Source organism: Sciurus vulgaris (genome assembly GCF_902686455.1).
Source record: "Sciurus vulgaris genome assembly, chromosome: 4".
Lineage (NCBI taxonomy): Eukaryota > Metazoa > Chordata > Mammalia > Rodentia > Sciuridae > Sciurus > Sciurus vulgaris.
In genome coordinates this window covers 94,264,608-94,552,965 of record NC_136464.1, presented here as the reverse complement: position 1 = coordinate 94,552,965, position 288,358 = coordinate 94,264,608, and the positions used below count along the sequence as shown (strand labels likewise).

Below are 288,358 nucleotides of genomic sequence, written 5' to 3'. Positions count from 1 at the left end.
CTTCACAGTCTATATAATGAAGTGCCATTCACTTCCATACTCTTTCTTCCACACATGCTCTTCATTCCCCTGCACTGTGCTGCCCAATCAGATGTTCATGAGATGCCACAATGATTCCCTGCCTCTAGCCTCCAACCTCTACGGTTTCCTCTCCTCTTTAGTGCAAACACAAGTTGGGTCTTCAGTTCGAAATATTTAATAGGCATTTAGGTAAGAGAATATTTGGGTATGGGCATGTAATGTCCTCCCTGTGAGAAGAGGGATCCCAGTCCCCAGGTCCCTTGCTGGTTTCCTGGTATCAGCTCCACAGAAGGTGGCATGAAGGGAAATAGGGCAGTGATAGCCACAAGCACTGTGCCCAGTAATTCTGAGCACAGGACATGTTTTCCATTATTTTTATAGCTCTGGTGTAAACCTAACTTCCCAACCAGCACAGAAGAGAAGGAACATGTGGAGGCTGGCGTGGAGCTTAGAGCTTGTCTGAGTTCTGGAGCTGAATTTGTGTGAGAATGGAAGGAGCTGAACTCTAACTGGGTTTGGAGCCTCAAAATCTCCAAGTGGCTTCCTGGACCAGGGTGAACTAAAGCCTAGATAAGCTGCCTAGAGGCCAAAGAGAACCTGATGATAGGGCCTCAGTGAGCAGGCTCTGGGGCAGTGACCAGGGCAATAATCCAGGATATCCTGCAGGCACTGTCCTCCAAAGGATGTGGGAAGCTATGCTAGGCTCAGCCCCAGTCATGGGCAGGGTGAGTTTGTGAGTGTGAACCTGGAGATCCAGCCTACACTGTTGCAGTTGTAGTAGTAGCTGCTCCCTTCTCCAACTCTACTTACCTTTTTAAATAGTTCCCACTTCACACACATTGTTTAATTCCCTTGGTTTCCCTTTGCAGTGTTTTTTAACTATAGTAAAGTACAGAGAACAATACACAGACACCAGCATCATTTATAAATGTTGAGATCTGGTTATGTTTAAAACTTCAGAAGTTTTACATTCAAATAAAAGCAATATAATTTACAGATAACATTATTTCCTGACTCAAGTTGCTTTCCCTCCTGCCCAGAAGCAAACTCTGTGGGGACCTCTTCACAGTCTATTATTACATTTCATGACATATAATCAGATACATGCCTACACACACACACATACACACAGGTCAATGAGCATATGTAGATGTTTATGATCCATGAGTGCTTTGCTTCAATCTCTAATTTCAAGCTTACCTACATTGGCACATATAGATCTAATTCATTCTTTTTAACCTCTTCACAAGGATCCTGTTTTAGAAATATCTGACAACTTGTTCATCTACTTCCTTAATGGCTTAATATACTTCCAACTTTGTGCTATATCAAACCACTACATAAGGCACATCTTTATTCAGTTTCCCAGTTGTACCCAAGGTCATGTATTCAGAGAGGAATTTCTGCATTTTGAGGAATGCATTTTTTCAAATTCACACATTTCTGTGCTGCTCCTCCAAGTAGTTGGACTAATTTACACCCCTGCCTATGAGCATAGAGTTCCCATTGCTCATCATTTTATTTACTCTTGAGATGATCCTACATGATTTTTTCCAAGGCATTGAAATGGTATTTCAATGTTTTAACTTGTATTTTCCCTATTAGTGATATCAATTAGTGATTTCACATTTTTATTAGCCTTCATGTTGTCTCTTCAGTGAATTTTTCTTTTTTATCCTTTGCCCACTTTCTCTATAGGTTGTTTGTATTTGTTCTTGATTCTTAAGTTGCTAATCCTGTTTGTTCTACATAGAGCTAGCATCTTCTCCACATTAGTTGCTTTTCTTTTTAAGCTTATTTTGAAGTATAATACCACACAGTGGCTGCACATCCTAAGGTACAGCTCCATGAATTTCCTAAAGTGCAAATTTCTGTGTCTTCTCACTCAGGAAATGAAGTACTATGGTCCCCAAGTGCCCTCTGCATCCTCTGACTACCATCCATGGTCCAACCATGCTCTCTTAGTACCTTCCTGGTTGTGAAGTCTTATTAAATATACAACTGATATTATTTGCTAGTTCAGTATCGGCAGTATTAATTCTGGGACCACCCCACCACCACATCACACACACAGAGATACCAAAATCCTGGGATGCTTAAGCCCCTTAAATAAAATGCCATAATATGTGTGTATAACCTAGACAGAACCCCAAATATACTTTAAATCATCTCCAGGTCAGTTATAAGGCATATATAATGTAAGTGCTAGGTAAATAGTTCTTATACTATATTGTTTAGGGGAAAAATAAGAAAAAGGTCTGTGCTTATTAGAACAGACACATTTTTTTCCAAATATTTTCAATTCATAGTAGGTTGAATCTGAGAATGTGGAAACTACAGATACAGTAGATTGGAGGTACTTTATTTAAGGTTTTTGCATCTATCTTCATAGAGAATGATCTGGAGTGCTCCATTTTTTGCTTTTCATTGAATATGGTATTCATGATGACTAGCTCTGTAATACCTTTTTTCAAATATTAATTTATTATTAATTCTGGAAGCTGTGTTAGGGGTAACAGAAAGCAGCAAAAAAGAGAGGTTCTCAGGAGGGTTTCTGGGTGGCCCCCAAGCTTGCAACTGGGCATAATGAGGGGTCACAATGGGCCTCACATTGTCCCCTAAGGGGAAACTGTGCTCTCCTCAGGTGTGGCATGGACTCTCCAGACTCTAATATCTCTGCAGTGCTGGTCAAGGAGACATGCAGACCTGCTGTCTCTGTGGGATGGTAATAGCTGTGGTGAACCTCTCAGTAGAAGGGCTTGGGAAGCTCAAAGTTTTACAAAGCCAGAGGCTTTGCTCCTGTATGTGATTTGCGTTACAGGGTTTGTCAGAACTTGTATGCATCTCCAAGATTAGGACAAAATAATGATGCTCCAGGTGTCATGAGTTTCAGGCCTCTTTGTTCTCCACAGTACATACTAGACAGTAGCCTGGAGCTGGTGGGACATCTACTTCATACTATCATGCTCCTGTCTCCAAGCACATGTCCCCCCACTAGAGGCTGCTTACTCCCTGCCCCTCCCCAAGTCTTTCACAGGAGAGGGACTTGGTATAGTGTAACCAATTCATCCCATCAACAGAAGCATGTGGTCATGCTCCAGACGTGCCCAATGGTCCAGTTGGAAGCTTAGGACCCTAAGAAGGTTCAAGAGTAGAAGGAGGCCACATGCTTCCTGCTCACCAGCTCTGCCCTCAAGATCTTCCATGATTCATCCACATGCTCCCTCACACCAGCACCAGGAGCATCCCTTGGTTCAATGGATGGAGTCTGTGATTCTGATATCATTACCAATTCTGTGGTCCACTAGACCAGTCCAGCTCAGACATAGAAGAGGATGGACACCAGGCCACTGCCTGCTCAGTCACATCCTCAGTCATTCATCCCACAGTATGAGTTGTAGGATGGCAGTGGTGAACTTCAGCCCCTGCCTGGAGGAGGAAGACAACTGGCAGACAGAGAGGTAGTGTGCACGTGGGATTGGAGTACAGGAGCCAGGCCATTCCCAGAGAAGTGGTTCTGAGAGAGTGCCTGAGAAGGGGACTTAAATGAATCTTCACAGAAGGACATCTGGGGACACAAAGGCAATCTGAGCAGAGAGTACAATGTAGACAAGCCATATTACCTGGGTGCATGGGGCTGAAAGTATGGGGGTGTCCAGGGATCTCAGTGGGAGGGGCGTGGGCTACAAACTGGCTGCTTGGGGCTGACTCTCTCCCAGGGAGTTGGGGAGACCTTTCCAATGTCCACAATTTTCCTAGGTAGGAACAGCCCCTCTGTACAGGAGCTCTGGAGGTTCAGAGATGGGAGCAGGGAGGAGAGGGAAACTGCTCAGCCTGAGCAGTGTTTTAGGAAATGGTCAGAGACTGGTGCCCCATCTGTAGTCAAGCCTGGCCTTCAAGAAGTCACTCCAAGCCCAGATCACAGAAGACTCCTGGGTTCCTGCAGAGAATATAGCTGGGTAACATCCAATGGCAGATGGGTTGTCTCATTCTTAGAAGGATATGCCTTTGTTGTAAAAACATGGCATTCAGGGCATGAGGATGGAAGCATTCTCATCTTCCATCTTCAGACAGCACACATGGCTAGAAAACTAGAATAATCTATGCCATGCCTTGGGGAACATTGCCTTGTAAAAACCCTGGGGAAGACAAGAGAAATATTTTGAATGGAAGAGAGTTCCAAGCCAGTGTCACATTTCACAGAAGAAGGAATGGAGGTAGAGAGAACAGGCTCATCCATTGGCCCCCATCAAAAGCCCATTAGGCTCCACCTGGCCCAAACTGCAGAACCATGGGTTTGGTATCTGATCTACGTGCACACAAGGGAACAAGTTGTTCCCACATCTCATTACCTGGAGATACACAGCTCAGCCCAGAGGTCTGGAATTAGCACTGCAAGGACATGGAGGGCAAAATAATAACCTAAACTGCTGGGTTTTATGGTTTTTATCACCTTATCATTTCAATCCTTTCACACAACATTGCCACTGATTCTTCAGGTGGCCCTGGGGCAGGCAAGGTAGGCAGTGCTCCAGTAAGACAGCTGAAGCCAGGGAGGAAGCCAGAGTGCCACTCAAGGACCCACACATGAGGTGGGCAGGGGACCACTCTCACCCAACGACCTGCATTCCCAGGTAGTGGGAGAGCCTTTCCAGACATTGCTGCATCCCAAATGCCAAGCCTGGCTGCCAGGGGAGGAGCAAGGCCACCTGGAGAGCTCAGGGGCCCTGAGTCCCCTTGGTAGATGCATCTACACAGATCTGCATGATAGAGGCAGTAGCATCATATAGATTGGGGCCTACCCAGAATGGACTAAGAGGACAATGGGTGACACCAGCTACTCTCCTGGCCAGCTCTCAACAGCCCCAGGAAACCCCTTGCCCCATGCAGGGACTGCAGAAGTCTTGCAGGCAAGACCCCACCTCAGAGGCTGATGCACACTTTCCCTGTAGCAATGGGCAGAGTTCTGAAGCTTCTGTTCCTCTCCAGCTTCCAGAGAGCCCCTCAGGATTCCTGGGGATCTGTGCCCTCTATCACTACAGGCAGAAGAGCTCTAGCATAGAAGGATAGATCTCTCAAGTAAACCCACACCCAGCAGTTCAGTCCAGAGCTCAGATCAGCCATGAAAGTAATAGTCTCTAACTCCTTCATGGTTGAGCTTCTATGGTCCAGGTCACATCACAAGACCTGAGGTATCCAGGAGAGAAGTGACTTCAGGGAATTTTCCAACTTGCCTGAGATCCCTCTACTGAGCTGATAATCTAGTGTCAGCAAGCTGCAAGAAACTGCAGCTACTACGGGATATAGCTACTAACTGGGAACAATTGCAGAGAAGAGCATTGCCCACCACTGCTCCTGCTAGCTTCTCCCTGAGATTTTGCACTTTTCATAAACAACTTAGTGTCCAGCAGGTAGACCCAGAGTTTCCCTTCCACCCCTTCCATACCTGCAGCACAAGTTCCTGCTGTTCCTCTATGGCATCTCTCCAGCTCACTCTGGGTGAAACTGCCCTGAGACACTAGCTATGAATTCCAATCTTCCATTTTATGGAGGAGTGCATTGCAGAGGGCCAGCCACTGGTTAGGATCGGGCCTTAGGAAGTGGAGCCTTGGAGTTTCTACACAACTCAGGCACTCCATGATACTGTCTCTTTAAAAAAGCAGACCAAAACCTGTGAGTCTCCCTGTGCAGACCCCTGGGTCCCAGAGGAGCAACTGCACAGCCTTGCATGCACACCTGCAGGGAGCCCCCAACCCCAGCAGACCGGCTATTCCCAGTGCTCCAGGGAGTTAATTACATCACAGGAAACTGCAGTGTGAGTATCACATCATTGTGGATGTCCCGAGTGAAGGATCCGAGACAGAGCACATGTGGCTGAGTTGTGGGCCAGCCCCAGCTGCAGCAGATGTCCACCACAGCTGGAGGGCAGCCAGGTGTCATGAGCATCCTGTCCAGGGAAGGGCCTCTGTACTAGGCCAACATCAGCAGAGGAGTTCTGGTTCTGAGAAGGGGCCTTTGAATCAAAGCTGGCTCCTTCTGCTTCTCCACACAGAGCTTCTGTTCTAAGAAATGAAGCTTCCCTACACAGGTCACAGGGAACCATGTCCATGATACAGGGAACATGGTCCTAGTCCTCAAGCAGCAGCAGCTATCCTGCTTACAGAGATGAGATGATGGGCTGAAGTACCACCTCCACTCAGTGGGTATATGCATAGGTGTGTAACATGACTGCAAGCAAAAAGGTCCATGCTAACCAACAGGGACAAGCAAGCACCATGGAGGAGCAGCCAGGGTGAGAGCACCAAGAGTTCCCTAGAGGAGCCCCTTTTATGAAGTGGAGTTGGAAATGTGGTCTCTGGAGGGACCACATTTGAGCTGAGGCTGAGGGGAGAAGGCAAATCAGATAGGAGAGGACCCAAGGGGGCAAAGGGCTAGAAGTGGGGGCAGGCAACCTGATCCAAAAAGGAGGTGCTGCTGGAGAAGAGGTAGGGGAAGGAGACAAAAGGCCCTGGACCATTCTAAGGAATATGAGATTTAGGCATCTAGCAGCAGAAAGTTACTTAAAAGTTTGTATGAAAAAAGGAACAGGGTCTACCTATTATTGGAGCAGACAGAGGGATGCAAGAGGCCAATGAGAGGCTGCTACCTGGCCTAGGAGCAAGACAAAGGTGGCTAGGATCAAGATGACTATGAAGAGGTGGAAAAAAGGAAGGGAACCCAAGAAAAAGACTGCTGTGCTGGTGCTGGGAGCAGAGGTGATAGGGAGGTTGAGGAGAGGTTGTGGAGGCAGAAGTGGTGGGGGATGAAGTGCAGGCAAGACTGAGGAGGAAGGAGATTTAGAGTAGGAAATTTTGAATAGAATCAGAAAGGAGGATAGATGCTGGGGTAGGATCAGAATCAAAGAATCTCAGAAAGTTCAGTGGAATTTTCAGTGGAAAGTTCAGTGGATAAGGATCTTGTGGTTTTCAATCTCCCGAAGTAAAATAAGAAGACAGAAAAGTCCTCCACCTACCCTATGATATAACCCCTAAAGCTCTGTGACCCCTGAAGCACTCCCTGGGGAACACTTGGGATCCATGGAATACACTTAGAGAATCTTGGAATAGGCCAGCAGGTGACCCAGAGCACTTAGGAGTCAGCAACAGAACAAAGACAGTTCAAGGGCATTGGAGAATAGCCCAGAACTGGGTTACTTGCTGGGGCTGAGCCCACCTCTGAGGCCACCCTTTCCCTGAGATCTGGTCTAAATTCTCCTCCCTTTTTCTCCAGTCCCTGTCTTTGTCACCAGTTGCTTCTCCTCATTCTTCCTGGGTGTGTGTACTAAGTCAGTTTCAGGAAAGGCCCCTGGATTTTCCCAGATAGATAGCAATCAAAGAAGCTACTGGGGGAGGAGCAGGCCCACCCCTTGGGAGGTCTCCAACCAAGTGACCTCTCAGTCCTGGGTCATACCTACCTGAATCAGACCCCTCCCAGAGATGGACACCCCTCCCAGTGCTGGATGCCCCTCTCAGTATCTCGGTCCATGAGACTCCCAGAGTTGGAGTGACTTCCCCAAGCTGAAGGCAGGCTGAAGCAATAGCAGTTTTGCCAACACCAGAGGGGCCCCTTGTGGGTGAAGTGTTGGTGCCCCAAACTGCAGCTGGCAGTTATATCTGTGCAGCCTGGGGACTGGAGGGGTCCTTTGGACTGCTCGCAACAGGAATCCATATGTGAGCATTCCTAAGCCAGGTGCCCAGCCCACCCTGGAGATCACACCACCCTGGGAATTCTCAAAGGTTAGAGAGAGGGCACTGCCTCCACAGAAGAGTCCTGCATCCTCCCTGGAGCACCCCTGGCAACTGGTCCCAACTGCAAACTAGACTTGAGGACATCAGCAGGGTGGAGACTTGCCAGGAATGAGCTCCTTCCCAGTCTGAGAGATGTGCCCCTCCCTCCCTAGCAGCCCCTTCCCTGCAGCTGAGAGATGGCCCAAGACCTGCTGGGCTCTGCCTGCCTATCTGAGACCACAGCTCTCAGGGGCCACCAGGGGGGCAGCTGTAGAAGAGCCTGGGAAGCCTAGAGTCCTCTGACTATAGCCCAGGTCATAGCACCATCACCAAGGGCAAAGTCCAGACAAGCACAGGTGGGTAGGAAAATAGTTGTCTCTTTCAGAAATGGAAGAATCTGCAGGTGTGGTTTCCTTTGTCCCTAGAAGAAAACATGATTACAGGTAATGGTAGAAACCACCCAGGACCAAGTACCTTCAAACTGAGGCCAGTTCTTAGGAACTTTGGCGGGCTTTAAAATTTGTTAGAACTGGAGCACTTTCACCAAGGTAGACGGCTGTCGTGAAAAACACTCCCTTCACACCCGACCATTACACGAAATTGTTTAAAACGTTTCATAAAAGTTACATCTTTTCACAGTTAAAACGTTCATAAACTCTTGAGAACTGGTTTTTCAAGATGGCGGCCTAGAGGGTGGCTGCATTACGTGTTGCTCCAGAACTCAGGATTCAAGAGAGGAGATATTGAGACGCTTGGGACCAACTCAAAGTAGCCGGGTGACTCTCACCCCCTGGGGGGGCATCCCGGATGGGACGGGGGTCCCGGAACGCAGGAAACTTTGTGAAGTAGAACTGCCGGCAAGACGCCCCTCCCCCCGCTGGAGCGTCATAGAGGAGGCCATTCGGCACAGCGCTGGGACTCGGAGCAGCCACTGGGGCTCCGGCGGCTGCCCGGGGGAGGAGTGGCGGGGAGAACTGTGTGGACTCAGGACACCGGGGCCTGCCCTGAGGAGGAGGAGAGGAGCGTGGCCACTTGGATTCGGAGAGACTGCACCAGAGCTGCAGGCGGTTGCCAGAGGAGAAGCCGCGCGGCGAGCTGTTTGGACTCTGACCACTTCTGAACCCCGGGGCCTGCCCGGAGGAGTAGGAGAAGGAGGAGAAGGAGCGCGGCGGGTCCTTTGGACTCGCAGTGACTGCATTAGCGCTCCAGGCGGCTGCTCAGAGGAGAAGGCGAGTGGTGAGTTGTTTGGTCTTAAAGTGACAGCTCCTGAACACAGGGGGGCTGCCTGGAGGAGAAGCGTGGTGGGAAGCTTGGTCTTGAGGGGCCACACCAGAGCTCCGGGCGGTGCCCAGAGGACCCGTGCAGCGGGTCACGTGGATTCAGAGCCACTCAGAGGGACTGCTCCTGAACACCCGGGGGGTTATCTGGAGAAGGAGGAGGAACGGGGAGGGTCACTTCGACTCGGAGTGATTGATTGCCCCGGGCTACGGGTGGTTGGTGGGAGGAGGAGGCACGAAGTGAGTTTCTTGGACTCCTAGTGACCGCACCGGCATACTGGGCGGCTGTCTGGAGGAAGAGGCCTGTGGCGGGTCTCTGGGACTCAGAGCGATTGTTCGGGGGCCACAGGTGGCTGCTCAGAGGAGGGGCCACGCAGCCAGGCGATTAGGTGCAGAACAGGGTCCCAGGATCTAGGAGGCTTCTGGGTGGAAGAGCCGCACAGAGACAGGCTTAGGGCGGAGCGAAGGTTCCAGGCCTATGGGCAAATTCTCTGAGGAGGGGCAGCCTAAGGAGATTCATCTGCGAAGGGTGAGGCTCCCAGGCCCAGGAGGTAGGGCCGGGCCCCTGGGAACTTTGCAGAGGAAGGCAGCCCAGCCCAGGCAGTAGCTGTAAATTGAGGGGAACCTCTAGGAGGAAACTGACCAGCGAGACCTCCCCACTGGGTGAGTCTTCCCTGCCTGGTGAGGTTTCCCCACAAGGACGGTAAAACCAGAGACACAGGCCCAAACAGGCCTTGCCTCAGCCCACAGCCTAGGTCCCCTTTGGATGACCATTGGTCAACAAGTGGAGGCACCTCTGCCCACTAGCAGGGAATATACCCCACCTGAAGGCCACCACTCCTAGAGAGGCAGCTTCCTTGTGGAGCACCGCATTATCAACCTCCTCCAAGACTTCAGCCTACTGAAGGCTAAGAGGGGATATATATAGAAATCTTCAGGGTCATTGTAAATCAACAGAGGAAATCTGCAATATCTCAGCGGTCCACTGATATCTGAACAACATGAGAAAACAAGGAAAGAAAATGCTGCAAACAAATCTAGATGTTACATCAATAAAACCCAATGACAGCATGGCAGAAGAAATGACAGAAAAGGAGTTCAGAATGTACATAATTAAAATGATCAGAGAAGCAAACGAGGAGATGAAAGAGCAAATGCAAGCATTGAATGATGAGATGAAAGAGCAAATGCAAGCATTGATTGATCGCACCAATCGACAGTTAAAAGAGCAAATACAGGAAGCAAAAGATCATTTCAATAAAGAGTTAGAGATATTGAAAAAAAACCAAACAGAAATCCTTGACATGAAGGAAACAATAAACCAAATTAAGAACTCCATAGAAAGCATATCCAATAGGATAGAACACCTGGAAGACAGAACCTCAGACATTGAAGACAAAATATTTAACCTTGAAAACAAAGCTGAACAAACAGAGAAAGATGGTAAGAAATCATGAACAGAATCTACAAGAACTATGGGATATCATGAAAAGGCCAAATTTAAGAATTATTGGGATTGAGGAAGGCCTAGAGAAACAAGCCAAAGAAATGAACAACCTATTCAATGAAATAATATCAGAAAATTTCCCAAATTTGAAGAATGAAATGGAAAATCAAGTTCAAGAGGCTTACAGGACTCCAAATACACAAAATTACAACAGACCCACACCAAGGCACATTATAATGAAAATACCTAACATACAAAATAAAGACAGAATTTTAAAGGCTGTGAGAGAAAAGAACCAAATTACATTCAGGGGGAAACCAATACGCATATCAGCAGATTTTTCAATCCAGACCCTAAAAGCTAGAAGGGCCTGGAACAACATTTTTCAAGCCCTGAAAGAAAATGGATGCCAACCAAGAATCTTATACCCAGCAAAACTTACCTTCAAATTTGACGATGAAATAAAATCCTTCCATGATAAACAAAAGCTAAAAGAATTTACAAAAAGAAAGCCAGCATTACAGAACATTCTCAACAAAATATTCCATGAGGAAGAGATGAAAAACAAAGAAGCAAATCAGCAAAGGGAGGAATTATCCTAAAGGAATTGTCAAATAAAGGAGGAAACAAGTTGTGTCAAACAAATAAACAAAATTTTAAAAATGAACCAAATGACCGGGAAACCAAATCATTTCTCTATAATAACCCTGAATGTTAATGGCCTGAATTCATCAATCAAAAGACATAGACTGGCAGACTGGATTAAAAAGAAAGATCCAACAATATGTTGCCTGCAAGAGACTCACCTCATAGAAAAAGATACCCATAGATTAAAGGTGAAAGGATGGGGAAAAACATACCATGCACATGGACTCAGCAAAAAAGCTGGAGTATCCATCCTCATTTCCGATAATGTGGACTTCAAGCCAAAGTTAGTCAGAAGGGATAAAGAAGGTCATTTCATACTGCTTAAGGGAAGCATAAATCAGCAAGATATAACAATCATAAACATCTATGCCCCAAACAGTGGCTCATCTATGTATGTCAAACAAATCCTTCTCAATTTCAGAAACCAAATAGACCACAACACAATAATACTAGGTGATTTTAACACGCCGCTCTCACCACTGGACAGATCTTCCAGACAAAAATTGAACAAAGAAACCATAGATCTCAACAACACAATCAATAATTTAGACTTAACGGACATTTATAGAATATTCCATCCAACCAAGAGTGAATACACTTTCTTCTCAGCAGCACATGGATCCTTCTCTAAAATAGACCATATATTATGCCACAAAGCTAATGTTAGCAAATACAAGAAGATAGAGACACTAGCATGTATTCTATCAGATCATAATGGATTGAAGTTAGAAATAAATGAAAGAGTAAAACACAGAAACTATTCCAACATCTGGAGATTAAACAATATGCTATTATATGATGAATGGATAACAGAAGATATTAGGAAAGAAATTAAAAAATTCTTAGAGGTAAATGAGAACAAAGAAACATCATATCAAAATCTCTGGGACACTATGAAAGCAGTACTTAGAGGGAAATTTATTTCATGGAGCGCATTTAATAAAAGAAGTAAAACTCAACAAATAAACGACCTAACACTACAGCTCAAAGCCTTAGAAAAAGAAGAACAGAACAGCACCAAAAGTAGTAGAAGACAGGAAATAGTTAAACTCAGAGCTGAAATCAATGAAATTGAAACAAAAGAAACAATACAAAAAATTGACAAAATAAATAGTTGGTTCTTCGAAAAAATAAACAAAATTGATAAACCTTTAGCCACACTAACAAAGAGAAGACAAGAGAAAACCCAAATCACTAAAATTCGGAATGAACAAGGAAATATCACAACAGACAGGATGGAAATACAAAACATAATTAGAAGCTATTTTGAAAATCTATACTCCAACAAAATAGAAAATTTCGAAGACATCAACAGGTTTCTAGAGACATATGAATTGCCTAAACTGAATGAGGAGGACATAAACAATTTAAATAGACCAATTTCAAGTACTGAAATAGAAGAAGTCATCAAAAGCCTACCAACAAAGAAAAGTCCGGGACCAGATGGGTTCTCAGCCGAGTTCTACAAAACCTTTAAGGAAGAGCTCATTCCAATACTTCTCAAAGTATTCCATAAAATAGAAGAGGAGGGAACCCTCCCAAACTCATTCTATGAAGCCAATATCACACTGATACCTAAACCAGACAGAGACTCATCAAGGAAAGAAAATTTCAGACCAATATCCTTAATGAACATCGACGCAAAAATTCTCAACAAAATTTTAGCAAATCGCATACAAAAACATATTAAAAAGATAGTGCACCATGATCAAGTGGGTTTCATCCCAGGGATGCAAGGTTGGTTCAACATCAGGAAATCAATAAACGTAATTCACCATATTAATAGACTTAAAGTCAAGAATCACATGATTATTTCAATAGATGCAGAAAAAGCATTTGATAAAATACAGCACCCCTTCATGCTCAAAACACTAGAAAAAATAGGGATAGTGGGAACATTCCTTAACATTGTAAAGGCCATTTATGCTAAGCCCATGGCTAATATCATTCTAAATGGTGAAAAACTGAAAGCATTCCCCCTAAAAACTGGAACAAGGCAGGGATGCCCTCTTTCACCACTTCTATTCAACATCGTTCTTGAGACTCTGGCCAGAGCAATTAGACAAACCAAAGAAATTAAAGGGATACGAATTGGAAAAGAAGAACTCAAACTATCCCTGTTCGCTGATGACATGATTATATATTTAGAGGAACCTGGAAATTCCACCAGAAAACTCTTAGAACTCATAAGTGATTTCAGTAAAGTAGCAGGTTACAAGATCAATGCCCATAAATCCAACGCATTTTTATACATAAGTGATGAATCTTCAGAAAGAGAAATTAGGAAAACTACCCCATTCACAATAGCCTCGAAAAAAATAAAATACTTGGGAATCAATCTCACAAAAGAGGTGAAAGACCTCTACAATGAGAACTATACAACACTAAAGAAAGAAATTAAAGAACACCTTAGAAGATGGAAAGATCTTCCATGTTCTTGGATAGGAAGAATTAATATTGTCAAAATGGCCATACTACCTAAAGTGCTATACAAATTCAATGCAATTCCAATTAAAATCCCAATGACGTACCTTACAGAAATAGAGCAGGCAATTATGAAATTCATCTGGAAGAATAAGAAACCCAGAATAGCTAAAGCAATCCTTAGCAGGAAGAGTGAAACAGGGGGTATTGCAATACCAGATCTTCAACTCTACTACAAAGCAATAGTAACAAAAATGGCATGGTATTGGTACCAAAATAGAAAGGTAGATCAATGGTACAGAATAGAGGACACGGACACAAACCCAAATAAATACAATTTTCTCATACTAGACAAAGGGGCCAAAAATATGCAATGGAGAAAAGATAGCCTCTTCAACAAATGGTGCTGGGAGAATTGGAAATCCATATGCAACAGAATGAAACTAAACCCATATCTCTCACCATGCACGAAACTAAACTCAAAATGGATTAAGGACCTCGGAATCAGACCAGAGACCCTTGCAGATTATAGAAGAAAAAGTAGGTCCAAATCTTCACCTTGTTGGTCTAGGACCTGACTTCCTTAACAGGACTCCCATAGCACAAGAAATAAAAGCTAGAATCAACCACTGGGATAGATTCAAACTAAAAAGCTTTCTCTCAGCAAAGGAAACTATCAGCAATGCGAAGAAAGAGCCTACAGAGTGGGAGAATATCTTTGCCAATCATACTTCAGATAGAGCACTAATCTCCAGAATCTATAAAGAACTCAAAAAACTCTACTCCAAGAATTCAAACAGTCCAGTCAACAAATGGGCTAAGGAAATGAATAGACACTTCACAGAAGAAGATCTACAAGCAATCAACAAACATATGGAAGAATGTTCAACATCTCTAGTAATAAGAGAAATGCAAATCAAAACCACCCTAAGATTCCATCTCACCCCAATTAGAATGGCGATTATCAAGAATACGAGCAACAACAGGTGTTGGCGAGGATGTGGGGAGAAAGGTACACTCATACACTGCTGGTGGGGCTGCAAATTAGTGCAGCCACTATGGAAAGCAGTGTGGAGATTCCTTAGAAAACTTGGAATGGAACCACCATTTGACCCAGCTATCCCACTCCTTGGCCTATACCCAAAGGACTTAAAATCTGCATACTACAGAAATACAGCCACATCAATGTTCATAGCTGCTCAATTCACAATAGCCAGACTGTGGAACCAACCTAGATGCCCTTCAATTGATGAGTGGATAAAGAAACTGTGGTATATATATACTATGGAATATTACTCAGCCATAAAGAATGATAAAATTATGACATTTGCAGGCAAATGGATGAAATTGGAGAATATCATGCTAAGTGAGATAAGCCAATCTCAAAAAGCCAAAGGACGAATGATATCGCTAATAAGTGGAGGTTGACACATAATGGGGGGGAGGGAAGGGTTAGAGTTAGGGTTAGGGAGGGGGGCAAGTATGGAGGAAGGAACTACTGTATAGAGGGTAAAGAGGGGTGGGAGGGGTGGGGGGAAGGGAAAAAATTTAAATAAAAAAAAATAAAAAAAAAAAAAAAAGAAAACATGATTACATTTTTTCCTTCAGTCTATACAATATTTAAAGACCACAAGGCCATTTGAAGAGCTTGTAGAGTGTCCTCCCTTATCCACTCCAAGTCATCTGAGCAGCCCACACCCACTTATTCGTGCTCCTCCTCCCCATTCGGGAGGGGTCTCTGACCAGCTGCAAACACCACAGGATGGGGACTTCCATTCTGTCTCCTAGTATGGTCTCTGCATGTGCTTAGAGGGAACCAGAGCCAGGAAGTCTTTACTCTGGGCGTCACTGAAGCCTGAGTGGGATGGAAATAGGGTGACTCCTACTGGCCCCTGGGTCCAGGACACAGAGGCCCCTCCCAGGACTGAGACATCAAAGTGACAGGAGTCAGTCAACTCTTAGGCACCTGACCCTTGCTTGAACCCTCCAGGTCTCCCCCTCCACCCTGCTCCACACCAAGGGATGACCAAATCAGCTGGCCTGGGTATGTTCAACGGCCTCAGCATTGTATCAGGAGACACCTCAGCCTTGCCATGACCAGCCCTGACAAGTATACCTCAAAGAAGAAATTGGGTCAAGCTCTGTCTGATCAGTTCATCTCTCAGACTGCTAAGGTCCTGAGCAGGACCCAATGGGTTCTATTCCCCAATCAGGAGTCACATGGCCTCACTCATACCCACAGGCTGTGGCAGGAGTGCTCAGCACCTTCAGGAGAGCCCAGGCTACATAAAGCCCTCCCCCATCAGAGGTACCTTGGCACCCCTCTGCTTGGAGTCCTGGTTCCATTCCTGGGTATGCCCAGAAAAGTCTGTCGAGGGCCTAAGACCTCAGATTGGAAGCTCCCACTCTAATACAAGTCTTTGGATCATCCTCTCTTGACCCGTAGGCCTCCTGCAATAGGGAGTTCCCAGATATTACCCAGAGTGCAGAGAGCCACAGGAGGAAGCCATCAACTCCCTGGCATGCTAGGGGCTATAGCACCTGCTGCTCTTTGCCCCTGCCATCCTCTTTTCCTTGTCTAGAGACCTCCATGTTTCCCCTGCTTCTGTGTGGAATGAGAACTCAAGAAAGGAAAGGCAGGCAGACCTGCCTGGCTGAGGCCCCCAGGGTGCTGCACCCGATCTCATCCTTAGGAGGGGGTGGTGCTAAATCCAAGCAGTTGCGCTTTTCTAATCCACAGACACATAGCCCTTTCGTGGTGGAGTGTGATGATGAGTAATCACAGCAGTCAGCCTCAACATGAGCCTTTCACCAATTAAAATGGAGATGTCCCCTGTGATTTGCTGGTGGGAGTTGGAGTGGAGGATGTGTGGGGTTGTTTACACAGACGTGCAAGGATATTGCTTGAGCCCAGCAATTTATCTCAGTGCATGCATCAGGGCCTGTGGTGGGATTTAATTAAGGCCAAATCAGCCACAATCTTCAGTATGCCTTGCTGAGGCTGCGCTGGATGGTGGTGGTTACCGGGTCTTTTTAAACCTCTCTCCAGAACTGCCAAGGTTAGACACAACCAAGAGTGCCCCAAATGGCTGAACTGGGTGTGTTCAAGGGCCTCAGCACTGTACCAGGAGATACCTCAGCCTTGCTATGACCAGCCCTGACAAATGCACCTTGAGGAGGAAATCAGTTCCCAGACCAGAAACACCTGTGCCCCTGCTCCCTCTGCTTGCCTGGCCAGATTCCAGGATGTTGCCTTGACTGGTTTCCAGCCACAGCAGGAGATGTAGACACCTGCAGGACTGAGGCTCAATCTGCCACAGTATGTACTCTAGAATTTTCCACTCAACAGACCATGGTCTTTGCAGCATGCTCTCCTGACACCTGAGGGCTGAGGGCTTTCCAGGTTATTCTAGCAGTTAATGACAGAACTGGGACCCACATCCCAGTTGATATTATGGTAATACCATGATCTAGTGGCTTGAGAAAGGGGTGATCACACTTCCTACTTTAGGAAAAATGTGGCTGTTGAAATGAATCCCCAAAATAATTAAGATCTTCAGTTCAAAATAACACCTATCAGCAGCCATTCCAGCATCCTGGCTGCCAGGACCCTTGGCAAAGGCTGACAGAAAGACACAAATGGGATGAAAGGACCCAGCATGCCAAAGCCTAAGACAGACTAATGCACCACCCAAACCACAGAACTGCTCCAGTCTACACAGGCATCCTGAAGCTCTGCTTCTTGCACTTCTGTCCCAGGAAGAGGAAAGGGTGTGTTTCATTTCATCCTGTGTTCTGCCCCTGAGAGCCCAGTGCAGGACAAGCAGGTATCTGGAGAGTCCCTGAACCTATGGGGAACTGACAGGCTGTCTGCAGTTGGTGGGAGGGTGCTGCTGCAACCCCTCTTCCCAGGACAGAAGAGGGGAGGTTGCAGCCCTGCTTCCCTGCCTGACTGTAGCGTGCAGGCCTGAACAGTTCCTGTGGGCTTATGCTGAGCCTCAGATCCCTACCCATCCGCTCTGGGGCACTGGGGGCCAGAGGCAGAGGGTATAAGCTCTGTGCAAACATCCTGCCTTCTCCCCAGGATATTTTCTTTAATAAAAGACTGTGGAAATGTCAGCTAGTCTAAACAAATAGCCAAGTTTTATGGAGGACGAGCAGATTTCATACAAGTGCCTCCAGGGTCCACTTCTGAGGTGGCTTTGGGGAAACTGTACCAGAAAGCAGACTCAAAATCCTTTCTGGTGGGGGAGCATTTAGGATCATGATGACTGAGCAGAGAGGCAGGGCTTTCAGGGCCCCTGGGAAAAAGGGGCAGATGGACTCTAGGCCTGGTGTGGGGTGACTGCCCCAGGAGCCTGAGAAGCCAAGTTTCCATTAGATCAGTGCTCCCTCCTGAGGATACTCAGGCATGGCTCACCCATGGGCAAAGGGATGGGGTGAGAGGATAACAGCAGGTGACTCTCAAAACAGCCTTCCCAAGGGGGGCAAGTATGGAGGAAGGAACTACTGTATAGAGGGTAAAGAGGGGTGGGAGGGGTGGGGGGAAGGGAAAAAATAACAGAATGAATCAAACAACATTGCTCTATGTAAATTTATGATTACACAAATGGTATGCCTTTACGCCATGTACAAACAGAGAAACAACATGTATCCCATTTGTTTACAATAAAAAAAAAAAAAAAAAAAAAAAAAAAACAGCCTTCCCCTTCTCCCTGCCAGAGGTCTACTTCATGGAGCCCCACCTTCTGCTTTGTCCATGAACTTGGTGTTAGGGAGGCTCTGACTCAGGATCTGACTTTGAGGGGCCTGTTAAGCCTAGCAGAGAGAAGCACTGGCATCTTCATGCCAGAATGAAGCCTGCACTCCCACTGGTGGAGAATTGTGAGACAGAGACCTCAGCATCCGAGCACCTGAATGCTCTCAGGGTTCAGGGTTCAGATTTCAGAGGGTGTCCCCAAGATCTCCCTGTAAGAACAGCAGGCCATGGGTATCCATACTCCTGGGTAGGGCAGAGCTAGCTCTAGCTATGCTCAGAGTAGGGAGTAAGAGAATTCAAGTTGCCTCCACAGCCAGAAATGTTTTTCAGGGTGCCAGGTCCTGTGTGGGCTCAACCTTCATGAAATGTATGTCCAGGCAAGAGCCACACATGGGAAGAGAGCTGACTCTGTCAGGGCCAGCTCAGGAGGGTGAGACTGAGCTTCCAGGTACCAGTCTCAGGCTTTGACAAGCAGGCAGAGTTGCTCGGGGGCCAGGGAGTCACTTGTAGGGCAGCGGTGAGTATGTTCTACCTGACCCTGGGGGCCTCACTGCAGGTACCTTTCCTCACTGATGGAGAAGGTACAGCCCACCACGGCAGAACAACCAAGACTGAGCAGGTCAGCCAGGGACCAAAACCAAAGCTAATGGTCAGCTCTACAGCCAAGTCAGGGCCTCCAGGCCTCCAGGGCCACGGGCTGAGAGGCCTTTATCACTCCCTGGAAGAACAGAATACTGCAGAAGCAATGCTGAGTGAAATCAAGGGCTATGCCAGGTATGGTAACATACACCTATAACCCCAGTTGCTCAGGCAGATAAGGCAGGAGGATGGCAAGTTTGAGATTAGAGTGGGCAACTTAGTGAGACCTTCCTTGTCTTTAAATAAGTAAATAAATAGGGCGGGGGTATATGTCAGTGATGGAGTGCTTGCCTAATATATAAACCCCTGGGCTCAATCTCTAGAAAAAGAAAGAGAAGAGAAGAGAAGAGAGAAGGGAAAGAAGAAAGAAAGAAAGAAAGAAAGAAAGAAAGAAAGAAAGAAAGAAAGAAAGAAAGAAAGAAAGAAAGAAAGAAAGAAAGAAAGAAAGAAAAAAAGAAAGAAAGAAAGAAAGAGGAAGGAAGGGAGGGAGGGAAAGAGAGAGAGGGAGGGAAGGAGGGAGGGAGGAATTAAAAAGAGAAGGGGAGAGAGAAGGAGGAAAGAAGAAAGAAAGGGAAGGAAAAGAAAGGAAAGGAAAGGGGGAGAGAGAGCAAGAGAGAAAGGAAGGAATGAGAGAAAACGAGAGAAAGGAAGAAAAAGAAAGAAAAGATCAGAGGCTGGTAGGATAAGCTGATTGGTTTTCTGCCTGGATATTTCTCTCTCTCTCTCTCTCTCTCTCTCTCTCTCTCTCTCTCTCTCTCTCTCTCTCTCTCTCTCTCTCTCTCTCTCTCTCATCCTTGAAACTCAGTAGCCATGTTATGAGAAAACCCAGGCATCCTGGAGAAGCCACACGGAGGTGGAGGTGTTCTGATTTCTACTGGTGAAGGATGACCACTACTAGGTCTGCGAGTGAAGAGATTTTAGACAACTCCAGCTACCCTGCTGATACAAGTGGAGCAGAAACAAACTGTCTCCACCACACCAGCCAATTTGTATCATGGGGAATGGAAAGAAAAAAAAAAAAAAAAAAAACATCAGTTAAGCCACCCAACTTTGAGGTGGTTTGTTATGGAGCAGGAAATAACAGAGAATCGGATTTCTGGGACAGGGCCTTTCTTTACAGGACCCCTGAACTGGGTGCTAAGCAAAGGAAAGCTGAACCCCAGCGTCACACCTTTTATCCCAATCTCTAACCTGGAGACCCCCTGACCCAGAGATCCTGTTTCAGGAGACAGTGACCACTGTCTTCGTCTAAGCCCATGGCCCCAAGATAAGAGTAGACTTGGAAGCCAGAATTCCTGCACCTTCAGGAATACAGCCCCACTTCCATGGGCCAGATTTTGAGCCAAACCGTCTCATTCAATCCACATGAGAACCCCATGTGGTCAGGACTGATTTTCACATGAGAAAATAGGCTCTGGGATCAGCTGAGGGATCAGCTGAGTCCCTTATCTCGTGTGTCCCTGCTTGACATTAGAGACACACTGGGAAATGATTTAAAAGCCCACATCCTAGATCTCTTCCCAGCTTCCCTGTGCCAGCCACTGCCCACCCACTGCAGTGGGGGGAGAGGCAGCTCTCACATAGACTGCCCCCATCAATCAATATTTTTAATTACTTACATGATTGACTAATAAAATTCTCCAAGGTCTAATTGATTTTTTGATGGGGGAGAGCCTCTGTTTTTATTAAAAGGCTACTTAAATGAATTTTTTTTCTCACCTAAATGGGAAGTTGTATTTCTTTTGGTCATTTGGAAGAAGAAAAATAGGAGGGAGCAGGAACTAGGGGAGACCCAGAAGCCAAGAAGATTACAGGTCCAAACTGAGAGACCCTGAAATAAATTAATGGGCATCCCCAGTCACCATGTACTCTGCCAAACACCCAGAGGCCTTTGCAGTGGGTCAAGCATAATGTCCTTGAACTCCACTGAGCAACCTGGAACACGCTTTACTGCTTCCATCGTTTTTAAATGTGAACTTTGCATTTTATTTTTTATTTATTTACTTTGTGGCATTAGGGATTGAACCCAGGTCTTCACAAGTTAGGCAAGTGCTCTACCACTGAGTCATACCCCCAGGCCTTTCCTTTGCATTTTTAAGGAAAACACTGAGTTTTAAAGTATATAAGTAACTCATTCGTTGCTTTCAATTCAGAAAAGACAGGCAACCCTAAGAAAACAATGACAAAGGGCTCACTGTAGTCCACAGGACAGGTGATGATAAACAGAGGCTACCACTGAATCCTCTTGGGCAGAGGAGGGGAGCACAACTTCCCAAGGCCACATGGCCTGTCGGAAACTGCTCACAACCAGTCTGGTTCTGACTACAGGACAACTCTCAGAATCACCAAGAGGTTTTAGAACTACAGATTCCTTTGCCAGGTATCTTCCTTGAGTCTCATATGAGAACCCCCAGACAGCCTGGGATCAGGGAGCTGTTCTACCCATGAGACCCAAAATGCCTCTGAAAGCTAATTTTACTTTTAACTAAAAAATTCACTAGATTGTTTTTTTTTTTTCTTATAAGAAAATTTGTTCAAAGCAGAAAAATGAGAAATGGAAAACCATAAGCCACTTCTTCCCCCACTCCAAAAACAAACAACATGGAAGGGGGAAAATGTAAGCAATGTAGCAACAAAAAGGCCTAGGAGGCCACCTGCTATTTATCTATAGGTCTCAGTGCCTCTGGGGACTGTTCTTGAGTCAAAGTCCCCCAGCCCCCCACATTTCTGCCTTGATGCTGTGAAGCCCTCTCTCCTGGAAGCACTTCTCTCCATGGTGGGGGCAGGTGGAGCCCACCTAGATAGCCCCAGAGTTTCTCACCTCCCTACCAGACCCTAACTGACCCTACCCCTCATCCTGATGCATGACTTTGGAATGTCCCAGAACCTCAGCCCTGTTCCTGCTCAGTGATCTCATCCCAGAGATGGTGGTCACCATCTGTGAACTGTTGCTTTCCAAGTAATGGCTGACCTCAAGGCACCTCAAAGTGTCCTGTCTGTTCCCAACTCAAACATACCCCAAAACTTCCCTCCTTGCTGCAATGGGTGGCAACCTTGCCCTTCTAGGTGCTCAACTGGAAATTCTGGGAGCTATTGATAACCAACCACTGCCCTTACCTACCATTAGCAAAACTTGAGACCCCAACAGAGGTCCCAGCCTCACCACCTTCATCTGGCACATTGAAGTTGCTCCTGTTTGGTCTCCTTCTGCACATACCCATGATTTTCAATGCAGTGATGCTGAGAAAGCTGAAGCTGATCATCAATTCTCCCCTCACTCTTCTCCCGGGTCTACCATCTCTACTGGAGCTTTGGGCACCCTAGGGTCTCATCTTTCCCAACCCTCACCTCCCTGTACTCCAGGCACCAAGGCTTCCCTGCTGCTCCTCCAACCCATCAAGCATGCTGTCCCCCAAAAGTAGAGCCTGAGAACATATAGTTGATGTGAAGAGGCAGGAGTTAGAGAGGGGAAGAAAGTCAGTACAGGGATGTATCATCAATGGGAGATGTGGGATGCTGGGAACTCTCCCAAAAAGCTTCCAGAATTGTCCACTGGGAGGATGTGGTTTGCCTGGTTTTACCTTCCTACACCTCAGTCTGCATTTGAGCCTGGCCTCCTGGCTCATGAGGGCCCCAAACTGTCTCATTTAATCCACATGAGAAAGCAGAATGAGCCAGCACACAGTGGAGAGGAACATTATGGATGGGCGATGAGTCTGAACAAACAACAGTCCCACTGCTGAGAAAAGACCGGCAGGTCAGGGCTACCAGGGCACCTGAGGTCTTTGTTGTCTGCTCTGTCTCAGGGCCTGGTCTGTAAGGTTCTTCTTCCCCTACTGACATATTCTTTATTCTTTTTCTTTAGATTCCTGCTCCAAAATCACTTGCTCAGAGCTATACCTGAGCCCCTAAGGATGCAACAGACTCATCACTACCACCCTCAATTCCCCTCATCCTGCATTAACAAGGAGGTGATAACAGCTGTCATCACTAAAAAATTGTCTATTGGTTTCACTACCAGCTTCACCCACTAACTCTTGACAGTGATATTTGCTGTTTTGTTTTTTACTCCTGGTGCCTAGAACAGTCCAACACTCAAGAGACACTCAGTGCTTCTCTTTTGAGTAAAGAATGAATCAGTTCCAGAAAAACAAAAGTGGACTCAAAGAAAGTATGTAGAAAAAGAGAAACAGTGGTGGCCACATGTACATAATTTTGTAACACTTATTATGGAAAACTTTAGGCAAAGTAAACAGAACAGTATGATGAATCTCTAGTTTCAATTCCTAGCTTCATCACCAGCTTTAACCACCACCAACCTCTACATTTATCATGCCTCACCTCTACTCAATTATTAAAGTTCTTCTTATATCTAAAATTACATACATTGGATTATCTCAGTGCTAGAGCACTTTTCTACCATGTTCAAGGCCCCGGGATAAATCTACAACCCAGAAAAATAAATTATATACATTGCATATAAGTAAATGAAGACCAACCACATGAGAAAAGTAAAGCCTGTTTACTCAAGATTTGCTATAACAAGGGAAATGGCCACCATCGTTCACATTTTTGCAAGGACCAAGGGTGGGCAAAGGAGTGAAAAAGTTCAATAGTGGACAAAGGGGAGGTCTCAGGGACTCTCTGACTGAAGGTAATGAGCTAGAAGCAGGTATCCTATGTGACTGGTTAGGGGGAAATAGTCAGCTTTTTCTGGTTGGTCCTAAGTTGTAAGTACAAACAAAATTATGAAACTTGTCAGTTATTAATCGAGGCCTGGCCATTTGGGCACAATTGTTACAAGAATTACTATTTTATTTCCTATGTTGTCATTATAGACAGCAATCTGGCTTCCTACAATTCTGACTTACAGCAGGGCTTAGTTTACTGGGTTGCAGGTTGTGGGTCAAAGTTCTATTTTTTATACATGGTGTGGTCATTTGTTTATTCAGTCTCTCAATGGAGATATGCAAGTATTAGTTACAGTTTTAGTAAATGAGTACATCATGTAACACGTATACCTGACATGATATAGAACAAGGTTTAAATCATTTTTAATTGCTAAAAAATATAACCAGAAAGTCAATAGATGTTCTATAAATGATGATTGAATGAAAAGAAGAAATAAATAAATTATAGAATTAAAATTCCAGATTATTGCAACATGAGATGAAATTGTGAAAGAGAGATGAGAAGGTTAGACGCATGTCATTTCCTCTGACAGAGGAAAATGTAGCTGCTAGTTAAACTTGTTTACAGAAAAATAATTTTAGATATTTGGATTCCAAATTTTAGAATAACTAACAGAAAAATAAAATTAGGCTGAGTAACTTTCAGTAAAGGAATCATTAAAACAACAAAATTTAATTTGGTCATTTATTTGAATAGTTTTGGAGGGCTCCCTTTGTCCCAGGCATTGTTTCAGGTGCTGGAGGTCCAAGTGAACAAACAAAAATTTCCCATCCTCATGAATCCACATCCCTGTAGGAAAAACAGAATAATCAAAATCAACAAGTATATATGTGGCATACTATCTGGTGACCAATGCTATGGAAACAAGACAGAGGAGCAAGCAAGTGCCGAAGGAGGTTTGCAGTTTTAAATTGAGTGCTCGGAGGGAACCTCTGTGTGAGTAGAGACCTAAAGGAGATAAGGAAGCAAATTATGTGAAACAGAGAGAAAAGAATCCCAGGTAGAGGGAAGAGGAAGTGCAACACTGTATGGGGGGGACTTGAAATGGAGGAAGCCAGGGAAATCTCAGCAGGACATGAGATCAAAGAGGAAACAGAGGTAACAGGCTGCTGACAGGCTGAGTAAGTGATATGGGGTAGGCAGCCCTGAGACGGCACCAATGACTCTGTGTCATGTATTCACACCCTTGTGTAATTTCCCCTCCTTGATCAGTGGCTGGACTTAGTGACTCACTTCAGAGAAGAAAATATGGCAGAAGCAATAATATGTCTCTCCCATGATTTGGTTATAAAAAGACTGTGGCTTCTGTCTTGGATGCTCTTACATGGTCTCACTCTTTTGAATCACTCTTTGGGCAGAAGCCATCTGTCATGTCATAAGGACACTCTGGCAGCTTATGGAGAGGCCAAGTGGTAAGTAACTGAAATCTCTGGTCAGCCTGCAAGGCTCTAAGACCTACCCTGTGAATGCTCTCAGAAGCAGAGCCTTCCTCTATTGTGCCTTTGGATGAACGCCAGCCACCTGTTCAACTGCATCCTCATGAGAGAACTTGAGCTAGAACCACCCAGCCAAGTCACTCTTGGTTCACAGAAATTATGAGACAACGTTTTATTTTGAATCACTGAGTTATAGGGTAATTTGTAACATACTAATAATTAATGTGAAAAAAAGAAAGGAGTTAATATTTGACTTGAACAAATGGAGCTTCCATTTACTGAAGTAGGGAAGAATGTAGAAGAAACAGATGAAGGAGAAAGATGAAGCTTTCAACTTTTAACATGTTAAGTCTTGATGCCTCTAGATGTCACAAGACAAGTAAGCAGGAGTCATATGGGACTGGGGTTTAGGGGGCAAGCATGGGCTAGATATATCTTTGAGAATGTTTTTTATACAGTCATCCATAAGGCACTAGTTCCAAGACTTTCAAGGATACCAAAAACCATAGATGCTTAAATCTCTTATATAAAAATGGTCTAGTGTTTGCACATAACCTATGTATACATCCTCATATATTTGAAATCATCCTTAGATTACTTCTAATATAATGTAAATGCTATAAAAATAATTGTCATTCTATTGTATTGTTTAGGGAATAATGACAGGAGAAAATCCTGTACGTGTTCAGCGCAGACACGTTTTTTTCTGAATATTTTAGTTCCTCAGTTGGGTGAATCTGAAGATTCAAACTTGCAGATAAGGAGAGCCAATTGCAGTCTGAGCCCTAAAAATGGATAAAATCACCAAGGAAGAAATGAAATACAGAAAAGAAAAAGATGACCAAGCACTGAATCCTGTGGTTTATCTTTATTAGGAGGTAGGGAAATGTAGGGGGCAGCAAGAAAATGAGTAGGAACATCCAGAAAGGTAGGAGTAAAACCAAGTGAAGAGTGTTTTGAGGAGGAGGGAATGTCAAATGCTGCAGAGGTCATGTCAGGGCTGAGAAATGAGCAATAGGTTTAGCAAGATGGAAGTCATTTGTAACCTTGATTGGAGCAATTCTGATGGAATGATGGGAGATGGAAGCATGTATAATGGTTCTGAGGAATCTTGTTCTTTCTCTAAAGGGAAGATGAGAATCCAAAGGAGGTCAAGAAAGGGTTTTTTGTTTTTATTTTTTTTTAAGATGGGAGAAATAACTGTGTGTTTTGAGTGAAAATGTCCAGTAGAAGGGGAAATTTTGATAATGCAAGATAAATTAACTGTAGCAATGTCCCTGAATAGGCATGAGATACTGAGATGGAACACACAAGGGGCTCACTAGAAGCAAATACCATTTATTAAGACAATACAGAGCATATCTGAGGCAAATGTTGATAGGTGGGTAAATGTGAGTGGAACTCATGGATATAGTTCCCCTAATTGCTTATTTTTCTGTGAAATATAAATATGTATAAGGAAAGTACACAACATCTGCAGATAGTATGGTGTTTCAAGTGAAGAAGGTTTAAGATAGCTGTCTGAGTGAGGAGAATAGAATCAACCAGACATTAGAGTGTGATTGTCAGGCAACACTGTGAGCCCCTTGAGATCAGTGACCTTGGATTTGAAATAAAACCAGCTGCTTGGCTGGGGGCTTTCTACCACCTGTTAAGTTGTGAAGGCACAGGCTTTACTATGAGCAGGGGCATAGGAGAACATAAGCAGAAGAAGAACTGTGGGTAAGCCAAATGCATTTTTAGCTCCTGGGGGGGTTGAACAAAGACTGTGCAAAAAAAAAAAAAATAGAATAGGAGAAAGGAAATAAGAAAGCCTGAAAAAAGATTCTACAGCACTTGTCTACCATCAAATGCCTCCTCTTAGGTTAAAGCAAGGAATCCTAAAATTCCCTATCCCAATCTCTTGACGGTTAGCAAAGACCTGAACTCTCAGAAATAGTCATGCATTGGGAAGCAGCTAAAGATGTGATTTGATGCCACAAATCTGAAGGACTTCAGAGTTTGGAGTTCTTAATGGGTGAATGTCAGAGTAGGTAGCTAGATGGACATAAGCAGGGGGATGGGAGGAGGGAGAAAAGGGGTCTCCTCATCTCGAGTGACAAGGATCACTCCACCTGGGGTGACAGAGAATACTGCCCCAAAACTATTTACCTCCCAGGATCCCCACCAGCAGATTTTATTTAGGTACTGATGGGAAGATTTCCAACATGGCAAAATTGGTGCAGGTACATTAGGCAGAAAATGGTTGTAATAGCCCAAGAATAATTCATGGAGTAGAAGGATCCCAACCAGGCTGTAAAACCCACAATGCAGAAAAGCCTCACTTGGAGACAGCCAGCTCCATGCATCATGGAGTCTTGCTTCCATTTCACCAAATAAACCATTTACATTTTTTGTAAAATAAAAAAAATAAAAAACAATAAATAAGTAAAAGAAAGGTTGAATAAATGTAAAATAATATGACAGGAATAAGTCAAACATATCAAACCTCACAATAAATATATTAAAATAGGTCAAACTCCACTATTAAGAAATGAACTCAGGCTGAGTTTAAGTAAATTCCATCTATATGTTTATATCTATCCCCCCAAACACACATATATACATATACACACACATACACACACACACACACACACACACATAAACTTAGAGATATAGGAAAAGGAAAAAAAGGTATAATAAAGAAATGCTACTAAAAAGTTATGTATTCCTAAATGAGTTTCAAATAAAATAAAAATCAAGGCAAAAAAAATTCAGTGATCAAGAATAGTATTTCATACTCATGAAAATTCCAATCTATCACAAAAATATATTAATCATGTTTATGTACCTATTAATACAGCTTCACAATTGGCATCATTGATTTAAAGAGAGAAATTGTGAAATTTGCAATTGCAGTGAGAAATTGTAGGACATACTTTTCATAAATCTACAGATGAAAAAAAACAAAAAACAAAAAGGAAAATATAGAGGAAATTTGAATTATGATAAGTTTAATCTTGTGTGTGATAAAATTTTACTAAAATGTAAAGAATTCATATTTTTCAGGCTGAAGTGTCATATATGAAGCCTCAAAGAAATATCCAATGAGTTTTTTCCAATGAGTTCCAAAAAGTAAGAATTCCTAAGACTACTCATAGGAATGAAATAAAATTAGAAATTTAACAATGAAGGAATGAGCAAACAAAACAAACACAAAATCTGTATTTTAAAACTTTTCAAGTTTCCTAAATAACTCCTAAAATATATAAATTATATAAAGATGGATGCAGTTTTAAACCAATTCAAATATTTAACTTACCTCAAAACAATGCCACATATGTTCTATGAATATATATACATCTACTAAAAGAGCAGACCAAACTGCAAGTGCACTTCCCAAATTAGAAATGAGGAGACTTCTCTTCCAAGCTGGAATAGATGTACTTTTCCATATTCATCCTGCTAGGTACAATGAAAAAACCCTCAATATTAAATATGAAACAAATATGAGAAGACTCAGAAAGGTGGAAAGCAGAAGGCATACTGGCTAGGACCTCAGGATCAAAGGAACAACATGTTAGTGAATTCCTTGGATTTCCTTTTTGCCTTGTTATCCTAGAAAATGAAGTTGAAGAGTCAGCCATCCAGGATGGCCAGCAAGCCAGACCATAAAAGCTTCATAAAACCAACTCTGTTTAGCCAAAGTAACAGGAAAAGGGTAGCCTATTGAGACAGAAAACTTTAGACAATAATTGCTCTATTCCAACTAAACATCACAGGAAAAACTGGTTTCAACCCCACCCGGGAGAATAAAGACCTGTACTTCCACCTTCATGAGACTATTCCACATGAAGCGTATCTCAAAGCACTCTGCCAGGGTACTGTCAGAGAAAGCCAAGTAGGGAGCTAGGACTTTCATCACCACTAGCCAGTACTTGTCCCTCACCTCTACAGCAGTGTCAGTGAAGGTAACTTGGGTAAATGGATCTTCCAGCACCACCCACAGTAATGAGGAATCCCCCACTTTCACCCCAGGTGTCCAGAGAGGTCAAGTGAGGAATCTGGACTTCTACTTCTAAGAGTACTGCCTCCAGAGTGCCGTCAGAAAAAAATAAACAGCTGAGCCTAGCGCATTGGTACACGCCTGTAATCCCAGCAGTTGGGGAGGCTAAAGTAGGATAATCACAAGTTCAGTGTCAGCCTCTTCAACTTAGTTAGGCTCTAAGCAACTTAGTGAGACACTATGTCAAAATTAAAAATAAACAAGGTCTGGAGATGTGGCTGAATAGTAAATTGCTCCTGGATTAAATCCCCAGTACCAAAAACAAACAAACAAAACAGCTGAAACAAAAAGTCTATGTAAATTTCAGTCTCATAACGTAATATGAAAATATCCAGGTTTCTAAAGAGAATATCTAGTCATACCAAGATCTGGGGAATTTCAAATTAAGTGTTAACAGTCATTACATTCTAACATCTACATAAAAGAGATGTTATAATATCTGACAAATATTTTAAAGCAATTGTCATAACAAGCAATTATGAACGTGCTTGAGATACATTGAAAAATAGAAAGTCTCAGCAAAGAAACAGAAAAAATATACAGAAGGACCAAAAGGGAATTTTAGAACTGAAAAATATGTTAGCAAAAATCAGTGGATTACCCAAGAGAATAAAGGGGACAGAGGAAGAATCAGTGAAGAGGAAAATGAACAGAAATTACTCAGTATGAGCAACAGAGAGAAAATAGTCTTAACAAGAAGAGGACGAACCTGAAAGACTATAACAAAAGCCATAACTTTCATGTCATTCAGATTTCAAAAGGAAAAAGAAAGGATTGGCTAAAAAACTACTCAAAGAGCTAAAGACAAACTTAGAAAGTAATAAATTTGCTTCCCAAATTTGGCAAGAGATGGAAACCTGCAGATTCAAGAAGCTGATTAAACACCAAACAGAACAAAACCAGATGAATTCATGCCAAGACACATCACAATTAAATTCTGAAACATAAAGACAATGAAAAACAATCCTGAAAGCAGCAAGAGAGAAATGACCTTTCAATTGACAGCAGATGCTTCATCACAACCATGGAGGTAAGGGTGGTGTAGTATGTTTCAAGTGCTGAAAGTAAGGAATTGTCAAACCCAGAGTCCTACATCCAGTGAAATCAGCCTTCTCATTCTACTCAGATGAAGGAAAACTAAGAGAATCTGTTACCAGCAGGCCTATTCTAAAAGAACTGCTTAAAGATTTATCCAAACCAAAAGTAAGTAATAAATTTGGGAACATCAGGAAGAAAGTAAGCATGCAGTAAGCACAAGTGTGGGTAAACATATCAGGCATCCCTTTTCCTCCTGAGTGTTCTAAATTAGTTTTGACGGTTGGAACAAAAATTGTAACACTGATTGATCCTCAGTGTTTGAGTAGGAAATATTTAAGACAATTGTATATATAAGAGAGTGTAAAGGAACGTAAACAAAGGTAAGGTTTCCAAACTCCATTAAAACAGATAAAATAATGACAGCAAATGGAAGTAGACTATGATAAATTATGTGTATATAATGTAAAAGCCACTTAAAAAGCTATATGAAGAGATGCACTCCAAAAAACTACAAATAAATGAAAATGGAATTCTAAAGAATGTTCATATGGACCCTGGAAAGCAGAAAGTAATAAGACAGAGAAATTTAAAACAAAGAGAACAAACAAAACAAAAAAATAAAAGACTTAAAATCTGAAGTATTAATATTTACATTAAAGGTAAATGGAATTAAGATACCAAGCAAAGATAAATGTTGGCAGAATGGATTTTAAAATATGACTGAGTTACAAATTCTACAAGAAACTCACTTCAAATATAATGATTTAGGCAGTTTTTAAAAGTAAAAGAATGGAAAGAAGATATATCATGAAGTATTAATCAAAGAAAAGCAAGAAAGGCTAAATTAATATCAGACAAAACATACTTCAGAGCAAAGAAAATGACCAGTAATTATATAATGATAAACAGTCAGTGGGCCAAGAAGATCCAGTAATCTTAAATGTCCATCCACCAATAAGAGAGCTGAAAAATATGTAAGGCAAAATATAATAGAACTGAAAGGGGAAATACAAGTCCATTTATTGTTGGAGACTTCAACACCCCTCTTTCAATAGTCCACAGACCTACTAAACAGAAAATTAGCAAGAATATAGACAACACCACCAAGCAATAGAATCTATTATTTCATTTTAACAATATCAGAATACAGATTTTTTTAAGTACCTATAGAACATACACCAACATGCACTATATCCTGAACTGTAAAACAAATCCCAACAATTTTAAAAGAATTGAAATTATATAGGATGTTTTCTCTTACTACAGTGGAATACAATTAGATAACAGGAAAATCTCCAAATACTTGGAAATATAACAACAGACTTCTAAAAATTCACAGATGGAAAATAAATTCTCAAGGAAAGTAGGAAAATACACTGATGTGAAATAAAAATATAACATCAAAATTTGTGGACCTAGCTACAGCAGTGATGAGAGGAAAATTTATAGCACTAAATAACAATCTTTCTCCCTAAGATCAGGGACTGGGCAAGGGAGTCCACTCTCACCATTCTTATTCAACGTAATGCTGGAAGTCCTAGCCAATGCATCAAGGCAAAAAATAAAAAAATAAAAGACATACAGATTAGAAAGTAAGCAATAAAAATTCTGTTCTTTCTTATAAACTCTATAAATAGAAAATCCTAAGGAACTAATTTTTTTAAAAAAATCTTAAAGCTAATAAGATCACAGGATATAAGATAAGCATGCAAAATCCATTTTATTTTCATTTTCTAACAAAGACTATATGAACAATGAAGTTAAAAATAAAATTTCTCAAAAACAAAAGACTAGGTAAAAGTCTAGCAAAACACATACCAGACCTGTATGTGGAAAATGACCCAATAGTGATGAAAGAGATTGAAGAAGATCTATATAAACGGAGAGAGATATATATGCACATAAAACCTGCCCAAGTGATTTTTTGACAAAGATACAAGAGCAATTTGATGAAGGAAAGATATTCTTTTCTGGTTCACCTGAGCAATTAGATATGAAAGAGAGGAGGTGGGGAGGGAGGAGGGAGGGAGGGAGGGGGGAAGGGAAAGGAAGGAAGGAAGGCAGGAAAGAAGGGAGGAAGGAGAGAGGCGGGGGGGTAGAGAGAGAGAGAAAGAAAGAGAGAAAAGAAAAGAAAGAGAAAGAAAAAAAGCTTGACCCAAGTTTTATATCTTATTTTAAAAATTATTCAAAATGGATCATGGAGTTAAATGCAAAACATAAAATTTTTAGACAAAAAACCTGGTAAAATATTTGAGAGCTAGGATTAGGCAAGGAGTGCACAGACTTGACACCAGAAGTATGACATATTTGACCACAAAAGGAAATATTAATAAGTTGAGCTTCATCAAAGTTTAAGACTTTTGCTCTGCAAAGAGCTCTGTTATGAGGATAAAAGGTAAATTATGCAGTGGAAAAAAATATTTGAAAATGACTTATCCAGTAACACTGATATCTAAAATAGACGGAGAATTCTCCTAACTTTGAGAAAAAAGTTCAGTTAGAAAACGGATAAAAGGTATGAAAAGACATGACACCAAAGATGATATACAGATGGTAAATAAGCATGTGAAAATATACTTAACATCATAAGCTATTGGGGATGTGAAAATTAAAACCCCAAGGAGACATCACTGTCAGAAGAGCTAAGCTTAAAATCAGTGACAGCATCAGTGCTGATGAGAATGTGGAGAAGTTTGATGACTCAGATCTTGCTGGTGAGGCTGTAAAATGGTTAAGCCACTCTGGAGAATGGGTCGACAGTTTCTTTTTTAAAAAAATAAAATAAAATACAAATAACCACTCAAAATGCTGAACACCAAAAAAAAAACCCAATCAATAAATGAGCAAAGGAATTGAACAGACACTTTGCAAAATAAGAAATAGGAATGGTCAACAATATATGAAAAAATGTTCAACATCTCTAGCAATGAAAAAATGTAAATTAAAACTACACTGAGATTTCATCTCACTCCAGTCAGAATGGCAGTTATCAAGATTACAAGTAACAATAAATGTTGGCAAGGATGCGGGGAAAGGGAAGGCTCATCCATTGTTGGTGGGACTGAAAATTGATGCATCTCTTCGGGAAAGCAGTATGGAGATTCCTCAGAAAACTAAGAATGGAGCCACCATTTGTCCTAGCTATCCCATTCCTCGGTATATATCCAAAGGATTTAAAATCAGTGTACTACAGTGACACAGTCACATCAATATTTATAGCAGCACAATTCATAATAGCTAAGCTAAGGGGCCAACCTAGATGCCCATCAACAGATGAATGGATAAAGAAATCGTGGTATATATACAAATGAAATATGACTCAGCCTTTAAGAAGAATGACTTTATGACATTTGCCAGTAAATGGATGGATCTGGAGACTATCATGCTCAGTGAAATAAGCCAGTCCCAAAAAACTAAAAGTTGAATGTTTTCACTGATATGTGGAAGTAAACCCCCAATAAAGGTGGGGGGAGGTGAAGAATAGAAATTCAGTAGATTAGACAAAGGGGAATGAAGAGAAGGGAGGGGATAGGAATAGGAAAGACAGTAGAATAAACTAACATAATTTTCCTATGTCCACATGGAAAATACCTAAGTGAATCTCACCATCGTGCTCACCCACAAGAATGGGATCCTAATTAGAATAAGATATAGTCCATGTTTGTATAATTTTATCAAAATGAATTATACTATCATTTACAAATAAGAAGAACTATTTTATAACCACAAAGAACCATTAGGTCCAACAATTGTTAACCTGGAAAAATGAAGACTTAATATTCACACAAAAATATGTACATGGGGCTGGGGCTGCAGCTCAGTTGCTAGCTCAGCTTGCTAGCATGTGTGAGGTATTGGGTTCAATCCTTAGCGCTATAACAAATAAAATAAAGGCATTCTGTTCATCTACAAAAAAAATTTTTTTAAACATGTATACAAAAATTTATAGCAGCTTTGTCATAGACAAAAATCAGAAAGAAACCAGATGTCCTCCCTAAGGGAAATGGTTAAACAAACTTTAGTACATCTATACCATGAAATATTACTCAGTGTTAAAAGGAACAAGCTATTGATGCAGGGAGCAACTGGATGAAATCTCCAGACAGTTGTGCTGAATGATAGCAATCAATCAAGAAAAACTATGTATTGTATGATTCCTCTTGAAATGACAAAATTCCAGAACTGGAGAGCTGATTAGTGGCATTAAGGAGGGAGCAGGAGGGAAGTGAGTGAGACTATTAAAGGGCAACAGAAGCAGTTCTTACAGCATGGAAAGGTATCTCTACCTATCAACATCAACATCCTGGTCATGATACTGTACTATAATTTTGTAAAATGTAACCAATGGGAGAAAATGGCAAAGATTATAAGGACCTCGCTGTTATTTCTTACAACTGCATGTGAATCTGCAGTTACCTAATTTTAAAAATATGATGAAATTAGGAACAAACTTGAGCCCTAGCAATACTGTTTAATTACTAAGAACTTTACTATATAAAATGTTAATTACTAAAGATTTTGCCATATAAAAATATTCTCATGGGGAGAAGTTATTCCGAAGGAAATTACCAAAATGCCTAGAGGTAAATATGATAGATATGCATCTAATGATAGATGACATGTAAACACAGAACATCTGCATAGTTAAAGATCCTGCAGATATCAAAAAGCAACAGAGAATGGGAGAAAAATTCACAGGGCACAAAATAGAAAAGAAGTGTAATACAAATTCAGAAAGCATCTCATCTAGTGAAACAAAAACTAATAGAAAATGAGCAAAGATTATGAACAATTAAACTAGAAGCAGCTAATATGTGAGAATATGCTCAGCATCACTAGTGATGAAGTAAGGCAAATTAAAATACCTGTGAGATGTCTTTTTGTTCCTAACACGTAGGCAAAACAATTTTTTGAAACTTTTTATTTGGAAACAATTCCAAACTCATGAAAAATATTAAAAATAGTGCAACGAACTCCCATACACCATTTGCACATTCACCAGCTGTTCACATCTCTCTTTTTCCCCTTTTTATATATACAGTATATATAAAGATATATGCAAACATACCTTTATGTGTTACATATGCAAATGTATATATCGCTATCTACCTGTATGTATATGCAATTTCCTGAGCCTTTTGATACTAAGTTGCTTCCATCCTGTCTTCCTTACCCCTACATATTTAAACCTTTATCTTCTACAGACAAGGACTTATTCCTCCTTGATCATGACATTTATCAAGTAAGAGAGGTTAGCATTGATAAAATACTACTGTACTGTACATTGATACAATACTATCCTCTAACTGAAGTTATATACCAATTTCATCAGCTGTAGTGATATTGTCATTGACAATATTTTCTGTTTGGGATCACATATTGCATCTGGTTGTCCTGTCCCAGTAGTCTCCTTTAAAATGGAACAGCTTCCACCTTCCTGTGCCTTCATGACATTGACATTTTGGAAGAAACTGCTTAAATTGTAGAATGTGATTCAATTTGGATTTGTAGGGTGCTTCTCAGGATTATATTCCAGTCGTATATTTTCAGAAGAAATGTCACAAATATATTCAGGTGCCCTCTCAGTGCATCACACAGGACAGACATGGAAGTTTTTTCCATCATTGATACTTTAATCATTGAGTTAAAACAATATTCTCCAGGTTTCTCAATTGTAAGATTACTATTCTTCTTTTTGTAATGAATAACTATTTTTGTGGGCAGATACCTTGAGTCTGTGTGATTCCATGGTCCCATTCAAACTTTCATCCTCAAACTTAGCATCTGCTGATGATTCTTGCCTGAATCGATTATTATAATTGTTGTCAAATGATAATTTTTTTTAAAAAATTTCATCATACTTATTAGCTGACAGTATACCACAAACTGTTCTTTCTCTTTGTGTTTACTCATATCATTTTGGGCTCAGAATTTTATTTTATTCAATGGCCATAATTCATTATTGCCATTCATTGTGGTGCTCAAATGTCTAGGTGGGCTTAATGGGAGCCACTGAAGTTGACTCCTCTGACCCTTTGACATGTCCTCATCATTCTTGGAGCACTTCCTTCATTTCTGTCACAGCAAGATGTTCCAACCTAATTTTTTTCCCCAACCCCGTCATGGAATCATTTCTCTAAAAAGTTCTGGTTTCTTACTATGGTATATATACACAATGGAATATTACTCAGCCATAAAGAAGAACAAAATTATGGCCTCTGCTGGTAAATGGATGGAGTTGGAGAATATCATGCTAAGTGAAATAAGCCAAGCCCAAAAAACCAAAGTCCAAATGTTTTCTCTGATAAGTGGATAATGATACATAATGGGGTGGGAGTGGGCAGGGGGGTAAGAGAAGAATAGAGGAACTTCAGATGGTGTAGAGGAAAATGGGGTGGGAGAGGGTGGGGAAAGAAAAGATAGCAGACTGAGACAGACATTATTACCTTATGTACATGTATGATTACACAAAAGGTGTGAATCTACATTGTGTACAACCATAGAAATGAAAAGTTGTACCACATTTGTGTACAATGAATCAAAATATAGTCTGTAAAAATAAAAATTTTTAAAAAAGAAGTCCTGGTTTCTTTTAGTGGAGACACTATTTAGAGAACAGTATTTTGGCACTGGATGTGCTGATTGTTACTAGGTTATGAAAAATGAAACTGTGCAGAATAACTGAAGGCATGGGTAAAGAGTGTTCTTATTCTCACATGGTGAGAATATAGTTTAGGAGGTACATTTGACCATACCTGTCAAGTGGTGACATGTGAGAACTTGCACACAGCCACCCACTTGAAGGAATCTAGTCACACAAACTACCACATAGCACATAAGAGCAACACATCAGAAATAACCACAGGGTCTGTCAACAGACAGTGAGCTAAAGACATCATAGTGCTCCTGAGCATGGACACTGAGAAAGCACTGAAAATACTGAGCTGAATTCAAGTGATTGGATAAAATAGAACTTACAGAATGGTACAGGTGGTCCAATTCTTTTTCAGTCTTTTGGATGGAACCCAGGGCCTGGCGCATTTTAGGCAAGCATTCTACCACCGAGTTGCACCCCGAGACCCAAGATAATTTTAAATTTAAAATAAAATATGTGTGTGTGTGTTTGTGTGTGTTTGTGTGTGTGTGTGTGTGTGTGTGTGTGGTACATACAAAAGCATGGTTATATAGAGAAAACTCCAATATCCAAATTGATGTTACCTCTGAGTTGGCTGGGGAGGATGGAATGGAAGAGTGATTGAATATATGGGAACAGAAAATTATAGTCTTTTTGTTTTATACATTGATGAACAATTTATAGACTTTATATAGTTACCACTTATTTCTTTTGTATTTTTTTTTTAAAGTGTTAGGAGATAATAGGTCAAAAAGACCTACAAAACTGGCCAATGTTGAAACGTACTAAAGTAGCTTTAAAAAGATGAAACAGTGGAGCCATCGTCAGAAGAGGAGTCCAGCATCTTTGACAGCAGAGGAAGAAGAAAAGGAAGAGAAAATCTTGTCTGGGTTTATTCTTATGTGCCCTGCCAAAGGTCCTGGCTTTTTGTGACTGGACTTGCAGGGCCTCTCTAACCTTCCAGGTGTCATTCCTTGGCTCTGATCCTGAGTAGTCCATAGGAGGGCCTTGAGCTACAGGACTGGCGGCCCCAGACCTGGGCTGCGCTGTCCTTCTCTGCCTCCTGATCTTGTAGATGAAGACCACACGTGATCAGGATCACTATGATCACTAGTGATCACTGTGGGCACTTCCTTTCCTTGTCTCAGAAAATAATGAGAATAAGGTTAGGGTTTCACTTTTTTTTCCCTGCAGTCCTGGGGATTGGCCTTGTGCCTACTAGGCAAGTACTGTACCACTGAGCCATCTCCCATCCCCCATGACGGAACCACTGCCACCATCACGTACAGCAGTCAAGGATGCTTTCTGCTGTAAGAATTCCAGACACGGCCACTTAAATAAAGAAGGTTTTGCCTCCATTTACAAGAAAACTGCAAGTAGGCAGCTGTTGGCCTGGATTCAACAATTCAACAACGACTTGGCTTTGTCTCAGCAAGTGCTTATCCGCTTTTTTGTGCGTTAGGACTCAGGGTTGCAACATGTCTGTCCCAGTTTCTGTTATCACATCTACCTCCGATAGAAAAGAGGGAAATGGAGAGAAAACTGAAATATCAGCCACATTTGGCTCCGTTATCAAGAGAACAAGCCTTCCCAAAATCTCTCAGATGACTGCCACTTGAGTCTCACTTACCAGAACTGTGTCATTTGACCACACTTAGTTCAAGACAGACCAGGAATATATTTGGCTTTTTAGCCTCAGTAATACAAAGTACAAGGAAAAGGAAGTTGGGAACGACCTCACAGAACCTGCTACTATTTTCTTTGCCCTAATAAGAAAATGCATGTGGCCCATGTTTTAGCAAACTGGAAGTAGGCAGTGGCACTTAAGAAATGATTCTTAGTCATAAGATCATCACAGTGTCCCTGCCCTTTTCCTACTTTGGGGGTTCATCCAAAGAGAATTCCACCTGTTGAGAAGCAAGAGGGAAAGTCCAGATATGGGGTCAGCAGGGAGCTCACACTCTCTCCAGGACTTAGCAAACCTAGGAGATATGCACACTAGCACTCAGGATCCAGGGATCCAACTCCCAGCCACCTTCCTTTCATCAATAGCCCACAACTGCCAACTTGGGCTGCTGGGGAGAACCAGAGGCCATCAACTTCCTGAACCAGGAATTATTAGCAAGAACACCTCTGGTCATTTCCTCCTAGATCACCTAACCGGTTTTCCATCTTCTGGGCTCTCAGGAGCACTGGGAAGCCAAGGCAGGGATTAGACAGCTCCCATGTGTGCAGTCACCGCCTCCTTTCACATCCGCTGGGCAGGCCAGGCTGATGGTATCTAGTTCCTGAGACCCTGCTGTGAACTCAGACCCCAGATAGTCTCTCTTGATAACAGCTTTGACTTTTTTCATCTCTTTTTAACAAATACACTGGCTGAAACCCAAACTCCTGGCTGGTTACCAGCTCCTGGCTAGAACTTTTTGCCACTTCCCAGAAACATTTTGAAATGGACATCCATTCTGAAATGGTTGGTGGAGGAGGACAGCAGGCTTGGTGCCCACTCCAGGCCCCAGTTCCTCATGGGTAAATTGAGAGGGAAGATCAGATGCCTCCTGGGTGGCTCTCCTCTATACACAGTCAATAGGTTTGTGAGTGGGACACCCTTGGCCCTCCTGGGGTCTCCTGGCTTGCCCTACATAGATACTGGGCTCTGCATCACAGGAAGTGACTTTGGCAGGAGGTCCACAGCCATGGTGTCACGTTTGGCACTTCCAGCACAGGCAGATGCGGCACACTGTGCCCAGTCTCAGAGGGAAGGCAGTTCATTTTCTGAGTTTGTGAGAAATGCACTTTGAACACATTTGCATCAATGGAGAAAAATAATACCTCTCCCAAGAGACCAGAAAAGAAAGATAATTTGATTTATGGAGACATCCAGCCCTAGAGTCCTGCTTTTACTACCTGGGTTCCTTGGCCATTGAGAGGCAGCATATCCTCCTGGGCCCTGATGATAAGGAACGGAAAGAGATACCACATCAAAAATAAGACTTTTCAATTTGGAAGCAAATTTACGCATTCATAGTAATCATGGGAGCTGGAATGGGGCTCAGGAGTAGAGAGCTTGCCTAGCATGAATAAGGCCCTGGGTTTGATCCTCAGCACCGCACCATGGTGTGTGTGTGTGTGTGTGTGTGTGTGTGTGTGTGTGTGTGTACATAGGTAAACATATATATAACAGCCCAACACAGGAAAATATTTAGGACATTCTTCCTCTTTCCTGAGCCATTTGTGCCACTGGGGTCCCTTTCCTGGTGGAAATGTCTCATTCTTCATCTGCACAAAGCCCCCTTCCTACTGTGGGTACACAGAGCCTATGTGGTTAAGCTCTTGTTTGTTCCATTTTCCAGAATAGAAAACTGAGACCTAGAAAAACTATACCTTACCTGAAACCACAGCTGGAGTCTAGACTGACCACGTTCTCACAGCCTAGAGCATATACCACCTGGCTATACCTCCAGCAGTGACCAAGAGCAATTGCCTGCTCCCAGGATCTCAAAGGGTCAGTCAAGGATGCCTCTCCTCCCCTTTGTAAATCTGTTCAGCCCTATTTTTCAGCTTCTCACAAACCACATGAAACAAGGCTGCAGATACAACAGAAGATTAAAAGCTGAACCTAAACCAGATCAGGAAATGCTGAGTTCAGCATTCCAGTTCAGCTCCCACCCTCTGAGGTCAGTCCCAAGATTGCAGCAGGATGTGCAGAGGTCTAGTACATGCTTTGGGGGCATCTATATCCTCTAAAACTTCCTGAGGAAAAGACACTGATTTCCCAACTGGCACTGGTTGATCATTTTCTTCAGCCTCCCTGGGGCCTCTGTTTTAACTATAGTCCCTCACTTCTACACCTTGGGTGCCTCCCTACCCAGTGGATCCTTCTCCTTGATCTCCAAATATTCTGTTGTTCCCCATCTTTAAGACATCCATTACTTGCCTTACTCTACCCTTCAACTGAAGCCACATTCCTTTGCTCCTCTTGATGGCAAAACTGCTTCAAAGATGTGAGTCTCTCTGGGTTCACCTTTTGTGCTTTCTGGAGCCCCTGAAAAGGCCCCATTGATGCCCTCATGACTACTGTTCTATCCTTGGTAACTTGGTGAACACAGGGCAGCAGAGGCCCAGTAGCTCAGTTCCCCTCCTTCCTTCTTTCTTCATCCCCCTATATCTCTTTTACTTTCTTCCCTGAGCTCTCTGGGCCTCCCCTTTATCCACACTTTAAAGATCTCCATGCTGCCTGTTCCTCCCATCTCTTTAACTCCCTATTCACCTACCTATCCCCTCAATCCCCTACCTCAAGCCAGCCCCCAAGCTTTACCTGTGAACCTGACCTCTAGGACTGTCCAAAACCATCACCTTTCCTTTGATACCAAAACTGTCTTTGCTCACAGACCCATGGGAATCTGTGGTGTACCTTTCATAAATCCTCACACCTGTAGTAATCTCCACAGCTACCCACTCCCCACCCAAACCACCCTTAATGCCCACCTGGACCTCTGGGCACCCACTCAAAGTCTAAAAGGCCCTGACTTCAGGGTCAAGGCCCAAATGCTTGCATGATGCCTCTCCTCTCTCTGCCCTATCCCTTGCCTCCTCTAGCCCCTCTTGCTCTATTTCAGCCCCCCTGGTCTTCTGAGCACCCTCAAATACATGTCCTCAAATCTAGCTCTGCCCCCAGCGTCCCCTGGCTCCCTCTCTCCTTTCTTCAAGTCTTTTCTCAAATAACTCCAGTCCTGTCACTGTAAACTATACCTGACCCTGGTCTTCTCTCCCCTATGTGTTGATAAAGTATTACTGAGTAACAAAGAAGCCAAAAACTTAGGGGCTTAAAACATCATTTGTTATCTCAGTTTCTGTGGTTCAGGAATCCAGGCATGACTTAGCTGCTCCTCTGGTCAGGGTGGACCTCAAATACAAGGACCCACTGACTCTGAATAGAGCCTGAGCAAGAGGGCATCTATAGCCAGGAGAAGGGAAGGGGTCAGTAAATAGAAAATTACGAAGAGGAAACCTCAAGGATAAGAGGGATTATGGCCAACTTTACCTAGCAGGAGTCCTGCTGAAGATAGGACTGGGTGATCAGACATTATCTGGGAGATGGTGGAGGGTAAGAAATCCTATTATATCTTGTTATGGTTTGAATGTGAGCTGTACCCCAAAGGCTCCCATATTAATGCAGGAATATTCAGAGGTGACATGATTGGATTGTAAGAGCTGTAACCTGATCAGTCCATCCTAGTTTGAATGGACTGATAGATGCTAACTGCAGGCTGGTGCAGTGTGGCTGGAGAAAGTGGGTCACTGGGGGTGTGCCCTAGAAGGGTGCCTCTTCCCCGCGGCTCCTCCTCCCACCCCTCTCTGCTTCTTTGCCACCACAATTGAAGCAGCTTTTTTTCTGCTGGGCCCTTCTCCCATGTTTTTCTGCCTCACCTTGGGCCCAAAACAATGAAGTTGGCCATCTATGGATTGAGACCTCTGAAACCATGAACTCCAAATAAATGTTTTTTCCTTTAAGTTGTTCTTGAAGGGTGTTTTGGTCACAGCAATGGAGAAGCTAACTAAAACAGATCTTGAGGCTGTTCAGATCTCTAGCATGAGGGGTTCTTGCTAAAATTGGATTGTTCAAGGAAGTGCACAGAGAGGTCTAGAAGTTTCAGGAGGCTGCTCAAAGGCTGACCAAACCAGTTTTTCTCTTCAGAGAGAAAAGAGGGGTATATAGGACTCCAAGGCTGGAATGGTGCAGTCACAGGGTTTGCTGACAGTGGGGTATGAGCATGGAGGAAGTAGCTAGCTGAGCCCCCCAGGATGGGGTCTTACCAAGTGAGCAGGGCAAAAAAGGGAGAGGGTAAAAGAATCAAGAATGGCACAATTACAGTATTGGTCACTGGAGACAGGGAGAGAGGATGCAAATGGCACAGTAGAGGAGATAGACGTACGTTGAGTGTCCTCTGATGTTCACTTCCCAGATCCCTTGCCTCAAGACTTGGACCTTTTGCCGCCCAGCCCCTGGGGCAGGCACCACTTTGAACCCATGGGGCAGCTGATTTCTGGTTCTCAGTGTTCATGAGTTGAAACTTGGGAAAGCCTTAGTCAATGGACAAACTTTTCTATGAGGAGACAGGGGCTTAGTGACAGGATGGCCTGGGAGAAGAATGTGGGGGCAGGAATAGGGGTGAGAGATAATCCAAGGGACCCAAGACCCCCACATTCTGAGAAGACCCGTGTACATCAGGGCTTCAGAAAATGTTTAGAGGTGAATGAATGATAAGGTCCTTTTCTTTCTTTTATAGAAATTGAAGGGGCTGGGGAGATAGCTCAGGGGCTGGGGAGATAGATCAGTCGGTAGAATGCTTGCCTCGCAAGCACAAGGCCCTGGGTTCGATCCCCAACACCGCCAAAAAAAAAAGAAATTGAAGATGGTGGAAGTCCCTCTCAAGACTTAAATCTAGCTCTAATGGTTCTGATCTAGAATGTGGACACTTGGAAAGAACCTCATCCAAATGCAGGAAAGCAGGCCCTCTTTCTCTCCACCCTCACCTTATGGTTACCCTGTCCAGAACTTGACTACAGCCTGCTCCAACCCTGAGGTCCCAGGTCATACTGAGTCCTGTGACCAACCAAGGTCAGTTCACGATCTAAGAATGTTTGAGAGCCACAAAGAGATCCCCAGGTGCTAACCAAAAATCTTTCATATTCCAAGCAATATGCTAGTCCTCACAGGAGGAGAGGGCATCCCTGGCACCCACATTCCTGGGCCCCTGGCTCTTAACACACATGGCTCAGAGGTGGGCACCACCTTGCAACAGGTGAGATAGAAGCCAGGTGGCCCACCATAGGCAATAGAAGCACAGAATGAGAGCCCATGTCCTGCCATTCTCCATCATACGTTGTGCACTGAACAGCATCCATGCCCCACACTCCTTTTACTACCTAATAAGGCCCCAAAGACCCCCAACTCAGGGAGTTCTGTCGTTGTGTGAGGTGTCATAAGTGTTTGGTAATCACTAAGAAACCCCCACACACAGCATCCTGGCTGGGAGGGACTGCCAAGTTTCCACTCAAAGCAGGTGAGATCCAGGGTCTTATGGGGTGGGCAGCTCAAGCACATGCCACGAATCCCTCTGCACACACTCTTGTCAGAGCATCTAGCCTGATGACATCACCTCATGCCAGCCCCACCGTTACTCACACAATAATTAAGCTTACCAGGCAGTTTGACAAGGTTTGTAAAATGACCCAACCATGACAAACCTTCTTTTTTAGTGGGTCATTTCCTGAAGGAGATTCCAGGGACGGCTTAATGCATAGATTGGAGAGGCCTGGTATTGCAGAGAGTTGGAACTGAGGCTTGTGGTGTTTTTGTATCTGATGCCTATGCTCAGGGGCCTCCAGGATCAGAGAGAACACCCATGTGCCTGTGGGTGACTTGTGCTCACTACAATGCAATGTGGGGACATTTTGGACTTTGTCCCTAACTCCTGGTGGTGGATCACATTTGCTAACTACTCCCTGACCCAGACTCCCTAAGGTGATCTCCAGCCCATGATGTGGCAGATCACATTTTCCAAAGATGACCAAGCAATATTTCTGCCCCTTGTGCTCTTCTAGGATCCTGCCCACCCTCCTTCAGAAACAGTCTATTTTCCCTTTCCTTATAGCTGGGCAGGCCTTTGTGACCACCACAATGAATGGTACAGAGGGATGGGATGACTTCTAAGGCAAGGCCCCAGAAAATGACCTACCTTTGGCAACCATGTTGTAAGGAAGCCCGGAGCCAACTGGACAGCTTTGTGCCTGTGCTCCAGCTGACAGCTCCAGTGAAGATCTCAGCTGACCACCAGCTCTACCACAATATATAAGAACAAGGAGGCTGGGTGATTGCCCAGCCTTCCCTGGAGCTCCATGTTTGCAAATAATTTTGAAGCTCCAGTGTGGGCAAGAACCCGATGGTGATGATGATTCCAATTCCTGGCAAGCTCTGATTGATAGAGAGCAGCTCCTCAGGGCCTGAGAGACTCTGAGAGCCACATTCACAAAATAAGAACCACGTGGCCGTCGTCTCCAAGGTCTTAGAAGGGGAAGTGCCAGAGGTAGGAAGCATTGTCTGGGCTTTTCTATTTAATGTGAAATGTTTTGTAGTAGCAAAAAGTTAAGTATTAGCCTTCAGAATTAGAAATTTGGTAGTTTTCCCAAGGGCAATCTCTGAAACCCACCTTCAGATCTGAAGCAAGCAGCATTCTATCCTGTAGAAAAATTGTATGTTTAACCACCACTCTAAAAACAGCAGTAATGGGGATGTTTTAAGACCAAAAACCATTTCCAAGCTGGGTGGGTCTTTGGAGTGTTAGGCAACAAGCTGAAATTCTCGAGGATACATTTCACCAGGTAAGTGGTCTTTGACTCTATTTACAATGCATAATTATCATTAAACCAGTAACCCATGAAATCATTTTTATTAAAATAACATTGATCTGTTATTAGGTGAAGGACAGACAAGTCCTCACTGCCCACTGCCCTTACTTTTCTGATTGGGCATTGCTATCCCATTCAAGCCTCCATGGAGCTTCCTTGTCAATGTCATTGCCATTGATGGGCACAGAAAACATCACTGAGATGGTGACATGTCAAGGGCAGCAGTGTGGTTCCCACCATGCCATGATCCTTGCAGGACAGAAGGGCTGAGTCTTCCTTCCATGCTCCATGCCATCTACGCCCCATACACCGCTACCCCAGCAACTGTCTCAATCAATCTCCACTGAGGCATCGAGCAGCTTCTTTAAACCTCTGATTATTAATAAATAAACTGCAATTTGTGAAGCCATAAGAATAAGACAAAATAAAAGCACAAAAACTATCTAAGATACCAAACTCCATAAAGAATGAAAACCAAAACTAATAGTTCTCTAAGTTCATCATAACAAATTCCTTTGCAATGTGTTTACATTTTCTCCGTCTGCCATAACAAAATACACCAGATTTGTGGCTTAAATAGCAGAAATTTGTCATCTCATGGTTCTGAAGGTTGGAAGTCTGAGATCAAGGTCTCAGCAGAGCCGTGCTCCCTAAGAAGGTGCTAGGGGAAGATCTGTGCCAAGGCTTTCTCCTTGGCCTGTAGATAATTATCTTCCCTCTCTGTATCTATCTTGGCACCCAAATTTCCCTTTTACAAGGCCAGCAGTCATATTGGATTAGGGACCATCCTAATGACCTCATTTTTACTTCATTATCTTTTTAATAACCCTTTCTTGAATGACAGTCACATTCAAAGGTACTGGGGGTTAAGATCTTAGCATATGAATGAGGGGACCACAATCCAACCCATGACAATGTAAATAATAATAATTGGGTTTATCTTCTTAGTAAGATTCAGGATGGGTCTGGGGTTTTGGCTCAGTGGTAGAGCGCTTACTTAGCATGTGTGAGGCACTGGGTTAGATCCCACCACCACATAAAGATAAATAAGTAAAACAAAGGTATATGACCATCTACAACTAAAAAAAAAAATTTTTTTTTTTTTTTTAAAGATTCAGGATGACTCTGTCACAACCCAGAACTGCATCATGGGTGACCCAACAGCCAGGGAGAAGGCAGGAAGGAGCAGAGGCCTGCCTTGTTCAGTGATCTTGTCTGGCTCTGGGTCCTCTGTTTCTCCAGCAGTACAATGAGGTTTGGATGGATGAATTCCTCAGAAGTTTTCTATCCCTAGAATCACTTTAAGTCACTTTGTCACTGGTCATGAGTGATAGGGATTGCTCTCCCTGGCAGCTAAGGGCAGGACACCCAAAGGAGGCAAGTTCTGCCACCATCAAGAACAAAAAACCGATCCTCCCCATACAGTCTAGCCCCACTGGAATTGTGCTTGGGGGGTCTTCATGTCAAAGGCCAGCTGAAGCAGAGGGCATACCAGTGGAGAAATTACTAAGATTTAATGTAGTAACACAGGTGCAGGAGGCTATCAGGAACCCCAACGGCATGGTAAGAGACTGGTACAGCAGAAACTGTGATCCCCAACCTATCAGAAGATTCTAGGGCATGCAGTTGCTGGATCTTGAGACCTGGTTGAGTCATGGCTGAGGGAGGGAACCCAAGGGAAGCTGAGGGCTTAGCAGGGAAAGATGGGGGGATAAGCTTTTTGTCTCCCAGTCTGATTCCCCTAGGGTTTCCAGGTCCAGGGACAGGTACCAATGTGCTTTCCTGCCTGCAAGAGCAGTCTGAGAAGAAAAAGAAGGGAGCACATGGGGACAGATATTATTGCGTTATTTTCCACCTCTACCCAGTATGACCCTCATCATAGAAGATTGCAGGAAACCCACCACTTGTCAATTCTGCAAGGCAACTAACTTTGCAGTTGGGGTGGGACCCATTAACTTCTATGTCAGAGCCCAGCTTGAAGCTCACAGCAGGTGAAAGCAGAGAAGCAGACCCCCGGGAAAGGCTAGAGACAGGCCAGGGATGGGCCAGTGAGGGCCTCTGGGTTCACATCACCTCGAAGAGAACAGCAGAGCCTAGATGGTGGGTGGTAGAAATGAACAGTTGAGCAGACAAACCTCACCAAGCCAAAATGTTTAAAGTGATGTATACATTAACCACCGTTAATTGACCATTACACAATACTCTATAACCCTGTATACAGTAAAGCATCACACTGCACCCAGTAGATATTTATAATTAGGTGTCAATAAAATAATTTAAAAGTAAAAAAAAAATCAATTAATTAATAAATGAATGCAGACCAGTATCAGGAGGTTCCCAGAGCCAAGTCCTGGGGAGGAGCGTCCTGAACAGGCCTCAGGTAGGTCCTGGCCCAGGACCTGGTCCTCTCCCTATCTGGCCTTTCACACAGCTCCTGGAAAGGTCTAGTGAGAGGGATCATGGGCCAGAAAATCAGGGAGGCTCAGGAAGAGGGTGGGAGGGCTCAGATTGGACCCTACACACACACTCCCAGCAGACTCCAGGCAGCCCTTGCACTCCCCTCCACCCCACCCCAGGCAGCAGGCCCAGCTGGCCCCATTTCTCATTCCTATTGATTATGGTGGCAGAGACCACGGCACAGAATGTAAATCAGTGTCCCTGGGGTATTTAACCCAGGGAGGGTTAGTTGAAGGTGGCATCCTTATAAGTCCTGTATCTGATGTTTTTATATTAATTCCTATAGTAGCTAGATTAATTTTTATTCCACTGACTGTTATCTCTTCTTCATTGACTAGGAGACATTTCTGAGAAGTGCATATCTTGGTGAGTATCAGTCATTTAGTGGGGCGCTGCCCCTGGCTGCAAGGTTTTCATTAAAGAACAAAAATTCCTTGGATCTAAAAATTCAGTCTTTGGAAAAAATAATGCCCAGACTGGCTTGAGTCACTGTCAATGCTGACACCACCTGTTTATGGGATCTGGCACTACCTGGGAGCCACAAACCATGGATACAGGGTCCCCTAGCCTCTCTCATCCTCCCTTTGGCTTCCCCAAGCACAGAGCTAGCCATAAACAAAATATGAGTCAGCCTGTACCAACTGACTATGCTTGGCAGAGGAACCCCAGAGATAAGCACATGGTCATTAGCCCTTGCTCTATGGTAGGTGCCCACCTTACATCTCATTGAGTCAGTGCCCACCTCCTTGGAGACAGGTTGGGACTGTCACTGTAGCCATTTTGTAAGCAAAGGAAATGCAATGACCAGAGATTCCCTGAAGCTCAATAGTGTATAAGGCACAGACCTCTGGTGAAATCCTGACTCAGATCATAGAAATGACTAGCCTCTTTGCTAATGAGGCAGAGGCACTGGAAAATAGATTCCGAGAGCCTGGGTCTGTCAGGAAGAGCCCAAATGAAGAAGTGGGCATTGGGAGGAGCCCAGAGCTGTCTGTAAATGCAGGTACCTGCAGATGGCAAGGCAGGTGTGTTTGGGGCCCCCAAGTGAAGCCAGGGCTATGGGCATAAATCAGGAGGACTGAGACTGAGAACCTGACAGAGCTGCAGGGAGGACAGGCAGCTTGACACTGCTGGGGACACCTGGCCAGGCTGACATAAGGGAAGCCATTGGATGCCTCCACCTTGAGGCTCACCACCTCTCTCCCATCCTGCCTGGCTCTAGAGAGGTGGATCCCAAATCTGGGCCTGAAACCAGCAGCATCCATGTACCCCAGGAGCCTTTGACAAGTGCATACCCTCCTCCACTCCACACACTGTGGGGCTGTGAGAACCACAAGTAGGGTGGAGCGAAGGCTCCAGAGGAAGAATAACTGAACTTGCCCCTCAATGACCTCACCTATAGATGAGGTCCTGCCACTACGTAGAGAGTGTGGTGATCCTGAATGAATTAGAGGTACCATATAGTTTGTAGGTTCTCACTCATGCCTCACTGGGCTGGCCTCCATTTCTAAAGGACATTATTCAGGCCCTAAAGATTCACTTCCCAGAACCGACATCATTTGGTCTTTCTTCCAGAAATCATAATTAAACCCCAAACCTTTAGAATTTAGAAAATGCTAATAAATAACAAATGCAAATGGATAACCAGGCAACACACCACCACCCACTGAAGCTGGGTATCAGCCCTGGGAAATAAAGCAGATGTCATTTCTTCTCACCCCACACATAGGTCATAAGAGGCCCAAAGATGATATGTCATTTTATGGAGCTCTTTTTAACTTGTTAGAAACTGCTTCCAAGATACAAGTGTTTTAAAAAAAAAAAAAAAAAAAACCTAAAAAGTGTTGTGAGCAGTGGCTACAAAATCAGCTGCATCCTAGAATCTGGATTCTACAAAATATAAATAAATAAATGATGAGATGGGGGCAATGTTTAGATGACACTGAGTATTTCCTCCAAACTATTCCTATCCATTTGTTATGTGGTCACCTTACGAGGGTTTCTTGGCAAGTCCCAAGGACTGAGGAGATGAGTTTAAGCACCCAAGAGGGGAGAAAGGGAAAGCTGACACTGGAGGAGAAGCCAGGAACTGCTCAATTCCAGCTTCTCCGCATTCACTGCCTTGTTTCCCTCATGAGACATGGATCCTGTTTATGCACAATCTCCAGAGATCCTCACTTAGGAGTGGGGAGCTGGATCATAGTGAGGATCTGAGACAGCCCGTGGGGGCTAGCATTGGGAGGACAGAATGTCCATAGAAATGGAAAACCTGAGGCCAACTTTCTCTGGTCAACTCTCTTGGTTCTATCACTGGAGCTGCTGAAAATATAACTCCAGGTACGCACAGAACTCACCTGAGCAGAACATGAGATACCCTGGGCCCCTTCCTACAATCAACACAGTCTCAAATGTTTCTGCTGCCCAGGAAAAGAATATAGACACACCTGTCCTTTCTCTCTTATAGCCCTTCTAGGAGCCCCCAGGATTACAAACCCACCTGGTCTTCTCCTCTCTCATTCTAGCCTGCTTGTTTTCTGCCAGCCAGGTCCTGGGACCATGGTGTGCCCCCTCCTGCCTAGGCTCCACATGCCCCACACCATGATATTTACTGTACTGCAAAGATAAGCTTTCAATGCACCCAGTCTGGACCAAAGTGGCCCAGAGCCACAGTAAATTTGACCTAGTATGTAGCTTTCTAGTGCTGGCCTCCTTCAAAGATGAGTTGCAATTTGAGTTGTAACTTGAGGCAACACTTACCCCCTTACACACAGTCCTGTCTTAGAGGGGGGTTCTGAAAGCAGAGCAGCACCTGAAGGGTACACCCAGTCCTGTGTGTGACAACTGGTTATCTCAACCTGAGTTGGGCAGAGGGCAGTTGTGGGACCTGGCAGAGCTCAGGATGGGCAGGTAGGGGCCCATCTCTAAGCCGGAAGGGAGAAGCTTCCAGACATGATTGCATCTGACCTTCTCCTTGAGTCTCCTGTCTCTGGCACAGGGCCTGCAGTGAGCTCAGCTCCTCTGAACTCCTGGGCTTCATTGTGGGGAACTTTGTAAAGATTCCAATCCACAGAAAACTACCAACCACTGGGAGCCTCAGGAGGACCCACATCCTCCACACAGAGCCCTCCTCATCCCTGAGGACCTCCTGTTCAGGCTCTTCTCCTGCAACAGTGGTGGGTTGAAAAGGGGAGGCACTCGGAGTAAGCTTCCAAGCTTCCTAACCAGGATTCCAAGAGTACTTCCACCCCCAGCCCCACTGACTTGGTGCACTGAGATCTTTAGAACCTTTCTGAATATTCCTCAGTTGAGCAATCTGTGCTCAGGTTAAATCCTAGGGGAACCTGAAGAAGGCAGCTCCTCCCCTTGCTGGGATAAGCTATCCTCAGGTTTAAAGGGCCAGAGGGAAAAGAACGTTCCTGAGCTTTTTAGACAGAGTCTCCACAAAACACTTCCTGATGCTTGTCTGACACTAAAAACCTATTAAAGTCATAAACTTCTCCTGTGGAACGTTTTTCAAAAATATATTTATCTAAAGGGCATCTGTGTTTGGTCTCCAATGCAAACGCTCCAAATGTCGGGCCCCAGGTGATTTATTTGGGGCTCCTTGTTCTCTCTCTGCTTGAGTTGCTGATTTCAGCTCAAGTCCCTGGTTGCATTGCTCCTTCTACTGATGTTTAAAAATGGCTTCTATTCACACTGAGGAACAGCCCAGAGAGGCACCAAGGAGCTTGAGAATGTGCAATGGGGAGCAGGGAGGCTAGAGAGATGGGGAATGATCTCATGGAAGACACCCACCCCATCTGTCATCCTGAGCATACCTCCTTGACTATGCCTGGGATGCCCTCTCCACCTGAAACACCATTTCCATGTAAGACACGTGACCAGTAGCTGTGAATTCCCACTAGGTCTCTTGCTGCACAAATGCTGGGCATTCAGCAGCCAGTGAGACACCGTCCCCACTGCAGACAAAAACAGACCAGAGAGTATAGACAACAATGATGAATGTGACACATGAAGACACTGAGGGCCAGGAGGCCATGGTCATTCCAAGGCCACTTGCTGGGGCTACAGATAGGTCCAGCACAGTTACACTGGGAGGCACATTAGGTCTGAAGCAGTGTGTCCACAGAGCATATGAGCAGGGGCAAAGAAGAGTCTATTTTCTGATTGACAAGGAGTTGGACAGTAGAGGGGCTCTGAAGCAGGAAGGCAGGGGCAGGGGCAGCAGCCAGGAAGTCTGGGAGTCAATGCAATTGCAGGTTGGGGGAACAGGGGACTTTCAGGAGCAGAGGGCAGAGGTGCTGAGAGCCCAGCCTTAGCTAGTAGGCCCTTGGGCCTCAGACTGCAGCACAGAGTCCCCTGACAGCCCTTCATCACTGCATCTTAATATGCACGAGCTCATCAGCCCCTTTCCAAAGAGGCCCCAGAGAGCAGGGCCCTGCCCAGACTGCACTGTGCTTATTCCGCCTGCCGTGGAAGGGATTTCAGGACTGGGGAGGCCAGGCACTAAGCATGGAGAGATTTCCTAGGTGGGTGGGTGTCAAGTGTGTACCCCTGAAATGCCACCCTTCTCCTCGAGGCTGTGGCATTTTCAAGTCACTAGAAAGTCAGATCACACAAAGAAAACTACTAGAGCACTCTGCTGGGACCTCATGGGCACTCCCATGAGTTGTAACTTGAGGCAACAGCACTAGGCTGGGGGCTTTCAGTGGGTTGTTTCTCTATTGTCACCCCACTTGGTGGGGCGGGGTACCAGGAGCCTTCCCCTTCTCTGGAGCACTGAGGGAGAGGCTGGAGAGCTGTTTACCAGAGCCATGCTGCCACAGAAGCATACTTGCTATATGTGGCTATTTAATTTCATATTATTTTAAACTCAACAAAATTAAAAATTCAGTTCTTCTGTCATACTAGCCACATTGAGCACTACCCACAGCCAATTTACACCCTTGTTTCCCTGCCCTCCAGTTCATGGCAGCTTCCCCATGTGCAGCAGGGCAGACAGACACCACCTCAGCACCCTCAGGCTTGGGCCAGCTGTGAAAGACACTCACCATTCCCAGGGTTACAGCCCACTAAGATCCTGAAGAAGAGCAGTTTGCTGAAGCCATTAGAGGGCATTAAGTCAATGGACTTCCTATTTGTCAGCATTTCAAAACCAGAGCAGTTTTTTGTTTGTTTGTTTGTTTGTTTTTACCCCCAGACAGGCCAGAGTTTGCACTCTGAAGATTCTTTAAGCATAAACCCTTTGAGAGACCAAGGAAATGCTGGAAGTCCCTAGAAGGGGGGACAGAGGCTTATCAAAGGGACTCTTCTGGGAGGATGAACAATGGCTCCTGTCCCTGCTGGGTCAGTGCAGGGAATTCCAAGGCCCATTAGCATTCCCATTTCCTGGTGTTCATAAGACAACACTGTCCTCCATCTCCATCCTCTTTACCCAAAGTTGGCTTCCCACCACCCACCCAATGCCCAAGCCTGTATCCCTCCCTATTTCATTATGCATTAAATGTATATCTTGTGTTTTGGTGACTATCCCTGGGAAAACCATGAAAGGAGAATCTTTTTTGTTTTATTCATTGCAGTGTCTCCATTTCTGAAAATGGTAGCTGGAATATAGTAAATATCCAATAAATAAATGAATTTTTCAAGAATATCATATGGAAAGTGTACAGATTGTGTGAAATGTGGGTTCACATATGAGTTTTTGAGCAAAAATGAATCCCAACTTTATCCTCAGTTGACCATTTTAGGTTCCACGACTGGGAAGAAGAAACATCGAAGGCACGAGGAACCTGGGCTGGTGACATTACCCCCTCCCTTGTACCCCCATTGAATGGCTTCTTCCCTTTGACTCAGCATCCTCCCCACAAAGCTGGTTCTCTGCAGCCCTCCATCTCAGAGCTCTGCTTATGCCTTTCCACAGCACACTGCTACCTGGTCACTTTTTTATTCCCCCCCACTGCGCTGTCGAACAAATTGAGAAGCATCATCCATCTTTCCTGAAGGCTTTGCCATTTTAGTCTGGAAACCTGAGGAGAAGTCATAAATAGATTTTGTGATGGTAAAGATAAACTTAATTTTCCATTTATCCCCAGCTAATAACAGATGGGTAGGTCCTCCTTCACTTCCAAAAGTCAAAAGGAAAAGAAAGGGCTTCCTAGTGGCAGGATAATTTGTCAGAAAGTTATGAGTGAGTCAAGCAGGGCTATATAGGAAGTGTATATTGAACAATATGACACACTGGCTTCTAATTGCTGCTGCCTTTCTGATCAATAATACATGTTTTCAAAAAGCCTTCTGTTTGCATTTACACAATGGACTGTAACTACTGCAAAGGATCCATTAAGACCTATTTTAAAAAGTGCATTCGTAAAAAGTTGTCTAAATCTGCATTACAAGGCAGATTATGAAACTGTCTTGGGAGATGTTTTTTCTAAAAGGCATTCAGGCCATATCTGCTGGACTTGCCAACTGAGCCCCCTGCTCTCTCCATGGTTTGCTTATGAACCAAGAAGGACCTTTCCATGGCTCCAGATGATGACCGAGGCAGTGTCAGGCTTGAGGTCCCATTGCACTCCACACAGGTCTGTGCCTTTGGGTTGGGACACTGTGTGAGCAAAGTCCTCAGGAGCCTGGGTGGTGCAGGCATGAATCAACCTACCACTCTTGATTGTATAATTACAAGGTTAGCTAAGTAAACCCTTTAGCAAATAGGGCACTCAGATTCTAAAGTTCTCTCTCCTTCCAGCCCTGAGAAGACCATGGGCTAAATGGGGAGGGCTGGAAGACTGTGACCAAGCCTTTGGTTTGGACAGGCCAGGCTTATGTTTGTCACATAGGTGTGAGTTATTACCTGTGCAGGTGGGAAGCCCAAAGGGGAGGGAAGCTGTCAGTTTGGGCTTAGAGGCCACCTGTCTTTCTGTGCTGCCTTAACAATATACACTAACCTCTTTAGCCGCATGATTTCAGCTTCTATAGCTGGTGGAAATAAATGATAATAAAAGTACCACTCATAGGTACTGCCATGGGGCTCTGTCTGAGGGTTCTGTGTAGACTGAAAGGCTTGATCCTGTGCTTTCCCACTGAGACCCTGAGACCCTACTGCTGGACTTGCCCTGAGCCCCTGTCAATTTTAGAGCCACCTGCAAGTATCACACCATGCTCCTGCTCCAGGCCTACCACCCAGTTTCCTAGACATGAGAAAATCCTGGAAGAGTAATGATTGAAAAAAAAAAATCTCAGTATGCTCATACCTCAGTGTCTGTGAGTCCATCTATACATCATTGGATTTTATCCTCAAAACAATACTACTCAGCAGTTACTACATCATTATTTCCATGTCGTACATGAAACTGCCTACAGAAAGGCCTACAGAAGTTGCTAAATGATGTAGCCAGCCTGGTTCTTGTGCTGGGTGAAAGAAATGGAAAAAAGATTCTTCCAGAAGAAGGGAAAGAAGGAAGAAGAAGAAAAGAAGAAATTTAGAAGAGAAACCCCAGTCTAGGAGGGGTGCATGGAAAGGTGAACCAGGCAAAGAGATGAGGACAGGTCAGCCAGATGGAAGTTGGCTCTGTCCAGACCCACAGGACTGCTGATAGACAGGAACACTCTGTTGTCTTTGTTCAGGAGCCAAAGCCTCAGGCCTTGGGCATCCAACCCATGTCAGGCCCCAAAGAGGGTGCAAGGCACCTTGAGGTCCTGTCTGCAAATGTCCTCCATGGGCACCTGAGGTAGGCAGGCTGGTGGAACCTCCACAGAGTTAGTTAAAGCATGTCCCTCTGTCACACCTGGTAAGTCCAAACCCGGTGCACTATGAGTTAGTGGGGATAGAACATGTGCCAAGGAGGGTGGGCTGGCCAAGGAGCCCCTATACTGGGGTAACCTCAAAGCCAAATTGTGGACAATGGCTTTCTTCTTGCTGCTGTCTTTGACAGGCATCAACAGCAGAGCCAAGAAGGCAAACCATGGGGGAGCAATAGCTTGCCCCCCCGCACCTTGACACCCCATGAAATTGTAGAGTGCAGTGGTAAGCAAATTCAGGAAACTAAGTCACTCAGCAATTCATTAATAGTGATCACGATTAACCTCAGACTCTGTTTCTAACCACTGTGTCACACTGTCTGCAGGAGAGACTTAGACCCCTGCTCATGCCCACTGTGAGAGGCCTTGGTCAGAAGTTCTAGGAATACCCCTAGCATTCCAGTGCCTCCATGGTTGGATCAGCTCTTGCATTTGTTTGCTCCCCTGTACAAGACCCCCCAGGGTTGGCATTTTCTGTCACTGTGCTTGGCCTCCTTGGTGCCTCTGGAACCGTCCATGCCTACCTGGTCCATGGTCCCAGGCATCCTACTCTGCCTCCCACCCCAGCAGCAGCTCCTTTCCACCAAGGCATCTTTGTCCACTCTAAGTTTGACCCCCACCCTCCCTGGCTAATGCTGTGTTTGGGGGTTAGACCTGAGGGGCTCCAGATGTGCCTCACCTTCTCAAAAGCCATGAATGACCTTCACATTCCCACTTGCTGTGGGAAGACCATGTGAGCTGCCCACCCAATAATTCCTCAGAGCCACCAGCAGGGAAATACTACCTTAGACCCGGTTTGGAAGGTAACAAAACTGAGGATCAGAGAGGTTAAGCAACTTGTGCACAGTTACCCAAATCCAAATAGGTCTGATCACTCCAAGGCAAAATATCTACATCAAAACCTCTTAAGAAACTTTTTTTAAAAGATGCAGATTTGGGGCTGGAGGTATGGGTGGGCTGAAGAGCACTTCCTAGAACTTGTAAAGCCCTAGGTTCAATCCCCAGCAACACACACTAAAAAAGTGGATTTTTATGGTGGTGTATACAAAGTAATCTGTGTTTTTACAGAAGTTGCCCTGTGGGTGGAGCCTAGTACCTGCCCCACTGAGGTGTGATGTGCCTTCCCCTATCTCCTAGAGCAAGGATGCCAAAGTCAAGTACCAGGGAGGCCTGGGCAAAACAATGGTTATGACCTTCTGAGCATTTAGATGTCATGGCACAGGGTTTCACCCTCACATGGACTCCCCCTTTTAATTTTCCTTCACTCCTCCCTCTGAAAGAGAGATGTTTACTGGAGAAACTGAGACTCAGAAAAAGTTGATTACAAGGCATCAAGTAAGGGAGTCGAAGCCTCTTGGAGACACTCTCCTCCCCCCAAGATGAAAAGGAGCAAGGCATGGGGTTTCTTGGATAACCACAGGTTGGAATCTTTGGGTGCTACACTAGCACAGCCTGTACCTCCCTATCATTAGATCACAGGGGGTTTGTATCCATTTCTTCTCTGCTAGGTGAGGCAGCTCCCTCCTGCTGCCTGAGTTTCTAGATCTTGAATGAATGCCCTGGGTTCATTCAGGGCTGAATCACCCCTCCCCTAAGGGCTCTAAGATCAGGAGACCCACGGCTTCTCCCTACACCCTCTATTGGATGCTTCCCTCTCTGGTCAAGGCCCCTGGACATGCCTATGGGGAAAGGTATATCCCAAATTCATGTATGCCCACATATATGAACACAGTTGTATGCATGCATGTCTGTATGTTTGTGTACAAGGGTTCATATGGGAGCCTCCCAACCAGATCTTTTTAAAGGAGAGGCCCCACCATGATGTCAGGTGTCCATTCAGGACCCCCAAGAGTGAGGGTAGGGAGAGGGTGGAAAACCTAAGGGAGGCCAGGCAGGTCCTCGAGATGGTCACAGAACCAACGAAGGTAGTCTCTAGGAGGTGTAGGGGTGGGGCTATCAGCAGGTGAGTCAAGTCATCCACTTCACTCTGTACTCTCCCAGGAGGCAGCCACAGGAAACTGTACGTAGCCAAAGAGTTCCCCCAGCACTTCCCTGCTCACAAGTCTCAGTGTGCAGCCCTGATAGTACCCAATAGCTCCAAAGATGGAGCCTGTCAGCACCCTAGAGAACTTCCCATGGTCAACTCCAGCTCCATAAGTCTAAGGACCCAGGGCCCAAGGGGTGTATGGCAGGTAGAATAGGGTCCAGTGTCTGCAGGGTAGCTCTCCTGGGCTGGCAGGCCTGTGAAGTGGCAGCCCACCCATAGCAGGCAGACTGTGGATATCTTAGTTGGCCCAGCCCCAAGCCAGCCTCTGTCTTGGCAGCTCCTCCTCCCGCCTGCCAGAGTGACTTCACTTTGACTTCATATCTGCAGAGTGATGTGCAGATCGCTTATTCAGCCCTGAGCTCAGCCAGGGATGAGGGTGGGGCTCTGCACACAGCAGAAGATAGCTTGCTCAGGGGCACCCTAGGCCCATGGTCCTGGACTTGCATACCCCAAGGCCCCACTGGCTTCCATGCCTCTATCCCTCTGCACCTAGGTGGAGACAGGACCTCAAAAGGCAGGTATGGGTTGGGTGAGAACGGTGGACTTTCTGCAGAGGCCCAGAACCCACATACAACCTTGCACCAAGACCTTCCATTTAGGGTCCAGAGGCTTCCCCTGTAAATCTATTTATGGGCATTATTTCTTTGAGGAGGGGAACTCTTTTCTGGGCTCCTGCTACCCACTTTCCTACTCTGTCATCCCCACATCCTAAGAGTTGTTCTATTTAGAGGAGGGCAGGGCATTCACCCTCCAAGCACCCCATTGGGCTACCAGTGTCAGATCTCTTTGAAAGGTGTGCTCTGAGCCAGTTTCGTGGTCCCATTGGTTAGACTAGTCCTAGGGAGCACAAACTAAACCTAGGGTATCCCCATTCTTTCCGCCAGAAGATATTGTAAACTAGAAACCTACTCTCCCGCAGTCCTTTCTCTCTCGTTTTCCTCAGCTCCTCTTGCCTCTGGCCTCTGAAGAGACCAAGCTCGCACCACGCATCCCTCCTCTGAGAAATGGCGGAGAATGCACTCCAAGCCCAGAGCCTGGAAGAAGGGCGCCGGCCTAGTCTCTGAGACTGTTTGGGTGTACCAGCAGCGGTTGGCCAGATCCTGCATTCCCACGTGGCTTCTCTGCCTTCTCTGGGCGGCCGGAAAAGGTGAAACTCAGGGACCGAAAGCAGGCGCTTCAGGATGAGAAAGTGTATGTGTGTGTGCAGGTTCGCGGATCCAGGAGACCGATAGCCGACCTGCACCGCACCCCATTCCTCATGCACCCGGCTCCCACACGCGCCGGGTCAGGGCTGCACAGCACGTCCGGCACCTGGCTCCTACCGGTGTCCACCCCAGCTGCACCCCGCGGTGTCCGCAACTATACCCGGAGCCCCGCCCCTAACCCGCACCCTGGCCCCGCCTGGCCCGCCCCCCCCCGCGCCGCCCCGCCCCTGCCCGCTCTTCGGGTTCAGACCACTTGCCTCAGTCCTGGGAGCAGAGCCCGGAGCGCAGCAGCGGAGAGCGCCCTGGAGTCGGCACCCAGGGTCCCGCCCCGACGCACCGCGCCCGCAGTGTCCGCTGTGCCCGCCGCTTCACAGGCTGGCATGGGGCGGCCGGGCTGAGCGCCGCACCCAACGGCCAAGACCCGCCGCTTTCCAATCGCGGCCCCCGCGCGCACCGGCCATGGATAAGGCGACGTCCGGCGCCGCGGGGCTGCGGTTGCTGCTGTTGCTGCCGCTGCTAGGCGAAGGTGAGTCCTGGCTGGCGTCCTCCGCGGCCCGGCTGAAGTTAGCGCTGCGCGCCGAGCGGCGGAGCGGACGCTTTCAGAACCGCGTTTGTTTGCGGTGGGCAGTGGGCAGCGGGCTGCGCGTTAGCTTTTCGGTCGGCCTCAGCTGGGAGTGAGGTGGCATTGGCCGGAGGCGGGCAGAGCGCCGCGGGCTCTGTGCTAGGCGGGTCTCGGGCGAGAGCGGGACGCGGGCGGGTCGGCGAGGGGTCGGTGTCCAGAGCCCAAACCGCAGCCTCGCGTCCTAGGCTGGTAGCGCCTCCAGCCGCAGCTGCGTATTTGGAGCTAAGCGGACGAATCACGCAGGCGTTAGGGCGCAAACGGGAGCTGACGGGTCAGGTAGCCACGAGAAGCCTGCGACCTGCGCGGGGAGTTCTATTTCTGCAGAAGATCACTGTGTCCTGGTTTTCTTTTCGCGCTTCACTTCCGTACATTCTTCCTCCAGCTCTGTTGTCCCAGCTGACTGAGTGGAGCGGAGGATCTTTCATAGAATGTTGCTTTTTTCTTGTTTTTTGCTGCCCCCGTCTTTAAAATCCTAAAAGCCTGTGGTTTCTGTAGTATCTTCCTCATGAGGGCCCGCTGTGGTCCGAGCCCCACCCGGCAACCAGAGTCTGCTTGCCTGCAGGCGCACTTATAGGGGCGGCCTTTGGGCCCTAGGACGGCTCAGAGTGCTTCCAACCATCTTGTGGTATATACGCTGTAGGATCCCAGTGTTAGGTGTGGCCTTGGAAACGTTGGTCACTGCCCCCACTCCCAACCCCAGACTTAATGAACCCCAAGGCTGGAGAACCATTGACGACCGTCTTGGCTGCGCATTTTAGAGTCCCTCAAACCGGTCCTAACTTGACTCTATCCTGGAGTACCAAAGCATCAAGTTTTCCTAGGAGAGGGAAAGAGCCCCGGTTACCCTCCCCCACTCCTTACAAAAGGCTTTCTCTCCCTGTGGGCTTTGGGAACAGAAAGCCCGTCACCCTGCCTCTATCCCCAGGTCCTGCACAGATTTTATATTCACAGATCTGCCCAAGGTTTCATTTGTGGGTCTGATTCCCCAGCACAACAGAAACTGAGGCAGAATGGGTGCTTGGTAGAGAGAGAAGGCAGGGAAGAAGCCCATTCCTTTCACTGGAGAAGAATGGAAATGGGAGTCTGTTCCTAAGTTTGGGACTCTGGGTCACAGTGTGCAAGGGGAAGGCAGGCAGGAGGCTGTGCACAGTACAAAAGTAAACACAAAAGTTGACGCCTGAGTTCTGAAGCTCTTCTGTGATTCTGGGTAGTAAGTTTGCAGTTGCAGGTGTGTGCTTAGTTATGAACTGGAAGCTCATGTGCTGGGCAACCTCCCCATGCCCTTCCAGCTGGCTGCCCACCAAGTCCTTAGGGACTAGGCAGGGGGGTGGGGGTGGGTCTGGCCTGTGGCACTTTGGGGATGGCAGGTAGCCTTTCGTACCAAGAACCCTGGCCCTTGAGCTGAGTAATCACAATCATCCTCCCTGATACAGGGAACATGAGTCCCTGTCACCAACCACCTCCTCTGCGATGACTAAGAAACCATGATTAGTGGCACTGGGAGTGGAATGGTGGCCCTGCATCCAAGAGGAGATAATTGGGTACTTTGGAGAGGCTTTTAGGAGCTCTTAACCAGAAGCAGCAATCCTGGAGCTGCGGAGCCTTGCTCTTATAGAGCTGCCAAAGACTGCTACTAGGGAGCCCGGGTGCGGCTTACGGGGCACACACCTATGGGGAGCAGCCTGGCCTTCAACGCCCTCTTGTGGAAGCAGTGGTCTAGTGGCTCCGCCTGTTGCTCAGGAAATGGGCTGGTTTTCTAGAGGTGATGTGCCTTCCTTAGCGAACACTCACACTCACTTATGATCATCACCAAGACGCACTCCACCCTTTCTAAGGAAGACATGCTCATGATATGTGTAGACATGTACTCTCACATTGTGACCTCACTCCCTACACTCTGACCTTCATGCAGGTAGACCAGGAAACCCCAACCCCTCTCTACCCACTCACATATACTAGGATCTCATATGTACACATAGGGACACACACCCCTCACCTCCTCATAAACTTGGACATTACCCATCACCCCCAGTTTGAAGTTGTGGGCTTTTCACTGCTCAGCACAGGTACAGCTGTATCCATTGTATGGAAGAGGATGTGAGTCCTGGCTTCTGGGGGTCCCTTTGCATGTCCCAGGCTAACACACTTGTGCCCTCCTGCAGAACCCTAACCTAACCCACACCTTCTCAGCAAGTGTCTTGTCCTCATTTTCCTGTCCTGACTTCTTGGATCCTTCAGAGTGGGCACCCAGGGAGACACCGCTTTACTTCATTTCTACTTTGCCTCCTCCCCTGTCTTTGGCCAGTGAAGACTTGTCCTGCATTACCAGGTTTACCTGAGTCATGACCTGACTCCCCCATCCCAGCCACTGAGCCCCTCTGGTCTCCAGGAGCTGCCTTCACCCCTCACTCTGGACTAGGCAAGCTGGTAGGCTCCTGAGGGTGCAGCCTGCAAGCAGATAGCAAATGGGAAAGTTTATTGAGCCCATTCACTAAATTGCCTTTATTCTGTAGAATTGCTTTAGGGACTGGCTAAGTAAATCACTGTTTCCTTGGTGGTGTGAAGAAAATGGGAAGCATTCACGTAATGGGGTGCTAATGGCCTTTCAGTCAGGGGAGGAGAAAACTAATTAAAAATTGTGGTATCTGTTGAAATGGAGCATAGGGTGCCAAGGGGATGGAAGGTCTGGAAGCTGCCAGGTCCCCTGGGGCCTTTCCCTTTCTTCAGCCTAACAGAGGACCCTCCAGGTCTTCTTGTCTTCAGTGAGGAAGGATGATGCCAGCAATAGCCTCCTTATTGGGGGCTCACAGCATGCTGGTCCTTGGCATTGTACTACTGGTTTATTAGCTCACTTTATTCTTTTGACAACTCTACAAGGGCCTTGGCTTTATTGTCCCATTTCACAGATGAGAAAACTGAGGGTGCCCCAGCCTGTGGACTCTGGAGCCCATGGAGAGCATTGAGGGATTCCTCCACCCCTAGTCCTCTGCCTTTCATCAAGCCCCTTCTCAGGCCATTGGTAGAGCTGAGGAGGAGTCCTAGGAGAGGAAGTGGCCCTGAACCTAATCATCCATTCTTCAAGGCTCTAGGTACCCTGGGGACAGCCTAGCTCAGATCTGGGAGTGACATGTGATACTGTGCTCATACACCTAAAGCAGGAGCCCCTATGGGTCTCAGCATAGTTCTCAGAGGGACATTGCTTTATTTGATGACAGAGGGTCTGGTGAACTGGGAATCAGTACAGGCATGGTCCTATGAGAGCCAGCCCAGAGAAGGGGCATTTATGGAAAACTTCCATATACTGATATGGTGCAGCCACGTGGCCAGGATACCCAGGATGTGTCCCTCACACCTAACATCTGCTGGGGCATCCAGCATCTGACAGAGCTGAAGAAAGGGATAGAGGGACAAGAAGTCTAGGATTCAGGGGTATAGGTGCAACTGTTCCTTGTCTGGGCCAGGCTCTCTTCCCCTGTGCCTGGGGACTGACTGGGAGAAGAAAACACCCAGTCGGTACCCAGGAAGCAAGGGCAGAGTTGAAAAGACATTTTACCTCTCCCCCATAAGGCACTTCCTTCCATCACTGGGCTAGTGGCCACATTGGCATTGTGGAAGTTCCCCTGTAGGGGTGGAAGGATGCCTCCTGGTGTTGGGGCTGTGCCCCCTTCTCCAAGTCCTGTCAGGCTAAAGATCTCAGCTCAGGCCTCCTACTTTTCCATTTCTGCTGTGCTCTCCTCCTCTTTCTCATTTCCACAGTTGTTTTCCTGTGCAAGTGACTTAATAGTAACAATAATAGTAACAATGATCAGCCAATGAGTTTGCCAAAAGAGGAAGTACACTCTGCTCAGGGCTTTTCTAGGGCTGTGAATGCACTTGGGGAAACCAGAAGAATGACCCCTTGACTTGACATGTTGTTGCTTTTCAGGGAGAGAAATGTAAACAAAATGCTAATGCTAAGCAGCTAACTCATCTGGGGTGTGAGTGTGTGTGTGTGTGTGTGTGTGCTATTTCATATAGAGGTGTTTAACAGGCAGCAAGGCAAAATTGGTATAAAAATGAGAAGTGGGAAGCTAGTCAGGTAGCACTCTGGCCTTGAGCCATAGGTGAGGTGCTGGCATTGGGGGCCTCCTTTCTTCCAGGGTCTGTGAGGGCTATCCTTTGTGTTCTGTGGTATAGGGTTGCTTCAGTCTCTGGGAGGCTGTGGAGTCAGTATGACTGAGTCAGAGGTCAAACTCACAGGTCTGCCTAGAGGCTATGACTTGGTATTGCTTTCTTAGGCATGGAACCTGGGTGGGCTGGAAGGAGTTAGAAGGTTCCAGGCTTCTCAGAGTCTCCTTCTTCCTTCCCCCACCCCACAGTAGCAACCCTGGCTGAATGTTCTAGGTTTTAGGGTAGACAGAAACTGTGCCTCCTGAAGCAGAGCTCTACTGCCCCTTTGTGAACCTTGGAGAACAGGGCTCTCTCCTGATTTTGGCCCTAGAATACTGGGGAGTCCTTGTGAACTGAGTCTTCCTCCTTATTTCTGTGCCCAGTCCCCCCACCATGCTCCTTCCCTGAGCTCTGGGACCATAGACAGGTAGATTCTGAGCAGGCCTGGGCCTCTTTCAAGCTCTGATCTCATAGCTGTGTGATTGTTGCCCCTCCTGAAGACTGAAGGCTATAAAAGCCAGTGAATCCCTGAGCTATCCAGTGTGAGACCATGTGCAGTGCAGGGTGGGACAAGAGGAGACAGCAGGGTACTTCTGTTCCTCCCCTGATGGAACTGGTGCCCCTAGAAGCTTAGCTATGGGGTTGATGACACTAATGGGACCTCAAAGGCGATTGTTCAGGCACCACCTGGACACTGAGGAAAGCAGGTGGCAGGCCCTGAGCAAACACTTGTATTTGCATTTGCCTCATGGGTAGCTCCACAAAGTACAGTACCATGGGCACGGAAAAGTCACTGGTACTCCTGGGCAAGCGCACACATGGGGCTCTGACTGGTATAGAGTTTTCTCCTTGACCTCATTGATACCCAGTGGGGCTGGGACTGGGGCTCTGCAGCAGATGGGCTTCCTAGTTCTGAGACCTACTTAAGGGAGATTCTATGACCCTGAGTCCCAGGTCATGAGTAACACAAGTTCCTCTCCCAGTTTGGGGTGGTGGCGATTGCACCTCACTGTGGTTCTGGACCTTGGCTCCTCTGTAACATGGAATGCTAATATCTGGATTCTGCAAAGCCCAGGATTCCTAGGATATATCTAAGTAGTGTGGCCCTGGAGCAAGAGACAGGAGAGGCTGGACAATGTTCAGCAAAACTGATTCCAATTTTCCATGTGTGCCTCTGTAATTCCACAAAATTCTTACCCTTGAGTTCCAGAGAGGGGAAGAAAAATAAACTTACCATCAATTTTATACCTCTGCGCCTTTGTACCCAGCCATGTTTACAGAGCTTTGAGGCGCCAGACCTAGAGGAGGCTATGTTATTTTGCCTGTGTTCCACAAGTCAAAATCCCAACACAAAGGACCCTTCTTATTGCATGGGTGGCTGGTAGTACAGAGAACACAGGTTGTAGGGACACATGCTGGGATGCATGCACATTCCTTGGGGGTCTCCAGACTTTGAGTCTGTTCACAGGCTCTTCCATGTGGGCCTCTCTGAGCATTGTTCTTGTCAGCACAGCAGGGATCTGCACTGGGCCCAGAAACGGAGTGGGAAAAGGTGGCAAATTATTATAATTTCCTTTTTTTTTTTTTCCCCTGAGGTATAATTCACATAATTGTTTCTCAGTCAACAATGTAGTAACAGCACTTTTAGTGTTGTATGAGCATCACCTTTTTGTGATTCCAACACATTTCCATCACCCCAAAAGTAAACCTATTCCTGTTCCTGTTAAGTAGTTGCTACCTCTTCCCCTCCCCCCTTCCCTGGCAACCACCAGTCTGCATTCTGTCTGTGGATTTGCATATTCTGAATATTTCATGTAAACAGACCTTGTATCTGGCATAACTCAGCATCTTGTTTTCAAAGTTCATCCAGTTTATAAGCATATGCCAAGATGTGATTCCTTTTTAAGGGTGAATAATATTCCTTTATATGGATACACCACTTTTATGTATCCATTCATCTGTTGATGTACATTTGGGTGTTTTCCACCTTTTGACAATTATGAACAATGTTGCTATGAACATTGACATACAAGTATTTGAGACCCTGTTTTTAGTTCTCCTAAGAGTGAAATTGCCACCAGGTACAGTGGTGGTGGTGCATGTCTGTAATTCCAGAAGCTCAGGAGGCTGAAGCAGGAGGATCACAAATCCAAAGCCACCATCAGCAATTTAGTGAGGCCCTAAGCAACTTAGCAAGACCCTGTCTCAAAATAAAAAATAAAAAGGGCTGAGGATGTGGCTCAGTGGTTAAGCACTCCTTCAATCCCCAGAACAACAACAAAAGTGAAATTGCTAGGTCCCACTATGTTTTGTTTTTTGAGGAAATATAAAGTGTTCTCTACAGTGGCAGGACCATTTTGCATTCCCACCTGCCACACACAAAAGATTATAATTTGTCCACACCCTCACCAACACTTGTTAATTTTTGCTGTTAAGTTTTTTGCTTGTTTGATTGATTTTAATCCTAGCCTAAAGTAGGTACAAAGTGGTATCTCTTTGTGGTTTTGGTTTGCACTTCCCTAATTACCAGGGATGTCAAGCATCTTTCCATGTGTTTTATTGGCCAGTTGTGTATCTTCTTTGAAGAAGAGTCTGTTCAAGTCCTTTGGCCATTTTTTAGTTGGGTAGCTTGTGATATGGTTTACTTTGATCTGTCATAGTTTCACCAAGTATGGCATCTCAGTCAGTGCCTGAGCCTCAGGTCCCTCATCATAAGAGTTCACCTGATGTCCTCCTGTGGGCATTGACTCACCATTGCCCCCTGAGAGCCTGAGATTCTCAGAAGACCTGGACTCTAAGGCCACATTAAGTACAAATGTCCTGGAATGAATGGTGTCACAGCTAGTGCAGGAGAAGCCAGTGCCTGGAACCTCCCAATAAAGGACAGAGAAGGGAAAGTGCCAGGACCGAGCAACCTCCACCCCCACCCAACAAGGCAGACTCCATTGGGGCCCAGGACTGCCCTCTCTCACTCAGCCTCTATCCAGATTCTAAAAATAACCAGGCAGATCCGGTATAAATTGATTACCGTAATTGTAGCTGTGATGTCATGCTGCTAGCCCTGGAGCCCTGTTCCAGCATCAGATGGGAAGGCCTTGACCAAGGAATGGGAGGAGGCCTTTATGGGCCCCAGCAGTCTGATTTGGGAAAGGGGATTGCAGTTGATCTCTCTTGGCAGGTGCAATGTGTCCAGCCTGCCCTAATGGGGCTCCCAGGAAGAGGTCCTGTCCCCATTCATGGCTGGGGATGTAGTCAGAGAGGCTGAGCACTGAGCCGGGCCCCACACAAGTGGTGAAGAATGGGCTCTTCATGTCATGCTGAAATCTCTCCTTTGGATCTAGGTTCATGCTTTGTCTTATTGTCAGAGTCCTAGGTGAACACTTGTGGTCCTCATTCTATTCTGGTGTCATGTCTCTCAACCCAAGGGGCCCCATAGGTCAGAGCCTACCCTAATTTCCCTCATACCCACCATCCTGCCTCTCAGCCTTTGATCAGGAGGTTCATTCCGTGAATGCTCCTGCACAGACTCCACAGGGACTCAAAGAGGTGCAGAATTTGAACTGAGGGAAGCCTTACATTTGGGTGCAACACTGATTTTGCAAATGGGAAAACAGAGTCAGAGAGAGATATGAGTTGTCATACGTGGGGCATCAGTTAAAGACGTGTATCACAACTCTGTGCATGAACACTCAAGTCCTGGGGTGGGGTTCCCTTTTATTCCTGAAGTTGAAGTCTTCAAGATCTTTGCACCCAGGGGCTTAATAACACAGCTCAGATACCAATGATGTGCCCCCAGCACTGGTGTGCCTCCAGGATCCCAGCTTGTCTAGCCCCAGGTACTGGTAGGGTCAGAACCTGCTGTCTTGAAGCTTCCTTATCTCTACCCTCCTACCAGAACAGACACTTAGGCCTTCTTTGTTCCTTCCTCCCCAGAGAGACCCCTGCTTCTGCTCTAGACACTGAGGTGGCCTCCCTTCTGGAGACTGTAGCTGCCATTGTTTTTGCTCATGAGGAGGAGAATACATCTGAATCACAGGGTTGGCCTTCCAGTTACATACCCACTCCCTGAGAACTGCAGCAGGGCCCAGCCCTGCCAAGCTTGCTGCTCGAAGACAATTTGACCCAGTCACTTTGCAAGGGTTGCCTCTTGTGGTTACTATGCCCTCAAGGACTATCCTTCCCCATTCTCCCCCTTGCCCACTTCCCCAAGGTACAAGTTTTGTATAACTTCCCAAGTTTAAAAGCAGGCAAACCTCCATACCCAGCTTCCCAACATCCACCTTCCTGTGTGTTTGGTAACACTAGGACCTAATGATGGTAGAGGTAATAACCCCTCCATGTTTAATTAGTTCTCCTGTGTTCAGTGTGAATGGGCACGTGAGACTGTGAGACCTCTAGCATTGGATGGTAGGTGCTCCCTCCACAAAAGTGGCCATTACTGTGCCTGACCCTAGTTGGCAGGCACTGCCTGAGCAAACTTCCTCCTGGTCTCACCTTCCTGGACCTTCAACCCATTTCAGGGCTTCTCCCTCACCCCCATTTCAGTGAAATATTAAAGAGTCAGTTTGTGTAAGGAAGTTTCTAGGGGCATCTGCATTTTTGAGGAGACTTTAGGATGATTATTTATGGTGGTATTTTTTGGCCTGGGACCTCAGGTAGGTGGGTTAGTGGCCTGGGATCCCATGTCTCAGGACCCTAGCTTCTGTGTGTACATATGCACAGCTGTCACTGAGCAGAGGAGCCTGGGCTAGACTATAGCTTAAATCCTAATCCACTCAGTGTGTCCTTGGGCAAGGTACTTAGCCTTTCTCTACCTCAGTTTACTCCTCTGTGAGACAGGAATCCTAATAGCCCCCACCTTTGACAATTGGTAGTTTTTGATGCATGTGACGTGTTTTAAAACTACCCTGTGGACATGCTGAGTCATGGTTTCCTGCTGGGTGTATGGACAACAGCTGCCCAGTTTGGAAGCACAAGGGTCATAGCCAGTGATGTCTTGCCCCTGTCACACTGGGGCTGGTGTACAATGCAGTTGACTGGAATGATGGAGCACCAGAGAAAGCCCTAGAGCCAAAGGGGTCTGGTGACCTGCACCCGGTTATTGGCAGGCCTCTTGGGTGGCCAGTCCTCTTCCAGCCATTACTTGCCCTAAGAAAGAAATTAATTATAATCTAATTGGCAGTTCCTTTGCATAGAAACCGGAAGGAACTGCCAGTGAGGCTGGTGATTAAGTTGGTAGCAGCTGGGAAATCACATTTGGGCAGGAGTGTCCATCATCTCAGCAAGGCCACTGCAGCTGGTCTGGGTGGGCAGAGTGTGGGTGGTAGCTGTGGTACATGCTGAGTGCAAGGCTGGGGCCCAAGCCCCTCAGCAGAAGTTAGGGTCTGAGTGCAGAGGACAGTCTTAAGGCACTAGCTCCCCCAGTGCCCATTTGCTCCCAAACCTTAGCCCTGTCCCAGAACCCTTCCTCATCTATAGCAGAAGTGAGAAATTCTAATTGCCCCTACCCCTGGCACTTGGTGGTTTGATGCATGTGACATGTTTAAAACAGCACTGTAGATATCTCAGTTAATATTGAGCATGACAAAAAGGGTACTGGTGTGGGGTGTACCAACTCTTGCTGATGACATAGGAGTGTAAGGAGGTCCTGGTTGCAGTTCTACAGCACTGAACAGGACGAGTGGTGTCTTCATTCTGTAAAGGAAGTGCAGGTGACATGTATGAGAAAGAATTCTACACAGCTTGGTGTAGGACAACTGTGGCTCCTGGGCTGGGACTGTCCTCCCATCTCTCCTCCTCTGTCCAGCTGCTCTTCCAAGCCACCAGCCACCCTACTGGCTGGGGTCCCAATAGGACAGATGTCTTGAAATACACTGCACCCCATCCTGGGTCCCCTGCCTTACTCCATATAGAGATCCAGACTGGAGGGACGTCATAGCCAGAGCCTTGAGAGTTGTATTATGCATGAAGTCTAGCAGATGAACTAGGAGTTTTTGGCAGGAGACTTAGAACCCTTGGGAATAGGAACATGGAGATCCCCAGAGTTCATTTCAGGAAACCCTGGCATCCTGTATGTACTAGGATAGCTGCTTGCTCCTCCCTCTGTGCTGGGCCCAGCTAGTTTGCTCTTGCCATATGCTCAGCCAACTCCAAGATGGCCACTCAAACCTCATGGTTACCTCAGAGGCACAGGCTTCCTGCTGAGGGTCGCTCACAGAATTTTGAAAGGAAGAAATCAGTCTAGGGCTGAGAATGTGCTGCATGATAACTAGTATTCTTACTGAGTACCAGGAAAATAGCTGCCTCTGGCAGTTATTGAGCACCCATTGTATACACTGAGCTATTTCCATCTGCAGAGGCTAGCATTCTCTTGATGATTGTGCAGACAGGGGCTTAAACTCAGGGCACCAATCCTGCTGTCAGACTTTCCACAAATGTAACATTGGCTTGTAAGTACAGCTGGGTCAAGAGCCAAAAGCCCAAGCAGTTGGTTCCCCTTTACCATCAAGTTACCACAGCCTGCCTTATGTCTTTCCTTTACACCTTCTCCAGGTCAGGCATCAGGCAAGTTTCTGAGATTCAACAATAGACAAGACAGACCTACTGCTGCCCTGTGAGTCTTTACAGCTCAGCTTTCTTAACACATCTAGTGAGAGCCAAGCCTGGCAAAGTTACTTTCACTTGGAAGCCCTCATAAAGCCATGAGGGTGGTAGGTGGTGATGGGGGAGGTGGTTGTGGAAGTGGTGATGATGGTGGAGAAGATGCTTGATGGAGATGATGGTTGCGTATGATTGTGATGATGGTGATGGAAGTAATGGTGATGAGGATGGTGGCAGGCACTAGACGTTGTCTTAGAACTTCATGGGCATTAACTCAATTTAGTTCCTGACAGCCCTGTGAGGTGGGAATTTTTAGATTCCTTGGGTGCCTAGGAGAAAACTGAGACACAGAACTTCTATCCCTTGCCCAGGCCTGTGCCCCTACCTAGTCACACATGGTGTTCTCCATCACCCTAAACAGTCCTGTCTTACCTGGCACCCACAATTGCTCATCCTGCTTCTTCTGCCAGATTCTCTAAATTCATAACCTTCTGGCCCCAAGGAGCTGGACTTCTTGTTCCAGCCAGCATTTGCCACCTGCAAATTTGCCTCCTGAACTGTCCTTACTATCTCCATTGCCTTCAGTCTCCTCAGGCCACCCCTCACACCCAGTCTTCCTGCCCCTCTGTCCTGGATGGGCACTGTCTCCTCCTCCCTGGGTGCTATACCCCTTTGGACAGCCCTCCTACCTGCCTCTCAGGTGTTTTTCAAAATGAGCAGTTTAGGTCTGCTCAAGCCCCTGAGAAATAATGTTTTTAGACTGATAACGGAGACAGTAGTGCCACATGGAATCAAGAAAGCAGGGAAGTACCTTCTACATCAGACACACCAGACATGCCCTCCAGCCTCCACAGATACACTTGCTTCCTACACTCCCAGGCGGAAATGGCCCCAAGGCCCAGGTCCTTCAGGACTCTCAGAGCTGGTACTTCCTTTACAGGCCCTCCTCAGCCACTTCGTGAACACAGCCATGGCCCATCTCAGACCTGCACGCAAATGGTACATCACAGAGCCCAATGCCCCTGTGAAGCAGTGTCTTCTGTGCAGAGCTATCAGACTTGGTGTGATTATCCTCAGGGTTCATCCCCAGGATGTTTGGCTTGGAGTGCCCCCACCATCTACCACACCCCTGGCTCCTCAGCTTGCTCCCACCCAGGGTTTCTGCCCATTTATATGGAACAGATACATTGACTCAGCAGCAACATGTGTGACAATGCAGGCTCTGCTGACCCTTGGCCCATACTACCTCTATATCCCTTGATCAGGGTAACAACAGGGAGTATACAGACAGACCCCAGAGTCTACTTTCCTGATAGTCCTGCTGGGGGCTGTGGGCATCCCATTGTCACCAGCCTTAAGTTGTAACATGTTCATCTCTGAAAGCCAGGAATACTCACCAGGGAAGGGGCTGTCTGTCTATTCATCACCAGGAAACTCCCTGCCCATGCATAGGGATGATGTGTGTTCAGGAGCCCTAGTCATGTGAGTCTGTATTTCCTGACTGAGTAGAGGCTGCCAGGATGGCTGTTCTCTTTGCTACTCAAGGAAGTGCTCAGGACCCATTTGCTGTCACTTCTTCCCATGGAGGTGGGCAGCATGGGAAATGGATGTTGGTTCTTTCTATAGGACATTCCTAAGTATCCTGGGAAGCTTTCTCTAGCTGTATCTATATGCTTAAAGGCTGCTTCTGCCATGCACCAGGGCCAAGAGCATTGCATCAGGGAGGGCACCCCCCAGCTCCATAGGTATTCCACTCAGTTGGGAAGGCACCAGGAACATGACCAGTCCTACCTGCTCTCATTGCACTCATGCAACTCCCTCAACTCTGTAGCCCTGGCTCCTTCACCCTCAAGATTAGGCTAGTGAGAGAGCCCAGGAGGTTGGAGTGATGAGTGAGAAAGAACAGGTCTATTTCAGGAGCAGGGTTGGGAGACACCTATCTGCTTCATACACGTGCCCTGAGAGTTAAAGGAGTCGGGACCATCAAGGTTAGGGCTTGCAGTGGAGGTTGGAGCTGGAACAAGGGCTTGCCTGGGGCAACAGGTGGGACTTGGGTAGGTGGAGAGGATAGGAGGGAGCTGCACTCTGGAGTCCTGGAAAAGCCTGGGCAGATCCAGTGCTGAGGCCTAGTCAAGGGGCAAGTAGTGAGAATGTGTAGGCCACAGCTGCACATTCAGGCTGTGTGTGGGGGGGAGTGACAGGGTACACTGGACATCTGTAAGCATGCTAGTGCCCCCAAAAATCACAGGAAGACACCTGGGAAAACAGTTGTGTATGGTAGCTGCCCCACACAGGTGGGAAGTCAGAGGTCACTGAATCTCCAGGGTCAGAGGCCATGAGAGCTATCCCACAGGTGCAGAGAAGACAGAGAATTGAGGAAATAGAGCAGGATGCAGTTAGTTTAGCATGGGAAGCCAATGCCTGGTGGCTGTTAATAGTGCTCCTGGAGTTCGCATCTTGGCATGTGTAGATAGGAGACTTGGAAGGGGAAGGATTCAGTATTAGAAGGTATTCAAGACTGACCTAAGTCTAGGCTGCCTTCTCTGTGGGACCTTGGGTGGGTCCCTGCCTTCCCAAGGCTTCATGATCTGTGCTGAACCCTTTCCTCCTGGGGCCTCAGATACCCACCCAAAGCCACACCATGAGCCATGGGCTCCTTCCCCATCAGAAAGTAAAATCTAGTCAGGCACAGTGGCATACACCTGTGATCCCAGCACTTGGGAGGATCACTTGAACCCAGGGGTTTGAGACCCATCTAGGTAATATAATGAGACCTTGTCTCAAAAAAAAAAAAAAAAAAAAAAAAGGTCAAGTTGTATTTTACCACTGTGTTGGTATAAGACAAATATGAACTGCAGGCCACTTTACCATTATATTCCTTCTCATTATATTTCTTTCTTTCTTTGGATTTTAAAATAAATTTCAACTGAAATACTTTTGTGTGCCCTGGGCACTGTGCACATGCCACCTGCTGAGGCAGGTGGTACCGTCAGGAGCACACAGTAGCTGCACCATTGCTGCCCGTCAGGAGCCCAGGCTGCCTCCTGTGCAGGCTTTCTGGACCCTCAGATCTTGGCACCAAGGTGCCAGGCCTGTGTGCCCTCAGGTCTCATGGTCCTGCATGCCATAGTCTTGTGAGTGACTAGCAGCCAAGGTAGGTACTGCAGTGAACTCCAGTGTGCCAAGGTCTTTACCTGTCCAGTGGCAGGAACCCAGGGAGCCAGGGGTGAGATGCCATATGAACTGAAATTATTGCTTCTGCTTGGCCTCAGTCCTGGCAAACGCAGTAGCTGTGGGCACTTCTTTAAAACTGTGATTCCCCAGCAAGACACCAAAACACAGGCAACAACTATAACAACCACCACAAAGAATTGGACTACATTAAAAGTGAAAATTTCTGTGAATCAAGGATATAATCAGTATGCATTCCATATAACCCAAGGAGAAAATATTTGCAAGTCATATATCTAATACAGGTTAATATCCAGAATCTAAAGGCATTCCTATAACTCAGCAGTAACAGAAAGCCAATTCAAAAATATGTTTGAATAAACATTTCTCAAGGAGAGATATACAAATGACCAATAGATCATGAAGAAATTTTCAACATTACTAATCATTAGGAAAATGCAAATCAAAATCACCATGTGATACCACTTAATACCCATTAGTATGTCTACTATCAAAAAAACAAAAAACAACAAATGGTGGCAAGGATATGGAAAAATTGAAACACTTGTAACTGATGGCAAGAATGTAAAGTGGCACAGCCACTTTGGAAAACAGTATGGAAGTTTCTCAAAATAGAGTTGCCATGTTACCTAGTGATTCCTCTTGAGTATATACTCCAAATAATTGAAAGCAGAGTCTTGAAGATATATTTTATACTTATGTTCACAGCAGCATTATTCATAATAGCCAAAAGGCAGAAGCAATTACACATTCCTTGATGAACAAATGAATAAACAAATTGGTACATGCAGTATTTGCTGTGGCATATTATTCAGCCTTAAAAAGGGCAGTAAATTCTGAGACAGGCTATAGCCCAGATGAACCTTGAAAACATTATGCTAAGCGAAATAAGCTAGTAACAGCAAGATAAATACTATGTGATTCCTCTCATATGAGGATCCTAGAGTGGTCAAAGTCATTAAGACAGAAAATTGAATGATGGTTTCCAGTGGTTGGGAGAAGAAGGAAGAAGTTGATATTTAATGGGGACAGAGTTTGAGTTTACAAGATGATAGGAGTTCTGTGGATGGATGTTGATGATGGTTGCACAGTCAGGAACATACCTAATGCCACTGAAATGTTCACTTAGAAACGGTTAAGATGGTCAATTTTGTGTTATGTGTATGTTACCACAACTTAAAATAATTTTTTTCTTTTTTTTTATTCAAATCTTTTTTATTTTTACAGACTGCATTTTGATTCATTGTACACAAATGGGGTACAACTTTTCATTTCTACGGTTGTACACAATGTAGATTCATACCATTCATGTGATCATACATGTACATAGGGTAGTACTGTCTGTTTCATTCTACTGTCTTTCCATCCCCCCGACCCCATTTTCCTCTACACCATCCAACGCTCCTTCATTCTTCTCTTCCCCCATCACCTTCGCTCATTATATATTGTCATGCACTTATCAAAGAAAACATTTGGCCTTTGATAAAAACAGATTCTTATTACTCCCTCCACCAGATTTGTCATTTGCAATGGAGCCTCCCCTGATTTATACTTTCTTCCTAAAAGCAAAGTTAGATTACAGTCTTGTGCAGAAGCAGCCTGCAACTGAAAAAAGCACCATGACCACAGGGTCTCTGCAGCCCTCTGCAGGTGCCCCACCTGTAGTGGACAGCTACCAGCTGGCCATGCTCCTTGGTTACCAATAAATCATTTCCTGAGCTGGAGGTGAGTGGTTTTATTGTCAACCTGATGCTTGTTTGCTCAGGCTGGCTGCTGGCCTCATCAAGACCACTAGTGAACTGGAAGACACTGCACGTAAGCTCAGGCGGAGCATCTGCACAGTGCTGTCTGGCTGCTGACTGCCCACCAGGAAGTTAGACCACCCAGAATATCTGATTTTACCCACCTCCCTGGCCCCAGCCCCTGCTGTTCTTTCTCAGATTCTGATCATTTCCTAACTGTGCCCAGCCCTTTCATACCCCTGTCCCTGAACTGAACCCATTTTTTAATTAGTTTATTCATTTATGGGTTCATTCATTGCCTCGCCCATTGTTTTGTTCACTAGCTCGTAGGTAGAAGTTGGTGGCTGTGACTGGAATGTGAGCTCCTAGGTAAGAGTAGAGATGAGGCAAGTTGGGGGCAGATGTGGCCCAGACTCAGAACCTTGGGAGGTGTTTTATTCTGCACAAAATGGGCAGATAATGCAGGGCACTACATAGAAGGTGCCATGGTCTTACTGTCCCTAGCTTCTCTGGCAGGTGGCCTGAGGGGTTGAAAGTGGGCCCAGGAGCTGCACCTTCCCTAGGGGAGGGTACATGATGTGTTGGGCTGGAGGTGGCCGTGGGGATTCACTGGGCTGGTGGAAGGGGTGAAAGAGGAATGGCTCTGGGTGACTCAGGTGTGTGACCTGAATGGCTAGATCGGGTCATATCATGATGGTGGAGGAGCAGAGTTGGGGGAGCATTTTTAGGTGAGGAAGGTCAGATCATCCTCCAAGCCAGACTAAGATATAGGAGTCAATGTATCATGGCTATGGAGGTACACAGCTGCCTGGGACAAGATCAGGGCTGAGGGTGAGAATGTCATGTCATCAGCATAAAGAGTAAGGGGATGACTGCTCTTTAATGGAAAAGAATATAGACAGAGAATGGACAGCTGCCAATATCTAGAGGTTAGGGCCTTATACTAGTTCATTTTTGTTACTCTAACAGGATACCAGAAGCAGGTTTCTTTATAAAGAAAAGAGGTTTGTTTTGGCTCATAGTTCTGGAGGTGAAAGGTGGAGCAACTACATCTGGCAATGGCCTTCTTCCTGGCAGAGTCCCAAAGTGATGCAGGGTACCACATGACAATAGACAGGAACATGTGCACATGTGTATGTATGTGTCCATCTGGTCTGCCTCTTCTTATAAAGTCATTAAGATCCAAATATGGAGGGTTCAACCTAATAACTTCATCCAATCCTAATCATTTATAAAACACCATAGTCAAATTCAGTTTCCATCCTCTTAATATATCACAATGGGGATTAAATTTCAATGTGTGCAGACTTGGGGGACAGACACAAATCACATCTAAATAGCAGCTGAGGAGGAGGAGGCCAGCAAAAGGGGTGAGCAGACTTGAATGGAATCAGAGTAATACTGGAGAAATCCAAAGACAGAGGAGGTCCGCAGAGCAGCCAAGAGCCACAGAGCACTCACAGGGCCACAGAAGCAGAAAGTCAGGAAGCCCTACCTTCAAAGGATTAAGAAAATGACCAACCACACAGCACATTCTCTATCCAGAAAAATTAAAAAAAAAAAAAAAGGCAAGACACAGGCTTGAGTGGGGATGGGACAGGAACACTTTTAAGTGCCAGTTCAGTTGAGCAGAGGGCTTTAGGCTCATGAGTGTTCATTCAATGTAGACAGTCTGTAAAAATGATTCTTTTGTGTCAAATATTTGACTATGGTAAAGAGAAAACAGAATGGGAAATGGGAGGGGAGCAGGGAGATAGATGGGTCATATCCTGAGAGGATGACTGCCAAGCTGTAGGCTGGAGGGACCCCCCACAGGGACAGCTGGTCTGCAGTGGGCAGAGCCACCTCCTCCCATCCTGGCCCCTGAGGAGGAACCACTGGGGTCTGTTTCCCATTCTCAGGAAGATGATTGCATTAGGAAATCGTCTGTTAAGAAGATTCTGCTGGGTCATAATAAAACTGTCATCTGCATCGTCTGCCACTTGTCAAGGGTGGGAGCAAGGCTGGTGCCTGAGAAGGATTCTGCAGGAAGGGTCTGCCCTGCCCAAGCAATGGAGTGGCTTCTAATTTCACCAAGTGCTTGAATTGTACCATTCTTGCAATTTTTTCCCCTCCTTCAAAGTTCTGAATTCCAGCATTTATGTGCCCATCCTGAGGAGATTTTTAGTTGTGTGGAGCTGCGTTTATGTTTATGCACAGGATGGCATAAACCATGTTCTCTCATGTCAACTTACAGTGCTTGTCAGAGTGACCTGTGAATGGCAGAGGTAGAACGAGGGCCCAAGAGCATCAGCAGGGAGTACCTGCCCAGGTCTGCCCTGGAATGGTCAGAGGGTAGCATGAGCAACACACAGTGATGGTGATGAGGTCCCAGGGGCTTCGGTGAGCCACATGTGGCTTTCAGTGGGCAGCTGGAGAAGCCAGGACTCTGTGCAGAGCTAGTGATGGTCAGCCCCTGCCTCAGGCAGCCCAGTAGGCATAACTGAAGCAGACAGGGCTAAGGCCATGCTTAGTATCTATATTGAGTGTACAAAAGAATGTATATGAGAATAGGTGAGCAACAGCATGAGAAAATCTCTCTACTTGTGTGGGATGGTGAATGTGCAACAGTGTGAAAGACTTGACTATGAGAATGTGTGAGTGTGTGTGTGTGTATATGTGCTTGTGTACAAGAATGAATATGGGACAGTATGGTGCAATGTCTGTGTTTGAAAGAATGAGTCTAAGACACGTGATATGTGTGTCAGTCTGGGTCCAACCAAGAGATAGACCCATGTGGTCATTGGAACTGCAGCAGTTTAGCTAAGAGTTCCTAACCTCTGGTAAAAGAGTAACCAGAGGTGTGGCAGATTCCTCTGATGAACCCTTGCAGAGGAAGTCTCCCTCCCCAGCAGTGGTCAGAGCCTGCTGAAGGAGCTGGGTCACAGGATCAGGACCATTGTGGTGCATGCAGCAGAGACTGACTGACACACAGGAAGATAATTTGGGGGGTTTTGGGAAGCTTGTTGCTGGGCTTGGGCATAGGCTGCACAGGTACCAAGGGACTGCAAGCTTTGGGCACACAGCTAGAGTGGAGCATCCTGGGTATACCCACACCCCTTCCCTTCTGACTGCCAGGCAGCAAGAGCCAGAGGGCCAGGAGGCACATGCATTATGATAACCAGCAGAGCAGGATGCTCAGGTTCTAGCATGGACCCAAAAATGCACCCACATGGACAAAGTATATGACAAGGCATGTGTAAGAGTGTGTACACATATGGGAGGAAGGAGCTCAGGACTGGTTCCATAGGCATCCAAATATGAATAAATTCAAAATCTCAGGCAAGTATAGAGTATTGGAAATGGTCTTGCCAGGCTGAGAAACAGGTACACAATCAAATCAAGATCTCAGTTCTGTGACTGTGTGTTATGGTTTGGATGTGAGGTGTCCCCCAAAAGTTCACATGTGAGACAATGCAAGAACATTCAGAGAAGTGGTGATTGGGTTATAAGAGTCTTAACCCAATCAGTAAATTAATCCCCTGATAGGGATTAACTGAGTGATAATTGAAGTGGTAGGGTGTGACTGGAGGAGGTGGGAATTGGGGCTTGGCTTTGGAGTATATATTTGTATCTGGCAAGTGGAGTCTCTCTCCCTCTCTCTCTGCTCCCTCAAATAAATTTTTCCTCCCCTACACTGGTTCTGGTCGGGTCCTATAGTCACAGAGTAAAAAAAGCTGACTAAAACACTGTGTGTACCAGATAAAGTCAGCAGTGCTGGTTAACAGGCACTGTGCTGGGTTTACCTGTGAAGGTAGTTTTAAGGAGGCACTACCCCATCACGATATCCCATTGAACGGAACTGAGTCCTTACTGAGGTGGCGCAATGTGGAAACAGATGGTATCTTGGGCAGATGTGCTTCCATTTCCATTTCTGTCTTCCTCTTGTACCCAGCAGTTGTGAATCTACAGTAAGAGGTTGGTAATAATACACATGTATATGAAGTAAGGGTCTATCTGCACCTGTACTGGCTCTTCCTCCTGTCCCCAGCACATCCTTCTCTGGTTCACAGTAGGAGAAATTAAGACCCAGAAGGCAGTACTCTGCAGAGGCCACCCATCCCTACGATGCTGAACACCAATTGCTCTTCCTGTGTGTATACACACGTCAGTTAACTGCTTCATTTGTGGGGCTCCTTGTTCTAGAATCATGCAGAATTTCAAGACAGTGGTAGCAGAGCATTAAACCTGGCATGAACCCTCTGAGAATAGGTCCACTGGATTGTGCAGGCTGCACCTCTGAGACTGGCCCTGCACCCACCTCCTCAGTTCTCCCCTTGGACCATGTGTTTCCAACTAGAAGTGTCTTTGACAAGAAAGAACATTATAACTGTCGAGCCCTGCCACAGGGACTGCCTGGGAGGCATTTTAAATGCATTTAAGACTCTTTCTGTTCATAATCATTGCCCAATCCACAAATCCCTTCTGGCAGCAGCAACACTGGACCCCACACAATCCGGCAGGGCCCAGGTCTGCAAAGCAAGGGCAGGCTCAGCCCATTCTCCCCACACATGTGGTTTTTGTAAGGGGGTTGTGGGAGGGTGAGCCTATCCCACCTCCCAGCCTCTATACCACTGAAGGTAAGAGTGCATCCTGAAGGAATCATTGGGAGACTCCCAGATTGAATTTGCCCTTATGGCAGATGGGGTGTGCTGAGCAGGGCATCCCCATGGCACATGCCCAGCCCCTCTTCTGCAGCCTCCAAGCATCACAGAGCTCTGTGTCATTAGCTGTCCTTTCCCTGAACCTGCCCTGAAGCTGAGAGTCACTTGCCTTAGGTCAGAGAGAGGGAGGAATCTGTGGTCCTCTTGGGCCGCCTCAGCCCACCGAGCCATCTGCCTGTGCTTTCAGCTATTAGATCCCAAAGAGGTTAGCCCTAAGTGCCACTGGGGGTAAGTTTTGTCCTCCTAGGCCAGTGAGAAGGGAAAATAGCATTGGGCATGTTTGGGTAGCTCCTGCTGTGTCCCCTCAGTGAGACTCTGGTGATTGGGGCCAGTGGGTAGTGGTCCAGTTGTGGTACTTTCTATCTAGAATTCCCCAGTGTGATTTTTTTCTTGGGCTCCCTTAGCTTCCCTGACCCTTGACAGAGTGAAATTCTTGGTGGCTGCAGAGGCAAGAAGGCTAGGGCTCAGCCCTGGCTCAAGTATAAGTCTTTGTCCCCAGAGGTCCTAGCCCTCCCTCTCCCCATACTGAGACTCAGTTCTTCTATGGAGGGACTTTCCATGAATGAACTTCTCTTCCATTCTTTAGCCACAATCAATCTATCCATTTGCCATAAAATAAATCTGTGTGTGTGGTAGGGGGTGGCATGGCAGCCTTACCCTGAAGGGACAGGACCAGATGAAGGCTTGCTTCAGGTTGACTTTCCCATCCCTGCTGTCTTTGAGGTTCTCTTTGAGAAACATTCCACAGTGCAAGAAACCTTCTCATTTTCTTACCACTTTGGAACCCCAAATGGTCTTACCTCTTGTATTTGCCTCATGGCTGTTGCACTTGACTGTTTTCCCAAATCCCAGAAGAGAACCCAAGCAGTGGCCTAATAGGAATCCTCTGCTGGTGCCTGGAAGAAAGGCTGCTGAGAGGAAAGGTCCCTAGGTGGGAACAAACCGATTGAAAAGATAAGTCAGTCACGCAGGAGCACAGGGTTTCCCCTTTCTGCTTTGTGTGTTGGTATTTTTGTACATTGTAGAATTATTTGCAGTTTATCAATGCCTTTTAAGAATTTTTGCCTATTTACCCATTATTTAAAAATTCTTACTATTTCTGGTTGTGGAAAAATATACATTACATAAAATTGACCATCTTAAACTTAAATTTTTAAGGGTACAGTTCAATAGCATTAAGAACACCTACAGTGTTCACAGTGTTGAGTAGCCATCACCACCATCCACCCAGAGAATTTTTCCATCATCCCAAATTGAAATTCCAATACCTATTAAGTAATAATTCTCCATCCCACTCCCAGCCCCTGGCAACCTCTTTCTACCTTGTGTTTTTATGAGTGTGACTACTTTAAGTTTCTCATAAGTGAAATCATATAATATTTGTCCCTTTGTGACTGGTTTATTTCACTTAGCATAATGTCCTGGAAGTTCATTCATGCTAGAGCATGTGCCAGAATTTCCTTTCTTTGCCACCTGCACCTCAGATAGGGTGCTAGTTTTCAGGATATGTAAAGAACTCAAAAAACACCAAAAATCAAATAACCCAATCAATAAATGGGCAAAGGAACTGAACAGACACTTCTTCTCAAAATAAGAAATAGGAATGGTCAACAAATACATTAAAAATATTCTCTAGCAATTAGAAATGCAAATTAAAATTACACCAAGATTTCATTTCACTCCAGTAAGAATGGCAATTATCAAGAAAAGTACAATAAATGTTGTCAAGGATGTGGGGGAAAAGGTACACTCATACATTGCTGGTGGGACTGCAAATTGGTGCAACAACTCTAGAAAGCAGTATGGAGATTCCTCACAAAACTAGGAATGGAACCACAATTCCCAGTTTGACTCAGCTATCCCACTCCTTGGTGTACATCCAAAGGATTTAAAATCAGCACACTGCCACATCAATATTTTATAGCAGCTTGATTAACAATAGCTAAGCTATGGAGCCAGCCCTAAGTGCCCATGAACAAATGAATGGATAAAGAAAATGTGGTCTGTATACATGATGGAGTATTACTCAGCCATTAAGAAGAATTACTTCATGACATTTGCCAGTAAATGGATGCATCTGGAAACTGTCAAGCTAGTGAAATAAGCCAGTCCCCAAAAGCCAAAAGTTGAATGTTTTTACTGATATGTGGAAGATAACCCACAATAAAGCGGGTAGAGAAAGAAGAGAAATTCAGTAGACTAGACAAAGGGGAATAAAGAGAAGGGAGGAGGGATAGGAAAAGGAAAGATAGTGGAATGAATCTGACATAACTTTCATAGGTACACATGTGAATACACCACAATGAATCCCACCATCATGTACATCCACAAGAATGGGGGTCCTAAGTAGAATAAGATACATTCCATGCTTGTGTAATTATATCAAAATGGATTCTACTGTCATGTGTAACTTAAAATTTAAAAAAATAAAAGAATTTTCTTTTCAAGGTAGAATAATATTCCACTTTATGTACTACATATAGCACGTTTTTGTTTTTGTTTTTTCTGCTTCCACCTTTTGGCTATTATGAATAGTACTGCTATGAGCCTGGATGTGCAGGTGTCTCTTTGGGACCTAGCTTTCAAACCTTTTGGGCCTGTTCCCAGAAGTGGAATTGCTGGGTCTAATGGTAATTCTGTTTGATATTTTGAGGAACCACCACACTGTTTTCCACAGCTTGCTGTACCATTTCATTCTCACCAGAGGTGAGAAAACTCTTACTATTAAACAAAACACTCTAATTATGAACATTATTGGACATACCCAAAATTAGCAGCACAGTTCATGAAGCTCCTTTGTAGACTCATCCAGCCATACCCAAGGTCAATATCCCTGCTTCCTCACAGCAGCTACACTTCTGCCCACAGTCCCCTTGGTGATTGATTTTTCTGTTTTTTAAGGTAAAATTTGCATAGTTTGAAATGCACAAATCTTAGCTGCACAATGTTGACAAATGGGTCTGGCCACATGACCTACCTCCCAATCATTTATATTCCCCAGAAAGCCCCCTCCTGTCATTCCCAGGCTGTCAACCCTATCCCAATCCAATAGATAACTGGTCTGATAAATTACCTAGACTCAGTCTAGAATCAGACCATGTGTGTTCTTTCTGCTTGGCTTCTTCAGCATGGCATGGTATCCACAAGACCCACCCAGGCTGTTAACACCAGTGGTTCATCCCTTTCTATTGCAATGTAGGATCCCATGGTGTGGCATCAAGGCTGTTTCTAGCTCTTGGCTATTCTTAATATCATGTATTTACGATTATGTCATTTGATGGATGGATGTTTTTCATTTCTGTTAGAAAATGGAATGGAATTGCTGGGTCATATAGTAGGAATATGTTTAAAGATCCACTACTTTGTTTCAAAGTTCTTTCTTTGTTTCTGTCAATTGTTGCCTGTCCTGCTTGTCTGTCAACCTCTCATACCTTTGAAAACTCTGGCTCTGTGTGGTTTATTCAGAAGTCAATGTGAACTCTCCACTTGTATGTGATTCAGGTATTATGACACTTGGGTAATTAAAGATGATATTGCAACTATTTACACTTTTACCCCTTGGTCCCTCCTTTTCCTTTTTCTATTTTAACATAGTGTAATTTTAGTCAGTGTTTAGATATACAAATAATTCTGTGTTTACATTCTTGGTACTAAAATTTAGAAATTCCTGCTAAGCCAAGCTATAGAACCAACCTAGGTGCCCTACAACAGACAAAGGATAAAGAAAGTGTGGTGTGTGTACACAATGGAATATTGCTCAGCCATAGAGAAGAATGAAATTATGGCAATTGCCAGTAAATGGATGGATGCGAAATAAGCCAGTCCCTAAAAACCAAAGGCAGCATGTTCTTTTTTATATGTGGTTGCCACATATAAGGGAGGGGAAGATTACAAGTTCATTGGACTAGACAAAGGAGAATGAAGGGAAAGGAGGGGGGATGCAAACAAAAAAGACAGTAGAATTTCCTATCCTTATATATGAATACAAAACCAATGACACCCCACATCAAATACAACCACAATAATGGGATCTGATTTGGAACAAGTTATACTTACTCTGTGTATGCATAATATGTCAAAATACACCCTACTGTCATGTATATCTAGAAAGAAATATTTAAAAGACAGTTATTAAAACATCTGATCATTTAGGAAGTACTAATTTCATGACACAAAAACAAATTTTTTGGAATTTGGTAATATTCAGGTAGTATATTAGTAGAGATAAAATATAAGAACTCATATTGCTTTACACATGTTACAAAAAGACTTCAAAATAAATTCTGAATATACAAAAAAAGAAATTCCTGCTAAGATCATAATTTTAAATTAGTGATCTTTTATTTTCAATCCATGAAGAAACCATTATTTCCACCCTCCCTCACACACTTCCTTGCTTCCTGCAGCCCCCCTGGGCCTCTACTTCTCGAGAGATGCTTACTGGGAGAGGTTGTATGTGGACCAGCCAGCTGGCACACCCCTGCTCTATGTCCATGCCCTCCAGGACACCCCTGGAGAGGTACCCAGCTTTCGCCTGGGCCAGCATCTCTATAGCGCCCACCGCACACGGCTTCATGAGAACAACTGGATCCGTGTCCAGGAGGACACTGGCCTTCTCTACCTCAACCAGAGCCTGGACCACACCTTCTGGGAGAAGCTCAGCATCCGCAGTAAGAGAGCACACCCCACCTCACCTCTGCTTCATTCTCAAGCCACCCTCACCAGGGCTCCTGTGGGTAAGGGTCTAAAGGGCAAGGTGAGGCTGGCTGCTAAGTATCCAGCCTGCAAAGGACCCCCACAAGTTTGAGGGCACTGATGGTCCTTGGACCTCCAGAAGTTGTTACAAGCTCAGAGACCACTGGGAATGATTTAGGTACTCTCTCCAGGACCCAGAGGCCTTTTCCAGTGAGGTTAACAATGCAGTTATAAAAGAAGGATTCAGAAAAGCTGGGGGGAAAAATCCCAAGGATTTGATTTAGCTGATGACCTGGACCTTGATGGAGTAGCAGCAGTGCCAGAAAGCCTGTCTTCCCACTGACAGCAGACTACACTTTTACCTGGTGGGGACTCGGGCCTGGCTTAGGTATCCAGGGAGGGAAGCAAAGCAAAAGGAAGACCTGGCCAGCTGCACAGGCCAGGGGTCAGAGTTGGAGTCAAGGCCATAGGTGACCAGGTGGGGTGGAAGTACATCAGAGTTCTTTGTAGGATGAAATGGTGGTTATACACCCAGTAGCTCCCACCTTCCTAGTACAGCCCTGGGGCCTGGCCTCACTCAACCTTACAATGGCCCTGAGCCCCTGTCCATAGGTAAGAGGCTGGTCCCATGTCATGAATACAGAACAAGCAACATTGCCCTGCATTGGAAGAATGACTGACCAGTCTTCCAAATGCAGCCAGGGTCACACAATCCCTTGATGGGGGTAGAGGGGAGGGGTGGGCAATTCCCTTCCAGGGCAGTTCCTGGAGGAGGTGACTCTGATATGGGCCTTGGTTCCATATACACTTAGTTGCCCCATCTTAATCTTAAGCCCCCAGTAGGAAGCTTGAGGAACTATAGAGATCCCCGGTGGGGGTCAGGGTAGAATTTGCTATGGGTCTGTGTTTCTTCAGAGCCCTGAGCCATCCATGTTTGGGCACTGCCTAATTGAGCTGAGACCCAGACCTCACTGAAGTTACTGTGGTTCCTCAGTGGTAGAACTTGATGGAAATCCCCCTTCTAGGTGCTATCCACAGGGTATGTCAACAACAAAACCACCTGGGGAAGTTTGTGGTGTATGGGAAGTGCCGCTAGTCACCACATGCTGCAGGAGCCAACCCTGAGAAGTTGCCCACCTGCAATGCTTAGAGGACCTCCCTGAAGAGGATCATTTGAGATGAGATCTGAATTGCAAGAGGGCTGGGCTTGGGGGGCACTGGTGCTCCAGGCCTTAGGGTTCTGCCAGAAAGAAGGGGAGGTAGCAACTGCAGCTGGGAACCCAGCAGAGCCCTGTGAACCACAGTGAACCCTGGAGCTCTTGCCCACTCCCATTCCCCATGACTTCTTCTTTCCCCACAGATGGCGGCTTCCCCCTGCTCACCATCTTCCTCCAGGTCTTCCTGTCATCCACACCCCTGCGTGAGAGTGAGTGCCAATGGCCAGGTTGTGCCCGCGTGTACTTCTTCTTTATCAACAACTCCTTCCCAGCGTGCAGCTCCCTCAAACCCAGAGAACTTTGCTTCCCTGAGACAGCCCTCTCCTTCCGCATCCGGGAAAATAGGCCCCCTGGCACCTTCCATCAGTTCCGCCTGCTGCCCGTGCAGTTCTTCTGCCCAAACATCAGCGTGGCCTATAGGCTTCTGGAAGGTGAGTGCTTGCCTCATGGCACTGTATGCCAGATGCAGTGCTGTAAGCACTTAGCATAAGCCATCTGGTTTACTGTCCACCACTGTTTAACAGTCCAGAAATATCTCTTGCATGTCTGCCATGGGCTGGGTACTCTTCTAGGAGCTAAGGAAGTAGCAGTGAATAAAACAGGCTGACATCCTGCCTGCCAGGAGCTTCCTTTTCTGTGAGAGATAGAACCCATGAACACACCAAAGAAATAAGGTGGGAGGAAAAGCGGGGAGACAGGGAGTGGGGAGTGGTGGAGACTACTGTCTTTAATTGGGTGGTTGGGGCAGGGGGCACTGGAGCAAAAATGAGTCAGTGCCAGATGGGACAGATGACTCCTTGGAGGGTGTCACAGTGGGACACTGTGTAGCCCAAGTGGAGTGCAGAAAAGCAGAGGTCGATGGGAACAGTGTAGGTCCAGGTCTGGGAGCAACTCTCAGATCTTTGTTCCCTGAGGGACATGGGGAGTCATGGAAGGTTTAAGAGGAAAAGTGTTGATAGGATTTGACTTACCTTTAAGTGGGTTAATCAGATTCCTGTGTTGGGTATGGCTTGGAGTCAGGTACAGGGCAGAAGCAGGGAGAAAGAAGACTTAGGAAAGCCAGAGGACTGGGTTAGGGTAAGGCTAGAAGCCAGTGAATATGAGAAGCAGGCAGCCTGGGCACACTTAATGGGAGACTCAGGTTGATTTCTCCCTGGGTTGGAGGTGGAGTATTAAGCATGGTTCAGGGATTCCACCTGAGCAACACAGCTGAAGGAGCTGGCCTGGGAAGGCCAGGGCTGGAGCCATGGGGGTGTGACCAAGTGGGATGAGAGAAAGCAGCTGAACGGCCACACATGGAGAGAATGTTAATGAAAATCTAAATAAAGCCACCACTCACACTTCATCAACATATTGGGGGTTTTTTGGTTTTTGTTTTGGTTTTTTTGTTTGTTTGTTTGTTTTGTCCTGGGGATTGAACCCAGGGGCTCTTAACCACTGAACCACATCCCCAGCCCTATATATTTTTTATTTTGAAACAGGATCTCGCTAAATTGCTTAGGGCCTCACTGTTGCTGAGACTGACCTTGAACTTGTGATCCTCTTGCCTCACCCAGTGCACTGTGCCTCAGCCTCCCAAACTGCTGGGACTACAGTGGTGTGCCACTTTGTCCAGCCTCAACATGGTTTTATCATCCCTGGGGCAGGGATAGCTATCTTTCAACCAGATGGTTGGCAAAGCAATGATTTTGCATGCAGCCCTTTTTTCAAAACAATTGCATAAGTAAATTTTGTTTAGCATGTTTTTGTAATCACAAGAAATAGAAGGAAAGGTTGATAAGCAGTTTCACATGTGTGTAATTCAGGTGTAATGAAAAGCATGGCTCTGAGAGGCTGTGGAGTTGACCTTAACCTCCCAGTGGTTGACTGTGGAGGTCTTCAGTGTTGCCCTTCAAGCCTTCAGCAATTTCCCTTTTCTGGGTTATTCCTGAGGGTTGGTTGAAGTGTTTGTTTTGGTTGCTGGCCCTCCCCTCACAGCATGCTATGAGTCACTCTGTAGAGCCAGGCATGTAGCAGCACTTCAGCCTTATCCCATCTGCTGGGGAGGAAGCGGAGGCAAGAGAGACAGAATGACCCAGCTGAAGTTACAAAGCAAGAGGTATAGAGCTGGAATGCAAACCACGAGTTGGGAAATCATACACCAAATGTTCACCGTGTTTGTTTTCAAGTGGTGGAACTGTTGGCTCTATTTCTCATTTTTTGAAATGAGCAAATATTACTTCCATAATTTTAAAAGTTGCTAAATATTTTTTTTTAAAAAAACGAGCCAGTGCCTGGAACTGGCTCTCTGGACCTGCAACTTCCCACTCCAGATGGAGGATAGGGGTCGGATGCTGTTTGTGTGCCCCAGGCCCTTCCTGCCTCATCAGGGAAGAAGCTACTCACACTGCTTCCTCCCCATCAGCAGGAGTTAAAGCCAGAAAAGAACAAACTCATACATGACTGAAGATCTGGGCTTGGGACACTGACTACCTGTCCCTGTGGAACCAGGAAAGTAGCACACAGAGCCCTCCCACCCACCCCACCCCCACCTCTGTCTCTGCCAGCATGCCTATGAGTTCTGGCAATGACTGCAGTGCCCCTCCCACCCGTTCAGCTGCTCTGAGTGGGACCCTGAGGAAGGCAGTTCATCCTGTGCTCAGGCAGGCGGTTACTAGGGGTTCTGCTCTGCTCGGTGTGCAGGTGAGAGTCTGCCCTTCCGCTGTGACCCGGACAGCCTAGAGGTGAGCACGCTCTGGGCCCTGGACCGTGAGCAGCAGGAGAAATATGACCTGGTAGCCCAGTGCACCGTGCGCATTGGAAAGCGTGAGGAGGAGGTGATGGTGCCCTTCCCTGTGACCGTGTACGACGAGGACGACTCGGCCCCCACCTTCCCCGGAGGCGTGGACACCGCCAGCGCAGTGGTCAAATTCAAGCGGAAGGAGGTGTTTGTCTTGCGCCTGCATGCGCCTGTTGACTGGCAGTCCGTTCTATCTGTTCGTTGTCTTTATCTGTCCACAGTTTATTCCTTGGTCTTTTAGCCATCCAACCATGTGACCAGACTTTCATTTGCCCCTCTGTCAGGCTGGCTGCATACCATCAGCCTCTGGATCCCAACTCCACAGCCAGGGAGCCCCTGGTGCCCAGTCTGAGTCTGACAACCTGGACCAAACCGAAAGAGCTCGTCTAGGGCACACCTTTGATCATCTGTGTCTCAGCACTCCTGCAGGGCTTGCCGGGGGGGAGGGGGGGGGGATACACTTCCAAGAAGGCTCTCCATTCCATAGTCAACCAGCCTTGCACAGGAGGGCCTTTAAGGCGCAAGGGAAGGAGCCGGGTATTGGAGAGAGACTGGAACGAAGATCCTACAGGGATCTTCCTGCGTTGCCGGGGGCGGGTCTGTGCCGGACCTTTCTCTGTCCGGTGGAGATGGAGCGCTACTGCCACCTGCTGGGTGCCGGGCCATCCTGCAGTCGGCCCTATTCCCGGGCGCAGTGAGCCACCCTTGGAGTGCGTTGCCTTTTCCTGATTCTTTGGGCACTGCAGATGCAGGTTTGGTAGGGGGTGGGATTGGGAGGAGAGAGGAAAGTTCATCATGTGGTAAAGAGCATGGAATCCTGGCTGGGCAACCTTGGGATGACCACAGGAAGCTTGTTGAATAGAACTTCAAAGTGCCTTGTAGCTTTACACACAGCTCTTTTTCCAGCCTGGTTGTACAGAAGATGCATGGGGGAGGACATTTTGGAGTACACCTGAGCTTGGGTTCTATTCTGCCTGCCCTCAGTCTGTAATGTTTAACTGACCTTCATTGTGGGGGGGACCATCTTCCTCAGGGCAGAGTGAGGGTGCTCCTGCACTTTGGGGATATGAGAGAGACCTGTTAGCAAAGTACCCGAGTACCTGCTCTGAGTCTCATTACAGGAAGTCTGTAGATAACTATCACACCTGTTGTACAGGTGAGGCAAAATGGTCCAAGGTAGGTGTCTAGGCCAACTGGCAGGTGGCCCCATGGTGACTAAAATTCAGGTCTGTCTCCAGAGTTGGCTCTGACAGTGCTCATCTTGTCCATTCATGGGCTGTGCCAGGTCTGTGCCCTCCCAAGGGCACCTACTCTGACTGACACTCTCTGCATTCCACAGGGCACTGTGGTGGCCACCCTGCGTGTCTTCGATGCGGATGTGGTACCAGCATCTGGGGAACTTGTAAGGCGATACACAAACACGCTGCTCCCTGGGGACTCCTGGGCCCAGCAGACCTTCCGTGTGGAGCATTCACCCAATGAGACCTTAGCCCAGGCCAACGGCAGCTTCGTGCGGGCAACTGTGCACGACTATAGTAAGGGGGACTGGTGGTACATAGTTCTTTCCAGGGCCTCAGGGCTGACTGAGCTTTACTTCCCTTGAGACTACACAACACACACACACACACACACCATTTACTCCTCACACAAATAGCCCATACACATAGCACATACTGTGCATACACAGTATACACACACACACACTACTATGCATTGCATACATATACCATGCATGCACTGAAACATCACACAAACACACCACACACATCCCCACACCACATACACTCTACACATAAACACAGCACACATCCTACAATGCCCTATACACAGACCCCTTTTATACACACCACATACTCACAAGCACTACATAAATACACATAAACCACTCACCCGAACACATTAACACACAAAACACATTTACCAAAATACATACACACCCTGTACATATATCACACAATCAGGACATACATACATACTCTCCACCACACACACACACTTTCACACCCATGTACAACACACACCTTATGCCTACACACATTCTCGTCCACACACACACACACTTTCACACCCATGCCTACACACATTCTCATCCACACACACACAGGCTGCCTTAGCTAAGAAAGTTTGGGCTTCCATCTCAACAGGATGGCCAGCATTTATATATTGGCTTTAACAGAGCTGACCATCAGACATGTAGTTTGGGTCCATGCATGAAAGTAGGTGCTTACACACATGTGTGCAGGGCTGCATGACTGGGAGGAGGTATGCTGTGCCATGACATGAGGGAGCCCTCCCGGACCAAAGCAGCTTGATTGTCATCATCATGTCCCCAACCCACAGAGCTTGTTCTCAACCGGAGCATCCCCATCTCAGAGAGCCGACCCCTGCAGCTGACTGTGCTGGTCAATGACTCAGACTTCCAGGGTCCAGGGACAGGTGTGCTCCTTCTCCACTTCAATGTGTCGGTGCTACCTGTCATTCTACGCCTGCCCAGCACCTATTCCTTCTCTGTAAACAAGAGGGCCCGCCATTATGCCCAGGTAAGCCTGTGACCCACTGCCTGCCTAGGTGTTAGGAAACCCCAATGGTGAGATTCTTATTTAGCAGATCAAAGGTAGCATTGTGTGGGTGATTCCCCTTCCCTAAGGTACCTAGTGAAAGTTGCCCAGGTGGAACCACGGACATAGGGCCAGGGAGGCAGTGTCCTGGGTACTCAGAGAAGTCCTTGGAGAAACCAGGGTTGGGGGGCTCCTTAAGCCCCTCTACTTTTGCCTTTTCCTTCTTTATTTTTAAAACATTTTTGTACTGATATAAGAGCAATAGCAGTATGAATGCTGACTTGAAAAGATGTTCCTGGTGGATTGTTAGGTGAAAAAAGTGGTTTGTAGGTGTGACTCCATTTATGGAAAAACCAAATCTTTCTTAAGAATTTGCAAGTGTGCAGACTGTGGTTAACAGTATGCCCTCCTGGGGTGAGGAGGAGGGGAATGGTTCCGCTTTTTACTTTCTATAAGACCATTTACTAGAAATATTTTTCTGTATTCATATTTGCCATTGGAAAATAATCATGAGAAGTGGAAAAATAAAAGTAATAAATATTTGTTAAAGAAGATGAGGAAAGCAAAGGAATGATCCTTTCCCCTCATATCCGCCAGTGTTGAATATTTTGGTCCTGCACTTCCTTGAGTTTTTCATAAGCATTTTTTAAGTTTACTTGCAATTTCAGCATGTATGACTTAACATACTTTCTCCTAAAAGAGCAACATGTGGTTATGTCTTTTTCAGAGTGTCATGTTTAGGTCTTTCTCCTTTTTCCCAGTTCCAACAGGTGATTCTGTTCTCCATCAGCTCCTGGTAGCAACATGGGTTCAGTACACAAGGAACCCCTCCTTTGGATACATCCAAGCTCCCTGCCCAGTTGCTATCCCAAGGCCTTTCATGGAGGAGGGGTTAGAGTTGGGAGTGACAACGCAGAGGGGCCTAGGAATCTCTAAGAGGGGCTGGAAAGGAACAGGCATTTCTGGAGGTGGTTCAATTGTATCTGTCCAACTTAGGAGACAACAGGACCTCAGTTGCAGTTCAGTATCACATTCACTGTGGTATATCCTCCCCTCCTTAGTTTTTTAAAGTGAATTGAGGTCCAGGGATCTGTTGGGCAGTTTTGAGAATCTCATGAGAAGATGGAAGTGAGCTTGCTCTGCAAGGGAAAGCAAGGTAGTCCAGGAGGCAGGTTTTGTTGTGGCATCAGGTGTGGGCTTGGAAGCACTGGTTTCTGCCGTAGCTGAAGTGCTGACCTCTAGGCCTGGTTCTGCCACACATAAGCAGGGCCCTGCCCACTCCAAGCCTCTACCACTTTTGAAGCTCTTGGCTTCTAGCTGCTGCCACTAAAACTCTTAAGTAGCCAAAAGATAAAAGTTCAACTGTCCAGCTTCAGTCCTAGTATCCTGGGAAAGAGGCCCTTTGGTCTCATGTGGGACAAACAGCCACACTGCGTTTCTCTTGTCAGAGTGCAGTGCTCTGACTCGCAGTTGGGTGACTGGGGTAGGTATGTTACCTTCACCTCTGGCTCCCAGGACCAGGGGCAGCCAGTGACTTGGTGGAGTGAGCAGACCTGGGTAGGACAGGACTGGGGCAGGTGTCTGGGTCTACAGATTTTGTGGGAGAGGAAGACTGATCATTCAGGAGGACATGAATATTCCGAGACCAAGTTGGGAACTGTTCTGGGTCTCAGACTGCCCCGGAACTTTTCTAGCCATAATTTCAGTCCAATTGAAGTTGGCTAAAGTGTTCCCTGTGCCCTCCACCTAGATTGGGAAAGTCTGTGTGGAAAACTGCCAGGAATTCAGCGGCATCCACATCCAGTACAAGCTGCAGCCATCCAGCGCCAACTGTAGTGTCCTGGGGGTGGTCACCTCAGCTGAGGACACCTCGGGGATCCTGTTCATAAATGATACAGAGACCCTGCAGCGGCCTGAATGTGCCGAGCTCCAGTACACCGTGGTGGCCACTGACCGGCAGGCCCGCAAGCAGGCCCAGACCCCACTGCTCCTCACAGTGGAGGGGACATGTAAGTGCCGTGCTCCGTGGAGGGATGGCTGGGGGCCTGGGCCTGCTGCCTCACCTGACTATGGCTTCCCTAAGCCTGTCCCCTTCCCTACAAATGAGAATAGCAAGTGCATACTGCACAACTCAACTGGAAGGACGACGTGGGGTTAGTGTGAGCCAGTTTAACCCAGAGTGGTGAAATGTCACCAGTCCTCGCCACATCCTGTATGTGCTCTTTCTTTGGGACTGCCAGATAAAATATAAGGTCCTGCCTTACACTTAAGTTTCAGGTAAACAACAAACAATTTACTGATATACGTTGTGTTCCCAATCTGAAAATCCAAAATCTAAGGTGCTCCAGAATCTAAAACTTTCTGATCCCCAACATGATGCCACAAGTGGAATATTCGACATTTGACCATGTGGCAAGTTACAGTAAAATGCAGGTATAAAAAAAAGTCTAAATCTACCTTCAGGCTATGTGTTCAAAGTGTATGAAAGTGTAAGTGAATTTCATGTTTAGATTTGTATCCTACCCTCAAAATACTCTTTATGTATATGCAAATATTTAAAGATCTTTTAAAAAACAAAGCATTTCAGGTCTCACACATTTCACATACAGGACACAGCCTGTTGGATATGTCTTGTGCAGCAGTTCTTGTAAGGTTTCTTGATAGTCAAACCTCCAAGTATGTCCCACAGAAGAGGTATTCATTGTTTATCAGAAACTCAGGTGTAATTGGGCATCCTGTGTGGTGTTTTCTGAGCCTGTTGTCCTCACGTCCTCCTGTCCTTACTCCCCACCCCCAGCAGCTGCCCACACCTGCAACCCTCATGTCCTATCCCTCATCCTGTTCCCAGTGCTCTCAGATCACCCCAGATCTCCTGGTCTCAACCCTGTCCCTGATCTCTCCATGGGTACTAGCTGGATACTGGGCCCAAGCTGGCCCACCGTGACCAGCTTGTCTGCTCCCCACAGACATGGCTGAGGAGGAAGGCTGCCCCCTATCCTGTTCAGGTAACAAGAGGCGGTCTGAATGTGAAGAGTGTGGTGGCCTGGGCTCTCCAACAGGCAGGTGCGAGTGGAGGCAGGGAGATGGCAAAGGTAGGTCCCGGGAACCTACAGGAGGGTGGTGCTAGTGGCTAGCAGGGGTGAGGGTAGCTGGAAAATACAGGGTCCTGCAGGCCCCACTGGCTCCTATAGTGATCCAACAACCTTATCCCTTATGTGACTTTACAGTGCCAGGAGAGGAGAGGGTAGAAGGTCATGAGGGCCTTTGCCACCCTAGTACTAGAAATGTGCCAGGTTGGATTCACTCTAGGCTTGGGAAGGTCTGGGCCAAAGTTTGGCTATACAAGGAATAGAATGGCTCTTCCAGGAGGTCTCAGCCTGGAGGACATGACACCAGGAGGGGCCATTATCTGCCTCACTAAATGTGCCCATGACCACAAAGTTCCTGCTCATGGTGCCACCTAAGAGGGTTTGGCCTCATCTGGCCTCTCTGATGGAAGGCTATCAGCAGTCCTATGATTGCCCAACCCCTCCAACCCTTAGAATCCTTACCCCTAGCATTCCTTGGGGATACTTCCACTGGTGGCTAAGATATATGTAGTATTTCTCTGCATAGGCCTCAGTTCCCCTCTTCCTAGAAGGACAGAGTCAACTTAGGAGGCGCTGGAGGAATCTGACAAGGGTAGGACTCTTCCACATGGGGTGACATCCTACCATGTTTCATGTCATAGGGATCACCAGGAACTTCTCCACCTGCTCCCCCAACACCAAGACCTGCCCTGATGGTCACTGTGATGCTTTGGAGAATCAGAATATCAACATCTGTCCCCAGGACTGCCTCCGTAAGCTGCCTGCTCCTCCTGTGGTGGTGGAGTTTAATCATTGTGCATGGGGGTAGGGGGTAGCTAGCAATGGAGAAGCTTGAATCTCCCCTACACACAATCAGAGTAGCCACTTGATGTATTGGTTTGATACATCAAGCTGGGCTGTGGACGTAGCTCAGTGGTAGAGTGCCTGCTTAGCATGTGTGAAGCCCTGGGTTCTTTCCCAGCACAGAAAAAAAGTAGTTTCACCAAGCATGATTCATCAAGCCAAGCCTCTTCCTGACATCTTGCTGGAACAAAACTTGATCTTTGTGACCCACAATATCACACTGACTGACTCACAGGGCTATAGCCCTCACATTCTGCTAGCTGCTTGGGGCCCTACTTTTCCTTTTGGATACCTAAGTACTGCTTGTCTGCTTCTGAAAAGTAACCATATGTAGTGTTTTCTGGGACTCAGCAAAGGACCTGGGCAATCTGGGTTTCTCTCCTATCCCCCAAGTCCTGGGAATCATCTTGAGGAATTGTGTATGAAACCCCTGCCCAGCTGAGCAGGGCTTCTAAGATCACCACCATTGCTAGGTCTGCCAACACCGATGCTTGCTGAAATCCAGTGGGGATAGGCTCTTGCCTCCTTGGGATGCTACTTTCACAATCTGGGGACTCAGGGTTGGCAGTTTACCCTTGGAGGCTGAATGGACTGTGTCTATCCTCAGGGGGCAGCATTGTTGGGGGACATGAGCCAGGGGAGCGCCGGGGCATTAAAGCTGGATATGGCATCTGCAGCTGCTTCCTGGAGGAGAAGAAATGCTTCTGTGAACCGGAGGACAGCCAGGGTGAGTAAAGGACAGAGGCCCCTGCTCCGAGCACCCTCCCACAACCTCCCTGAACGTCAAGGAGGGTTCCCAGTGGCACTTCTGAGGTTCCAAAAAGGAAGGAGATTACAGGGAGGCAAATGAAACCCTGCAATTCTCCTCCATCCCTCTGGGCCACAGTTTCCCCATTGAATCAGCCCTGGAGAAGGGTTGGGGATCCCTGAAAAGTTACTCTGGTCCTAAGTTTCCTAGTGAAAGATGGGACAGAAAAGCAGTTCTTCCTCCAAATAATTTGTTACCTGAATAGACCATCCCTATGTAGGGTTCTTGCTGGGACCTGACTGACTGGGACCAACTCTCCTGGCCAAACCATCTAGTCACACCTTCAAAAGCTGCAGGTGTGGAAGGAGGTGCAGGCTGCACTGACCATGCTGGGGAAAACTTTCATCCCTGAGCCCAGGGACACTTTCCTGGTATCTGAGCTATTATAGGGCCCTAGGTCCTAAGCCTTAGATCCTTTTTTCCTCTCCTCTTGCCTTTTTTTTGAAAAACATTCCAAAGATATTTGAAACAAAGGAAAACCTGCCTTTGCTGTGTAACCTCATCAGGTTTCTCAGACTCTCTGTTTTCCAACCATGAGAGGGTAATAACATGTTACCCTCATACTAGGGTAGGGAACACATACACAGCAGCACCTGCATTCAGTGTTTATCATTGGCCAGCTCACAGGACTAATCATGTCTTAATGACAGCAGCACCTGCCAGGCTGATGAAACTGGTCATTGTACCCCTGCTGCAGGCCCATTGTGTGATGAATTGTGCCGCACGGTGATTGCAGCAGCTGTCCTCTTCTCCTTCATCGTCTCAGTCCTGCTCTCTACCTTCTGCATCCACCGCTACCACAAGCATGCCCACAAACCACCCATTGCCTCTGCTGAGATGACCTTCTGTCGGCCCGCCCAGGCCTTCCCGGTCAGCTACTCTTCATCTGGTGCCCGCCGGCCCTCACTGGACTCCATGGAGAACCAAGTCTCTGTGGATGCCTTCAAGATCCCGGTGAGGGTCCCCAAGAGACCTGGGAGCAATGGGGAGGTGCAAAGGAGAGGGACACACAGGGTTTCCTGACTACTCAGTTGTATCGCACAACTTGGGGCTCAGCAGACAGCCTGCAGGTGTCCCCATGCATCCTTGCCCACATACCTAGCATCATCACCAGGAGGTCCCCTGCCTGTCCTACATTGCCCTCCAGTGAGGGAGATTGTCTGTGAGACAGGTAGAGGTAGTCCTGTGGGTGTAGTCTGATGGGTGCTGATTTAGACAGACTGGTATATTGACTGTGAGGGTCCCAGGGTGAACTGGGCCCCACCTGGCAGGGAAAGTAGGAACAGAAGCCCAAGGGAGAGGCCAAGTAGTAAAGTCCCCACAAGCCCTAAGGATTTCCTTCTTAGAGGCTAGAGTCCCTTGGGGTAGGAGTCAAGCACAGGAAGCCTGTGTTCTGCCATAATTTCCACTCATAATTTCCATAATTAGGAACTCTGGGGGAGCAACAGTCAGAGGTATGGGCCTGTGATAAAGTACTGTCCTATCCAGAAGTGGTGAAGGGCCAGGGCTCACTTAGAGTGCAGCCATAGGAGAGAATTTCTGCTGGCATGGAAGAAGCACTGAGGGTGGGGAGGAGCATGACAGCCAGAGCCCACAGGCATCAGTGCCCACTTCTGCTGGAATCCCCCCACACCCCGGGTCCTGGCCAGGCCTCTCCTGGTCTTGCCATGCAGTCTCTGCCCATTCTTTCCAGGTGGGTCTGCCCCTTCAGCATCCTGCTGGCAGGTATTCTAGGAGTTGGAAGCCAAGCTGGGTTTGGGGAGTAGCCCAGGAAAGTGCTCAGAGAGCCTTGAGTATGTGAACAGAGTGAACCAAGAGTCTTGGGCAAGGAGTATTACAGTGTATACAACTATGCAAGAACCTCCCGGCAGGAACTCCGCACCCAGTGGCCACTAGGCCCAAGCAGGTCCCATTTCAGGCTTCGACATAGCTGGTATCATTAGGAGGTACCACATTCCACAGGGTGGCTCTGCCTGGGGCCTCAGCCCTGGGACATGTTTGGGCAACACGCTGTTCTTGATCAGGGTCAGGGACACAGAGGCTCTTCCTAGATATGGTTCCTGCTGTCTCCCTGTGGACTTTACTAGTCTATGATTCCCATCTCCAGCAGCATCTTGGCCCTTCAGTTGCACTCTTGGATGAGCCATCGGAATCCTCCACAAACTAAGTCAGTGTGGGGTTAGGCTGCCCAGGAAGGCTCTGCTGGCTGGGTACTGACTTTGTCTATGGGTTCTTGGGAAATATGAGGCACCACCAAGATGGCCCAGGAGCTCTGTGCTATTGAGAGGAAGCCACCTGCACTTGCCCTTGAAGATGCCAGAGAGGGAGACCCCAGTAGGTTCTATTGAATCGTCTCTGTGGTTGGGGGAACCTGGCAGAACCATCACGAGCAGAACCTTGAGACCCAGACCCAGCTTCAAGGAGACCTGGAGTGACACATGCCTGATGCCAGCAGAGTGGGAAAGAATTCCTGACAGGCTTCATCTCCAACACAGTTCAAGTACCTGGCCACAGTTGGGTCTAGGAAGATGTCTAGAGCAATCATTAGTGGAACTTTGTTGGGAGGGCATAGAGGGTGGCATTCCAGCCAGAGATTAATTGGGAGTTGTGGTGAGCCCATGTGTGCAGGACAGGCCCATGGGAGGAGCATCTGCTTCCACACTTCAGGGCAGAGATTTCCCAAGAGGCTCAGTGACACCTTTTTGTTGTTGTTGGGACAACCACACCAGGAAGTTGCCTTGGATGTTTCATTATAGCTTAGGGTTTCTGGGATAACAGGTGGTCTGAGCCATGGATGCCTATTTGGTCCTCTGGGAACCCCAGAGGGATCAGGGAAGAACAAGGCCTGAGCCGCAGTCAGCATGAGTACTCATGGGTGCCAAGCAGTCCCATGACTCACTTGAGAGACAGGGACTTGAGTCCTGAGTGCTCCAGGCATGTTCAGTAGACTGGAGCAGGGCAGGGCAGGCTTTGAGTTCAGGCCTTCCCTTGAGGAACAGCCATGGAAGGGCTCTCAGGACCTGGCCATGGGCTTCTTTCCTCAGTAGAGGATACATCATTAGTTCTGGTTCCTGTGAAAACTAGTTCTGTGCACTCTGGCCCTTTTCTGTAGGGGACTCCTTGATTGCCTTTTCTTCTTCCTTTCCTGTTCCCTCATACTTTTCTCCCCTTTTCTTCTGTCCCTACCCTAAACCCCAATGTAGGAGGATCCAAAGTGGGAATTTCCTCGGAAGAACTTGGTTCTTGGAAAAACCCTGGGAGAAGGTGAATTTGGAAAAGTTGTCAAGGCAACAGCATTTCGTCTGAAGGGCAGAGCAGGGTACACCACTGTGGCCGTGAAAATGCTGAAAGGTACTCATCTAGGCACCTGCATGGGCTCATGCTGGAGCCACCAGGATGCGTGGGGCCCTACCCATTATTGTTCAGGAACAGCCACAGTCTGGGTATCCCCCATAGACACACAGCCAGTGGTCCTAGAGAAGCAGAGTAAGGACTTTGTTCTTGGAAGGTGCTAAGGATGCTACATCTGCACTATTTTCCATGAAGAGCCTAGGGTTTAAAAAACTAACCCATTTTATCCCATTATCCCATATGTGGAGAGCACCTATAAAAACTTATAGTATACAATATGTAATTACATAAAATAATAAAATTGTTATAATAATTATAGTATCAAGCAATATAATATATATAAGCTCTAGATTACAATTTCCATACTATTTTAATGTACCTGTGTGCCACTTTCATTGAAATATTTGCAGAATTGAAAACTTAGGACTTAATGGGTTAAAAAACTCCTTTTCTTTCAGCTAATGCTTGTCCCCATCCCAATCCATCCCATTCATTTCTCTCAGCCAAGTGTCTGCTAGAGTCCTGGTGAAGAGATCCTTTGTAAGGATTGGCCCCTAATCCCAGCAACCCCTGTGGACTTGCCCTACCTTGTGACCGGTCATGCCTTGAGTTTGATTCTCAGTGTGCATGCCCACTTTCCTGCACAATACAGGTAGGACTCTGGACAGAGGCTATGGCTGCACTGGGTAGACCACATAGCACAGAGTGTTTCTGGATAGTTCCCTAGACCATCACACTAGATTCAACCCCAGGCCCTGCAAAGGGGCACAGTTAGACCCTTGGAGTCTTGGCACAGCCCAGCACAGTCCTGTCCCACCCACATCTAGTCCATGGAAAGGGGTTCCAAAACCCTATTTTCAGTTCTCCCTCTACTACAGACAAGTGTGGGACATAGAAAGTGGTGTGACACCTTTTAGCCACATCTTCTGACTCAGTCCCTCCACTCCCACGTGCCTGGTGGTAGCCTAAGCACAGCTCTGATCACCTCTGGGAATGTATGTGCTTAGCAGGCCTTTCTGTGAAGTCTAGTCATTTTTACAGTGTTCCAAGTACAGTTAGGCTGTCACAAGAAAGTGTGGCAAGCATTCAGAAGGCCTAGGCCAGATGTCCTGGTGTTCAACAAAAAGCCTAACCTGCCTTTACTCAGGTGTGTTCACATTGGTTTTCTGTGGCAACTAGCCCAGTGTGAGCTCCAAACACATGTGTGTGTTCAGGCACATCAGAAGTCCCAGAATGCTTATAGGGCTCTAGGCCCATGTCTCAGACAGTAGAAGAATCCTAGCCTCAGAGTGTAGGGTCCTCACTTTTCTTCAGGGCCTGTCCCCACAAGCTGGTGTTTAGGGACATTGAAGAGTCTTCTCACCTTCCAGAAAGATTAAGGAAGGGGATTTTCTGCAGGCCTGTGACTATAAGGGACATGATACCACTTACACAACCCAGTCCTGACAAACTTTCTGCAGAAAGATCTAACTTACATGGAAGCTTGCTCCTTGAGTTCTTATTCCCTGGGGCACATGAAGCACCTATTGGTTGCAGGGAGCCTTGAGCAGCTGCGTGCTACTCTGAGGGAGATAATGTTCTGTTCCCCAGTCAGCATGGCCACACAAGGGGCTCCCAGAAGGACCCATGTGCAACCTGCTATCTGTGCTACATTTCAGAGAATGCCTCTCCAAGTGAGCTGCGGGACCTGCTGTCTGAGTTCAACCTCCTGAAGCAGGTCAACCACCCACATGTCATCAAGCTCTATGGGGCCTGCAGCCAGGATGGTAAGGCCAACCACCAGGGGTAATAGTCAACTGCTGGTCATGGGACAGGAGCTCCAGGTAGCTTCATTCTCCCTCTTCCCCACTTTTTTGTCCTCTCCTCCCCTATCCCATTTGCCCTACTTTGGAAGCTTGGGCTTCTGGCTCCATGTCCAGCCTGGAGCTTATGTCTAGTTGTGTCTACTGGCTTAGCAGGCACTTCCTGTCAAAGGGGCTACGACCTGCAGCACTCCCGGGACCTGCTGGGGCTGCTCAGAGATCTCTGGTGTGACATCTCAGTTGTCAGCACCTGTTCTAGGCTGAGCATCCAGGGCCGGAAACTCAGAATGGACAGTACATCCTGGCACCTACAGGGCACTAGGTGTGCCATGACCTCCTGGTAACCTCTAATAGTGGCCCTGTATAACAGGAACATTAGTACTATCTCAGAGAAGGACACAGGATACCACCCCATCTGTTGATTTTCCAAGCCTACTGTGCTGCCCAGGGGTTCTAGTGGAGGTCATATGAAGAGGACAGGTAGCAATAGGTAAAGGGCAGTAGGCACCCTGCTAAGCATCATCACAGCTCAGGGCTGGCCCTAGGACAGGATTTCAGCCCTGGGAGCTACTGAGGGCAGGTGTGAACAGAGAGATGGCCTGGGTGCCGAGCTGAACTGGACCAAGGCATAGTTATCAGACATGCACAGGCCTGCCTCCCCCAGTCCTCACTAGCTAGTGTTTTGCAGGACCAAGGATTAAGAAAAGCATGAAGTCCTAGTAGCAGGGAAGGGTGTGTCCTAGGGCAGGGATGAGCACAGTGCCTGTCTGTCTCAGAAACTTGAAGTTCTCAGTATTTTGAAGGAAGCTGGTGCCCACACTAGCATCCTGAAGCCAAGGGAAAGTGAGTCAAGAGTGAATTGGGCCTTCCAGGTCCTCACAGTCCACAGAGCCTCAACTGCTCTCTGCCTAGGAAAGGACTATGCCTGAGCCCCTTTGCTGATGGTGGCCTACAGTCTTCCCCTGTGCCTGTACTGCCAGAAGCCCAGAACTGGTATGGCTTTACATGCCCAGGGATGCCTCTCTCTGCCCCCAGGGCCACTCCTTCTCATTGTGGAATATGCCAAGTATGGCTCCCTGCGGGGTTTCCTCCGAGACAGCCGCAAGGTGGGGCCCGGCTACATGGGCAGTGGAGGCAGCCGCAATTCCAGCTCTTTGGACCACCCAGATGAGCGGGCGCTGACCATGGGTGACCTCATCTCCTTTGCCTGGCAGATCTCAAGGGGCATGCAGTACCTGGCTGAGATGAAGGTGTGTGCCATCAACACTGCTGCTCCAGCCCACCTACTCCAGCCCCTGCCCTCTACAGATTCTGACCTAAGAGTTCCTGATGTTTTCTTCCTCACAGCTTGTCCATCGGGACTTGGCAGCCAGAAACATCCTGGTTGCTGAGGGGCGGAAGATGAAGATTTCAGATTTTGGGCTGTCCCGAGATGTTTATGAAGAAGATTCTTATGTGAAGAGAAGCAAGGTACTTGCTTGTGCTCTCTGGGGACTCCTGGGGTTGGGGGTAGGGTCAGCTGCAGAGGGGGACATGTGGTAGTGCTGGGTGTCACAGAGTGGGGCAGTGCTCATAGAACATCTAGAAAAGATCAAATAGACTTTAGATTACTGAACTTTTTCTGGACTTCAACCTCGAATCCTTCCTCCAAATCGGGGTCCTCAGAGACTCCATTCAGGCTCTTACTGTGTCTGATCCTTCCCTTCCTGAGGTTCCTCGGGTGACTTCTCTAGTCTTTAATCATTGTCACTTTCCAAGGCTACCTAATTAATTCTGTAAAAAATACCAATTTTCCCCTCTCCACAGTTATCCCTCTTGAGTCTACAGAATAAAAGGCTACCATTTTCCTTCTGTGTAACCTTATCTCTTTGCTCAAAGGGAGGTGAAATGAAATAAACAGAAGTTTGGCAATAATTCTATGTAGAAAGGAATGGAATGCTTCACAAGAAGGATCTCAGAAAGACCTGGGACCCCTGGTCTGCATGAGCTTGGAGGTACAGGGAGACCCTGGAGGATGGGGACCAGAGATGCATGGGAACTTCCTCCAAGCCTACAAAATATTTGGAACATCTGATTTCCCAGCATCATCCTGTACCTTTGGCAGTTACCTTGACCCTCTTAGTTTTGTTTCTTACTCCTGAATCTTTCCAGTGACAGTCCCCGTGAAGTAAGATTCAGGGGTCCCATTGACTGGGCATTTAGAGAGAACTTCACTCAAAGAAAAAGAAAAAAAGCATGCAAAATGCAACTTCTGATTCAGTTTTACTCTAAAACATCAGAAGCAGTTTGTGTTGCCACCCGTTGTGAGGATCATGTTTGCCTTCTGAGGTTTCCGTTGTGACAGCATATCTCAGAAGTGCCAAAGGGGAAGTGGAAGGGGCTGCTCCCTGCACCATGGAGGGTGTGACAGCCTTCTTGTTGACACATGGGTACTTCAGAGAGGCCTTGTGTCTTTGGTGGAGTGGAGATGGGCAAGGCATCACCCACAAGAGCCACTGCAGCCATTTGAGAGCACAGGCTGCCAGGACTCTGCAGACAGTGTGTTGAGAACACAGTCATGCTTCATTAAGTACATAGGTCCTAAAGAACACTTTCAAGAAAAAGAAATTATACCAAATGTTTGCTTAAAATCCAAGGCATGCATTTTTTAAAAGCATAGGTTCTCAAGACTTAGAGATGGTACATACCTTTAGTTCCAGCTACTTAGAAGGATCACTTGAGCCCACAAGTTCAAGACCAGAGTGGGCAATATAGCAAGAATCCATCTCAAAAAGAAAAAAAGAGAAGAAAAAGACTTATCCATTGTAAAAGTATTCCTCAAGTTGAATTGTAAAAGATTGGTTTCCTGTCTTGGGAGAGGGGAGAGCCTCTTGTTCAGAGATGCCGAAAGGACCCTCAGAAGAGGGAATGTTCAGCCTCAAGAGACGTGAATAGATTGTTTCCATCAAGTCTTCTTCAGAAGAACCTTTAGAATTGGTTGCCACCAGAAATCCCCAAGATTGGGTTGGGATGTAGCTCAGTGGTTAAGCACTTGCTTAATATGTACAAGGCCCGGGTTCCTTCTCCAGCAACAAGAAAAAAAGAAATCCCCAAGATGGGGTTAGTTTTCCAAGCACATGTGCCCTCAGAACATCGGAATGTATCTTGCATTTTGCCAGAGAATTCTTGGCCCACTGTTTGCACCACCCAGGACTTCCCAGAGGTCTCACATCTCAGCATAGGTTGCTTCCTTGGTTTTTTTCTCAGTAGAGATGTGGTGCATGACAGGTCACCCCGTGTGGCTGAGGGCAGCTGCCTGACTCCCGCCAGCATCTTGCAAAGCTCAAGAAGTTCAGGCTGGGCCTCCAACTCCTTTGAGACTGTGCATTGCTAGTCCTATACTCAGGTCTTGGTACTCAGGACTCCCTCCAAGAGCTGTAACTCAAGGGACACAACTGACCTTCTGCATCCTTGGTTTTTAAAGCTTCAGAGTAACATTAATGCCTTTCTTCCACCTCCTCTTTAGGGCCGGATTCCTGTCAAGTGGATGGCAATCGAGTCCCTTTTCGATCATATCTACACCACCCAAAGTGATGTGTAAGTGTGGATATTGCCATTCTTGGGTGGGGGTTACTGAGGCGTGATGCCCAACTGTGCAACTTGGCCAGGGAACAAGGCTGGCTCTGCATACCTGTCTGCAATACCAGTCATCTACAATGACCCCTGAGCTGAGGGATCTTGACATATTCATTCAACAATTGGTTATGCCCAGATAGTGTTCTAAAAACTGATGGAGTGGAATCAGTTAGCCAAAAACCTGCCTCCCTCCCTTCACCTTCTCCATACCTCCCTCCTCATCTCTGGACAGTCCTGGCCACACAGTTCCCCTCCTGTGGGTCCTTGGCAAGGTCAGTTGAGGCAGAACACCCTAAGCTGTTCTCCCATCCATAAGTGGATCTTGGGGAGCTTCCACTCAGAGAGCAGCTCGTGTGCATTTTGGGGCTGGTGTGTCTCAAACTGCTCAAAGGCAGGAGCCAAAATTTGTTCTTCCAGGTTGAACAAAACATGGTTGATTCTAAAAACATAGCATGCTTGCTTCTAAAGTGTTCTTCAGTCCATAAACATGTAGATCTCCAATAACATGGCTGTGAAAATGTGATTCTTAAGCAATTTTAAACAAGATTCCTGATTATGTAAGTTGACAGTAGAAGAATTGAAAAATGCAAAGACAAATACAATAAGGAGATGAAAGTCACTTGGACTACACTACCTCAGTCACTCCTGCTGGTATCACAGGCTTGGCCATGCAGTGTCTTTGGTGGTGTGCACGTGTATACTTTTTTATAAGTGGGCTCATGTGGTGTATGCAATTTGGTGATATTTTTATTTCCACTGCATTGTAAGTTTTCTCTAACATTTTAATATTTTTCTAGAACATTTTTTCCTCTAAGACTTTATGAAAATTTCCTGGCACACAGAAATGGTGAAAGGAATATCCCTCTTGTAGCTACTTCTATGGCAGTGGCTTGTGTGAGGATTTCAGCATCCCTGGGTGCCAAGCCGGCAGTCCTTTCCCATGTCCATGCTGCATCCATCTGTGAAGCTAGACCCTGGCTGAAATCTATACACATTGGGCCATTCTTGGCACTGGGGGTTGATGGGGTCTGCAGCTGCTGGGGGGATGTATGTCTGTGTTCCAACAAGGATGCCAAGGGACCAGACAGACACACTCACTGATCCACTTGCTCACCACAGGTGGTCCTTCGGGATTCTACTGTGGGAGATTGTGACCCTGGGGGGAAACCCCTACCCTGGGATTCCTCCTGAGCGGCTCTTCAACCTTCTGAAGACAGGACACCGGATGGAGAGGCCAGACAACTGCAGTGAAGAGATGTGAGCAGGGTTTGCTTTGCCTAGCTGTCCTCTAACACCAGCACACTAGGCTTTGGATGGGAGGGGACACAGTCACCATTCCTTCCCCACTCCTGAACAGCCCTGGGCCATCAACACTAGAAAACCTGGGTAGTGGGTAGTGACAGGACAGAAGTTAGAGAACTTGGTTGTAGGTTAGATGCTGGGACCCCTGGCCCTGCTGGGAGCTAGTGGGCTTTCAGGAACTTGTAAGAATGAATAGGAGGAGGATCCAGTATAGTGTGAGCTCAAGGCATCCTGCAAGTCGCTTGAGGAGGGACATGTGTTGGGCAGTGCCCAGGTGGAGGCCAGAGTCAGGCAGGGGCAGCCCTAGAGCATTAGAGCCATGATGCTTTGCACCAGTCCCAGGAATCCTGGTGGAAAACAGATGAAAAAAGGCCATCCAGTGGCATAGATACATTGGTCCACTCCTGTCACAGTCTGTGCCCAACTTGGGGCAAGGCAAACCATGCCAGGGCAAGGAGGGATGCCCACGATGGCAGTCAGCCACCCAAGCACACACCCATGTCATAGCCTCAGAGCCCTGTGGCTATGTGCAGGCTCCTGGGAAAGAAGAGAAGGTACAAGACAAAGATGTGATTGGTTGCCAAAAGTTTTTGTTCCTTTCCACACCTAAAAGCCCTTAGTTGGTTTATTCTTCATAAGAGTTTTGAGGACTTGTGCTTCCTATTCAGCTACTATACTGGATGCAACATCTGGTTCACTATCAGTGTCTTTGTAATGAAAAGACATGCTAGACCATGGGTGCCCCAAGCCCCTGAGTTCCCAGTGAGGCTCAGAGATAGCAACAACACATAAACAGTGGCAGGGTTTGGGTGCATAGCTCCCTGGGACAGTGGTACCATGCTGGATGTGGTAGCCCTGCTGCATGGTCCTGGTGAGACCTGGCCTTGCTGGGTCATCGCTGCCTGTCTGCTCTTCCCTTCAGGTACCGTCTGATGCTGCAGTGCTGGAAGCAAGAACCAGACAAGAGGCCAGTGTTTGCTGACATCAGCAAAGACCTGGAGAAGATGATGGTCAAGAGCAGAGTGAGTCTCAGAGCCTCTTCCCTCAGGCAGTGGTGAAGGGGATTCCAGCCTCATCCCTAGAACACTGGATATAGGCTTTCTAGTTCCCAGGGTGGGGTCATAGTAGGGCTTGCCAGAAAGAGAGGGTCATGCTGTGCATCAAGTGTAAGCAGCAGATTGAGCCTGCTCCTCAAGCCAGGCCCATTGAGCTCCTTCTCATCATGAAAAATATATGATTCTCAGTGTGACACTTAGGAAGAGCTCTCTACAGACCAGCATATGAGAATATTCCAAAACCAAAGGAGATCCTTTGCTGTAATGAAATATGAGAAAGTAGAATTGAAGCAGACATCCTATATACATACACCCTGAGGTGTCTAGCTGGGGGTAGGCAGTAACTAGGGAATGGTAGGGACTATGACACACAGGAACACTCCAGCCCTTCTAAAGACCCCTTGCTGTCACCACGTGTGGCCTACAGGAATAGGAGCCCTGGCTCTCAAGTCTTCTGAATTTTAAGAGGTTTATGTTAAAGGTGAGTACAGTAGTGCACACTGTAGACCTAGCTCCTTGGGATGCTGAGTCAGGAGTATCACAAGTTTGAGACCAGCCTGGGAAACTTAGCAAGATCTTGTCTTAAGATAAAAAAGACCATGGCTTCAATCCCCAGCACTGCACCAAAGGGGGAAAAAAAATTAAAAGGTTTATGTTATATTTACCAGTTTTTTTTTTTTCTTTATTGTTAACAACTCATTTAAATTTCCAAAAGCCCAGTGCGGGCCAAAGGAAACTTGCCTGGGGGTCCAGCATCAGCCTGCATCTCTTCAGTTTCTGTAATTAAATGAGAAAGTCACCAAACTTTAGGGCCAATGTTTATTGAGTGACTATTATGTACTATATTCTATCTTAGCTACAAATGAAAAAGACCAGCCCAGCACTGCCCTCACACAGCTTACATAGAAGTTTTATCTTCACACTGGCACATTTACTGAAAGTCATCTTTAAACTCAGACAGTAGGATGCACAATCTAGGCCTCCTATAACAAAACTTAACAACAGTCTTCACTTGGTGAAACCTCTGGTTTCTGTGAGTGTAGGATTGTCCTAAACAGAGGTAGTTGATGATACCAAGAGAGCTGGCCTTCCTGGAGCAGTGCTAAGAAACAGCTATGAAAATGCTGGAACTTTCTGGACATGTTTAAGTAGGACAGCATAGGTAACTGGGACACATTGTACTTGGAAGCTGAAGCCGATGGTAGCATCCTGTGCAAAACCAATATCAGGGACATATGTCAGATTTCTAAGCTGACATGATATTCTAGATGGCAGAGGTTCTTGGAGGGAAGCTGAAAAGCATCCAGCAGATTGAAGCTGCTTCTTGGCATGTGTTGCTTCAGCCTGAGTAATGTGGCCACAGTGAGTTCTCCCAGGGCCTGAGAGTTTGTAAATAGGCTGGTTTCCCCAACCTTCCACTCTGAGGCAGGCTGGGCATGACTGGATGTGGCAGACCACAGGCTATGCGGCACAGCCTGTGTGGGACTTCCCTTCAGGCTCTGGAGGTACAATGCTGAGGGAACACAGTTGTCTCCAGGAAGTGACTTTCCATGGAGAGAAAGGCAGAATAGATAACACCGAGGTCCAGGTAAGGTAGGACCTAGGGCTCAGTGCCTGCCTCCTGGGTGAGGGGCTTTGGTCTTGCAGAAGGGTTGAGTACAGAGGGGGATGCAGCCAATGCCTCTGCCCTGGCATCTGGGGGACTGGATTTTTTCAGAAGTGACCCAGGGTGAAGGTGACAGGCCATTTCTCTCTTTCAGGACTACTTGGACCTTGCTGCATCCACCCCATCTGACTCATTGCTTTATGATGATGGCCTCTCAGAAGAGGAGACACCCCTGGTGGACTGTAATAATGCTCCCCTCTCTCGCACCCTCCCTTCCACATGGATTGAAAACAAACTCTATGGTAGAATTTCACATGCATTTACTAGATTCTAGCAACGTTGTTCCCTTCTGCACTATCTTTACTCTCTGTAATGCTTTTTAAGAGTGTTTCTGATCTGAATGAAACCAAAGACCACTCTGAACCTTTTTCTTTGTAAATGTCTGACTTTGCATCCAGTTTATATTCAGGCATTTTTGCAGCTGTGTCTTTCTAAAAGGATGTGAAAATAAGTGTCATTACCATACCGCCCAGCAACTTAATATGATAGAGAAGAAACACATCAGGGCAGAATTCTCAGGGGACATTGAGAAAATGATGAATATGTGATTTCCAGGGTGGGAAGCAAGACACAGTATTTCTGATTTAGTTACTTAGATAAATTTACCTGATCTGGGGGAAGATTTAATGTAGAAGTAAGCAACTGGCATCCCTGGCCTGCACTGAGAACACAGCCCAGGGATCCCCAGGCTCCTCCTGGGCTGGTGAGTGCCTCCAGGAGTCTTCACAAGTCCCCACTCACAGCCATGTGTCCACTATCAAGGGCATTAAACAGCTGGAGCCAGGCAGGCCCTGGGCAGGCACACCCAGACTGCTGTTTTCACATCCTTCGCATTCCTCCTCCCCCATCACAACCGTTGTCACTTACAAAGCCAGTGCTAAACACTGGAGCCAATGCTTTTGAAAGAACGTAGTCTGTGGTGCTGTGGCCTTGCAATGGACAGTAAATATGGTTCTTGCCAAAACTCCTTCTATTGTCTTGGATTAAATACTTGAGATTTTTTCGGCTTCCTAACTTCATCATTGACCATTTCGAAATCTTGGAGTTTCAAGCATTTCTCAAGCTGAGATTGTTCTTCCTGCATGCTACCCAACTCACAGAGTCCTCACAGGCTTTGGATCTGGCACTACGTGCCATGTGTGCTGACAATGCTGTGGGGTGGCCTGCGTGCACCCTCCATGGGGAAACTCTTCTCCTCCATCATAGACTGGGACAACAGATGAAAAGGCCCCTTTGCATTAAAGAATGTTTTATGGAATGTTCTCACTGCAGTAAGCCATTTAATGCAGCAGTGTGCTGATGCTTTATGCTGCTTCAGGAAAAGAGTTAAGTTCAACAAATATACATCAGATTTGAAAGTCTGAAACTCATAAAAGTCAAAATTGATAGTGTCTATTAAATTACATTTATCGAGAGAGCACGTGATATTTCCCCTAAGTAGAACAGGGTTTTGGAAACCTGGAACTCAAAACCGTTACTGTAATTGGCACAGAAAGAACTGAGTTTGATTTGAACATCAAAGGGAGTTTTGCCAAGGCCTTACTGTCTGCACATGAAGTTTGGGTTCTTCAGTGCAGAACAAATTATCTGTTTTCATTTTTAGGCATGTCAGACCCGAACTGGCCTGGAGAGAGTCCTGTACCACTCACGAGAGCCGATGGCACTAACACTGGGTTTCCAAGATATGCAAATGATAGTGTATATGCTAACTGGATGGTTTCACCCTCAGCGGCAAAATTAATGGACACGTTTGATAGTTAACATTTCTTTGCGAAAGGTAATGGACTCACAAGGGGAAGAAACATGCTGACAATGGAAAGTCCTCCGGCCCCTTCTTTGTGTACATCACACTGGCCAAGCCAAGGTCGGTTTCTAGGTGGCAGACTCGTTTTTAGTAGTTTATTGTAACTGATTTCCAAAGTGGTTTTACTTCCAATAGCTGGGAATTTTCCCTCCTAGCAGACAAGTTCCCCTGAAAGAGTGTTCTGAGTCTTAGTGGTTAAATATTCCTTTCTCTTTAGCACCAGGCAGTGCCCCTGTTGGTCTGTGTCCATCAGTAACCACCACACACTCTGTGTTCACATGTGTGGGTCTGCCACTCACTATCTTGTATAAGAAATTGTACCTGAACTGTTTGATTTTTCTGGTTGCCCAAACAATGCAACAAGGTTTAAACATGAAGCACACACACCAAAAAAGACAGTAAGAAAAAACTGGCCAAAATGACCTTTGTTCAGAATGAGAGGCAGGTGGAACCTGGGTAGTGATATCAAAGCTCCACCAGGCATGTAGGGGAAAGGGGGACCTCAGGATAGGCCTCGGCTCAACATTTGAAATCCTGAGAATGGTTTTTAAAAATCATGTAGCCTTTTTTTAGGAAGACATTTAGTTTTTAATCATGATTAAAATGATTCTTAGATTTAGCACAATGGAAAGATTTGATGCCATCTTTGCTACGTACATGGCGGCTTGAGGGAACAGGGCTCACCAGACATATTCGTCCCCATTGGGCTCACTGCATTGTCCTCATGTGTCTGTACTGAGCAACCACTATCCCTGGACCAGAAAGGGATGAAGAAAGAGGGAGTGGAATATCCTCATTCCCAGGATTGCTGACAGCAGAGGCCTCGTTCTGTGAATACCACCATCCTGCAATGCAACCCACCATCAAAAATCAGTACCTCATCTTCTGCATTAGGAGTAGGTGGGGCTTGAGCTCATTTAATTGATATCTTATCAATTTACTCCTAAAGTTACAGTATGTTAGAAGTAGCATTGATAGAAACTAAGGACTTCTACACCTCTGTTACGATTCTGATGTGAAGACAATGTTTTGGCTCTTATAGAGCTCATGTGGAAAGGCACATGGATTGGCTCTTCCTGTGTTTGTCATTTAATGCTGCTATAACAAGACATTTTGGTTTCTTCAGTTCTGACATGAGTCATACATAAGCTTCTTCCACCACTGGTTTGTGGTCACAGACACTCAGCACTCCCTCCAGGTTTGTGGGGGTGGCTCTTGGGAAGTCCCAGCAGCTCTTTTGGCTGTCCCAGCACTATCACTTCACAGGAAAGGGTCGCATTACCAAAACACTGCCTGGTCTTCAGACTTAAAGCACTGTGATAGGACTTTTAAATAGTCTTAGTAAATACTGTATTTTATAGGCATTTCACAAAAGCAGTAAAATTATGGCACTTTGTGGCCAACAAGGCTTAGATGAGTATGTGATAGAGCCTTATGGTATGTGTGTGTACACATGTGTGTGTACACGTGTATGCACACATCCAGAGAGACTTGGAGAATGTTTATTTGGACATGTAACATGGCTTTAATTTGGGCCATTTTTCAGATGCACTGTGAGAAGTTCTTCTACAAATATCTGTAGTTGTAAACTTTCAGTTTTCTGATGTGCTTAGTGATAGTTTTATTAAATGCAGAAATAAGGATAAACTCTCAAATTATTAAAAATGCCTACATAGTAAGTGTGAATTGTTACAGCAGGTTTGTTCTCATGGAATAAGAACTCTAGGTCCAAATAGCTGACCCAGTAATGGGTAATTAATACTTGACTAATAACCAATTGTCTATTCCTGAGTTATAAAAGTACCCATACTTGTTAGTCCTATCAGACAGGATTTTCATATACATATATGCAGAAGTTACTAAGTATTAAGTATTACTGAGTATTAAGTAGTAATCTGTCAGCTATTAAAATTTGTAAAATCCATTTATGAAAGGTTATTAAACCATACCATGTTAACTTGCTTTTGTAATCAAGGTGACTAAGGAAATAATTTCAGTTGTGTAAATAAAATCATGTATCATAAGATGTGTAAATTTCTTTTCTCTTTTTAACTTCCTAGTTGGAAACATCAGATCTTTGATACTGAAGTTTTCATACAAGTATTAAAATGTCACAAGAGAATGTATTATGGTAGCTACTGGGGAATGGATAGTGATCAAGGACCATGTCGCTTAGTGATGTTACTGGCCTCTCTTGCACAATATGCATATGGCCTGGCACATGGATTATAACTGCTAAAGCTCAGCTAACCACCATTCAAGGAATTCCTTCCTTCCAGTTACTTTCCCTAGAATAAAGAAGAAGCAAAGCTGAGTTTAGGAATTCAGATTCCCTAGAAATTCCTCGCAGCTTGTTTCTTGAAACTGGAGTTGAGTTGTATCAAAAAAAAAAAAATCTATTACTGAGTATTAAGTAGCAATCTGTCAGTTATTAAAATTTACAAAATTTACATAGTCATGAATGAAGATCCATTAGAAAAGAAAAATTGCTGCCCTGAACCACTATGATGCTTAACACACTTACTGCTTCTGTTTGTCTTCTTGATATGTGTTGGAATTCCATGAGAATCCTCCTCCAGTCCCTGGAGGCTGATCAGTTAAAAAACATGACTTCTTAACAACAGAAGTCTGATCTGTGATCACACTGTGCATTGAATGCCAAGGGCCTGCATCATTTCCACTGAACAAGTGTGTACACACAGGCCTGTATGTGTATTGCCCAGCAGCTGCCCTAGCCCTGCAAGGCCACAACTCCTGGCCCTCTGTTTCTATATCTGCTCATGGCTTCCTCCTTCAATCTGGACCATGGAGGCTAGAAATAAAATGAATATTAAACTGCACAGGTGGCCCTGGGCAATATTTGTCCTCCAACTTCCAATGAATCTTTACTTATGACTATGCATTTTACATTTTCTAAAGTCAGATGTTCACTTCAGCCTTTGTCTAAGAATGTTGAGAAATCCAGGCAGAGAAAAGCTAATAATAGCAGCCCCTTTTTCAAGAGCATAGACCCTCCATGAGGAATGTATGTTTGTTGTTTTCCCTAAAAAATATTTTTTCCACTATGAAAATATATAAAATATTAAAATATATAAAATAGGCTCCATGAAAGATTCCTTTCCTGCCAGCTTATTTGGGTAGAAATCTATTTGAATTTGTCTGAGAGCAGGTCTTGAATAAATACTTAATGTATAAAAGAAATTTCAAAGGGAAAGCATAATTTCCATGTGTATAAAGAACACATTCCCCCACCCCCAGGCAGGCAAAGCACTTAAAAGTTCCTCTCCTTCCTTCAAGCATATTCACACAGCTGTCCTTGGAGCTGGAGGGTTTCCAGGAAGTCCTAGGAAATCTGTACTTGCATGTCCATGAACAAGGCATAGTAAGAGTGGGGCTGAGGGCACGTACAGCTGTGCCCCTCACATTTCCAGTGTAAGGCTTGACCTCTATTCTTGTGTCCATTCAGAAAGTCACTGTCCCTCTTCTCCACAGCAGTGGCATTGACTCGAACTTTAGAGAGTCTCCTACCTCATTAGGGAGCTGGAACTCACATGAGGGACCATTTTAGCTAAGATCATATGAAACCACAACTTGTGTAGAGAATGGTTCAATTTGGGCATATTGCTGTGTCCTGCAGAGAAGTAAAATAGGTGGTCATCTGAAGGTACAGGGGTAAGCTTCACTTACAGAGTAAAGTAGGCAAACAGTGAACACCTAAAAAAACTCATAGTTAATCTTTGCAACTGTGTTTTCTTGAGTGTTATGTCAAGTGACAAGATATTTTTGCAGATGTTATGGGCTCGTGTGAAATCACAGGACTTGGCCAACAGATCTCACAGCTAGAGACCAGACAGGAAACTTGATGGGGGCTACATCTCACTGTGGTGGCTACAGGGACATCAGCATTGCAGGAAACTGAGCCAGACAGCGTGGAAGGAGCCTGTGGCCCAAGACTACCCCAGCCACCGTGACTTCAGCAGTTCCCCACCACACCAGAAGAGACCATAAGGCTACATTGTCACAGATGACACTGAGCAATTCAAGTTAAAAATAATTGTCAGCAAGCAAGGTAAGGAAATTGCATTCTGAAACAAAAAAAAAATGTTTTTCTCAGAAAGAAATAATTTCTATATTTCATACATAAGCAGTACTTTCCATGCAAACTGTCAACTTCTTGAATAAAAATACAAAGCTCATTTTAAGTGTCCGAGTGTTATCTTTGTCAGTGTTGTAAAGAGTACCAAAGCAAGCACATAAGCATATCCTTTTTGTCTGCTCTCATTTCTAACTGCCCTCCAATCCTTTTCTGCATTTGCTCATGAAGGACGAGGTTTCTGGAGAATCAGAAAGGGTCTAAGTCCAAGTGAAAAAAGTTCATAAGGCCACCTGTGCCACTGAGGCAATTGACTTTGGCCAGAGGACCGTGGAAGCCAGCTGGTACCCATTTCATAGCCCTCATAGTGGAGTTTCCTCTCTCACCAAGACATGAAACTTCTCCATGTTTCATGCCTTTCTTCTGAGAATTTTCAAGAACTTATGGAATTTTCTGGAGACTGTGGCTCCAGGGCCTGGGGACTGAAATCTTGGGTTGCTCAGAACCCCAGAGTAAAGGAATACATTGAAGGTTTGGGGGACTTTATCAGTGTCTGAAAAGTGAAATTATAATAAGTGATTTTTAAGAATAGGAATGACATTGAGGATGGAAGAATTCGTACTTCTCACATTTGAAAGAAGTAAAGGAAGTGTCATGGGAAATTGCATCTTTTAGGAGATGTTCAAACAATTTGCATATACTGTAGTCACCCTTATCTGAAGAGATATGTTCCAAGACCCCTGGGGGGTGCCTGAAACCACAGATAGTACCAAACTATGGATGGATAACCAGTGACTAGTGGATGGGTAGTGTGTACAGTGTAGACATGCCAGACAAAGGAATGATTCATGTTCTGGGCCAGATGGAGCAGGATAGTATGAGACTTCATCATGCTACTCAGAAGAGCACACAATTTAAATATGAATTGTTTATTTATGGTTTTCGTTAATATTTTCAGACTATGGTTGACCATGGGTAACTGGAAGCCTGGAAAGCAAAGCCACAGATAAGGGTCAACTACTGTGATCTTTTTAACTTTGTAGAAATAAAAGACTAAAAGGAGAAACCCTTTATCCTGGTTTTGGTATATTAGAGTCAGCCAGCACCACTTGTCACTTTTTGGCAGAGATTCAAAAGCAGGCAGAAGAGTGGGGATGCTTTATAGTAGGGGGGAAAAAAAGAATGCTTCAGGTATGCTGGTCGTGGAAGCTATAGGCAGGCTAATTAGCAAAAAGATATCTTACTGGTTTAAGAAATATTTTACTTTCTTTGGTAAGTTTTTAGTTGAAAATGGGGCAAAAAATAAGGAAACTGGCAGTTATTGACCAATCCCTGTTTGTTCTGAGCCAACGGTTGTGAGATTGTGGTTTGGTGTCCTGGACTGGTGGTTGTATTTTGTCATGGTTTCAATATTTTCCCCTATCTTTCCTTACTTCGCCCCCTTCCCTCCCCTCATTTTCCTCTACACAATCAGACAATGAATCAAAATGCAGTCTGTAAAAATAAAAATAAATAAAATTTTTAAAAATAAATAAATTTTTAAAAATATATTTGTCCTCTCCCAAACTTACCCTGATATTTAATTGCCATTGTAACATTGCAATATTAAGAAATGGAACCTTAAAGAAGTAAGTAGACCAGAAGGACTCCTGCCTCATGAGTGGGTTTCATGCTGTTGTGAGAGAGGGAACCCTGCACCCTTCTGTCTTTTTTGCCCTTCTGCTTTCTGCTGCATGATGATGCAGTAGAAGACCTTCATCATATGCCAACACCTTGATCTTGCCCTTTCTATCCTACAGAACTATAAGAATCTGTAGAATTCATGTGCTGGGAATGGGACCCTGCTATACCTGCGTGTTTAGCACTCCATCACTAAGCAGCACCTCCCAGTCTCAATTACTCTGTTATAACAGCACAAAATGAACTGAGACCATGGCATGAGTATGGGACTTATATCTGAGTTGTAATTTTCAGCCTTGTTGATTTATAGAATTAGGATCTCTGTGAAGACAGGTCTTGAAAAGCTACTCCTAAAGTGCATCAGATATTATCTAAAGCAAATAAGATACTTTGTGCCTTGATGCCCTGACCACAAAGGAAGTGGTGTTCAAAAGGAAGACATGGAAGCCATGGAAAAGGAGTAGTTCATGACACTAGGACAGAACTATTAACAAGGTTACATATTTGGGTCTCTATTTGATGTTGTAAGAATTTAACTCATTGACTTATGGAGGTTGTTCAATTCAAATCAGAATTACCTACGGTCTGATCAACACATTATAATAATTGGTTCTTTTTTGAGAGGGATTTTAGTGAAATCAGAGATTATTTTGGTTGCAGTCATTTATCCATATTACTGCAAGTGGAAATTCCATCAGTTGTGATTCCTTGTAGTCTCCTTTGTTGAGACTGGAATTTCTCAGAGGTTTCCATTATGGGAGTCTGATGATGGATGGCATCTTCAGCAGTCAGGAAGTTCAAGGGGCAATAGCTACTATTTTGGATACTTGAAAAATGGTATTATAATGTGTACATACTGATCTAACAATCATAATTGAGGAAAGAAGAGAAAGGAAAAGGGCCTCTCTCTCTTAGTAGGTGACAACCAGAAAATGAGAAAAAAACAGGAATTAGATAGGGGTCTTAATTCAGCTTCTTGGATGGAAACTGTCCACTATCCGAGATCATTGACATATCCCAAAGGTCTTGAGTCAGTTATCTGCTCCTAATGATGAGCTGCTTTAGATCTCTGAGATTTCCCAGTTGGAGGTCTAATAGAATGACCGTTTGATTCTGTGTAATTCTGGATTGGTTCTTTAGTTGTGAAAAGTGAATCCAGGATTGATATCCTGGAGCTTTACTGCTATACTCAAATATAAAACACATTCACATCCCATGAAGGGTAGAGGCTGGATAAAATCCATCTGAGGGTGTTCAAGGGCCTTTGAGGCTTTGGTTCCTGGCCACATTCTACCTTCGCAGTTTTTTCAGGATTATATTGTTGACAAGTGACACATGACTCAGCTCTCTCTAAAGCTTCTCCTTCATGGATTTAAGCTAGTAATCAATTTAACTGGGTACAGGGGCACACACCTGTAATCCCGGGAACTTGGGATGCTGAGGCAGGAGGATCACAAGTTCAAGTCCAGTATCAGCAACTTAGTGAGACCCTCAGCAACTCAGGAAGATCTTGTCACAAAATAAAAAGGATTGAGGATGTAGCTTAGTGCCCTTGAGTTCAATCCCCAATTAACTCCCCTCCAGAGAGAGAGAGGGGGCGGGGAACATTCAGTTTGTCTGTATCTTATGAGCAGTTGATGGAGAAATTTAACTTAATAGCCTTTGAAATCATCTGGTACTACCAAGCCACTGAGATTATCTGAGTGAAGAGAATAGATTTCTAGCAGATTTCCCCCACTCTTCCTTTTCAGAGTCAGAGAGTAAACATTTGTATTTTATAATGGCTTGTTTGAATTCCACCAGAGATTTATCCTTTGAGGGTGTAGATAGGACCATAGCTTTCATTAAAACTGTTTGTTTGGCATAATAATCTGCTAGAGCATTTCCTTTAGCTTCAACATTATCCCCCTTTCATGGCCCTTGGCCTTTGTAGTAGTCACCTTTGTTGGAAGTAGAAGTGTATCTTAAACTCATTCAACTTGCTGTTTATTTTGGTGGGGGTTCTAGCATCCTTAAGTCATGTACTACTTCCAAAAGCATATTTCCTTTCTGTGTATGTTTGCTCTCTAGTCTTTGGCTTGTGGACAAGCAGTAGTAAGTACCATCAGTGATCTGGACTGATTTTCTCTCAGAGGACTATGTTTTAAAGGAGAGTTTAAATTAAGTTTGATAATTTACAGCTTCAATTTTGAGATATGGTTCATCAGCAGATAAGTATTAGGTCAGAGTTCTCAAGAGGAGTATCTAGTTAATGCAAGAGGTTCAGAGTTCCCTAACCAAAGTAGAACAATCGTGAGGTTTTTTTTCTGTTTTGGGTAGCAGAGTACCAGGATTCATATTGCAGTGGTGAATAGTGATATGTGAGGGAGTTATAAAATTTCATCAGAGATACATGGCTGACTGAAAAGCATTGTCAATACTCAGTAGTGATGTCTGTACTATATGAGGAATCATGAGGCCAATCAGAGAAATTAGAACTGGTTTAGTAGAAGTGTCAACAAATTTTATAACATAGCTATTACTCTATGAGGAAATAATTTTTGCACCCTGGTCAAGGGTAACAAGAATGGGTAAAATCTAACTATACCCATCTACCAGTAAGTGCAGGATAAAAATTCTGTTGATGGTTGTGGGATCTGAAAAAATGATATCCCCATCCACATGGTTTTTCAGTAAGGATAGGAGTATTATAAGAACTAATACAGGCTGTGATAACACCTTAGGATATGAGGCTTTTAAGCATAGGCTGGATTCTTTCCCTGGCTCTGTCTTCAAGGGATATTGGGGAATATTGGGAAACAGTTTAGTAGAATCTACCTAAACTTTAATTTGTTCTGCTCCAATATTTTTCCCACAATAGTGGATTTCTTTTTTTAATATCAGTGGAGTTTTGAGCTCATGGAATGCCAGGTACACTGTCAGGCTCCTTATCTGGGGTTTGCCTCACATGTAATGGAGAAGGCAAAAGTATAACCAGAGCAATTTCAACATGCACATGCATACATGAGTCCTCTGGGACCTCCCAATACTCCCAAAAGCTCTGGTTGGCATTTCCATTTGAAATGGAAATGCTCTCACTCGTCCCTTCACTCAGCAACAGCTGAATGACTCTACCTTAAGTGTGTGTGGGGGGGGTATCAGTGGGAAAGCACTTGCCTAACATTTCCAAGAGGCCTGAGTTTGGTTCCCAGCACTGCATATAAATAGTAGGTCTCTCATAATTTAATGAGAACAAATTTATGCAGTGGTGACCTCACAGAGCAGGAAGGGATATTTTGCACTCAAGGGCTCAAGGCTTGCATGTAAAAGCTAGGGAATAGAGAACATAGAGTAACATTCATGTTGTATGTTTAACCCAAGGAAGAGAGAGAGTAAAGGGGGCAAAGTTTAATGCATAAAAAGTATAGGGATATCCATTTGTTCTAGATCTCAGGACCTGCATCTACCAGAAACTGATGAGATTGTCATTTGTAGCTGATAGAATTATGCCACTCAAAAGTTATGTTCAAATCCTCACCCTTGCAACCAGTTGATTTTGATCTTATTTGGAAATAGTCTTTGTAGAGTTAATCAAGTTACAATGAGGTCATCCTGAATTAGGGTGGGCCCAAATCCAATGACTGGTGTCCTTAGAATGTGAGACATGTGGACATAAGGAAGACACAAGGTAGAAGGCCATGTGAAGACAGAGACAGGCACTGTAGTGGTACCACTGCAAGCCAGCCACAGAATGTTGAGGGATATCAGCAACCACCAGATATGAGAAACAGTTTAGCAGAGATCCTCCCCTAGAACTTTCAGAGAGAGTATGGTCTAGCCCACACCTTGATTTTGAACTTCTAGACTCCATAACTGTAAGAATAAATTTCTGTGTTTTTATGCCACACAATTTCTGATAATCAGTTACAGAAGTCCTAGGAAACTAACACGCCATCTGTATTTATAGTTAATTCACCTTGAGTGTTTAAGGGAATGGTAGAATGTTGGCAATTTTTCTTTCCTTTAGACCACTTCATGATCTGAGTTGAGGGACTTTTCTTTTTTTCTTGGTTTTTATTTTGTGAGGTAGGATGATCTTACATCTCACAGTGTCCCTTCTATTTATAGTACCAACAAATGTCCTTGTGAGGAGATGGCAGGTTAGGGAATAGTCCACCTAGCTATTTTGGTAGTCCACGGGGCTACAAGTTTACTTTGGGTCCTGTTTTGGGTTTTCCCTTCCAGGTATTGCAGTTCAGGCAAAGGGACTGTTTCCCATTCTAATTTCTGTCTCCGAAGTAGATCTTCTTTTTTTAAATATTTTTTAGCTGTCAATGGACATTTATTTATTTGTTTATTTTTGTATATGCAGTGCTGAGACGCGAACCCAGTGCCTCACACATGCTAAGGAAGCGCTCTACCACTGAGCCATAACTCCAGCCCCCGAAGTAGATCTTCAATTTCAGATTTAACTCCATTGACAAAATGATAAAAGTGCTTCTTTCTAAATTTCTAAATGTTGCAATGTGTTTTCTAGCTTATCCAAAAATCTCCTATAGATTCATCTTTTCTCTGTTTACATGCTTAAATTATAGGTGTGACTTTTAGGAGATTTTACCCTATGTTTTGAAACTTTTTGTGAACTCTCAGATTTATCATGCACAGAGATCCTATGGGTACCTTTCTAGGTGAGTTCAATCAGCTTTTGCCATTCAGGATTTAGCATTGGTGGCTCTGATCAAGTTATATGCAAGTTGCTATGGACCAGGTAACCCTGGGTCATGTGCCCATCCCAAAGTATTCTAAATTATTTTATGAATAATTCCTGGTCCTGTCTGGGTTTGGGGAAATCATTATTGTTTTTAATTCAGTGGGGGTTCATGGTTTATATACAACAGTTGTCTGCATACCTGGCTCATGGGAGAAATGAGTCTTTAAAGAAACAATTGGAATGGAGTATTAGGAAGGACTGTTGGGAAAGGGTTGACACCTACGCAAAGGGAAGAGAGAGACTTATTTAAGGACATGTGGAAGGAGATAGATCAGAAGGATACAGAGGAAGTGGGGAGCTGGATTCAGGAAGACAACTGGAGAACAAAAAGGGAAAATCTAGGGAAGTGAATCTTTTATTGCTGCTTAAATTTGTCAAATTACTCATTAACTGTAACCAAATAAAATTTTTAGGGAAGCAATTTTTGAGTCAGAATTTCATTTGAAGACCTCTGACTACTAATTAAAAACTATTTCTCATTAGACCTGATAAATTATCTTCCATTTGTTTTCCATGGCATCTCTCAAATGAGCAATTCATTCAAGTTAGATGTTCCCAAATTATCTTTAGTGAAGTTAATGTTTCTCAGAGATGGGCACAAGAATTGGGGTTGTAAATAGAGTGCAGATGTCCCTTTTCTTACAATGAGGTTGTACTTCTATAAACCCACTGTAAATTGAAAATATCATAAGTTGAAAATGTATTTAGTATACCTAACCTACCAAACATTCTAACTTAGCAACACAGTGTACTGTGTTGTTCACTCACGTGATCATGTGGCTAACTGGGAATTTTAGCTCAACACAAGAAATCATCAAGCCCCTATTACTAGTCCTGGAAAAGATCAAAATTCAAATATGAATTTTTGCTTTTGCAGTGCTGGGGAATAAACCTAGGGCCTTGAGCATGCTAGACAAGTGCTCTACCACTTAGCTATACCCTCAGCCTCAAACTACAGTCTCTACAGAACATATATTGCTTTTTACCATTGTAAAATCAGAAAATCTAAAGTCAGGGATCACATCAGAAGCAGGATATTTTTGTGGAACAAATGAAGATTTATACTTAGCACCATGAGACCAGCTGACAAAAGGTAGAAATATAATGCTTATGTTTCTTGAGACAAAATCAAGATGGAAGGAGAACCTCAGCCAGATTTATGGATCACCAGAGCAAAGTCTGTCCAAGTAGGTTGCTAGTCTAGTAAAAAGAGAAAACTCATGAGTCAGTGAGACTGGTTCAAATAACAGACTTATAAGGCCCAGACCTGTTCTACCTTGTGAATTTCCTCCTTATGACAGATAAAACTAGTAGCTAGTACAACACAAAACAGCAACACAAAAGACAGCAAAAGGGATGAAAAAAAAATTAGTTGATTCTACCAAAGACGCCAAACAAGTAGAAATTAGTAACAACTCCTGGGTACCAAGTTAAGCTTAAGCAGCCAGGCAGCTCAATGCAAAGAGCAGAGTTCAGACCCAATATTAACTTAACCACATTGGTGTGGACTCTGTAAGCCAAGAATATCCAGGCAACAAAGGCTTCCCTGGTACCACACCTGGGGGAAGGCTAGGGTCCTTAGTCATAATGAATGCAAAATATATGTTGGGGTCACCAGAAAAACTGGAAACAAATGAAGGCAAAACAAAGGAGGACCAACAAAGGATATTTATTCTAAATTTGCTATAACAAGGGAGTTGGCCATCATCCTTTGATTTTGGTAGAGACTCACAGGTGGGAAGTGGAATGGAAATGCTTTATAGTTAGAAGAAGGGTGGGGGAGGGCTTCAGATTGGATGTTATTGGGAAGAAAGCTTTTTTAAAACTACATATTTCTGATATGTATTTTCACACAAGGTAACTTCTTATTTTACAAGCCTCAGTGTATCACCAACAATTATATACTGAATATATATATGCATAAATATGTATGTATTTGAATTACATATTATCCACCGTACAAATTCAAATGACACATTTGGTACTTGGTTGTGTAAAAAAAATCATAAAAAGCTAAGATTTAAATCCTTTGATGGAGGAATCTCTTTTATTTTAAAAACAATTCTAATCAGAAATTCAATAGCATTTAAAAATACATGATAACTGAGCCTCACCTGCTTCTTAGATTTCATTCCGGGTCCCATCCTAGAATAGTTTTGTATTTTTGTTTTCTTCACTGTAAACTGAGGACCCTAACCTACCCCATAAGGATGTTGAGAGGATTAAAATGTTCAGAGAGGCCTGGGGGTATAGCTCATGTATAGTGCTTGCCTAGCACATGCACAAGGGTCTGGGTTCAATCCATAGCACTACATAAAAAAAAAAAAGTAGGGGAAAAAAAGGTATAGAAAGCACTGGAGAAGCTCTTTTTGCTGACTGTGTTCTCCACATGTAACAAACATGTGGCTACATGGTATGATCAGGAAGGAGGAAGAAAATGCGAGGAAATCAAATACCATAAATGAGACAGAAAACAGTGTCTTTAGGGCTGTGGAGAGGGACTAGGAAAGAAGAACATGCTAGACATGGAGGACAGTGTTCTACCCTGCATTGCAATACACAAAGAAGTGAGGTGGTTTGGAATTTAGTTAGTGGAGATTAAACTTTTCCTTCTGGAAGATTTACCAGCATTCATTCATTCATAAATCCAGGAGGATGCCAGAGAATGCCAACAATAGGATCAGGCCCTGTGCTTGGCCTGGGGATGCCAGAGAGGTGAGGAGAGGCCATATCTGTGCTCTCATGGGAATGGACAGTCTGGTCCAATTTTAAGGAATCAGAAGGAAAGAACAAGCCTAAACATTTGCCATTACTGGACATGAGACTAAAGGGCAAGGTCCAGAGGCCCCTGTGTTCCGTGGATTTCTTAACAATCATGGTGGGGAAATGTCAAATACAGAATCTTATCCAAGGGACATGTAGTAACTTAGACTTGGACTGAAAGCTTCAAATCTCTGACAGTTCAGTGAGCTGCCATTTCTATTTACTTGTATTAATACTTCATATTTTGTTTTATTCTCTTAAATTTACCAATGTTATGTTAAATACTGTTTACTAGAGTCTCCCCACCCTCTAATTCTCTCAAGAGAGAATTAACACTACCACACCTTTACATTCACTCTCAAGTTGGGTCCTCAGACTTGTGGGATAAATATCAATGGCAGCATCAGAGAATGGAGACACTAGAGCTTTAGATACTTAGTTTACACTAAGTAGATTCACACAAAGCTAACCTGCATACTAGAGCATAACCAGCACCTAGGTAACTTAATCAGGAGGGACAGTTAATGTAATCAGAAATGCCTTCAGCTCAAGTAGCTGATCAAGTGGCAGAGACGCTGGGTACGACAGAGATCCTTGCATTTTCTCATTTTAAACAACTCGATTTATTAAACACTTACTATGTGCTAAGTACTGAGATGAAGAAGACATAGTTGTTATCTCCTAGAGTTCACAGAATAATGCAGTCTGTGACTAGATGAATTCTTTATTATTGGACCAGGTTGGGGGGAAGAGGTGTTGGAACTATAAATTTTTACAGTTGCTCAGAAATGACATAAGAGGATTGAGACCTTGAAGTTTGGAAGAGACCAGATATTTAGCAAGCCTGGCTTGGCGGTCCAGACTCTCAAAGTCCCCAGGATTTCCCACAGGGCATTCAAGAACATCTGGGCTAAAGACTTCCCAGCACATGTCAGCAAGGAGATGGCTGTGATTACAACAAATCCTCCTCCCCTGAAATGCTATTTCTACAGTAGGATGTACTGCACAGTCACCCCAGCCTTCCACTTTAACTAATGCATTTAGTGATGATCATAAGCACCAATTCCCTGCCACCTGCCAGGTACAGTGCCAGATATTTCAAATACAAAAGTGCATGCAATCCTCACAACAATTTTAGGAAGCACATATAATTTTTGTTCCCAAAACAGCTGAATAAATAGGCTTGGAGAGGCTAAGTCCAGGTGGCCTGCTAAGGTGACCCGGTAAAGAAAGTAGAACTAGGATGGAATAAATCCCAGAGGTGGCTTTTAGCACCGTGTTATTCCAAAACACAAACATGCTCTGGTGCTGCTGTGCTCCTCTCACCTGCTCAGGCCGGTATTTGGGAAGACAAAGTGCCTTGAGGATGTTCCCGGAACAATCACCTGAATGAAGGAGGCATGGGAGAGAGTTTTTCCCCATTCACTAAAATCATACGACATTGAACTTTGAATCTGTTTTCCAGAAAGTGCACTTCAACTGTCTCATTTAACACATGAGGAAACTCGAGTCCAATGAACGGGATTACAAGACCCAAAAGGTCCCAGGCCCCCTTGGATGGAGCTCCTGCTCAGCCCAGCACGCCTGAGAATGCTCAGACACATCTGCAGACTTCTTAGTCTTTAACTCAGCGACTACACCTGCACTCGTGGCTCCTTGGGGCTCACGGGACAGGACGGCCAGTGCGGGACAGCGCAGCCAACCGAGATCTGGCTGAGGGTATCAGGAAAGCCAGCCCACAGGCCGGGACTCACATTCAGTCCCTGCAGGTACTTGCTCTACCAACAGCGGTTTCCTGGCCCAGGCACTCTGCTGGCCTCCACAGGTAAATTTTGGAAGTCCACACCCAGATGTATTTTTTAAATTTAGCAATTCTACCCTAGCAGTAGTGAGCGGGTCCGAGTGGTGGGCGGGGCCGGGGGCGGTGGGCGGGGCCCGCGGCGGCAGTCTCATTTCCTCGCGCGCGCCGGAAGTGGCCGTCCTCGGCGCGGCGGCGCGCCCGGCGGGTGGGCTGCTGAGGCGGCGCGGCCCCTGCGCTCGGGGCGCCGCCCGTGTGTGCCCGCTGCCCCGGAGGTGGCGGTGGCTCGGTGCTCGCGGTGCACCGAGAGGGCCAGCGCGGTGAGTACCTGGCCTCGCCTGCGACTCCCGCCGGCTCGGGCGAAGCAGCGCAGGCAACCGGGGCACGGGCTGGGGTCCGCGGGCGCTGGTCCCTGTCGGGTCACCTCAAACGAACCCTCTGGGCCCCTGTCCCTGTGCGGTAGCTACGCCGACCACCCTCTGGAGTCCGCTCGGGTTTCACTTTGGTTTCAGGGGAAAAGCTGCAGTTTCTTCTGAGACCGGTGCTGCCAGGGACCGTTGGTTTGCGTGTCAGTGTTGTTGTTTTGTTTTTTTCTTTTTAATCACTTTTTTTTTTTTTTTTAACTTACTACCTCTCTTTTCAGTGCATGAACTTTTTAGTCAGCTGTTACCTCTCTTTGGGGGAGTTAAAATCGTTTTCTCTGACAGCAGCACTCCCATCCCTGACAGACACCGGAACGAACGCCTTTAAAGATGCACGTTTGTGTGGGAATTAGGGGGGTCGTGGATCCCACGGGACAGGGAGCCTGTGGCCTTGTCAAAAAATTCTCCTTGAAAATTACTATATTCCGGAGCAAGTGGTAGAGAAGAAATTTGTAAAACACTTTAGCAGTGCTCCTCCTGTGGTGATGGTATTGACAACATGACCATTTGTTCATATTCGAAGCTTTTCCCCTTAAGTTCTTGTTATGCCTGAAGATATTTTCTAGCCTGCTTTTGAGATATATATGCAATGTCGTGGCAGTTCACTGTCATTTGAAGGCTCCTGGGCCTTCATTTCTGGTGAAGTTAATGATATAATCTTCATATCATTAATGTATTTAAAAAGCACCTTTGGTCTTGGAAGTGAGAAACAAAGTATTTTATGAGAATGTTCGCGCTCATTTTCATTCTTATTAGTTGTTTGAAGTTGTCATGTGGCTAAAAGAATGCAAAAGATGCTGGATTTGCAGTATATATGGCTCAGATAATTTGAACATAAGTAAGCACAGTTTTAGTTCCAAGCGATTTGGAAATTACATTTTTTTTCTTAACTCTTTTTGTTGCAGTATAAAATAATATACTAAGTCAACAAGTATATAAATCTTAATTATATAACTCAGTGACTTTTTACATATTCATTACCTTGTTTAACCACTACATACATCATATTGTAACAGAACATTTCCATCAATTCCCAAGAACATTTTCATCATCCTCTGCTGCTTCTTCCAAGTCACTTATACCCCTATCCTAAAGCTATATTTCAACTTCTCTCATCATCTATTAATATTGTCCACTTTGAGCTTCATCTTAATGAAATTATATAGTATTCCATTTGCTTGTGAAAATCACCTATGATATTTCATGATATGATGTCATTTATGCATATCACAGTATGGTATCAGTAGTTTTTATTGCTACATTATATTCCATTCTACATGACTACTCTTCCCTTGATGAAGAAGAGTTTCCAGTTGTGTTTCCAGTTTTTGTATACTATGTATTTTGGATATTAAGAATGTTATGAACATTCTTGGTGAGCATGTGGATGCATTTGTTAGATGCAGAGCGATTAAATCATAAGGAAAGCAGAAAATTACATTTTAACTAATGTAGAATATTCCTCATTTTAAAAAATGTAATGGCATCTTTTGTTAAGTAATCTAATATTAAAAGTTGATTAAAAAAAAAGGTTGAACTATTATGAGTTCAAGACTTAGGAGATTCTATTATTGTATTGTTATTTACCCCTTGTGCTACCTATCTATAACAGTCTTCTATCAGATGGTCATTGCTTGTTAAACAAGTCTGTTAGAGCTGGTCATGATCTGACTGAAATTTGATATAACACAGTTGAGGAACTGTGTTACTCAACTTAGTAGTTGTTAGGGGAAATTAAGTAGTGGTTGTTAGGAGAAACAAAACACCACAAGGATATAACTAAAAATGGATTGAAGAATCATGGGATTGTAAGACAATGAATTTAAATTGTTATTCTCATACCACATGAATACAAAGTATAACTGTAAAATATAGGGTTAGTTACAAATATGAATTTGTAACAGGAATATAGTGATTTCCACATGTAGGAAGATACTAGTATATTTATAATGTGAACCGAAAACAAAAAGCACTAAATAATTGTGGAAAATCAGTAGCAAGGAAGAGGAACCCTAAACTGAACAAAAACAGAACTAAGCCCTAAAGCAGTGGCATTAATGTAAGAAATAGAAGAAAACCTTAAAATAAATGTTAGTTATCTTAAATTTGGGAGAGTATCTTGCCTGTTGAATACATAGAGGCTACCATGAAAAAAAAAAAATTCATTTTTGACTATTAAAACATAGAAGGTGCCAGGCACAGCAGCACATACCTATAATCTCAGCAACTTGGGAGGTTGAAGCAGGAGGATCGCAAGTTCAAGGGCAGCCTCAGCAATTTAGTGAGACCCTAAGCAACTTAGCAAGACCCCCTCTCTAAAAAAAAATTTAAAAATGTTTGGGGATATGGCTCAGTGGTTAAGTGCCCCTGGGTTCAATCCCTGGTACCAAAAAACAAACAAATAGAACGTAGCATGTGTGGTGGCACATACCTGTAATCACAGCAACTTGGGAGGCTGAGGCAGGAGGATTGCAAGTTCAAGGCCATACTCAGCAATTTAGCCAGGCCCTAAGCAACTTTGAGAAAATTTTAAAAAATTAAATTTTTTAAAAATTTAATTAAAAATTAATTTTTTTAATTTAATCTCAAAATTTAAAAAAAATTTTAAAAGGCTGGGGATGTGGCTCAGTGGTTTAAGTGCCCCTTGGTTCAATCCCTGGTCACTACCCCCTGCTAAAAAAAAAAGTAGGAAAAACCAGCTATGACAGAAAATAGATCAGCAGGAACCAATATACATCTAATAAGAGTTCCAGGAGATCCTAGAGAGGAGTAACCAGGAAAAATCTTTTGTAGTCTGAGCCTGACAGACATATGTATCAGTCAGAGAACAAATTGTAGATCAACCTTTCCCTCTTTGGCCTCTGTTTCTTCATCTGTGAAGTGCAGATAATCAGAAGTATGCCTTTTCAGAAAGCTGGTGGAAAGATGTGTTCTGCTAACAGCCCCTGTTTCCCACTTTCCTCCCTTCCAACTCAATAGATGCCAGATTTCCCATACTTACCTCCTAGTAGAATGGAAATAATTAAAATACTTTATTAAGAAAACAGTATATATCTCAGCAGAATTATATGTTTATGAATGGAATAGATGCTCTCAGGATTAAAAGAATATTAATAGTGACACACTTAGATACATTCTGATGAGCAACACCCTTGGATACAATCTGATAAAATTTATGAACTTCATGGGTCAATATACAATATCATAAACTTTTAAAGAGAAATATGTTTACCTATATAGGAATGGAAAGCAGATTTCCAATTAGACTTGTGATTTGTAATGTAATGTTAGATGACAGTGGGATACCATTTTTAAAGTGCCATAGAACTTTTGAACCCAGAACCTTATTCCTAACCAAACTGTCCCTTAAACTGGAACAAAATAAAGCCATTTTCACTCATATCCAGTAGAAATGCTTCAGGATACACTATATCAAAGTGAAAATTAAGAAAAATAGATATTAATTTAAAGAAAACAATCAACTTATTTCTCAACTCCATGTTACATATAATTATAGCTAAGAAATTTGGAGTGTTAAGAAAGGATACATAAGCTAGAGTAGGTAGAACTTTTAAATCTTTAACAATCTGAAACAAAAATTTAATAATCTAGAGCACTATTTCAAAGTCAGGGTTTGGGTTTTTGTTTTTGTTTTTTTTTTTTTCACATCACATAGGTAATGTGCCAATAATAAAGGAAGTGCATCTCACACAACACTGAATACCCAGTCATCACACTTATGAACCAAAAAGGATCTCAGAGTTGGTTTCTAATCAGCTTTCTGTTGCTGTGACAAAATACTTGAAATAATCAACTTAAAAGGAGGAAAGGTTTGTTTCAGCTCACATGTTTCAGTCCATGGTAAATTGGCCTATCACTTTGGGGCCTATGGCAAGACGATATGTCATGGTGGGACCACATTGCAGAGGTGGCTTCCTACCTTGTGATAGGCAGGAAGCAAGAGTAACAGGGAGGGACTGGAGTCCCAATTACCCCTTCAAGAGCAGGCTCCAAATGACCTGAACTTCCTTCCATTAGGCCCCACCTACTAAAGGTCCTGCCACCTCCCAATAACACCACAGACTGGTGACCACACCTTCAACACATGGACTTTTAGGGTACATTCCAGATCCAAAATATAGCTATTGGGAACATGGGAAATAGGTGTAGGCATGTTGGAAGTGGAAAATACTGACTAATTATATAATGCAATGAATAATTTAAGTAAATTTAACCAGGAATTTTGCTTCCAAGGATTTATCCTATAGTTGAAATGACATATATTCAAAGTCATATATACTCAGGCTGTTCATGCCAAGATGTTTAATAATGGTATTAGATTTAGAAGGATACACAAAAATTGAGAAGGGAACTTAGCCTCGGGGAGAGGAGAGAGACATTTCACTGTATGACCTTTTATCATTTTTAATCTTTTTATCTCATGTTTTTATTTTGGGACATTTTAGAAGTGTAAAAGAATTAAAATTTGGACTTTGTGGTCCGTGCATGAGTTCCAGACCAGTCTCGGCAACACATTAAGGCCCTGTCAGGGAAGAAGTGTAAGAGGGGCTGGGCTGGGGCTCAGTGGTGGAGTACCTGCCTAGCATGTGTGAGGCCCTGGGTTCGATCCTCAGCACTGCATATAAATAAATAAAATAAAGGTCCATGACCACCAAAAAAATTTAGAAACAAAAGAAGTGTAAGAAAAAATAAGGACTTAGAACTGGAGTTGCCATATCTGGTCACCTGTTTTTTTTATTTATCTTACTTTTTAAGTTTTGGTGCCAGGAATTGAACCCAAGAGCATGTAACCACTGAGCAACATCCCTGGCCCTTTTTATTTTTTTATTTTGAGACAGAGTCTCACTAAGTTGCTTAGGGCCTCACTAAATTGCTGAGACTGGCCTTGAACTTTCGAACCTCCTGCCTTAGCCTCCAGACTTGCTGGGATTACAGGCAGGCACCACCACACCTACCACACCCTGCCATTGGCCACCTATTTTCATATGACCTGTGACCTAAGAATGGTGTTTACATTTTTAAATACTTTGGGGGAAAAAAGAAAAACAATACTTTCTGACATGTGACAAATGTCAAATTATGACAAATTTCAATGTCCCTTGAAACAACTGTGTGCAGTAATTTACATATCATCAATGTCTGCTTTTGTGTTACAATGCAGAATTGACTGGTTATAACAGTATGTGACCTAAAATGTTTGCTGACCCCTGGTTTGAGGCCAAAAATATATTTCTCTAAATATAGGAATTTGGTTTATGATAAAGGTGGGATTTCAAATTAAGGACAGGAGCATGGATTGTATTATGAGTGACATGAATTGCCTATTTAAGGAAATAAATTACTTATTTTACATTAGAATTACCTCAGATAAGGAAACTAAAATTGAAAAGTCACATAGAAAAGCTTGATAAATTCAACTATTAACAAAAAGATGAAACTTTGTGTAATGGGAAATTCCTTTCAGATTTTTAAAGCTATTGCTTCATTGTCTTCTCATTTGCCTTGTTTCCAAGAGTAATCTTCTATAATCTGTCATTGTTGTCTTTTGTGTCTTGTATATGATAACATTTTTTTTTTTTTGGTCTGCTTTTAAGATTCTCTCTATCCTTGAGTTTGAGCAGTTTAATCATCATATTCCTTGGTTTTATTATTTTGAGATAAGGTCTTACTCTATTATCTCAGCTAGTCTTGAACCTGCAATCCTTCTGCCTTTACTTCCTAAATAACTGGAATTACAGGTGTGCACCACCTTCCCTGGCTTTGTGCCTTCTTTTATTTATGATTCTTATACTTGAGGTCAGTTGAACTTCTTGAATCTGTTTATAGTTTTCATCAAATTTGCAAAATGTTCAGCCTTATTTCTTTAAATATTCTAATCTCACCATGCTTTGAGACCTTCAGTTACATGTACATTATACTATTTGAAATCATCCCACAGCTCTGTTCCTATTTTTATACTTTTTCCTTCTAAAGTTGTTTCTACTGCTATGTCTTCAATTCACTAGCATTCTCTTTTGAAATATCTAAACTACTATTATCCCTGTCCAGTGTATTTTTCACCTTGGCATTGAAATTTTCATCATGTGAAGTTTAATTTGGATCTTTTTTAATATCATATGTATCTTTACTTAGTTTTTGAATAGGCACATCTTTTTAAATGCAGTTATACTGTTTTAATGTCTTTCCTGTGAATTCTCATGTTTTTGTTAGTTCTAGATGTTTTAATCAGTGATTATTTTCATTATGGCTGGTGATTTTTGTTTGAATGTCATATATTGTGAATTTTATTTTGTTTTGTGGTATTTTTGTATTTCTATAAATATTCTTGAGGCGTGTGCTGTTACTTGGAAACAATTTGATCCTTTCAGGTTTTGTTTTTAAGATTTGTTGGCAGGATCAGACCCATGTTTATAGCTTATTAGTTCCCACCACTGAGGCAAGACCTCTTTGAATACTCTACACAATTCTCCATGAATTTTGAGGTTTTCCAGTCTGTCTGGTGAGAACATGCCTATTTCTGGCCCTGCATGAATACTGTGTTCTGTGTCCTTGAATTTTTTGTGTGATCTTTTCCTTAGCCTATTAGTTTCCCCATAAGCTTACATTGTTCAGGGCTCTGCTGAATATCCAAAGGCTGTCTTTTTCAGACCTGTGCAGTTCTCTCTTTTTGTAGCTGTCTCCTTTGAACTCTAGCTGTCTTAGTCTTCTCAGACTGTCAACTCCATTCTGTCAACTAAGGAAATTTGCTGGTCTGTTCTTAAGTTCCCCTCCCTGGGCTATGGTCTGGAAACTAAGACAGTAAGTTGGATCGTCATTTGTTTCTTGTTTCTCCAGGATCACTTTCCTTTTTTACTTGATGTTGAATATTTTGAATATTGTTGTTTCATATTTTGGGGTCTTTTTGAAGGGAAGGAATTTTTTTTCTTTTTGGTTGGCTGTTATATTTCTGAAATCTTTGATTTTATATTTCATTCCTTTAACAATTCATTTTCGTATCTCTGCAGTCTCCCTTTCTCTCCTCTGTGAATGAACCTAATCTGTGATATAAATACATTGCATAGAATGATGGTGATCAAGGTGGTATTTTTTTGTTTTGCTTTTTTGTGATGCTGGGAATTGAACCCATGGCCTTGCTAGGCAAACACTGTACCAGTGAGCGCACCCCTAGCCTTTCTAATATTCTTAACATATTTAGAAGTGTTATAAATGAGTCTTCTAGGATTTGGTTGAAGAACTCCCTGCAGGAACTAAGCAAGTAAGATTTTATTGAAATTTCTCATCTCCCCACAGAAAATGCAACTAACATTTACATTCTGAGGTAATTACAGCAGCTTTTCTTTCATTTCAGTGGAAAATATTCAGCTGTAATATTAGCCCATTATGGCACGTTTTCAATTCTGCATATAGTGCAATGAAATTGGCACAGGTACATTAAAATAGGTTGGAAATCATCATCTAGAACTTACAAGTAATAATTAATATTACAATTATTATGTAATTATTATATGATATGTTGTATAATTCTATAATATCTAAGTTTTTATAGGTGTTCCACATCTGGAATGATGGAACAAAATGGGTTAAATAGCATATAAGGCATCTCAAATCAAACAGTGCTATCCTGAAAAAACTGTATGGAGAGTGCATAAAAATACATTTTAAATCAGTGGGTTTTTTTCCAGGATTTTTGAATTGCAACCAAGTTATACATTTTACATGAAGAGCTCATACATATGCACATATATAATCACAACACAAAACTTACTACTAAATGTGATTCACACTTATATTTTTTATTCCATTGAAAAGTTAACCTTTGTAATGACCCATTTGAGTCGTAGCTCACAGTATAAAATATATTGTCTGTATACAGAAAAAAAAAGCTATGGGGTACCCTATTAATACAAAGGTAGTGGTGTTTAGATTATGTACTTTTGGGGGTTTTTTTATCAAGTTTCACTTCCAAACTAAGTATATAACCATACTATGGGTAAGTCTGTCTACCTTAATAATTTATGCAAATTATGTCTCCACATTTTCAATTTTAGCTTTTCTTTTCTCTAACAAGTGGGCTGGTAATAACTTACAAGTAGTTAAAAAACTCTTCCAAGTTTTTCTTATCAAAAATGACATTCAAGTGATTTCTTATTGCTAATGATTATGGATTTGGGACATGGTAAGTTCCTAGAACTAATATTAGCTTTGTATCCTTATTTTGAAATTCGATAGTATCTCTTTTTTTCTTTTTCTTTTCTTTGGTACTGGGGATTGAACCCAGAAGCACTTTACCATCTCTAGTCCCTCTTACTTTTTATTTTGAGACAAGATCTCACTGAATTGCTTAAGGCTTCACTAAGTTACTGAGACTGACCTTAAACTTGCCATCTTCCTGCCTCAACCTTCAGAGTCACTTGGATTGCAGGTATGTGCTTTCATACCCAGCTTAGATAGTATTTCTTAAAACTAAAAATGTCTTCTATTTTTTCGTACATCATTTAAGATTTACAGTCAGTGGGAAAGAGGCTTTTAATAGTAAAAGACTGTTGTAATGAATTAAATTTTTTAAGATACTTGTTTATTATTTTACTGAAATAATAAATGACTGAAGGGAGTTAAGTCAATATTTGTGGTCTTCTACATTTTATATAGACCTGTGTCACAAAATGTGTACACTGGAGCATTTTCCACAGAAATATCCAGGCTTTCCTAATCACTAAGAAAGTGACTAAGACTGATGTTTCTCAGTCATCATCTTCCATAGGTTCTGCTGCACTGGGGAAACCATTACTTTGAAATATCTGCAGTCAACACATTATCCTTCTTGGTTAGAATGGAAGTTCTTTTGCAGGGAAGGCCTCCCCTTAAATTCCTAAGTTTAACCTTCTCTACTTCTAGACCTCTTAGCTTAGAAATAAACATGGAAGAGCTTATGCAACTAGTTGTAGCATGAAAGGTAGCATGTAATTTTGTAAATTTATAAATGATTTTTAAATTTTTTTCTCAGATAAACATGTTTAAAATATTCATGTTTTTTTATTTATATAGATGCTAAACCTTTCCAGACTTGTAGGAAATCTGTTGCGTAATACAGTGGAAAGAATTATGTGATCTAATGTTCCAGTAGTCTACCAGAGAACTTTGGATATAAAAATGTTTTCTTAATGGTTTTCAGCTGTCTGTGACCTTTTGCAATTGCCTCCTCCCCAACACACACTTAATATTAAGATTCCTAGATTGGCTAAGTTGAACAGCAGAAATTAATGAGGTAGAATATTTGAATCAAATAAGTTGGAAGAAACTCTCTTTCTCCAGTAAACCATTATTACTATTATAGAAACAATTTATAGAAATTCAGTTCCTAAGTGTCCTAGCATTAGTTGAAATATTGTGTTAATAGTTATAAGCACCCTACAGTTTATGCAAAAAAAGATGACACCCAGTGGGGCCAGCCACATCCATAGTCTTAAGGTGGATCCTGGCCATGCTGGAAAGATAATTGTGTGATTGGATACTTGGAACTTTGAGACAGGTGATATCAGCTGACTTCCTAAGGGATGGGACTGGGTACTAATAAACCATGTAGACTGATTCAGTCAATCCTGATGACATAATGGAACCTTGGTGGACAGTGAAGTCCACTGAACTTTCCTGATTGCCAAACATTAATGACACCAGGAGAGTAATGTGTATCTGAGGACATGCAAGTTTCAAGTTGAGCACTCCCTTTACCAAAGTCTACCTTTTACATTTTTCTTTAACTGGTTCTAATTTGGATCATTTTCTTATAATAAAACCGTAATTGTAAGTATGGCAAAAAAAATAGTTATAAGCAGTACAATTTTAAAATAATTAGAAAATAGTAGAATGTATGTAACAAACTATAGAATATAAAGCATGAATGTAGTCTTAATGTTTCTGTGATCAGGAGATTAAGGGTGTATAGACATACTGTTTAAAAGTATTATATGTAATATTTTAGTATTTTCAAAAGCACTTTTCTTAATTCCCCCCAGTACTTACCAATTATTCTAAATTATGTTAGCATCTCTAGTGGTGCTCTACATATAGTAGTTATTTAACTAAGTTTATTTAAGCCATCAACAATTTGATACATTTAAGAAACAAGATTCTGATTGATTATGATCTGTTTCTTCCAGAATATTCATCACCCATATAATGGATTTTATAGTTCAGATTGTTTTATTCTGGATTTCATGGTAACAAAACAGGAAGCATTCTTAATTTCTCATTTCTGCAAGTAGTCATGACTACTGAGAAAAGAATTTTTTTTAAGCTACAACAGAATTCATTTTGGTACCTTTTATGGAAATCCTGATTTTGTTTTTAATTTTTAATAACTTTTTGCTAAAGGTATGAAGAAGCAGCTTATCTTGTTAGGCAAATACACATTAATAAGAATGTCTAGAAGAGGATCAGTCCTTCATATCCGGACCCACTGGCTATTGTTGGGACTTGCTTTGCTCTGTAGCTTGGTATTATTTATGTACCTTCTGGAATGTGCCCCTCAAACTGATGGAAACGCATCTCTTCCTGGTGTTGTCGGAGAAAATTATGGTAAAGAGTATTATCAAGCCCTCCTGCAGGAACAAGAAGAACATTATCAAACCAGGGCAACCAGTCTGAAACGCCAAATTGCCCAACTAAAACAAGAATTACAAGAAATGAGCGAGAAGATGAAATCATTACAAGAGAGAAAGAATATAGGGGCTAATGGCATAGGCTATCAAGGCAACAAAGAGCAACCATCTAGTGATCTTTTAGAATTTCTTCATTCCCAGATTGACAAAGCTGAAGTTAGCACAGGAGCCAAACTACCCAGTGAGTATGGGGTTATTCCTTTTGAAAGTTTTACTTTAATGAAAGTGTTTCAGTTGGAAATGGGTCTCACTCGTCATCCTGAAGAAAAGCCTGTTAGAAAAGACAAACGAGATGAATTGGTAGAAGTTATTGAAGCTGGCTTGGAGGTCATTAATAATCCTGATGAAGATGATGAACAGGAAGATGAGGAGGGTCCCCTTGGAGAGAAACTTATATTTAATGAAAATGACTTCATAGAAGGTAATATGAAAACTAAATTGATAAATAGTTATGACAAAATGCTAGTGTTTATGCTAATACATCAGTTATTATGGATGATATTAAAACGTTGAAGTTCCTACCTGCTTCATTCCATCAAGAATTTGAAGTGGCTTTTTAGAAAAATGTAATGAGATCATAATAAAATTGAGAATAAGGACCAGGCAAGTACAAGAATATGAACTATTGATGTTGAAGAGCTCTTTTGAGCTCTGTGTATATTTGCATATGTATGATTTGCATTCCTCTCATTTGATCTCAATATTCCTTTTTATGTTTTAAAAACATATAAACTAAGGCTCAGAATTTGAAAACCGTTGGTAAGGAAAGAGAAAATCTAATTTAATAGTCTAGTGGTTATTTCCCATGTGGGAGGAAGGAGAAGCAGAATATCAAGGGGGCATACACAGTTTTGCATTTAGAACATTTGGATAAGGAAATAGCCTATTTTCCTAATAAAATTCAAGAAAAGCTATGGGATTTTTAAGGTACAACATGACTCAAAGGTAAAGGAACACTGCTATAAATTTAGAATATTTGTTGACAGATCTAAACAGGAATACTTATCTATCCTTGCCCATTTTCATCTTGACACCTTCTGCTAGATATTTAATTGCAGGCTTGAAGCCATATTGGATATAAATCTTTCCTAAAAGTTCTTTTTGCTTGATTCCATAAGCAGCCTACCACATGCAGGGGTTTTTGTTGTTGTTTTATTTTTACTCCAAATTATCATTACTGTCACTTATTGTACAGTAGTATAATATATGGAGGCCATTGGAAGCTATCAGTCAGGGCATAGTGCTTTGCTAGGGCATTTCACCCTCTTTTTTCTGCTGTCACTTCCTACCATTTTTTAAGGCTTTTTTTTTTTTTTTTTTTTCTCAAAAGTTGTAGTTTTTCCACAATCTCAGCTTTTTGTCTTCTAATTCTGTTTGTAGCTTGTAGCAGAATTGAAAGATACAGAGAAAATAAGATAATTAAGTAACATATGAAATGTCCACACATTAGATCAGCCTAAAAAGAAAGGAAACTGAGCCAGTTTTATATTCTGCAGCTTCTGTGTATTTTATAACTCTCCTTTCAGGATGTTTTTCTGCATGGAATATATTCCATACCTCACTTTTCCTCCACTGTGCCTCTGCTCTCTCTCCCCTAAAATAATTACTGGCAACCACTGAGTAGTTTCTATTCCTCTTCCAGACCTTAGCTCAGATGTCATTTCCAGAAAGTCATCTCCAACCTCAAGTTTAAGATAGCTGCTCTTCCTGTATGATTTTGTCATCTCTACACTGCATCCTCTTTCACAGGGCTTGTTGCAGTATATGGTGTTGCCCATTTCCTAGTTTTATCATTCCTGCTACACTGTAAGCCTTAGGAGGGTTGGGGAAAGTCTATCTTATTCACATTTTATTACCAGATATTGATTGGCTGATCCACACATCTATATGTCTAACCTGTCTCTTGAGTGTTATGCTTAAAAATCAGATTGCCATGGAAAAGTACTGGGGAACAATATCAATCAAATTATACTATGTTCATGTACAAATATACCACAATCCCATGTTTTTATATAATTATAATGTACCAATTAAAAAAAGAATAACAGAAAGGAGACCAGTAGAGTAGAGCAGGGTATCAGGGGAAAGGAGGAGGAGAAGGAAGATATTGGGGAATGAGATTGATCAAATTATGAAGGTGTACAATAACAGAATAAGAATCCCTACTATTATATAAAATTATAATGCACTAATAAAAAATAATAAAGAACAAAAGCAAAGAAAATCAGGTTGACCAGTAGGTTTCTATACTTTTATCCTAAAAGCATCTCAAATCACAGTTGAAATATATACTTATTTTTCTTCGACTTCACTCTGTTCAGTGTCTTGTCACTATTTATTTTTCTGTCTTTCTCATTGATCTGGCCCTTCCTCAAAACTGAGACCAGGTAATCTCTTTATATCATCAGTGATTGACATGAAGACACCTGATTAATTTTTGTTGTGCTGAACAGAGCAATAGAAGTTAACCCTTGGGCTCAGAATTTAATATTGCTTTAAGTAATTTCTTTGTTTGTTATATGATTACTGTTATGATAAGCTCTAGTATTTTTTAAAGACATATGTAAAAAGGATAATTATAATTTGGAGAGTATTTTGTGAATTGATAAGCTGTGAGTGAAAAGCTGTTTTTCAAAAAATGCTCTTCTTTTAAAAGAATAGTTTTTACTGTCTGTACAGTGGGAATAAATATTTTCTCAAGTAAACAAAAGCTCTACAGATCTGGTTTAATACTTTCACTCTTTAAGTAAAGTCTAGTCCTGTTGAATTTGTAAATTTTGACATGAACGTGTCTTTGTTGAAAATTCTTTCCTTTAGGTTATTATCGCACTGAGAGAGATAAGGGAACACAGTATGAACTCTTTTTTAAGAAAGCAGACCTTATGGAATATAGACATGTGACCCTCTTCCGCCCTTTTGGACCTCTCATGAAAGTGAAGAATGAGATGATTGATATTACTAGATCAATTATTAATATCATTGTGCCACTTGCTGAAAGAACTGAAGCATTTGCACAGTTTATGCAGAACTTCAGGTAATTGTCAGGGCTTAATCATTTGACTACATTCTAAAAAAAAAAATAACATTTTGTGCAGATTTGCTTCATTTATGTTCACTGAATATGATTACTTGGAATTATGGAAAATTTTTATGGACTTCAAGGGAACTTTCCTTTTTTATATTCGCCTTTTTTTGTGTGTGTAGTGCTGGGGATTAGAACCCAGGGCCTTATGCATGCGAGGCAAGTACTCTACCAACTGAGTTATATCCCCAGCCTGCCTATTCTCCTTTTCTTAAAGAATGTGTAGTATGTTGTATTTCTTGAAAATTTCAACTGTGTTGTAAATTGAGCGTGACAACTGTCGGAAACTAAAGTTGATGTCCTTTATGATAGTGTGTGAATTCATTTTCCGACTAGTTGAATTTTTAAGAATTACTTTATTGAGACATTTTATGTACAATAAAATCCATGTATTAAGGATAATTTAAAGGATATTTTAAGAATAAGTCATATTTTCATGACTTTGGACAAATGTATACATTCACAGACTACCCCCACACTCAAGATATAAAGGTTGCTATCTCCCAAGAAAATCCTCTAAAGAACAATTTGAGTTTTAAGGTTGAAATAAATTTAGAAATATAAACATTCAACTAAAATTGGGAGAAAGTCATTCCATCTTGGAAAGTGGAATATTTATGTTTTAATTTTTGGACTTTAAATTCAGATATTTTAAAATACAGAAGTATTAAAGAATTAGAATAAGAAAGATATGGCTTTTGTTTTAAATTAATAACTGTCATGTTTTAATTATTTTAATGCACTAGTTTTAGTTCTTTTTTAATCCTAATGTTTATTCTCATATTAAAAGATTGGTTAACACTGTTCTGTAGCATACCGGGAATCCGTGCTTCTAAATGAGATCAGATGTATTAAAGCATTGATTTTTTAATCAAGTTTCTTGAAATTGCTGTCAGAGGCTACCTTTCTCTTTACAGTGGATAATCTCAGTGGTGGCAAATATTTGTTCCTTGATAATAGATAAAATTTTTGGAATTATACAGTTTGAGAACAAAATAATTCTTGATCCAAAACTTAAATATTTAAGTTTTGAACTCATTGAACTTACTTCCTTAAATAGCAATCCCAAAGTAAAAGTTTCCGAAATGTTTTGAAATACAATGGTAATGTTAGATTCTTTCCACAGCCCTTCGAGGATTGCATTTATTGACATAGTCTTTGTGTGTTTACTTAATGCTTCATGTGATTTCATTCTTTATTGGTAGTGCCTCATTCATTTTCTTGTCAAAGCTTCATGTGATTGCATTTTGAGTAGTGCCATATAGATAATGTTCTTGAATGAACTTTATTTCTCAATTCTTTTAGGGATGTTTGTATTCATCAGGACAAGAGAATTCATCTCACAGTGGTGTATTTTGGTAAAGAAGGTCTATCTAAAGTCAAGTCTATCCTAGAATCTGTCACAAGGTTGGTGAACCATGTCCATAGTAAAGTCCTTGATATATAACATTATTAGAAAAATAAGAATTTCAGATATTTAAAGAGTTAATAATTTTGAATAGCTACTGCTAAGAATTTGGTAGATGGTGATGATTCATTTGTTCCTCATTTCACAAGCAACCCTATACAACTCATCTTCCCTTAACTGCTTAGCAGACAGCCTGGCAAAATCAGGATGCTCTCCTTCTTTGGCCCACTTACCTATATGTTTACTCCTTTTCCTATCTAATCCCTGCACTTTGATACCATCTCTGAGCTTGTCTGTTACATGTCACCTTTCTTTTACTCCTTCTTCTCCCCCTGTAAATGGTACTTAGATCCCCCATATCTTTAACAAACAAACAACAACAAAAACTCACCTGATTCTGCAGTATACAGAAGCTACTTTTTGTTTCTGTTCTTTCACAGCCAAACCTCACAGAACAGTAGATCTATAACTAAGCAGTTCATATAGTACCTGGCACATGGTTGGTGCTCAGGTTTGAATGAATGAATTAGTAATTCCTTAATACTTAATTTTTCACTCTTTAACTTCTCAACCTTTTCCTCTCTTAAGTTGTAGGCCCAAAAGTACCACCCTCTACCAAATTCAGGCTTTTCTCTGTTATCCTTTTTGACCACTTTTATACATTTGACAATCTAACCAGGGCGCCCTTCTTAAACCATGCTTATGTTTGTAAAACAAATAATTTTGTGAATGTAAATATGTCATAACATATACTGGTTGAATGTCTTCTCTTACATACCAGTTCTGTACCCTTTACTTGTTTTTTACCTTTGTGCTAATTTTTGGCCATTCCCTAAGTGTTCAGATTTGGCTAGCCTTTCTTCTCCAACCATGCAACTAACATTCATTGAATACTCAACAATTGTATTCCAGAGTACACTACTTGGGAGTCTGGGGTAGTTGGAAGAAGACTGAGCACAGCTGAGTACACCCTGCAGGGGCTCTCATATCCTTGATGTACATGAACAGGGTTCATTGTCTTCCCCTTCTCTACACCAGTTGAGGGTGGCCCTCTTTCAGCTCAGAGTGAGACCATTTTCACAAACCTATAGTCCTAATGTTTGAGAGGCAGAGTCTTTTACTCATCTTTAAATGTAATTACTTTTGAAGAGTTACTTCCTACTTACATCATAGGATCTCTTCTTCGTCCCTTCCTTGCTCCTGCCATTACCTACCCCAGCTCCCCCTCCATTTCTTCTCTCCCTTTCTTCCCTTCCTACTGTTTTTCAATGGCCTACTAAGTACCAAGCATTCACCCCAATATTACTGAAGTTGTCCCTGTGTTGTCAAGACTCCTCTGTGGCAAATGGTAAAAACTTACCTTAAGCTTGCTTAAGGGAAATAGAAACAGTATTGAAGAATCTTGGACACCTTCCAGAAATGAAAGGATTGTTGCAACCAAATTTGGAAAAGAAAATCAAAAGAACTTTGGGTCTCAGGGACTGGAACCAGAGAATTGAATACCATCAGAATTCTCTTGTCATTGTCTTGTCTGTTTTCTCTGCATGTTGACTTCATTCTCCTGTTGCAGATTGGCTTCTTCCACATGGTGAGGGATATGACTGTTGGCGGCTCTGGGCTCACATCTTCTCAGCTTTGCCATCAGAGAGGAAAGAGCTTTCTCCCAGCTCCAGTTGAGGAAATCCCAGGGAAGAACATTTTGCCCACTCTTGAGCCAATCACTATGGCCAGGTGGGGCAGGGGTTTTGCGATTGACCCCACTTGAGCCTGGTCCCCAATCCTAGGAAATCATGTGGTTGGGCTGGGTAGAATGAAGGGTATTCTGTGATCAGTGCTTCTACTTGGTACTGGACATGCAGGGTGGTAATGGACAGTTTCCACAAAAGAAGGGAGAGATATATATGCCATAAAATGAGGGGGAGAGTCATGGGCACCTAGAGCACTTAGAGTCCACTCCATGTATTATTTGAGCCTTTACTTCCATTTCTCCGTTACCCATGCTATACTATTGTAGGAGTAATCTTCCTCACATGTTCCTGTTTTTGATTCAACTGTATCCTAGTGCAGTGGTTCTCTAGCTTTAGTGTCAGAGGCATCTGAAGGGCTTACTGAAACACAGAGGCTTAGTTCCACCCTTTGCCTCTGAGTCAGTATGTGAGATGGAACCTGAGAATCTGCATCTAACAATGTGCCAGGGGGTGCTGATGCAGTGGGTTTGAGGGCCTCAGGGTGAGAACCACTGTCCTAGCAGAAAACCATACTGACTCCCCCTTGCCTTTTGGGTACTGACCAAGTTCTTTAACCTTGCATGGTAGGTCTGAGCCTCCTCTCATTGTTCCCATTTTAGAGACCCTTTGTTCCCATCTGATTTGTCTGACCTCTAAATGCTTTCTACTTTCTTACCTCTTTTGCTTTTGAGAACAATTATTTGGAATGACTCACCACTGCCTTCAGGATTTTAACCCAGGCATAACTCAAGTCCTGCTTCTAATATCTTCTCTAACTACTCCAGACATAAGCAATCTCTTCCCAGAACTGCTGTTCATTCATTCATTCAGCAAATACACATTGAACTCCTACTCTGTGAGGGCTCTGTGTGCATAGTAATGAACAAAACAAAATCCCTGCTCTCATGGAGTCAGGGAGACAAACAAATATATCTGGTGATACTAAGGAAAACAGCCAGGGAAGAGGATGGAAATTAAAGAGTGGGAGATTGGACTACTTCTGAAATGGTATCTGGAAGTATCACCCTGACAAGGGGGCATTTATGCAGAGACCTTAAAGATGCCCTAAAAGCTCTCTTTGTGTGTATCATTCATGGAGAATTTATTATTGTTGTTGTTATCATCATCATCATCATCATCATCAAATATGATGGCTATTTTTCCATGTATGTATTTCCTATCTCCCTGATAGGTTTTTAGGATTTCAAGGGTCAGTGGCCAGTTGGTAACTAGAAGTCTCATACCACCAATATATTTCCTCAATTGTGGGCATTTAGTGAATATCTGTCTCTGATGATGGGAAGTTGATTTCCTTTCCCTTGTGTGAATAAAAAACCAACATAATAAAATATTTGAAGTATAAAACATTTTGTAAGTTCTGTTGAAGAAAAAGCATTGTTAACTTTAAGTGGGACTTAGCATTTGTTGTATGTGCTTTCCTCATAGTGAGTCTAATTTTCACAATTACACCTTGGTTTCATTGAATGAAGAATTTAATCGTGGACGAGGACTCAATGTGGGTGCCCGAGCTTGGGACAAGGGAGAGGTCTTGATGTTTTTCTGTGATGTTGACATATTTTTCTCAGCCGAATTCCTTAACAGCTGCCGATTAAATGCTGAGCCAGGTGCGTAAAACATTGGTAGATGAGCTAAATTTAGAATTTAGAACAGCATTGGCATATCCCATGTTTTGAACCAAGTTAATTTGAGGAAAAGGAGGTTTTAATTAAGCCTTAGGATTTTTTTTCTTGTTATATTAGGCATAATTTAACTGAAATACATAATTTAACTGGAATAATTAAACTGGAAAATTTGACCCTCTGAAATTCATCTTTTGTTCTCTTGGAGCCAAATTCTATTGGCTACATTTGAAGCCAAATAAAGAAGGCCAGGAATAGAAGACTGGAAATTGATGAGGAGGAAACAACTCAGGTCAGAAAAATAACCATACAGATGGTGTGGAGATAGATGTGAGAGTCAGAAATACTCGGCTTCAGGCAGATAGTGCTCCCCATACACGTGCATGTGCACACTTACACACTTGCACACTCATGCAGAGGTCTGGATACAGGTAGTGTTTGGTCTCCAGACCATGCATTTTAGAGTTATTTACTATACTTTGCTTTATGCTGTAGATATTTTGAAAACAAATGAGTGAATGACAGTTTTATAAATCAAATTTTATTTTAAATGTAAAATGGAAAGTTTTCTGTATTAAAGATTCTCAACAGGAAAATAAGTTCAATAAATATATAACATGGTGATTACAGTAACAATGTATTGTGTACTTGAAAATTACTAAGAGAGTAGATTTTAAATGTTCTTACCATAATAAAAAGTGTATGAGGTGATAGGTATGTCAGTTGGCTTGATTTAGTCAATTCACAGAATATACATATATCTAAACATTGCATTGTACACCATAAATAAATAATTTTTTTCAATTAAATAATTTTTAAATAAAAGAATTTTACATTAAATGCTTTTTCTGTGGAACTCTTCCCATACACAAATGACTAATTTCTTATTAATCAGTTTGGAAAAAGTTGTCAGCTCTCTGAGAGCCTAATGAGTAAATGTGAGTTAGGTTTGTTTTTGTTACTTCAGAACATGGAAATTGAAGGAGATATATTTGCTCAGTGTAAAAGAAATATTTTTATATCCAGAAATAGATCATCCTCTAAGAAGTTGAGCCTCCCCATCCCTTAGGAGGGTTTGAGTGAAGGTGGCATGATCATCTGTTAGGGATCTTATAGTAAAAAGGCTGCTGTGCTAGGCTGCTTGACAATTATTGAGCACTTCATGCTACCATGATTGAATTCAGTCATAGCAGGGTTTCTTTTTTGAGGGCAGATGAACCAGTTATCCTTTAAGGTCCTTAAGATGCTATCAGTTTGAAAGCTAATGCCAAAATCTTCTGCAAGGGCTGTTAACATCAGATATTTTTAACCCTTATCTAACCCCACTTTTCCAGATCTTGGTTTAAATCTGTCTGCAGTCTATGTTTTCATTATTTTCTACATATCTATGCATTGTACAGTATTCTCTGTATTTACTATTTTGGATGATTCTGTTTGAAGGGTGGATTTAACTGAAGTTTCTAAGTTTTTTGGTGATTGTCAGATGTTAATTTACATCTATTGATGCTAATTAAATGCAACAATGAGTAATAGGTGGCTCACCTAATAAATAGCTCAGAGAATACCTTTGTGTATCTCTGCAAAGTTGAAGGAAGTAAATATGTGAAGCATCCTTTAGTCTGTTTTTTCTCTGTTCTTTTGCAGTTGTGGTTTCATAGCCTGACCAACCAATATGTTACAAAATCATGATCATGTTCATCAAATTGACATAATGTTCTATAGATTGAATATTGATAAAATATTCTTAAAATCATGTGATTATAAAAGGACTTTAATAAAATCTCAGTATATATAGTAATAAAGATCAGTTCTTCATCTTACAACTTTATTGTATGATATAAACATACATTTTAACTTATAGGTAAAAAAGTGTTTTACCCTGTGGTGTTCAGTCTTTACAATCCTGCCATCGTTTATGCCAACCAGGATGCACCGCCACCTGTGGAACAGCAGCTGGTAAGACTTTTACACTGCCAGTAAGGAAGGGCTGTTCTTTATGTTTGTCATACAAATAGAAAACAGTTTCAGTGAAAAATGTTTTACACTCAGTAAAATGCCTTATTGGCTCAAAATTATTGGATGGCAGGCAGAGGGTTGGGGGATGGGTGGGAAGAGTTAGATCACAGAGAAAAACCTCATGTTCCAGAATTTGAAATTACACATTTTTGCCAACTTATTTTTACTAATACTAAAACTTTAATTTTCAAAACTCCACTGACTCGGGATGGGTATATAACTCTGGTAGAACGCCTCTGGTAGAACACATGCAGGTGGCCCTGGGTTCTATCCCCAGCACTTGGAAAAACAAAAACCTCCACTAACTAGAAATTAAAACTCCTGCCAGATCAACTAAGAAGAAATATTATACTAAGGAAATTACTTAGAAAATCATGGGCTGGGGATACAGCTCAGTTGGTAGAGTGCTTGCCTCATAAGCACAAGGCCCTGGATTCAGTCCTCAGCACCACAAAAAAAGAAAAAGAAAGAAAATCATGGAATGAGGATGCCATAATCAAAACTTATGGCTGTTACCAAACTGTACTTACACATGCCATTAAAGGGGAAGGGAAAAAAAAATAACAATGAATCAAACAACATTGCCCTATGTAAATTTATGATTTTTAATTTTAAAAAATTTTTAAAAAGTTACTGCAAAAAAAAAAGTTTTAAATAAACATTATTTGGAATAATTTAAGTTTACAAAGAAAGAGTTCCTGTACTCCAACCCAGCTTCCCTTAATTTTTATATAATTGTAGTACATTTGTCAGAATTAAGAAATTAACACTGGTGAGTTACTACTAACTGCACTACAGATTTTATTAGAATTTCACCAGTTTTCCTACTGATCTTCTTTTTCTGCTCCAGGATCCAGTCCATGATACCAAATTTCACATAGTATAATCTTTTAATGTTAGAATTAAGAAAATTAAAAATAAATGAACTAAGTCCTCAATTGAAAACTCCAAGGAAAGCAAGAGGAAAGAGATAAAAGCAAAATTAATGAAGTAAAAATAGGTCGACAAATTTAGGAGCTTATTGTTTATGTGCAGAAAATATTTTTTTAAAATATAGAGTGGGCTAATTTGGGGTAAAGAAAACCCACTACATTGAAAATTAGACTGTGAAAAATATGAGAGAAATTAATTTTACATAGTAAGTTGAAAAATTCTAAATAGAAGGAAAGATTTGAGAATTTATAAGATATTAAACAAGATAAGTTCTTGTTAGAATTTTATAAATAAGGGTGAAGAACTAAGGGTTTTAAAAAATTAGAACAGTTATCAAAAAGTTATATTGTATGTACATAAATGTTTTGTTGATGAGTTTTTCCAAACTTTCAAAGAATAGGTAATATTAATGATTTATGGTCTACATAAAATATTTCATCTCGATACCAATACCTGGCAGAGCATGCACACACACACACACACATATACATACATATTTCCCTCCACTTTATCTGTAGGACAGTATTACTTAGGAATATAGACATAAAATCAGAATGACAAACAGCACTGACGTCTACCTTATCCAATACTCCAAATTCTTTAAAAATTAAAAAGAAAGTACATTAATATTGGAAAATGAGAAAAGCGATCAATAGACATGAATTTTGAGAAATTTCTGTCAGATGACAACAGTTGGCATACGATTGCTAGAGGAGAGAATAGTCTAGAACATGTTCAGGAGAGCAATGAGTGAAGATGGGTCTGCTTTGCATCCATCCTCTGAACTCATAGCAGACAGAGTAGAGGGAACCCATGCTGAGCAGCACTGAGAAGCAGACATTATAAGGATCCACCATTAGGCTATAGAAGTGCCCTCTAGTCCCTGGAGCTGGAGAGGCAGGTCAGGGTAGATAGGAAGCCCCGCCTAGACTCCAAAGATGAGCTACTGTGAGCATATTCTTCCTGTGACCTCATTCTGCCCCTGTTCTATTACTGGAGATAGTCTCCTATAATCATGACTGACAGCCATGGATTTTTGAAACAAGAATGAGTAGCAGTTAACCAAGACTAATCAAATGTTTAAGGAAAACTAGTAGTATGAAATTTTAATAAACAAAAATTAACATGAGAATATGAATGTAGGTAGAAAATAACTTTAAAATACATATTATCTTTATGATCATTAGAGAAAACATTAAAAATCTTAAAATCTTATGATGTGTTGGTAAAAAGAACCAGACTTGGAAATTATGAAAAAATAAAAATCAGTAAATGGACAGAATAGCAGAATGATCACAGGTGAAATGGCACATATGACCAAGAGATAATGAGAGAGAAAGACTGAGACATGGAAAATCAGTTCATAAGCTCTCAAATTGTTTAATAGAAGTTCCAGAAAGAGAAAAAAAGGACAATAGGGAAGGGAGGATATGGAAGAAAACTTGGCAGAACTAAGGAAAGATAAGTCTTTCTGGCATTTGAGAGCAGTGAAGGGAAAATCCTGGTACCATCCAGAGACACTAAAAATAGCATAACCCAGCTTGTCCACAAAGAAGTAAGAATCAGATTGGCATTCACCTTTTTGATAATATTGGTGCTAAAAAATAAGCAATACTATGAAAATTCTGAAAAATAATCTTTGCTTGTTAGGAAAAACTAAAACTGGGTGAGGTGAACTGTTTACTGTCATGCAACTTTTCTGTAAATCATTATAAAATAAAAAACTTTTTAGTAAACTTAATTGAAAAACAGACTAAAAGACAAAAATAAGTGCCAAATAATACAACTAATTAGAACATATTTTAAAAATAATAAAATTTTAAAAAGAAGAGAACTTAGATAAAATGAACTTTTAAAAAAATTTTAACTGATACATAAAAATTACACATATTTATAAGTATCATGTGATGTTTCCATATAGGTTTAAATTGTGTAATAATGTTCAAATCAGGATAAACATATTTAAATATTTATTGTTTCTTTATGTGAAAGTTTAAAATTCTTTCTTCTACATTTTTGAAATATGCAGTACATTTTCATTATTTATGGTCACTCTACTGTGCAATAGCACACCAGAGCTTCTTACTCCTATTTATAATTCAGTACTCACTGATCAAACATTTTCCCATCCCTTTCTCCTCCCTATTCTCCCCAACCTCTGATAAACCACAATTCTTCTTTCAACTTCTAACTTAAACTCTTTTATATTCCACGTATGAGTGAGATCAGAAAATGAACTTTCAGTCAGGAGCCTGGAAGACACTGTCTTAACCCAGGGATAAAGAAATACATGACCATTAGTTCTCAAAACTCAATGTCATCAAAAACAAGGAAGATTGAGAAACAGTAGGCAAGAGGAGACATGACAATTGAATGCAATGTAGTTCTCTTGACTAGATGTGAAACAGAAAAAATACATTCCAGGAAAAATTGGTGAAATCCAAACAAAGTTTAGTACTTAGTTAATAGTAATGTGCCAACAATGATTCTTTAATTTTGACAAAATACACTGCCCCAATGTAAGATAGTAACATTAGGAAAAACTAAAACTGGGTGAGGTAAACTGTTCACTATTATGCAACTTTTCTGTAAACCATTACAAAATAAAAAAAAACTTTTTAGTAAACTTAATTGAAAAACAAACTAAAAGACAAAAATAAGTGCCAAATAGAGTAAACACAGAATAGTGAAAAGGAATGTAAGAGCACAATAATATTCTTTTCTGGCTTGGAGAGATGTGGAGAAGAATGATTTGAATGCTGATTCATTCTACATGTTGCGTAGCAAAATAAGTTTAAGCACTTCAATTTCTCATTTCACCACTTGTAATCTTTGCAGATTGCCTAACTTTTCTACGCTTCAGTGCCCTCACTTAAGACAAAAACTTGCTCTATTTAACGTTTAAAGTTACATTAGAAGTAAGTCAGTAATAAACACAATAGAAAAAATGAGTTAAAAACCATTTGCTAATAATTCACAATAGTTTAATTTAAATAGTCATCCTTGCTAGAAATAAATTAAAACAGCAATATAATACTTTTTTCTGCTGGTTTTTTTTCTTTTTAGTTGTTGATGGGCCTTTATTTTATTTATTTATATGTGGTGCTGAGATTCAAACCCAGTATCTCACACATGCTAAGCAAATGCTCTACCACTGAGCTACAAGCCCAGCCCTTTTCTGCTGCGTTTAAAAATCACAGCCATTGCAGTGAGGCTAGTGGGAATGTAGGCCAGCTCTGTGGGTCAGGAGGTTTTAACAGGTTCATACCTCTGATCCAGCAATTTTCACTCCCAGGAGTCTCTCCTGAGCAAATAATCAGAGCTATGGAATACCAATATGTATAAATTAACAATATTAAAGGCAAGCAAAACTCTTAAATAATAAGAAATTGAATTGTAGTACTTACTGTGGTGAATATTATGTATCAAAAGGAAAGTATATGAAATGTAAATAAAGTACATACAGTAGTACAAATGTAGAGGATATATAAAATTAAAAATAGGAGTTGGTATATATAGTTTATGGTATGTATAGTTTCTGACACTTTAATGATAATTATAGCTAATATTTTAATGTGCCCTTTACTGTGTGCACAATACTGTTCTGCTTTACCTACATGTTAATTCATTTAGTCCTCCTGACAACCTCTGCAGTAGGTACTATTGTTACCCCCCTTTTGACAGATGAGGGCACAGCTGTGCTATGATTGAATACAAGCCCAAGTGCGTAGCCAGCAGGAGGGGGCCCCAGGCAGCGTGCTCCACACTGTCCACTCATGCACTATGCAGACCACCTCTATTGTATTAAGTCATCAAATATTGAGGGTCCATTCTATGTCAGGCAGTATTAACCTCTGGAACCCAGAACCCTATAGTCATAGTGATAGCTCATAATGATCTTTATTCTGGTAATAGAAGATGGGGGCAGGGAATCATATAATAAATGCTATGCATATCATTAAAATAGGCCAAGTTGTGAAGATTGATGAAGTGATTTCTGTGGTATGTTCTGTCAGAAAGGCCTTTCTGGGGACTTTAGAACATCAGCCATGTCTCCCTTCTCCCTCCCGGGAGAAATCTGTATTATTACTTTTAAATAAAACTTGCTTAATATGCTTGCAAAAAAAAAAAAAGAAAGGCCTTTCTGAGATGCCACTGAAGAAACTATCCAATGGCAGGAACCAGCTAAGCAGTAACTGGGGCATGTGGCTCCAGGCAGAAAAAACAGCTGCTGAGTCTCCTATGGTTGGGCAATAGCCAGGAGGCAAGGCACTGGTACGTTGAACCAGTCTGTGTGAAGGTCCTGAGAGAAGTTTGAATTTTATGCAGAGTGTTAGCATTTGGAAGAAAATAAATAGTGTGCAGCACTAACAAGAAGAAGCCACTTAGGCTTTTATAATAGTCAGGAGAGATGATAGCAACTTGGGAAAGGGTGTAATTGTGGAGAGAGGTTTGGGTACAATTTGGAGATCAAACTAACAGATGATGCTGATGGATCAGATGTGGGAGGACTGAGGATAAGAGGAGTCAAGGGAGGAGAGATCAGGACTTCAACTGGAGCCCTTGGTGGGTGTTATTTTTTAGACATCCAAGGGAAGGTACCATTTGCCAACTGGTTTGATGAACCTAGTGTTCTGTGAGGAACTGAGGGCTAGAACTCTGGTTATATGTGGATAACTGCATCTCCCACTTGCTTACAAGGCAAAAAAATTAATAAGGAATGCAATTAAATACTATTAGGATTATGGTTAAATTTGAATTTTGACTTCAGTAAAAATGAGTTACTTTAAAAATCAAAACCAATGATTCTTTTCCTCTAGGTTGATAATAACTGAAGTTACAAGGTCATAATATTCATAAAAATCAAAATTGACGTGTAGTAGAGATGTCAAAGTGAGTGTTTTAGTTTAATACTTTGTACCAAGGTTATATTTCAACTACAGAGATAAGAATATTAGAGTCTGGTCTTGTTTTGCCACTAAAATAATTCTCTTATAAATTTACTTATTCTTTCAACAGATACTTATTGAAAGTTTACTGTGTACCTGGTATTGTTCTGGGTGCTATGGATATAACAATAATCAGAACTGTGAAAGTTCTGCCCTCGGGGAACTTTACATTCTAAAAGGGGAATAAGTGCCCCCATGGGGGAAAAGATGGAAAAGGAGCAGTTGTATTTCATCTGTCAGCTCCAACTTGAGCCAAGCCCTTGGGGGGGGTTGCCTGATTCATTCTGTTTTCCAGTTGGTTCTTCCAGCACAGCACTATTTCAGACTGTCCCACTCTTATCAAAATTAGTCTCCTGTATAGAACTTGATGTTCCTTTCTCCAGAAATGTCCCTGTGGCTACCCTACAGATTACTCAGATTCATTATGGCCAGAACACAACTCTGCATTGTTCCTTTCTGGCCTGACCTTTCTGACCCTTTTCCTGGGTTCCATCTCCAAGAAAAACACCTTCACAGATCCTAAAGTCTTTCATATCAATACTTTCCCCCCGCCCCCCGTACATACCTAAATAATATATACCACCTGTTTCCTATTCCTGGTTATATTTCTTGGCCTCTTAATTGGCCTCCCTTCTTACCTCTTCTAATCTATTCTCTGTTGTCTGTATTCCAGCCAAAGCGATCTTCCAAAAAACATCACATTACTTCTTCTCCAGCTCTTCAAAGAAGACCCATTGCCGTTAGGGTAAACCCAAAGCACATGACCAGGTACACAAGGATGTACCATGTATATCCTTGCACATTCTTCTAGGCCAGGGGTCAGCAGATATTGCTTGTGGTCCAAGTCTGCCCTTCTACCTTGTTTTATATTGCCTACAAGTTACAAGTTATGTTTACAATGTTAATGAAAAAAAAAATTAAAAAAAAAAATTAAATAATATTTCATGACATGAAAATTATATGAAATTCAAATTTGTCTATAATAAAGTTTATTGGAACACAGCAAACTCATTTGATTATTTATGATGTGTGACTGGTTTCACAGTATAGACACAGTACAAAAATTGTGACAGATTATATGTTCCTTGAACCTGAAATATGTACTCCATGGCCTTCTACAGGACAAGTTTGCTGAACCTTCTCTGCACTATAGTCAACTCTTCTACTGACTCTAGCATTTAGTCTCCACCATCCTTAACCTACCATGCTCTCCCATTTGCTGGCCTTTGTACAAACTGTTCTTTTGCCTGAACTCTCCCCTAGCCCATCATCTTTCACTTGTTCATTTGTCTATCATATCCCAGCTCCAGCTTCATTCCTGGAGGAAACTATCTTAGTATGTTACAGTTTGTGTGAGGCACCTCTCTTTTCTCTTGTTCTCACATCCAGATTCTTGCTTCTTACCCAAGTCAAACACAATGGCCAGTCATATCCATAACCTCTTTGCTGTGTACTCTTCTCCTTTTTTCCTTGCTCCTTCCAGTGTTCCCACAGAACTCCATCTCTGTCACCCAGACCACAATGCAATGGATGTATAGCCCTAATCCATACACATGTGGCTTTAGAGTTTCAGGCTCCTGGACTGTTCTGTAGTCCTGTGCTTCACACTCTCTGTCCTTGAGGCAGCACTGGACTCTCCTACCCATCCCAGCACCCTTCACCCTGCAGTTATCTTGCTTCCTACTTCAGTTGGAAAAGAAAAGCAGCCAGTTCTCTTCCTTGTTATCATCTCAAGAGTTCTGTTACCCTTATTGTCTCAACTTAGCACATTCTCAATGAAATAACTGTTTGTATCCTTTCATAAGGCCAGCCCGTCCTTTTGTGATGACCTAGACTTCATCTCTCCTGTCTTAACAAGGACGTCCTCTAGCCAGTCTTCCCCTCTCCTGTCTTAACATTTTGCCTCTTCTAAATCATTCCCATAACCATACAAAAATAGTGTATACAACTTATCTTTAAGAAATATTAAAAGCCTCCTCTTGACTCCAGAGCCTTACTTCCTGCTCTTGCTGCAGTCCTTCCTTTGTTATTTGTTAAATGCTACAAGCATGCTTCTGCCAGAGTCATCTTGTGCGCTGCCCTCCCTGCCTGCAGTGATCTCTTCCAGATAATTTGCATAGCCCCTCCCCCATTTCATTCAGGTTCCTGCTCAAAGTTTACCTCCTCAGAGAAGCCTTTTATGGCAATTATGTAAGAAAGACTTTTCTTTTGCCATGCTTACTTCTTGTCCTGGAAAGTATTGCCACCTGAAACGTATATGTATTTATTTGCTAATTTTCCACAAAGCCCTTATTTTATATTTCTTTCCCTACTTGGACTTCAGCAGTGACAACTTCATTTTTAATTTGACTTCCTTCTTGGTGGAAAAGAACTCAGCAGTTCCAAGCTTTGTATGCGAATCCTATACCAGGGGTTGACAAACTTTTCTGTAAAGAACCAGATAGGGAATATTTCTATTCAGCTGCACCACTGTAAATAAAATAGCTTACAAAAGTAGACAGTGGGTCAGAGTTAGCCCAAGGCTGTAGTTTGCTGACCCCTGCCTTATACTATACAAAAAGAGCAAGTAAATTCTCTAGTAGTTCTCTAGGAGGAATAAGAGGGCTTTGTTTTCCAGTCCCCAACAACCCTCCCTTTTTAGCTTATTTGCCTGAATCTTGTCTAATGCCTGTTGTAAACTGCTCGCTAAAGTAAATAGAATGAGACCATTTCACTGGTGCAGAGTATTCGTGGCTTGCTCAGAATCTACCAAGTGACAGGAGCTTCCCAAAGCATGGACTGCATGGGGCCAGGTAATTACCAGAACAAAACTATACATCAGGAAGGGGCCTGGAAAATAGTGCTGGGTAGGCACCCAAATCAGGTCTTTGTATAGTTAATTACGGTACATTATAGTATATGTTTGTGCAACTCTTGTCCTCCTAGAATGTATACCTCTTGAGGTCAGGACCACACTATTTGATTATTAGTCACCAGCTTGCGTCTTTTTTTTTTTTTTAAGTTTTTTATTTTTACAGACTGCATTTTGATTCATTGTACATAAATAGGGTACGACTTTTCATTTCTGTGGTTGTACACCATGTAGATTCATACCATTCATGTAATCGTACATATACATAGGGTAATACTGTCTGTTTCATTCTACTCTTTCTGAGCCCCACCCTCTCCCACCCCATTTTCCTCTACATCATCCAAAGTTTATTCATTCTTCTCTTCTTCCCTCGATATATATTGTCATGCACTTATCAGAGAGAACATTTGGCCTTTGGTTTTTTGAACTTGGCCTATTTCACTTAGCATGATATTTTCCAACTTCACCCATTTACCAGCAAATGCCATAATTTTATTCTTCTTTATGACTGAGTAATATTCTATTGTGTATATATACCACAGTTTCTTTATCCATTCGTCAATTGAAGGGCATCTAGGTTGGTTCCACCATCTAGCTATTGTGAATTGAGCTGCTATGAATGTTGATGTGGCTGCATCACTGTAGTATGCTGATTTTAAGTCCTTTGGGTATAAACTGAGGAGTGGGACAGCTGGGTCAAATGGTGGGTCCATTCCAAGTTTTCTGAGGAATCTCCATACTGTTTTTCAGAGTGGCTGCACCAATTTGCAACTCCACCAATAGTGTATGAGTACGTGGCACTGACACTTGAGAAAATCTTTCAAGTTGCACTTGAATGTGCTGTTACCAGGTTATTTTGCAGTATTATTTTTAGGAAGGAAAAATGGAATCTACCTGCTGTTTCAGTATGTTAGCACTAAATGAATCATCCATAAAATGGGCTTTTTGTCCAGCTTGCATCTTATAATGAGCTCAAGCACTTTTACCACTTGCAAGTGGTAAAAATCCTTGGCTCATACAGATTACTATATTTTTGTTTTTTGTAAGAAGTTAGTAACAAAAATCCTTTATCAGTAATATAAATAATAGGAGAAGAGTATCCTTTGGAAAAGAATTTGTTTCATTGTTGATTAAAACTTCTAGTTCTTGAGAAATTAAATTATTTTTTATTTTTTTAACTTGAGGTTCACAAAAAGGATTCTGGTTTTTGGCGAGATTTTGGCTTTGGAATGACTTGTCAATATCGATCAGATTTTCTAACCATTGGTAAGTATACCTTACATTTAAGGATAGAACTTTACATATTTATTATAGACTTTATGGCATTTTTCAAAAATATATCATATTTGGGTGTTTTTCTTTTAAATCATGAGTATCTGGGGTTATACTAAGAAATGTAAAAGGTAAAGTGAGTTTATAATTAATGTCTTTGATGAACAAAGATAAAGATAAAAGTTTAATATTTGCTAGTTCCTTTGAAATCAAAACACCAGTAGTTTTTTTAAAACACCTGTTTAATGTTGCCAAAATTGTAGTTGATTAGAATACTCTTTAAAAAGGTCTCTCTATAACCTACTGTTGTTTTCCTGAGTTGTTACAGCTGCAAGTAGTCTTACGTTATCTAGTTTAAGGCTTTTCATATTTTCTTTAGAGATGAAGTTCATTTTAATTGTCTATTAACTGTTATGTAAAATCCCAGTGTTTAGGAAAAAATGAGATTTTCTTTATAACTCTGATTGAAGTGGGAGTCAGTGGCTAAGATGTCCATCCCATAAGCTCAAAGATATGGTGAAGACTATGATCTAATCTCCACACCCCTCCTCCAGCTTCAGTCTTACCCACCAAAAAAGTGTCAGAGAGCCAGGCTTAGGGGCACATGCCTATAATCCCAGCCACTTGGGAGGCTTAAGGCAGGAGGATGGAGCGTTCAAACCCAGCCTCAGAAACTTAGTGAGGCCTAAGCAACTCAGCAAAACCCTGACTCTAATAAAATATGAAGGGCTAGGGATGTGGCTTAGTGGTTAAGCATCCCGGGATCAGTCCCTGGTATCCAAAAAAAAAAAAAAAAAAAAAAGTGTCAGAGAATAGTTTAGGAAAGCATGTTGACCTGAACTGCATGTCTCCTAATTCATTTAGTGATTCTCTTACCACATCATAGTGGAAGTCATATGCCTTATGTACATTTTAGTTTCATATGATGTTCATTTTTATAATTGGCCATTTGTTTTGAAAGTCCCTCCACCTATCTCTTTATAGGAAGTAATGATAAAAGAGACTATTAAATGAAACTAAGGCCCTTTTCCCTGATTTCTTATTTAATAAAACTATAAACATTCACTGTCTTTCAAAAACAGAAATACTAATCTAAAAGTTCTCTGATTCTGTTTTTAGTTCACATATACTGTTGAGTTGTTCTAATGATTTTCTCATTTCATTATTTTAACTCCAGAATTTCCATTTTGTTTCTTTTTCTATATTTGTAATTTCTCTTTAATACTATTGTATTTGATGAGATCTTACATTCTGATACTTCTTTCAGCATAAATTCTTTTAATAATTTAGATTTTTTTTTTCAAAGCTTAGTTAAATATATTTAGTTTTCAGATGTATACATATCTCTAGTCACTTATATTTAAAGTGCCAATTTTATAGTAACAACCTAAAATAACAGCTGTTTGTTTAACTACAGTTACACTCAGTTTCCCTAAGTAATAAAATCCAATAGCTAAAACAAATTATCTTGATATATAAGAACAGACTAATGTTCCAAGAGACCTTCGTTGTTTTAACAGAGAATTAGATGTTGGTTTTTTTATTAGCACATCAAATATTTGACCTTAGGAAAAAACTTTACATAATTTTAAATGTGGACACAACTTAATTTAGATATATTTATAATGGCTGCTTTGGAATTTTGTCTGTGAAAGCCATATCTGGGCCCTGTCATAGGGCCCTACTTTTTATTTTTTTTTTACTTTGTAATTTCTTTCTTGAAAACTGGACATTTTGGCAATATTTTATGGCAGCTCTGGATACTGATTCCCCTGCTTCCACAGCTTGTTTTTCCTTTTCCATATTTATTTATTTATTGACTTGGTAGGACTATTTAGTGAATTTTCCCATCCGCACCCTAACTCCCCCACAATACAAAGCCTCTGATGTCCCTCCTCAGGACATGTGCACAGTTTTCTCCAGTGGCACTGGATTTAGCATGGCTCTCTTTGACTCTTACCATGCCCTTGTTGGTATTACTCCCAATTGTTAGGAATCATTGATTGCTCACTAATTGCTGTCTTGTTTTTGTCAATGTTTTTTTAGGGGTAATTTTTGAGGCAAGTGCTTGGACCCCAGAAGGGATCTTCTTCCTGTTTCTGCTCTGGTTCTCTCTGGTAAACTCACTGGCCTACAGTTCAGCTTTTTGCCCTCATGGAGTTACCAGCCTCTTAAGTGCTTAAAACCAAAATCTCCATTATTTTCAAAATCCCCCTTAAAACTTGAACTTCTTTCTCTATACCATGTTTCAAATTAAGTCAGATTCTTTGGAGCAGTTTATTCTTGTAGACTCTCTCTTTCCTTAGAAAGAGACATTCCCACTACTCTGGAGCTGAGAATGGGGACAGTAGCACACTTCTCATAAAGCAAAATGAACACCCCTGCTTTATGAGTAGGATGCTGGGTAGGGGCAGTAAAGCCCCCAATATTTTCTACCTACCTTGTCCAGAGTAGAGCCCCTATGCTAATGGTGTGGACTGGTGAAAAAGAGTTTCCCATTTGAAATTTCATCTCTTTCATTTGGAGCTTCTATCTCTTTTCTTCATTTCATCTATTATTTATTAGTATTCCCATTATGTATATGTTACACCTTTTGTACTTGTCCCACATATCTCTTCTGTCTGAATCTGGGTCTAATGATTACTTTCTCTTCAAACTATTTTTTTCCTTTTAGGATGATTGTATCTTCTTGTTGTTGTTGTTGTTGAAAGCTGGGCTTTATGTACTGAGTAAGAACAACTGCACTAAGAACCTTAGTGATGTGGTGATGAGGTATGGAGGGAGGAGTGGTAAACTATAGCACTATGATTAGGTCTCAGTGTTTTAGTGAGCTTGTGCCTCTGGACTGTGAACTTCACACATCCTTTTCAGTTCCTCTTCTCCTCAAGGACCAGATGGCTAGAGGAACTAAAATTGATTATTTCCCTTCCCCCAGGTCATTTAGGCTAGGTTGTTTCTCCTGAGGTCATGCCTTATTAATAAGAACAGAATGCTCTGGCATATTTCAAAATGGTTACCTTTGCCGCCTTCCCCTTGCCAGAAACATAAGAGGATCTTATCTGATCTTCACTATGAGATCTTGGTAGAGCTTCTAAAGGTAAAACTCTCAAGTGTGGGGATTCCAATATGACTGGGGCCTCCTGAGTTTTTAACTCTCAGATTTGTCTACACTGAGCCTCTAGCAGTTTGGCAATTACAGGTTTTCCTACCTCTGTACTGTCTCCTGCAGAGACTTCTTCTCTAGTAATCTATGATTCTTTTTATCTACCTACTAGTCTCTCCAAAAATGTAGGGGGCAGAGTTTTACCCTATGACCTCTTTTCTCTGAGAGATCTAAAAGGAATTGTTGATTTTTTAGTTTGTTCAGCTCTTTATTAGGACCAAGTGATAATTTCTAGGCTCCCAAAATGCCAAACCCAAAACCAGGAGTTCCCCATTTATTTTTAAATATCCTGCATTATTGTATTTGAAGAGCTTATTCATATCTATAAGGAAGAAAAGCTGAGATGTGATCAGACATAGCATTTTGTAAAGCTATAACAGTTTAAAGCAATGATTTATAGAGTTCTCAGGACTATTGTCTATCCTGCAAATGTGAAATTAAGTAGGATAGTTATTTGAAAGGAGATGCAATTTAGAAACTTAGCTCTTAAAGAATTTTTCTCAGCTTTTAAAATACTGTTTTCTAACTCTTCAAAAACTCCATGTGTTTTACATCCTTCTTTTAAAAGTCGTTCAGCTTGAAACCAGTTTAAAAATAATCTGAACTCTATTTCCCACATCATTGTCAGCCCACTGTTGTTAGCCTCTGCTCCATAGCTCTGTCAGAATTGTTCTAGGCAGGGTTATAAATAGCATTTATGCTGCCAGTATATTGATTCTCTTTCAGTTCTTAAGTAGCACACCTGACAGCTTCTTCCTTGAAGCAATTACTTTTTTTTTTTTTCTATTTACTACAAGGTGTGTTTTTTTATTTGTTCTTCTTAGTAATACATGACAGTAGGATGTATTTTGATATATAATACATACATGGAGTGTAACTTCCCAGTCTGGTGGTTGTACATGATGTTGTACATGATGTGATTCATGTACATTGGTCGTGTATTCATATATAAACATAGGAAAGTTATGTCCAATTCATTCTACTCTTTCCCATTCCCATCCCCTTTCCCTTCCCCCCATCCCCCCCCTGTCCAATCTAGTGAACCTCCACTCCTTCTCCCTACCTTGCCTATTTTGTGAGTCAGCGTCCACATGGCAGAGAGAATATTTGGCCTTTGGTTTTTGGGGATTGCTTATTTTACTTAGCATGATAGTCTCCAGTTTCATCCATTTACCAGCAAATGCCATAATTTTGTTTCTCTTTATGGTGAGTAGTATTCCATTGTATATATATACCACAATTTCTTTATCCATTCATCTGTTGAAGGACACCTAGGCTGGTTCCAATATGGCTACTGTGAATTGAGCTGCTATAAACATTGATGTGCCAGCATCACTATAGTATGCTGATTTTAAGTCCTTTGGGTATATGCTGAGGAGTGGGATAACTGGGTCAAATGGTGGTTCCATTCCAAGTTTTCTGAGGAATCTCCATAGTGCTTTCCAGAGTCGTTGCACCAATTTGCAGTCTCATCAGCAATGTATGAGTGTTCCTTTTCCCCCATAACCCTTGAGGCATTTTCTTCAGTTGACTACTGAGATGACATCTTCTTCAGAGATTTCCACTGATTTGCATTCATTTCTCAATCTCTTTTGCTGACTTACCTTTCTTTGCAAGAAATTGGCATTTCTTTTTTTTTTTTTTTTCTTTTCTTTTTGCTACCAGGGATTGAACCCAGAGATGCTTAACCACTGAGCCACATCTCCAGATATTTTTTATTTTTGAGACAGGGTCTCACTAAGTTGCTTAGGGCCTCACTAAGTTGCTGAAACTGGCTTTGAATTTATAATCCTCCTTCCTTGGCCTAACGAGCCTCTGGGATTATAGGTGTGTACCATGGTTCCTGGCTTAGAAGTTGTCATTTTTTAGTGTTTAGACCTCAGCCCTATTTTTCTTATGAATTTCTTCAATAGTTTCATTCATTCCTGTGACTGTAAATCATCTGCGTATCTATTCTAGATTTATATCTCCATTTTGACCTTTTCTTCTGTTCTCCCCTCAGGAAAGTTTTCTGTAACCCAGAGAATAGTATAGGTGATTTGTATTTCCTTCTCCTTTATTGACAGTGTAAAACGTTAAAGTTTACAAAGTGTTCTCAAATATCTAATCTCATTCTGATAGTCTCGGCAACTGAACTTGAACTCTAGAGTTTAACGAAATTATCAACATGTAACTGAACTTCCAAAGTAGTAGTTCAGGTCTCTGCATCAGTGCTTTTGTGCTGTACCATGCCATCTCACTTGAAGCCAGAACTTTTAAAATCTTTATGGTGTCTGCTTGTCCTCTGGCTGTCAGTTACTTACGGTGTCAATTTTGATCCTACCAGGTGGCTTTGACATGGAAGTAAAAGGTTGGGGTGGAGAAGATGTTCATCTTTATCGAAAATACTTACATGGTGACCTTATTGTGATTCGAACTCCAGTTCCTGGTCTTTTCCACCTCTGGCATGAAAAACACTGTGCAGATGAGCTAACCCCTGAGCAGTACCGCATGTGTATCCAGTCCAAAGCCATGAACGAGGCTTCTCACTCCCACCTGGGAATGATGGTCTTCAGGGAAGAAATAGAGATGCATCTTCATAAACAGGCATACAGGACAAACAGCGAGGCTGTTGGTTAACAAAATCATTAATGCATAACAGTCTGAACCACAAACCAGCACTATTTATTTAGCCTTAATTCCAGTTCCAGATGCTGTGCCTCTTCCAGAAAAGACTTGTTTATTTTTCATGTTCTTTCTGACATTACTTTGGCAGTTCAACTTGATAGAAGAAAAAAACAAGTGTTTCATCACAAAACCTATTTTGTGACAATACTGCACTATGGAATAGTAGACAAAATGAAATCTGCTTGTCCCAAAAGTAGATTTGAATCAGTTTTCTGCCTGATGCCCATGTTTTGACTGTATGTGGGATTGCATGCTTTGATGGCATCTGGTGGAGGGATGGAAAATGCTGGGCTGATGGTGGGTCAATCAGCACATTGCTTGCAGATGGGACCAAGTGATACAGATGAGGTGCAGGAACAGATATTATATCTTCATTTCACCTGCTGACCACTACGTCAGTCAATATGATTTTTGGTTTGTTTTGTTTTTCTTTGTTTTTTCATGGAACTGGGATTGAACCCAGGGGCCCTCTACCACTGAGCTCTATTCCCAGACCTTTTTATTCTTTGAGACAGGGTCTTGCTAAGTTGCCAAGGCTGGCCCCCAACTTGCAGTCCTCCTGCCTCAGCTTCCTGAGTAGCTGGGGGCATGTACCACCATGCCCAGCAACTGCTTCATTTTTAAAGGAAGAACTTTCATTGATAGCTTAAATAATCCTTTTTTACTGAAGCAGATAATAATTAAATGACACATCTGAAATTCCCAACCCATCAAGAGAAGGCAGAAACCGAAACCCCTTAACTTAATATTGCTTAGCCCTCAAATGTCTGTTTTTAAATAAGTGACTAATAGTAGAAAATAGTTTAGAATCTATGACTTGATTAAAAATGTTATTACACTATCAATATGTTGGGGATTAGTAGTCAAAGTTGCTATTGACTGTTTTGAACAAACAAATGTGGAAGCATTTTATCAGAGCATTTAATTATATTGGAATGCAAGATACTAGCTATGTTTGAACATCAAGTTTATATAAGCAAGATACACCAGGGCCTTCCTAAGGAGGCTCAGAGTAAGTGAGCATAGTATGTATTTTTGCTTTATATTATCTCATTTAGCATGGATCCATATGTATTTATTATCCTTTACTTTCTAATGTATTATATTTGCTGTATCTGTATTTGCATTATTATAATACTTTGAATTGAAAGAGAATTTTGGGGGAAGAAAAAAGTAATTTGATAAGGTATATACCATAAGACCACTTTGATTTGAGAAAAGGGAAGGAGGGGAAGGTAGTCTGAATGAAAATCTGAATTACAAATTGTTTTAGAGAAATATATACTTACAGATAGAATGTTTTAATTGACATATAAATTATATTCATGAAACAAGATGAATAAGAAATTATATTCAGATAGGACTATACTACATTATTTATCACACATGATCTTTTGCCATTAGGTTAATTGCTAGGTTCAGAAATTAGAAGGTGAAAGGCATGCATAAATTTTTTATCCTTTGATTTTTAAAAGGGACCTACTATTTGTATTAAAAACCCCTGAAAATTCACAGAAAAAAATTAATATTCATTTTGCTCTGTAAATCATACTATGAAATGTTGGCAAATTCCAAATTTCTAGGTGCTACATGAATTAAATTTTACAATAACTTAACTAATTATTCTTACAAGTCTAAGTTGGGATAGTTAGCTGTTTTTAAAGATGTGTAAAATGTTCTCTGCAAAAATAATTCAGGCCATTGTCTCCTTTTTGTACACAGTTATTTATTATTAAGACCAGTGAATTATGTTATTTAAAATGAGAGAGGGGCTGGGGATATGGCTCAGTTGGTAGAGTGTTTGCCTTGCAAGCACAAGGCCCTGGGTTCAATCCCCAGCACCACAAAAAGAAAAAAAAAAAAAGAGAGAGAACTTATTTGTAATGGTAAGTTGCAGCTTGTTTTTTGAGAAAATCCAATTATTTTACTTTTACTCCTATTTTTTAAAACTATCTTTTAATTTAAAGATAGAAAGGATAGAAAGTAAGCAGTGGAAACGTAACTGTTTTGACCTTAAATGATACCAATAAAGTATTTTATTACCAAAAGTTAAATGAAAATTTATTTCTATCATAAAATGTCATAAATACAGAAAAGTACATAATCAATTGTGTATAAAGAATAATGAAGCAAACACCAGTATACTGCCACCTGGTTGAAGATACAAGATATCACCAGTGACCTAGAGTTACCCTCCATAATAGTCACCATCTGATTTTTGTGATAATTTTCCACTTGGTTTTTTTGTCATAGGTCTCCCAACAGTGTATGTATCTCTATCCAGAATTCTGTTTAATTTACCTGTTTTTAATTTTTTATATATTATTTCATAGTATGTTCTTTTTGTATAATATTTTTGAGGGTGACCCATATTAACCTCAAAACTGGTTCATTTTTAGTACTGAATAATATTTCATTATGTGAATACACTACAGTATTAATTTTATTGATAAATATCTGAGTTTTTTCCAACTTTTTGTTGTTATTCTATTGTTGGTAGTTATTTGGGTTGTATATACATTTTTTGTGGCTTGTTTGCTTTTGCTTTTACAAACAGTGGTGTCATAAACACTACTGTTCATGCTTCTCATAAGCAAGAAGTATTTCTCTAGGAGTGAAAATGCTGAGTCATTAGTTGGGTACATGTTTAACTTACTTTCCAAAGTGGACCACCTCTGGCACTGGGTAAATTTACTGCGCATCCTTGGCAATTCTTGCCAATCTAGTGAGCTTTAGGCATGAATTGTAGTTATAATTTGCATTTCCAGTGTTTTTGCCCATTTTTACCAGTTCATAGAAATTCTTCACATATTCTAGATACCAGTTTTTCTTGGTTAAATATTTGCAGATCTCTTCTCCCAGGATATGGCTTGTCTTTTCCCATTCTTGATCATACTCTTTGATGAGTAAAAATTAACTTCAATGCAACTGATCTTTTTCCTTTATAATTTATTTTTTAACAAACTTTTATAGCAGTTTTAAGTTCACAGCAAAATTAAACAGAAAGTACAGAATGCTTCCATATTCAGTAGTCCCACTTTATCTGCAGTTTTACTCTGTAGTTTGAATTACCTATGGTCAGATGATCCAAAAATATTAAATCAAAAATTTCAGAAATAAGCAATTCAGAAGTTTTAAATTATACCTTATTCTGAGTAGTGTGATTAAATCTCATGCCATCCTGTTCCATTCTGCCTGGGACATGAATCATCCCTTTGTCCAGCATATCCACACTATATAGTAGCTCTCCCAGTTATCAGATCCACTGTCTGGTACCCCAGTGCTTATGTTGAGCTTAGAAGGTCGGTAGTAGCCTAACACTGTGTCACAGCACCTATGTCATTCACCTCATTTTATCTCATCACATAGCATTGTATCATTTCACATCTTAAGAAAGATGAATATAGTACAAAAAGATATTCTGAGACAGGGACTGGTGTGGTTTGGATATGAGTTGTACCTGAAAAGTTTCTATGTTAATGCAGGAATATTTAGAGGTAAAATTATCAGATCATGAGAGCTGTAAATGATCAGGCCATCCTAGTTTGAATGGACTTGACAGTAACTATTCACAGGTAGGGCATGCCTGGAAGGGTCGGTCACTGGGGAAGGGTCTTAGGAAGGATTTATCTTGCCTAAAATCTGTCCTCTCTGCTTGCTGGTTGCCATAAGTGAAGCAGCACTCTTCCTCCATGCCTTTCCACCATGATATTCTGCCTCACCTTAGTCCCAGAACAATGGAGTTGGTCCACCATGGACCAAACCTCTGATATTTTGTGAGCCAAAACAAACTTTTCCTCTTCTAAGTTGTTGTTGTCAGGCATTTTATTCACAGCAATGAAAAAACCTAACAAATTAGTATGGAGAAATGGGATTGTTGCTGTGACTAACCTGACCATTTGGTTCAGAAGGCTTTAAAGCAGGTGGAATTTGGAAAAGTTTAGATATGCAACCTGGAAGTAGCTTTAGACTATTGTAAGGAGAGCTTTATGGGAGATTCTTGGAAAACTTGGAATGGCCAGAATGCCAGTAGGAATGCAAACTGTGCTCATGAGATTTCAGAAAGAAATGAGGATTCTATAGGGAATTGGACTAGGAGCCATTTGTGTCACATTCTGTCAAAGAACTTGTTTACAGTTTGCCCATGTCCTGAGACTTTGAAGCTACTTTTAAAAGTGATGAACTAATTAATCTAGCAGAGGAAATTTCAAGCCGGCAGTGTTTGGTCAGCGGCATGGATGTTGCTAGCAGCTTTTACCCAGGTTTACTCCGAGAATTGGGAGCAGAAAATAGAAATAAAAGATTTTAAAGCTTGCAATTTGACCAAAAAAGTGATTGTAAAACTGGAGCCAAGAGAGGTGTGCTTGTTGAAGAGATTAGAGCCCCTAAAGAAATACTAAGTATTTTGCACAGCAACAGAAGGTAAGCTTGAGGACATCTCAGAATTTTGCAAGACCACACCTATTGCAGGCTCAAAGGTGTAAAAAGGAAAATTCCTTTGAGAAGAGATCATGAGGGCCTAGGAAGTTGTTTCACTATACTTAACCATCCAGACACTCTGAGGCTACTATAGCTGTAATCCCAGGGAGCTCAGCTACTACATGAACTGGCAGCAGACCTTAGCATCATCCACATGGTACTGTTTCTGCAAGAATTCAGTATGTTTCAGTTAGGGGGTCAGGAAAGCTCCTGCTGAGATTTCAAAGGAAGACCTGGGAGGCCAGGCAAAGTTTAGCAGGATTAGGATCCCTGTGGACTGCTCCTGAGAGGACACAGCATGATGCTGTGAGCTGTGAAGGTGAAACCAGAGCTGAAATGGAGACCCTAAGAATTTAGAGATGCCAGTAATGTGGGCTGTCTGCCAAGAAAAGTTGCTGGCTATAGAGAGAGCCAGCCTAAAATAAAGCCCATGTGCACTGCAACCAGGAAGGTGAAAGGGTAGGGCTGCCCAAGCTCTTTGGAAAGAACATCTCATAGCTGTGTGTCCTAAATACTATACAAGGAGTTACAGAACCTGTTTGCCCAACTTGGTTTTGGTCTTGCTTTGGCCCCATCTCTTCTTTCTATGCCCCTATTCCTTCCATTTGGAATGGGAATATCAACTGTGCCACTGTAGTTTAGATAACATGTAACTTACTTTTGACTTTTACAGAGATTCCCAGCCAAGAGTTTGCTTTGGGTCTCACAGGGGAGACTTTGGTCTTGGGCTTTTGGGCAATGCTGGCACTGTTAAGATAACTGGGATTCTTAGAGATAAACTAATTGTATTTTGTGTTGTGAGGTGGACATGAGCTTTTGGAGGCCAGGGGCAGAATGCAGTATGCTATATGAAGTATCCCCCAAAAGCTTGTGTTAATGCAGGAATATTTGGAGGTGAAAGATTAGGTGAAAGATTGTAAGATTGTAAGAGCTGTAGCCTAATTGACCATCCTAGTTTGAATGGGTGCTAACTGTAGGCATGTGGGCATGGCTAGATGAAGTTGGTCACTGGATATGAGCCCTGAAAGGATTCATCTTCCCCGTAGCACCTTGCCTCTACCTTCTTGTTGATATGAATGGAGCAGTTCTCCTCAACTGTGCACTTCTGTGGTGATGTTCTCCCTCATCTTGGGCCCAGAACAATGGAGTTGGTCTACCATGGACTGAACTTCTGATACTATGAGCCAAAATAAACTTTCACTCCTTTGAGTTGTTCTCACCAGGTATTTTAGTCACAGTGATGAAAAAGCTGACTAAAACAGGGACCATGTTCATATAACTTTTATTATAATAATTGTTCTTTTTCAATAATTATTGTTACTAATCTCTTACTGTGCCTAATTGATAAATTTTATCATAGGTATAGATGTATAGCATCTTTTCACATGCTTATTTTCCATCTGTTTATCTTTGGTTAGCTGTTGTTGTATTTCACTTTTTTCCAACATTACCTTATTATAATACTGGGAAAAAAGTGAAATACTTTTACCCAGTGATTTACAAAACCATTCTGTCATCCACCAAAAGTCCCTGCATATACATCTAATTCTGGGCTATCTTCTGTGTCATCAGACTTCCTGTCCATCACTACACCCTTACCACATGGTCTGAATCACTAATTTTTTATACAAGTCAACATTTGGGAGAGCTGTCCACTCATCTTGTTCTTAAAAGAAGTCACAGATATTTATAGACTTTTACCTTCATATAAATGTTGGAATAAGCTTCAAAAAAAGTTTATGAATTTAACTGTAATCTCATTCAGTCTATAAGATCACATTGAGAAGAACTATCATTACAATGTGGAATCTTCCAGACCCTGAACATATCTCTTTATTGTCTGTATATGTCTTCATTTTCTTCTAGTTAAGTTTATCATTTTCACACAGTGGACTTACAAGTATTATTTTTCCCCCAGGTTACTTTGCATTTTCTATGCCATTACATCCATTGTTTTTGTTTTGTTTTTCTTGTTGTCTGCTTAGAAATCTAAACCTGATATTTAGAAACCATTGATTTTTGTTTTATGTTCAGAAACATTTCCAAAATCTCTTAATTCTGTTAATATATTTCTAGTTTCTTTCATATTTTTCCTACAACCATGTCATATATCTTTAAAAGTGGAAATTTTGAGCTTGTTTGTTTTGGTTTGCTTTTACCAATTTTTAGACCTTTGATTTGTTCATTTTCCTGTGCTCATTAGGATTTGTTCAGTCATGATGGAAGTGGTAATAGTGGGCTCCCTTGCTTGTGTTACTGATTTCAAGGGTAACACTTTCAGTGTTTCATCTGTAAATAAGATATTTACTTGAAGGGTGTTTGTTTTTGTTTTGTTTTGTAAATACCCTTTATCTGGTTAGGAAGGTCTCTTATAGCATTATATGGTGAGCTTTTAGCATCTATGAGCATTTATCAAATACTTTTACCACATCAGATGATCACACAACTTCTTTTCCTCCTATGTTAGTTAAGTCGATGAATTAAATTAATAGGTTTTCTGACATGCCCTTGCATTCCTGGGGCAAGCTCCAATTGGTCATGATGTTGTAGCCTTTTTTTATGTTGCAGATTTGATTTCATAAATATATACACATGTGTATATTCAATTACATCTCTCTATTCATGTGAGCGTGTTTATAATATTTTTTCAAATGTTTTCATCTGTTCATGAGGAAGATGGCATGTAACTTTCTCATAAAATAAATTACAAGTGTTCCCTCTTATTGTTTCTAGAAAAGTTTTTTTAAACCAGAATTATTTCTTCCTTGAATTTGAATATGAAGTATAGCTGCCTGAAAACCATCTGGGCATGAACTTTTCTTTAGAGGAAGATTTGTGATCACTGGTTTGATTTATGTTATAGTTATATAACTATTCAGATTTTCTGTTTTTTTTCTAGAGTCAGTTTTGATTACTTAGAGTAAATTACAATTTTCTAGAAATTTTTACTGATAAATTTGAAAGTTTAGATGAAACACACAGAGTTGTTTACAGTGTCCTCTTATTTATGTGTGATATGCACAGGATTTCTCTTTTACATTTATGATATTATTTGTGCTGCTTTTTATTTTTCTATTTACTTATTTTTACTTAGATGGATTCTTGCTATTTTGCCCAGGCTGGCCCCAAATTCCCAGGCTCAGCAATTCTCCTGCCTCAGTCTCTGGCCTTAGCCTGCCATGGTAGCTGGGACTACAGGCATATGCCACCATGCCCAGATCCTTCTGTTTTTTCTTGATCGACCTTGCCAGGGGTTGGCAAATGATTTTCAGTCCTTTTAAATAAATGACCTTTATCAACCATACATGAGACATCCAGTGGCTTCACAGCCTCACCAGCACTATATTTACAGTAGTTTTAATTTAGACTCTTTAATTTTAATTTTTGGTAAGTATACACAGTTATCTCATTTTGGTTTTAATTTAGTTTATCATCAGGGAAATGCTGAGTATCTTATATCATGCTCAATGACTTTTAGCCATTTAGCTCCCTTCTTTTGTGAAATGTGTTAAATAAAAAGCCTTTTGCCTTTTTTAAAAATTGACTTTTAAAAAAATTGATCCATGGGAGGGAGTTACCTCAATATTCTGGATTTGAGTCCTTTGTCAGATTTATACATTATAAATATCTTGTCCCAGGTATGGGCCTATTTTTCACTCTCTTAAGGGTATCTGTTAATAAAAGTTCTTAATTACAAAAAAGTCCAGTTCATCAGTTTTATATCTTTTATAGCTAATGATTTTGGTGTTAAGAAACCTTTGTCTATTCCAAAATATAGAAAAAAATTTCATGTTTTCTTTTAATTTATTATATGATCTTTCAAATTTAGATCTGTGATAAGTCTGGAAATCATTTTTGTAGGAGCCAAGAGTCATTCTTTAGTTTGTTTTGTTGTTGTTGTTGTCATCGTCGTTTGGTTTTTTTGTATGTTTCTTTGTTTTTTGTTTTGGGGGAGTCTGCTGATAGTCAACTCCATTTTAGTTTGTAAATATCTTCATTTTCTCTCATTTAAACTATATTTTTGAAGGACAGAGAATTCTAGATTGGCAGTTTTCTTTTCAGCCACATGGATGTTATTCCACAGCCGCCTCTATTTAGTTATTTCTTCTGTGAACTATTAACTTGACAGTTGGCCCTTCTTTGAAAGTAATCAGCCTTCTTGTCTCTGACTAGCTGTAAGTCTCCTCTTAATCTTTGTTCTATATCACTCTGATATATCTGTATGTGGATTTGTTTGTTTTCTGATCCTGCAAAACTTTATAAAGCTCACTGGGTTGTGATTATAAATTATCAGTGGTGAATTTCCATAACTCCATTCAGTGTTGAGGTTCAGAACAGACACTTTTTCTTAACCCCCTTGGTTGGGCTTTGGGTAGAGCATTTTATTTCAAGTTCACTGTTATACTGAGGGGTGGTTCTCTGGGATGCCAGCTTTAGCAGATAGGGTTTCCTCTTTGATCCCTCTTCTTGAGCAGGCTCAGGATCACCTTCTGCATCCCCCTGTGGTCTTAAAAAAATGGATGCTTATGGGACAAAAAATGGATTCCACTCTTCCCTGACTTCTCTGGGTTCCTGCCTTAACTTAGATTTGTGCATTTTATACAACTTTATGGGTTGTCTTCAGCAGGCAGTTATTCAGTCTTTCATGATGCCAGAAATGGACAGGTGCATAATTTGCTTTCTTTTATCCTTTATAAAACTATTTACTCAACACTGTTGCTAAAGATCCATCTTAAGTGTCGGGTTATGTTGGGGTAGATACTTGGAGCATTTTGGCAGTCCCTCACCCTCCTCACAGTGTTGTAGGACTTCTTTTGAGGAATAAAGATAGAAATTGTGTTAACATGATCTAAACTGGTCCCTATGTGGCTAAAGACTTTACCTTTAGAAAGTAGTTTTAAATACCAAATTTGCAGAGATCTTTTTTCCTCATGTAAATTTGTATACTAGTTGAATTTGACAACTGAGTAGTGGCTCTTTGGTGATGATAGTGTATTTTGGCATTGATAGGACTTCAGCTGTTCCTATGAGAGGGGTGCTGATCATAAGCCTTGCCTCTTGTTTCCCAAGAGTTGCTGCTCTCTGCAGAAGGGGGTGCCACCCATGCCCTGTGCCATCAATCGTTCCAAACCCTGAGAGAGGTGATCCTAATTTCCCCACCCCACCTTTTTTCCCCAACAGAGTGCTAGAGATTAAACCCAGGACGTTGAAGCTACTAGGGTGATCCCCATTTTAATCCTGAGAAAATGGAGGTTTAAAGAGCTAGATAACTTGTTTAAGCATCTGGGAGCTAAAGACCAACATTTAAATCCAGTAGTTTGAACTCCACTCCTCACTCTGACCGTTACCTTTTTTGGCCTCCCTAAGGAACATGGTATACAGGTGTAGGTGCAGGAGATATGTATGTCACAAGTAATCTGTCACAGAGGTCTTGAACAGGATCTTAGCAGATCCTTAGCTCCTCTTACTGCCACATCTGGAGCTCTAACCTAGACCTATTTGTAAAACTTTGAGGTAAGAGGTAAAATTTGGATATCACAGGTGTTGTAGGGAACCATGTACTTACTGCTCACTAGACATAGCTACGGAGGAACTGGCCCCTTCACAGAAGAACCAGTACTAATACATGAGATGGACACCGTCAGCCCACATGCAGTGTGGTGAGAAAATGGGGCAGCCCCAAGGAGCCTAGTCACCACTCCCAGGGAACACACCAGGAGTTTCACACAGACTGAACTGCGGTCTTCTAGCTTTGCAAGAATGGGAGCAGGGTACAGAAGTATGATGTGTTGGCCTGATGTATGGAAGTTCCATGTGTGAGTAGAGGGTGCCTGGGAGAGGTGGTCTGTAAGGGCACACAGGAGCCCGCCCACAGCCCTTCACCTGCACAGACCTTCTCCAACATGGTTTGCAGCCAGGCTCTGCTAGGCTTTCCCTGGATTTCCAATTCAGCAGATTTAGAGTAGGGCCTGAGAGTGCACACTTTGTTTCCCAGGACAGTGCTGTTACTGCTGGCCTGGCACCCACACTTAAGAGCCACCACCCTGGAGAAACAACCTGTGGGAAAGGATGGTGTCATTGCTGGCCACACAAGCTTGTGTCCAATGCACAGACATAATTGTGTGCTGCCCCTTGTTTGGTTGAGGCAGGTGAAACCCAAAAATAACTTTACCAGGAAACTAAGAATGCCATTGGACTTAAAGATCTAAAACATATATTGTCATTTGCCCAAAGCTCGAGTATCTTCACATTACCCTGTGTGCTTTACAAATACCTGAGCACCTGTTAGTGCTGTGTACTAGGTGCTGGGGCACAGCAGCAAATAGGCCTCACACCCAGCCTTGGTCTGATGCAGTGGCTACCAGCTATTTAAACTTAATTAGACATTCAGTTCCTTGAACACACTGGCCACATTTCAACTCTCAATACCCACATGTGGTTAGTGGCCATTTTATTGGTGCAGTTACATTGTCACTGCAAAAAGCTTTCTCTTGTGCTGTGTTGGTCATGTGGGAATGTTGGATACTGAACAAATTAGAAATGAGTGGAGTCTGCTGTGAAGGCACAGGGTTAGGCTGAGCAAGGACCACATCTACCTTGCGTCTTGTCAACAGCAGAGAATGGGCAGGCTGGAAGGGAAGGGGTCCCTATTTCCCATTTTTGGTGCCTCAGTTCCTTTAGTTTCCCAAGTTTCATGTGCCCCTCAGCAAACTCTGCTTGAATGTTCTTGAATGCAGCTCATTACAAGGACAAGCCTCATCTAGACCTGTGTCCAGCATATGCCTCGGTAGGAAGATGTTAAGTGCCGCCCAGCCCTCCCTGAGCCCACAAGACCTATAATGCCCATATTCGCAAGGGTTCTGACCGTGAAGGCTCCTGGAGTGAAGGAACCATTGCGATCTTTTTTCACTAAGTGTCCTCAACTCACCTGACCATGCACTAAAGCAGCTAGTGTTATCCTTTGGGGCCAGCTTTGAGGAAGGCAGGACTAGAATACCATGCTGCCTGTTCTAATCTTGCGCTGCACATTGGAAAAACCTTTTGTCAGAATATGTTGCCCAACTGCAGATGAAAGCTCCCTGCCAGGTCACCCTTTGGACTCTTGGTGTGTCCTCCTCCTCTTCCTCCCTAGCCTGGGCTGCTGGCATCATGCATGCCACACCACATGGCACATACAAGAGTGGGGAGCAACATGTTCTTTTATTGATGCAAGTACGTCCAGTCACACCAAAACTGACATCCTGTGCTATGGTACAGCTTTATACTCAGAGATCAGCTCCAAATACCAAAACATCAAATTGAGGGTATGAATCAAATTGGGAAAATAAAATAGCAAACATAGACACTGTTTCAAGTAGAACTGGTGACCCGTGAAGCACACACTGACATGAAGGCTCTTTAACACACATACAGAAAATGTTCTAACATCGTATTCCAAATATATATTCTCAAGTTTCAGCCTTTCTTTATCTCAAAGACATAAACAAAGCAATATGTACTATCAGTATACAATCTGGACTAGCTAGAATGTCTGAAAAGTGCAAACACACTGTGACAATACAGTGTAACTATTCATCTCCACCCGGGCTGAGGGCAGCAGCCACCTTGCCTCGTCATAAGGCCTGGCCCACTCATCTCCAGGCTTTCCCTCTGAGCTCTGGGAATTGGGACCTTAACTGGTCCCTGCCTTGGCTTCCTGACTCATGGCTCCTGCCAAAGCCAGGCAAGTGGAGAAGGACAAGGATGAGAAGCTCCTGCAAGGGAGACAGTCAGTGTGGATGGACCGCTTCTGGCTTTCTGAGGGAGCAAGCTGTCCAGTCCCACAGTCAGTAAGGCCCAGGGTCACGCCAGGAAGTCAGACATGAAAAATGGAGTGTTCTCTTCTGGTTTGGGTATAAAAAAATACTTCCTGGTATTGGGCAGTTCCATCTGAAAGGTCTCCAGCGGTTTCAGCCTGGCTAATTTTCTAATCTTCAGATTCCAGTGAGGGTGCCTCCCACCAGAGGGAGGAGGAAGGTCAGTCCCCTCGCACACTGACTTTACTTCTTTCTCTTCTTTTTGTGCGTGGGTTTCAAGAACAGCTTCAGATGTCACCATCCCGGGTCTATGTGATGTTCTCTTCATTACAGCTCAGTGTGTCTTTCAATTACAACCACAAAAACTGCAATGCTATGGCTCCCTCCCCCTTATTACTTTAGATTCTCTCCTGTCTAAAACACAATTGAAGAACAATTTGCCAGACATATTCTCACAGAAAATATGCCGCCAGGTGTCTCCCTGCCCCTCCCCTGACCCCATAAATCCCTGATAAAGGAAAATGAAAATGTAAACTTTGGAGAAACCGCACTCAAAGGTTCGTTTCCAGAAGTATATTAGAGACCTCCTGGGCACCCCAGCCCTTCCCCCTGGAACCTCACGGCCTAAGCTGTTGAAGGTGGGCCCCTTACGGCCCAGGGCAGAGCTCACTGCAGGCTCGAACAATGGAGCAGGAAGACCGGACCCCCAGTACCCTCTAAGGCACTAACCCCGACATCAGAGACACTAGCTGGAAAGGCGTCCGAGCAGGCAGGGCTCACGTTGGTTTTGGTTGGGTTTTTTAAAATATTTTTTCATAAGATGTTAATAATCAAAAGTAGAAAATAAAAATCTACATTTCATTAGAATAAGATGTTATCATGGATGCCATCTCCCATGATACTCTTTCCCCACCCCTCCCCAAAGCAGGGCCCTGCCCTGTTATTTAAAATAAACAAAAAACTTTGTAAGTGCCAAAGGTTGATGCATGAAATAATTACCATTTTCTTTTTCATAAAAGTTATATACAAAATGGACCCCAACCAGTGAGGCCTCCTCATCTCAACCCATATCAATCAAGATTTAAACTTGGTTTGTGCATGTGCTTCATCCAGTATGTGCAGGCTGCATCCACACCCTCAGGCTCTGTTAAGGAGAGTGGTCCTAAAGGTGGGCAAGGGACAGGACAACGGTCAGGCCCCTGAGCAGGCAAAAAGGGTAGGTCCTTGACTTGTGAGGGGAGGGCCCAAATCCAGACCCAGTCCTCAGCCTCCCACTTCCCCAGGCCCCCTTTCAGAAAGGCAGATTGCCATGTCCACTCCCAGTCCTCTCCCTTCCTTGTGGGCTCCTTGGTCCCTGGTGTTTCCTACCTGAGGGCCTTCCAGCTGTCCTTTTCCATATGGTTCTCAGGACCTTCACTCTCAAAGGAGGCGATGAAGAGAGCTGAGGATGGGAAAGCCCTCAGAACCCACATCTCCTTGGGTGTCTGCCTACCATACCCAGTTATCACTTCCAGGGGCAAAGCTAGTCCCAGGAAAAAGAGACCGTAACCCCTGGCTGGAAAATATGCAGGTTTCTACTGAAAGGGATTCCTAGACTTCTTGTCAGGGGACTTGGGCGCTTCCTTGTTTTGGTTCTCTTGAGTGGCATCCTGTCTTCCTCCTTCATCTGTCATCTGTCCATGACCCACCTTCATGCACTCTCATGCTGCAAGCTGTGTAGTCCATATGTGATTTTGGGTAATGATCATGCCCACCTCCCAGGGCAATCCCAAGAGGACAAAGGGCCTAGGTGGGGAGTTGCACAGCTGGCGAGGGGGGGCCTACTGCCAGGAGGGAGTCCTTACCTTCCTCACTGTAGATGGGTGCTGTAAGCAGGTAACTCTGAATCTTCTTGTCCTTCTCAAAGGGACACTCTACCTGTGTCCATGTCATGAACTCATGGATCTGTCTGGAGATCTCCCAAAATTTCTGAAGGAGCAGAAAACCAACAAGATGTTCATCTGTCACTCTGAGCTTAAAACCCACAGTCAGGGGCAGGGGGTGTGGTTTCTGGTCTCTGCTGCTCCAGTCACTAGTGCCATGGAGATGGAGTCAGTGGCCCTGCATGCTGACCCCAGGGCCATGGTGTCTTGTGCCACATCAGAGCCAGCAAGTGTTCCCTGATGCCCTCTGCCTGACCCATCAGACTGTAGCAGAGTCTGTGTATCCCCTGTACAGGGACCCTGGTAGGATTCCATCTATGACTCCAGCCTGAGGCAGTATCCTGGCCACACTCAACATAAAAGCACCAGCCAGAACATACCATGATCTCACTTAACGATAGCCTGTTTAGGAATCTACAGTACCTACCCACCCACCCACCCCTTACTGTGTGAGCCCATGCCCCCTGGGCCTCCCCAGGCACCTTTGTCCTGCTCTCCTATCCTTGGTCAGGTGCCCTTTTCTGCTACTATTTCATCTGTGTTCAAATTCATTCTTGCATAAAATCCTTCTGACCACAAATTCCCAGAAATAGTCTCTGCTCTGTCTCTCATGTGGGGTCAGTGCTGAAACCAGGATTCTGAGTAAATATAGGTTCCCTGTGTCAACAAGCTCGGTGATCAGGTCCTCCCTCAAAAAGAGAAAGGTTCACTCCTCAAGCCTTATGCCTCATGGCCAAACAGTGACCCTGATGTTTCAGTCCTGAAGGCCTTTCCAAACCTCAGGCAGAGCTTGGGAAACCTGCAAATACTGCCACAAAACCACTGCCACATCTGTGGGGACATACGGTCTTTGCCTGCCTCACCAGTGCTGGGACCACAAGGGACTGGGCTCACCTTAAAGTTAATGTGCCCATTGGGTAGATGGTTGGTGTGGATTTTGTGCAGGAAATAGATGTCCTTAACAAAGAGGTTGAACACAGGGATGACAATCTTCTCACGGCTGCTATTGGCCATCTGGGACCTCTGTGTGGCCCCCTGCAGGGCAGTGCGGTAGTTACAGAAGTTGCTGGATGGGTCCATGTGGTGCTGTGGGTATAGGAAGGACCAGGTGAACCCCTCAGACCCACTCAGCATGCCCCTCTGCAGAGCACAAGACACAGAAGGAGAAGGCATTATCCCTAGGGGAGCCCGGGAGTGAGCACAGAATGGGTGAAGCCCAAAAGTGCCTGCTGAACACTGATACCTCTGAAAAACTGTAAAGAAGTGTCATGTCACAGCCCTGACCTGCTATGCCCAGGCCTCACCCTTCTTCCTTCAAAATCTTGCTCTGCTCTTCTATACATACTGACATCTTCAAGACCTGACCAGCTCCACGGGACAAATGTTTTGCAGTGGGGAGTGGAGATAGAATATATCTGGGTAGGACTGCAAATGCACTAAATAGTTTGCCAGCCTCTGGGCAATCCAGATGATCCAGAACCAGGGGAAGTTGACCAAGGAAAAGGCCAGTAAGACTGCTCAGAGGGTATCATCACTTTTGTCAAACTCTCCATTCTCTAACTTGCTTTAGGCAATGCTTGTTCTGCCCAATGCAGCAAGGGCCAATGACAGCTTAAGAACCCACCACCAGGCCAGCTTCATGCATGTCTGAATAAAAGGAAAGAACCCAGCTCTGCTGCCAACACAGGACAAAGGTGAGCACTAGGCTGTGCTATGAGCTTGGGCACCTACCTCCAAGACGTCAAACTTGGCCGTCTTGACTTTGGACCATGTTTTCTTCAGCCGAGCCACTGGACTGAGGTTCATGCCAGCTGCAGGGACAGTGGGCAGGGGTCAGGGCATAGGCAGGCAAGTGACGTGGGCAACCCCCAACCTGTGCCAGACACTCACAAATGATGGCCATCATGGAGTTGAAGTTTCCAATGTTGAAACACTCTCGGGCCACATCAATGAAAAACTCCAGCATGCGGGTCCGGTGCTTCTTCTTAACCACCTGGAAGGCAGCAGAATAGCCTCAGTATGGAGCCAGCAACAGACCACAGGAGCTGAGTCCACTGGCAGAGGGTCAGGAAGTTCCTTGGGACTTCATTTCCAGGTCTGGGAGATCCGAGGCTGTATCTGTGAGACCCAGACACATGTTCAATCCCTGCCCTGTCTCCTCAGCCACAAAAGGGATGGAGCCATTTGCCTGGAGGGGCTGTGAGGACCAGAAAAGCCCCACCCAGGCTTGTATGGGACTGAGCACAAAGGACACACTCCACATATGGGATCTCTGTTGTCATTTAAGGATCACTATATGTGGGGGCATCAGGGTAGGAGCACCATCAAGGCCCCGGCAATGGACACTTCATGTGCTTACTTTGAAAGCTCTATCATCTAAAGGGAAATACTGGAGAATGATATTTGCCAAATTATATTGTTACATTATGTATAGGTACAAATATGTAACAATCCCATCAACATGTACAACTATAATGTACCAATTTTTAAAGTTTGGAGAAAAAAAAATTCCATATAACTTGAGGCAGGCAGGGCAGGAGTCACAGCCTCACCAGGTCTGGAAAGGGGACAGCCACGCCACCCCCATCTGCTGTGGTACATGCTTACCCGGCACACCTCAGTAGCCACCAGCATACTCAGGCAGTTGAACCAGTTGTCATAGGCCTCCAGGCTGTAGGTCTTGGTCATGTCCCCTCGGCACTGGGGGATACAAAGCAAGTCACAGGGATCCCATCCCAGAGGACCCTGGTTGGGCAAGTCACAACCGCTCACACCTGCCTGCTCCTTGGCTGCCCAGTGCTCAGCTAAGCCAGTAGGTCATGCTAGCTCCCCTACCCCAAGCAGAGCCTATGTCCCTCCCAGCATGCATCACTCTGTGTGGCCATTGCTGAACCCCCTAAACAGGTGCCAGGAAAGCCATCAGGTTTCATGATTTAACACTCCAGAGGTCATGTTGAATGAGGCTTGCACCTACCCCACACAAGGGTGTAGGCCCCAGGCTGGACCAGGACAATGGTACCCACTGGAGGTCCCAGAGTGCACCTTGGGCCTCAGCTCACTCACCCTGTGGTTGTCCAAGGAGTCCATGTGGCTGATGATCTGCATCAGGTCCTCAGGGTGAATGCTGCTGACCCTCTCCTATGGGGTAGAGACAGCAAAAGGAGGGTGACCAGCCTCCCATAGAAGAGGAAAGATAACTGCAGGTGAGTGTGACAAAGGCCTTGGAAGCGGTGGAGGCCTGCCCAGGGCACAGGCCCTTCTCCTCTTCCCAGGCCAATCTTCCATCCTGGGGCTAGGACAATGCAGTCCCAATCCCTCCCATTCACACAGAGGTGCCATGCTCACAGACCTGATACCAGCTAGACACACAGCCAGCCTGAGGCACAGAGGCCAGGGGTGGCAAGCCAGCTTCCCTGTGACAGCCCAGTCTGACTGGCAGGGATCTCGGTAGCAATCTATTGAGAGGGACACAGGTCCAGCACCCCTGTCCAAACACCAGTGAATGTGGCCCTGGCCCCATCCTACTCCAGGCAAAGCATTCAGCAGCACTGACCAGCTCGATGTGGGTCAGCTGCTGGGCCAGCACCAGGGGGTCACAGCACACGCCCAGGATGTCCTTCTGTGCAGCTGGTGGCTTGGCCTTGAGGACGGGCCCTTTGTCCACAGCTGGTGGCCGGAGTTTCTCCCGCAGCTCTTGGAGCTGGCTCCGAGTGGCCAGGGATAGCAGCAGGCTCTGTATCATCTGGGTGATGGCCTTCTTTACTGTGCCATTCTCCTGTGAGTGTCAGAGAGTGGTGAGGATGCTGGCATTGGCTGGTAGTAAGGCCACTACCATCATGGAGAGACTCATCTCATCATCAGAGACATGGCTGACTTTGAGTCCACATGCCCTGTCCAAAGCTGCTGTGAGCCTCTGCTATGAGAGAGAGGGGTGCAGTGTGGGCTTCTGAGGCCCACTGGAGACGGTGGACTCCATGAACTATCCTGCTGGCAGAAGGGCTGAGGGCAGGGCCACTACTGGTCTTCTGGGTCTGAAAAGTGTGGCTTTCCCAGAGGTGGCCAGCTGACTGCTTGTCACTGCCTCCCAGCAGCAGGAGAGGCCCACAGCATGAGTCAAGGCATCAAGAAGGGCTTATACCCTGGGTAAGAGAAGCCTTGATCCCCAACCCCTCCCAAAGCTCTCTCAGCTCCTCAGCTTTTCTGTCTCCAGCAAAGGCCAAGAGTGAGCTAGGAGCTGGAAAGAGCATACAGACTCATAACCTCTCAACAGGTCCCCACCCCAGGAGCACGAATGCCAAGGACCAGAAGAGGATCATAGCAACAATCTTGCATACAGTGCAAGGCTGACTCAATTCTGGCCAGCTAAGCTGCATCTGGGGATGTGGCGAGATCCAGTGGAGCCACCTTGCCACCCTCTTTAGGGAGTAACAGGGTAGGGGATCCTACTAGTCTGTGTCTGTTTCCCCCACCTTCCTGAAGGCAGACCCCCATATATATCCATGCAGCCTGACCATGGGCTGAGGGAGGACCTTACCTCATCACACTGGGTGACACGGTGAGCAATGGCCTTCAGCTCTGCCATAGCCTTCTCATCCTGGAAGTCATAGGGGAAGGCCTCTGTCCACTCCTTCAGGAGCTGTACAATCTTGGCGGAGAAGGACTTTAGCTTGGCCTAGGGCAGTGGGGATCAGTGTGAGGCCCCATGGGTCAGAGTGGACTGCAAAACGGCAAGTGGCACAGTTTCCCTCTCCTTTGGGGCCTGCACCCCCACCCTCAGGGCCTGTGCTGGGAATGTCTCCCCACCACACAGGCCACCTGTGATTTTGCCAGAGACTCCTATGAGACTCCTGTTTGTTTCCTATTTCCCTTAAGTAGACTTGCATTTTCACTTAAACAAATTAATTTCCAAAAACCTACCCTATCACTACTATGACATAGAAAATTAGTTTTACTTGCTATACTTAAATGTTACCTATAAAAAGCATACAATGAAAACCAAATGAAATCATAATGTTAAATGACTCTCATCTGCCCTCTGTTAAAGACAGTTATGCAAGTGCTGGGGGGCAGGGTGTAGACCTGAGGAGCAAGTAAGGTTGGTCAAGAAGGCAGGGGTACCCTTGTCACCTGTGTCAACTTGAACATGCAGCCTGGGGTCAGGTACCCTGCACCCTGGCACAAGGCTGAGGGAAGGAGGGTGTGGGTGAGGCTGTTCAGAGGATGCCTGCATGGCCTCTGCCCCCATGGAGTGTAGAGGAAGCAATGCAGGATGCTCTGTGGCCAAATCCCCACTGACCCACCAGAATGCCCACAGAGGCCAGAACCACTCCTGCACCCACCATGGCTCCTCCCAGAACCTGATCTGCTCCCCAATGCACTGTTCCAACCCAACTGTTAAGACACAGCATGAACCTTGACTACCTTCATGACCCCTAATGCTCTGGGGACCCAGGCCCTCATACAACCCAGCCCCCAGCCCTGCATCTGCTTGGAACCTGCCCCCTCTGGATGTCATGGCTCACAGGTGCTCTGGGCTGGACCACCTGATGCCAACTACTCTGAGAAGACTATGAGGAGGGCACACGGCATTCACGGGCCTCTTCTGCAAACTTCCAGTGACAGAAGTTCTGACCACATGAAGCAGGGGGTAAAGGCAGGTCAGGCCACACTCCTCTGCTGCTCTGACAGCCTTGCCAGCTCCTGGACAGCATGTCCACCACCCCTTTTTCCACACTGGTCCCTGAACTTCTGAAAGTCTTGCCCAAATGCCTGCCTCTGGGGCCTCAGGGGCGAGCTATGACTTCCTGACTGCCTGAAACGTGGCTCAATCCAGAAGAGACTGGGGCCCCTATCTGAACCACTGAAAATAATGAGCAGTGAGAGGCCAAGGACACTGCCACCCGACCCCACACTGATGTGGCAATGACTCAGGCCCTGGCTTTTCTGAAAGCTACAACAGAACCTTCCATACCAGGGAGCCTGGCATTGATCAGGAGATCTGGCATGGCTGTGAGTGGAGCCTTCCCCTGGGAGGAGGTGCAAGTGTCATCAACAGTAGGGACTTGGAGCATCCTAGGAAGAGTTCTCAGCTCTGGCAACACCCCCCTAACTGAGAGGAGACACAGCACCAGCATCCCTTCACATTCATACCTTCTCAGGTCCAGCCTCCAGTTGCTGCCTTTGCTCCAGGCAGATCTGCCCCACACGGGCCAGCAGGTCATGAGGGGGCATAAAGACCCGGGAGCTCAGGAGGAATGTGAAGATGTATGTCCTCTGAAGAAAGGAGACAGGCGAAATGCTGATCAGGCCTGGCATGGCAGCCCCCCAGGTAGGCACATGCCACTGCTCTTCCTGGCTTGGCCCCTCCCAGGCCCAGCATCACCTGTGGGGCTTCTGTGCCTTCACCTGCATGGTTTCCTTCACCTTGCATGCCTTGCTTCTCTCATACTGCTACCGCAATCCCACCCACCTTGCAGGAATAACTGGGCTGGAATTCTCCAGCACCCTCTGTCCCACTCTACAATGGGGGCCAATCCCAGCCTTTGGACGATGGTGGGGCTCTCTGGGCCTATTGCTCAGCCCAAGATGCTCCCTGAGACAGGGTCCAGGCCTTTTGCTTCTCCAGATCCTTGCAAGCATTGCCCAAGATCAGTGGGGCACACCTGGGAGAGATGTTTTGATCAATGACACAGGACTGTGTTGGCAGCAGAGTGGCTTGATTGGGAGTGGTGGGCAGAGCAGTCAGAGGGAAAGGACGGGGCCTGGCTGTGGGGCTGGGGCCTAGCGGCGTAAGTGGAGCTGCTGGATTGGGTAGGACATGGCCTGGTCAGCAGAGGAAGGGCCTTGGAGGACAGGGCGTGGAAAGCTATGGGCCTTGTGACCAGCTGTGGGCCTTGACCCCAAATGCCACACCAGGGCCCCTCCATCCCACATCCATGTGCCCTTGTCACCAGAATCCTCAAGGATTGGACTAAAGGGCAGAGGGGACAAAATCTGTGGCCAGGGGTTCTCAGGCTTTCTGTCTGCAGGGTCAGTGTCTATGGAATCTTTATACTGGCCCCTGCTATAGATGGGGAAGACTTTTGGGTGGGGGAGGCTGCCTGGGGCTCCCAGGAGGGACTCTACCCCACTCAACCTCACTGCCCTGAAATGGCTGCTACAGGCTGGGAAATGGGAGGCCAGGTTCATTCACCCCAACTCGCAGGCCAAAGGTCAGATTTCCTTGCTCCAACCCAAGATAACAGGGCCAAGTTTGCACGGAGTGCAGGCCTCCTGGAGCAGGACATAGGGCCAGGAGTCCTCACTGCCTCCCAGCAGCCCTCCATATAGGGAACAAGACTAGTAGGAGTGCTCCCTGGAATATCAGGGGATTCCCTACCCCACATGTGCACACTTCCCTTGCCCTGTGCTAGGCTGCGCAGCATGGGTACTTGGGGGTTCCAGCTGCAAGTGGGACTCTCAGTTCCCCCTTATAAGCAGACAACTCAGATACATGAGGAAAGGCACACTCTCACCTCTTGGCTAAGGCAGATAGGGGAGGAGACAATGCCAGCGCCAGGAGAAGTGAAGACTTACTGGGATGTGTGTGCTCGGGGTGCACATGCCTGTCTGGCCCATACATATGACATGGTGGCAGTGAAGGGGGAACCCAGGAGCTCTGCAGAGGAGCTGATGCCCAGCTGGACTCTCCTGCCCCACTTTCTGCCCTTGCCATCTCTCTGTTCTCTCCTGGAAAGCAGTCAGGATCAGAGGCACAGTGTTCTGTGAACTACACTGGATGACAGTGGAGATGGCTCCTCTGGGATAGCCCATGGGGTCTTCCTGCTATGGCACAGGACCACTGCCCCACAGGCTGACTAGCACTGGAAGACCACAGTCCTGCCTTGGGCGTCTTTAGGGCCTGAGGTTCCTCTTCCTGGCTCTGCCCCCAGGCACTCATCAGCAGTATCTGTACCATCAGCACTGTCTCTAACAGGTTTTATGGGATGGACAGAAAAACAGGGGAGTGGACAATGCAAAGGCAAGTCTTCCCAAAGCCCCAGGAGGAGGGAGGTGGCCTGATAGGTGGGGAAGCTGAGCTGACTCCAGCACAGCCAATAGGAAGAAGCTGGAGACCAGCAATTCTGCAAACTGCATCTGAATAGCCAAAGCCAAGTCCATGACTGCCCTCAGGAGGATAAAAGGTCCAGGACAGGCCCTACCAGAAACTGGATGCTCAGCTCACAAAAGGAAGCAGGAAGGCCTACAGAGCCACTGTTGCTAAGAGACATCACCCATCAGAGGCGGAAGGAAGCCACACATGACAAGGGAACGTTTTCTCCATTTCCAGAATGTCCAATACCATCTTTAGGTTAAGAGGAGGGATTTGGGTTGATGAAGAACAGTCTTGCCCTTGAGGACCTGCTGCTCCCTGTGTTGGGATCTGTATACCTCAGGGTGGGACTGTCACCCCTTTGTTTTAGATCATGAGATTTATGCACAAAATAAAGTTTCTCAGCTCAGAGGTGGCCTCCAGGAAGCAAGCTGGATTACCCTCAGCAGGACCTGAGTTCTGGACTTGCCCTTTAAACTCTTCTTCCTCCCCTTAGGGCTGGGTCTTTTGTGTGTCTCTGCTTCCAGGGCCTCCAGGGCCATCCCAGCAGCAGCAGGAAAGTCACTGCAGGTTCTTCCAGGCCTGAGCTGGTATGTGCACATCAAAGAGTGAAGAAGGCACAGGAAGTGAGATTGTCTGGGCCTCCCTCTCCTCCCAGAAGCAGCCTCTCCTGGAACCAGAATACGCCTGCCTATAACTTCCCCCTACACCCCAGTCACTTACATCAGGGTAATAGTCCACCGTGGGGACCAGGTGCTCCATCAAGGCTTCCAGGGACCCGGAGATGAGGCGTCCATCTTGGAAGATGAGGTCCCCAGAGCCACTGCTGGCCCCACCTCCCCGCTCCCCCATGCTGGGTTGCACCTGTCCACTACAGCTGGGCCCAAGGATGCTGGAGAAGACCACAGATGTCTGGGGCATAGTTTCCTACGAGAGAAGAATAAGGCCATTAGGCAGCCTGCATGTACTCAGGGGTCTGTGGTGAGAGCCCCAGCAGTACTACCCAAGTGGTCCCTCAGCCACTGCATGCCTGATAAAAGTTTCTTCAGCACCTGCTCTGTGCACATCGGTGCTGGGGACCTGGACTCAAAGCCTGCCTCCTAGGGTTACAAGCAGGGGAAGAAGAGAAATTGTGGAGAAAATGCCAGGAGAAAATACAGGGAACTTGTGGTCAAGGCAACCTGGGGGAAAGTGATATGTGTAAAATGGCGTTGGTCATGCAGCTCCTGGGAATAAGAAAGGAACATCCTAGTAATGAGAGACAGTCCTAAAGCCACTGTGTATGAAGGGGATGAGCAGGGACAGTGGACTGAGACTAGGCTGACCACATGATCAGAGTGAGAAGAAGTCACACTGAACACAACAAGGAAGCCTTCATGGGAGGCATCTGGAGACCAGCATATGACAGAGCATGAAGGCAGGGTCTAGGGAAAGATCTGGAACTTGTTTTTGGACATGTGGAATCTGAAATGCCAATGAGATGTAGATGCCTGAGCAGGTGGGGTGGCATCCTGTTGGCCTCCCTAGGGCTGTCCCCTGTGGCCTGCCCTTATTGAGGCTAGAGGGTCCCCCACCTAACATTGCAGCTAGGCCTCTTTTGGAAGTTCTCATGAAGCAGGGGAGACTCTAAAGTCCTCCAGGCCTAGTTTCCCCAGTGCATCAGGCAGCTGGGCAAGTGCAAAAGGGCAATGCAGCTTTTGCCAGCCCCCCAGGCTCTGAGGCCCAGGCTTGGGAGCGTGCTCTCCCTCCTGTGGCTGCACACAGGGGTAGCCTCACCTCTCCCACCCCTGGGGGACAGGTGGGCATGGGGCATAGGTAGCTGAGGCCAGGTGGCAGAAGTGGACCTTCCTGCCATGACAGGGGCACAGACAGCAGCAAGCAGGTACTTCTGCTCCAGCACTGGCCCCCATGGCACAGGTTCAAAGTCACATTGTCCTCTCTCAGTGGGGGTTCCTCATAGGAGGGGTTCCTTGTACTAAGAGGGGTGTTATTTGGAAAGCCTCCTCTGGCTTCATGGCCCTCTACACAACCCATGAGGGGTCAGCCCTACCTTTGTAGATGAGGGCAAGCCTCAGTGCCATCCTAGCCTCAGTTTTCTCACTATGTCAAGCAGATAATAGCCACAACTACTGCTGCAAGAGGACCAGAGGGACTGCTCTCCGAGGGCTTTACAACAGAGGGCCACCTCCCCATGACATAGCACATGGATCATATTGCATGGGCCCCAGGCTCAGCGCAGCCTCCACTCCAGGATGGGGAGAAAGCCTGTCTCAGAGTTAGGGCTGGTGGCAGCAGCAGCAGCAGCTCATGCATGTTAGGTGAACATTCTCATGCCCAGCCCTGTCCCTATTGCATCAGAAACTCAAAGATAAGCTTGACATTTATTTTCGAATAGTTCCTCTAGGGAATTCTGTGCTCAAGTCTGAGGATCACTGATGTGAGTGAACCCTTCATTTCTCAGATCATGCATCAGAGGCCCAGTGGGAACAGACCTAACTAAGGAAATCCTAGAATTTTCAAGTCCTTCCCAGGTGCCTCCCTGGATTAAGCCTAGACTGCTGACCCACAAGGCCTCACCCCAACCCCTGGGGTTATGAGATATTGTTTTCCCGTGGTAGAGGCAGGAAGTGCTATGGTGGAAAAGAGGAGAATGTCCTAACACACTGCTAACACACATCCCTTGCCAAAGGGAGACCTGCCCCAGAGCTGGGGAGGCTTGCCTGGGAGACCAGGAGCTGGCAGGGAGCCAGCCTGGGGACTCAGCTCATTGTGATTCTGCTGCCAGAAAGTGGACAGATGAGCCTAGTAGGAGCAGGTCACCTTCAAGGGCAGGGGCCTGGATGGAGGATCAGCAGGGGACCCAAGGCAGGCAAGGTTCAGTGGGAGCTCAAAACTCCCCCCTGGGGAATTGGCAGGCCCATAGAGGCCACATGGGAGGGAACACACAGCCTTAACTAACACTCTCATTACACACTATGTGCCACAAGTGACACTATGTGCTGGTGTTGAACCATCATTTCTTATGTGACACCACCCCACACTGAGAGCATCCAAAGATGAGGACAAGGCACTGAGAGCTAAGTACACTCCAGGTCCTACAGTGAGATCACAGAGGACCAGGATTCAAGGCAACTAGACACAAAGGGAGGTGGGTTTTGTCAGGATCCTCAGCCTCTTGGAACCTTAATAGGTAAAGGGAGCACTAACTACTGCAGAGGTTTGCTGGGAGGATCAAATGAGCCCTCAATATAAGATGCCTGCACTAGCTGGTAATTACTTCCCTGGGAGCTGACTCCTACCTGTGAGACTGCTCAGCATCCCTCACAAGCCACATGTGTGGCAGGACTCAGGAAGCCAACCCTGTGCTGATGCTCTAAAACCAAGCAGCAGTAGCACCTGGTCATGGTTAAAATGCACAAATTGTTCCAGGCCAGGCCTGGTAGTCAAATCTGCATCTAATTGAGACATGCAGGTGACTCACATGCAGAAAGGATAAAAGGTCACAAACCTGTCCGTCTGAAAGTTACAGCCTTCAAGTGTACTGTGCCAGCTAAACCAGGTGCCCTCAGCTGTGGTCGCACATCTTGGAGACTTTTCAAAACCATTTTGCCCAGCTCCCACCCCAATGGGAGTGGTCTAGGGGACAACTCAGGCACTGGCATTTTCCAAGAATTTCCAGGTGCAAATGAGGACCCACCTTCACCTCTGCTCCAAGTTAGATGGAGTTGGCCTAGACCAAGCAGCAGCCTAGACCAGCAGTAGGGAGTAGGGAGCAAAATGGTACCCCCAGCTGGCTTCCTCTCATCTCCTAGCACCTCCTCCTCTGTTCAGGCAGAAAGGCAACCACCTTCTAATTATAGACCTAATCAACTCAAAAAAATGTGCTCACAGGGAGGCAGGTGCAATGACTCACTCTCTCCCTGAGGACAGGCCTTGAAAGTTGCCCCCACTCCCACCATGTAGGCATGAGGGACAGTAGGACAGGACAGGACTGACACTACAAGATGAGAGGGAGGGGCCCTCCCACCAGCTGGGTAGAAACCATTTTCCATAGCTGGGTTTACCTGGCTCTTTGGGGCACCATGGAAGAAGGAAGCCTCTCTGAGAGCTGATGGCCCCTGAAGTAGGGCCAGCAGTCAGGTGAGGAGGCCACACCCATTCCCCTGCACACCCCTGCAGGGATGAGGGTGGGTGTGAAGAGCTGCCTGCAGAGGCTGAGCCCCAGAGGCCCTTTGCTACCTGCTGGCCTGGGTAACAACATCTAGTTGGCTGGAGGGAAGGTGGGCAAAGCAACCAGGCCAAGGGGCTACTTGCAGCTGCACTGTTGTCCTCTCCCCAGAAGCTCCTCCCATTCACCCCCAGCCCATACCAGCACTGTGCCTGACTCTGATAGGCCCAATCCTTTAGGCTTGACCTGAGGTGCCCCACCCAGCATCTCTGTTCCCAAGAACTTGATGTGGCTTGTGGGATCTTATAGCCACTCTTCTGTGGGGCTCAAGCCTGCTGCCTGCCATACTGGCCCAGCACAGGTAACAGCCTGTGGGAATCCCCATGCACCTGCAGCCCCCAGTCTTCTGCCTGTTGCTCCTTTAATGCCTTTGTCTGCACCCTCACAGTGACCATGTGATCAACACATGCCTGAGACCTTTCCTGTGGTTACAGGTCCTGGACCCAGGACTATAGGGCACAGTCAGAAATATGGAATCAAGAGACATGTTCTTTGAGTCCAAGAGGAAGCTTCTGAGATGCTCTGAGTCTCAGTTTCCTCAGCTGTCATTGGAGGTAGGGTTGTTTGTCCCACCTTCCTACAGGCTGTGTAAGGGTAGAGTGAGGAGATGGCAACCGATGTGGCTGTGTCCCTGGAGTGGACCAGATGTGGTTGTATATCACCCACATCTGTGCCTGGCCTCAATGGCACCCAAATGGCCCACTGTCAGCTATCACTGACTTTTACCTATGGCTTCTGACCTATGACTTCTGACCTAGGGCTGTAGGGCCATCAGACTCAGCCCAACTGCATGTTGTCACTGAGGCATGAGACAGGTGGACCCATCTGGACCTGTGTGTGCACAATCCAGAAGCAGGGCTGGCACAGGTAACACCTAGAAACTGTTAATACCTTGTGAGACAAACTTGGATCTATGGAGCATGGGAACTGATAGGAAAATGCCCCCTCCTCACTCCAGATGGACAAAAGCTTCTCAGAGCTCCCCAAAGACATCTGGTGAGACTGCCAGATGTTGGAACACATCCCAGCTATCTATTGGCTCTGCTTCACTGTCTCCTGCTCCCCTGAGAGCAGGATCTTATATTTCCCAATGAAGTGTTCATACATAAGCTTTCACATCAGTTCTGATCTCCAAGGAAGGTGGGCCTGGAGAAGCAGCTATCTTCTTGCTTCTGTGCCACTCCAATTTGCAGAATATCCACATGCTGATGGCTCCAGGTACCCAGAGCGTGAGGGATCAGGAGCCCCACACACAGGTCAGCCTCCCTCCAGCTATTGGTTTGGGAATTACTCCAGCTGTGTGAGCACTGACTGACTCTGGCACCTGAACTTCGTGGTGACTGTGAGGAGTGCAAGCATGGGGTAACGTGAAGGGCCTAGAACAAATGCTCACATGCAGGGCATGCTATAGTACAGAAAGGGAACACTGCTCTCAGGGCTCCGCTCAGCCTGGAAGCTGCATTCTGGAGCTCTGCCTCAGTATAACGCAGGCAAAGAACCCCTTTTGGGGGTCACAATCACAAACTCTAGCTTCTGAGTATTCACAGCTCCACTTTAACTCATGTGCACACACATGCACACACTTGCACCTTCTAAGGAATACAGTGCACAAGTGGAGCGTCAGGGAGTCGGGTTCTGAGAGACTTTGAGAACCTGAAAAAATTGGGAGAGTAAGAAGAGAGATCATGGGTGGCCCAGAGCCATAAACCACTCTGGGAGAGACAGAAAGGAGGGTCTGGGGAAGATTTTGCAGGGAAGTAAGTATGGAGTTCCCTTTTGTAGCCTCTTCAAGGGACTTACAGAGATTTTACTGCTACTCACTGCACCGGTGCTTTCTCATGTGGTCCATGACAGAGGCAGCACAAGTAGAGGAACATCTGCTTTTGACCAAGAGCCAGACACATGCCCCAAGAGAAGCAGCCATACTCACACACGTGTACACCTTTTGTGAGTTGGGATAGAGTCCTTACCTCCTCTCATGAACTCCAGTTGTCCCAGAAACATGCTCAGAGACCCCACCCCTCACCCTGTCACCCGAGGCTCTTGGTCCCAAGCTGCAGCTGCCATAGAGACCCAGAGGGTCTAGGCCAGAGCTTCTGGCCTTCCTGCAGCAGGGCCAACCGTGTTTGGCATCTCATGTCCACACTTGCACTTGTCCAAGCCTGGTTCATGGCTACATCCTTTCCTACTTCTATGTGCTCTTTCTGCCTCCTGTGCCAGAGGATGAGAGCCCAACAAGATCCGGGATGCCTGGGAGGCCCACTACTACCCAGTGGCCTCAGAAAAGACTCACTCCCACAGCTGAAGTTGTAGCAAACAATTCACTCAGGTATACTTGGGTACGGAATATAAATGATGTTGACTCTAGAGGAGCATCTAATCACAGCACCATTCACGTACAGGGTCATCCCTCCTCACACCTGTCCTGGGAGTGTGCACCTGCACCTCTACCCCTCCCAGGAGGTGTCCCAGTGCTGTGAGTCTGCTCTCAAGGGACATGCCCTCATCTCCCTGCTGTGAGCCTCCATCTTGTTGCCTTAAAGTCTCTGGGCAAGAAGCTGATATGGGAGGGGAGGGCAGGAAGGATGGCCAGGCTGGGCAGAGGTCTCATCCTTTAGAAGCCACACTGGAAAAGCCACAACCTTTCCCACTCATGGGTTCTCTCAGGCCTTTAGGCTTTGGAGACCAAGCTATCTGCTTCCAACACCAAATCCACTTTCCTAGAACATCCTAAGAAAGGAAAGGAAGAAGACAACAGCATTTACCTCCTAATATACCCAGCCCCAGGGGATCTACATGAGCATCCTGTTCAGCTCTGGAAGGACAAAGGGAAAAATGTTGGAAGGCAGTTCCAGGGGGTAATGGGCCAGCCTCAAACATAATAAACCCCATCCAGTGGGTAGTGGGAGTAGTGGGGGTAGGAAGGGTGTTTCTTATACAACTGGACTGGAATAGGGTCAGTCCTCCTCCATTCAACTCAAGGGGGAGCTGTCTGGGGCACTGCTGTTTCCCAGCACACATTCAGAATTCTAAGCCCATTCCAGATTCTGGAATATGCAGTTTCAGAAATTTTTTTGAGAAATGTCAAAGTAACTTTTAACTAACCTTGTACTTAACTAACCTTGTACTTTCCATCATTAGGAGCTGTGTGCCGGGCTTTATAAAACTCATCACACATACATGCAATTCTCCCATCACCAAGAGATTCCCATTTCTCTGACGAGGACGCTGACACCCGTCTCATGAGATCTGCATCAGGCTGCTCAGGCAGTGTGTGGACCTGCCTAGGCCTGCTGCCCCAAAGCCCTGTGTTTTCTTGAACTCCCCCCTAACATTGCCCCTGAGCGTTCCTTGCAAGGGCAAGACCCATCTGAGCAAGAGATGAAGACTGAGACCTTTGCCAGGATGCACAGACAAATGCACAGTCCCACCACACTCTGCATGATTCCAGGTACTTCTGAACTCCCAGAAGCTTATCTGTGATCCCAAGGAAAACAACCCAGCTTCCTGGAAAAATGGGACAAAAATGGCCCGCAGGGGTCCCCCATGAGTCCCTGGGGCTCTGCCAGGGGGTGGAGGAGGGGCCTGAGGCAGCCCCTGCCTCTGCCAGGCTTGGCAGTGGGGGCTTCTTTCCGAGGCAGCATGGGGGCTTCTATTTTTTAACCTACTCAACAAAAAACCAAGACTATTTTTAGCTCAGCAAGCTGCAGGGCATCACAATTAGCAACTGAAAATTACACATCCTGCCAGTCTCCCCTCTGCTGGCTAGGGAGGAGGTGGGGGAGAGAAAGTGTTCCTGGAGGGAGCTGGGTGCCAACACTATGTCCCCACCCTGCTGGGTCACATAACCAAGAGAGCATGCTCAGAGGCCACTGTCAGGTCCATGTTGGCTACCTGGACCTGGCCAGAAGACACAGGAGCCCAGGTCTACCACAGATACTACCAAAAGAACCCCAATTGCCCGTCCAGTGTTGTCTAGTCCCCTGAAATTGTTTGCACAGGGGTGCGTAGGAGGTGAGGTGCTTCACAGAGCCCTTACTCCTTGTTCATTTATTCAGAAATGTTAATGAGGACCAGCCTAACCAATGGAAATCCAAATGGAGGAAATGTCATTGTTCTCTGGCGCTATGATTCACCCATTGGAACAGGTAAAGCTGGCACAGGATAACCACACAGATAAGGGTAGAGGAGGCTCATGCTGTGGTCGGCAGAAGCAGCAGGTGGTCATGAGACTGGGTGCAGGAAAGCAGTAACTTTAATCTGGACCACCAATGAGGCTTTGCATTCCTGTAGAGGTGAGTTTTGAGCAAAGACTTGAAGGAGCATTCTGGAAAAAGAAGAGCTTAGCTACTAGAGGAAAGGGCAGTATGAGCCCTCACACACCTGCTGTCAAGGAAGTCTTCCCGGAGCACTTCCTGGCTGGCTCAGTCACTCCAAAACAAGTATTTATTGGTTATCTGTGTATGTGTCATCCTAAATGTGGGTCTGTGGAGGTATACAGGTCAAGGCCTCCAGCAGTGCGGGGCTGCCCCCCATCCTGACTAGAGCCAGGTCACCAGTTGCCTCCACCGCCGGCACATCCCACTGCAGAGGGGTGTGCCCTGCCCACCACTTGCCCAAAACTGCCATGCATGGGTCTTGGGTGGATCCTCTGGTCCAGACATGAGGGGTAAGTTCCCAGTCCCTGGATCTCCTTGGATCAGGCAGGTGGTTCCTGATACCCTTGAACAATCTCAGGGAGGTGAACTGGCTGGAGGTGGGGCAGGGGGTGTGGAGAGGAGGGGACTCACTTCACACAGGATGTTGCAATTCAGGTTAAATTTGTAAATAAAATTCTTGTTTAAATGCATGAAGGAGTAAGTGAGGAGGGCACACCATGAATTCCTGTGCAAACGCAAATCTCTAGGTAAGATTTTAGTGGGTCAAAGGATTTGCATCAGACAATTTGGGGGGAGGGCAGAGATTAAACCCACCGACCCACATCACCAGCCCTATTTTATATTTTATTTAGAGACAGGGTCTCCCTACAATGCTAAGGCTGGTTTTGAACTTGTGATTCTCCTGCCTCAGCCTCCAGGGCTGCTGGGATTACAGGCGTGTGCCACTGCACCCGGAGCATCAGACGATTTTGACCCAGTCCTTGGATGGGAGACAGCTCTAGTCACTTCATGTATCCCCAAAGGACAGGTGAAGGGTCAGGGTGTCCTCTTGGTTTGGGTGGAGAGTCACTGGCCTGGGAACAGAGTGGGCAGGAGGCCAGCCTCTGAGGACCTTCTCCCTTCCTTGCAGCGGGAGGCATCACACTTTCTTCTCTCTCCCCAGCCTGAGTTCCCTGGTCAGATGGCAGAGACCTGTGCCCATCACCTCCCCTATCCTTCCCCATCTTATCCAATTCCCTAACTGGGTTCACAGACCAGAAAACTCAGGGAAAGGAGGGAGCTGGCCATGGACGGGACACTTCCCCACAGTCATTGAGCCCCTACATGCATCAAGGGCAGTGGGACATTCCAGGTAGCAGAGGTGCAGAGTTGGAGAATGAAGGACTCTTCCGCTTGGGGCACAACCCACTACTCCCTCTCCTGTTCTCCTTTGGCTCCTGGCTTCTCTGATACCCCTATCATCACAATCCCACTACGTCAGCATCCCTCCATCCACGCCCCTCCCCCCATCCCTGTTCCACCTTCCCACAGGCTGCAGTCTCCATCCTCATCTAGAGTCGGGAACCTGCACCCAAGTCCTAAATGAGAAATGAAGGGTGACCTGTCAGTGACTCAGCCTTTCTGGGCATCACCTGCACAATACTCAGGTGAGCACCACCTGTGTGAGTGTCTTCAGCTTCGTTCTGCCTCATTTCTAGACACTGCAGTGGGTGCAAGAGGGGCCTGCAGCCAGGACCCTGCTGTGTGCTCCATCACCTTCTGGTGGTAGTTTCTGGATTCCAAACCTAATGTCATCCATCAGTTCCTTCACCCCAGGGCTAGAAGGGCCCTCCCCCAGTGGTCTAGCCTGGACTCAGACTATCCTGTCTCAGGAACTGCAGGAAACTCCCCACAGGGCCTATCTATCCTTTTCCAAATCTAAGCTCCCAGATCTCCCTGTGAACTAAAATGTATCTCCTTTCCACAGAGTCCTGGTTCTGTCTGCTGGGGCCTCACATGGTGGGTCCACAGAATCCAGCTGCAAGCATAGGTTGGCCCTGAGATGATTGGGAGGCTAGCCTAACCCACCCACTGGGGGCCAGCGCTCTTAAGATATCACCTCCAGCACTGCTTGCAGGCTGACAGCACAAACCAAAACCAATAAAGCTCAGGATAGCCTCTGTACCTGGTGATTTTTGGTTTTGTTGTTGTTGTTTTGTTTTGTTTTTTGGTACCAGGGATTGAACCCAGGGGTGTTTAACAACTAAGCCACATCCCCAGTCCTTTTTATTTTTTATTTTGAGACAGGTTCTTGCTAAGTTGCTGAAGCTGGCCTCAAACCTGTGATCCTCAGGCCTCTGCCTCCCCAGCTGCTCGGATTACAGGCTGGGATTACACCCAGCACCTGTTGGTTTTTGATAGCATCAGAACTGCAGAACATTTCTGAAGGACACCTGTCCTGTTGGTTGCCTGGTTGCTGTCCTAAACACAGATTTTAAGAGCTGGCATTGCCTTCTACCTGGTCCCCTCTCATACCCACCATGCCCAGGACAGCCGACCTAGGTCCCCTGCTGCAGACAGAGAAAAGAGAGAAGCTCTTGCCTCCCACTTCTGTGCAGGTTGAGTCCTTGACCTGTTTCCACTGCCCTATCTCAGGCATGTGGGATTCAGAGCTGGTTCTGGTCTAGGGTAGGCTGAAAGGTCTGGGGTGATACACCTTCTTTGCCAATAGGTATCGTAAGTTCTTACCCCCTCCTCTCTCTGAATGCCTGTGACCTCTGCAAGGAAAGTCCTTGGGAGGGCAAGGCTGGCCCCACCCCTGGGATAGGAACGAGGGAGCTCCTGCAGCCCCTATTCCCATCCTCCCAGCCCAGTGGGCATCAGAGGGCCAGAGGGTGAGGGGCAAGACGTTGTTTTTCACATGATCCAAGCTTCAAGAAATCATATTCACCAACGCTGCAAAGAAGGACAGCATTTACCCCTCAGGGCTGGCCTGGGTGGTCCTCAGGCCTGACAGGGCTGCAGGCCAGGCTTCAGCAAGGAGGCGGCTGCCATGGGAACCAGAGTGCCAGCCGCAGCACCTCACGGGCGCCTTCTCCACAGAGGCCCAGGCTTAGGAGCGATGCTGATAATGAGACCTTTGTTACAAACACGTGATTCATTTTTTTTCTTTTTCCCAATTCTTTTCTATTACCAAATACTATTTGAATTGACTGAAGGAATCTTGCCATCTCCTCTTCACACTCCTAAATACAAATTCTGCCAAGTCTGGTTTTTTCCTCTTTCTTTTTTCCTCCTCCTTTTCCACTTTTTGTCCAGTCAGCTTCTTCTGGTGGCTGCTCAGGAGACAGAATGTCATTGTCCACCAATAACTGCCCCACTATTGAAACTCAAGAGGCCCAGAGAAGGAGCAGGTGGGATTTCAGAGAATCCCTGCCCTTTCTAGCAGGCTTGCCTCCCTGCTTCCCACTTGGCTGCCCTAGGGCTGGGGCAGGGGCTGGGGCCTCCCCATGCTCCCCACCTCTAGCCTCACCCACTCTTGGCTGACTCCTTGGGACTTAACTGGGGTTAGAGAGCCTTCTACACTTGGGGACAGCTCTGGGACTCTAGGAGGCCAAGCTGGGTACAGGCTTGACCACAAGGCAAACTAAGATCATCTTGAGAGCCAGTTTTGTCATTACTAGGAATTCCCTCAGGGTGCCACAGAGAAAGGAAGGTGGGCATACACCCTCACCCCAACTGGAGTTGCCCCTCTGGGGTCCCCTTCCTAGGTGGGGCATCCACTGAAGACTGCTGGGACAGGATCTCCTACTGCTGATCAAAACCCAGCACAGGGGCCAGGGCTCCCATTTGGCTCCAGCAGAAAGACACCCCATGTCTTGGGTCAGCTTGAGAGCCAGACAAGGCTCAACAACACCGCTGCGAGAGAGAGGGACAATAAGCTGCCTGGCTCAGAGCTGCCGACCCTTGGGAGGCTTGTCTGAGGGAAGGACAGGTGAGGGAAGCCCTTCCAGGAGTGAGCAGCTCCCACTCTCTATGGGTGCTGAAATATGTAAAAAAGAACAGAGAGTTCTTTTATTTTAAAATGACATCTAATTAGACCAAGAAAAGATATTTTCTTTGCTCTTAAAAACAAAACAAAAAAAAATCAATTTCCCTTGCTTGAATTGTCATCCTCCTGGCAGACACCCAAAGCAGCACCCCTGAGATTCTGGATGCTATTGGAGCAGGGGGCTTTGTGTTTGCCAGTAGGCAGGGTGTGGCACAAAGGGGCATCCAGCTCCTGCTGGGCTAGAAGAACCATGGCCTTGTGGCACACTCTGGAACAGGACGGGACACATGTCCTGACACTTCCCACCACATGCTCTGTGGGGAATGGCTCTGGGAGTTCATCCCCTGACCAGTGGTAGAGTTACCTCTGTTCCTATCCAGGGCAGGTCAACTCCTGCCATCCTAATTTCCAGATGAGGGGGAAAAAATGCCCAAAGGGCTAATATCATCAAAGAGCTTCAAAGTGCAAAGCAGCAGAGCTGTAATTTGAACCCTGTGAGTATGAACATCATGATCAGACATACCACTCAGGGAAGGCAACAAGGGGCTCAGGAAAAGGGAGGACAGTTGTGACATGGAGGTAGATGGGAGTGGCCAACGTCCTGAGCGATCAGAAGGGACTGCCCTTGAAAATCGTATGGGGTGGGGCCATGAGTGCAGCACTGCAAAATGGGGATCTGGCCAGGGTCCGAGGGGCCCCAGGCTGAGCAGTTGGATTTTGTCTCTCCCTGAAACTGCCCAGGAAGCTCACAGCCATTGAGTGACACTGGCAGAGGGCTTTCCAGTACTGGAGTACCCCACACTTTCCCAAGAGGGCACTGCTGTCCACCTGCCAGATAAGGTACAGCCAAGGGAGCTAAGGATAGTGCAGAGCCAGGAAACTAGCCCAGGTTTTTACCTGCAGACTGGGACTTCCTGCCAGTGTGGACCAGACACAGAGAGACTGATAATATGATTTATAATAAGATATGGATCTAAGTATCTATAATTAGATCTATCTAGTCATCATCCCCTTTCCTGATACACAGTTCCCAAGCCCTCGGAATCTCCAAAGTGATATGTATTTCTGTATGCTAAGATGATTAGTGGCTGAGGGTTCCCAAGTAGCCTCAGTATGGGTCTGGTTGTCAGCGGAATCAACCACATGATCAGAAGGTTGAAACTTTCAATCCTGTCCCACCCCAACCCCAACCTAGAAGGAAGGAAAAGGGGCTGAGGGTTGAGTTGATCATCAGTGGCCAATTATGTAATTAATCATGCCTGTGTAATGACAGCCCCATAAAATCCCAAAATGACTAGATTGGGAGAGCTTCTGGACAGTGGAACAGCAAAGGCATGGGAGATCCACACCCCTTCCCTCATGCTTTTCCCCATGCATCTCTTCCATCTGATATTCATCTGTATCCTTTATAAGAAACCAGATTTATTGCCAGAATTTTGTGAGCTGCTCTAGAAAATTAATCAAAGCAGAGAAGAGGGTCATGGGAACTCTGATTCATCCTGGCAGTTAGAAGCACAGGTCACAACCTGGGGCTTTTGATTGGCATCAGAAGAAGGGGGCAGTCTTGGTACTAAATTCTTAACCTGTGGAATAACTGCTGTCTGAAGTGCTGTGTTGAGTGATTGAGAGTAGAGAATAGGAGAAACATCTCTATTAGAGGCAAACTCCAGAGAACACAAAGTTGTACCCATAAGCATCTCCTCATGGGCAAGGAAGACTGGCAGAACAACAACCAGAACTTGCTACAATTCCCAAGAAGGAATGGAAACCCAACTAGTAAAATTCCTGCAGTGCATGTTCTTGGGCAGGGGGGCAATCAGAAATGTTAAGGAGTCACATATGAAATGCAGGGCCACAGGAACAAAAGGGCACATTCATTCTACTGTTAAGAGTCTCCATCTACATTATCAGATATCATACCACCAGTGAAGCCAAATACGATCTCTAAACCTGTTCAGCCTGCTGGTGCACTTCTATAATCCCAGCTGCTCAGGAGGCTGAGGCAGGAGGATCAAGGCTTTTCTCAGCAACTTAGCAAGACCCTTTGTCAAAATAAAATAATAACTTTTAAAAGGGACTGGGGATGTCATTCAGAGGTAGTATTCGTGAGGCCCTCAATTCAGAGAGAATGAGAGAAAGAGAGAGAGAGCGAGTCCCCAAATCAAAATGTCAGATGACAGAATGACAGGAACATATCAATAAGCAAAACATATCATGTACAATCATAGAAATGAAAAGTTGTACCCCATTTATGTACAATGAATCAAAATTCAGTCTGTAAAAGTAAAAATAAAATAAAATTTAAAATAAGCAAAACAATGAGCCAAAACATGCACCTACTTGATTAAAAAACTTTTCTAAATAATGTTTGTGTTAAAGAATCAATGCAGGGCTAGGGAGATAGCTCAGTTGGTAGAGTGCTTGTTTTGCAAGCACAAGGCCCTGAGTTCAATCCCCAGCACCAAAAAAAAAAAAAAAAAAAAAAAAAAAAATCAATGCAAACTCCAATTATAAACAAAAGAAAAAATAAACCTTAAAGAAAATTCCACATCAAGTGATAAGAATGATTCAGCCAAAACTGTACTCAAGAGAAAAATTCATAGACTTCAATATATTATAATAAGACTAAGCACTTGACTTAAATATCAAGAAAGCCAGGCTGGGGAGATAGCTTAGTTGGTAAAGTGCTTGCCTTACAAGCACAGGGCCCTGGGTTTGATCCCCAGCACCGCAAGGGGGAAAAAAAGTTTATATATATATATATATATATATATATATATATATATATATATATATATATATATATCAAGAGAGCCTCTAAATAAAACAAACTTGCCTGAAAGCAAACTAGAGGAAAAGAATTTCTAAAAAGTAAACAAGTGGATCTAATCAAAGAAAGAAAGTAGTACTGCTTATTAAATTCAAGAGCCTGATTCTTTTAAAACCCAAAACCCTGGCAATTCTAATCAACAAAGAAGGGAGATAGAGATAGGGTAAGAGGTAGGAAATGCAAAAATACATTGGGCATGAAAAGAGGAATTTAAGGATATGGAAAACAAGCTTTAAAAGAATCAATTAGTTAATCTAAATGATCTGAAAGCTTTTTGAACTGGTATATTTCTAGAAAATATAAATAACATAGCCGGGCATGATGGGTGGTACATGCCTATAATCCCAATGGCCTGGGAAACTGAGACAGGAGGATTTCGAGTTCTAAGCCAGCCACCCTCAGCAACTTAGTGAGCCTGTAAGCAACTGAGCAAGACCCTGTCTCTAAATAAAATATAAAAAGGGGCTGAGGATGTGACTCAGTAGTTAAGCGACCCTGGTTCAATCCCTGGTACCAAAAAAAGAAAAGAAAAAGAGAAAGAAAGAAAATATAAATAACCAAAATAGACTACACATGTTTAGAATAATCCCCTCCCCACCAAAAAACCCCAATAACCACAGTACAAATTAAGTTGACAACCAACTAAATCTCAGGGAAAAAGAAAAGCAAGCTGTGGCTAAGACAGTTCCTAAAATGAGTTATTTCAGGCCTTTGAGAGTAAAATTATTTTATATGATATTTAAATGATTTCAACCACACAATTCACTTTGAAATTTTTTACTATTAATTTTATGAAGCTAACATAACATGATTTATAAATGTGACAAATGTGTCTCCTAATAGGAAATACATATAAATTCTTACCAATGAATATATATGAAATATAACCTAAGAAACAGCAACGTATCAGTAAAATGAACTCAGAAGCATTTTTAAGTACAAAAGAGACTGCCCCAGTGGATTTATGCATGAATAAGAGGATGATTCAGCTCAGAAAAGCTATAAACAAGTCAACACATTAAAAGGCCCAAGGAGGAAAGACATTTGATGATTTTTCTAAATTCAGGAAAGCCCTTGATGAAACTGAATATTCATTCTCGATGTATATGTTTGACAATTAATGTAAGAATAGGGCATACTGTGCATGATGAAGAATATCTATGGGAATATAGGGCCAATTTCAGACTTACTAAAACATTCAAGCCCTCCTCATTACAATGAAGATCAAACCAAGGACAACAGGTGTTACATCTTCTGGAAAACACAATAAGATAAGAAAATAAATAAAAGACATTAGATATGAAGAGGTAGAATGTTCCTTACGTATATATAACATGATAATCTCTTTTGTTTTTCAGGAAGTCAAACTAAAAATGTATTCAAACTAACAAAGTTCAATAATCAATCATTTAACATAATTTTTTTTTTAAATCAAAGGATGTCCTACCTTGCTCCTCTGGGGTGTCCCCAAATGGGACATGTGGGAAGCTCACTCCAGCAACAATGGGTAGAATATGTAGATGTGTGTGTGTGTGTGTGTGTGTGTGTGTGTGTGTGTGTGTGTGTGAGAGAGAGAGAGAGAGAGAGAGAGAGAGAAGGAGAAAGAGAGAGAATGTGGGTCTGTGTGTGAGTATGCATGTGTGTGTCTGGGTATGAATGTGTGTCTCTGTGTCTGATTGTGTAACTTATTTTGTATGTGCATGTCTGTATATGTGCCTATGTGTCTGTATGTATCTTTCTATGTGTCTGTGTATGTGTCCTGTGTCTGTATGTGCTCAGTGTATATCTGTGTCTATGTCTGAATGTCTATGTCTATGTGTATCTGAGTGTGTGTGTTATTTGTGTGTGTGTATGTATCTTATGTCTGTGTATATGTGTCTCCTTGGACCTCCCACTGCCATCACCCCGGGACACTGGCCCACTGCCATCAGCCCGGGACATGCTGCCCCCAGTGGGCCTACTCTGCCAACTGAGTCAGCTATGCTGAAGTCTTGGTCACTGCACCACCCAACTCTGGCCCAGACACTGGTTTCCAGCCTTCTGGAATGGTCTCATCCCTCTTCTCAGGATGTCTTTTGTATGCAATGGCAAAGAGGGCAGGTAGGAAGTAGAAGCAAGAGTCCTCCTGCTCCAGGGGTTGCTGCTCTGACTTGAGCTTCAATAGCCTTGGCTTCCTCATCTGTCAATATCTGTCACTGAAAGAGCAAAGCTGAAAGGGTTCACGGACACCTCATGCCAGTGACCCAGCTCCCACAGATTACTCTGGCCACAGAGGTTCTCTGACTCACACTCACCAGCCCCAGGGCAGGGGGCGGCTCACAGGGCAGCCACACTGACATTTGGGAAATGCCAGAGCCTGGGCCCAGGCAGGAAGGCACGAGACAGCGGGGGTGGGGTTGTTCCACAGGAGGCTGGGACAGTGGGTGTGCCAGCAAAGCCCCTAGTCAGCAATGCCCAAGAGGCCATGGCCAGGATTTCAGGGGCTGCAGAGCTCCTGGCTGCTTTCCCATTCCCAAGACCCAATATTGTCCTCACACTCCAACTGACACCAGGTTCACCTGGAAGCCCCCCAGGTTGCTGCAACCTGTCTGCCTGTGAGCTTTCCCTTGTTCTGAAACCCACGAGGACCCAGGAAACCCATAACCCGGCATACCAGAGGCATCCTGGAATGTGAACTAGCTCTGACCCCTGACATCTGACCTCAGGCAAGTCACAGCCCCTCTGGGCCTCAGTTTCCCCACAAGTAAAACATGAAAGCAGGACTAGCCAGTCTGTACAAGCTAGTTTGTTCCTTCCTTCCCTTATTCAGTCAACAAGCATCTACTGAAACCTCCCAGTCTATGCCACATAAGACTGAATAGAAGAGCCCATGTACAATCACATCTGCCAAAGGACAGACTTTACATCACAGCACAGCAGGATCTCCTTGGCATTAAGGGTCTCTGCTGGGTGCCAGGGAGGCACAGGGGTGGGGAATGAACTCTGAAAGGAAAAGTCAGGAAGGGTTTCCTGGAAGAGGTGATTTTGAGGTAGGCTTCCAAATATAGCCAGGGGGTTTTCCTGTGAATTAAGGGAAGGAAGGGCAGGGAGACCACAATTTGGTCTTCTGACAGATCCAACCTTCCCCTGGTCATTCTCCAACAGCTCCCCTGGAGGGCCATGACCAAGTGTGAACAGTATAGGCAGCTTCCACAGCCAGGCCACTCTCCCTTCCCCTGAGCATGTGATTATTCCCGAAGATTTCCTGACTACCCCTCCACCCATGGACACTGCCACTGTGGTCCACTGTGGGCTCTGGGTGTGTAATGCTGTGGGTGGTGCTGTCCCACTGCTCCCTGCACTGGCCAGGTAGACCCTAGCAGCACGTTCAGGCTGCCATTGTCATTAGATGCTATGGCTCCCTCTCCTTCTCGGTCCTGGGGGCCATGACTCCCCAGGGGTAGAATCCTCACCCTGCCTCTCCTGGGGGAGCTCACTCAGAAGGGGACCAAAGCAGTCAGACCCCACCTGGTGGGGCCCAGGGGGGCACTGACTGAGCCAGCAGGGGCACATTGCCTGTGGCCAGGAGGTGGCAAGGAACCTGCAGGATAGAATAAACCTGGCTCCAAAGTAGCAAGTCCAGTCCAGACCTCCCCTGAACTTTAGACTGCCCACCCCTGCCAGGCAAAACCTCACATCAAAGTGTCCCCTGTTCACTGCCTGCCTCTGCTGTACCTGCTACACCTTTCCCACTTCTGCCAAGATCAGCCCAACTCTTCCATCTCCAGTGCCATATCCCAGCCAATTGCAAGGCCTTTGTCTTCCCTTTAAATGTGTCAGAATCATTCCTCTGTCCTCTGCTATCTCCAGAGTCTGAGTCCCTGATTTGTCCCCTCTTCCACAGTGATCACCAACTGCTGTCCTTGGCCCTTTCACACAGCTGGCTACTGTTCCTCCTTATTAAGTCCTTAAGTACATGTCCCACCTCCGAGCCTTCCCAGGGCCACCCTTCCTAAGGTACAAACATCATCCCACATGGGTAGTCAGCACTCTAGGTACCAAGTATCGGACCCCTGCTTGCCAGGGTGAGCAAGACTGTCATGACTAGTTCCAATGACATAAGGTGGGACTCTGTGAGTCCTCTGGATCTCAAGCATTGAGTCGAGTGACCTGCATCACTCTAGACTGAGTCATTTAAATGCCAGGGAGGGCCCTCTCTGCCTCCTGCCATGATACTTTGTCATCTGGTCCCAAAGTGAGGACCATGTGGAACAGGGACCAGGCAACTCTCAATAGGCATTACATGAGTGAAAGCTACACTGTGTCATTATAAGCTACTGGACTTGGGGTTGCTGTGTTACTACAAAATAATTAAACTCTCCTAACTGATGTACTCTATGTTCCATTCCTCTTTCCCATTTTACTTTTTGTCTTTAGTCCTTAATCATGTAACATTTCCTAATTGTTCTTTTTTCCACTAGGTGAGCCACATGAGGACAAGGACTTTGATGTGCTTGGTTCCTGCTGAACTGCAGTATCTGCACACAGCAGGTGCTCAATAATGAATGTGGGTAAGTGAATGAAGGAAAGGAAAAATGAGTCCTGGGCTCAATAGGCCTGGGCTACCCACTCTTAGCAAGTCTGTTCCAACCTAGGGGAGCTGGGGATAGCAGAGCTGCATCTGAGTCACAATGCCCAACATGATTCAAAGCTAGAGAAATCCAACAGTGCCCCATGCTCAGGATTAATGCTAGGACCTTTCTCGGCTTCCTCCCTACAAGGTTCCTCACTCTGGAGCAGGGTCCTTGAAGACCCACTGCTGGGATCCACTCTTTAAATACATCTGCCTTGAGCGGGAGGGGGAGGTGGGCTCCTGCAAGCACTACCCTGTCCTCACAACCGCCTCTGCCTTGCTCTTGCTCTCACTCACACATCCCATATATAAACATGCCCTCACTCTCGCCCACACATACACATACACGCATACACACCTCCCACGTGCCCACTTCATCACAGACCACCCCCTCTTTCAGGCACCTCCTCCTTGGGGCAAACAGGTGGTTCTGTGCCCCCTCGATTCTGGGAAAGGATCCAAAGTCGTTCCGACTCTTCGCAAACCTGACAGTGCCTGTCCTGACAGCCCCTCACCATCTCCTGCCTCCCTCCCTTTGCTGATGCTGCTCTGGCATGGGCGGTCATTGGCATCAGCAGGCGAGGCCAGGAGGGCAGCGGTAGCCAGGGCGCGGCCCGCCAGGCGGCAAGTGCCCCAGTGGAGACACAGAGAGAGGTTCTCCCGTGGTTCTCCCAGCCCTGTCAGAGATGTTCCAGACAGTCGCTCAGCTTCCCGAGCTTAGCGGCGCAGGAACCCCACACCCGCAGTTCTGCAGTAGAAAAGCCGCTACCCTGCGAGTGCGCCCATGACCACGCCTCCCTGCCCTCCGCGCCACACCTGCCACACACCGCAGCCCTACCTGGGGTTCCAGAAACATCCTGGCTGCCTGCTCTGGGTGTTGTCCCCCGACCGGGCAGGCGTCGGGCTACTGGAGACTTCTGGCGGCTAGGAGCAAATGCCGGCCCGCCCCCTAGCCGGCGGACTTCCCCACGCCCTCAAAGCCACCTCCCGGAGAGAGGGGTGGGGCGGGGCCAGGGGCGGAGCCGGCAGACAGTCGGGGACCCAGCGACCGTAGGGGCTAGACCCTGAACAGCACAGTGAGACGCAGGACACCGCGAGCAAGGGATGGAGTTGGGGGTCGCACAATGAAGGGCACTGTGTGGGCAGGGCGTACGGTCCTGAGGTTAAGTTTGGGAGCACCGTGGGGTTGGGACTCAGCGCAGGGTGAGGCAGTAGTGGTGGTGACATCTGGTTCAGTTGGGCCTCGTGCGCCTAGGTCTCCTCCCTCTCCTCTCTCCGGACCCTTCCAACCTCACCTCATCATAGACATCCGGACAAAGCTATGGCAAGTGGTCAGGCAGCATTTGGTTTGAATGCCTCCCCTGACCGGGCACTTGCTTCACACAGCTCGGGCCTGAAGTGATTCACAGAACTTTCTGTGCTTCCATTTCCTGGAGTGAACACGGGGGACAGGCAGCTAGCTTTTGCGGGACAGCTAATCAGAGACCCCAGTGGATCCCTGCAGTACGTGGCAAAGTGAGGTGCCATTCCGCGCCCAGAAATCCCAGCCCTCTGAAGAAATCCTGTCAGATGGTTGGATGGTTCTCCTCCACCATGTTCTGAGGCCCCAACCCTAGCTCTGGGAGTTTGGGTGACAGAAACCAGGAGCATCTCCTGGGAAGTCTGGAATTAAAGAAGCAGAGACTGAGCCAAAGAGGGAGTTGGAGCCAGGTTCTGGGGAAGGCAGAGCTGGCAGCCTGAGGGACCACTAGGGAGGAAAGGGATACTCTCAACTTGAATGGCACAGAGAAGAACAGGGGATGCCCAGAGAAAGGCCAAGACAACCTCAGGAGGGTTCACATCCTTCACCCACCACCTGCCAGCTCTGTGCCCAGCAGCCTTTAGGACAATTGTCTCTCCTCCGAGCACCTCTTTCTCCTATGCCTGCTCCCTTACCAGCAGCAAAATTAGGTACTAGACTATCTTTTTTGGGGGGATGGAGGGGTACCAGGGATTGAACTCTAGGGTCACTAGTCTGCTAAGTCACATTCCCCAGCCCTATTTCCTATTTTATTTAGAGACAGGGTCCAAGTTGCTTAGCACCTCGCTTTTGCTGAGGCTGGCTTTGAACTCACGATCGTCCTGACTCAGCCTCCTGAGTCGCTGGGATCACAGGTATGTGCCACTGCACCCAGCTAGGCTATCTTTGTCTTGAGCAATTCAGGACTGTGCTGGGTCCATTTGCTGACCTCCCCTATTTCTGTCAGTACTAGTGCTGGGTCTGGACCCCATTTCTCATAGCTCCAGAGAATGCACTATTCTTACCTCATAATACAGCTCCCAACAGGTGGGCAGTTAGGGGCAAACTCCAGGCAGAAATGGTGCATCAGCCATCCCCACCACTCCCACTACCAGCATCTTTCACATTGTCCTCTTCCCTTTTCTGTCACCACATCTTGTTTCAAGCCATCCAAAGAACACAAAGCTCACAATGGCCTCTGCAGTTAAATAGTAGTGTCAGGACCCACCTAAGCCGTCAGGCCATGGCCTACATGCCCCCCCCCCCCAATCTCTTCAGACCACTCCGGAGTCCCAAGAGAGGTGAAACCTAGAGTCTTACCTCAGGGTAAATTTAGGCATCTGCCCTCTGCTTTCCTCATTCCTGTACCATGACCCTGAAGGATATTTGGGCCCCATGATGGTCATGGCATTGCCTCAGGAAGTCCATGTGGACAGTCAACAGCCCTGCTGCCACATGCAAGCCTTCTCCTCTGCCTCTCTGAACATGACAGTCTAGAGAAGGGTGATGGGGGTGCAGCCCCTGCTGCTTCCTATACTGTTCCAGTTACTTCCCATCAATAGATGTCACCAGCATTGCCCAAAGACCTTGATAAGGTAAGATGCTTCTCCTGGAGTGAAAGAGAGCCGCTCTGCCCTGGTTTCTGGCAGACACAGTTGTCTCCTTTGCTCACAGGTACAACCTGAGCATTCATCTGATCCACATGCTTCCTTGTGCCCAAGGACTACGGAAAGGGCAGCTGACCCCTGGCAGCTGTCCTTCTGCTTGAAGCTGTGGGTGGAACTGTCCCTCTGGGAGGGCATGTGGAGACCAATGTGGGACCTCCACTGCCCTCATCAGCTTCAGAAAGTACAAAACAAGCAAGGTGTGGTGTGGCCAGTGGACATCTGCTAGGACTTCTGGAAAGATAAGACACATAGGAGCTACCCCTCCTTCCTCCAGGCAATGGGGGCTGGGCAGGAGACCTAGAACATTGTTTCCATCCTTAACCATGAGAGGCACCTCTGAGGAAGGGCCGGAAATCCTCATTCTGGGCTGACAGTGACCTAGTACATCCTCATGAGTGCATGACAGGAGGCTGGACCATAGCAACACTCCCAATGAGTGTCAGCATTTGCTGCCTCAACACTGCAGGCAGGGGATCCTCATTTGAATCTGAGTCAGGTTCCATCCCTCCTCTGTCCACAAGCTCCAATGTCTCTTGCCCTGATCACAATCAAATCCAGAGTTCAGCTGTTACACTGACCTGCCCCCACCTGAGACCTCAGCTCTCTCTGCACTGTCCTGGCATGGAATGTGCTTCCCCTGGTATCTGTGAACACTCTCCCTTATGTCTCTGCTACTCAGAGACCTTGGATCTCTGTCATTTTTCCAGTGACATATTTACAATATCACCTTCCACCCTAGCAATTCTTCCTCTCCACTGAACTTTTTTCCTTGGGGTTATTCAATCTGACACTCCCTTATTTGTTAGCCTGCTTCTAAAAGAATGTGAGCTCCATGAAAGCACATCTTTGTTTACTGCCACAACCCAATGACTAACACGTCTGCACACACAGGCACTCAGGGTATGTGTATGTCTGGGTGTATGCAGATATGGATATTGATAAAAAGATGGAATATCGATGTAGATGGGGATATTGATATGTATATGGGTATAGATAAGACTATGTATATGAATATAAAAAAGGATATTGATATAGATATAGATAAGGGTATGGACAGAGACATAGATTAGATATGGAAATGGATATACATATGGAATGGGGATACAGATTTGGATACAGATATGATGTGGCTATCAATATAAATTTGGAATATGGATATAGATGTAGACAGGGATATGGATATAGATAGGAATATGACAGGGATATAGACAGAAGAAACATATATGGGAATATGGATAGAGATATCGGTATAGATATGGAATATGGATGCAGATATAGATACAGGTGTATACATCCAGCACAGGACTCATATGCACAATAATAAAGAACTGAGAAAGTCAAAAAGTTAGAAGACCCAATTTTTTTAAATGGACAAAAGGTTTGAAGGGATACTTCACAAAAGGGCAATAAACCTAAGAAAAGCATCCAACTTCATTAGTCATTAGGGGGAGGGAAATTAAAACCACATTGTGATATCCCTGGACACCCACCACAATGCAAAATTGAAAAGGCAGAAAATGCCAAGTGCTGACGAGGAGGTGGCACAACTGAAACTCTCAGCTGCTGGTGTCCCTTCACTGGGACAGCCACATGGAAACACAGTCTATGCCTATGAGAGCTGAGCATATGCAGACCCAGAAGTTCCACTCTGGGTGTAAACCTGGCAGAAATGTTCACAGACTCACACCAAGAAATACTTCAGCTCTGCTCACAATGGTTCCAAACTAGAAACAACCCAGGAGTCTTCCACAGAAGACTGAATTCCTGCCAAGCTGTGGTATATTTGGCCAATGGAATGTTCCAAGATAATGAGATAGACAAGACAGTCATACACAAGGGCAAGTCTCACCACCATGATGTGGAATAAGAAAATAAAATAAAATAAAAAACAGGCACAGATACTAAGATAGAACCCCATATGTATCTAGCTCTGACATGGCAAAGGCACCTACTCCACGGGGAGATGCAACCTAAAGGGAAAGGGCTGGGAGGGGCCAACGGCTGCTGGAGCTGAATCTGGGTGCCCATTATCCAAGTGTTCACCCCACAAAAAAAATCACAAAGCTGCACATTCTGACTTAGGCACTTTTCTGTACATATGTTATGCTTCAAAACAATTACATTAAGAAAACTGAAGGAGAGGGTGGGGTGTAGTTCAGTGGTAGAAGACTTGTGAAGCCTTGGGTTCCATGCCCAGCACAAGAACAGAAGGGAAGGAAGGAAGGGAAGAAAGGGAGGGGGACAGGAAGGGAAGGGAGAAAATTGAGGAGAAAAAATGAGAAAAAGCATCCTAGTTGGGTAGACAGAAGCTGTCTGAGCCTCAGGGTCCTTCCAGGCCTAGTGTGGGCAACACCTCAGACAAGAAGCCAACTCAGAGGCAGGAACATGGTAGGGGCACTGGGTACCTTGGCCTTCCTCTTGTCCCCCCAAGAACAAAGGCAGTCTTGGGTGAAAACACCTGTTCCCTCCTTTAAAATATACAGATGCCAGGTCAGGTAGTGAGCATATGCAGACCCAGAAGTTCCACCCTGGGTGTAAACCTGGCAGAAATGTTCACAGACTCACGCCAAGAGATATATCAGCTCTGCTGATGGTGGGCAGGAGGTGCCCACTGGATTTTGTAGGATAAAAGGTGGCCCAAGGCAGGCAGAAGAACTTGCAGAACAGAGGAAGCAGAATCCCTAGTGCTCCACAGGGGGACTGACAAGGATCACACCCCCCTGCTGGCTCACAAAGCCCCCAAGGATAAGCACATGGGGACTGAGATTCAGGATGAGGGGCCAGGTGACAGTGGGGCTCTGGCTCTCAACCCTGCCCTGGAGCTGCTTTCTCATTCAGGACACCCTACCTGCCCGGAGACCTGTTTGAATTATTGGGTCCCAGGTATAAAGCCAGGCCCATGATGCTTGGTGAAACTTGAAGTGGAATGAATCAAACACCAGGGAAGCTCCAGAGACACCTTAGTCCCATGTTCCACACAGGCCTGAAGGTTCAAACCTTCTGCAGCTCCAGGTCTGTCCTGACCCAAGCCTCTTGCATACAGCCAGTCTGCAGAGAGATCCCCCCTACCCAGAGCCATATCCTCCAAATCCTCACTAAGAGCTACACACACTGTGGCCTATTGGAGGTCAGTGCTCCCCAGAAGTTGTCACTTATGACCTTTGGTTGTGCTCACACCCAGACACACCTAGAGTTCAGGGCAGGTGTGACCAGCTGCTAATGCTGGTAGACTTGATTTCAAGGGGAGACCCATAAGGCTCTGGCATTTCCCTAACACTGTCCTATTAATACTCCCTTTTAGAAAATAATATTCTTTAAAAAAAATTTTTGTTTGTAGATGGACCACAATATTTTTTATTTTATTTATTTATTTTTAATGTGGTACTGAGGATCAAACCCAGTACCTCACACGTGCTAGGCATGAGCTATAACCCCAGCCCCTGGAAAATATGTTCTAAGCAAACAAAAGGTTATTTGTTAGGGAAAAAAACAGAGGTCAACTGATCTTTTTGATGATCCTTCTAATGACTCTCCCCATATCACAGAGGTAACTGCTCTGTCTGAATGAATTACACGGTGAGGCAGCAAGTGTTCCATGGGCCTCTCCCTATGGCCTCAGCGTGCCCTTGATATCATCCTGATGCGATAATAAATTAGGAGTGAGCGGTGAGACCGCCCTGGGTGTATATATACAGAACTAACCATGTGTATATAACCACATGAGTAACTAACCATAACTAATGCACTGACTGCTCAGGATAGCAGCTGTTCTCTGTGCCCAGGGCTGTCATTGCTCTCCTGTCAAGAGGCTAGCAGAAGGGAATGCAGTTTCTGAACATCCCACAGGCCCAGCCCTCCCTGCCACCCTTCTGCTGTGCACAGGGATCAAGTAGGTGGCATAAGAAAGAGGGATAAGCATATATCTGACATCAAGGACTGGAAGGGCAATAGGGAATGAGAGAGAGGGGCAGCTGCATCCTGCCACCTTGCAGAAGGCCATGGCATGAGTACCACATCCCCTGAGCACACAGTCTACCTTGGCTGAGCCCCACAAAGAAGATCCAAGGGATTTCAGCCTTTTCTCAAAGACACGTGGGCAGAGGCTGGTAAGAAACAGCCCTTCCTCTGGGCCAGAGGCAGCTGTACACCCAGTCTGGGGCTCTCACCTCTGTGCCTCAGCACCACCTCAGGCAGGTTCCAGAGCCTATGGGTGGAAGAGGCCAAGACAGAGTATAACAGGCTAGATAGGCCTCAGACCTGAGGCATAACTGAAGCTGTGCTGTTCAGGGATGAGGCCTGTCTATGGGCCAATGTATATTCATAATGAGCTGTGATCTCAGGGAAGAGAGAGGTCAGGAAGACCAGAGGGAGAAGAAGGAACCACTGAGATTGGCATAACCTTTCCTTCACTGTGCAGGGAGGGAAATGTGCTGTGCTTTGTTCATAGATGCAGAGCCATCCAGACCTGGAGGAGGTTAAGCAGCAGAATAGCCCAGACCACTGTCCTCGTCTCTGTCACAGACATCCTTACCCTGCCCCACATGTGCCCACAGCCCAGTCTCATTCTTGACTGATACCTGCCCCAGGACCCCCACTGGTCACCATGATGATGAGCATGAGCAGGGTCCCCCACAGTGGAACTTTTATCTGGTGTGGCATCGACCCAAACACCAGTGTAGTTTGGATATAATTTCTAGCCTTCTCACAGGCTGGGACCTGCTCAAGGCCTAGAAGCAAGGAGGTACAGACACAGGCTGCACTCTGAGCATCTTCACCTGCAAGATGGGCCGGAAATGCTTCTAGTCCTTACAATGCCTTTGTGAGCAATAGAGAAAATCTCCTTGCCCCACCGGGTGTGGCTGGTGAGCAGAGACCCAACTTGTACCTCAGTCCTGTGCCCTTAGTATGGTAGTCATGTTCTGGAAGGAGCACTGAATATGGTGTTTCTCAAAGGCATTTGATCAAAGAGTTGCTTTCTCCTGATGTTCCAGGAGCCCCTGGAGGGGCAAAGGGAGACTCCTCAATGGCCCCCATGCTGGCTAGACACTCTTGTCCATCTGCCCATTTGTACCTGGTCTAACTATGAATCTACAGCATTGGCCCTGCCTGCATGTTTGCCTTGCCCATGTCCAGCTTCCTGGGTCATGGCTGGAGTGGGTTCCTGCCAGCGTGGAAGCCATAGCAGAATTCAAAATAATGCACATTCATTCCCTTGAATATCCTCCTTGAGGAAAAACATTAAGGTGCCATGGTAGATTTATCCCTTTTTCACCTGAGGCTTCCAAAGATTCTCTCATCTACTTCAACCTCCTAGAGGACAAGAAGATTCTGATGTGTCCTGAAACTCTGCATCCTGGGGTTACTCTGAGCCAGGGATCCACATGTTTTAGCCAATCCAAACCAGCCGGGACTCAGGGCATCTCAGGGCATCAGAGATGCAGGAGGTAAGAAAAGGCAGAGGCCCAGCTGGGGGCTTTCTCCAGAGGGGCACTCTCAAAGCTGAACAACTCACCTGGGAACTTGCTAAAAAGGCAGTGCCCAGGCACCCCCCCCCACAGAGATCATTCCTGCCCCCAGCTGTATGTGGGAACTGGGGATGCAGGCTCATTGCTTTGGGGGGGGGGGGGTAGTGTCAGATCTTGGATTGGGATGTGGAGCCCCTGATCCCAGAGTGTGGGGAGGCCTCTGCACCAAGGGAAGCCTGTGCACATGCACAAAGGGGACACATCCAGTGTAGGGAGGCTGAGACATGGCATAGGTAGAAGACACAGCCTCATTTTAAGGGCAGTGGACCCAGAAAGGGTCAAGAGCATCTGCCTGGAAAGCCAGAAAATAGGCTTCCAGTCACCCAGGAAAGGTGGGGTGAGGCCAGGGCAGGGCTCAGGCAGGTGATAACCTGATATGAAGTGGGTCATGATACGCAAATACCCTTCCTCACTGAGGCTCTCAATACCCACCCCATCGCCTGAACAGAGGATTGCCTATAAGAACACACCAACACAAAGCAAGATAATGTGAGAATGACCTTGGTATCCTGATGAGAAAGATGGGAGAAGCAGGGGCAAACAAAGTAACAGGAAAAGTCCACCAGCCAGGAGCAAGCTGCTTCGTGACAGCAAAATGATGTCAAGTCCTGAGTCATCAGTTTTCACCTGTGAAATCTGCAAAAATAATGATGAAGGTGACACAGAGTGTCAGCTTGTGTTTGGAGGAAAGGCCGGGGTCACTGGTAAGAAAAGGAGAATGGTAGCAGAGAGGTTCCCACATGTCCCCAGGGGAGCAGAGCTGCTCCTGGAGGCAGGCATCACCTAGGACATAACACATCCATGTTCAAACATGTAACCTGTGTGAGTGCACACACACATGTGTGTGCATGTATGTGCATGTGCACATACACACCTGTAAGACAAGCAGATGCACCTAAACACTAATCAGTGTGTCAACCCCGCCCTCCCAGCCCATCTCTCTCATGTCCTTTACTCCTCTCCATTTCTCCTTACCAAGTCTTTCTCAATTTTTCTCCAATGACTGTGAAGGGCTTTATCACCAGTATAACACATTGCATGCTTTTTTTCTAAAACCAGGATCGAAGGCACCCAGCTCTCTTTGAGGAGGCTGCCTGCAGGGCAGGAGGCAGGACTGGATCAGCTGCAGCCACCAGAGGGTCCCTTCATCATGGTTCTCATAGTCTTCTGGAGAAGGGAGACTTGTTCCAACCATCTGGGTGAATCCAAGAAAGGGAGAGAAGATGGATGGGTGTGGTTGGGTGTCAGGAACAGCTGCATCAGGCAGCATGGCCCCCTCACACACCTGGAACCTTAAAAGAGCTGTCCCTGCATTCTTTGTTATAAAGCAGATGAGTCTCCTCTGCCATCTCACCCACAGGGAACATGTTCTGGTGTGTTCTCAGTATTGCTCATTCATCACTCCTCCTTACGTTCCCCCTAGCTTCTCCCTCCAGCTGGCAGACCAGAAGGCTCCACCTGGAGCTACACTAGGAAGCTAACTGAGAAGCAGGCAAGTGGGTCTCCCAGCCAGCCTGACACATGCCTTCCTCTCCATATAGGCTGAACTTTATTGTCTTGGGGATGTGTCCACTTGACTCTTACTTCCAAGACTTACCCCTCCAAATTGTCCCTCTCCCTCCTCCTCTGCCCCAGCACCTTTCCAACCTACCACCTCCTCCAGAAAGACTTTCTAACTCCTGAAGTCCCCAAGGGAAAGTTCCCTTCAGCTGCCAGCCCACTCACACTGTGCACTTCACACCCTATTCTTTCTCCCCTCACCTTTGATGATGGCCAGTAGCTATGAGAATCTGAGCTTGGAGCTCCTGACCAGGCTCCATGCAATCAAATGTGCTATTCTAAATTAGTGATGTCTGCCTCCGGTATGGGAGGAGAGGAATGAGGCATGAGAACCCTGGATCCTAAGAGGGCCCTGCTCCTTATCATAGGTTCTTCAACAACTGGTTGGTATTTTGCATTCCTATTTTGCATTCCTAACTAGACCATTCATTTTTAAAAAATTAATGAACATTCACCATGTGTCAAGATCTCACAGATATAATCCATGCTCTAAGGGTTTACATTCCCAGGGGCTAGGCCATAGGAGGGGCAGAATAATAAACAAATGAACAAAATCCAGCTGGTGATGAGCACGATGATGACACAAAGCCTCTAGGTCATAGGAGGAATCACCTTAAGCCTGGAGTTAAGATGGCAAGTCAAGTTGGAATCATCCAGGAAGTGCCAGGCAGGGGCACAATAAGTGCAAAGGCCCTGAGGCCATGATTCTCATAGCTACTGATTCAAGGGACAGAATGACTAGTATTATGGCCTGTGGCAAGAGATGGCGGCCCTGGGAACTTTCCAGAAGCGCAGCAGAATTGTCAAGTTGGAAGACAATGCTTCCCCCTGGACAGAAAGCCTTGCAGGTCTCTGAGCAGTCCCAAAGCAGCTGCGATGACCTGAAAGCAGCTATTTCCTAGCTGAATGGAGACACTCCACTGTTCTAGACCAGGTTTCCACTCTTCTAGACCAGGTTTAGCCATGACTGCAAGGTACATGTTGAGCTGGACACCTCACACCCTGTCCTAAAAGGTTCTACCAGGGATCATGGGGACCCCTTGAAGGGGGGCCAGTTTTGCAGATTGAGGCTTTGTTACCATTTATTAAAGGGGAAAGAGGCCTGGGCCTCTTAGGATGGGGTGTGAATGGGGATAGAGGAAGCAGCACTAGGAATCCTCGCTTCTTTCTACCTCTCAAAATCCATATTCACCAGGGAAAGTGGAAAAATGCTCCCTCTTACTCTTGGAATCAAAGGAACCAACTTTTCCATGTCTGTGACACTTCTACCCCCAGGAAGATGTACCATGACCACCAACGATCACTGCCTCCCCCAACCCCTCTCTGAGTTCAGAGGGATGGTCCCTAGGTTGCTGGCCATTTGTTCTCTGGCCACAGTCCAAATGCCCATGGCACAATTCTGGAAACATAAGCATGGCTTGTGTGGACTTTGGGTATTTCAATATTTCAAAAATGCTTTTGCAAGAAGAATAAACAGAAACTGGAATCCATAAATAGTTCATCCTGGCATGAGATAAAGGGGCCCTAGCCAGCCTGGGACTGTGGATTAGGACCCATCACTGCACTGTCAACGTGTGGTGTGGGTGTCAGTCCATGGGCAGCTGAGCTGGCGTCCACTCAGCCGGGTGGGAGAGTTTGTTATGAGGCCCTGGGAAAGCCCCTGCCCCTCCATGGGCCTGTTTCCCCACATGGACTGGTAATCTTAAGGTCCCTGCAGTTGACTCCCTCTGATTCTGCTGAGGGAAGGGGTGGAGCAGGCAGGTCTGGCAGGGGTGGGGGCAGGGCTGGGACTACCCTCTCCCACCATCTCTGCTCTCCATGGAGCCTCCCACAGGGTAACTGCCACTCCCACCCTTCACACCCACACTGTGGCCTCTGGAAGGACTCAGCTATATTGTTGGTGTCACCACTGCCTGTCCACCACCTGGCCCTTGGTCATTATGACTCAGGCATGGGCAGAATGTGCCTGAGACACACACAGGATTCTGGGGCCTGACCCTTCATCTCTGCATATCTGGCCTCTGGCTCCAAAGGACAACACGTATGGTGGGATTCCACATTAATCGTGTGCCCTGTCCTGGTGAGCAATGCAGCCCACAGCGTAGGGATTAGTGGGCTGGCCTGGATCCAAAAAGGGGAAAAGAGGATGCTGCCTTCACCTCCTGCACCCTCAGGTCTCCTTCCCCCGGGTCGGGGATGGACCAGGTGGAAGCTGGGTGGCCAGCCCTCTGGGCACATTCAAGTCAGCTAGGCAGGGACATGACTGGTGTCAGTCATGGAGAGAGCAGCACTGTTGTGAGACCCTGGGCCCACACCCTCCCCAGGGCCTCTGCTCCAGTTCTCACTGTTTGCTTTGCTATGTGGAGAGGGCCCGGGGAAACTTACGGGAGCCTGAAAGCAGCTGGACATCTGTAAAATGCTATGCCCCTCACAAGCACAGCACAGCTGGGCCTCTCATCCGGCTGTTCCAAGAACTGGGAAAACTTCAGGGTCCTACAAACTTCTAGGGACAAAGAGGGTGCAGGAGCCAGGTGACCCTCCTGCCCTCTTCTGCCACCCAGTTGCTATCCACAATTCTCAGATAAGAGTCTCTGCTCTTAGGCAGAGTCTCTAAGATCCCCTGGTGGGCTGGGCAGTCTCAAGACAATGGGGGAGGGCTTGGAGGCAGCCTGGCCTTGTTGCTGGCAGGGGTGGGGAGGATGTCTTAGGACCAGCCTGGCCTTGGTGATGGTGGTGGGTTTATGTCTCAGGACTAGTCTGGTTCTTGGTGTGTGTGGGAGAGGTGGTGCTGTCTCAGGGCCAGCTTGGCTTTGTTTGGGCATCTCAGGGCTAGCCTGACCTTACTGGGGTGGGTTGGGGGATCTCAGGGCCACCCTGGCCTTGTTTCACTGGGCCTTAGTTTTTCTTTGTCCTTGGCCAGCTCCCAAACTCTTTTCCCAACCCCCTCGTCTCCTGAGGCCTTTCTCTCCCCGCTTCCCAGGGATCCTGTCCACTCTCCCACTTCACCCTCCCCTTTGGATAAAACCCTCAGCCATCCTGGACCCACTTCCTGGAGCTTACTCCATGGTTATGCTGGTGTGGTCTTGCTCCCGACCCTGACTCCCTTCTCTCTGCCTCCTTTTCCTCTCAACCTTCTTGACGTGAGTCTCCCTGACCCCAGCCCTTCCTTTGTGACCTTTCAACCCTTCTTTCTTCCCCTCCATAGTACTACAAGCAGCAGCCTGCCTTTGCCTCTCGCCAGTCCATCCCTGCTCTACCTTTGCAGTCACTGGCTGGCCCATGATAAGCACCTCGCTAACCCAGGGTGCTACAGGTCAGGATGCCAGGCTGGCCTTGCTCTTCCCTCCTAAACTGCTCCCCCTGATCCCCTTCTCACAAAGCCCCAGTGACCCATACCAGAGTGTTTCTCTGCATAGCAGTGTCCCAGGACTTCCAAGACATCTCTTCCTTTCCTGCAGTTATTTGGAAAAAGGCACACAGTCACTCCCCTCATATCCATGGACAGCAGTCTGGACCCAGTACAGTCCCTGACCTTCCTGGCAAGACAGTGAACCAAGCAGGGCTGACACAGGTAGTTCAAGTTCCATCCTCAGGAGGTTTTAACTGAAACAGCACCTATGCTCTTCTACACTTAGGCTTCTCAGTTTACTTCACTGACTAAAATATTTTGGATAGTTACGCTACTTTTCTGCAGGGTGCGGGAGTGTTAGGGAACTGAACCTGTGCTAAGCACATGCTGTACTAGTGAGCCACACCTCTAGCCCCAACAATACTTTTTTTTTTTTTTTTTGGTGCCAGGGGCACTTAACCTCTGAGCCATGTCACCAGCCCTTTTTATATTTTATTTTGAGACAGGGTCTTGCTAAGTTGCTTAGGTGCTCACTAAGTTGCTGAGGCTGGCTTTGAACTTGAGATCCTCATGCCTCAGCCTCCCAAGTAGCTGGGATTACAGGTGTGCACCATCGCAGTCTTTTTTTAAATTAATTTTTATTTGCTCTTTTTAGATGTATATGACAGAGAGTATTTTGACATATTATACATTCATGGAGTATAACAACCTAATTAGGACCTCATTCTTGTAGTTGTACATGATGTCCAGTTTCGCTGGTGGTGTATTCATATATAAACATAGGAAAGTTATGTCTGATTCATTCTACTGTTTTTCCTATTCCTACCCTCCCTTCCTTGACTTTGTTCCCCTTTGTTCTTTGGCTCTAATCCAAAGAACTTCTATTCTTCTCTCCTTCACCCTTATTGTGTGTTAATATCCACATATCAGAGAAAACATCCAGTCTTTGGTTTTAGGGACTGGCTTATTCCACTTAGCACCATAGTCTCCAGTTCCATCCATTTACTGGTGAATGCCATAATTTCATCCTTCTTTATGGCTGAGCAATATTTCATTGTGTATATATACCACATTTTCTTTATCCATTTATCTGTTGACGGGCACCTAGATTAGTTCCATAGTTTAGCTATTGTAAATTGAGCTGCTATAAATACTGATGTGGCTGTGTCACTGTAGTATGCTGACGTTAAGTACTTTGGGTATAAACAGAGGAGTGGGATAACTGAGTCAAATGGTGGTTCCATTCCAAATTTTCTAAGGAATCTCCATACTGCTTTTCATAGTGGTTGCACCAATTTGCATTCCCACCAGCAATGTATGTGTGTACCTTTTTCCCCCACATCCTCACCAACATTTATTGTTACTTATATTCTTGATAATTCCAGCTATACATTCTTGACGAAATAATACATTTTGTTCTGAGTCTGGGGGTAGGGTCTGGTCCCTCCCCAATGTTCTTGTTCATCATCCCAGTCCCAGGTCTCCATGCAGTCCTGCAACTTTGAAAAGATACCAGAGCCACTTTGAGGGTCTGGTGGGCACTACCCTCACCTCCTGTCTTTTAGCAGATCTGAGTAACATGCACAGGGAAAAGTTGAGCCTCTCTCTAATGGTCAAAGGCCCTGACAGCTCCCCTTCCCTGGACATCTGAGCAAGTAGGGATACAAATGTTCCAGGGAGGTCCTTTCACAGTCATTCCCACAATCATGGGCTCTTGAAGGAGGGGTATTCAGCATGTCAAGAGCAGTCGGGGTGCTTGGAATGATGTTACCATAGCCTCTCCCCTCATCTCAGATACCTCTGACTTCCTGGCCAAAGACCCCCAATTCTTGGTTTCACTATCTTTGTGTCTATCCAAGGTCAGGACTAGATGGGACTGAAGACACACAGCTAAGAGTGAGTACATGTCTTTCTACTGGCGCCACATCCCTGTCATAAGGGATCCTGGAGGAAGGTAAGTGGTGGAAATGACCTTACAGAGAAATATATTCCTCTTTGTGCCGCAGACCTGGAGGAGGGGTGCTGGGCCCCAGAAAAGAGGAAGGGAACAAGACTTGGAAGACTAGTGCTCACCATGTTTATGCCAAGACACCATGAATCTGCACATTTAGTTTATTTTCCCTGTTTTAAAATTAACAATATTTGCAGATAAATGTATGGAATTGGAGAATATCATACGAAGTGAAATAAGCCAAGCCCAAACCAAAAGCCAAATGTTTTCCCTGATAAGTAGATGATGATATATAATGGGGGTGGGAGAGTGGGGGTGAGAGAAGAATGGAGGAACTTTAGATTACATAGAGGGAAATGAGAGGGAGGAGGGGGTGGGGGGATGAAAGATGGTGGAATAAGACAGACATCATTACCCTATGTATGTGTATGAGTACACGAATGGTGTGAACCTACAATGTGCACAACCATAGAAACGAAAAGTTGTACCCCACTTGTGTACAATGAATCAAAATGCAGTCGGTAAAAATAAAAAACAAATATAAAAATAAATTTAAAAGAGCATTTAAAACAGTTTTATTCTTAATAGAAAGAAATGAAAAACAACTGTATGTCCACCAACAGGCAAATGAAGAAACAATTTGTGATACATTCATATAGTCAAATGTTACCAAGTGTTTTTAATTCTGATACACAAAATTGTGATTAAATCTAAAAACATATATGCCAGAAAAAAAAAACAAAAAACAATATGCCGCAGTATCCCCCTCAAGCCACAGTTTTGCTTTCCATGGTTTCAGTTACCTAAAGTCAACCTCATTCTAAAATTAAGTGAAAAATAAACAAATCACAAGTTTGCGATTACATGCTATTCTGAATAACATGATGAAATCTCACACTGTCCCACTCTGTCTCACCTGGGGTGTGAATCATGATTTTCCAGCATATCCACGCTGTATACACTACCCGACCAGTAGTCATTTACTGGCTGTCTTAGTGATCGGATGGACTGTTGCAGTATTGTAATGCTTGTGTTCAAGTAATCCTTACTTTACATAATAATGGCTCTAAAGCATAGAGTCATGATGTCAGCAATTGATAAATGCCAAAGAGGAGCCTTAAAGTGTTTCAAGTGAAAAGGTGAAAGTTCTTGACTTAAGAAAAAATACCATATGCTGAGGTTGCTAAGATCTGTGGAAAGAATGAATCTCCTGGTTATACACATTTGTAGAAGCAAAAGAAAATTTGTGTTAATTTTGCTGTCATATCTCAAACTTCAAGAGTTACCACCACAGTGTGTAAGTCCTTAGTTAAATGGAAAAGCCCTTAAATTATAGAGTTTGGTACTCTCCACAGTTTTATATATCTACTGGAAGTCTTGTAACATATCCTCCGTGGAAAAGGAGGACCACTGTGTGTGCTCATGTGCAAATACTCAATGGTACAAAGGATCATACAAAGAAAAGCCAGTCCTTCCCACCCTAGGCTTTAGCCCATCCTGATACATCCACTATTAGCAGTTTCTTGCATGCAGCTTTCCAGAGTTTTTCTGCATTCATGAAAACTATTTGCCTGTGCGCACAAGATTCCTTTTCTGAACTAAAGGGCAATGAACATTTCACACATTGTTTTCAACTTGCTCTTTTCTCTGGACAACTCCTCGTATTTTATCACAGCTGCAATATATTCTGCCTGGTGGCTGGGGTATCTGTCATATGTAAGATATGTTCTCTAGCAAATGACACTGAGGTATTTCCCAGGTTTTGGTGATTGCAAACATTCCAACAATGAGTATCCTCAACCCAGGATTTTTATTCAAACATAACCATATATGAAGAATAGACTTCTAACATTAGATTGTTGAATCAAAGGTTATGTGTCCTATAAATTTAAAGGGACATCACAGAAGTGCTTACAAAAGATAATAGTAAGATAGTAAAAATGATCAGAGTATGGACCTCCAAAACTCCCCCATAAAAGCAACAGGAAGACTAGCAAAATGTGTCAATCAACATTTTTAGAACTTTGGAAGTTAACCAAAGGCTTGTAGAATTCCAGGGAATATTCATTCACAAAATACAACTGAATATCAGTAAGAACCACAATTTTGTGGCATTTAAATTTGCCCTAGTCCCATTCCTGACTCTATTCCCCAGTGCTTTGAAAAATAAGACCCCACAATTCATCATGAAAACCAGTAGCCTAGCAGCCACTGGAGTGAACAGAAGAGAGACAGAACTCTTTCAAAAGCTTCATTCCCAGAAATTGTCATTATTTCACCTGTCCAGTGGTTCCCTTGGAAACCCCATTTGCAAAGATGCCTGTATTTGACCTGACTCAGAGCTCACCAAATATGGGGGGCGGGGGGGACCTATTCCCCAGGGTTGATTGTCAAGAACAATTACAGGCATTTAACTTCACATTTAAAGCAATGGTTAACAGCTGAATCCAGCAATAAACTACCCAGAAAGATTAAAAGTTCCATATCAAGATGTCTATAGAGGCTTTGAAAAGTTGCTGTATATTCCTGGGAATCTAAAGTATGTGCATGCTCAGGGCTATGCAAATGCTCAGGAAAGTCCTTAGGAAGCACAAAGTTCTCACTTCTGGCTGACTGAGGCTCTGTGCAAGTAGGAAGTGAAGACTAAGGCAGAGTTATTAACTGCCTAGCTGACAGCTAAAGGCATGCCTCAAGCACACAGAGCCCTTCCTCAAAGACCAGGAGACTTATTGGCTCCACACAATGGAGAATTTTTTTGTCCAGTCATTAAAGGACCACTAAGATAACTGAGCAGGAATTTTAGCATCAAACACAATAAAAGAATGCAATCATTGCAGAATTAATTTTCAAAAACCATGAAACAAACAACTATTACTACAAAAACAAACCCTGAAGATGGGTGAGACTCTTATTCCCAGAACTGATTTACTAGACAAAAACTTTTAATCTACTACTTTAAATATATCCAAAGAACTGAAGAAAACCATGCCTAAAGTACTCAAGGAAAGTATGTAAACAATGCTTCACTAAATAAAGAATACCAACAAAGGAATACAAATTCTATTTTAAAAAGCACAAAGTAGAAATTCTGGTGTTAAAAATTAAGCAAATAAAAAAATTAAGGAAATGAAATGAAACATTAACTAGAGAGAATCAACTGCAGATTCAAACAGAGAGAAGACTCAGAGAAGAATCAGTGAACTTGAAAAGAGGTCAACTGAGATTACCCAGACTGAGAAACAGAAAGAAAAATAAATAAATAAAGCCTCACACACCATAAAGGATACCAAAATATGTTTAGGTGGAGTCTCAGAAAAAGAGAGGCAAAAGAAGTAGAAAGAATATTTAAAGAAATATGCCCCAAAATTACTCAATTTGAAAAACAATATTAATCTCCATATCCAAGAAGCTGAACAGATTGATTTCCCATCAGAAGACATGGAGGGCAGAAGGCAGTGGGATGATATACTCAAACTACTGAAAGAAAAGAACTGTCAACTAAGAATTCTTTATGTAGCAAAACTGAAAGAGAAATTAGCCAGATAAATAAATACAGAGAACTTGTCTCTAGGAGACCAGTCCTACTACAGAGAGTCCTTCAGGCTGAAATGAAAGGGCACCAATCAATAACCTGAATCCACATGAAAAAATAAAGCCCATCAGTAAGGTTAACTATATAGGTAAACAGAAAAGAGAGTGTAAGTCATGTGTATGTGTGTGACCTATCTGGTTTCTACTGACATCATCCCTTAAGATATCTTCCTATAGTAAGCAAGTAGGAGGCTGGACTTTCTGCTAGAGAATCCTTAAATACCAGGATAAAAAGAACTTTATTCTGAAATGCCATATCAGACTAGCTGCCTTTACCTTCTCTGGGCAGATTACTTCTCCCTCCCTCCCTCCCTCCCTCCCTTCCTCCCTTCTTTCCTTCCACAAAATAAACCATGGATACAGAGAACTGAGTTCATGTTCCACAGTTACTACCAGTTTGTGCAAGGCACTCATCTTGCTATAGTTTGTCCTATTGTTTCTAGATTTCTTATCTGCCTATTTCATTTTTCCTCATAAGCACCCAGTCAAATGTAATCTATAAGGTCTGAACATGTATGTATATATGAAAAACATAAAAATATACTTTAGTGTTATTTTGCAAAAAAAAAGTATAATTGTACTTTATGCTTGTAACCCTTTCTCCTATATGAATCAAAGACAACTGCATGAGACAATAATTTTAAATGTGTTGATGAGCATACAAGGTATAAGAATATAAATTTTATAATAATAACACCACAAAGGAGAGGGGGCAAAAGAACTACAGAGAAGCAAAGTTTTTCTATTCTATTGAAATTACGTTTGTATTCATCTGAACTACATTGTTTCAAGTTAAGATGTTAATTATGACCTGCCAGCCAACGACTAAGGAAATAACCCAAAAATATATAGTAAAAGAAATGACAAGTGAATTAAAATGGTACACTAGAAAATAAAAGAAGGTAATAATGGAGGAAGAGAGGAACAAAAATAACAGAAGACATGAAAAACAAAAAGCAGACCCTATCTAATCAGTATTTGTACTAAATGTAAATGATCCAACAATGGCTTTTTGTGGGAGGTACATTTCCCAACTTCAAAACTCACTACAAAACTACTGTAATCAAGACTGTGGTCCTGGCAGAAGCACAGACATATAAATCAACAGAATAAAATTGACAGTCAAGAAACAAACCCATAAACCTATGCTCAATCCATTTTGACAAGAGTTTCAAGATAATCCAATGGGGAAAGGACAGTTTTTTCAACAAATGCTACTGAGACATCTGGATAGCCACATACAAAAGAAAGCATTTGGGCTTGCACCACGCGTCATATACAAAATGAACTCCAAATGGATTTAAAAAAAAAACCTAAAATGTAAAACTACAAACTCTTAGGGAAAAAAAAGCACAAGGCATGAGTCTTTGTGACCTTGGATTAGTCAATGGTTTGTTAGCTATGACGCTAAAAGCACAAGCAACCAAATGAAAAAGAGAAACTTCATCACAATGAAAAATGTTTGTGCTTCAAAGGACACTACCAAGAAATGGAGGGCCAGGGGATGTAGCTCAGTGGTAAAGTACTCTTCTAGCATATGAAGGCCCGCCCTGGGTTCAATGCCCGGCACCATGGATGGATGGAAGGAAGGAAGGAAGGAAGGAAGAGAAATTGAAAAAATTCCCTAAGCAGGGGAGAAAATATTTCCATATCATATATGCCATAAAGGCCTAGTATCCAGAATATGTAAAGAACTCATACAATGTAATGATAAAAATACAACCCAATTAAAAGTGGTCAAAGGATCTGAATGGATAGTCCTCTAAAGAAGATAAACAAATGGCCAAAAAGCACATGAAAAATCGTTCATCATCATAATTATTAGTAAAATGCATCGAGACCATAATGATACACTACCTCACATCCACTATACCAAAAAAGACAATTATTGATGATGCTGAAGAACTGAAGCGCTCATACACTGCTGGTGATAATATAAAGTTGTATAATCACTTCAGAAAACAGTCTGATAGTCCCTCAAATTGTTAGAGTAGTCATATGACCCAGCAAGTCCACTCCTACATACATATCCAAGATATCGGAAAACCACACAAAAATTTATACACAAATGTTCACAGCAGAATTGTTGATATTAGTCACAAAATGGATACAACCCAAATGTCCATCAGTGGATGAATGAGTAAACAAAATGTAATAGAGTCATACAATGGAATATTAAATGGCAATAAAAAGGAATGAAGTATTTAATATATGTTACAATGTAGATGAACTTAAGAACATTATGCTAAGTGATAGGAACTTGACACAAAGGCCATATATTGTATGATTCCATTCATATGAAATATCCAGAATAGGTGAATCTAAAAAGTCATAAAAAGAAATCAGAGGTTTTTATCCATTAGGAGCTAATGAATATGGGATATCTTTTTGATAATGAAAATGTTCTGGAATGAAATAGTAGTAATGTTTTTCATAGCTTGTGAATGTATACTAAAACCACTGAATTATTCACTTAAAAACTGTAAACTTTGGTATGTGAATTGTCTATTTCAATTTGTTTAAAAAATGAGAAAAGACACTGGTCAACATTGTGCTCCCAAGACAGCACCAAATTCCCCTCACATTCACAACAGTCTAATAGGTGAGAATGATCCTATAAGATTTAATTTGCATTTATTTAATTATGAGTGAGAGTGAGCTAAAAAGGCATTTTCTTCTTGAATTGTCTCTCTTTGGGCTTTCCCCTTTATTCTGTGGATTTTTTTCCTTCTTCATTTATACAATGATCGTCTATTGAGTCAGTACGTTGCTTACGTTGTCACAGGCAGTGATGAGACAGTCATAGTCCACTGAGTCCCGGCCCTCACGGGGCTTCCATTGTCAAGGGAAGGCACAAATACTGACCAAGTAAATACACACCAGCTGTGTGGCACAAGTGCTGGGGAGAAAAGCAGAGCACGAAGGAAGGATCAGGAGTGACGGGGGAGGGAGGGCTTTGTCGTTGTTGTTGTTGTTGTTTTCAAATCAACAAGGTGACCAGGGAAGCCTCCTCTGATCATGCCACTCATCAGCAGAGACCTGCAAGAAGCAATCCAAATGGGTCCAAGGGAACATCAAGTACAAAGACCTTGGAGCAGGAGCATACCTGGCTGGCCTCTTTAGGAAAGGTGAGGGGGCCAGTGCTGCTGGGTGGAACAAGGGTGGTAAGAGGTGAGCAAAGACCAAGTGCAGTGGTGCACAACTGTAATCCCAGTTACTCAGGAGGCAAAGAAAGAATCCTAAGTTTGAGGCTAGCCTTAACAACTTAGCAAGACCCTATCTCTAAATAAAATTAAAAGGGCTGAGGCAATCATCAAGAGTACAGGCAGCAATAAATGTTGGCAAGGATATGGGGGAAAAGGCACACTCACACATTGCTGGTGGGATGGCAAATTGGTGCAACCACTATGGAAAGCAGTGTGGAGATTCCTCAGAAAACTTGAAATGAAACCACCATTTAACCCAGCTATTCTACTCCTCAGTTTATACCCTAAGGACTTCAAATCAGCATACTACAGTGATGTAGCCATGTCAATGTTTATAGAAGCTCAATTCACAATAGCTAAACTATGGAACTAATCTAGGTGCCCTTCAACAGATGAATAAATAAAGAATATGTGCTACATATGCACAGTGGAATATTACTCAGCCTTAAAGAAGAATGAAACTACGGCATTTGCTGGTAAATGAATGGAACTGGTGAATATCATGCTAAGCAAAATAAACCAATCCCAAAAAACCAAAGGCCAAATGTTTTCTCTAATATGCAGATGCTAATTCACAATAAGGGTGTGGGGGCACTAGAGAAGAAAGAAAGTTACTTTAGGTAGAGGACAGTGATGGAAGGGGAGGGAATATGGGGATAGGAAGGGTAGTAGAATGAAACAAACATTACCTTACAAACATATATGACTGTATGACCCATGTGATTCTACAAAATGTACAATTTAAAAAATGAGAAAGTGTACCCCATTTATGTATGATACATCAAAGTACACATGCATTCTACTGTCATGTATAACTAATTAGAAGAAATTTAAAAATTTTTAAAAATTAAAAAAGGGTTGTGGGTATAGCTAGATGGTAGAGCACTTGCCCAGCATGTGTGAAACGCTGGTACCACACACACAAAAAAAATGAGTACAGGGCCTGGTGGACCTTATGGGACAGGTTAAGGGCTTGTTTTAGCTTTCTAACCCCACTTTTCCATAAGAGGTACATTTCAATACCTCCATGGATGCATGAAATAAATAGTATTAAGCTATCTATATACTGGGTATTTTCCTATCTATACATACTGTGATATGCTTCTCGTCAGCATATCCAAATTGCCAGTGTCACTACTCTTATGATTAGGGTCATTATTAAGTAAAGTAAGGCTTATTTGAACACAAACACTGCAATACTGTGACAGTCAATCTGATAACTGAGATGGCTAGGTGACTAACGGGCAGGTGATATATACAGCATGGAAACACTGGGAAAAGGGATGATTCACATCCCTGACAGGACAGAGGGATTGTGGTAGATTTCATCACACTGCCCAGAAGACTATACAATTTAAAACTTACCAATTATTTATGAAATTTTCCATTTAATATTTTTGGACCATGGTTGACTGTGGGTAAATGAAACCACTGAAAGCTAAACCACAGATAAAGAGGGACTACTGTACCACAAACCAGAGGCTTAAAACAGCTAGAATGTATTCTCTCAGTTTGGGAAGCTGGAAGACTAAAACCCAGGTGTGAGCAGGACCAGTCTTCCTCCGAAGTTCTAGGGAACAATCCTCTCTTATCTCTTCAAAACCTCTAGTGCTGGGGCAATCCTTGACTGTCCTTGCTTGCAGTTGCCTGATTTCAATCTATCCCTTTGTCATGGTCCATGGCCTTCTCTGTGTCTCTACATCTTCCTCTCCTTCTATGGCCATCCATCATTGGATTTGGGGCCCATCCTAACCCAGTATGACCTCACTGTAACTTGTTCAATCTTCAAAGACCCTGTTTTCAAACAAGGTCCCATTCACAGGTTTCAAGTGGACACTATTTGGGGGCCACTATTCTCCCAGTAGAGTTCCTCCTCAGACCTGTGGCATCTCTGTGCCTGCAGTTGCCTCTGCCCCTTTCATGCGATGTAGTCTGAGTGGAGAATGACCCCATCTAATCTAAACCACTCTGAGTGGAGAACAACCCCATGTAATCCAAATCATTCTGTTTTATTTATAGAGACCAGCCTGCAGGGGCAAGAGTGAAGGTGGATACTGATTAGAACCCTGCAAAACTCTCCGTTCTGCAGTGTGATGAAAGCTCATGCAATCCTTCCATGTCCCACGTGGGATGGGAATCATCCCTTTGTCCCATGTATATGCTACCCACCCACTAATCATTTAGTAACTGTCTCAATTTTCAGATGGACTGTCATGACATCACAGTGCTTATGTTCAAGTAACCTTATTTTACTTAATAACTGTCACAAATCACAATATTCCAGCATCTGTGCTGGGGAGGGTGGTCTCCACCAGGGAGGTAGCTGGGCAAGTGGCAAGAAGTAGCAGATTCTGGACTTTATGGAAGACAGAAATACAGAATTTTCTCATCGATCAGATGTGGGTTTGAAAGCAAAAGAAATCAAGAATGACATTGCAGATACGGCCTGAGCAAAGGAAACAAAACCCTATGGGTTTGCGAGAGCACTTCATGTAGGAAATCTGACTTCTACTTCAGGAGAGTGAACCAAATATACATCTGCCCAACCTCAGAGAAAGAGGAGAGCACAGAGCAACAGCTATAGACAAAGGTAGGTCCCAGGTGACGTGAAAGCAACCTACATTTCTAGACAATGGAAGGCAGAGGGGTGGGGATGGATGAAGCCAGAGCTAGAAACTCCACCTTTGAGTAGGAGGGGAGGTCACATGGAGGTCTGTGACACCTAAGGGGTTTGCTCCCCTCCCATCACAGGATACAGGCAGGCCATTACCCAGCTTAAACAGGCATTCAGTATAGATCCCAGGAAAAGGCCCTCCTAATTCTGGCACCAGAGGGAAAGGTGCTGGTCCTGCACCCAAGTTTGGTTTATAGCACAGGGCTGATGCCACCCACCTCACCAAGCCATTTCTGCCTCAGATTTACATGCAGGGGAGGGCTGTGGTGGGATATGGCCTAACCTCCAGACAGCAGAAGGAGTACACAGCACACCCTCTGGAAGTAGCATCCATCTGGTGCTAATTCTTCAGGCACACAGTGTAAATCATGGAGAAATGGCTGCCTCCACCTAAATTTCAATGGTCATCACATGAAGTTCGCCAGACAATGCCTAGTGGATTTCTAGGAGCAGATCCATCCCTTGGGCCCCAGAGCTGTAGGGCCACCAGTGTGCAGCCCCAGCTTTGGAGAGCCACAAGTATGAGACTCCAACGCAAGAGCTATTGCATGGACTGAGCCCATAATGCCCAGGATGTGGGACATGGTGTCAAAGAAGATTGTTCCACAGTCTTAAAATTTAATGTTGTTCACCCCATTGAGTTTTGGACTCACTTGGCACTAGTTATTCTTTTCTTCTCACCTACTTCTCCTTTTGACATGGGAATGTCTATCCCATGCTTGTCCCATTATTGTATTTTGGAAGCAGGTAACTCATTTGATCTCACAGGTCTCATCTAGAGGAATGTGTCTAGAGAAGAACCATGCCTGGGATCTCACCCAAATCTGCTTTAGATGAGACTTTGTATATTGGATTAATGCTGGACAGTTTAAGAATTTAGGGGCTACTGAAATGAAATTCATGTATTCTGTATGGGAGGACATGAGATTTGGGGAGCCATGGGCAGAATGATAAGGTTTAAATGTTTGTCCCCTCCCAAACTCATGTTGAATTTAATGGTCATTGTAACAGTATTAAGAGATGAAACCTTTGAGAGGTGATCAGGCTATGAGGACACTGGGGGGGGGGGGGCGGAATTCATGCCATGATGAAAGAGTGGGATTGCCCGCATTTTGCATATTTGTGTTTCTTTCTTTCTCTCCCTCTCCCCACCCTTGTTTCTCTTTCACTGTGTTTGGACCCCATAAGAAGACCCTCACCAGATGCTACATCTTGATCTTGGACTTCTCAGCCTTCAGAACAGTGATAAAATAAATTTTTGTCCATTATGAATTACCGGTCTGTGATGTTCTGTTATAGCAACACAAACAGACTAAGACAGCTTCTACCTGTCTCAATTTCTTAAAACACTTCTATGGTTTCCACTGCATAAGAAGGAAGACAAAGCTGTTAACTTAGCCAACAAGGTCCAGATTCCCTTGGGCAGCTCTGCTCCTTGCCTAATAGGCTCCAGCCTGCTCAGAATGGACCAATAGGTCAGGAGCCTTCTCTCCATAGCCTTTCCCAGGTTGAAGATGTCCTGGGATCATTCCAGAACCACCTGTTTCTGCCAGGCATCAACCACTTCCCACCTCCATCCACACATGTTGGTTCACTCTGTTTTAAATTTTTTTTAATTTCTTTCACTCCAGGAAGGCCTTTGCTTCTCAAGAAAACTTGGAAATGCCTGCCATACCCCATGTTGCCTCAATTTGGAAGAGGCACTGGGAGCAAAGAGTTACGTCCACCCACCGCTATATGCACTCCTCTTTGTGGTCTGGCTCAAGTTCCACCTCTGTGGTCACTGTGTGGGAAGGAGATCATAAGCACCTCTTCTCAAAGGGAAGAACACAGACCTGTGATAACAAAGACAGCAGGAATGGAGTTCTGCTCCTCTCCTATCAGGCTTCACTGTGTGGGCACGTCCTTCTTCGGACTGTTACAGATTTTTGCTGTAAGAGAACCTTCTTTAGAATGTAATAAAAGTCACATGACAATATGCTCCATCCCCAGGAAAGGACCCAACAAACTCAGTGGACCCCAAAGGGATGAGGTCAAGAGTCTTGGGGCAAGGAGTCCCTGGTTAAGTGGGACCAGGAGGCATGTTCTGAGATGAAAGGGCCTCATGGCATGGTCCTGACTGGGTCAAACAGTACTCTCTGTCCAGGTCTGGGGTTGGGGCCATCATGATGGAGAAGACCTTTGGGCTGCTGGAGAAGGGTGAGTTTATAACCCAGAGAGATATCTGGTGACTACTGACAGCTGCCTGTCCAGAAGTGGCTGAGGGAGCCCCTGCTCCAGGGCAAAGTAGCCTCCACCGTTTCTGGGGAAGTCTCAGTGTCTGTGTCCAGGTGTGGGTGATACCTGTGGAACCAAGTACTGAGGGTGCTGCTACCACAGCTGGAAATGCCCAAGGCAACATCCTGCTCTACTCTGAATTTCTGAGGGATGTGAGACTGTCACTGGTGTGGTCCCCAGGCACACAGCAATGTAAGGTTCTGCCCAAGTCACCCAATAACACAGCAAACCTGGAATGGAAATGTCAGCATCTGCACACTACTCAAACCAGCAGGGCCCCCTAACCCAAGGCTGGCCCTGGGATTACTACCTGTTTCACTTGCCAGCTGGCCAGGGCCAACTCTGCATCCATCAAGAAAAGCTTTCTGGGAAGTCCAGTGGGCAAGTGGGACTGGCATCTGCTGGCCTCTGATGAATCCTGCATTCTTGGAGTACAGGACTAAGGATGTTCCTGCCCCTACTTCAGGGAGCTAATGCAGATGGCAGAGTCTGAGAGTTCCTTAACCAGTGACAGGGCTTCTGCAGATATCAGAACATATGAGATTAATACATACTTTTTAATATTTTTATGGTAGGTAGACACAATACCTTTATTTTTATGTGGTGCTTAGGATTGAACCCAGGGCCTCACACGTGCTAGGTGAACATACTGCCACTAAGCTACAACCCCAGCCCAATATATATTTTAAAAGCAAGATTATTCAGTGTTTTCCTTAGAGAAAGCCCTGTGAGGGATGCAGCATAGTGCCTACAGCAGGTGGAGCCAGGGCAAGGTCCCAACTCTGTCTCTCATCAAGGGAATCAGTGCAAATTTTTCAGCTGATTGTTGGTTTTTTCCTTCAGAAAATGCAGTGTGTGTGGCATGCACTTAAGAGAGCTTGTTCCCTTCTTCCAACATTGTACACCCACAGCCAAGGCAGAGGTCTCTGGTACCGTGGTATGGGAAGCTAGGGAGCCAGATAAGCTGAACACTGGGTCCATGACAGCTGGGGATAAGAAGATGACAGAGAAGAAGGAAGTCAGACCCCATCACAGGCCAACCCTGAGCAGCTTTAATTACTCCCTGATTCCCCAGCCAGGACAAGAGGGAAGGCTGGGGAGGTTCCAGAAATCTGACAGAAAGAGCCATGGAAAGAGGCTCGCTCTTTCAATTGGGGCCTGCAACTTCATTTCTTTTTTTTCTTTTTTTATTTTTTTGGTGGGGGGGGTGGTACCAGGGACTGAACTCAGGGGCACTTAACCACTGAGCCACATTCCCAGCCCTATTTTGTATTTTATTTAGAGACAGGGTCTCACTAAGTTGCTTAGTGCCTCACTTTTGCTGAGGCTGGCTTTGAACTTGCAATCCTCCTGCCTCAGCCTCCCAAGCAGCTGGGATTATAGGCGTGCACCACTGCACCCGGCCTGCAACCCATTTCTGAGACTCATTTCACATGGAGCACTCATGAGAAGTTTCCCAGTGGGTTCTATAAGTCCCTGCTGCCCCCTGCCATTCCCCCAGGAATGAGGGGTCTGTATGCTGCCCACCCTCACCTCCCAGCTCTGCCCCCAAATATCTAGAGGGGCCTCCTTATCATTCTGTGAGTTGGGGCTCTACCAGAAGCTCCCCAGGAAGAACAATCTCTGTAGCACCAAGAGTGTAGCTTCCAGCACACACCCACACATGCATGAAAAAAAAAAAAAAGCCACATAGATTGATTTCCTGTTCCTCATTTGCAGCTGAGCATGTGTGTGAGGGATGCAGGCAGCTGTGAAAATTGAGACGTCAACCCCGAGCCCACAGCCGAGCTACCTCACCTCCACACGTGGTCAGGGGACGGCACAGTCCTGCTAATTGTGCAAACCCTGAGCAGACTGTGAAATGTGCTCGATGCGGCAGCTGGAGAGCATTAGTCCCATCAGGACTGTCAGGAATCTAGGTCGTTGACTCAGCACTCTGGTTTAACAGGATGCTTGTGCCTCTGCCTCCCCATCCATGGCTCACTCCTCCAGGACCATGGACAGGATGCTGCTCAACAAGGATTCACGGACAAGCCTGCTGATCCATGTTCCCTCCTTGTTCCTGTCCAGTTCAGAAGGAGATGAATGAACAGGGAGTCCCCACAACAAACTGATAACTGGTGACGTGGGAACAGGCAGATGGGAAGGCCCTGCCTGGTAGTGGTAGCATCCTGAGAATAGACAGGGATGGCATCAAGCTCCTGCCTGACTCTGACCATGGCGTGTTGTTAGAGAGCACCTGTCTCCACCCATGCTGGAAGAACCAAGGGCCGTGACTTAACTGGGTCAAGATCTTAGGAGCAAGACCTTTGAGTCTCAGCAAGCTGAACTGGGAACCCCTCCTATCTGTGCATGGCATTGCCACCCACTCACCCCCACACAACTCTCTCTCCATGTCAGCAGATAGACCTCCAGGCCAAAAGATGACGTCAGGCAGAAAATAATCAAGACACCTGCAACATAGTAGACACCACCCTGCAAGCCAGGCCTGGGAAGGTGGAGGAACCAGACCTGGGGAAGTTGAGGGCCCTGACCTCGTCAGGCACTCAGGGCAAGGTGGGGAGGGGAGCCAGCCAGGCTGTAAATCAGGTGGGGATTCAACATCCAGCAGCCCTTTCTAGTGCAAAGGGCTGCCTGGGAAGGAAGGGAGCAGCATGAACCCCACCAACACTAGGCAGGCCATTCCCCAGGGGGGAGTTGGGGCCAGATGGGGCAGCCGATACACAGGGAAGAGGTAGGTAAGCCTCCAGGTAGGTTCAGATGTGGAGTTGCTTCTTGGTCTCTGAGCTCAACCTGTGACTCCCCAGAATACCTACTGCCTACTGTGGCAGCACACTCATCAAAATACCCTCAGGAAAGGCTGGGGTGCAGGGCTGGGGCTGGTCTGGATGCCAGCACATGAGAGTAGCCCCAAGTCCATCCTCACCCACAACACAGGCCAGCTCTGACCAGCCTGCTTGCCCTGTACCCTGAATACCCATCATCTGAACCCCATCAGAACCCACAACCTGTAGGCAAAGGCTCTTCCCCAAGATTCTCCTCACAGAGTACTAGCATCCCTTTCCTTCCGGACCACTTGACTTCACAAAGAGCCTGGTTATGGGCCAGATATTCATGTTTCTTCCATGTCCATGCCCCAGAGAGGAGGACTGTGCCTACATAGCCCTGGGAAAGGCCCACTTCGGGGGGTTGGGAGGTTGCCTCCACAGACTCCTATCCCTGGCTGTTGTAAAGTTGAGCAACAGCTCAACCAGGTCTGCTCTGGGTTCTGAAGACACAAGACCCCCAACAAGAGGCCTTCCTGATACCCACACTCCCCACCACCTCACCCTGATGTGTCCTTCAAGGCAGGTACAATGACCTGTAAACTACACCATGTGCGGGTTCATGGACTGACTAGCGCCTCAGACTGAAAACCCCTACAGGGAAGAGGGCTATCTTGCTCACTGCATGGAAGGAATTAGCTCTCAGAATGAGTTTAGCCCCCAAAGATGCCCACACCCTGATCTCCAGGACCTGTGAATGTTTCCCTATATGGCAAAAGAGATTCTGCAGATGTGATTAAGTGAAGACTCTTGAGATGGAGAGATTATCCTGGATTATCTAGGTGGCCCGCTCTAATCACATGGTGCTTTAAATTGAGGGGTCTACCTGGCTGTGGTCAGAGAAATAGATTTGATGACAGGTCAGGGTTGGACAGACAGCAGAATGAGAGGATATGACACCCCACTGCTGATCCTGCGATGTAGGGAGACTCTATGAGGACCAGAGAGAGATTCTCTGGGCTGAGAGGACCCTAGCTGATATTCCCCAAGGAATAGGGACCTCACAAAACAGGACAACAAACTCTAGGATGACCATGATTCTGCACTGGTGCCTCCAGAGGGGAAGGCTGCCAGCACCTGGATCTCAGCTCACTGAGACCCCAACCTACCTCTGACTTACAGAACCACAGTGTAAATGAGCTATTATGACAATGAGAGGAAACAGCACAGCACAAGTTCCTGGAGGGCAGGGTAACAAGCTCTGCTCCTGAGCACTGGGAGGTGGCTGTGGAGGAACCAAGGAAAAGGGCTGCAACACCTCTGGAGCTCCATGCATGGCACGAGCCCACTCTGCCTGCTGCTCTGCTGTGTCTGGGATCTGGGCCTCCACACCCCAAGAGGCCCTGCTGAGAACTGAGCAAGACTTAAAATCCAGGGCAGAGCCAGTACTCAGCTTGGCCCACGCTCTGTGAAGGGCATCCCTCCAGCAATGCTGCTCCAATTGTCCCCACCCCAGACTGCACTTCCTGTAATCCCAGCCGTGAAGCAAGTTGGATAAAATCATTGAAGATGGGGAATCAGGAGTTTTGGGGCTGCAGATGGGGCAGAGAACAGGGCCCTCTCACTGAGATACCTGTGACTCTGAGACAGCTGTGGAGCCATGAAGGGCCTTGGAGGTACTGAGGACCTCCCCCTAATAGGCACCTATCCTGCCAGCAATGCTAGCTGACCCAGACCTTCTCAGGTGGTGGCTGTTTTCTGCCAATCCACCCTTTTCTCCCATCTCAGGGCTCCCACCAGCACTGCTAGCCACACCACATGCCATTCAATTTCCTTGGCAGCAGAGGCTGTTGCCTGGAAGGTCTGGAACTGACCCTTCACACTCAGGTCACACCACTGTGACTCCTGGGTCTCTCAAGCCCCTGCTGTAGGCTGGAGTAGGGGGAGGCTCAGAGGTGCAACAGACAGCCCCTACCTAGAGGGTAATTCTGGTGGTGCCATTATGCAGGGTTTTATTTACTAAGCCAAGTATCTATGGTGAGCAGCAAGTCTAAAAAGTACTACCTCAGCTTGAAGAGGTAGAGCCAGTCACTGGGTGAGTTCCAGGTGGGGATTCTTCCTGGGGTCCCTGAAATCCTTGGTTAAACAAAGGGAACAAAGAAGTCAGCCCTTCATGGCACACATGCACATGCACAATAATTTCATTGACACTTGGGCATGTCCTCCTCAGGTTTGATGGCATGGGACCTCTTGTGTAGCTAGCACACTGCCCCACAGAGACAGAGGACCCCAAGGACCACCCAAGGTCTGGCTGGAGACCCCTCTGCCTCAAGGGTTCCTGACACATGGCACAGCTGGGAAAGCTGGGGACTTTCCTCCTGGGCAGAGAAGCAACATTTCCAGGTATCCAGAAAGGAAACTGGGAAGCACTGGGTGTTTTCAGCCCTTCCTGGGAAGCCCCGTGGGCCTGGTCACTGCCCAACAGAGTCAAGCCCCACCCAGCCCTCTGGCCAGCTGGTTTTGGGCTTGGCTGGGATGGAAATGCCCAGAGGGAAGTACATTGGAATCCAGGAAACCCTCCGAACTCACTGCCCTGCACAGCCCCTGCCAGGAGTCAACACCCTCCAGTAACTTCACACCAGGCTGCCCACCATCACTCCTTCCTGCTCCACCCACTGCCACTACCCTTGCCTGGCCCCCTGCCCTAGACCTGGTCTCTTCCAGGGATGTCCCAGACAGTAGAGCAGGCTGAGGAGGGAGAACTGACACCACTCCTGGTCTGATCTTAGGGCTGTACCCTGGTCAAAAGACATTAGTTGGTGAGGTCTATCCTCCTAGCCTCTTAAAGGCTGTCTCCTTTGTTCCCACTGTTTAGTCAAGGATTTCAGGGACCCCAGGAAGAGTCCCCATCTTTTCAAGGAGCCGCCTACATCTTACAGTCCTGACCACAGGGCCCCACAGTTGTTAAGCATACCTTAGGGATGGAATGTTCCAGAATTGAAACCTCACAGCAAAGTCAGTTACTCCTTACAGTAATCCCTGTGAGGAATGTTGCTGTCCCATTTTACAGAAGCACAAACAGGTCAGAGATGTGTTGGGGGCTGTCCAAGCTACCAAGTCCCATCCAAGTCAGAACCAGAGCTGAAATTAAAGACCAGACTCCACATCAAGGGCACCCCGTGCCAGGTGCTGAAGATGGGGTATGCCCAGTCTCTGACTCAGGACCAACAGGTGGTAGGCATGTAGTCATTCCTGGGAGCCCAAACACATTAGTTTCTCTGAGAAGACCCTTCTGAAGGGAAAGCCTGGGGCCACTGGGGTTGATTCCTGGCTCCATCCACCTACCAACATCCCACTCCCTAAGGAGAACCAGTCAAGCAGGGTGAAGGGGAGGGCATCCTTGTGGTCTGGACTCCTCTCTGTCATCTTCCTTCCTCCTCTGGTTGCCAAGCAACACTAAAAGCTGCAGCATGCATGAAAATTAGAAAGGCCCTTCCTGTCTTCCTCCTCCCCCACCACCTCTGTCAAATAATTTACCGTGGAGGCTCTTCCCTTCCTGGGGAAACACTGTACAGGAGGAGGCTGGAAGGAGACCCCAAGTGGAGCTGCAGAAAACCCACATCACTGATCTTCTGGCCACCCTGGTATATACTAGTGTGTACTACCTGTCCCTATCTGTTTGGGTGGGCTAGGCTCTCCCACTCCTGGTCCTGGGACATGGGGTCAGAGCTGGGGGAGTTTGTGTTGGCCTGAGCCCAGGAAAACCTTTGCCAGGTAGTGTGGCACAGAAGACCAAAGAGTGCCCCCCAACAGTGATGGGCAGCATCACCTTGCCCTAGAGCACAGTTTTATAGAGGCAGCATCTAAGACCCAGAGAGGACAACTCCTTGCACAAGGCAGAAGGTGACAAAGCTGGACTCCATGCAGGGCTGTACCTTGCCATCTGTGTGCTTTCTAAGGGCCCTATCAGGGATGATTATGTATGCAGATTGTACTTTGGTCTTGGACAAGAGAGAGAGAAAGAGACAGGATCTCTGTATTTGTCAGAGGAGCAGGGAGGAAGAATCTATGGGTGGGTCCACAGTAGTAGGAAGTCAGGATCTAGGAGTGAATTGGCCAGGGAAGACACAGGGCAGGGGCTAAAGTTACAGCCAGCATCCCTGGGCAGGCCACCTGGGCACATCTCTGACAAAGGCACCAGGGACTCAGGTCTCACAAGGGAGACACTGATCCAACATCACAGGAGGAGTTCCCTAGAAAGTTAGGCCTGCCTCCTGCTCAGCAGTATGCACTGAACTTCCATGCATCCTGGAGAGAGCAGAGGAAGCCCTAGACGGATGGTCCACCTGAAGGTTGGGGATGCTGTGCTGCTTGTGCTGGGCCCAGCCAGGCTGAGGGTCTCAACTCTGGGCTGATCTTCGTGCCCCAGAGTGCAGCATCCACTACGTCACAAGGACAAGAAGAAGGACAGCACACCTGGGCACCTCACCCTGCCTAGCAATGACAGCCTAAAAAACTGGGGTGCTGCTTCATGGACCTAGCTCTATGGGGGTAACTCAGAAGCCAGAACTGCCTGGGGACTAGAGGGATAGGATACAGGTCCAGAGGACCCAGGACTTTCCCCATGGCACACCAAAAGAGCTCCTGTCTAGTGAGCAGGGAAGGGCTCAGTAACTCAGAAAGTAGGACAGAGCCCAGTGGCCTGGCAAGGGGCCTAAGTGAATGACTGCCCTGTGGAGACCTGCTGACAACCTCACTCCCTTCCCTGGACCTACTCATGGCATCTTACCAGATGGGTGCTTCCTGCCCCCAGCCCCTGGCACATCTGGGACCCAGGCTTTGGAGGAAGCATCTGCCACCCTCAACAACCCCATGGGCACCTCCTAATAGGTACTGAGAACCCCAGGCCACCAAGAGCCCCCTGTCTTGATCTCTCCACAGCACCTCTCCTCCCTCTGCAGTCAAAAGGGAAGCCTGGAGCCAGCCAGGCCTTCTTTGCAAGCTTCATGACCCCAGTTTCCATATCTGTGAAATGGGCACCAGAACAGGGTTGTGATGAGAAGAGTTTTGTTAATAGGACACACAGAGCAAACTATCTGAGCTTCAGCATCATTATCTGAACACCCTCCTGCCCCCTGCCCACATGGTCTGAAGGAGACCCACCTTCAACACACCCCATAGGACAGATCTAGGCCCACCCTCTCTAAGTTCCCTGCACTTACAGCTCTCTCATGGGTGCCTCTGGAGTCCCTGGGCCACTAACAGGACTTGGAGTGCTGAGGGAGAAGGAAGGACTATAGGGAAGAGCCTGGCCTTGTTTCCTTTCCTTTTTTCTCTGGATCCCAGAAAAAGCTCCAGAGTCACACTGGTCTGGGCTTGAGCATCCTCTGGCTGTGCAGTGTCCCACGTTTGGTTTCCCCACAGGAAGTGGGTGGGATGAGGGCAGATGGCTCAGCTGCAGAGAAGGGAGGGTGGTCAGGAAGGGGTATAGTCCAGGGCGTGGTGACCAGTGAGGGTGGGGTGGAGGGGGCACAGCTGCAGGGTGCAGGTAGCCCACAAGGCAAGTCATGCATGAACAGAGGCTGCATCTGGACAGAGTCAGGGCTCACTAAGGCCCAAGCAGGCCTGGGTCCAGTCATGGGGCCTTGATGGGGCTTTAGCTCAGAACATCAGGCTATGGCCTGAGAAAGTTTTAGAACCAAGAGGAAGGATTTTTATTCTTGCCTAGGCCTGAACCCTAGGATTCTCCAACTCTTGTGGGCACTGGACTCTCTAGGAGGGCCTGTGAAAATACTGCTGCCCCCAGCCCTTTAAAGTATTTGATTCAGGAGGTATGGGCCAGAGTCCAATAATCCCCAGGTGCTACTAATGCAGCTGGCTACAGGACCCCACTTTGAGAACTACTGATCTACAGGACCCCACTTTGAGAACTACTGATCTACAGGACCCCACTTTGAGAATGCTAATCTAAAAGCAAAGCTAGAGGAGAATCTGGGAAGCAGAAGCCAAGAGGCACTGCACCCACAGAGCCTACGTGCCCCACCTGAACAAGCCAGGACAGCTTCAGGATCAGCCTGAGCCAGGCAAGGTGTGTGGGGCTAGGGAACAGATGACCCTGGGTGAGGGTCACACAGCACTGGAAGAATACAGAAGTCTGTGCGAAGGCCATGGGCTTGTCACACCCCACCTGCAATGGTCTTCCTCCCCTCCTAAACAAGGTGCTTGTCAAGGGCAGTCTGCCAAGTCCAACAACCAAGAGGCAAGAAGTCTATGTGTTGACTCTGCCCCTGATGGATTCTTCTGGCCAACAAGACAGAGACAGCTATCTGCTTATTGCCCCCCAAGTCTAGCATCAGACCCTGAGGACACAACAGACCAGGGACAGGGCTTAAATCCCCAAGGGCCAGCCTAGACAGGGCAGGTAATAAGCACAGGTCTGGAGTTTGGGGGCTTGCCAGCTCACCCCTCACTCTGTGCCTTCCTCCAAGTAGGCCACAACCTGAGAGGCTGCACTGGGCAGGCTCCAAAAGTGGGTACCCAGCTACAGTCAGTACCCCAGCCCTGGCCTGGGCCCTACACAAGTCCTGCCTCCCATCTCCTATCTCTCCAACTCTTTATTTATTTATTTTTTCTGTCTCTGGAACTCTAAAAGAAGCAGCCATCTGCAGACCAGGGAGGTGCCCTCTGCTTACCATGCCTTCTATTCTCAACCTTGTGAAGGTGACTTGTTGGGGTCCATTGATAGGCCCACAGAGTCATCTGCCAAGCCTCCAGCCTCCTTTCCACCTTCTCTCCTAGAGTACAGACAGCTTACATCCACCAAGAGAGAGGAAGGAGGGGACAACTAGGACACACTCCCACCACATTCCAAGCACATACCCCCTTCATCCGTCTCCCCAACAAGCAGGCATTTCTGCTACAATCAGATCTAGCATTCTGGGGGTGAAAGCCTCCCCAGGGTGTCAGGTCACCTCTCAACATAGGAGGAACTGATGGGAACACAAGCTGGGCTCGCCTCCCCATGTACGCAAATTCATGTCACAACCAGAAGATAGTCAACCACAGCAACAACCACCCGCACAGCTAACAAGGTACACTGTGTTCTCCCAGACAAAAGGTACTATGGGAAAGACAGGGGTGTGCTTGGAAAACTGAAAGGGTAACTTGACAGGAAGAAGCATAGTGTGCTAGAGAGATGAGGGAAAAAAATGGGAAGATTAGGGGCAACTATGAAAGAATGTAACACTTATCCTTTTCTTTCTAGTGAAATAACCAAAAAGTCCTGGTTGATGAAGGAATGTCATTTACAGAAGGATTCCTCAAATGCATTCAGAAGGAATGATAGAATTAGAAAGGTCCCATCTTGCAGTCCTTCATGCAACACTTGGTGCTCATCAATGGTTGAAACTGTCAGAACAAACAGATGCCAGGACACAAGGGTGCATCTTCCCCATGTTCACACCCACTGCAAGCAGACCTGACACAGTGGGGTTCTGCTGAAATGCAGTGTGAAGTACAGGGCAGCACCACAGAAGCATCCTTACCAAAATAACATGAACAGTGCAGAATGAAAATTCTGGTTTAGAAGAAACACTGAGGGTGAAGGAACTAGTGATACGACCCCATGAGGAAACACAGACAAGTCATCAAAGTAGGGCATTTACAGACAGCTCACCAAGTTTCTGTAGCAAATAAATGGTAAAAAATTTAAAAAAAAAAAAAAAAAAAAAAAGCAGTGCAGAGCAGGAAGAGACCAAGGAGGGACTGCTTTAGATTTAGGAGAGTTAAGAAAAATAACCACCAAATGCCGAATGGGGATTTTATTTGGTTACTGATTTTATAAGCAATTGTAAAAAGGTCTTTTCCCAGACAATTAAGGAAAAATGAATAGGCACAGAGTATGTTAGATGATAGCAGGGAACTGCTGTTAATTTTGTTAAGTGTGATAATGACTGGTTTTATAGAAAAATTTCCCTATTCATTTGTTCCTTTGTTTTAGAGATCCACATCCAAAGTATATGGGGGACCAATGACAGAGGTCAGGGATATAATTTAAATACTTCAGACAAAGTAAAAAAAGAAAAATACAAAAAAAAAGAAAAGGAATGAAGAGAAAAGAGAAGGAAAAAGCAGGAGGAAGAAAGGAAAAAAGAAAGACAGCAAGGGAGAAGAAAGGGAAAGAAGGGAGGGAAGGGAAGAGGCAAAGGAGAGAAAAAATGAGTACATGAACCAGGATGGGTAAAATCTTTACTGCTGAATCTCAGTAATGAATATGTGGGGGCTCGTAATTCTCTTTAATTTTCAGTACGTTTGAAATGTTTCAGAATAAAAGTTCAATTTAAAACATGGCACCAATACACAAATACACAAAGCAACGAAGCAAGGGGAAAGTCCAGAAATAGCCTCAAACACATATGGCAGCTTAGTGAATGGTAAAGGTGATACTTTGAATCCGTGAAGAAAAGGTATTTAATAAGTGGTACTGGACAAATGGGTAGCCATCTGGAAAAAAGTAAAATTGGAGTCCTACCAGATGGATCAAATATTCACATTTGAAAAATGAAATCATAAGTCTATAAGAAAAACACATGAGAATTGCTTTATAGTTTCAGGGTAGAGAAGGCTTTTCTGTTGATTTAATCCCCATGAAATTCTGATAGGCAACTATTTGTGACCCACAGAAACTAATATCAGAGAACTCACACCTATTGTGAATGTTACAAAACTCCAAAATCATTTTTTAAATGATAGGTAGGTCTGGATACCTAAATTTTAAAAATTCTGCATGGCAAAAATCCTAACACAACAATATGAAACAATAAATTGGAGAAAATACTTGCATCTTATCCTCAAAAGTATGTGTTTAATATACAAAGAGCTTCTATGAGTCAATAAGAAAATGACCAACACCCCAACAGAAATACTACATTAATAATATGAACACCTCAAAACAGATGGATCTTATACATAGAAAAAGATGCTCAATCTCATTCATCACAAGAGAAATGAAAACTAAAGTTGCAATAAGTGATGAGATTGGCAAGGGTAAGAAATAGAGAAACAGGCACCATATACATCAAAAACAAGTATAAATTAGTACTGCTTGGAGGACAATCTGGCAAAATCTATCAAAGTGGTAAATGCTCCTCCATTTTGCCCTGTTAAAAACAAAGAGCCCTATAATAGGGGTGGCAGGGTGGGGACAGAGAGAAGAATGGGGGAACTTTAGAAAAGGAGAGGGAGGGGGTATAAAAAATGGTGGAATGAGACAGACATCATTACCCTATGTACATGTATGATTACACGAATGGTATGAATCTGCATCGTGCACAACCATAGAAACAAAGTGATGTACCCCATTTGTGGACAACGAATCAAAATGCAGTCTGTAAAAAATTAAAAGATAAATTAAAAAAATTTAAAAAAACAGTGAGGCCACTCTACATGCACTGAAATAGGGGACTCCAAGATGCACCAACACAAAAAGTACACAGCTTGTGATATGGCCTCCACATGCACCAAAAGAATCCTATATTGCATGTGTGCACAGACCAGGAACTTCCAAAACATGTGACAACAGCCTCTGATAACGGTACCTGGAGCTGGCCTGGGGAAGAGAGGACATATACTCCCATAGGCACCCTTATTACTTTCTGAATGCTATTAAAATAAATTCAGTAATAGGATTTGTACACTAAGGAGGGGCAGAGGGCTCTGAGTTTCAGTTCTGGCATTGCCACTAATCTTCTTTGGGACCTTGGGGAAGTCTCTTCCCTTGCTTTCCCTATCTGAGGTGTCTTCAGGACATCCAGTCCTGCCTCTTGCAGCAGCTTCCCGTGGTGAGGCAGACAGAAGGCAGCCCTGTCACATTTCCATGGTAGCAGAAAAACTGAGAGGCAGGAAACTGAGGCCGATCCAGCTCTTCCACCTACTTCCTGAATGCTGAGCCATTTTCCTTTGGAATCCTCACATGGGAGATTCAAGGCTTCTTCACCAACCCTCTGGCTCTCCCTCTCATACCAATGGTTCTTGGACTCCAGTCCAGTCCAGACTCATTGCCCTAATACAGACAGAAGGAGGCCCCTGGTCTTCAGAAAAACAGCTTAATCCAAGAATCATGAACCTAAGACCAGTCATGTGCCCTGGGACCACCCATGCCAACCCAGACCCCATGACAACTCTCCTGGACCAATCCCCCTCCCTGCTCTTGGTGCTGCTGATGTCCCACTGACAGATAGCTTCCCCCCACTTACCATTTATTGAGCACTTACAACGTACCAGCCCCTGCACTGGGTGTTTAGTCCCTGGATGTTATTTCATTCTTCCAATTGTCCTAAGAAGTAAGGATTGATCCCATTTCCTAGATATGGAAACAGAGGTTTAGAAGCACAAAGTAGCTTGCCCAAGGCCTTACAAAATTTGATTGGCAGAATTAGGGCTGGAACCCAAGGGAATAATTCCAAAATTCACTTGTAGACCTGTTCCCTTCCATTCTAATCCCACCTGCTGAGTAGATCCAAGGGCACTGGCCTACTCCCTGCTGTGCTATCTAGGGATTCCTCTCCTGCAGCTAGCTGCTCTGCTCCCACAAACTCAGGGTGTGGGGGGCACACAGCCACAGGCACATAGGGACAAATGTCCAGGGCAGAAAGGAACAGAGTCACTCCCCTATGCATCTACATACATGCACACACACACACACAATGCATCCGCATAAGCCTGGTAGTTCTCCGGCAGAGCATTTCTCAGACTGAAATAAGAAAGGCATTTTTAAATGCCCTTACACCAGAATTATTCAGATATCCAAACAAAATGCTTCCCTTTCACCACCATCTATCTCCTCCTTACATTTATTTATTTATTTAGTACTGCAGATTGAACCCTCAAGTAGGCTAGGCAGTGTCCTACCACTGAGCTACATCCACAACACTTCGATTTTTTTATTTTAAGAAAGGGTCTCACTAAGTTGCCCAGGCTGGCTTGAATTTGCAGTTCCCCTGCCTCAACCACCCTAAAGCAGACTACAAGAGTTTCCCACCATGTCCAGCCACCTCAGAGTTACTGAGTTTACTGTGTTCCAGAAACTATGCCAAGTGCTTTATATGTAAGATTAACATCGTCACAGTTAATCTTCAAACCAGGGAACATAGCTATCCTCATCTCTATTTGTCACAGCAAACAGGTTCAGCGAGGTCAAAGAATTTACCCAAGCCACCTGCCTGGTTAGCAGCAGCCCTGCAGCTCCTGTGCAGCTTGGCCAGCCCCATCATAGCTGCACTGCGCCCCCTACTGGGGGAGTGTCCACTGCCAGGCTTAGGCCCTGACCAATAGGACATATCACTGCCGTTGTGCAGAAGGCAGGCCACAGAAGGCTGACGGGGCCCTACCACAAAGAAAGTCTTCTGTCCCTGCCTCCCACTCCACACACTGGGGTCAGGTGGAGGCTGATCGGTATGTGACAACAGAATGCCACCAGCAGACTGAGGTTGAAGGAACAGCGGCCAAGAGCCCTACAAAGGAAGCAGGTATACAGCAAAGGGCATGGGGTCTTAGCGCCCACCTAGGCTCAAGAGAGACAATGGGGGAGACAGTGCACCTTCCAGGTCCTACAGGACAGGACCAAAAGCCCTGAAGGCCCAGGTGAAAGAGGAGAAAGTCACAGAAAGGAGTACATGAGAGGGGTCTAAGGACAATTAGGAGGACTGGGGGTAGGTATACAGGAGAGAGGGACTTGAGAAAGGCCATGTGATCACCCCCAACAGATGTCAGAACCCAAATGCTTACTAAATTTTTAGGCAGCAAGAGTTCTGTGGAGGGAGGGGTCATGGGCACACTGGAATCAGTGAGACTGAGGTGTAGGAGGAATAGAGAGAGAAGAAGCTGCTAGAGGAACACAGCTCAAGGGGGACTGAACACTGAGGCTACAAGCCTCAGTGGAGGGGGAGGGGGCAGCCAAGGAAGGCAAGGCCAGCTACGATGAAGCAGGAAGTACAGGCGGACAGGAGGCAAGAGGACAGAATTCTTCCATGTTTGAACTCCCCTAGGAACACACAACAGCCTGGATCCAGGCAATAATATGTGGAGAGCTTGGTTCTTGGCCTTGACCCAGCTACTGAAGTACTGAGACTATCTGTGATATCCCCAGTGCATGTGCTCAGAGAGATGGGTAGGGACTCTGGGAGTCCGTGGCACAGATAAAAAAGGATCAGAGCACCAGTCCCGTATTAAATACCTGTAATCCAGTTATTCTGGAGGTTAAGGTAGGAGGATCACAAGTTCAAGGCTAGCCTGGGCAACTAGTGAGACCCTGTCTCAAAATATAAAAATAAAAAGGACTGGGGGTGTAACCCAGTGGTACGTGCCCCTGGGTTCACTCCCTGGTAACCAAAAACCAAAGGATGAGGGGAAGAGAAGACCTGTAAGGTGGCTGAGTGGGAACCCAAGGAGAGAAAGGGTTGGGGTGGGGAGCGGTGAGGGGTTCAAAAGCCAACCAAGGAGGCTGAGAAAATGAGGTATACGCCATCAGACGTGGAATGGCCTTTTCAAAGTCCCCAGCTGCATTTTGATTCAAGGACCAAGTTGCAGGGCACCCTACACTGCAGCTCCATGGATCTCAACCCCTTCCTACATGCAGGTTCCCAGTTCTCTCCTGGGGGAAGCACAAGGCCCTCCACAGTGAAGCTGAAGATGTGTCTCGGGTGGACTATCTCACACCATGACCCAAGCAGCAGCTCTTCCACAGGAGCCTCCGCATGCAGATTAGCCATGGAACTGAACTGAGACTCCAAGAACATCGCCCCAGGCTTTCCATCTCAGGGCCTGTTACTGGCTCAACTGCCTCTAAACCCTTCCCAGAGGCCCACTTCCTGGCCCTTTCCCACCACAGGACCCACGGAGGAGACAAGGGGACTTGTCCTCAGAGAACACAGGCTTCTTAGTCAGCAGGGAACTTGTCTGTTAAGTACAATAGTAGCACAAATTCCCTTCACTGTATTTGTATCAATTGAACCTAAGCTTTTTGTTCTTTTTCCGGTGATACTAGGGATTTAACCCAAGGCCCCTTTACCACTGAGCTACATCCCTAGTCCTTTTCAATTTTATTTTGAGACAGGGTCTCACTAAATTGCCAAGACTGGCCTCAAACACAATCCTCCTGCCTCGGTCTCCCAAGTTGCTGTGATTACAGGCGTGCAGCATGGTACCTGGTTCTAAAGTTAAGCAAGGTTTTTTTCTTTTCAATAATTTTTTATTATTTCTTTATCCATTTTTTTTTACATATCTTTTAAATTTTCTAAACATGACTTGATTTTGGAGTTGTTTTGTTACTAATTTCTTCCAAGACTGCTATATGATGGATTTTTCAGATTTTCAGATTTTCACCAATGTGCCCACTGTTGAGCTGGTGGTTCTATATGTGCCCTCAGGTACATCATCACTAGGGTGAGGTCAGTGGTGATGCCTGGGTTCCCTCCAGGTCTTGCTCATGTGGGAGTTTTCCAACCCACCCCTACTCCTGGAGATGATTCCCACAGCCCTGGCCAATCAGTGATCAGCTGGGACCTCTGGCCAACTCTGCCAGCATGGACCACTGTCAACTCCTCCTCCCAAGACCTTCAGTGTCCTCACTCTTCCACCAACACAAGTAGCAAAACAGGTAATTTGGCCCAGTACCTCACAACAGATCTGACAGTTCTGCCTTGGTTGGTGTGAGCCTAGCTACAAGAGACATGGAGGACAGAGTAAGGAGGGCTTGCAGGGGGCAGTGTTAGGCAGGACTGGGCTCTCTTAGGGCAGCCTTGATGTTCATCTTCTCCCAGGCTGGTCTTCCAGGGACTCTACTCCTTATCCACTACCGCTGGGAGAGACACCCACTATTAACAATAATCAAATGAATAACTGACACAGCCTCTTGCCTCCTCTGAGTAATTTACTCATGAAAGCATTGAAATACCCTTTAGAACTCCCCAAGCTGTTTCTGTTTCTCCAACCTGCTCCAACCCTAATCTCCCAGCTGATCTACCTGCCCAGCCTCACCTGGCCTCCCTCCCCCTCAGCTCTGAGGGCAGAGAGTTGGATCCCAACAGCCAGGCCAGCCCTTCTCATGAGCTCAGGGCTGCACTTACCTCATTTAATCCAGACCATGCCCCTAGAGAAGAACAGGCCCAGGGGACCTGTTCATAGCTCACAGCCAGGATGCGCTAGAGCACAGAATTAGTCTATGAGAAGCCCCAGGCAAGAGAAGTCTGGCCTCCAAGCCTAGGTTTCTACAGCAGCATACTGTAGCTTCTCACCCTGGGAAGCATCTGGAATCAGGGCTGAGCATGTCCCCCACACTCCAGGTAGGAAGCTTCATTTGTGGCTGGAAACCAGGCCACACCCCAATGGAATCCAGGCTCAGTGACATTCACATCGGATAGATATGGGCACCACAGGCCTGGAAAGTACTCCAGGCAGAAAGGGTAGGAAAGAATTCTCAAGATTTGGGTAGCTTTGGAGGGGATAAGGAGACAGGCTGTGCTGATGTATCCATCAGAGCACACATACCCTCTCCCAGCACCCTCAGCTTCTGGGTAAGCCAGCCTCCTCCATGGAAGCTACTCTTTGTTAACAGTGTTGTCATGGCAACTGGATCCAGGGAGAAGCTCTCTTCAAGGTAGAGTCTGAGGGTGACACTTGGAAAAACTGAAGTGGTGACAACAAGCAGGGTGCTGTCCTCCCAGCCCTGCCCCCCACTATTCTTTCCCACACTGGTCCAGTCACCAACATTTGCCCCAGAAACTCATCTGACCAAAAGCTCTTGGTCTGCACCCTTCTCCTCCCCCTAAAGCAGGGTGGAGTGCAGCAGCAAGTGGCTCCAGACAGAAGCCTCTGCCCTACCATGCAAAGCAGCACAGAGAATTCTGCATATATCCCACCAGCACAACCACCATCTTAGATCTGGGGTCTGTCTGAGACCTGGAGTAGACAGGTCCCCAGAGAATCACAGACAATAAACCTATGGCAACACCACAGAGGTCTCTGAAGATGATCTCCCTGCACATCACACCTGCACAGGAAACCCCTGAAGAACAGTGGAAATCAACTGTGGGGAAGAGGTCAAGACAGAGTCCTGTGTCAGGGAAAAGATCGAATGAGAAGGAGGCCATTGCAATTATCCAGGCCAGGATGGAAGTGGCAATAAGTAGGAAAGGTGGAGGAGAGGGTAGAAGAGAGGTCTAGGAAGCCAGACATGGTGGCACACACCTGTAATCCCAGCGGCTTGGAAGGCTGAAGCAGGAGGATCATGAGTTCAAAACAGTCTCAGTAACTTAGCAGATCCCTAAGCAACTTAGAGAGACCCTGTCTCTAAAATAAAATATAAAAAAAGGGCTGGAGATGTGGCTCAATGGTTAAGCACCCCTGGGTTCAATCCCTGGTACCAAAAGGAAAAAAGAAGAGAGGTCTACAGCAAGGCCAGACTGGCTGATGACTCAATACAAGGGTGACCTGGCACAGGGGGCAAGGGAGACTGTGGCTGCCTACCTGCTCAGATAGAGAGTCTCAGGCTGGCAAGGTTCAAAGGTATGATGACACCTATGGTCACCTGGGAGGCATCCAGCAGCACAGCACACATACTAAAGGAGCCCCCAGGTTCAGGATTGGGCTGAAAGGAGTTGGGATTAGTTCAGCATGGAGAACAGAAGCTGTGGCTAGGGAGTGGGTGTGGGCCCAGATCCTGAGAAACTGTGTCCCACAACAGGAGGAAGAGCTGTGGGAGGGCTATAGGAAGGCCAGAGAACTAGGGGACAGGTGGCATAGCCTGAGAGCAAGGACAGTGAAGTCCAGGGCATCTGAAGATGATCTCCCTGGACTGAGGGTGAATACCAGATTGGAGTGGGCTGGGAGAGTGGGAAGTGAGGATGTGGAGTGAGCAAGCAGAGAATATGTCTTCAAAGTCAGCATGCGCAGAGGAGGAGGGTGGGAGGGAGCTGAAGGAGACAAGATTTGTTGCTTTAAAGATGGAAGAAGCTTTACAAAAATAACTTCACGTCCGAGGCCAGTCACCTGTCAAATGGAGTGGTGTCATCCTACATGTGAGCAGATGGCCCAAGAGCTAGGCAAATAGAAAGGAGCAACCTGTGTGCCCAGTACTATGCCCTGGGGTTGGAGCCAACACCCCAGCCGCACAGAGCTCACAAGCTCATGTGAAGTACATACTCCAGGCTATTCTGCCCAGCCTCAAGCCTCCCTTCCTCAAGCTAGCACTGATCTCTGTTCTCTGAATTCACAAAGAATCACAGCCAGCTCATGAGGCCTCAGAGTCCCTGGGCAACACTGGGCAAAGACTGGCTCTGGCCCAAGGTTGTGCTCACATCCCAGCACTGACCAAGGGGGACTGAGAAATTTCTGTGTCACGTGAATGAGGTGGAGAGAGGCTGCTAGGGAAGGACCACAGAGGTTTGCCTGAAGTCATGCTTAAAGGTGCCCAGGTAATTCTTAGATGCCTTTGCAGAAAGAGCATCCAGACCCCTGAGGCTATCTGACTGTATCAGTATAGTTTCCCTCCCCTCTGTCATCCTCAGGCAATACAGCCACCAGCAGCATTCAGCCCCCACACCCACCACACCCACCCCACCCCACTGCCCCCACCCCCCTCTGCCATCCTGAGGTATCACAATGAAGTCTCTCACAGTACTCTCTTTATAGTGCCTAAGGCAACCACAGCCAGCCTGTCCCAGGACACAAATTCCAGAGGTTCAAAGTCTGAAAGGCCAGGAGTTTTTAGGACTTTCCCTCACATGGCTCTCATCTCATCATGCCTGCTGACCCTCTCAAACCCTGCTCTGGGGGTTGTTAGATGGAGCTTCCTGTTGTCCCCAGCTGAGGAGCATTCTACATGGGCTTATAGCACCAACCCACTCTGGACAATCCCTTGCATTCATTCTCTTACACATATCCACAACCACAGGATCTGCCCAGAAAGGGCTGAGAAAGACATAAGTCTAAAAAGAGGGCAGTGTATCCTCCCCAGACTCTCAAGGATCAAGGGGCCCTGCTGGTGACCAGTGCATGTCAGAGGCCCTTCTCCCATGGCCACTGCACCAGAAGATGCCACTTCAGTACCCCTGCCTACTCCCTCCCTTTCTCCCTCCCTCTACACATCACAGCCTTGCTAGGTAAACATTCATCCTTGGGGAGGGAGGTGGGTAAAGGAGGGCAAAGAACTGGAGAGGCAGCCTGGAATGGGTGGGAGTTACCGGAGGCAGAATTCTGTTCAGCATTTGGAAGCTCTGAGAGAAAAACAGCCAGAGCGACCAGGGCTGAAGCAGATGGCCCCGGGAAGAAAAGCAGGAGGAAGTGATGGAGGAGTCCCATCAGGGGGCAGCAAGAAGAGATTTGGGAGATGTTCTGACCCAGGTTTCCTTCCTCTTCCCTGGGACTCTGCCCCCAGCAGCCCAGGGCCCCTCCCCTGGGGTAGGGCCATGTAGACATAAGTATTCCACACCAGCCCACCCACCTAGCTTCCTGAGGCAGTATGTGGACTCAAAGCCCCCTGCGCTGCCTCAGCAGTGCAACTTCACTTGACCTATTTGAGAAATTTGGCTTCTGTGAAATACATGATTCTGGGGCTAAAAATCAAAACCAACCTAAGCTATTACAATGCTGCTCTTTGAGGCCATCATTCTACAGGTGGAGAGGCAGGCATGCTCAGGAGTTCTCAGACCGCACCTGCATAACCCATCTTTTACTTGCTCTCCCCTAGAGGACTCAGGGGTAGGGTAGGACTGGGGTCTGTTCCTCATCTGACCAGGCGGGACAGCCCCACCCCTACCACATGAAGGCAAGGCCCTCACATCAGTACCCAACACAAATGCAGTGGCAAGCATCATGCCTCCTTCTCCTCCTACCCTTCCTCCTCCTCTGCCTGCAGTTGCTAAGTTACACCAAAAAACCCTCTGCTCTGTGTGAACTGTTCCATTTCTACAATTTGCCAGGTGGAAGGGAGCCATCAGGCTGGCAGCTCGAAGATGCCTCCTAGAGAAAAACAAACTCACTGGCTAGCTTTCCGGCTGGGCCCACTGGCACACCTGGGGACACCTGCATGGGCTCCCAAACCAGGGGGGCCATATTTAAAAGTACCCAGCTTCCAAGCTTCACCATGGAACCTGCTGAATCTTTTCAACCCTGTAACACCCCTGCCTCAGGCTGACCACCATCAAGAGGGCTGTTGGGACACGACAATCCCATGATCCTAAGGATAAAAACTAGAGGGACAGAGAACCCACCCATGTGCTGCCAGGCCACCCAGCTGAGGTCCCCCACATCCTCCCACTTTGGATTTCTTCTTCTGGAGCTGGGGTCCTGAAACCTCCTGAAGGGAGGTTTCAAAGCAGTGTCACTGGATGTCACTGTGGAAATGCCTTCAGGGGTCATCAGATCCATCGTGTCATTCTGCTGACAGAGAAACAGTCTGGGAGGGGCCTGCAGCCCACCATGGTTCATAAGTCAAAACTTCCTAGTGCTTTGCTACTGCTTTGCTCTGGAGGACCCCTACCTGGGCAGAGAAGGGCCCAGACCCAGGACAAGCTTTGCTAGACAAGAAAGAATCCAGACCCAGGCAGGGGAGCCCAGGGGAAGGGGCAAACCATCACCTCCTTAAGATCCTGGACTCCTGGGGCAAGTGGCCATCTGAGTCCTTCCCTTTTCCTGACAGTGGAAGAATGACAGTGGCAGGGAGGGTGAACCAAAGGGGGATTCACGGCCCTGTGCAGGGAAAGCAGGAGCCCACCATCTCTCAGCCCCCAGGTGGTTCCCAAGAGACAAGGGCCTCCCCGTAAATACCACTAGCTTAGCGCTCAGTGACAGTTAGAAATGCAGGGTGCAGGAACCTGTCAGTGCATCTCTCCCCAAACAGGACTACCCCCGCCCCGCGTGTGTGCACGCGCTCACACACACACACACACACACACACATACACAAACCATAACCAGCAGCACCTGCCCCAGTCCCTGATCCCAAACAAGGCCCGGGGCAAAGAGCTCGGTCCTTCAAACGACCCTGACCCATGGGGAGAGGGAGCATCTCTCAAGACCAGGGCTCTCTTTCCTCCAATGCGGTGCTCACACCCAATTCCTCGCCAAACAGCGAGTGCGTGAGATGTCGCCGTGGGGCCCAGAACGCAGAAGAGCAAATGGAAACTTCCAACTGCGCAGCCCCAAGCTCCTTGGATTCCCCAGCCCCCTCCCCCACGCCAGGCCCGGGGCAGCGGACCTGCCAGCGGTGCCCACGCCCGTCTGCCGTGTTCTCCCGCCACGCCCGAACCGGACCTCCCCACGCCCTGCTGGAGCAGAGGGTGCAGGGGGTCCCAGCGCCGTCCAGCCTGGGGCTGAGTTCTCAGTAACTCCGCGCGCTAGGCTAGCGGTCGCCCTCCCCAGCGCGCGTCCCCTGACCCACGCCGGGAGCTAGCGCCCCGGCCCCACGACGGCCGCGCCAGGCGGGACCCCGGGCCCGCGCACGCCCCGCCCTGTCCGCGCCGGCAACCAGAGGGGACGACCCGCAGGAGGGCAGGAAGGAGGGACGAGGATCAGCGGCCGCTGCCTACCTCGGTCCGGGCCAGCGTCGCTCCCGCGCCGCCCTCGCGCCGCAGTCGGGCCCCGAGCAGCGCGCGGCCGGCGCCGGCGGCGGCTCATGCTCGGCGCCCGGGCCCGCGGCACCCGCCCACCCGCGGCCGCCCCCGCGCTGCGCCAGCTGCGGGCAGAGCAGCTCCCTCCGCAGCCGGCGCCGGGGAGCGCGAGCGAGCGCGGAGCGAGCACCGGGCACGGAGCAGGCGGGCGCGAGAGCGCGGGGAGCGGGCAGGCGCGGGGCGAGGAGAGGGAGGGTGCGGGGCGAAGGTGCAACTAGAGGAAGGGCGCGGGGAAGGGACACTGGCGAGAGAGGGCAGGCCAGGTTTTCATTTTCATTTGGCCATTTCCTTTATTGGGGGGGGAACCTTTGGGGACTCCAGGGACCTGTCAAAATTTTTTTCAGTGGCATTTGACAGTAAAAGCTTTTCTGTGGCCAAATTCTGGTCTCTGGAGTTATTCCCCTTCGTTATCAAAATCATTCTAAAAGGTTGGTTGGTGGGGTTTTTTTGTTGTTGTTGTTGTTGTTCCCATTGGACAGATGAGTAAACTAATGCTGAGGGAAATGAGGGAACCCTGCACAATCTCAGAAATGGTAAGTGGCAGACTAAGAGTCTAAAGTCACCTTGAGAGATTCCATGGCCCCTATATTTACACAACCACTAAGTAGAGGATCCTTGTCTTCTGGCTTCTGCTAAAACCACCTGTTCCTTTGAAGGGACATCCGAAGTGACCCTTGTACCTAGGCCAGACTCAGGCAAGTGTGGAACAGGTCTAGAACCAAGAAGCCCAAAATGTGAAGGGGTCTTTGTGGAATTTGCAGAAGAACCAAACAGCACCCCTTGAAGAAGCTGGGGACCCTTCTTATTCATTCAGTACATGTTTTTTTGAACACCTACTGTATGCCAGCTATCATTCTGGACACTGGAATACACTGTGAATGTCACTGTCCAGTTAGAGTTTGCATTCTAGTGGGAGTAAACTAAAAATACTAGAAAATAGTTTGTGTGCCAAATGATACAGATCCCTGGAGGAAAACACAGCAGGGAGATAGGACAGAGAATGCAGTTGTGGGTTTGGGGATTTGATTTTGGGTAACCTTGGAAGTGTTTGTTGAAAGGGTGAGGTTTGAGTCAAGACCTGAATGAGTCAAGTCATGCAGATCTGAAGAATGAGCATTTGAGACAAAGGAAACAAGTGCAAAGGCTCTAACGAGGAGTGTGCCTTGAAAGAAACCAGAGTGGAAATGAGAATGTGATAGAGAAGAGATTCCAGAAGGTACCAGGGTAGCAGATCAGGTGACTTGGTCTGCCATCAACCCACTGTGGCGTTGAATCAGAGGGAGCTATGGAGCTGGTGGCGTGTTTTGCCCAGAGTTCAATGATAGAGTACTTCCCAGCATGCATGAGACCTTGTGTTCAATCCCTTGTACTGGAAGAAGTAGTAGTAGTAGTAGTAGTAGTAATAGTAATAGTAGTAGTAGTGGCTAATGAAATTAATACACCAAATTGCCCAGTTTCAACAAATATTACAATATGGACAATTTTGTTCCCATGTGTACGCCCACCTACCATTCCCCTTACTACTTATGGGTTCATTTTAAGTGAACTTTTAAACACTTTGTAAGCCTAACACACAGACAAAAATCAAATTTGTGCTTACTGAATTTACAATAATGATATACCTGTTCAATGAGAATATTAGCAGCATCTGCACCTGAATTTGCACTGTGAGGTTTTTAATGACAGATTCATTTTAATAGATATAGGACTATGCACTTTATCCACTTCTTCCTATGTCACTTTTGGTAAATTCAGTTTTCAAAGATTTTATTCATTTTGTCTAAATTTTCAGATTTACTCTCAAGTGTTTATTACATCCTCATATTATCCCTTGAATGTTTGTTAAATCTATAGTAATACTCTAGATTCATTCTGATATTGGAGGTCTTTGTGAATTCATTCTTTCTTTTCTGAAGGGTGGGTGCTGGGGATTGAACTCACGGACACTCGACCACTGAGCCACATCCTAGCCCTTTTTTGTATTTTATTTAGAGACAGGGTCTCACTGAGTTACTTAGTGTTGAGGCTGACTTTGAATTCAAGATTCTCCTGCCTCAGCCTCCCAAGTCACTGGGATTATAGGCATGTGCCACCATGTCAGGCTGAATTTTTTTCTTTCTTGTTTAGTCTATCTTTGTTTCTATTGGCGGGGGGTATATATTGTCCATTTCTCCCTTCTTTCCTTTCTTTTTTTTTTTTTTTAAGTGCTAAAAGTCAATCAACCCCAGGTCCTTGAGCATCCTAGGCAAGTGCCCTACAACTGAACCATATACTCAACCCCCTTTGTTTCTATCTTAGTTAGTTGGTTTGTTGTGTTCCTTGTTTTGCTTTGGATAGATACTTGGAATTGTACTTCCCCAGCCCTTTTAATTTTATTTTGAGACAAGTTCTCACTAAGTCACCCAGTCTGGCCTCAAACAAGGCATCTTCCTGCTTCAGTATCCAAGTAGCTGGGATTTCAGGTGTGCACCACCATGCCCAGCTCTTTCTTAAGTTGGAAACCAGGTTCATTGGTTTTCAGACTTTTGTTTTTCTACTACATGCATTTAGAGCTATAAATTTTCCTTTTAGGTACTGCTGTCTGATCTCTCACCGACGTTTTCATCTTCTTTTTGTTTTTTTTTTTCTTATTTTTGCGGTGCTGGGGATCGAACCCACGGCCTTGTGCTTGCAAGGCAAGCACTCTACCAAATGAGCTATCTCCCCCCGACACACTTTTTCATCTTCTTTAGCTCAAAATATTTTTAAATTTTCATTTTTTACTTTTCTTTTGTCCCAAAAGTTATTTGGAAGGGTATTACTTACTATACAAATATTAGGGAACCTTCTGGGTATTCTCCTGTCATTGAGTTCCAATTTAGTCACACAGCCTGTAGAGGGGATTCTGTATTATTTCAGTTTTCTGAAATCTGTTCTTATATTCCTTATGTCCTAGAATATGTTCTATTTTGGTAAATTCCCTATGTGCCTTTGAAAATTTTGTATGTATCAATTAGATCAGGTTGGTTAATCAACTCCAAACCTTCCATATTATTACTGAGTCAAATCTCATGTTCTATCAATTCCTACAAGAGATATCTTAAAATCTCCAATATGGCCCTAAATCGGAAAGTACCCATAAGTCCTGCAATGAGTGACTGTATAAAATTTGGTATATCCATACAATGAAGTACTACTCAGGAGTAAAAAGAAATTAGCTATTATTAAACACGATGTGAGTGATCCTTAGCTGTATTATGTTAGTGAAAAAAACTCAGAAAAATCCATATTGTGTGATTTTACTTATATGTACTTATATGACATTCTAGAAAAGGCAAAACTATAGAGATAGAAATGGATTGGTGGTTGCCAAGTATTGGTAGTAGAGAGAGGGTTCAGTACAGCATGGGAAAAACTTTAGAGGGACTAAAGTACACCTATATCTTGATTTATGTGGATGGTCACATGACTATGCTTTGTCAAGACTTTAAATGACTGTGTACCAAAAAGATCCAATTTTGTTGTGTGTAAATTATTTGTGTGTGTGGTTCTAGGGATCAAACCCAAGGCACCTCAAACAAGCTAGCAAGCAAGTACTCTACTACTGAGCCACTCTCCAGCCCAAAAATAATTTTTAATCACCAATATAATTAGAGACATTTCTGAATGCCTTGTCATCTCTTTTTGCTCAAAAGCTGTGAATTTGGGGGTTTTCCCTCCTTTTACCACCTCTATTTTTTTTCCAGGGGAATTAGACTGATTTATTGGTGCCAATGAATATCCCATTGCCTCTTGCCATGGTAGGGATATGGCCTGAATATGTCCCCCCCGCCCCCACCCAGGGTTCAAGTGTTGGAAGCTCAGTTCTCAGAGTGACAATGTTGGGAGGTGGTGGAACTTTTGACATTGAACCTAAGAGAAGGTGATTCTGTCACTGAGGATACTTCCCTCACAAAGGATTCCTCCCCACTTTCTGGCCTCCTGTCTCACTCTGTGATTTCTTCCTTTTACATGTGATTCCACCAGGTTGACATCTGCCATGATGTGACAAAGCTAACAGGGCCCTCACTAGAGGTTGAACCAGTGGATCCACTTCCTCTTGACCTTTCAACCTCCAAACTGTGAGCTAAATAAACCTTTTTTTCTTTTTATATTATCCAGTCTCTGATATTTGTTATAATGATGATTAAAATATTACTATGCCCCTGCTGCCATGAAGAGGAGTCTACAGGATGTTCTGGAGAGAGCAGTTGGCAATGGTCAGATGAGGGATGAAGGTGGATTAGACCAGAACAATCATAGTTATGGTGTTGAGAAGTGTTTGTGGCTGAATGTGCCCCACCTATATAGTCACAGGTACTTGGAACAGAGAAAAAAAGGACCCAAGGATGACCTGAATGCACGTCAGTCCTTTCACCCAGTCATGGTAAAACTCTAACATTGACAACTTCTGAGGTGCTGGCTTGTAATTCTCCCCAAATTTCCTCTGATGGGACTTCAGGAAGATCTTCTGGCCATGTCTCGGATCCAGAGCAGAGAAGTAAGCAAGCAGTCCTGAGGTGCTGCTGCATAGCAGCACATGGTAGTATTGTGAGTTGCTTCACTGGGGCAGACTTTGGGTTAAAGGGATTCTGTAGACTATAGGAACTCATATGTAAGGATCCAGCTTGGCATGACTATAACATTTGCTTGTAACTGACATTTTGACCTCCCAGTGACCTTGGCATGCATTCCAAGGCCTGTAGGACAAAATCTTTAAGATAGTCAGTTAAGCATGTTGTACTGGCCACTGACACCTGAACTATTTCTTAAGTGACATTGATTATGTTAATAGTATTTAAGACCAGGTGCATCCCATTTGGCTACAGTTCACCATTGTCTAGCTTAGCATATAAACCCCTTCCTCTGTCTTGCTGTCACCCTAGACATGCTTCTGCCCATAAGTTCCCAATAAATTGCATTTTGTGCATTCCTGGGTCTGTCTGCCTCTTTCTTCAGTGGCAAAGTACCTTCTGCCTCTGTCCACTGGTTCTCGTACACCAGGACTGGGTTTTTCTGAAATGTTCACTTCCTATGTCCATGACACCTCAGCCACCCAATATTACTGTCTACCCAATGTTACTGTCACACCAGACATTATCTTGCCCCAGATGTGCTCCCATCATGATTATTACATGGTCCACAGTAATATACTCCCATGGGCATCTGTGGTTCCTCACTGTACTGGTCCTCGTGAACAGGCATGGTGGTATAATCCTGTAATCCTGCCAGGCATGGTGGTGCATGCCTGTAATCCAAGCAGCTTGAGAGGCTGAGGATGGAGGAGTTCAAAGCCAGCCTAAGCAACTTAGGCCCTAAGGAACTCGATGAGACCCTATCTCTAACCAAAATACAAAAAAGGGCTGTGGATGTGGCTCAGTGGTTAAGTGTGCCTGTGTTCAATCCCCAGTACCAAAATAAAAAAAAAAATCTCAGCTCCCCCAACTCCATCCAAACCTGCCCAGCATTTCAGCTTTCTCTCTCCTGACTTCACTTGCCTTCCCATTCACAAGGTTTTCATAACACAAGGTTTCATAACAAGTTTCCATACACAAGGTTTTCAGTTTTCTCTTACCAATAGCTTACATTTCCATGTTCCTTTTACCTTTGTGTCTCCCTCCATGGCAAAACTCTAGTGACAGAGGAATCTCATTCCTCCTATTCCAAATACCCCTCAGGTATCTAAGTGCTACTGTAAAGAAAATCACACTATGTTTATCAATGGGACTGAGACCACTACTCAGTGATCCTTCCACCTTCCTTTCCTGTTTTTAAATTGAGAATTATGTCATACACAGAGAAGAGCATGTAAAATGTCTATGTCATCTTAAGAATAATCAAAATGAGAATATCCACAAAATTACTACTCAGGTTAAGAAATAGGGCACTGCTGCTGAGGAGAAGCCTCTTTCTTAGGCCCTTCCCCAGTGGTTCCCCCTCTTCCATTGGGTGGAACCCCTTACTCCCAGAGGTAACCATTATTCTGGTATTTATATCCTTGCTTTTGCTTAAATCTTTACCCTTAGATAATATGCTGGTTTTTTAACTTTTGTAAATGGGATCTCTCACCACGTATCTGCATGGGCAGAGAAAAGGCTCCTATCGGAGGGATGAGCTGACTGTAAATTAATTGCTAAGAAATTTATTTAATAGGAAAAACAACAAGAGACAATTATCTTTTGAATCAGGGGGCATGACTGGTTGAGCCATGCTAAAGGGTCTGGTTCTAACAAAATGGAGGAGCCCGCCCCTGGTTTATTTATAGCAGTACACATCAAAGGGGGACCCAGAGGAGCTTCTTCTGTAAGTAACAGGATGGGGTGGAGTTAAAGCAAGCCATTTTGCTCTAGCAGGTCATCCCAGCAGGGCCTGCAAATTCAAGTGGTGAACCACTGCATTTGGAAACCACATACTCCAGGCAATCTGAAGCAATCTCATGATTATCAGTTCCTGAGAGACAGATTTCCATGTCTGATAGCTTAACCAAGCCTGGTTTTATTTGCTGGCCATAGATGGTGCCCCACAGGGATCATATTCTGTATATTCTCCTGTTGCTTGTTTGTGCAGATTGAGCATCCTTAATCCAAATATCTGAAATTTAAAATGCACCAAAATCTGAAACTTTTAGAGCACCTGTGTGACACCATGAAAGAAGAGTTACACACCTGGCCTCATGTGATGGTTACAATTGAAATGCAGGTACTCTAAGAGTGTCATATAAAATTTGGGCTTTGTATGTCAAGTATATATGGAACTAAGTGAATTTCCTGTTTGGACTTGAGTCTTCCCTAAATATCACATTAGGTATATGTAAATATTCCAAATTCAAAAAAAAAAAATCTGAAATCTGAAATACTTCTGGCCCCAAGCATTTCAGATAAGGGGTAATCTGCATCATCAATATTATGTTTGTGAGAATGGCTATAGTATATTCATGCTGACCATTATTTGGTACTCTGTTTTGTAAATATACTGTAATATGTCACCACACAAAAAATGATAAGTTAGTAGGGCATGGTAGCACTCACCTGTAATTCCAGCAACTCAGGAGGTTGAGGCAGGAGGATCTCAAGTTCAAGACCAGTCTCAGCAATTTAGTGAGATGCTGCCTCAAAATAAAAAATTAAAAATGGAAAGATAGCACGGTGATAGAGCACTGGGCTCACTCCCCAGTACCAAAAAATATGAAATAAAATAAGTATGTGAGTAATGTATATGCTAATTAGCTCATTTTAACCATTCCACAATGTATACGTATTTCAAACCCACATGTTGCACACCACACATATCCACAGTTTTTACCAATTTAAAAAGCTAATTTTTCTCCAATTTCATCCATTTGCCTGCAAATGCCATAATTTTATTATTCTTTATGGCTGAGTAATATTCTATTGTATATATATACCACAGTTTCTTTATCCATTCACCAATCGAAGGGCATCTAGGTTGGTTCCACAATCTGGCTATTGTGAATTGAGCAGCTATGGAGAATATCATGCTAAGTGAGATAAGCCAATATCAAAAAACCAAAGAACGAATGATCTCGCTGATAAGTGGATGATGATATATAATGGGGGGGTGGGAGGGAGGCAAGAATGGAGGAAGGAGGGACTTTATAGAGGGAAAAGAGGGGTGGGGGGGAGGAAAAAGTAACAGAATGAATGAAACACCATTACCCTATGTAAATGTATACACAAATGTATACACAAATGATATGCCTCTACTTCATGTGCAAACAGAGAAACAAGTTGTACCCCATTTGTTTACAATAAAAAATAATAAAATAAAAAGCTAATTTTTAAAAAACATACTGTAATGTATTTATTCAACCTACTACTAATAGACATTTTAGGAATTGACATATTTTTGCTCTTAGGAACAATGCTGTTATGAACATTCATTCATTCTCTGAACAAATATTTCTCAAGCACCTGTCGTATGCCAGGTATTGGAATAGAGATGTGACCCAAAAGGTAAGAATCCCTTCCTGCATAGGTAGTCTAGAAGTGGATAAGCACAATAAGCAGAAAAAAAAATAGGTAACATATATTGTATAATAGAAGATGATAAATGCTAATTGGGAACGAAAAGCAGGAAAGACCTGAAAAGTACCTAGGTGAGGAAGTTGCACCACTGAGGTGACAGCCATACAAATTTATAGGAGCTCAGGATGGTCCTAGGGGCAAAGAGGGTCCTGCAGAGGGAAGAGCCATGTAGAGGTCCTGAGGTTGTTAGGCATGATGGGGCTATACTGAGGCCAAAAGAGAAGGGTCTAAGCAACACAGGGGTAATACCCAGAGTGAGCCCAAACTTCACAAAGTAAAGGCACAGCCCCACAAGACTACCCTCACCTCAGACACCAGCTGCAAACCCAGCCATCCCCAGGCCCTTGCACTTCTGACCAACTGATAACAAATTTGGAGGTTCCTACCATCTCCTAAAGTAGAAATCCATCACAACTCACAGAACTCAGGAAAGTTCTATACTCAGAATTACAGTTTTACCACAACAAATGTGGGGAGTCAGAATGCATCACCCTTCTGAAATATCTGTGTGTAACAATATTATCACAAAACAGAATCGCTACAAACTATCGAAAGATCTTTGTTAGCTTTATTTTGCAATTTTAGAACTGGGCCACACTTCATTCCATAAAATAGAATTAAGTGTTCTGATGGACTGAGCAGAAGAAATTGGTTTTATAGATAGAGAAGTTCCAGCGGGGAGGAGGGAACAGAAAAAAAGAACAAAAAACAGACTAGTCATTTCAAAGTTACTTTCATTGAAAGAAGGGACAGAAAGACAGAATAATAGAAAAATAAGTGATTAACATCAGGTTACTTCAAGTTAAAGCAGAGGGGACGTCATTATGAGATTAAAACTGGCCTGCCAAGGAAATCTGGCTATCGCATCTCTCTCCCAATTACACAGAAGGTCAGATAACAACTTAGGTTAGCATCAGTGACTCCATTTTGATTTTTAGTCTTTTTTGTGTGTATATTTGTAACCTAGTCCAAAACAATGGCTCCTTATAATCTCTATTTTATAATAAACACATGACTTTATTAACCAGAGAAAATCATCTGCACTTTCATGTCCAGAGGTCTATTCCTGTTTCCAGGGTTTCTTTATGTAGGTATAACCATCACCTGTGTAGTTTGATCTCTATCTCCTCCTCCCAGAAGTCAGGCATAGCTCAATGGATGTCCCAAATCACAGGGGTCTGTCTTTCTGGCATGACCAGCCCACATTCTGAAGCATCTTCTTAGCACAAACTCAGATGAGATTCAAGGGGCCCATCACAAATAACAAAGACACTCCAATCACTTGAAGAATTCCAAGGATTTAGAGGCTTCCTCTCAGAAACCAGGGACAAAGGGCAGCCAAGTCCATCTTTGTACAATAGCTTGTGTAATCAAGCATAAAGGGAGATGAGATCAGATAGATACTACAACTAGAACCCATTGAGTGCTCATCTCCTGGTGCCCAGCTTCATGAGTTCCCCCAGGTGTAGGCTGGAGGTACAAGTCCTGGATCATAGGAAATGCACATGCCCAGTTGAGAAATGTCCAACCGACTTCTAAAATGGTTGTACCAGTATCCACTCCCACCAGTAGCATGTTGGATTCTTATTGTTTTGACCTGTGGGAGATAGAATAATTGATCCAAATGTTTATGTCCTATTCCCTGAAATCTGTGATTGTGTTTTCTTAAGTGATAAAAAGGGACTTTACAGTTGTGATTACTTAAGGATCTTCACATAGAAAGGCTTTTCTGGTGGGCATGAGGCAATCATAAGTATCCTCATAAGAGAGAAACAGGAGAGTCAGAGTCAGCGAAGGAGAAGCAATGACTGGAGTGGAAAGAGTGAGAAAGCTTTGAAAGCCACTACATTGCTGGTTTTGAAAACAGAGGAAGGGACCTTGTATAGTTTAGATCTTGAGTGTCCCCCAAAGACTCATTGGTTTAGAGAGGATCAAAGATGGCAGACTAGAGGTAGGCTGCCATCCTTGTTGCTCCATAACTTGGGTTTCAAGTAGAGGATATCTGTTTCTAGGGTGAGGAAGTCTTTGCTGCTTATCAATCCCCTGCTGTTTACCCCATTTGTCCACCACGATCACCGCAGTCAGTCTGCCAGCATATCAACTATTTTTGAATGCAGATTGCTCACTCACTGGTGCCTATTATCTGCCATTTGCCTGCCTCTTGCCTGCACATTGCCTGCCTTTTACCTACCCATCACCTACCACCCAAGGTCCACCTGCCAGTCATCCACTGGTAGCCAGCAAGCTGACCGCAGACTACCAGTGGATCACCAGCTGCCTGCTATTGCCTGGAAGTCCACTGTCACAGTACCTGCAAGTTTGGTTACATGTGGCTGCCTCCCTTTTGAGACAACAGCCAGGACCTGCAGGACTCCCAGCTGGACTGATCTCTCCCTGCCTCCAGGACCCCTCAACCAGGCCAACCACATCCCACCCCTAGGACCCTTGGCCAACCATGCCCACACCCAAGCTGCAGCTCCCCATTTGCCAACACATTTGGAAGCCAGAGCGGCCATCTTGGATAATCCTGAAAGCCATATCTCCCACCTTTAGGTGGGGCAAATCCCATCCTCAGATTCCTGCTGGAGGCTGGAAGCTCATTGTCAGATACCTCTCATGCATCAGGTCACTGAAGACTGGGAGGTTTGAATATTATATGACTGTTAGTGTAGATTTCTTTTTCTTTTTTTTTTTTTTGAAAATTTTTAAGTTTTTATTTCTTTACTTTTCTTGCTCTCTTTATTTTCCTTTTGTGTACCTGTTTCCTCAGAATCTCTTTCTCCCTTTTCTCATGCTAACAACCAACTTTCTTTGATTACACTTTCATTCTTTTTATGATATAGAACTTCTATATACTCTTTACTTATCCCATTAACAATTACATCCTTTACCCCTCTGCATCCTCCATTAGAAACTGCAGACCTTATTGCAAATCTGTTATACTATAGACAACAATTTAATTCATTCTGTTTATTGTGACAATATTGTTAACATCCTCATAGAGGCTATTTGGTTAAGGGCTACATATTGTCTATACTGGGTGCTGCTAATATTGATCTCTCCCTTAAAGAAAAGGTTTTGGAAACCTATAGAGTCACTATAAGCCTATAGGGGGGAAACTGCAATACCCCAGATCTCTACTGCTAGAGGGGAAGATACATGAACAACATGAAAAAACAGGGAAGAAAATGATCCAAACAAACCTAGATTCTATATTAATAGAATCCAGGGACAGCATGGTAGAAGAAATGTCAGAAAAGGACTTCAGAATATACGTAATTAAAATGATTCATGAAGCAAAGGATGAGATAAGAAAGCAAATGCAGTCAATGAATGATAATACCAATAAGCAGTTGAAAGAGCAACTGCAGGAAGCAAACAATCATTTCAACAAAGAGATAGAGATTCTTCAAAAAAAAAAAAAAAAACAAATCCTTGAAATGAATGGAACAATAAACAACAAATATAAAACTCAATGGAAAACATCACCAACAGACTAGATCACTTGGAAGACAGAAACTTAGACAATGAAGACAAAATATTTAATCTTGAAAATAAAGTTGACCAAACAGAAGATGGTAAGAAATCATGAAAGGAACTTCCAAGAACTATGGGACATGAAAAGATCAAATTTAAGAATTATCAGAATTGAGGAAGATACAGAGATACAAACCAAAAGAATGAACAACCTAGTCAATGAAATAATATCAGAAAATTTCCCAAACCTAAAGAATGAAATGGAAAATCAAATACAAGAGGCTTACAGAATACCAAATGCACAAAATGCAACAGATCCACACCAAGGCACATTATAATGAAAATGCCTAACATATAAAATAAAGACAGGATATTGAAGGTTGTGAGAAAAAAACCTCAGATTACATATAGGGGGAGACCAATACGGGGGATCAGCAGATTTCTCAGCCCAGACTCTAAAAGCTAGAAGGGCCTGGAACAACATATTTCAAGCTCTGAAAGAACATGGTTGCCAACCAAGAATCCTATACCCAGCACAACTAACCTTCAGATTTGAAGACAAAATAAAATCCTTCCATGATAAACAAAAGCTAAAAGAATTTACAAATAGAAAGGCTGTGCTACAGAATATTCTCAACAAAATATTCCATGAGGAGGAAATGAAAAACAACAATGTAGGTCAGCAAAGGGAGGAATTACCTTAAAGGAAAATCCATTCAAAGGAGAAACCAAGTCAAGTTAAAAGCCAAAACTAAGCCCAAATGACTGGGAATACAAATCATATCACAATAATAACCCTGAATGTTAATGGCCTAAACTCATCAATCAAAAGACATAGACTGGCAGAATGGATTAAAAAGAAAGACCCAACAATATGCTGCCTGCAAGACACTCATCTCATAGAAAAAGACATCCACAGACTAAAGGTGAAAGAATGGGCAAAAACCTACCACGCGCATGGACTCAGTAAAAAAGTGGGGGTTTCCATCCTTATATCAGATAAAGTGGAATTCAAGACAAAGTTAGTCAGAAGGGATAAAGAAGGACATTTCATACTGCTTAAGGGAACCAAAAAACAGGAAGACACAACGATAGTAAATATTTATGCCCCAAACAATGGTGCATCCCTGTACATCAAACAAATCCTTCTCAATTTCAAGAATCACATAGACCACAACACAATAATTCTGGGCGACTTTAACACAACGCTGTCACCACTAGATAGATCTTCCAAACAAAATCCAACCAAAGAAACCATAAAACTCAATAACACAATCAATCACCTAGACTTAATAGACATATATAGAACATTCCACCCATCAACGAGCAGATACACTTTCTTCTCAGCAGCACATGGAACCTTCTCGAAAATAGACCATGTGTTATGCCACAAAGCAGCCCTCAGGAAATGCAAAAAAATAGAGATACTGCCTTGTGTTCTATCAGATCATAAAGGACTGACAGTAGAAATCAATGACAAAATAAAAAAAGGAAATTACTCCAACACTTGGAGACTAAATAATATGCTATTGAATGAAACATGGATAACAAAAGACATCAGGGAGGAGATTAAAAAATTCTTAGAGATCAATGAGAACGATGATACAACATATCAAAATCTCTGGGACACTATGAAAGCGGTACTAAGAGGAAAATTCATTGCATGGAGAACATTCCAGAAAAGAATGAAAAGTCAACAACTAAATGACCTAACATTACAGCTCAAAGCCCTAGAAAAAGAAGAACAGAACACCACCAAAATTAGTAGAAGACAGGAAATAATTAAAATCAGAGCTGAAATCAATGAAATTGAAACATAAGAAACAATTCAAAAAATTGACAAATCAAAAAGTTGGTTCTTTGAGAAAGTAAACAAAATTGACAAACCCTTAGCCACACTAACAAAGAGAAGGAGAGAGAAGACTCAAATTACTAAAATACATGATGCAAAAGGAAATATCACGACAGACACCACTGAGATACAGAACATAATGAGAAGCTACTTTCAAAATCTGTATTCCAACAAAATAGAAAGTACCGAAGACATTGACAAATTTCTAGAGACATATGCTCCTCCCAAACTGAACCAGGAGGACATACACGATTTAAACAGATCAATATCAAGCAATGAAATAGAAGAAGCCATTAAAAATTTACCATCCAAGAAAAGCCAGGACCAGATGGATTCTCAGCCGAGTTCTACAAGACCTTCAAAGAAGAACTCATTCCAATACTTCTCAAAGTATTCCAGGAAATAGAAAAGGAAGAAACCCTACCAAACTCATTCTATGAAGCTAATATCACCCTCATACCCAAACCAGGAAAAGACACATCAAGGAAAGAAAATTTTAGACCAATATCCTTGATGAATATAGATGCAAAGATCCTTAACAAAATATTGGCAAACCGTATCCAAAAACATATTAAGAAAATTGTGCACCACGATCAAGTGGGGTTCATTCCTGGAATGCAAGGATGGTTCAACATTCGTAAATCAATAAACATAATCCATCATGTCAACAGACTTAAGGATAAGAATCATGTGGTTATTTCAATTGACGCAGAAAAAGTGTTTGACAAAATACAACACCCCTTCATGCTCAAAACACTAGAAAAAATAGGGATAGTAGGAACATACCTGAACATTGTAAAGGCTATTTATGCTAAGCCCATGGCCAACATCATTCTTAATGGAGAAAAACTGAAACCATTCCCTTTAAAAACGGGAACAAGACAGGGATGTCCTCTTTCCCCACTTCTATTCAACATTGTCCTCAAAACTCTAGCCAGAGCAATTAGGCAGACTAAAGAAATTAAAGGGATACGAATAGGAAAAGAGGAACTTAAGCTGTCACTATTTGCGGATGACATCATTCTATATTTAGAGGATCCAAAAACCTCCTCCAGAAAACTTCTAGACCTCATCAATGAATTCAGCAGAATAGCAGGCTATAAAATCAACACACATAAATCTGCAGCATTTTTATACGTAAGCGACGAAACAGCTGAAAGGGAAATGAGGAAAACAATTCCATTTGCAATAGTCTCAAAAAAAATAAAATAAAATACTTGGGCATCAATCTAACCAAAGAGGTAAAAGATCTCTACAATGAAAACTACAAAACACTGAAGAAAGAAATAAAGGAAGACTTTAGAAGATGGAAAGATCTCCCATGTTCTTGGATAGGCAGAATTAATATTGTCAAAATGGCCATACTACCAAAAGTGCTATACAAATTCAATGCAATTCCAATTAAAATCCCCATGACGTATCTTACAGAAATAGAGCAAGCAATCATGACATTCATCTGGAAGAATAAGAAACCCAGAATAGCTAAAGCAATCCTCAGCAGGAAGAATGAAACAGGGGGTGTCGCAATACCAGAACTTCAACTATACTACAAAGCAATAGTAACAAAAACAGCATGGTATTGGCACCAAAATAGAAAGGTAGATCAAGGGTACAGAATAGAGGACACGGACACAAACCCAAATAAATACAATTTTCTCATACTAGAAAAAGGGGCCAAAAATATGCGATGGAGAAAAGATAGCCTCTTCAACAAATGGTGCTGGGAAAACTGGAAATCCATATGCAACAGAACGAAACTAAACCCCTATCTCTCACCCTGCACAAAACTCAACTCACAATGGATCAAGGACCTTGAAATCAGACCAGAGACCCGGCATCTTATAGAAGAAAAAGTAGGTCCACATCTTCAACTTGTTGGCTTAGGATCAGACTTCCTTAACAGGACTCCCCATAGCACAAGAAATAAAAGCAAGAATCAATAACTGGGATAGATCCAAACTAAATAGCTTTCTCTCAGCAAAGGAAACTATCAGCAATGCGAAGAGAGAGCCTACAGAGTGGGAGAATCTCTTTGCCACTCATACTTCAGATAGAGCACTAATTTCCAGAATATATAAAGAACTCAAAAATCTCTACACCAAGAATACAAATAACCCAATCAACAAATGGGCTAAGGAAATGAACAGATACTTCACAGAAGAAGATGTACAAGCAATCAGCAAACATGAAAAAATGTTCACCATCTTTAGTAATAAGAGAAATGCAAATCAAAACTACACTAAGATTCCATCTCACCCCAATTAGAATGGCGATTATCAAGAATACAAGCAACAATAGGTGTTGGAGAGGATGTGGGGGAAAAAGGTACACTCATACATTGCTGGTGGGACTGCAAATTAGTGCAGCCACTCTGGAAAGCAGTGTGGAGATTCCTTAGAAAACTTGGAATGGACCCTCCATTTGACCCAGCTATCCCACTCCTTGGCCTATACCCAAAGGACTTAAAATCAGCATACTACAGAGATACAGCCACATCAATGTTCATAGCTGCTCAATTCACAATAGCCAGACTATGGAACCAACCTAGATGCCCTTCAATTGATGAATGGATAAAGAAACTGTGGTATATATATATACAATGGAATATTACTCAGCTATAAAGAATAATAAAATTATGGCATTTGCAGGCAAATGGATGAAATTGGAGAATATCATGTTAAGTGAGATAAGCCAATCTCAAAAATCCAAAAGAGGAATGATCTCACTGATAAGCGGATGATGACACTTAATGGGGGGTGGGAGGGGGACAAGAATGGAGGAAGGAGGGACTGCATAGAGGAAAAAGAGAGGTGGGAGGGGTGCGGGGGGAGGAAAAATATAATGGAATGAATCAAACATCATTACTCTATGTAAATATATGAATATGCAAATGGTATGCTGTTACTCCATGTACAAACTGAACCAACATGTATCCCATTTGTTTACAATAAAAATAAATTTAAAAAAAATATGCTGCCTGCAAGAGACTTATCTCATAGAAAAAGACATCCACAAACTAAAGGTGAAAGGATGGGAAAAAAACCTACTATGCACATGGACTCAGTAAAAAAGTGGGGATTTCCATCCTTATTTCAGATAAAGTGGACTTCAAAGCAAAGCTAGTCAGAAGGGATAAAGAAGGACATTTCATACTGCTTAAGGGAACCATAAATCAGGAAGACATAACGATAGTAAATATATATGCCCCCAAACAACGGTGCATCCACATACATCAAACAAATCCTTCTCAATTCCAGGAACCAAATAGACCACAACACAATAATTCTGGGTGACTTTAACACACCACTGTCACCCACCACTGGATAGATCTTCCAAACAAAAACTAAACAAAGAAACCATAGAACGCAATACCACAATCAATGACTTAGACTTAATAGACATATATAGAATATTCCATCCATCAACGAAAGAATTCACTTTTTTCTCAGCAGCTAATGGAACCTTCTCAAAAATAGACCATGTGTTATGCCACAAAGCAGCCCTTAGTAAATGCAAAAAATAGAGATATTGCCTTGTTTTCTATCAGATCATAATGGAATGAAGTTAGAAATCAATGACAAAAAAAAAAAAAAACAGAAATTACTCCAACACCTGGAGACTAAATTATATGCTATTGAATGAACCATGGATAACAGAAAACATCAGGGAGGAGATAAAAATATTCCTAGAGGTAAATGAGAACAATGATACAACATATCAAAATCTCTGGGACACTATGAAAGCGGTACTAAGAAGAAAATTTATTGCATGGAGTGCACTCCAGAAAAGAATGAAAAGTCAACAACTAAATGACCTAACATTACAGCTCAAAGCCCTAGAAAAAGAAGAACAGAACACCACCAAAATTAGTAGAAGACAGGAAATAATTAAAATCAGAGCTGAAATCAATGAAATTGAAACATAAGAAACAATTCAAAAAATTGACAAAACAAAAAGTTGGTTCTTTGAAAAAGTAAACAAAATTGACAAACCCTTAGCCACACTAACAAAGAGAAGGAGAGAGAAAACTCAAACTACTAAAATTCATGTTGAAAAAGAAAATATCATGACAGACACCACTGAAATACATAACATAATGAGAAGCTACTTTGAAAATCTATATTCAATCAAAATAGAAAATACCGAATATATCGACAAATTTCTAGAGACATATGATCCTCCCAAACTGAACCAGGAGGACATACACGATTTAAACAGATCAATATCAAGCAATGAAATAGAAGAAGTCATCAAAAGCCTACCAACTAAGAAAAGCCCAGGACCAGATGGATTCTCAGCTGAGTTCTACAAGACCTTCGAAGAAAAACTCATTCCAATACTTCTCAAAGTATTCCAGGAAATAGAAAAGGAAGAGACCCTACAAAACTCATTCTATGAAGCTAATATCACCCTCATACCCAAACCAGGCAAAGGCACATCAAGGAAAGAAAATTTTAGACCAATATCTTTGATGAATATAGATGCAAAAATCCTTAACAATATACTGATAAGCTGTATCCAAAAACATATTAAGAAGATAGTGCACCACGATCAAGTGGGGTTCATCCCGGGAATGCAAGGTTAAATCAGTAAATGTAATCCATCATGTCAATAAACCTAAGGATAAGAATCATTGTTATTTCAATTGATGCAGAAAAAGCAATCGACAAAATACAACACCCCTTCATGCTCAAAACACTAGAAAAATTAGGGATAGTAGGAACATACCTGAACATTGTAAAGGCTATTTATGCTAAGCCCATGACCAACATTCTTAATGGAGAAAAACTGAAAGCATTCCCTTTAAAAACAGGAATAAGACAGGAATGCCCTCTTTCATCACTTCTATTCAACATCATCCTTGAAAGACTATCCAGAGTAATTAGGCAGACTAAAGAAATTAAAGGGATACGAATAGGAAACGAGGAACTCAAGCTGTCACTATTTGCTGATGACATGATTCTCTATTTAGAGGATCCAAAACACTCCTCCAGAAAACTTCTAGATCTCATAAATGAATTCAGCAAAATAGCAGGATATAAAATCAACACACATAAATCTACAGCATTTTTATACATAAACGATGAAACAGCTAAAAGGGAAATGAGGAAAACAACTCCATTCTCAATAGCCTCAAAAAAATAAAATAAAATACTTGGGCATCAATCTAACCAAAGAGGTAAAAGATCTCTACAATGAAAACTATGAAACATTGAAGAAAGAAATTAAGGAAGACTTTAGAAGATGGAACGATCTCCCATGTTCTTGGATAGGCAGAATTAATATTATCAAAATGGCCATACTACCAAAAGTGCTATACAGATTCAATGCAATTCTAATTAAAATCCCTGTGACATTTCTCATAGAAACAGAAAAAGCAATCATGAAATTCATCTGGAAGAACAAAAGACCCAGAAAAGCCAAAGCAATCCTGGGCAGGAAGAGTGATGCAGGAGGTATCACTATACGAGACCTTAAACTCTACTATAGAGCAATAGTAACAAAAACAGCATGATACTGGCACCAAAATAGACAGGTAGATCAATGGTGCAGGATAGAAGACATGGAGACATACCCACATAAGTACAGTAACCTCAAACTAGACAAAGGTGCCAAAAACTTACAATGGAGAAAAGATAGCCTCTTCAACAAATGGTGCTGGAAAAACTGGAAATCCATATGGAGTAAAATGAAATTAAACCCCTATCTCTCACCCTGTACAAAACTCAACTCGAAATGGATCAAGGATCTAGGAATTAGACCTGAGATCCTTCACCAAATAGAAGAAAAAGTAGGCCCGAATCTCCATCATGTTGGCTTAGGACCAGAGTTCCTTAACAAGACCCCCCATAGTGCAAGAAATAAATGCAAGAATCAATAAATGGGATAGATTCAAACTAAAAAGCTTTTTCTCAGCACAGGAAACAATCAATAATGTGAAAAGAGAGCCTACAAAGTGGGAGAAAATCTTTTCCACACACACTTCAGACAGAGCACTCATCTCCAAAGTTTATAAGGAACTTAAAAAACTTTACACCCAAAATACAAAGAACCCAATCAATAAATGGGCTAAAGAAATGGGCAGACACTTCACAGAAGAAGATATACAGGTGATCAACAAATATATGAAAAAGTGCTCATCATCTCTAGTAATTAGAAAAATGCAAATTAAAACCACCCTAAGATTTCATCTAACTCCAATTAGAATGGCTATTATCAAGAACACAAGCAATAATAAGTATCGGCATGGATGTGGGGGAAAAGGCACACTCGTACATTGCTGGTGGAGTTGCAAATTGGTACAGCCACTCTGGAAAGCAGTATGGAAAGCTTGGAATGGACCCACCATTTGACCCAGCTATCCCATTCCCCAGTTTGTACCCAAAGGACTTAAAATCAGCATACTACAGTGATGCAGCCACATCAATTTTCATAGCTGCTCAATTCACAATAGCTAGATTGTGGACCAACCTAGATGCCCTCCAATTGACAAATGGATAAAGAAATTGTGGTATATATACACAATGGAATATTACTCAGCCATAAAGAAGAATAAAATTATGGCATTTGCTGGTAAATGGATGAAGTTGGAAAATATCAGGCTAAGTGAAATAGGCCAAGCCAAAACACCAAAAGTTGAATGTTTTCTCTGATAAGTGCATGACAATATATAACAAAGGGGGTAATGGGGGGGGAAGAGAAGAATGAAGGAAATTTGGATGGTGTAGAGGAAAAAGTGGTGGTAGGGGGTGGGGATGGAAAAACAGTAGAATGAAACAGACAGTATTACCCTATATATATGTATGATTGCATGAATGGTGTGAATCTACATTGTGTACAACCATAGAAATGAAAAGTTGTACCCCATTTGTGTACAATGAATCAAAGTGTGTCTATAAAAATAAAAAATATTTTAATTTAAAAAAAGAATCCAAAAGAAGAAAACATGTTACCTTTAGAGGAGCAAAATTAAGAATAGCATCTGAGTTTGCACAAACCCTGTAAGCAAGAAGAGTGGAATGAAACATTTAAGGTATTTAGAAGAAGAGTATTTCCTGAATACTAGCCCTGTGCTGAGTCTGTAACATGAATTATTTCATTAATTCTCACAGCTCTAGGAAGTGGATTCTAAGATAACCCTTACTGATGAACAACCCTTGTTGATGAAATTTAGGTTCAGTGATGATCAAGTAACTTTGGTCATTAGTGTGGAGGGTGAAGTGAAAAATCAGACATTTCCAACCTTGATCAGTGCCATTTCTTTGTCATGTTTGTTATGGCAACTATAGTTGGAGTGGTATCCTCATTTTTTGTTTAGTGCAATCACTCTAATTTTTGGACATAAATCAAGTGTAACTTTATGCCCCACCTTTGCTCCAGTCCCTTCTCAGAGGGAGGATGGGATCCTGATGTTCCCAGATGCCTTCACTTCTAGTTCCTGGATCTCCAGAATAGGGGATGCTGGTGGACTGGAACAGGTCTTCTTTCTCTTCCATCTTGTCCAATCATTTTTCATTTTCTTGAAGGATATGGTTCTCTCCTCCTCCTCCTTCTTCTCTTTCATTCTTTTCCTCTCTTTTCAGTCCACATGGAAAAGCGGTTTATTTGGCTCACAGTTTTGAAGACTGGGAAGTGTACAGGGGCTGCATCTGATGAGGTCCATCTTGCTGATGGGAACACCTGGCAGAGTCCTGAGGGAGCACAAGGCATCATATGGCAAAATTGGGCATACAAGACAGAACCAAGTTGGCTTTTATAACAAACCCACCCTTAAGGTATCCCATTAGCCCATTAATCCACGCATGGATTAATTAATGAGTGTTCTACCCTCATGAGCAAATCACCTTTCAAAGATCTCACCTGCTCCTACCTCTTAACACCTCACAATGGAGATTCATTTCTTTCTTTTTTTACATTTCTTTTTTTGCATTTCATTTTTTTTTTATTTCTTATTAGAGCTGTATGGTTATACATAGCAGTCATTCTTGCTCTCTTAACAGTGTCTCTCCCTGTTGCCCAGGATGGCTTCAAACTCCTGGCCTCAAGGGATCCTCCTGCCTCTGCCTCCTGAGTATCTGGGATTACAGATGTGGGCCGCCACCACTCAGAATTTCTGATTTGTTGCTGTCATGCTTCAATTTCTAGCACTGAAGTATACTTCTCCTATTTCAGTATTTTGTTGTTGGTAATTTCAGTGGCAATTTGGGAAGAAGTTAGAGTAGCATACAAATGTAGCCATTTTATCTGGAAATCTGTTGTATCAAATACAAAAGCTAAATATTCTTCTTGCCTCTAGAGCATGGTTATAGGCAAGTTCTCCGAATGGAGATATTCTTTCTCTTATCTGGGCTAAAAGTCTGCACCTGAAGTTACTGCATAGTGTGCACCTTTGATAAATTAGCAGGGCTAGGAGGAGCTGGAAGGTAGAGGAGGTTGAGCCCTTTGAAATGTCCTCAGGCTACACTTTTCAGTTCATCCCACCTGCACCCATTCAAAGGCTGTCATTTGAAAGTTTCTTGAATCATGGTTTTCAGTGTGAATTTTATGTTTGTTTGTTTGTTTGTTTGTTTGTTTGTTGTGGTACTGGGGATCGAACTCAGGGCCTTGTGCTTGCGAGGCAAGCACTCTACCAGCTGAGCTATTTCCCCAGCCCACAGTGTGAATTTTATGAATCCCTGGTGGGTGGGATGAGACTGAGGGGAAGGCTCCAGGGCCCCCCTTCCCACTTCACCCAAATAGCTCTGTGGAAAGATCTATTCTAGGAGCACGGTGCAGGTCCTAGTCAGACATTCTGGGTAATATAAGCATAACCGAACCAGGGGCATCCTTGTGGAAGGGGTGCAGGTGCTCCTGAGATTCAGTCCCCATCCTGAGCCAGAAAGTGGGGCAGAGCCAGAAGGACGCTGACCCAGAAGTGGTGGGAAATCCAATCCCAACTAAACCCGATTTTGGGGTTCAGTTCATCTCCTAAAGAATGTTCAATTTCTGTCATATCACAGAGTAAGGGTTGGTTTTACATGAAAATGGAAAGAGAATATCAAATCAACACTCATCTACTGCAATGGCCAAGATGGATGTACTTCTACTTTGTAAAGCTTCTGCCTCTGAGGGGGTCAGGAAGGGGAAGTGCACCCTTGCAGCTGTCCTAGACAGAAACGCTCCACACAGGACCTCAGCACTCACGTCTTTTGTTTTCCCACACTTTTTATTGGTGCATTACAGTTGTACATAATGAGATTTGTTGTTACATATTTGTACATGCACACAATGTAACAATATAATTTGGTCAATATCACTTCCAGAGCTTTCACACTCCCACCTTTGTTCCCTTTCCTCTACTGATATCTCTTTGATTTTCATGAGATTCTCCCCCGCTCCCGACACCTTTCTTTTCCTTTTTTCTCTCTCGCTTCTGCATAGGAGAGAAAACAAATGACCCTTGACCTCCTGAGTTTGCGTTATTTCCTCAGCACCTCACTCAGCTATATATGAAGATTGGAAAAACCATTTAGCAGCCAGCTACAAAGAGGTGTGCCATTAGCACCAAGGACAGCACCCAGGGTGGTGAGTCATGGAATTCCTGGATATCAGGTGTCAAGCCAGAAGGAATTCCTTATCAAAAAGTCAGGCTGAGGGTAGAGTTGTACCGAAGTGTTTTTTGAATAGATAGGCGGATGAAAGTGCCCTTATCTGCACAGCCAGGACTATCTAGCTGCATATTAGAGACTAGGAGGTCAAACATTTGGAACAAGTTGATGAGGGAGGGTTGTGGATAGACAATATCCCTGAAGAGAGGTACGCAATGTATCCCCAAAAATGGCAGGCTTTGCTTTAACAACACAGATTGGCCTCATGATTCTGCCTGTGAACACATTTCCCTCTGGTTTGCATACTCACACCATTGATCCTAGGCTGCTGAGCTTTCCAAGGGCCCCTGGCATGAGAATGGAAGTGCCTCTACTGGTCTACTTTTATATAGAAAAATCCCCAGAGCAACAAGAGCTTTTGCAAGAGAAGGTCCCACTGAGATAAGGTTGCCCCCTACTCCTGCCACAAGTTCAAACACAACTCTGCTATGGTCAAGGTAGACATCCATTTGAATCAAAATTCTCTGTTCCTAGCATCGCCTGGTGATGCAACATGCTTCTTTGCTTCCTGAGGGGTACAGTCTACTGATCTTTTCCATATTCTGCACACACTAGTCCCTTTTTACTGACATTCTCTTTTCTGATCATCACAGAAAACTGTGAAGTGGGTACTACTGTTGTTCCCATTTTGCAAACAAGAAACTGGGACTCACAAGCTAAGTTATAGCCAGTGAGTGATGGAACTTGGGATTCTAGCCCAGGTCTGTCTCACGCTAAAGTTCCTGTGCCATATTCCATGGTTCCAAGGGCCCAAGTTTCCTGAGACAAGGATTTTGGGGTAAAGAACACACTGCAATGAACCCCAGTACCTGTCTCCTCTTGGCTTTGAGAGTTCATTTAAGATTTAGGGGTCAACAAACCCTGGTCAGTGCTGAGTTTACCAGGTCTCTGTGTCCAAAAGCTGAGAGTCCAGTGAGGAATGCTAACCTGAATGCACAAATAATCCTATGATACTAACCTTTCTTTCCTGTTTCTCTCCCCTGTCTATGAGGGGGCATGATAATAATGACAGTTAATTGTAGCACTGTCCAGGGTATTAAGTGAAAAATTCCACTGAAAAGTTTCTGTCTAAATGTACACACATAACAAACATGACCTGCGTCCTGGCTCCCTGTTGGGGACCTGTGAACTCAGCCTAGTCCTGCCAGACACTGAGTCACCATCAGGTCTCCAGACAGGGTCTGGGAAGGCAGACAATGGGGGCCACCCTGACCATGTGATTCTCTTCTTTGGAAGCCCAAAGCTCCTCTTAGCAAGAGAACTACTTGGAACCCATAAAAAGCATGGAAATTTGCAAGAAAGTACTGGTGTCCTGAACTAAATGAGGGAGTCTTTAGCAGTGCCAGCAGAGTAGAGAGTTCAGCGTTGGTCATAGCTAATTTTAGTCCCAGTGCTGCCACTCACTTACTGTGAGTGTAGGCAAGTTCCTAGTGCCACCATCTCAACATCAGTAAAGTGGGGAAGCCACCCCTTCAAATGAAGGAGGAGGTAGCGTGTAAGACCCAAGGGAAGTGCCAACAACACACAAGTGTGCGCACACACATGCACACACACACACACACACACACACACACACACACACACTCATATATGCACACATACATGCACACAAAACCTCCCCAAACATCTTTACCCAGCCCAGAAGAGCAAGCTCTCAGAGACTGGATTTTGAATAATAGAAACATTTGTTTGAGAATGGATAACTTAGAAGGCTCAGATCATTTCTAAGGAAGTATGGTTGGTGTACTGCCTCCCATATAATGTATTTGGCCTCCTTGGGAGAATGGGTGCTATGGTTTGGATGTGATTTGAGAGTCTCCCTGTTTAAGTCAGTTTTGGTTTTTTGTTGTTGTTGTTTTGTTTTGTTTGTCACTGTGACTGAAAAATCTGACAAGAACAATTAGAGGAAGAAAGTTTATTTGGCTTATGGTTTCAGAGGTCTCAGTCCATAGAGAGTCAGCTTCATACCTCTGTGACTGAGGTAAGGCAGAACATCATGGTGGAAGAGCAGGAGAGAGAAAAGCAGGTCAGAACATGGCAACAGGAAGCAGAGAGCTCCACTCACCAGGGACAAAATATAAACCCAAAAGGCATTCCCCCAGTGACCTACCTTCTCCTGCAATACCTTCCCTGCCTATAGTTACCACGAGGTTAATCCATATCACTGATTAGGTTTCAGCTCTGGTAATCTAATCATTTCACCTTTGAACATTCTTGCATTGTCTCACATATGATTTTGGGGGAATATCTTCTAAACCATAACACCCCCAAAGGTTCCAGTGTTAGGAGCTTGGTCCCTAAAGTGGCAGTATTTGGGAGGTGCTATGGAACCATAAAGAGGTGGGGCCTATTGGGAGGTCTTTGGGTCATTGGAGGCCCTGAACTTGGAAGGGGTTAAGGTAGCTCTTAGGAGAGGGTTGTTATAAAGGCTGGAGCCTGGCTGCACTCGGTCTGCTTGCTTACTTCGTATCCAGTGATGTGATGACTTATTCCCACAGAGCTCCCCCCATTGTATCTGCCATTATGTGATGCAGTTGAGAGGGCTATCCCCAAAACTGAGTCAATGTGAGTGCTATGAACTTGAACCTTCAAATCTATGAGCTAAATAAACCTCTTTTCTTGTAAAGGTAGACTGCCTCAGGTATTTAGTTATAGTAACTAAAAGCTGACTAATATTGTGAGGTTGGTTGGTGTTGAAGAGAAAAGGACACATTCATTTAGACAGTCAAAAGATGCTCCTAGTCTATGGAGGTCTCCGTTTTGTTTTCTCTTTTTCCCTCCTCCTTGCTCCATGTTGTCGTGCTGCTAATTGAAGGGGAAAGAATGTTGAGCACTCTTGTCTTTCCAAAAGTTGATGTGTTTGTCAAAATCCAACTGCTGCCCCTCTTCATAGTTTAAATGACTCATTTCTACTTGAAATTAAAAGAAAAAAAAAACCTCTTATGTGAATAAAAAGCTCCTCGTGGGTGCTATTGTTAACAATATTTGCTTTTTATCTAAATAGATCATAACTCTTTAGATAGAAAGGTCTCGCCATCCTTCTGATTTCTCAGCTCTGAAATTCCAAGAAGCAACCAATGGGATCTGAGTTGGAAGCGCTCAAACTAGAGAAGGCAAGGGGTGCTGTGAAAGCATACACAAGAGGCACTTCAAAGGGCTGGGTCTAGAGTGTGTTGCCATGCCCCAGTCCACAGTGTGCTGCCCAGTTCATGGCAGACTTTCAGTGTGTGTTCATTGAATGAATTAGTGAGTCAATGAATGAATTAGTAAAGGAAGCAGGAGCAGAAGTGGGAAATGTAGAGAAGCACCATGCTTAGCTGGTCAAGGTGACCACTCAGGTCCCAGAACACTTGGATCCCATAAGGAAGATAGCGACCATTTTCAGAACAGACTGGAGGGTGGAGAGGGGTGGGAAACTTGCTCCAGCCAATGGTAAGGATGGGACAGAGCTCAGACTCCCATTCCCAGCTGCAGGGCTACCCCCACATCCAGCTTGAAGCCTCCTTCCCCTGGCTTGACTTGTTCATAACAGACCCCCAGTCATTCTTCCAGTTTGAACCAATATAGGAACTTCGTTCAGGCACTGGAGAGGGTGATTCCTAAACCCCAGCCCCAGAGGGATGAGGGATAAAATAGTGAACATCCTGCCTCACCCAGGGTAGATGGTGACTTTGCTGTGAGAAACCTGTAGGCAAGCCTCTACTCCTGATTCTCTACCATGTGTGTCCCCACCCAACTCCAGGCCCCGTCAACTGGAACACCTCCTGGCTTCTGAAGGTTCCTCCCCTTCTGGCCAGGGGAGTGGACCTGACCTAAGGAACACTGACTTCAGTCTGCCTCCCTGCTCTTCTCACAGCACACTGAGACTGATGTGATAATGCAAGAAACCCAACTGGGGCTGAGGGATAAAGAATTCCTTGGGAAAGGGCAGGAAAGGGTGGGGAAAGATGAAGCAGCAGCAGAACCAACTAAGAGAGAAAAAAGAATAATTCACTCTTGGGAAGGATCACAAACTTTCCATAGAGGAACCCAGGTGTGTGCCCATCTGTGTTGGGTGCTTCACAGGGTGGAGGCCAGCATGCTGTCTCAAGAGTACAGGCATGGGAGCAAGGCATGTGAGCCATGCACACACACAGATGCGTGTCCAAGTCCACCGATGCATGTGGACACATGCCTACCACAAGTGAAGGCCCCAAGGCTGGTACAGGTTTCTGGAAATCTCACAGGGGTGGGACCCAGGGTTGTAACGCCTTGGCCTTTTCTGCTTCTACAAGTTCCTCCAGGCTCTGGCTGTCACCAACAGGCCAGTGTGTTACAGGAACCTCCCATCTTGCTTGCCAGGATGTGTGGGTAGTCTCAGACATCTAAATGGACCGCGGTGCTCAGAGTACCATGCCAAATGTGTCCATGTTTATTACCACGGTGACTTCTGGAAGGAGAAATAGTATGCCCATTTAATAAGGAGAGGATGAAATCAAGTAGGTCAGATTTCTAGTCCCTTATAGCCATATACTGGTGAAATAACAAAATATCTTAAAAAAAAAAAAAAAAAAAAAAAGGTGAAGACTTCTGCAGATTATGGGTTGTAGCGAAGTGTTCAAGATTTTGAAGGAAGGAAAAGAGGAACCTGGGATACCAATTTTGGGACCTCTTCTCCTTTTGCCCCAGGATAGGGTTAGTAGGTGTGGGCACCTGAACTTCAGAGGTCATAAGGAGCCCAAGCAACCCCACAGCCCCATTCAAGGAACCCGTACCACTAGGGCTATACTGACCCCAAGGCTGACCTCTGCCCCCATGTCCCTTGGGCAGGGGACTGCAGGAAGAACTAGAATGATCTGCACTGGTAAACAGGAAATGGCAAAGACAAGGATGACCATGCAGTAGTGAATCACTGAGATTTAACACATGCACTGGGAAAACAAACAGCACAAAAGAGAAAACCAGCGCATCCAATGGAAAACAACATTCAAGGACTCAGAGTTAACTGAGCAAACAGAATAAGACTTTAGAATAAGTATAATCAATATCTCCAGAGAGATGTGAGTGCCTAGGAAGCCAGAAAAAAATATTCAATTACAAATCTTGACAGCATTCTTCTTGGAAAGGAGCTAAAGCTATCTCTGCAGATGACATGATCTTGTATATGGAAAATCCTAAGGAATACACACACACACACATATACAAACTCACAACTATTAAAGTTATTAAATGAGTTCATCAAGGTTACAGGGTACAAGATCAATACACAAAAAACACTTGTTTTACTTTTACTTTTTTTTTTTTTTTGTACTAAGGATTGAACCCAGAGGTGCTTTACCATTGAGCTACACCCTCCAACCCTTTTTATTTTTCATTTTGAGATAGTGTCTCACTAAGTTGCTGGGGTTGACCTCACATCTGCAGTCCTCCTGCCTGTTTCCCCAGTTGCTGGGATTACAGGCCACACCACCACACCTGGCATCAACTGTATCTTTATATACCAACCACAAGTAATCTGAAAATGAAATTTAAAAAACACAATATTGGTTTCCTAGGGCTAGTATAACAAATCCACAAACCTGGTGGCTTACATGTAAATTTGTTATCTCACAGTTCTAGAGGCCAGAAGTCCAAAATCAAGCAAGATGTTAGCAGTGCCATGCTCCCACCAAAGTTGCTGGGGAAGGATCATTCCAGGTCCTTCTGTCCTCTTCTGGTAGTTTCTCTGTGTGGCAGTGTGACTTCAGTCTTCACATTGCAGTCTCCTTATGTGTTTGTGTCCACATCTGGATTCTCCTTTAATATAAGAATACCAGTCATTGTTGGATTAGGGCCCATTCTGCTACAGTATGACTTTATTCTAAATTAACTAATTATATCTGCAGTGACCCTACTTCCAAACAAGGCTATATTCTGAGGTACTAGGGGTTAGGATTTCAACATGTGAATTTTGGGGAGAAACTATTCAATCCACAATAAATTCCATGAGCAATAGCCTCAAAATGGATAAAACATTTATGAATAAATTGAACCAAAAAAAAGTGCAAGACTTATACACTGAGAACTATAAGCATTGGTGAAAGAAATTAAAGAAGACAAATAAATGGAAAGATGTCCCATATCCATCGGTTGGAAGGCTTAATATTATTAAGTTGGCAACATTCCCCAAAAAGTAAATATAATCTCTTTCAAAACACCAACTGAATTCTTTACAGAAATTGAGAAGCTGTTCCAAAAACTCAAAGAACCCAGAATAGCCAAAACAATCTTGAAAAAGATGGAGAAGTTTGGAGGACTCAAATTTCCTAACTTCAAACCATACTACAAAGCTACAGTTATCAAAGCTGTATCATACTGGCACAAGGATAGACATATAGATCAATGAATAGAATTGAGAGTCCAAAAATCAGCCCCCGCATTGACAAGTAAGAGTTTTGCAAAGGTGATCAAGACAATTCTACAAGGGAAATAATAGTCTTTTCAACAATTGGTACTGGGAAACTAAATGTTCACATGCAAAAGAATAAAATTGGATCCCTACCTTATATCATATTTAAAAGTTAACTGGAAATATATCTAAAACTTACATGTAAGAGCTAAAATTATACAACTTTAGAAGAAAACATATAGGGGAATATTTGACATTGGTTTTGGCAATGATTTTTTTGACTAAATACCAAAAGCACAGACATGGGAATCCACATACATCCCTTGTAGGAATGTTAGAATGGTGCTGCTACATTGGAAAATAGTTTGGCAGCCCCCGCAACTACCCCAAAAAAACCCACCATAGAAATAGTGTATGTCCTAGCACTTCCACTCCTAGATACATACTCACAGGAACTGAAAGCAGGGGCTTAAACAGATAAACACCTACTTACCAATGTCCATTGCAGCATTATACGCAGAAGCCAAAGAATGAAACAACTAAAACAGCCATCAACAGATGAAAGGATAAACAAATTGTTTATCTACAATAGAATAAAATTTAGCTATACAAAGGATGACAAACTGTTATAGGCTACAACATGGATAAACGAAAACATTGTACTAAATAAATTAAGTCAGACACAATAAGACAATTATCATACAATGCCACTTAAATAGGGTACTCCGGATGGCAAATTCATGAAACTGAAAGTACATTAGAGACCACTAGGGACTGGGAAGCGGGAAGGATATGGGAGTGTTTTGTTTCATTTGGAGATTTTTTGTTTTGTTTTGTTTTGTTTTGTTTTGTTTTGTTTTGTTTGTGGTGTCAGGGATCAAAACCAGGTTCTCTAGGGAAAATGCTTTACACTGAGCTACACCACTAGCCCTGAATAGGAATTTTTGTTTCATCAATACAAAGTTTCTGCTCAGCATAATGAAAAGTTTTGGGGAATAGACAGTGGTGATATTTGCACAACATTATGGTTGAATTAATGCCACTGAATTTTACTTTTTAAAATGGTTAAAATGAAACAACATGTATCCCATTTGTTTACAATAAAATAAAAAATAAATAAATAAATAAATAAAATGGTTAAAATGGCAAATTTTGCTATATATATTTAACCAGAATTTTAAAACATTAATAATATAATAATGTAATATGTTTAAACCATTGAATTGTATACTATGTGAATTTTATATTATGTGAATTACATAGAAACATTAAAATAACTGCCCTCATAATGGGAATTTTTTCATACACTTCACTAAGAAATCAACAGATCAAATGGCAAAAAGGTAAATACATATATATAGGTTTGTGAGTGTGAAGAGAAAGAGAATGAATAACTCCATCAAAGTCTTGAAGATTAATAAAGTTAATCTTTAAAAAGACACAAAAATTTCCCAAGATGTAGACCCTTAAGTATTTCTTAATCAAGTCCAAAAAATTTAATCCACATTCACTAGCCTCAAAACAATTAGGTTAGAGGGGGCTAGGGCTGTAGCTCAGTGGCAGAGTGCTTGCATAGCACTCACGAGACACTGGGTTCAATCCTTAGCACCACATAAAAATAAACAAATACAATCAAGGCATGCTGTCCATCTACAACTACAAAAATATTTTTAAAAATAAAATAAAGTTAGAGATTAGTGACCCCCAAAGTTACAAAACACACTTTAAAGTAGCTTTTCAAAGAATATCAAAACAAATTACCAACCACTTAGAAATGAATGACAGAGTACTCCACTTTTTAAACTTATGAAATATTTTCAAAGCAGTATTCAGAGCCTTGAAGTTAAAAAACAAGTTTGCCAACATTAAAATGAGTTCAAAAATTTTTGAATAAAGTGATTGATAGAGAAGAAAATAGAAAGTAATGAAGTAGAAATCAAATATTCAATAGGAAAAAATTTTTAAAACCTCATACCATTAATGCTCTAAAATCAAAGCAGATCTTGGAACACAGTGGCACTCTTAATTTTGGACAGATGCTGGGCAAGACTGCCGCAAATGCAAGTTTCCACTTTGGTTAGTACAACCTGGTTGGGCTCTCGGAAGAAAACTAGAGAAAAGAGAAACAGGAGGTATCAAAAAGATGAAAGAAGATAAAGAAAATTAAAGAAGTAATAGTAGGCCAGTATGTATGTATTATAAAAATGTTTGAAATCATAGGGATCTTGGAAACATTTATGGGAAAACATGACTTATCAAAATGAGCGAAAATACCAGTGGATGGAGAACTATGGGAAGGCAATGGACAAAAGAATACAAGGTTTACCCTGAAATGTTGCCTAACTTTTTCAGACAATGTGACTTTCTCTCTAGAAAATTGAACTAATAAACTACAAAAATAACTAGGACAAATTCAAAGTGCAAGCCCTTCTAGCTATCAGCAATACGAATTATAATAATAAGACAAATGCCATTGATGATAGCAGAACCGTTGCAATACTAAGAATAAACCCAAGAAAAATGAGCAGGATCTATATGGAGAAAATTGTAAAATATAGTGTCTATAAATGTATTTTACTCAAAAATTGCATGAATAAATAAGCATGGTATGTTCCTTGATGGAAAGATTAAATATGGTACAAATGTCAGCTTTCCCCAAAATTAGTATAGCATTTAAATTCAGCATCAACTACAACTAAACTGGATATTCCCTATGAAAGTGACAAACTAATATTCAAAGGAGAAAATGTGCAATAATAGCCAAAACAGTTATGAAAAAGGAAAGCAACGAGGTAGGAATTTTCTGTGGCATACAAAAAATATATAATAAACTACTGTAGGAGATGAAAATGTAAGGATAAGTAAGTGAAATAGATGCTCCTTTTGCATGAGAATAGTGTCCTAAAACCATTTCATTCATTTAGGAATTTCCTATAAACTAAAAGACTGTAAAAATATGGTTTATTCAAAATAATTGTACTGGGTTAACTGACTATATACTTGTAATATCACAAAGGCAGAGAGCTATCTCACAAACTAAAATCCAGGTGAAATGTTTATTAGAACTGTCCTAACAAGTTCATAAAATTTAAATAAAAGAATTTAAAATATGTTTATAAGTGAAAAAATAACATATTGAGACTAGCCCAGTGGCACACACTTGTAATCCCAGTGGCTCAGGAGGCTGAGGCAGGAGGATGGAGAGCTCAAAGTCAACCTCAACAACTCAGTGAAGCACTAAGCAACTCAGCAAGACCCTGTCGCTAAGTAAAATATAAAAAGGGCTGGGGATGTGGCTCAGTGGTTAAGCGACCCTGGGTTCAATCTCCAGTACCAAAAAAAAAAAAAAAGAAGAAGAACATATTGAGGTAGAAAAGTCTTTTTTTTGTTGTTGGGGGAGTGGATATTGGGTTTTGAACTCAGGGGCACTCAACCACCAAACTACATCCCCAGTCCTATTTTGTATCTTTTATTTACAGACAGGGTCTTTCTGAGTTTCTTAGCACCTCGCTGCTTTTGAGGCTGGCTTTGAACTTGAGATCCTCCTGCCTCAGCCTCCTGAGCTACTGGGATTACAGGCGAGCGCCACCATGCCTGGTGAAAAGTCTTTCTTAAGACACAAACCAGGGCTGGGGAAATTGCTCACTTGGTAGAGCGCTTGCCAGTCAAGCACAAGGCCCTGGGTTCAATACCCAGCACCGCAAAAAAAAAAAAAAAAAAAAAAAAAAAAAAAAAAAGACACAAATCTACAAAATACTCAAAGAAAAGATAAATATGTGAGGTTAAGATATGCCAATTACCCTGATCCAATCATTACACATTGTGTACATGTATTGAAATATCACACTGTATGCTATAAATGTGTACAACGAGTGTATTTTTGTGAATGAAACAATATGTACAATTATTATATGCCCACTTTTTAAAATAATATGTTCAATAAAAATAGAAAATTAATTATTTGTCCAAAGCAAATTAAAAACAAGAACTTCATGATGAAAGACTAACAGCAAACTTGAAAGACAAGTTACAATCTGGAGAACACATAGCCACATTTATAAAAGGCAAAACTGTCCTCCATATATCCATGAGAAAAATTTAACAACTCAGAGGTAAGAGGATGTGGATAAGCAAGGCAAAGAAGAGGATCTACAAACAAGAGACACGAAAAAAATGTGCAACTGCAAGACACAATGTACGTTTTTCATTCATCAGTTTGACAAACACTATAAATACTAATGATATTTAGAACTGATGGGAGTATAGTAGATACAGCATTTTTAGAGAACAAATGATCATAGTTACTAAAATTAAAATATGCAATCTCTTAGACCAAAAAAATTTCACTTCTAACACATGCATAAACAGGCTATATACAAGGATGTTTATTTAGCAATGTCTTTAAGAGCAACACATATGTATAATATAAAATAGCTAATGTCTATCAATATGAAAAGTGGAAATAAATGTTCACTATTCTGTAGTTTACAAATGAGGTCATCCTATATGCATTAATATGGATAAGTCTCCCAAGATAATATGGTCTTGAGAAAGCAAATTGCAGAAGCATGAATATGTAGGACAGCATTCATTTTAACCATTTTTGTTAACTCATGGATGAAGCCCAAAGCATGCAAAAGCAAATTAACCAAAATGGTCAAGAAGGATGCACACACCAAGCAGTTACCTCACCACTTTCAGGGAGGCCTTTGACTTGGTGTCAGGTGGCTAATGCAGTAGGTTTCTGCTGCATCCGTATCGGTTCCTTGCTTTAAATAACAGAACACATTTGTGTATTAGTTTTGTGATTAGAATATAGCTGAATGTAGTGGAGTTGGGGTTGTAACTCAGTGGCAGAGCACTTATCTAGCATGCTCAAGGCCCTGGTTCAATTTGCAGTAACACCAAATAATAATAATAATAACTTTGCCAGGTGTGGTGGCACACACCTGTAATCCCAGCTGCTCAAGAGACTGAGGCAGGAGTATCTCAAGTACAAACCCAGCCTCAGCAACTTACTGAGACCCTAAGCAACTTAGCAAGACCCTGACTCAAGTTTAAAAAAAT

The 288,358-nt window shown here is 44.3% G+C and overlaps 4 protein-coding genes and 1 long non-coding RNA gene across 18 annotated transcripts; 3 read left to right on the top strand and 2 right to left on the bottom strand.

Annotated features, from left to right (window-relative positions):
• The first annotated feature begins 59,002 nt into the window (after window positions 1-59,002).
• Window positions 59,003-114,436, top strand: RET (ret proto-oncogene). The gene is given in 21 exon segments (XM_079138556.1): window positions 59,003-59,270; window positions 84,159-84,422; window positions 85,808-86,095; window positions 88,347-88,588; window positions 89,783-89,978; window positions 90,784-90,983; window positions 92,752-93,010; window positions 93,968-94,093; window positions 94,732-94,842; window positions 95,541-95,660; window positions 96,439-96,695; window positions 98,945-99,092; window positions 100,751-100,858; window positions 101,930-102,144; window positions 102,242-102,364; window positions 104,400-104,470; window positions 105,629-105,766; window positions 106,734-106,833; window positions 108,627-108,774; window positions 110,136-110,249; window positions 110,252-114,436. Coding segments are annotated over 21 exon segments (3,330 nt in total). The 5' UTR covers window positions 59,003-59,203; the 3' UTR covers window positions 110,287-114,436.
• Window positions 114,437-125,585: 11,149 nt separating this feature from the next.
• Window positions 125,586-204,321, top strand: CSGALNACT2 (chondroitin sulfate N-acetylgalactosaminyltransferase 2). 5 transcript variants are annotated; one of them, XM_079136833.1, is made up of 8 exons: window positions 125,586-125,740; window positions 136,021-136,942; window positions 139,339-139,555; window positions 140,909-141,010; window positions 144,185-144,363; window positions 146,240-146,334; window positions 156,312-156,393; window positions 161,889-164,289. In XM_079136833.1, exons 2-8 carry the CDS (start codon window positions 136,237-136,239, stop codon window positions 162,179-162,181), a joined length of 1,674 nt encoding a protein of 557 aa, XP_078992959.1. In that variant the 5' UTR covers window positions 125,586-125,740; window positions 136,021-136,236; the 3' UTR covers window positions 162,182-164,289. The 5 variants fall into 5 exon arrangements, with proteins under 5 accessions (XP_078992959.1, XP_078992963.1, XP_078992962.1 ...); XM_079136836.1 differs by lacking the exons at window positions 125,586-125,740; window positions 161,889-164,289 and adding an exon at window positions 204,227-204,321 and having other exon boundaries at window positions 136,233-136,942; XM_079136835.1 differs by lacking the exons at window positions 125,586-125,740; window positions 161,889-164,289 and adding an exon at window positions 194,873-195,097 and having other exon boundaries at window positions 136,233-136,942.
• Window positions 163,875-168,126, bottom strand: LOC306659376. The gene is made up of 2 exons (XR_013763283.1): window positions 164,886-168,126; window positions 163,875-164,773 (listed from the first exon to the last, which is right to left on the bottom strand). It is a non-coding gene; the product is annotated as an uncharacterized lncRNA (long non-coding RNA).
• Window positions 171,170-254,006, bottom strand: RASGEF1A (RasGEF domain family member 1A). Of its 10 annotated transcripts, none has more exons than XM_079136838.1 (15): window positions 253,805-254,005; window positions 244,476-244,582; window positions 213,825-214,044; window positions 185,242-185,445; window positions 182,577-182,699; window positions 180,961-181,098; window positions 179,980-180,201; window positions 179,490-179,564; window positions 179,034-179,126; window positions 178,317-178,419; window positions 178,158-178,237; window positions 177,321-177,512; window positions 176,349-176,472; window positions 175,873-175,945; window positions 171,170-175,666 (listed from the first exon to the last, which is right to left on the bottom strand). In XM_079136838.1, exons 3-15 carry the CDS (start codon window positions 213,882-213,884, stop codon window positions 175,642-175,644), a joined length of 1,512 nt encoding a protein of 503 aa, XP_078992964.1. In that variant the 5' UTR covers window positions 213,885-214,044; window positions 244,476-244,582; window positions 253,805-254,005; the 3' UTR covers window positions 171,170-175,641. The 10 variants fall into 10 exon arrangements, with proteins under 10 accessions (XP_078992964.1, XP_078992969.1, XP_078992966.1 ...); XM_079136843.1 differs by lacking the exon at window positions 213,825-214,044 and adding an exon at window positions 200,957-201,020; XM_079136840.1 differs by lacking the exon at window positions 175,873-175,945 and having other exon boundaries at window positions 253,805-254,006.
• On the top strand, window positions 182,670-194,857 carry LOC306659371 (uncharacterized protein). The gene is made up of 5 exons (XM_079136851.1): window positions 182,670-182,754; window positions 192,092-192,197; window positions 192,805-192,894; window positions 193,758-193,933; window positions 194,437-194,857. The coding sequence occupies exons 1-5, from the start codon at window positions 182,722-182,724 to the stop codon at window positions 194,458-194,460; spliced, it is 429 nt and encodes a 142-aa protein (XP_078992977.1). The 5' UTR covers window positions 182,670-182,721; the 3' UTR covers window positions 194,461-194,857.
• Window positions 254,007-288,358: the final 34,352 nt, after the last annotated feature.

Coding starts and splice junctions, on each gene's coding strand:
- CSGALNACT2 (XM_079136833.1), top strand. CDS start 136,237: ATGAAGAAGCAGCTTATCTTGTTAGGCAAATACACATTAATAAGAATG. Junction 139,556..140,908: donor CAGTTTATGCAGAACTTCAG/GTAATTGTCAGG, acceptor CAATTCTTTTAG/GGATGTTTGTATTCATCAGG. Junction 141,011..144,184: donor ATCCTAGAATCTGTCACAAG/GTTGGTGAACCA, acceptor CTTTCCTCATAG/TGAGTCTAATTTTCACAATT.
- LOC306659371 (XM_079136851.1), top strand. CDS start 182,722: ATGCTGATCAGGCCTGGCATGGCAGCCCCCCAG. Junction 192,895..193,757: donor TGATTCACCCATTGGAACAG/GTAAAGCTGGCA, acceptor TATTTTATTTAG/AGACAGGGTCTCCCTACAAT. Junction 193,934..194,436: donor CATGTATCCCCAAAGGACAG/GTGAAGGGTCAG, acceptor ACCTTCCCACAG/GCTGCAGTCTCCATCCTCAT.
- RASGEF1A (XM_079136838.1), bottom strand. CDS start 213,884: ATGTGTTATACTGGTGATAAAGCCCTTCACAGTCATTGGAGAAAAATT. Junction 179,565..179,979: donor AGCTGACCCACATCGAGCTG/GTCAGTGCTGCT, acceptor TCTACCCCATAG/GAGAGGGTCAGCAGCATTCA. Junction 179,127..179,489: donor ACTCCTTGGACAACCACAGG/GTGAGTGAGCTG, acceptor TGTATCCCCCAG/TGCCGAGGGGACATGACCAA.